Source organism: Emys orbicularis, chromosome 10, assembly GCF_028017835.1.
Source record: "Emys orbicularis isolate rEmyOrb1 chromosome 10, rEmyOrb1.hap1, whole genome shotgun sequence".
Classification (NCBI taxonomy): Eukaryota; Metazoa; Chordata; order Testudines; family Emydidae; genus Emys; species Emys orbicularis.
The window spans coordinates 31,606,528-31,816,249 of record NC_088692.1 but is presented as its reverse complement, the minus strand read 5'-3'; the positions used below and the strand labels follow the sequence as shown (position 1 = coordinate 31,816,249).

At 50.9% G+C, this 209,722-nt stretch overlaps 7 protein-coding genes across 12 annotated transcripts; 3 read left to right on the top strand and 4 right to left on the bottom strand.

Annotated features, from left to right (window-relative positions):
* Nucleotides 1-14,518: 14,518 nt before the first annotated feature.
* Nucleotides 14,519-53,088, bottom strand: IL20RB (interleukin 20 receptor subunit beta). The gene is made up of 7 exons (XM_065412787.1): nt 53,019-53,088; nt 36,376-36,502; nt 34,828-35,018; nt 31,450-31,571; nt 24,043-24,193; nt 23,559-23,707; nt 14,519-14,644 (listed from the first exon to the last, which is right to left on the bottom strand). The coding sequence occupies exons 1-7, from the start codon at nt 53,086-53,088 to the stop codon at nt 14,519-14,521; spliced, it is 936 nt and encodes a 311-aa protein (XP_065268859.1).
* A 6,745-nt stretch (nt 53,089-59,833) lies between these two features.
* WDR24 (WD repeat domain 24) lies at nt 59,834-70,710 on the top strand. Its single transcript, XM_065412314.1, has 9 exons — nt 59,834-60,314; nt 61,477-61,654; nt 62,672-63,347; nt 65,978-66,093; nt 66,415-66,536; nt 67,639-67,743; nt 67,997-68,334; nt 69,085-69,269; nt 70,125-70,710. Exons 1-9 carry the CDS (start codon nt 59,834-59,836, stop codon nt 70,291-70,293), a joined length of 2,370 nt encoding a protein of 789 aa, XP_065268386.1. The 3' UTR covers nt 70,294-70,710.
* Nucleotides 70,711-72,269: 1,559 nt separating this feature from the next.
* On the top strand, nt 72,270-82,138 carry JMJD8 (jumonji domain containing 8). Of its 2 annotated transcripts, XM_065412199.1 has the most exons (10): nt 72,270-72,334; nt 72,566-72,716; nt 74,941-75,033; nt 75,717-75,765; nt 76,424-76,520; nt 77,088-77,156; nt 77,370-77,489; nt 77,641-77,708; nt 78,373-78,507; nt 81,222-82,138. In XM_065412199.1, the coding sequence occupies exons 2-10, from the start codon at nt 72,607-72,609 to the stop codon at nt 81,300-81,302; spliced, it is 822 nt and encodes a 273-aa protein (XP_065268271.1). In that variant the 5' UTR covers nt 72,270-72,334; nt 72,566-72,606; the 3' UTR covers nt 81,303-82,138. The 2 variants fall into 2 exon arrangements, with proteins under 2 accessions (XP_065268271.1, XP_065268272.1); XM_065412200.1 differs by lacking the exon at nt 77,641-77,708 and having other exon boundaries at nt 81,222-81,314.
* A 2,439-nt stretch (nt 82,139-84,577) lies between these two features.
* STUB1 (STIP1 homology and U-box containing protein 1) lies at nt 84,578-95,428 on the bottom strand. The gene is made up of 7 exons (XM_065411906.1): nt 95,198-95,428; nt 91,897-92,095; nt 90,942-91,107; nt 89,465-89,555; nt 88,189-88,245; nt 87,368-87,484; nt 84,578-85,726 (listed from the first exon to the last, which is right to left on the bottom strand). Exons 1-7 carry the CDS (start codon nt 95,426-95,428, stop codon nt 85,601-85,603), a joined length of 987 nt encoding a protein of 328 aa, XP_065267978.1. The 3' UTR covers nt 84,578-85,600.
* A 106-nt stretch (nt 95,429-95,534) lies between these two features.
* LOC135884721 (uncharacterized) lies at nt 95,535-103,253 on the top strand. Of its 2 annotated transcripts, none has more exons than XM_065412247.1 (7): nt 95,535-95,574; nt 96,515-96,678; nt 96,978-97,071; nt 99,832-99,991; nt 100,811-100,963; nt 102,218-102,386; nt 102,824-103,253. In XM_065412247.1, the coding sequence occupies exons 2-7, from the start codon at nt 96,551-96,553 to the stop codon at nt 102,846-102,848; spliced, it is 729 nt and encodes a 242-aa protein (XP_065268319.1). In that variant the 5' UTR covers nt 95,535-95,574; nt 96,515-96,550; the 3' UTR covers nt 102,849-103,253. The 2 variants fall into 2 exon arrangements, with proteins under 2 accessions (XP_065268319.1, XP_065268320.1); XM_065412248.1 differs by having other exon boundaries at nt 95,562-95,611.
* Nucleotides 103,254-125,668: 22,415 nt separating this feature from the next.
* On the bottom strand, nt 125,669-148,037 carry RHBDL1 (rhomboid like 1). Of its 4 annotated transcripts, XM_065412538.1 has the most exons (9): nt 147,999-148,037; nt 145,900-145,902; nt 141,449-141,607; nt 139,793-140,017; nt 139,344-139,492; nt 134,561-134,673; nt 129,501-129,601; nt 128,666-128,726; nt 125,669-125,940 (listed from the first exon to the last, which is right to left on the bottom strand). In XM_065412538.1, the coding sequence occupies exons 1-9, from the start codon at nt 148,035-148,037 to the stop codon at nt 125,669-125,671; spliced, it is 1,122 nt and encodes a 373-aa protein (XP_065268610.1). The 4 variants fall into 4 exon arrangements, with proteins under 4 accessions (XP_065268610.1, XP_065268612.1, XP_065268609.1 ...); XM_065412540.1 differs by lacking the exon at nt 139,793-140,017; XM_065412537.1 differs by lacking the exon at nt 145,900-145,902 and having other exon boundaries at nt 141,440-141,607.
* A 32,095-nt stretch (nt 148,038-180,132) lies between these two features.
* On the bottom strand, nt 180,133-198,135 carry RHOT2 (ras homolog family member T2). Its single transcript, XM_065412645.1, has 17 exons — nt 198,061-198,135; nt 197,828-197,871; nt 195,879-195,932; nt 195,093-195,145; nt 194,267-194,375; nt 193,713-193,814; nt 192,606-192,704; nt 191,757-191,865; nt 191,215-191,335; nt 188,657-188,741; nt 186,897-187,042; nt 186,688-186,788; nt 186,452-186,582; nt 185,650-185,730; nt 184,947-185,069; nt 184,407-184,609; nt 180,133-181,796 (listed from the first exon to the last, which is right to left on the bottom strand). The coding sequence occupies exons 5-17, from the start codon at nt 194,321-194,323 to the stop codon at nt 181,679-181,681; spliced, it is 1,476 nt and encodes a 491-aa protein (XP_065268717.1). The 5' UTR covers nt 194,324-194,375; nt 195,093-195,145; nt 195,879-195,932; nt 197,828-197,871; nt 198,061-198,135; the 3' UTR covers nt 180,133-181,678.
* Between the last annotated feature and the right edge of the window lie 11,587 nt (nt 198,136-209,722).

Here is a 209,722-nt window from a genome sequence, read left to right as displayed (position 1 = left end):
TCATAACTCTTTTCAGCTTAGGGAAAATGGAGTGTGTGTGTGTGAGAGAGACACACACACACACACACACACACACAGGAGAGAGGTGGAGGGATTAAAAAAATTAGGAAGGTTTTTAAAAAAAATGTTTCAAAATATAGCAAAACCTCACATTTCTCGGGAGTTGTGGGGTTTTTTTAAGAATCCTATTACATGGGGGGAATAAAAATCCCCTTATGTCAGGGAAGGAGCAAAAAACCCTATTTTGGGAAATTGAATGAAAAATACCCTATATCAGGGAGGAGTATAAAAAACCCTTATGGGGGGGAGGAGTAAGACTTTTCTGTGGGGGGATTTAAAAGGTCCCTCCACCTCACCCACATGTGTAAACCTGTCTATCGTAATGGAGATAGATAGGCAGATAAAACTTAAAGGTGAAATAATTGTCATATCATCTGTGAGAAATTTAATGAGACTGAAACCCATACCTGGTCAACCAAAGTACAGACCAAACCACCACTCCCCATCAAGCCACTGCCCATGCAACTGCTGTTGCCATTTGTCTCCGTAATCCTGGGGATGGATTGATCAAATTCAAAGCTGGGAGAATTCTCACATTGCCTCACACCTTTAAATTTTGTCTACCTCCCCATGATGATTCGCAAAGGTCTTTGCACATACCAATGACTGTGCAGCTGTGCTGTGGTTCTTTTTTGTGAGAGACATCCAGGTTACAGATCCATGGATTTTAGAAATGTTGTGGGAAGAGGTTGCAAGATTTTAGTACTGTCTGGATATGTGGCTCTAGAGAGAGGGGAGAGTCAAAGATAGTGTCCAATTACAAGCCTATGTAAGCTGGGGTAGGTCCCATTGTCATAAAGGGGAAAGAGAGAAGGCTTATGGGAAAAGATCAAGAGCTCAGTTTTGCAAACGCTGTGCTTAAGGGGCTGGCTGGACATACACAAGGAGGTGTCAGATGCAGGTTTGGTTGGAGGGAGCCATGTCCCAAGTACAGAGATATAATTTTACATTGACTCAAAAAAAAAAAAAAATCTAGTTGAGGTTGCAAGCAGATAAGATTGCCTAGCGATGAGGGGCAGACAGAGGAAAAGGGGGGCCAATGATGTGCATTCTCTGGGGCCCCAGGGAAAGTTGGATGGAGAATGACCCATCTAATGAAACACTAAGACCAACTAGAGAGATAGAAGGAGACCCAGGTGAGGGTGGAGCCACAAAACCTGAGAGAGGAAAAATGTTAAAGTATTGTAAGCATCCAATGATCCATATTAGTCCACCCTCAACACCCATCCCCAGGTACCCAACATAAGAACTTTCCCCTTGTCTTGGCTGAGGGTGCTGCCATTTCACACTAGCGAAAATGTGTCCCCATGTATCGTGCAACAATATTTTAAATACTCTGGGCCAAATTCTGCTCTCCTTTATACTACAGCAAATCTGAAGTACACCAATTTACACAGGTGTAAAGACGAGCAGAAATGGCTTACTGCATTTCTATATGTAGACCCAAAAAAGTCTATTCGTTTCTCAGAGACAGTGTTTGTATTAATATCCATGTCTAATATCACTGGACTACCAGTCTAGAGAGACGCTATTGCTGCCAAGGAGCTATTTAAAGCTACTATAGCCGTGATCAAAATTGTACTTTCCCGTAGCATTCCAAAAGCTTCTGCTTTACTACTACAGATAATGCCACATAAATACAACTTAATCCTGATATCTGAACTGCTTCCTGTCACACATGTATGATCTTTCCATTTTTATGCATTTTTAAATCTGATAAACTGGGATTATACAGAGAGGAATGGTTGATGTGTTCCAGCGTGAGAAAAAACAGAGAACCAATTTCCTTCTTTTCAATTAATCCCAACATACACGACAAAAAGAGTCCCCATGATTAAGGGAAGCTGACTTTCATTAGGAAAAAGATAAATTTCAGGGTAAAACCATCCTGATTTATGGCCAGCTGTGCTTTAGGTTGAGCATCTTATGACTTTTGAGTTTCTAAAGCTGTTTATTGTAAAAGAAACTAAGAAAATGCCAGAGAGAAAGTTCTTGCATTGTTTGCAAATATCCATTAGTCAGGATTTTCATAATCACTAGTGATATTTGGTACCTTAATCAGAGCCTGCCCAAATTGTGAGAGAGATAAATGAGTCTGATTTTCAGAAAATGAAGAGCACCTGCTTTCTGAAAATTCAGCCCTTCTAATCTGCATTGAGTTGGACACCTTCTGTGGCTCATAAAATCAAAAGATACTTTTAAGGAACCCTGGCTGAGTTCACCATATATCAATGTCTGTCACTTTCACACTGACTGGCATTCTGCTACTGTCTTGATGCTGTCTTTTTAGAGATGTAGAAACCTGGGGAACTTCTAATTTTCATTGTCATGATTAGGTTAGGTCATCTAGTCATGCTAGTAATTATATTATACAACCAAAAATCTTGTTTCTACAAGAAACAAAGGGATCATTCACAAAGCAGCCAGTCTTAAAGAAAAAACTCAAGAACCTCAGACTTTAAATAAAATACAGGAAAACACAGAAAAACATGAACATTAAACAAGTGCATCTAAGCTATTCTAAAGCTTCTACAATTCCTCCATGAGACATATTTTATTAATGGTAAGTTATGTTAATAAACATTGATCGTGGTCTCTCCAAGAGAGACTCTAGGCCTCTGGAAAAATAATGCAAAACATGGCACAACAGTCCCAGAAAATACTCCAACCAACACAGTTCCAACCATACTGTCCATCTGTCAACACAAGGAGAAGGCAAGTGGAGAAGTGGGCACCAGCTCATTCAGCTCCCTGATTTCAAGGTGTAAGAGCAAATACATGCAAGACAAAACTCCACTGGGGCACACAGGGCCCAGTTTTCAGAAGTGAAATGACAGCAGCCAGAAGGAAAGATATGCAACCCCAAAGCTGATGTTGGTGACAAGGAAATACAGAAGGACAACAGTGGGTAGAAGTGGTCATTGAATCAAGTCCCTGGGGTGGGTGGCCATCACAATGTCATGTCACTGTGCCCATGACTCACCTATGCTTTACTGTGATGTCACTGAAGCATGCTCTATACAACATGGCCAGCTCCTAGGAATCAGAAAATGGCCTCTCCAAGCACAGGCACTGGGCGACAAGGAACCCAGTGGAGGCCACTAGCTACAGACAACAAAATCACCAATAATGCACCAATGGCATTGGATCCTATGGGCATAGCCCAGCACCTTGACTGAAAGGGGAAGAGGTGGATAAGTGAAGACCCAGCCACTGAAAGGGGCTTGCCACTTTGTCAAGAGCAACTTTTGTTGTTAGTACTCCGGCCCTCTACAGCCTCTCTAGCTTGAAACATGTGCCTGAGGCAGGCACCAAACACACTCAAGCATTCCTTCAGGTCCCACATCACACTCCACTACATCCCAAAAGGGGGAGGCCAACTAGAAGAGAATGGAAAGTTTGTTAAAACTCAGAATTAAACCAGTCAAGTCCATGTTTATTCTTTAGAGACCTCCACTAGCAGACAGCAATTCTGCATGTGCCTGTAGGGCTGTCCCAGCAGCATCCACCTCATCATGTCACAACAGTCCCAGAAAATACTCCAACCAACACAGTTCCAACCATACTGTCCATCTGTCAACACAAGGAGAAGGCAAGTGGAGAAGTGGGCACCAGCTCATTCAGCTCCCTGATTTCAAGGTGTAAGAGCAAATACATGCAAGACAAAACTCCACTGGGGCACACAGGGCCCAGTTTTCAGAAGTGAAATGACAGCAGCCAGAAGGAAAGATATGCAACCCAAAAGGGGGAGGCCAACTAGAAGAGAATGGAAAGTTTGTTAAAACTCAGAATTAAACCAGTCAAGTCCATGTTTATTCTTTAGAGACCTCCACTAGCAGACAGCAATTCTGCATGTGCCTGTAGGGCTGTCCCAGCAGCATCCACCTCATCATGTCTTATGGGGGTCCGCAATAGCTCATCATAGGGCTAAAAAAAAAAAAATCAGATGAACCATTAGGCTGGGTCAGCAGCACCAGGAGCATCAAGGGCTGGTCCCGCTCTGCAGCCCCGCCAAGCTGAGCCCCATTAAAGGCAGGGTATGCACCATGAGCGTGAGTCAGTAACACCAAGGAACAAGTGATGAAAAGCATGGGGGGTGGGGGGGGGGGGAAGAGAGAGAGAGAGAGAGAATGATTACATAGCTAGAGTCCATTAGACCAGAATTTGGATGAGTGACTTGTTCTCTCACACTTGCCAAACCAGGTGTCCTCAGCATTATGTTTTGGAAACCTATTTTGTCTACTCTTTTGGGGTGTCTGCCTCCTTGGAGCCTGACCTCTCTGTGCCCTTCATGCATGTTTCCTTTTAGCTGTGTGAGGCCAGGCAGCTCCGACTGGGCAGCCATGAGTTAAACTGGGCATCTCTCCTTGTCTGGGGATGTTACAGCTAAGTAAGTAGATTCCATCATTTGCTTAATCCCCCATTTGCTGGGAATTTGTTTCCCTATTGACCATGCCTTGTCCCAGAAAATTCCAGGAGTCCTAGTCCAATGGTTCTGGTTGAATGGGAGATCTCAGAACTGCTGCCTCTGCCATCACTGGCATCTTCTCCATTGAGAGTGGCAGTCCACATGTTAGCATGCATGCTGGCCAGAAACATAGATTCATAGATTCATAGATTCTAGGACTGGAAGGGACCTCGAGAGGTCATCGAGTCCAGTCCCCTGCCCGCATGGCAGGACCAAATACTGTCTAGACCATCCCTGATAGACATTTATCTAACCTACTCTTAAATATCTCCAGAGACGGAGATTCCACAATCTCCCTAGGCAATTTATTCCAGTGTTTAACCACCCTGACAGTTAGGAACTTTTTCCTAATGTCCAACCTAGACCTCCCTTGCTGCAGTTTAAACCCATTGCTTCTTGTTCTATCCTTAGAGGCTAAGGTGAACAAGTTTTCTCCCTCCTCCTTATGACACCCTTTTAAATACCTGAAAACTGCTATCATGTCCCCTCTCAGTCTTCTCTTTTCCAAACTAAACAAACCCAATTCTTTCAGCCTTCCTTCATAGGTCATGTTCTCAAGACCTTTAATCATTCTTGTTGCTCTTCTCTGGACCCTTTCCAATTTCTCCACATCTTTTTTGAAATGCGGTGCCCAGAACTGGACACAGTACTCCAGCTGAGGCCTAACCAGAGCAGAGTAGAGCGGAAGAATGACTTCTCGTGTCTTGCTCACAACACACCTGTTAATACATCCCAGAATCATGTTTGCTTTTTTTGCAACAGCATCACACTGTTGACTCATATTTAGCTTGTGGTCCACTATAACCCCTAGATCCCTTTCTGCCGTACTCCTTCCTAGACAGTCTCTTCCCATTCTGTATGTGTGAATCTGATTTTTTCTTCCTAAGTGGAGCACTTTGCATTTGTCTTTGTTAAACTTCAACCTGTTTAACTCAGACCATTTCTCCAATTTGTCCAGATCATTTTGAATTATGACCCTGTCCTCCAAAGCAGTTGCAATCCCTCCCAGTTTGGTATCATCCGCAAACTTAATAAGCGTACTTTCTATGCCAATATCTAAGACGTTAATGAAGATATTGAACAGAGCCGGTCCCAAAACAGACCCCTGCGGAACCCCACTCGTTATGCCTTTCCAGCAGGATTGGGAACCATTAATAACAACTCTCTGAGTACGGTTATCCAACCAGTTATGCACCCACCTTATAGTAGCCCCATCTAAATTGTATTTGCCTAGTTTATCGATAAGAATATCATGCGAGACCGTATCAAATGCCTTACTAAAGTCTAGGTATACCACATCCACAGCTATTCCCTTATCCACAAGACTCGTTATCCTATCGAAGAAAGCTATCAGATTGGTTTGACATGATTTGTTCTTTACAAATCCATGCTGGCTGTTCCCTATCACCTTACCCCCTTCCAAGTGTTTGCAGATGATTTCCTTAATTACTTGCTCCATTATCTTCCCTGGCACAGAAGTTAAACTAACTGGTCTGTAGTTTCCTGGGTTGTTTTTATTTCCCTTTTTATAGATGGGCACTATATTTGCCCTTTTCCAGTCTTCTGGAATCTCTCCCGTCTCCCATGATTTTCCAAAGATAATAGCTAGAGGCTCAGATACCTCCTCTATTAGCTCCTTGAGTATTCTAGGATGCATTTCATCAGGCCCTGGTGACTTGCAGGCATCTAACTTTTCTAAGTGATTTTTAACTTGTTCTTCTTTTATTTTATCTGCTAAACCTACCCCCTTCCCATTAGCATTCACTATGTTAGGCATTCCTTCAGACTTCTCAGTGAAGACCGAAACAAAGAAGTCATTAAGCATCTCTGCCATTTCCAAGTTTCCTGTTACTGTTTCTCCCTCTTCACTAAGCAGTGGGCCTACCCTGTCTTTGGTCTTCCTCTTGCTTCTAATGTATTGATAAAAAGTCTTCTTGTTTCCCTTTATTCCTGTAGCTAGTACATGCATTAGTGGAAGCCCAGACTTTAGCAATGTGACTACTGATGAAGGAGATGGCTATTATGCCAGAGCTGGAGCAACTCCACAGTTAAGTTTGTAGCAGAGTTTTCATTTTAGCAGTGTTAAAGTCTATTCAAAACATTCCGCTTTCATTTTAGAATTAATTTGGAATGGTAATCCCGCAATCCTCAAATAGGTTTTTTTTAAACACTTCCTCTAGAAATAAGGCAGGGCTCCACTTCCTCCCTGCAATAAGGATTTTTTACCCCTCCCCCCAAACACTTTCCCCCATTTTGACCCCCAAAATGGAAACATTTTACACTTCCCTCCAAAAGAGGGTTATTTTACCCCCAAAATAGTTTTCTTTACTCATCCTCCCTTCATATGGGGTTTTATTTTATCCCTCCCTGCCAAAATAGGGTTTTTCCTTCTCTTTCCCCCTGAAATAGGTTTTGTGTTTTTTTTCCATTGCCCCACTTCCCTGAAATAGGGTTTTTTGTTATCCCACTCCCCTGGAATAGGGTTTTCAATCCCCTCATGGGGAAAAAAAAAGGTTTTTACCCCTCCCCTAGAATTAGCATTTTTCTACCCCAACCCTGAAATGAGATTTTATTTCCCTATTTCCCCAGTGTATGGGGTTTTTACTCATTCTAGTACATAAGGTTTGTTTACTCCTCCACCTATAGATTTGTAAGCCCCAGGGGGTAGACAGAGGCTGGACAGGAAAAGGGGAAAAGCCAGCTCTGGCCAGCCTCATTTACTTACATGAATTATAATGCTGCTTACCCATAGTTCCTTTCAATCTTTGGGCAGTTGTTTAGGGAGAGATTCTGGCTTCCCTCAGCTTGTCGCCTCTGGCACTGCTGGTAGCAAGTTTGCTCTCTTCCCTGCTCTGCCATTGTTGCCAACAAATGAGCTGCTCCTCTGCCTTCTAAATTCTCCTCCAGTTCGCACATTTGCTACAGGTGTGGCAGAGTGGGGCTGGCTGGTCCCAGTAGTTCCTTAACCCCTTGTCTCCCAGTGTGGGGTTTGTATGTCCCATCACACCTTGTCACAGACATACATGAGTGAGTGTACCTGTAACCTGTTGGACAGGGCACTAGGACGGAGCCTTCGCCACCGAACTGAGCCTGTGGTCTTTCTTTATCACTTCAAAAGTTTTTTTTCGCTTACTTAATTGGCCTCTCAGAGTTGGTAAGACAACTCCCACCTGTTCATGCTCTCTGTATGTGTGTATATATATCTCCTCAATATATGTTCCATTCTATGCATCCGAAGAAGTGGGCTGTAGCCCACGAAAGCTTATGCTCGAATAAATTTGTTAGTCTCTAAGGTGCCACAAGTACTCCTGTTCTTTCTTTATGTGTAACATCATCTGTCTGCCAAATCACAAGCTACAGTCTCCACTAGTGCAGAATACACAGGAGCTCCAAGAACAGCAGCACTAACAATGCCCACTATCACTCAGGAGCTGAAATTGGAGTGGACGTTTCTGAGGTGATTTTTCCAGGAATACTTTTATTAACAGCAATGTCTCAACTGGAAATCAATTGCTTTTTTACAAAAGGTGTTCTAAGGCCTGTTTTGATGTTCTTCACCACATTGTTTGTAGGGATATCACTGTAATTCCTACCCCTACTATTTATGTGTTCCAATACCTAACCACATGCTTCCCAAACATTCCTGTGGCATGTCCACATGTAGGCACTGCAGAGTGGATTAAAACAGAAGCTGGACTCTTAATAGCTATTCACATGCTTTCCATCTATTCCTATGGCATATCCACATGTGGGTACTAAAGAACAGGTTAACTACCAACGGTTGGGGGAACCCATTTGTCACAATTCAGGGCAACTGCCCCTGTGTTCTGCCTCTATGGTTCACCAAGTGCACCCAACTCTTCAGCTTCTGACTCCCCAGCCATCACCTCTCTTGGATGGAGACGTGTGTCTCTCCCCCTCTCCTAACTGGGGTATTTCCAGGCTGCACAGTTCCCTGCCTACACTGTGAATTCCCCAGAAAGTCAGACTGCCTCAGCAGGCCTGCTTTGTCTTTCTTCCTCAGAAGCTATAAATAGCATAATTGCCCACATTTAAGTTACCACCCAGCTCTTGCTAAGCAAGTACATTTATTCTTAGGTAAATGCATTACAGAGAAAACATACTAAAAACAATAAAGGAAGCTGCACGCATGCAAATACGCTTACCAGAGATCACCCCCCCACACACACACACACACACACACAACTCCTACAAGGGATCTGGTAGGAGTCAGTCCTTCAAACTCCACCAAGGAGTTATTCTGTGGTTACAAATTCATAACCACCTTGGCTCAGAACAAGAACCCCCAATGAATCTGTGAGTCACTCTTTTGTACAGTTGGGCTTCTGATTTTGTCTTCAGAAAACAGGTAATCAGCAGACACAGGTCCCCTCCTCAGGGCAAAGCTTCAAAAGGCTGAGTTTTTGCATAATTGGAAGAGTTATATTCAGTGCTTAATTTGTAATGAAAGAGGTGCTGGGACTTAAGCAATTAGTGCCAGGGCTCAAGTAATTTTTTTACATTTTAAGTTATGCAGCAAGCCCAGAGGTGCCGGGGCTCAGCCTTGGGAAGCCCTGGCACAAATTAAGCACTGGTTATATCTGCATACACCTCCCCGTACAGATTTCTTGGGAAACCCATTTAACTTCAAAAATTCACATTGTTTCAAACAGTCCTTTGAAGCTCATAGCATTTCCCAAGGTGTCCATTAGTCAGGTCTCCTCCCTAGAGACATTACATACAAGCCCACAATAATACATAAACATTGCATTTTTAATACAGCAAACTCCTTAAGATACTTAAGTTAAACCTGATTGAATTAAGTTTAATTCAATAAGGTTTGTCTGAGATATTGCAGGCAATTGCCATATCTGTCACACCATTGTCTGAGCCAAATGATGTTGAAAACATGACTGACTCCTATCTTTTTATTTATTTATTCATTTTTGATGGCACTTGCATGACAACTAGTGGTCTAACAATAGACTGCAAAAAACAAAAACAAAAAAACCCCCAAACAAACAAAAAAGGAATGAATTGAAAAAGCAAGCTACTTACTGTGTATTTTAAGAATAATGATATCAAAAAAAAAATTTTCAGAGAGTTAGTACTTTTAAAATATATTTTCAATTTTGGGACATTATACTACAAGGTAGATAAAACACACTGAAAATGTGTTATGTTTAACAAGTTTGGAAGAGAAAAAAATAGTTAGAAACATCTAAAAATCACACAAACAGTAATCTTCGACTATCACAGATTTAAACAATTATTTTTCTGGTTAAAAATAGGCTTTAGCATTTTTACCATGATTTTTAATTATGTGTTTTTAACATCATTAAGGTCTGCCAAAAAAAGTTATACATTTTTATTAAGAACTAATTAAAATACCACCACAGAATGCATACCCTGAAGGACTCTGTTGACGCTGTGAAAATCATATTCATAGGAAAGAATAGCTATTTAACTCTGCCCACATATCTACACCAGCAACACCATCACAGGACCTAACCAGATCAGGTACAACATCACCGGCTCATTCACCTGCATGTCCACCAATGTTATATATGCCATCATGTGCCAGCAATGCCCCTCTGCTATGTACATTGGCCAAACTGGACAGTCACTACGCAAGAGGATAAATGGACACAAGTCAGATATCAGGAATGGCAATATACAAAAACCTGTAGGAGAACACTTCAACCTCCCTGGCCACACAATAGCAGATATAAAGGTAGCCATCTTACAGCAAAAAAACTTCAGGACCAGACTCCAAAGAGAAACTGCTGAGCTCCAGTTCATTTGCAAATTTGACACCATCAGATCAGGATTAAACAAAGACTGTGAATGGCTATCCAACTACAGAAGCAGTTTCTCCTCCCTTGGTGTTCACACCTCAACTGCTAGCAGAGCACCTCACCCTCCCTGATTGAACTAACCTCGTTATCTCCATACTGATTTATACCTGCCTCTGGAAATTTCCATTACTTGCATCTGAAGAAGTGAGGTTCTTACCCACGAAAGCTTATGCTCCCAATACTTCTGTTAGTCTTAAAGGTGCCACAGGACCCTCTGTTGCTATTTACCTTACAGTAACTGTGGTTCTTTAAGATGTGTTGTCTTCACACTCTTGGTGTGCATGGAGCTCACGCATACAAGTTCAGATCCTTTTTGTCAGCAGAGTCTGTTGGGGCCATGCCTGTACCATAGATGTCCTCCCACACACCCCCATCTGATGGCATAAAGGGTGGGATGGGCCCAACCATCCCTCAGTTCCTTTGCCAATCCAGAATCCCAGAGGAGTAGGACTCCGTAACAGCAAGGAAGGAAGGTGGATCCTGGAATCCATGTGGACAACACATCTCGAAAGTTACTGTAAGATAAATTACCATGCTTTCTTCTTCAAATGATGGTCCACACAGATTCCACTCTTGGTGACTAACAAATTGCCAGGTACCTGTTTGCTTGGAGGTTGGTAGCAGAAGTCCTTCTTAAACAATGCAGGACAGCCCTACCAAAGTGGGTATCTGAACTAGAAGCCTCTGCCAAAGAATCGTGACTCAAAGCTGTGGATTGAATTCTGCTTCACTGCCCAGCAGCTTTCAGAAAGAGGTGCTATCTTCAAACAGGCAGCAGAGGCTGCCTGAGCGCTAGTGGAATGAGCTCTGCTATGGCTAGGTGCGTGTACCCTGGCTAACTTGTAACACATCCTTATACAGTTGGAGACCCACTTAGATAAGCTCTGAGGATATTGCCTGACCCTTCACCATCTCTGCAAAGCCCACAGACAGTCGGGGGGTGTTTTGAATGGTTTGGTCTCGTCGGTGTAAAAAGACAGGGTTCTTACTACATCAAGTGTGTGAAGTGTAGCTCCCCCCAAGGTTAAGTGAGGTTAGATAAATTGGTTTACATGGAATTTTAAATCAACTTTGGGCAGGACATCGGGATGAGGCCTGAGAGTGATCCTGTCCTTATGAAACACTGTACGAGGAGCCTGCCATGAGGGCCTGAATCAGCCCTACCCTTTGAGCTGATGTGATGGCTACTAAAAAAGGCAGGCTCCATAGGGTGTCATCTTGGATATAAAAAGTTTGCATTGCTGCTATAGTGTAGACACTACAGCAATGGAAGAGGTCCTTCCATCACTGGACCTTCCATCACCAGAAGAATTCTCCTGGTGACTTTGCAGTGTCTACACCAGGGCTTAGGTAGGCTTAATTATGTCGGGGACTTTTTAACCCAGACGGCAAGGTTTGTTGTCTGACCGCAGAGTGAGAGACAGGCAACACCAGCAAGGTCCAATACAAGCTCTTTATTGAAGAGTGCACACAACAATAGAGAGCGGCCCGTCTCCAGAGAGAACCAGCCACGATTACAATAACTAGTAAGGTTATATAGACAGTTCCGTCGCGTCATAGTTAAAACAACCCAACCCCCCTTTATTAGTTAGAAAGCTTCTAATATTCATGCATATCTATCTTCTTTGACACTACAAACAATTCGTGATGCCTCAGCAACTTCTTATGAGCTTTGTTGTCATGCACCAGAAACTAGGAGAAAGGAGGGAGTTAAGAACAGATGAAGAACAGAAACAGGGAGTGGAGACTGCAAGTTTCCATATGTCCAAACAAACTGTTCCTAGCACTTCTGGTACAAGAATGTGGCCCCCACCTCCTATCTTATCCCCTGCAGCTTAAGCAAGCATGCCCTCAGGTCTTACAGAGAGGCAGGAATGGCCTAGCAACTACTGTTAGCCTGACTTTGGCTAAGCTGGCCAAACAATGTTCTATACTCCATATTTTTGGGCCTAACAATTACATCACCCAGGACATTAATTTTTTCACAGCCCTGAGCAATGTAGTTAAGCTGACTTAACTTTGTTGTGTAGAGAAGCCCTCAGAAGCTGGTGGCTTGGACTAAGGGCAGTATCATTCTCAATTTCTCAAGCAGAGATGACTCTGATACTGGGCCCACAGTTAAATTACTTGGTATCATGTACGCTTTGGGTATTAAGATAGCCAATGCCAAGGTACAGGGTATCAAGGAACACAGTTCAGAGATGGCGAGTCTGAAGGTAGTAGCTATTGGGGATTTGAGTACTCAGGCACTCAGTACCAAGGCTGTAAGTACCAAGGCACCCAGTGCCAAAATTAGTTCTGAAAAACTGGTACTGACACATGGTCCATAGACTCAGTAAGTACTGCTGGCACTCTCTTGGTAAACAATACTGCGGCATCCAAGGAGGTGTATCAGGCTTTTGGCCCTTAGGAAGCTGAGCCCAAAGATGAGTCAGAAGTTTGATGACACTTGTGTTTTGGCTTCATAGGCACTGGAGAAGATGACTGTGCCTTGTCACCTCCCTGAAGTGGTGCTCTTTCCTGCCCCTGTCAGATTGACATTGACACCTAGATAGTGACAGATGACTGGGGTCTCTTAGTAGATGTGGCCTGGGAACTTGAGGTAGGATCTTGGCTCACCAGGGCACTAATGGAGAGGGACTCCCCAGATGACTTCAAGACTCTGCCAGTATAAACCTTGCCTTGCAGGTAACAGAGAATCCCAGTTCCTGAGTGCCCCAGAAATGCCTCTCTGCAGTGTCCAGTCTTTCTTCAGGCCCGCCGACAGCAATTCCGGGTCCCAGGGCAGAACTGTCAATGGGCCCCCGCTGGAGTCCAGTGAGCTGCCGGCTGCGCTGCAGGGCACACTCTTCTGGCACGGCCAGGGCTTCAACATGCCCACCCGGCTGCCTTCGCCACCGCCGGTACCATCCCGCACATGCCTAGGAGCATAGGCGCCGACTTCCAGATTTCCCAGGGGGTGCTCGACCCCCCTCTCCATACTAGGCTCCTTCCCCCAATGTCCCATCCCCGCCCCACCTCTTCCCACCCCTGTTCCGCCCCCTCCCCCGAGGGCGCCCCATATACAACTGGTGTCTCCCCATAGTGGGGGGGGCACGATCTAAAGGGCAGGTCACATGTCTCCCCCACCCCAGCCCAGGGCCACCGCACTCTCCCCGCCCCATGTTACCTGCGCGGGGGCACTTTGTCCTCCCACTGCGCCTGCCCCCGCCCGGCATGTTCTGCCGCTCTCCCTGGCAGACAAGACAAGTCTGGTTACAAACAAAATAAAACATGCTTTCGAATGACTAGAACATAATCTTTAAAAGTTACATTCTTAATTCTTCTTAACTTGATGTAGGTACCAGCATTCCTAGCCTTTCAGACTAGGGAGATCCAACTTTCACAGACTCCAAGGGTGCTGTACCCTTTGTCTCCTCAGTGATGGATCACTAAAATGTCTTTTTGCTCCCCTTCTATTACTCAAAGTCCATTGTCTCAGCCTCAAGTGTCAGGAAGGTTTCCTGGGGTGTAGATTTGGTCCCCCATTGTGATCGTTAAACAGTCTTCTCCCCCACCTATTTAACTTGATGGCTTTGTTCTTCCATTGTCCTCTGCCTATGACCAAGCTAGTCAGACTGGTAAATACACATTCCTTTAGCCAGGGCAGTCTGGTTTTATGGTCTCCCTCCCAAACACATTTTACGAACATATTTCCAGCATACATCTATAACTCTCTGTACTCAACCCACACATACATCAATGATTTTTGTGGGGACCAGTGTGTCACCAGTTTACATATGATACCTTACATGATACCTTTGAGATGCATATATTGTGACAACAGTATGTTGGGGCAATGAGTGTGTGAGGCTTGATGTGAGTTATAGTATGAGGGCCCTATGCCAGTTGGCCTTAAGTGACTCCCAGGGTCACAAGAATGGGAATTGAAAACAGAACTGGAGTCCCGTGTGCACACCGTTGGTGCGACTGTGTCCTATGAGTTACCAGACGTACATCAAAAAGCTTCCCATTGATCCCTCTGGGTAGACATACCCTGAGTCTGTGGGAGCTGTGTACAGGCTCCCAGTGCACAATCTGCTAGATCTGTTCATAGATGGTTTTCTACAGGGTTGATTATCTCTGGGCAGCTTTAAAGTGCATCCTGAATCCACAGTCGGAGGATCTCTTTGGGGGGAATCACATGCACAGCCACGTCACAACATTCAGTCTCCTCACTCCTGCAGTGTATTAGCATCGCGGGGGACTCAGTTACTTTCTGTAAAAACAAAGACATGCAAAGCATCTGGGCAGCCTGTGCTGACGTTGTATTGTCCTGCAGGGGCATTTTGGAGCCAAAAACCCTTTTCTCCCTACATTTTGCTTGCCCTCCAAGGCCCTTCTTGCCTTGTCTGGCATAACTCCCCAGAGCCCCAGCTCTGCAGGGCCCAGCAGCCCCAGAAACTTGCTTTCTTCTCATTCAGCAGGGACCCAGAGAAGCTAGAGGTCATTTAATTAACCTCGGGCCACCCTTGCAGAGTCATTCCCCAAGGTATGGTATCCAATGCTTTCTTCAGTCTTACGTGCAGTGTCCGAAGCCACGTGCTTCCTTTGGGAGACAGCTGCAAAGCTTCAGGCTGCCAAGAAGCATCTCCTACTAGACAGACGGAGTTATCCTTTTCTTAATAGAATCCCATGTCTCCTGTTGATTCCCTTCAGCCTGTTTGAAGGAATCCCCCCATCCCAGGGGATTATGGCCCTCAGGCAGGGCCGGCTCCAGGCACCAGCTCAGCAAGCAGGTGCTTGGGGCGGCCAAGGGGAAGGGCGGCAAGTCGGGCTCTTCGGCGGCAATTCGGCGGCGGGTCCCTCGGTCCCTCTCGGAGGGAAGGACCTGCCGCCGAATTGCAGCCGAAGAAGAAAGCGGCGCAGTGGAGCTGCCGCCGATCGCGGCTTTTTTTTTTTTTTCGCTGCTTGGGGTGGCAAAAACCCTGGAGCCGGCCCTGCCCTCAGGTCATTTGGGGTGGGGTTTTCAAAGGTACCTAAATGACTTGGGGTACACGTGACTGTTACTGGCTTCATCTGCAGTGGGGGGGCACCCTGAGCCAGCCTCGGTGAGTAATGTGGGTTTCCCAACTCCAGCAGCCAGCCTGCTCCTGACGTGAGGATTACAGACCTAAGCCCTCAACCTGGCCAACAGGGGCAGCAAAAGCAAAGCAGTGGCTCCGGGTAGGATCAGCACCATGGGTATCTGTGCCCTCTGATCCACTCCCTGCGCAGAGCATTTCCCTGTCTGCTGGGGGAGCCTCTATGGCCAAAGTACGGCCATGACAGCTGAGGCTGGGACTCCCTAGGGGATAGGCTTTAACAGCCTGCAAAGGGGACTAGTTTCCAGCCTAGGAAATCCCTCCTCGGAGTAAGTGGGGGAAGAGCTATCCCTCACTGGCTGATTCTCTCCCTGCAAAGAGAAACGCAACAAATGCGGGCGCACAGGAGAGGCAGAACAGGGGAGGATGACGTGCTTGAAAGCAGCTTGTCAGACATTCTTGCCCGTCTAGGGTGCTGAAATCCACAGGCGGTGACTTTTGTTTTTGCCGGCGGGTGCTTTTGAAGCAGTGTATGTTTGGGGGGAAGGGGGGAGGCTATTTTCAGCATATGTCTACACTTCTTTCATATTCTAGTTATTGAATGTGTGTCTATCACTGGTATCTTCACTATTTTAATAATGATTAAATTATGAACTACATAATTCCATTATCATTACAGTATATTAAAATCATTGCAATCACCTACAAGCTGGCTTCACTAACGTCCCAGTTTAAACACATGACATCTCACTGTAGCTTTCTGGATGAAACTGTCAGCAATCTTATTTACATCTAGTTCCCTGGTATGGTCTTGCTGCACGTTAAGGACAGCTACATTATTCAGTTGTGTCTGTCCCATTGATGACTGGAGATAATTTTAAAGTCTTCTGAAGCTGGAGAATGAGTGTTCCGCAGTTCAGGACGATACAGACACAGTGAGAAGGATTCTTATAAATTTGCAGTACTCTGGAAACATAGTGCTTCCAGAGTACTGCCAATGACTCCAAGATCTCTTTTTTTGATGGGTAGCAGCTAATTTAGATCCCATCATTTTGTAGGTATAGTTGGGATTATATTTTGTCATGTGCATTACTTTGCATTTAACATTGAATTTCATTTGCCATTTTGTTGCCCAGTCACCCAGTTTTGTGAGATCCCTTTGTAACTCTTTGCAGTCTGTTTTGGACATAACTATCTTGAGTAATTTTATATCATCTGCAAATTTTGCCACCTCACTGTTTACCTCTTTTTCCAGATCATTTATGAATACGTTGAATAGGACTCGTCCCAATACAGACCCCTGGGGGACACCACTATTTACCTCTCTCCATTCTGAAAACTGACCATTTATTCCTACCCTTTGTTTCCTATCTTTTAACTGGAGTGCCTGGCAATACTTTCAAGATCATCCTTAACAAAAGGCTTGTCATTAAATTATCTTAGGGCTTGTCTACACTACAAAATTAGGTCGGATTTATAGAAGCCGGTTTTATAGAAACCGGTTTTATGCAGCCGACTGTGTGTGTCCCCACATAAAATGCTCTAAGTGCATGAAGTCGGCGGACCGCGTCCACAGTACTGAGGCTAGCGTCGACTTCCGGCGCATAGCACTATGGGTGCCTATGTGTACCTATCCCACAGTTCCCGGAGTCTCCGGCGCCCATTGGAATTATGGGTTGAGATCGCAATGCCCGAATGATGCAAAGCAGTGCCGTGGGGGGTTCTGGGTACATTGCGTCACGCACCTCCCCCGCCGTCACAGCAACGGCAGACAATAGATTCGCGCCTTTTTACCTGGGTTACCTGTGCAGACAACATACCACGCCAAGCATGGAGCCCGCTCAGCTCAGCTCACCGTCACCATATGTCTTCCGGGTGCCGGCAAACGTGGGACTGCATTGCTAAACAGCAGCAGCAGATTACTGCCTTTTGGCGGTAGACGGTGCAGCATGAGTAGTAGCCTTCATCGGCGCTCGGGATGCTGGTAGCTGTGGGGCTGGCAGCCGTAGGGCTGCATTGCACCAGCCCCTTGCCTTTTGGCAGTAGATGGTTTATTACGACTGGTAACCGTCCTGTCAGTATTGTCTGCTGAGCATCCAGAAGAGGCCGAGGGCGATCTGGGTGCTCAGCAGATCTGAAAGAAGAGCTTTCCTCAGGTCTGAAAGCAAGTAAATTTAGAGGTTGCCTGAAATGCTCATAGATTATTGTAGCCTGAGCGCCTTTACCGATCCTTCTGGCTACTGTACAGCAGCAACCCCTTGCCTTTAACCGTCCTCGTTGGACAATGATGGTTACCAGTCGTAGTATACTATTTGCTGCCAAGTATTGTCTGCTAAGCACCCAGAAAAGGCCGAGGGCGATCTGGGTGCTGGCAGACATGTGGCTGGCACACGTGGGGCTACATTGCTACACAGCAGCAACCCCTTGCCTTTAACCGTCCTCGTTGGACAATGATGGTTACCAGTCGTAGTATACTATTTGCTGCCAAGTATTGGCTGCCAAGCACCCAGAAAATGCCGAGGGCTATCAGTCATGCTGCACTGTCGTCTTAAGATGTAAAAAATAGATTTGTGTTTTATTCATTTCCTTCCCCCCTCCCTCCGTCAAATCAACGGCCCGCTAAACCCAGGCTTAGGAGTTCAATCTCTGGGGGGGGGGGCATTCTGTGTGACAGTTGTTTGTATTTCTCCCTGATGCACAGCCACCTTTCTTGATTTTAATTCCCTGTACCTGTACGCCATGTCGTCAGTCGCCCGCCCCTCCCTCCCTCCCTCCCTCCCTTCTTCCCCTGGTCTTTAGATACTAGTTTCGCGCCTTTTTTCAGACCAGACGCCATAGCTAGCACTGGGATCATGGAGCCCGCTCAGATCACCGCGGCAATTATGAGCACTATGAACACCACGCGCATTGTCCTGGAGTATATGCAGAGCCTGGACATGCCAAAGCAAAACCAGGAGGACCAGCTGAGGAGGAGGAGGCGATTGCAGCGCGGCGACGATAGTGATGAGGAAATTGACATGGACCTCTCACAAGGCACAGGCCCCAGCAATGTGGAAATCATGGTGTTACTGGGGCAGGTTCATGCCATGGAACGCCGATTCTGGGCCCGGGAAACAAGCACAGACTGGTGGGACCGCATCGTGTTGCAGGTCTGGGACGATTCCCAGTGGCTGCGAAACTTTCGCATGCGTAAGGGCACTTTCATGGAACTTTGTGACTTGCTTTCCCCTGCCCTGAAGCGCCAGAATACCAAGATGAGAGCAGCCCTCACAGTTGAGAAGCGAGTGGCAATAGCCCTGTGGAAGCTTGCAACGCCAGACAGCTACCGGTCAGTCGGGAATCAATTTGGAGTGGGCAAATCTACTGTGGGGGCTGCTGTGATCCAAGTTGCCAGGGCAATGAGAGGCCTGGTGATATCAAGGGTAGTGACTCTGGGAAACGTGCAGGACATAGTGGATGGCTTTGCTGCAATGGGATTCCCAAACTGTGGTGGGGCGATAGACGGAACCCATATCCCTATCTTGGCACCGGCGCACCAAGCCACCGAGTACATAAACCGCAAGGGGTACTTTTCAATGCTGCTGCAAGCCCTGGTGGATCACAAGGGACGTTTCACCGACATCAACGTGGGCTGGCCGGGAAGGGTACATGATGCTCGCGTCTTCAGGCACTCTCTTCTGTTTCGAAAGCTGGAGGAAGGGACTTTCTTCCCGGACCAGAAAATAACCATTGGGGATGTTGAAATGCCTATCGTGATCCTTGGGGACCCAGCCTACCCCTTAATGCCATGGCTCATGAAGCCATACACAGGCAGCCTGGACAGGAGTCAGGACCTGTTCAACTACAGGCTGAGCAAGTGCCGAATGGTGGTGGAATGTGCATTTGGGCGTTTAAAAGCGCGCTGGCGCAGCTTACTGACTCGCTGTGACCTCAGCGAAAAGAATATCCCCATTGTTATTGCTACTTGCTGTGCGCTCCACAATATCTGTGAGAGTAAGGGGGAGACATTTATGGCGGGGTGGGAGGTAGAGGCAAATCGCCTGGCCGCTGATTACGCGCAGCCAGACACCAGGTCGGTTAGAGCAGCACAGCAGGGCGCGGTGCGCATCAGAGAGGCTTTGAAAACTAGTTTTGTGACTGGGCAGGATTTGGTGTGAAACTTCTGTTTGTTTCTCCTTGATGAAATCGCAGCCCCCCCCACGCACCCGGTTAACTCTACTACCCTGTAAACCAAGCACCCCAACCTCCCCTACCCTCCCCTCTTCAAGCACCACTTGCAGAGGCAATAAAGTCATTGTTACTTCACATTCATGCATTCTTTATTAATTGAGCACACAACTAGGGGGATAATTGCAAAGGTAGCCCGGGATGGGTGGGGGAGGAGGGAAGGAAAAGGACACACTGCACTTTAAAACTTTAAAACTTATTGCTGTAGAAATCATCTAGGGTGGAGTGATTGGGTGGCCGGAGGCCCCCCCACCGTGTTCTTGGGCGTCTGGGTGAGGAGGCAATGGGACTTGGGGAGGAGGGCTGGTGGTTACAGAGGGGCTGTAGCGACGGTCTCTGCTCCTGCTGTTGGTTACAGAGGGGCTGTAGCGGCGGTCTCTGCTCCTGCTGACAGAGGGGCTGTAGCGGCGGTCTCTGCTCCTGCTGTTGGTTACAGAGGGGCTGTAGCGGCGGTCTCTGCTCCTGCTGCCTTTCCTGCAGCTCAACCATACGCAGGAGCATATCACTTTGATGCTCCAGCAGCCGGAGCATCGACTCTTGCTTTCTGAGTACAAGCTCACGCCACTTCTCCTCTTCAGCCCGCGTTTCAGCCCGCCACCTCTCCTCTCGCTCATATTGGGCTTTTTTAAAATCAGTCATTGACTGCCTCCACGCATTCTGCTGTGCTCTGTCAGCGTGGGAGGCAGTCTGTAGTTCAGTGAACATTTCGTCACGTGTCCTTCGCTTCCTTCTTCGAATATTCACTAGCCTCTGTGAAGGTGAAACATTTGCAGCTGGTGGAGGAGAAGGGAGAGTTGTTTAAAAAAGATACATTTTGGAGAACAATGGGTACACTCTTTCACGTTAGATTTTGCTGTTCACATCACACAGCACATGTGCTTTCGTTACAAGGTCGCATTTTTCCTCTTATATTGAGGGACTGCCGGTTTGGTGTGAGAGATCACTCACGCAGTGCCAGGCCACAGATTTCAGCTTGCAGGCAGCCATGGTAAGACACAGTCTTTGGGCTTTTTTAACCTTGTTAACAAGTGGGGATGGTTTAAAACAGTACTGCTCTCATTAACCATACCAAGCACCCGTTGGGTTGGCCATTTAAAATGGGTTTGCAATGTAAAAGGAGGGGCTGAGGTTTAAGGTTTAACATGCAGCACAAACCCAACTAACTCCCCTCCCCCACACACCCAATTCTCTGGGTTGGTCACTTCACCCCTCCCCCCCACCGCGTGGTTAACAGCGGGGAATATTTCTGTTCAGCAGAGCAGGAAGGGGCACCTCTGAATGTCCCCTTAATAAAATCGCCCCATTTCAACCAGGTGACCGTGAATGATATCACTCTCCTGAGGATAACAAAGAGCGATAAGGAATGGATGTTGTCTGCATGCCAGCAAACACCGGGACCATACGCTGCCATGCTTTGTTATGCAATGATTCCAGACTACGTGCTACTGGCCTGGCGTGGTAAAGTGTCCTACCATGGCGGACGGGATAAGGCAGCCCTCCCCAGAAACCTTTTGCAAAGGCTTTGGGAGTACATGAAGGAGAGCTTTCTGGAGATGTCCCTGGAGGATTTCCGCTCCATCCCCATACACGTTAACAGACTTTTCCAGTAGCTGTACTGGCCGCGATTGCCAGGGCAAATTAATCATTAATCATTAAACACGCTTGTTTTTAAACCATGTGTAATATTTACAAAGGTACACTCACCAGAGGTCCCCTGTGTGCCCACAGGGTCTTGGGTGAGTTCGGGGGTTACTGGTTCCAGGTCCAGGGTGACAAACATATCCTGGCTGTTGGGGAAACTGGTTTCTCCGCTTCCTTGCTGCTGTGAGCTATCTATGATGTTCTCTCCATCCTCATCTTCCTCGTCCGCCGAACCCGCTTCCCTGTCTCCAGAGAGGGACTGATAGCACACGCTTGGGCTACTGGTGGCTGCACCCCCTAGAATGGCATGCAGCTCCTCGTAGTAGCGGCATGTTTGCGGCTCAGCCCCGGACCTTCCGTTTGCGTCTCTGGCTTTGTGGTAGGCTTGCCTTAGCTCCTTAATTTTCACGCGGCACTGCTGTGCGTCCCTGTTATGGCCTCTGTCCTTCATGGCCTTGGAGATCTTTTCTAATGTTTTGCCATTTCTTTTACTGTTTCGGAGTTCGGCCAGCACTGCTTCATCTCCCCAGATGGCGATCAGATCCCGTACCTCCCGTTCGGTCCAGGCTGGAGCTCTTTTGCGATCCTGAGACTGGGACTGGGACTCCATCACGGTTACCTGTGCTGATGAGCTCTGCATGGTCACCTGTGCTCTCCACGCTGAGCAAACAGGAAATGAAATTCAAACGTTCGCGGGGCTTTTCCTGTCTACCTGGCCAGTGCATCTGAGATGAGAGTGCTGTCCAGAGCGGTCACAATGAAGCACTGTGGGATAGCTCCCGGAGGCCACTAATGTCGAATTCCGTCCTCACTACCCAATTCCGACCCCCATAAGGCCGATTTTATCGCTAATCCCCTCGTCGAGGTGGTGTAAAGAAACCGGTTTAAAGGGCCCTTTAAGTCGAAAGAAAGGGCTTCGTCGTGTAAACGTGTCCAGGCTTAAGTCGACTTAACGCAGCTAAAGTCGACCTAAACTCGTAGTGTAGACCAGGCCTTAATCACCCTGTCTCTGTTTATAAACAAACTCCCTTCCCCAAGGGCAGAAGCTGGGAGCAGCACAGAACGTATCACATTCCACACCCAAGCCCTGCCCTGGGAGCAGCCCTCCAGTATGAAGTTTGGGGGTTGGGGGGGAAGTGAGCAACAGAGGGAGGGGGGATGGAGTGAGCAGGGAGTGGGGCTTTAGAGAAGGGGTGGGGCAGGGGCAGAGCCTCATGGAAGGGGTGGGGCATGGGTGTTTGGTTTTGTGCAATTAGAAAGTTGGTAACCCTACACGCGTGATATCTGCAAACCTGCCCTAGGGGCACCACACAGTGTGTTTGTTAGCACGCTTTTCAGCCCAGTACACTTTCCCTGGAGGGACACGACCCAGTGGAGCCCAGCTCTGCTTGCTGCTGGTATTAGTGCAGAGCCCAGGACACCCAGAAAAAGTGCAGGCCAGGGCTATGCTGCACGTGCCTCCTGCACAAGGAACCTGCAGCTCATTACCCAGCCAGGCAGCAAGGATGGAGGGAAGGGATGAGGCACTCAAATGGGGAGCATCAAAACAGGAGGAGAAAGGGGGCAACCCCAACAGGGGTTTGTGGGGACAGTCACATGGGGGGGGGCAGGAGCTTGGGGATGACTGGGCTTCTGAGAACGCAGGGTGGGAATAGGTGTGCAGGGAAATAGCCTTCTCCTTCACGCTGGAAGGACTGTTTGGCTTCGAAATACTTTCATACTCCCCTGAATACGTAACACTGTTTGCTTTTGCTGCATCGGGCCCTCCACGGCTGTAGCCCTCTGCATGACACTACAGCAGACCGGGCTCTCCAGGAGGCTGAACCCCTCCCCATTGGCCCAAGCAGGAGGGGAGCATGCTCAGGATGCCTGGCTGTCATCTCTCAGCTCAGGGCTCCACTTAGGAAAGCAAAACAGGCCAACATTTCTAACGCAGGGGCCCTATGCTGGCCACCCATGTCCATAGGTAGGGGCTTAAACAAGTGGTCTCATTCTGAGAGCTGCTGAGACCCTGCACTTTGAGTCAGTGCTCGGATGCCCTAAAAACCAGGCCACTTGCTGAGATGCCAAAATTGAGGTTTAGGCACTTAGCTTCAGGCAGCTGTGTTTGAAAATGTGCCAATCATTCCCCTCTGGATTTCAGCTCCACTTGGAAGGAGCAACATCCACTCACTCAATCAGTCTCTTCCTCCCTGTAAATATACAGCATCCCAGGAATAACAAGGAAGACAAAGAAATTACCAGGGTGTCTGGTAGGACAACGACTGGACAGCAGGAATACTGGAAGATTTGACTCATTTTCCAGGCAAGGAAAGGCAGGGCCAAGACACCTACAACAAATCCCACGAAGGACACCAAGGCAGTCGTCATCCATATAGATCTGCCACCATCTAGAGACAAAGGAAGGAAGGAGGACTTCAGCAGAGAGCCTTTGAGGGCAAGAGACACAATTACAGATCCTGAGAGAAATGCAGGGCCTGTCCTTCTCATTGACCCCAATGGGAGCCATGAGGTCCAAAAGAATCAAAAACTACCCAGCCAGCGCAGGGGTGATTCTCCCCCCCCCCCCCACCCTCCCGAGGAAACAGTTGCAACAGGCTTTGTACAGGGCAAGAGACAGCAGACAGAAGCGAAGAGGAGAGATGCTGGCAGACTGGGCAGCTGCATAGAGAGTCACTGCACCGTGCTTCCTCTGACACTACTGGCGAGGAAGTCCGGTCATCACCTGGCCCGCGAACACACTGCGTCTGGCTGAAGTTGCTGCTCCTGTTGATGGCCTCTACGTAGGTCTGGGCTTTCACACAGTACTCAGCTCCTGCCTCTATGGTGTCCAGATGCACCACAGAGCTGATCTCCTTCACAGTCTTCTTGTGCACCTGCCAGAGGCAATGACAAGCACGTCAGAGTCCAGGGCCCAGTGAGAGCAGCAGGCTTGTGGTCAATGCTGGCCTGATTGCAGGCTGTGGGGAGAAAGGGCTGGGGGAGCCAGAGAGGAATGGGGAGAAGAGAGTGGGAACTGAGAAGCCAAGAGATAGAAAGGGAAAATGGAGGGGGAAGTTAGGGGATGGGCAGCAGAGTGAGACTGGACAGCCACCGGGGTAGAAGGGATGGGATGAAAGGCACTGTAAACCAAGGGCAAACAGAGGCCTGATTGGAGCGAGTGCCTGTGTCAGGAGGTTGTGAAGGCATCTCCGTGTGCAGGGGGAAGGGAGGGGAGGTCACGGGGCCTAGAGCCCTAAGCAGGTGACCCTGGGTGCAGGGGAAGGCAGGCAGAACTCTGTGACCCCATGCTCCTGCTCGAATGCCACGCCCCTGCCCCGTCCATTAAATGTGTGAGAACTCATTGGCCAGGGCCTGTGGGTGAGAGGAAGAAGCTCTCACACATGGTGAACGAGAGGTACAGGGGAGAGAAGGAATGAATGAGGGCGGGGAGAGAGTGCAGTGGCAGACAAACCTCTACTCTGCCCCCCACTCTGGACTAAAGTTCCCTCCACTCAAAAGTCTTGAGAGACAGTTGTTTCCGCTAAGGGAAGGAGCCTACAGCATTCCATTTTCAGTTGTGTCCCTCATTTCAGGTTTTTGTCACACATTCATCACACTGCTGACAGGCAGGCTTAACATATTTGCTTTGCCTGGAAATTCATTAGTTTTTCATTTTTTTAAAAAAAAAACTAAGGAATTCCAAGGGAATCAAGACTGAGGGGAAAAACAACTGAGGAGAGTTGGCAGTTTTTCAAAGGGACACTATTAAGGGCCCAAAAGCAAGCTATTCCGCTGGTTAGGAAAGATAGAAAATGTGGCAAAAGACCACCTTGGCTTAACCACGAGATCTTGCATGATCTAAAAAATAAAAAGGAGTCATATAAAAAATGGAAACTAGGACAGATTACAAAGGATGAATATAGGCAAACAACACAGGAATGCAGGGGCAAGATTAGAAAGGCAAAGGCACAAAATGAGCTCAAACTAGCTACGGGAATAAAGGGAAACAAGAAGACTTTTTATCAATACATTAGACGCAAGAGGAAGACCAAAGACAGGGTAGGCCCACTGCTTAGTGAAGAGGGAGAAACAGTAACAGGAAACTTGGAAATGGCAGAGATGCTTAATGACTTCTTTGTTTCGGTCTTCACCGAGAAGTCTGAAGGAATGCCTAACATAGTGAATGCTAATGGGAAGGGGGTAGGTTTAGCAGATAAAATAAAAGAAGAACAAGTTAAAAATCACTTAGAAAAGTTAGATGCCTGCAAGTCACCAGGGCCTGATGAAATGCATCCTAGAATACTCAAGGAGCTAATAGAGGAGGTATCTGAGCCTCTAGCTATTATCTTTGGAAAATCATGGGAGACGGGAGAGATTCCAGAAGACTGGAAAAGGGCAAATATAGTGCCCATCTATAAAAAGGGAAATAAAAACAACCCAGGAAACTACAGACCAGTTAGTTTAACTTCTGTGCCAGGGAAGATAATGGAGCAAGTAATTAAGGAAATCATCTGCAAACACTTGGAAGGTGGTAAGGTGATAGGGAACAGCCAGCATGGATTTGTAAAGAACAAATCATGTCAAACCAATCTGATAGCTTTCTTCGATAGGATAACGAGTCTCGTGGATAAGGGAGAAGCTGTGGATGTGGTATACCTAGACTTTAGTAAGGCATTTGATACGGTCTCGCATGATATTCTTATCGATAAACTAGGCAAATACAATTTAGATGGGGCTACTATAAGGTGGGTGCATAACTGGCTGGATAACCGTACTCAGAGAGTTGTTATTAATGGTTCCCAATCCTGCTGGAAAGGCATAACGAGTGGGGTTCCGCAGGGGTCTGTTTTGGGACCGGCTCTGTTCAATATCTTCATTAACGTCTTAGATATTGGCATAGAAAGTATGCTTATTAAGTTTGCGGATGATACCAAACTGGGAGGGATTGCAACTGCTTTGGAGGACAGGGTCATAATTCAAAATGATCTGGACAAATTGGAGAAATGGGCTGAGTTAAACAGGTTGAAGTTTAACAAAGACAAATGCAAAGTGCTCCACTTAGGAAGAAAAAATCAGTTTCACACATACAGAATGGGAAGAGACTGTCTAGGAAGGAGTACGGCAGAAAGGGATCTAGGGGTTATAGTGGACCACAAGCTAAATATGAGTCAACAGTGTGATGCTGTTGCAAAAAAAGCAAACATGATTCTGGGATGTATTAACAGGTGTGTTGTGAGCAAGACACAAGAAGTCATTCTTCCGCTCTACTCTGCTCTGGTTAGGCCTCAGCTGGAGTATTGTGTCCAGTTCTGGGCACCGCATTTCAAGAAAGATGTGGAGAAATTGGAAAGGGTCCAGAGAAGAGCAACAAGAATGATTAAAGGTCTTGAGAACATGACCTATGAAGGAAGGCTGAAAGAATTGGGTTTGTTTAGTTTGGAAAAGAGAAGACTGAGAGGGGACATGATAGCAGTTTTCAGGTATCTAAAAGGGTATCATAAGGAGGAGGGAGAAAACTTGTTCACCTTAGCCTCTAAGGATAGAACAAGAAGCAATGGGCTTAAACTGCAGCAAGGGAGGTCTAGGTTGGACATTAGGAAAAAGTTCCTAACTGTCAGGGTGGTTAAACACTGGAATAAATTGCCTAGGGAGGTTGTGGAATCTCCATCTCTGGAGATATTTAAGAGTAGGTTAGATAAATGTCTATCAGGGATGGTCTAGACAGTATTTGGTCCTGCCATGCGGGCAGGGGACTGGACTCGATGACCTCTCGAGGTCCCGTCCAGTCCTAGAATCTATGAATCTATGAATCATTTGCAACGGTAATGAACCACTGAATGGGTGTGAACACTGCTATTATTTAAGCTACAGGAGGGACTCTGCTAACTAATAGCAATAGTGGGTTGTTATCTCATGTGTGCCAGCCAGTAGAGGAAGCTGTATAAACACACATTTTGCTAGTTGCTTTTAATTCTGTGAATATTCCAGATGCAACGTGCATGCTCCCAGCGGGCCCTGCTGAGCCTCCTGTGTCATATACATTCAATCTGCACAGAATTACAAACAGGACACAAAATACCTTTCTCTAGGGGAAGGTGCATTGGGCTGGGAGCCAGGACACTTTGTGGTCTAGTCACATCTCCTCTACTAACTATCGTTAATACTTCTCTGTAATACACAGCCCTTATTATAAGTCCTCACATATTCCCATTCTAAGAGGAAGACAAATATTAGCCTCCACACGTTTTAGCAAAGCAATAGTTAACATGGGGCACAAGCTCGTTTCTGGTAGAGCTGTGAACAGAACCCAGGCTTCTAATATGACAGATGTATGTCTCAGCCATTTAGCTACACTGTCTCTGAGAATGATGACTATGCCAAATTATGTGCTTGGGTATTCTGTCTGTAAAATGCAGAACTCCTACATATGTAAAATGCTGTTTCAGTGAGTTACACATCATCCTCTAGTGGCTGGTCCATAGCGGATATGAGGCTTCTCCTGCTACCAGTTAACATAAGTAATCCTTCAGCTCAAGTAGTACGTATCAGTGCTAAGCTGCATGGCTCACAGCCTGCTCATGTTACATTTAGGGTGTGTGTGGGGGGGGAGTTTTATAACTGAACATAAGATTGTTTTTTATTTTATTATTTTAAACCTATGAAGTTATTTATAAAACATTGTGTTGAAAGAAGGTTATTAAGATTGCAAAGTCAGAAGGTAGGAAGTGCCAGACTTAGAGTTGCCCATTCAACCTCAGTCCTGCCCACTTGTGTGAATGCATTATGTTTTATTTACATGGGAAAGTTGCTTTGGTTTAATTTAAATTGGGTTTTTAAAATCAACATTGTTAAACTGGTTCAAACCCCTGTGTGGTTGGTTTTATTCCTGTTTAAATCAAGTACATTTGCTTAAATGAGTCCTAATTAATTTAAGATAAACTGAAATAAGTCTGATGTAAACCAAAGTCAGTACATCCACACATAGGTTTGCAAGGGATTAAATTAGTTTAAAACCCTACCTGTAGTTAAATGGGTGTAGCTTTGCCATGTAGACAAAGCCACAATCTTCAATATAGTATTTTTTCCACAGGACCCCTGCATCATTCAATGCACAGGAGGGGCCTGCTCTGGAGATGAATCAGGGATGTGTAGTAAAAGGAGGTTGGGAAGGAGATAGGGAATTGGTACTGCCATTATACAAGGCACTGGTGAGACCTCATCTGGAATACTGTGCACACTTCTGACCCCCCCATGTTTAAGAAAGATGAATTGAGACTGGAAGAGGTACAGAGAAGGGTTATTAGAATGATCAGAGGAATGGAGAACCTACTTTACAAGAGGAGACTTAAGGATCTTGGCTTGTTTAGCCTAACTAAATGAAGGCTGTGCTCTCTATAAATAGAACAGAGGGAGAAGAATTAAGGGCCAATGTTGGCACAAGAACAAATGGATATGAACTGGCGATCAAAAAGTTTAGGCTTGAAAATAAAAGAAGGTTTTTAGCCATTAGAGGAGTGAAGTTCTGGAACAGCCTTCCAAGGGGAGCAGTGGGGGCAAAAAATGTAACTTGTTTTCAGACTGAGTTTGCTAAGTTTACGGAGGGAATGGTATGATGAGGTCGCCTACAATGGCATGTGGCCCATCTGCAACTACTATTAGTAAATATCGCCATTGGCTGAAGATGGGAGAGGGAGGGTTCCGAGTTACTATAGACAGTTCTTTCCCAGGGATCTGTCTGGTGGGTCTTGCCCACACGCTCTGAGTAACTGATCATCATCTTTGGGGTCAGGAAGGAATTTTCCACAGGTCAGATTTGCAGAGACCCTCAGGGGTTTTCACCTTCCTCTGCTGGTTTAAACTAGAGTAAAGAGTGGTTTCTCTGTAACTTGAAGTCTTCAAACCATGATTTGAGGACTTCAGTAGTTCAGCCAGAGGTTGGGGTCTATCACAGGAGTGGGTTAGTGAGGTTCTGTGGCCTGCAATGGGCAGGAGGTCAGACTAGATCAGTGGTTTTCAAACTGTGGGTCGCGAGCCAGTACTGGGTCGCAGAATGTAAGGCACTGGGTCGTGGCGGCTCTGGTCAGCACCGCCGAACGGGCCGTTAAAAGTCCCAGCGGTGGTGCTGCCCAGCTAAGGCAGGCTAGTTCCTACCTGTTCTGACACTGCACAGGTCTGGCTCCTAGGCGGGGGGGCCAGAGGGCCCCACATGCTGCCCCCGCCCCAAGCACCGGCTCTGCACTCCCATTGGCTGGTTCCCGGCCAATGGGCGCTGGGGGGGGGCTGTGGGCGAGAGCCTTGCGCAGCTGCTTGCGCACCTCCGCCTAGGAGCCAGACCTGCTGCTGGCTGTTTCCAGGGCGCAGCGCGGTCCGTGGTGCCAGGACAGGTGGGAAGCCTGCCTCTGCACCCCGGCTGCACCGCTGACTGGGAACCGCTGGATGTAAGCCCGTGCCCCAACCCTGCACCCCAATCCCCTGCCCCAGCCCTTTGCCTCCCTCAAACCTGGAGCCCTTTCCTGCAGCCCAAACCCCTCATCCCTGACCCCACCCCAGAGCCTGTACTCCCACCCCAGAGCCCTGACCCCCTCCCACACCCCAAGCCCCTGCCCCAGCCCTGAGCCCCCTCCCATACCCTGAACCCCTCATTCCTGGCCCCACCCCAGAGCCCGCACCCCAACCCTGAGCCCCTCCCACACCCCGAACCCCTCATCCCCAGCTCTGTTGGGTCGTGGGCATCAACAATTTTCTTCAACTAGGTCACCAGAAAAAAAGTTTGAAAACCACTGGACTAGATGATCATAATGGTCCCTTCTGACCTTAAAGTCTGCGTCTAAGTGGGTGTGTTTCCAGTGGGGTCCAAGGGGGATCAGTCCTTGGCCCTACACTAGCCAACATTTTTATCAGTGACCTGGAAGAAAACAAAGTCATCACTGATGAAGTTTGCAGATGAGACAAAAATTGGCAGAGTGGTAAATAATGACGAGGACAGGTCACTAATTCAGAGCAATCTGGATCGCTTGGTAAGCTAGACGCAAGCAAACAATATATGTTTTAATATGGCTAAATGTGAATGTATACATCTAGGGACACAGAATGTCGGCCATATGTACAGGATAGGGGGGACTCTACCCTGGAAAGCAGTGACCCTGAAAGAGATTTGAGGGTGATTTTGGGTAGTCAGCTGAATATGAGCTCCCAGTGTGACACTGTGGCCAAAAGGGCTAATGCAATCCTGAGATGCATGAACAGGGGAATCTGGAGAGGTTATTTTACTTCTGTGTTTGGCTCTGGCATGACCGCTGCTGGAATACTGCATCCAGCTCTGGCATTCACAAATCAAGAAGGATGTTGATAAATTGAAGAGGATTCAGAGAAGAGCCACGAGAATGATTAGAAGATTAGAAAAAATGCCTTATAGTGATAGACTCAAGCAGCTGTATCTACTTAGCTTAAAGAGAAGATTAAGGAGTGACTTGAAAGAGTTTAAGTTTCTATTTAGGGAACAAATATTTAATAATGGGTCCTTCAATCTAGCAGAGAAAAATATAATACAACCCAATGGCTGGAGGAAGATGAAGCTAGACAAATTAGGACTGGAAAAAAAGGCATAAGTTTGATAGTGAGGGTAATTAACTATTGGAACAACTTACCAAGGGTCTTGGTGGATTCTCCATCACTAAATCAGGTTTAGATGTTTTTCTAAAAAGATCTGCTCTAGGAATTATTTTGGGGCAGTTCTCTGGCCTGTGTTATGCAGGAGGTCAGACTAGATGAAAGCAATGTCTTTTCCAGCCTGGGAATCTATGAACCACGGCCTGTCCAGGCAAGGGACAGGTCAATCAGACCTGGCAGAAGGGCAGACATCTTGACTCTGTGGTTATTTTAATTGTAATTCTGCAATGTGCTTAAACATAGAGACTTGCTCTGTGACTTCCTGCATGAGAAGTGAAACACAAAATGGCAGCTGCCTTGGACAGGGACTTTCTTTCCAGTTACATACACCATAATAAGCTTATGATCGTAGCTGCTACATGCTATAGCAGGGGACTAGAGAGAGCAGAGGGATGCTGTGCTCAGAAAAATATCCCATGTGCTTTCATTCTAAGCCATGCAGTGCTCTCCAGTCTCACCTGAGAGCAAGGGCAAAACTCACCCTTTCCTGGCCCTTCCTCCAATAGAATATGTGGAATTGAAAGGCTGGCCCCAGGTCTTCCAGCTTCACCAGTAAGTGATACCCGTCTGCAGAGACTTCCATCACAGGTGGGGTGAGGAAAGCTATCAACACAGAAGCAGCACTATTACCACCACCAAAGGCAACCCTGAAACCCCCCTTCCCAGACTGGTAAAGAGGCAGGAAATGCTCCCTTTTGTGACTCCCCTTGAACTGTATTGGCAGCCAATTGCTTCACTGAGGCGGTTTCCCTTGATCTTCCTCCCTCTCTACCTGCTTTGTTTCTAAAGATAGTAGCAGCCCCTTGGGCCAGGGTGGATTTTATTCTATCAGGTTGAGGCATTTAGCAATAGCTGAGTTGCACAAACTTGAATTTTTTTCTGTGTGGGGGAGGAACTGTTTTGTTTGAAGGCCCCATCCAAGCAATAACAACCAGGTAGGGCAGAGGGTGCTGAGAAACCAGACCAGACTGGTTCTTCTGGGCAAGGGGTGCTAACTCTGTCCAAAGGCCCAGAACACACGCTTTGAAACTCCTTTCTCTGACATTGGTTTCTATTGGCCTGATTTTCCAAAGTGCTGAACCCTGCAGCTCCCATTGAGGTGTGGGGATAGTGGGGGGAAATCAGGCAGTCTGTTTCCTGCATACTCTAGTTGATTTTTATTCTTGCAGCTTTGTGTGTAACACTGCTGTAAATGACTCTTGTTTCATGGCTATTGTGATAATCAAGGCTTGCTACAGTTCTGGAATTAAGCCTTCCATGTTTGCTGTATTATAGGAACAAAGTTTGGACTCCCTACTACTAAATACTGAAACATACACATATTTAAGTTACGGCGAGGGTTGCTAAGTGTAGTATCAGGGCAGTGCAGAGATGACCTTTGAGTTGCCTTTGCACACACACATTCCCTGCAACTTGCACCCTGAGGTGAGCCACCAGTTATTTCTGGATATGTGTTAATATTGATAAATAGGATGAAATTCAATAAGGACAAATGCAAAGTACTACACCATGACGAGGGCCACCCACCTCTCGTGAGTGCCTCCTGTCAGCCGGGTGTGAACCTGCACTCTTTCTCTGCTCACAGTGCCCCCTGTCGACAATTACTCTCCAGCTAAGCCACACACAGTCTAAATGTATGAAGGAACTCCTGCTGGGGTAACAGTCCAACAAATGGTTGGCCTTCTCTGAGGTCTTCAGCCCTGTCTCCAGGGCCACCTGGGGGGAGGGGGGGCAAGTGGGGTAATTTGCCCCGGGGCCCCACAGGGGCCCCCACGAGAATATAGTATTCTATAGTATTGCAACTTTTTTTTATGGAAGGGGCCCCCAAAATTGCTTTGCCCCAGGCCCCCTGAATCCTCTGGGTAGCCCTGCCTGTCTCTGGGCCTGTTTATACTCTAGCCCCTTTCTCAGGCTCCAAAAAGAAACTTGTGCCCTTTTCAGGGCTTTGGCCACTTCACCAGTGGGGAGAGCCAGTCCCACCCACTACTCTGGGTCCCAGACCAGAGACCCTACAAGTAGCAGCCACGTGCTGCTTTCTTTACTAGTTGCTACTGCTGAATTCCCTGGACTGCTTCCCACTCCATCCCATCACTTTCTTGGGTTCTCTGTCTGAGCAGGGTCTCTCCCAGGCCTCCTTGCCTGGAGAGCTTCCAGTCCTATCCCTGCTGGAGCAGGCTTTCTCCCCAGTTTCCTTGCCTGTGGAGTCTTACAGCCTTCATAGAATATCAGGGTTGGAAGGGACCTCAGAAGGTCATTCCAACTCCCTGCTCAAAGCAGGACCAATCCCCAGGCAGATTTTTGCCCCAGATTCCTAAATGGCCCCCTCAAGGATTGAGCTCACAACCCTGGGTTTAGCAGGCCAATGCTCAAACCACTGAGCTATTCCCCATCCTTCCACTCCTTCATCCTTCTGGTCCACAACAGCAATGACCTGCTCAGCCGCTGAAGCTCCTTTTAACTGAGCCTGCTGGGCTCTGATTAGCTGCTTCCCTGCAGCCTCTCTAGGCAGGCCTGGTGAACCCACCTTCACTGCTCCTTTCCTAGGGCAGGGTGGGGTAGGACTGCGAGGCCTCCAGCATGTTACACCCCGTCACATACACATAGGAAGGAATAATCAAGTGCACAAATACAAAATAGAAAATGACTGCCTAGGAAGGAGTATTGCAAAGAAGGATCAGGGATTACAGTGGACAGGGCCGGCTCCAGGCACTAGCATAGCAAGCAGGTGCCTGGGGCGGCCAATGAAGAGGGGGCGGCACGTCCGGCCGTTCGGCGGCGGGGTCGTCACTCCCTCTCAGAGCGAAGGACCTGCCACCGAATTGCCGCCGTAGAATGAAGCGGCGTTAGAGCTGCCGCAGCTTGCGATCACGGATTTTTTTTTAATTTTTTTTTTCCTGCTTGGGGCGGCAAAAACGCTAGAGCTGGCCCTGACAGTGGATCACAAACTAAACATGCGCCAACAATGTAATACTGTTGCAAATAAAGCGAACATCATTCTGGGATGTATTAGCAGGAGTATAGTAAAAAAAACATGAGAAGTAATTCTTCTGCTCTACTCCGCACCAATAAGGCCTCAGCTGGAGTACTGTGTCCAGTTCTGGGCACCGCACTTTGGGAAAGATGTGGACAAATTGCAGGAAGTCCAAAGGAGAGCAAAACAAAACAAAAAACAACCTCCCCCCCCCCAAAAAAAGATTAAAGGTCTAGAAAACATGATCTACAAGGAAAGATTGAAAAAATTGGGTTTGGGTAGTCTGGAGAAGAGAAGACTGAGGGTGGACATAAGTCAAGTACGTAAAAGGTTGTTATAAAGAGAAGGGTGATAAACTGTTCTCCTTAACCACTGAGAACAGGACAAGAAGTAATGGGTGAAAATAGCAGCAAGGGAGATTTAGGTTGGACATTAGGTAAAACTTCCTGACAGTAAGGGTTTTTAAGAACAGGTTTGACAAACACCTGTCAGAGATGGTCTAGGCCTTTAGTAGTGAAGGGGACAGAACAAGATGACCTATCGAGGTCCCGTCTAGTCCTACATTTCTATGATTCTAAGATTATTACTTTTTAAGGAATTTAATTTTAAAATAACATTTATTGACATGAACTGATTTTAAGAATTAAAAGTGAATTGAAGTGATCACTAGTAAATAAAAAGTATCTATTTTGTTATGTATGAGTAATGAGATATTAATATGCAAATATTCACTAACAGAACTGCAACTTATTATTTACTCCCTGTACTTACAGTGTGAATTGATCTGCTGTTTCAACATCAATGAAAACATTTTTTTTTAAATGAACACATTTTATGTTGCTTATCCCCGGTGGTGATGTAACTGTCAGGAGGAGGCAGAGAGCTTACTCGTTATGCGATTGAAGAGAACTTTTAGTGTGCTCCACTTTGAACCCCGAGAACCTAGGTTTGCCCTCACACGTAGGTTATAGGGCACGGTGGCAGAGATGTCCTCTGTGACATTGCACTGAGTCACAATGATGAGCGAACACTCGCTGATGGGTATCCAGATCTCATTGGCATAATCTCTTTCATACTCCCTGGGGAAAGCAAAGAAAAGCACAAAGACAACACAGGATAAAATAACACACCTCTATCCCCACCCCTTAACCATCCCATATCCTCTAAGGACTCTAATCAGAATCAGCTTCACCTGGGTACAGAAATCTACTCCAGGTTTTTCTTCTTTGTTACCAGAAGCGCATGTAGGGTGACATCCACCATTTGCAGAGGGAGAGCATACAGCCACAAGCACAAGGCACATTTGAGAACTTAAGTGGAGTTTAAATGGCTCGCAGGCCATGTGCTGGGCTCTGCCCAGGGGGAATTTCACCCTGGGAGACATGTCTAAGCTTGAATTTTTAGTCATGTTTTAATTTACATGATCACAAATTCTGGTGCAGACAGGACACTAATGGACCACTTGATGATTGCCGAGGATGGATCACTTGATGATTGCCCGGTTCTGTTCATTCTCTTTGAAGCATCTGGCATTGGCCACTGTAGGAAGACAGGATACTGGGCTAGATGGACATTGGTCTTACCCACTATCACCACTCTTATGTTTGTAGCTAGTCATGCAGCTTAGGGTTAAAAACACAACTAGAAACAAATGTTTGTGCCCTGTCTACAATAGAATTCACAATATTACGAATTAATATTTGTTAAACTAAAAATTCAAGTGCAGACAAACTCAGATGGAATCAGATGCCCAACCCTCCTACCACACAACCTGAGACTGTTTGCCATCAGAAGGGACCCCTGGGGCTGGCATAATGGCAGTGGATGGAAGCAATACGGGTGTATCTCAGCCTCCCTTATTCTTCAGTGTATCTGTGAGAGAGATGTGTGAAGCTGTTTGAGAAAACCCCTCCTTGGAGTGAATGAGAAAGCTGGAGTGAATAAACTCAGTGATGCAGCCGCAGTGACTATGCAGATGTTTTTAGCATTACAGATTCTTTTTAGCAAGGTGACTGAATATTCTACTGACTTTGTTTCTTCAGAACCCTCCTATATATTTCCCCAAATAATCTCCCGGCCGGGGAAAAAATTCACTTGTATGTTTCTCTGTTCCCTCCCCCGCTTTGTCTGTTGCCTGTCTTCCTAGACTGTGAGCTCTTCGGGGCAGAGACTTTGTCTCCATAGTGGTGTGGAAAGCGCCTAGCCCATAGTGGGCACTGCTGTGATCCAAATAACACACAATTAATTATAAAGGCCTGGGCTGCAGGCAGGTTCGTCATGAGGCCAACAACATTTTCCCACTTCTGCATTATTATTGATGGGACTGTCACATTTCTCCCACATCAGTGTGCATAGACCTATGTATGCCATGTGCAGGGGATCCAGGGCTTTTGTCTAACTAGCATCCAGAGAGGGGAGAAAAAACAGGCGAGTTACCCCTGAAACTCAACGGAGTATCTCACAGTTTCTCCAGGGACCGTCACTGGACTCCAGGTCAGGAAGTGCTTCATGTTGGTGGACAGGATGGAGATATTCTGAGGGGCTGGTAGCAGGGCTTCTTCGTCTAGGATTCCACCAGAGAGAGAAACAACTAGTTGTGACCATTTGCTAAATGAATAACACAGTTTGGAAGGACATGCTTCAACGATGAAGCTTCACAATATGCTTCATCGTTTCACTTCAGCACTGCCATTCGAGCTCTGAATTAGCATATAGGTTGAAAGTATAATTGAAGATAGAATGATAAAGTACCTAGCTGTTTGTAATATGACAGGGACTCAGACCAGCATGACTTGTGTAAAGGAAAATCATGCCTCTCCACTACATTAGAGTTGTTTGAAGAGGTCAATAAAATAGTGGATAAAACTGGACCTTTTAGAAAGGCATCCAATCTAGAATGAGCAACTCCAAGTGATGGAGAACCCATCACATCCCTCGGTAAGTTGCTCCAATGGTTAATTCCCCTTGCTGCCTTATTTCCAGTCTGAATTTGTTTGGCTTCAGCTTCCAGCCATTGGGTCTTGTCCTGCCTTTTTCTGCTAGATTAAAGATCCCTCTAGTATCAGATATCTTCCCCTTAATCATCTTTTGGAGAAACTTAATAGGCAAAGCGTCTTAAGCCTCTCACTGGGAGGGAGGTTTTCCAAACTTCAGATAAGTACTATAGCTCTTTTCTGATCCCCTTCCAATTTTTCAAATGTGGACATGGGACCTGCATGCAGTATTCCAGGCATGGTCCCATGTGTGCCATATGCAAGGGTCTTACTGTTGTCTCACCACTCCCTCATAGCATGAGATGGCAGTTCAGCAGCTCTGCCCCACTGTCCTCCTCTGGGTGTCAGGGATGTGGAATGATGATGACTTGGCCCTCTGGTCAGCTCACATTATAGGTCCTCCCCTTCCAAGTATTGATTGCCAGGATCCACGGACTAGAATTCTGAGAGCTTGGGATAGCGGATATTCCCACAGTGCCACCATGTAGCCCTGCAACCAGGGAGCACTGTGGGGAGTAGGTGCTGTAGGACATACTGCCAAAGGGACCCAGACTGACGACAGTACCCTGAGGTCCTCTGATTAGCCAAGCACCCTATTTAACCCTCCAGGGTGGCCCAGGAAGTTTTTTGGGCAATCACATAGACTTCTGGTCTGCTGCAACGTCAGACCTCACCCTGTGTCCTGATCTCTGGTCTCCGATCCCAGCCTGACTCTTGCCTCCTGACTCCAGCCTGGTACTACCTCTGATCTTGGGTCTTCAACTATTGCCTGACTCTGACCCTGATTCCTGCCTCCTGATTCCAGCCTGGTACTACCTCTCATCTCTGGTCTCTGATCCCAGCCTGACTCAGACCCTGACTTTTGCTTATTGAATCTATTGGCCTTGCTGGAGCCCTAAACATAACTAACAGTGTGAACCAAAGGCTATGAAACAGAGTTAGGGTTGGCTTTGGCACAATAGTAACACACCAAATAACCAAGTAACCACATTCCTGACCGGTGAGGACAGTACAAAAACACTCAGAGTTCTCAAGTAACCACGTAAACAAATTCCCAAGAGGTAGCACAGGAACACACTGACCCATCATAAGATAAGGAGGGGAATGACAGGATAATGGATGAGGATGTTTTGTACAAACTAGCAGGTACAAGGTATAAGGGCAGAGGTGAAAGTAAGCCGGTCCAGACCGGCTTCCCCAGGCTGGCGATTTAAAGGGCCCGGGGCTCCCTGCAGCAGCCAGAGCCCCGGGCCCTTTAAATCCCCACGGGAGCCCTGCCGCCGCTACCCCGGGGGCTCCGGCAGCGGGACTCGGGCAGCAATTTAAAGTGCCCGGGGCTCCCCTCCGCTGGAGCCCCGGGCCCTTTAAATCGCAGCCCGAGCCCGGCTGCCAGAGCCCCAGGGTAGCGGCAGCAGGGCTCCATCAATGATTTATAGGACCCGGAGCTCTGCTGCGGTAGCGGCGGCCAGAGCCCCGGGCACTTTAAAGCACCCCTGAGCTCTGGGGCTCCCAGCCACCTCTGCAGCTGGTAGCTCGGGGCTCATTTAAAGGCCCCGGGGCTCCCAGCCACAGCCGGAGCCCTGGGGCCTTTAAATCTTGATGTATAGGTCCCGCCTCTTCCGATTGAAGCCACGCCTCTTCCGGTTGAGGCCACGCCCCTGCTCAGGACTCCGGCGTACTGGTAAATCCTTTAACTTATTTTCACCCCTGTATAAGGGTGGTGACTAACAATGTAATACATAAGTTGTGTGTATCAATGTATAAAAGGAGAAGTCATTAGAGGGGCAGCTTTGTATCAACCAAGGGAACAGCATTCTGTTATGTTGACTGAGCCTTTACCTTGTCACGGGCGTACATGTGTTAGTGTCCCCGTAACTCATTGGACAGGGCACTAGTACCGTGCTTTGCGGACAATAAACCTGGCCGGGCACCTTTGCCAGCAAACTGAGCCTGTGGTCTTTCTTTTTGAATAACATCGGGGTCTGCTGAATCAACATGCTGCACTCTTTGTGAGAGCAGCTAACACCGGAGCTCCAAGAATAGCAGCACTAGCAGCATTAACAACTGTGCAGCACCAGCAATGCTCTGTAACACTAACAAAAGAACCCAGCACTAGTGATTCCGCCAATCCCTGTTCACCAACTGTAGCTGTGACCACTAGGCCAACCTGTCTATGGCTCGGTCTCTTTCACTGATGTCCCAAACAAAGAATGTCTGTCAGAATACTGTCAATCAACACAGCTTCCACCCGCCTTGGGCTTCTCTTTTGCCTTATTCTTCTTCCAAAGCGGTGGCTTGCAGGGCTTCCCCCTGGAGCTGCCCGCCAGAACTCGAAAACCAGACAAAAATACAAACTAAGTAACTTCTGCACACCTCAGACTTGAGCTTTTGGTCCATCTCCAGTTCTCTGCTCTTCTACTGAACGCTGAGCCAAAGGGCTGCCTCCCTGGCCTTGCCCTTTTCCCATGGCCCACCTCAGGAGCTAGCTGCACTCCTGTAGCTTTCCCACAGTTCTCCCTCTGCCTGGCTTCTAGCAGACCCTTCCCACAGAGAGGGCGTTCTAGACCACCTCGCTCCTGGGTCTCCTCCTCCCACCTGCTCTGAACTCCAACTCCTCCCTGAGCCTGACACATCCTCCAGGTATAATAACGGGGGGAGGGCAAACAGACCTCTCAGGCTTTAGTTAACCCCGTCTCAGTTGATGCAGGGTTTATATACACCATCATCACAAGTGGTAACACCATCTCCCTGCTCCTAACCAATAGTCCCCTGTTTATCTACCCGAGGATTATTTTAGCCCTCTTTGCCATCACATCATGTGAGATCATGTTCAGCCAGATTCCACCAGGACCCCTGATCCTTTTAAGAGTCTCTGCTTTCTAGGGTACAGTCCCCTGTCCTGTGACCTATGTTTTTGGGTCCTAGACATATGACCTTGCATATAACTGTATTAAAGCATGTTATTCAAGTGAGCCCATTTTACCATGCAATCTAGATTGTACTGTATAACTGATCTGTCCCCTTCATTATTTGCCACTCCACCAAGTTTTGTGTGATGTGCAAACTTCACCAATAATGATTTTATATTTCCTCCCAGATCAGTGATAATCATATTGAATACCATTGAGCCAAGAACAGATTCTTATAGAACCTCACTGCCCCTATTTGTTGATAAGTCCCCCTTTACATTACTTTTGGGGACCTGTTAGTTGGACACTTTAATCTATTTAACGTGGGCTACATTGATTTTGATCAGTGATAATATTTTAATCAAGATGTCATGTGGTACTAAGTCAAACATCTTACATAGGTAGGTCTAGTTATATCATGTCAATAACACCTTTATCAACCTCATCGCAAACCAATGTCAAGTTTGTTTAACAAGACCTATTTTCCGTACAAATCTGTTGAATAGGATTAACCATATGACAATTCTTTAATTCTTTATTAACTAAGTCTTGTATCAGACCTTCCATGGTTTTATCTGGGACTGACATCAGGCCCACTGGCCTACTTATCTGGGTCACTGTTTACCCTTTTTTAAATATTGGCCCAGCATTAGCTTTTTTCCAATCTGCTGGAACTTCCTCAGTGTCCAAGATTTGTTAAAAATCAATATCAATAGTTCAGAGGGCTCCTTGGCCAATTCTTTTAAAACTTCTGGGTTCAAGCTGATTTTAAAATGTATGACTTAAGCGGTTGCTGCTTAACAACCTCTGCAGTTACTGCTGGAATGTCAAGTATTTAATTGTCTCTGTACTCTGTGAATATGGCATTGTGCTTTTTTCCAAATACAGAACAGAAATATTTACTGAACACTTCTGCCTTTTCTGCATCATCAACAATTTTACCATCCTTCCCTAGTGGCACTTGAGGGTTCAATTTCCAGATCCAACATCCTGAATCACAGCTGATGGGGCCCTGGGATGCATACTCCTCAGGATTGGGTAGGCAGGATCCTCCCTCGACATGGTGAAGCTAATGGGAAACAGCTGTCTTCCCTGCCTAACCTGAATTAATCAGAACAGACCAAGCTATCTACTTGGGATCTCCTGAAGTAATCTGGAAGGAAGGAAGAGAATTTCAACTTTGCTCTTCAGAGAGGAGCCCAGAGGACACTGATGCTTTGCACCACTACTCCTTGTTATAAGTTGGATAGTTGAAGACAAGGTTTAGCTACAGTGACACACAGAAGTTTCTCATTCTTACTGTACTTCACATAGTTTTATATAACTAATTAAATCAGTCTTGGAAATGTAAAAGTCTGTTTGCCCTTAGCAAGTAACTTTTTTTAATAGACAAGTAAAATATTAGTTTTTAATTACAATTACTGCCATTGGAAGGGTGGATTAGAACATCTGAGCCTAGGATGACACATTTTTATTACAATTTTGCAAGATTTAATTCAATAGGCACAAAAGAAAGCTTCTGGTTCTGATGTACTTGTTCAAACTGGTGTGAATATCAACTGAGATAGATGATATTTACTTGCCTAAGAATATTTAACTGCAATTCCGAAAAACACTAACAGAAAAAGCATGTGTGGGATACAGGTTGTCTCAATTATCATTCAATACCTAATCCACTGGAGCAAACTCCTCTCATAACTGGGCTTGAACAAATAAGGTAAATGAAGCAACACTCCTTTTCTGTCAGAAACTAGTTGTGAAACCCTCTGTAGTAGCTGGTCTACACAGAGAACAGTAGTCTGCTGCCGCTACTAGTTACCCCAGGGGTTCTCAAACTGGGGGTTGTGACCCTCAGGGGGTCACAGGGTTATCACATGAGGGGTCGCGAGCTGTCAGCCTCCACCCCAAACCAAGCTTCACTCCAGCATTTATAATAGTGTTAAATATAAAAAAGAGAGTTTTTAATTCATAAGGGGGGTCACACTCAGAGGCTTGCTGTGTGAAAGGGGTCACCAATACAAAAGTTTGAGAACCACTGAGTTACCCCATTAGCTCAAAGGGCAGAGACCTGTGCAGTGGATCTAAATGATGAGCCCTGAATTTCTGTATGATGGAATTTGTTTTTCGGTTTGCTTCTTAAAATAATTTAGGAAATTATATACAAAACTGTGTTAAATGAATGTTAAGGTTGCAAAGTCAAGCACTCAAAAATCAGGAAATGACAGTGTTAGTTTAACCATATGACTTTAGTTTGGCTCCCTTACGTGTCTGCATTATGATACAGTCTCTAATTACATCAGCACATGCTATTTTTTCCACACTAGCTCTGTCTCATTCAGCACACAGGATGGATGCTGCTCAGGGACTGAATCAGGTGCTGTTAAATGCTCCAGCATCTTTCATTCTGGCATTTCCTAACATTTGAGTCCTTGACTTTGCAACCTTAATGTTCTTTTAATGTAGGTTTTTTTTATGTAAAGAGCAGTTATGAATTCTATCATTAGGTTGCCAGTCATTTCCATTATAATAATTTGGCTTACAGCAGGACTTTGACATTTGGTAAAGGGATAGTCCTGGAGCCAGGGAGATGCCTTTTGCTGACCCCAAGATGTTCTGATTTGGGAAAGTTATCTTCATTTACGATATGTGTTTAAGTACAAAAAACATATGTAGAAATAAAGCTATTGTGGTTGTAAAGTCAAGTATTCTGTCTGTTACAGCTGTCCCCCTGCTGGATTCTGAGTGGCCGCCCCACCCCCCACCCCACCCCGGCCATGGAACTGACCAAAGTCACAGCCTGGCCCTGCTCATGGAAATGGCTTGTGCAGACTGACTGGAGCCATTGCTCTGCTCGGGGGGGGGGGGGGCTTTTTGGTCCTTTGTCTAGCTTCTTTGTTCGGACCCGGCTCGGTGTAGGGTGCTCTGCCCAGGTATGCAAGACCTAAAGTGGCCACATAGCTGAGCATATGAGTCATACCTGTGACTCAGAACTTGGCCAGACATGTCCTGTGCCTACCTGCAGTTTCCCTGCCTTCTCTCCTCCCCTGGATTAAGGGGAACCAATCAAAGTTACTGGCGGGAAACTGCCTGAGTTTGCCCTTAAAACCAGACATTTTCTGATCAGACCCCCGGAGAAGGTCCTTGCTTTGCCACCTGGTCTGATCAGCTAGGGGTCTTTGGGGGGCCCTCTCCCCGCTCTCGTTTGTTTTTGAGCATACCCCCGTTTTTAAACTCCCCTCCCACGAACAACGAATTTGTGCCTGGAGATCTCCTGATTATTGTAAGCGAATCGAGTCCTCTCTGCGTCCTCTGATGCGGAAACTGCTGTTCCTGCTGCTGCTTTGGGGATTGGTAAGGAAAAACCTCTTGCACACCCCCCTTGTTCTGGCTGCTGGCTTTCTTTCTTTCTAACTCCTTGGTCTATATCTGTAACCTGCTTCTAGCTTACCAGCGCCTTTGCTGCTAGAAATAAGCCTGTGCCACTGCTGGGCTGTGCCTTCCTGGACTGTATCCTGGGCTGCCAGCTTGCAGCCACCCCACTGCTGCAGCCACCACTAGTTAACCCCCACCACCGGAGCTGTATCCTGGGCACACACCACTCTGCCCTCTGGAACTACCCCTAGTATAAGGTGCACCCATTAGGTTAGATTTAGCCTTTAGTCTAGATAAATTGTAATTTCATTTTGCATAGCTGTGGTTAAGTTAGGTTTAGAAAATTGCTTGCATTGTACTCTGTAAGTTAGGCTTAAAGAATTGTTGCATTGTGTTTTGTTACTTGCTAATTTGTGTAGTCTTGGTTAAGTTAAATCATAGATAAGAATTTGCTGTGTTCTGTATAATTGTCTCTCTGCTGTTTAAACTTGCAGCCTGTCTGCTCTCTGTGTCTCCCTGAGTTTAAATCTCCCTCTGCCTTTGGCCTCTGCTCCACCACGTGCTCCTCTTCCCCCATCCCCCAACCTCACTCCTCTACCACTTTCTTCCTCTCTCTCTCTCTCTCTCTCTCTCTCTTTTAATCCCTTCCCCCACGTGCTCACCCCGCTCCCACTGCTGCCAAACCTCAATTGTATTACTGAAGTCTAGCATAAAACCCCATTGGTTACCCCTTTTTCTCTCTAACACACCTCACATTTTACATTTACACCACTGTGACACATTTTTACCTAAAGTTGTTGGTTATTTAACACATTTTACCCATACTGTTAGTTGGTTATATGCTGCTGTGACACACTCTTTACATAGAAATTGTTAGCTACCTGTTACATTTATACTTCAGTGTTAATTGGTTACCAACTGTATTGTACCCCGCTGTATTGTACCCCACTATTGAAACCCCCTATCCTATTTACTAAAAGAAACCCCTCCCCAATTGTCTACTTTAACAAACCCCATACCCCTCACTATTGAATTTTCCCTGTTTTTGCATTTTCTTAATAAAGTTTATTTTGCACCCCACCAGTGCAGTAGTTGTCCCCCAAGATCCCCTACCTGCTGGCAGGGTCATATTCAAAGGTTAGAAAATGCCAGACTCACCTTTCCTCATGCAAACTTAATTGGGACCCTCTGTGCTTATGCATTATGATGGTCTTTAATTACATGATCACCTATTATTTCTTTCCACAGGACTCCTGCCCCATTCAGTGCAGAGAGTGGAGGCTGCTCAGGAAATAAATCAGCATTGTGCAGTGAATTAGGCAAAACCAAAAAATGCTCAAGATATTAGACCAGCACCTAAAAACACTAATAAATGAGTCACTGGGAAGAGCACATCGAAAACAGCAATAAATTGGACTGCTTCAGTGACCTGCACAGAATGATTGCTTTAGCAGACACCTGTGATGTGTACAAATCTATGGCACATTCTGACCAGATCAGTGACTGTAAGCTAGAGGTTGAAATAGGGAAGTATAAAGCATAAAGCTGGTCTACACTACCACTTAAGTCAATGTAATTTATGTTGCTCAGGCGTGTGAAAACTACACCCTGCTGAGAGACGTAAGTTACATTGACTTAAAGCGGTGTCCACACTGTGCTATGACTCTCTGCCGCTGACATAGGGCTTGGCTACACTTGCAGATGTAGCGCGCTGTGAGTTAAACCAGCTCTTGGAGACCGCAGCAGAGAAAGCACTGCCGTGTGTTCACACAGTCAGCTGCAAGCGCACTGGCGTGGCTACATTTGCAGTGGCATTGGGAGCGATGCATTATGGGCAGCTATCCCACAGAGCACCTCTTCCCATTCTGGCACTGTGGCTTGTGGGAAGGGGGGGGGGTGCAGGGCATTCTGAGTCCTGTCCCAATGCATTGCTTCACATCCCAGCAATCCCCGTGCTTCCATCCACATTTGGCGCCATCTTTCAACGGTTTTTGTACTGTGTGCTCTGTCTTCCCTTTCGGTCTGCGGGAATGGATCCCAAACTGCTGAGGAATATGCTGATGGGTCTCACCAGCACGTCACAAATTGCAGTCGAGTTACTCCTTAAGCTACAAAGTGACAGTGAGGAGTCTGACGATGATGTCTACTCACATAACGCATACAACACAAGATTGCTTGTGGCATTCACAGAACTGCTCACCACAGTGGAATGCCACTTTTGGACTCAGGAAACAAGCACTGAGTGGTGGGATCACATCGTCATGCAAGTCTGGGATGACGAGCAGTGGCTGCAGACCTTTCGGATGAGAAATGCCACTTTCATGGGACTGTGTGCTGAGCTTGCCCCCACTCTGCGGAGCAAGGACACAAGATTGAGAGATGCCCTGCCAGTGGAGAAGTGGGTGGCTATTGCAATCTGGAAGCTGGCAACTCCAGACAACTACCGATCGGTCGCAAACCAGTTTGGAGTGGGAAAGTCGACCGTTGGAATCATGTTGATGCAAGTTTGCAGGGCCATTAATCGCATCCTGCTCAGAAGAACCGTGACTCTGGGTAACGTGCATGACATTGTGGCTGGCTTTGCACAAATGGGTTTCCCTAACTGCGGAGGGGTGATAGATGGGACGCATATTCCAATTCTGGTACCAGCACACTTAACCTCCAAGTACATAAATCGGAAGGGGTATTTCTCTATGGCTCTCCAGGCGCTTGTGGATCACCGTGGTCGTTTCATTGATATTAACGCAGGCTGGTCCAGAAAGGTGCATGACGCACGCATCTTTCAGAACACAGGCCTGTTCAGGAAGCTGCAAGCTGAGATTTTCTTCCCAGACCAGAAGATCACTGTAGAGGAAATCAAAATGCCCATTGTGATCCTTGGAGACCCCGCTTACCCTTTAATGCCATGGCTCATGAAACCCTACACAGGGAGCCTTGGCAGCAGCAAGGAGCGGTTAAACAACAGGCTGAGCAGGTGCAGAATGACTGTTGAGTGTGCTTTTGGCCATTTAAAGGGCCGCTGGCGCTGTCTGTATGGGAAGCTGGACCTGGCCGATGACAACATCTCCACGGTTATATCCGCGTGCTGTACCCTCCATAACATTTGTGAAGGGAAGGGTGAAAGATTCACTCAGGCATGGACCGTGGAGGTTCAACATCTGGAGGCTGAATTTGAACAGCCAGAGAGCAGGGCTATTAGAGGTGCCCAGCGCGTGGCTGCAAGGATTAGGGATGCCTTCAGGGAGCAATTTGAAGCTGAAAGCCACCAGTAATGTCTGGTGCCCTGCACGGGAGTGAAGTGCAGTGGTTCCAATGTTAGTAGGAATCTGTGTTTGCTACATATGATGCACTGACTTGCAGTGCCTGTTGCTTTCCTGGGCTACGGTATCTTTTACTTAATGCAATAATAAAGAATGTTTTCAAAGCCAAAAAATTCATTTATTGAAAAGAAACACAACTGCTTGAGAAACAGAAAGGGCATGACACATCTGTGCTGTGTGGGAGGAGGGAAGGGGGTGTGGTGGGGAACGGGACAATCACAGATTTGCGTATGTCCTGTTATCATACTCAGCCTTCCTGTCTGGAGTGCCGTGCAATGAGTGCTGCACTTCAGGCTGGCTAAAATGCATGGTGATGGGGGTTGAGTGCAGTGGGTAAGGGTCATAGTTTGCAGGGCTGGGTGGTGAAGCTACAGGTGTTGGAGGCAGCTGGTGACGATAAGAACCTGGATGTTGGGGAAAGTGGGTTGTCGGTGACATGGAGGCACAAGGTAAAGAGTTTTGGGACAAGGGCTGCAGGGGGGGCGGGTGCGAAAGTGCTCCGCCTGCATTGCTACGAGTGCCTGTATCGAGTCCGCTTGGCGCTCCATGATGCTTAGCAGCCGCTCTGTGCTTTGGTGACAGCGATCCACATTCTGCTGGCGGACTCTCCTTTCACTCTCCCGCCACTCCTGCACTTTTTGATTTTCATTAAGGGACCTCTGCATGACTTCATGCAGCATGTCCTCTTTGCTTATTCGCGGATGCTTCCTGATTCTTTGGAGTCTTTCGGTCATTGATAACAAGGACGGCTGGGATCTCAAGGTTGCAGCTGTAAAGCCAAAATGCAACACTTAACAGAGGCAGCATTGTTCACACCAGACACAGCAATGATTCGGCCGTACTTAAAGACAAGCACAGTGTACACAATAGCAGAAATTGCCCGTCCCAAAGAGAGCACACATAACCCACAGGAGCCCCAAAATGGTAAGTAAGCACAGGGGCAAGGGAGACTGATTGTTTCATGGCCGTACTGTCCTCTGGGGTTCTGTGCCTTGGGGAGAGCCAACAGCTGCAGGGGGCCCCTATACTGAACACTGTCCCCACATTTTCCACAGGATGAATTCGTCCTGGAAGATATCTCACTGCTGAGGGTGACCTGGGAAGCAAGGGAGGGTCTTCTACTAAAATGCGGCTTCCACCCTGGCCCATATGCAGCTTACCTGTGTGCAGCAATGGTCCCTCCGCCCCTCACGGCACAGTGGCGCGGACATGTTAGCCTTCCTGGGACAAGGAGCACAGTAGCTCTGCTAAGGAACCTGCTCAAGTGGATTGCCCAGCTTCTGCATGAGACCTTTGAAGAGATCACTGAGGCCCATTACCACGATGTGAGAGAGCACATCAATGCCCTATTCTGCATCTAGGCATTCATGCAGCCCTAACCCTCCTCACCCCAAGTGCCTGCGCCAAACAACTTCCTTCCCAAAATAAAAGCCGCTTATCGGGCACCTCCTCTGGTGTTTGTTCATCCCCAAGCACCGTCCGCTGCGACTGGCTACCTTCCTCCTGGCTTGAAAACAGCTCCTGGCTGCATGCATGTAGGGATTCCGGGCTGTCCCCCTCCTCCTCAGCACCTTCGCTCCCGCTTTCCTCCTCCTGCCTTGTTGAACTGGGCTCTGAAGTGTCCATGGTGGTCTTCAGAGTGGAGGTGGGGTCACCCCCAAGTATTGTGTCCAGCTCTTTGTAGAAACAGCAGGTCACGGGGGCAGCACCGGAGCGGCTGTTTGCCTCGCACGCTTTGCGGTAGGCATTCCGCAGCTCCTTCACTTTAACCCTGCACTGCACTGCGTCCCGTTCATGGCTCCTTTCCATCATGTCCTTTGATATCTGCCTGTAGGTATCGTAATTCCTATGACTGGAGCGCAGCTGGGACTGGACAGCTTCCTCCCCCCAAACACTGATGATGTCCAGCACCTCGCCATTGCTTCATACTGGGGATCGCTGGCACGTGGAGGCATGGTCACCTAGAAAGATGCGCTGAGAGCACTACACGCCTTTCTGAGCAAACAGGAAGGGGATTTTCAAAATTCCCAGAGAATTTAAAGGGCGGGTCTGACGGTTGGTCACCTGAGGGCAGGGCAGTAGAGTTCAAAGTGATGACCAGAGTGGCTAGAACAGGCATTGTGGGACACTTCAAGAGGCCAATCAGAGCACATTAATAGACCAGGATGTCTACACTGGCACCGTGGCGCTCCAGCCGGGGCGCAGCAAGCATTATGCTTCTCGTGGATGTGGATTACCAGGAGCGCTCCAGCCGTGGAGTCCAGGCACTCTACGTGCCTTGCCAGTGTGGACGCGTCATGAGTTAGGGCACCCAGGGCTGCTTTAATGCGCTCTAACTCACAAGTGTAGCCAAGCCCATAGCTTATGCCTCTCACGGAGGTGGAGTAATTATGCCAATGGGTGAGCGCTCTCCCATCAACATAGTGTGTCTTCACCAGATGCACTACAGCGGTGCAGCTGCATTGGTGGAGCTACTCCGATGTAGCATGGTAGTGTAGACTTGCCCATAGTCTGAAGCCAGAGGCGCAACGGTGTAGCCAGCATGACAGAGGAGTGCAAGAAAGAGATTTCCTCAAATGAATTACCAGGAATCATAAAAGACACCTATCAAATGATTAAAGGCCACCCTGTAGCTCTCTGTCCTCTTGTGGGGTCTCAGAGTCATTCCCCAGGTTGTGGTCAGGAACATACACTCAATACACAGGATACATAATTCAATGTTTCCGTTAAATACCCAAACCAACAATTAATAATTATTAATAAGCACCTCCAGCCACCCCTCTGCCACAGATACTTAATCAAAAACAATGAGGAAACCCTGTGATTAACTGTGGGAGAAAGGAGATGCTAAAGCCATCATAAATAGGGGAATGGTGAATAGGAGGAGGGAGGTGATCATGATGGTCCCTTCTGGCCCATAGTCTGTGAGATGTTACCGCTGTATACAGCATTGGGGAGAGCGATGCTGGACTGCTGCATACAGTTCTACAGTCTAGATTTGGAAAAGAATGTTGAAAAACTGGAGAGGGTGCAGAAGCGAGACACAAAAATTATTCAAGGACTGAAAAAAAGGCCTGATCATGAGAGACTTACGGAGCTTTATTATGCTGTAACTCTATGGGGAGACAATGTCAGGTGCTAAGGGGCTCTTTAATCTAAGGGAGTGGGAAGCAGAACAAGAGTCAATGCCTGAAAGTTAAAGCCAGATAAATTCAAATTAGACATCAGGAACAAATGTTAGCAGTGAGGGTGATTAAGCATGGGAACAAACTAACCCAGGTGGATTCTTCATCTCTTAATGTCTTCACATCAAGATCTGATACCTTTCTGGAAGATATGCTTTAGCCAAACACAAGTCATTGGATTCAGTGCAGGGGGAATGGGCCTGTGTTATGCGTAGGGCCCTACCAAATTCACAGTCCATTTTGGTCAATTTCACAGTCATAGGATTTAAAAAATCATAAATTTCATGATTTCAGCTATTTAAATCTGAAATTTCACAGAGTTGTAATTGTAGGGGTCCTGACCCAAAAAGGAGTTGCGGGGGGGTTGCAAGGTTATTGTAGGGAGGGGGTTGCAATACTGCTACCCTTACTTCTGTGCTGCTGCCGGTGGCGGTGCTGCCTTCAGAGCTGGGAAGCTGGAAAGTGGCGGCTGCTGGCCAGGAGCCCAGCTCTGAAGCAGAGCCGCAGTCAGCAGCAACGCAGAAGGATGGTATGGTATGGTACCGTATTGCCATCCTTACTTCTGTGCTGCTGCCCACAGAGCTGAGCCCTCAGTCAGCAGCCGCCACTCTCCAGCCGCCCAGCTCTGAAGGCAGCAACGCAGAAGTCAGGGTGGCATGGTATGGTATTGCCACCCTGACTTCTGCACTGCTGCTGGCAGGGCGCTGTCTTCAGAACTGGGCGCCCAGCCAACAACTGCCACTCTCCAGCTGCCCAACTCTGAAGGCAGCACAGAAGTAAGAGTGTCAATGCCACAACCCCCTAAAATAACCCTGTGACCCCCCTACAATTCCCTTTTGGGTCAGGACCCCAATTTGAGAAACACTGGTCTCCCCCGTGAAATCTGTATCGTATAGGGTAAAAGCATACTAAAGACCAGATTTCACAGGTGGGGGAGGGGACGGGGAAGGGGGAGAACAGATTTCATGGTCCATTACATGTTTTTTATGGCCGTGAATTTGGTAGGGCCCTAGTTATGTGGAAGATCAGACTAGATAATCTAGTGGGCTCTTATGGCCTTAAAATCCATTAATCTTGCCCTTCTGGTTCATTTCTTGCTTTCTGTTCCTTTCCCCTATTTAGAGGTTTGCATTGCCCTTGGGAATCTCTGTGATAGAATTAAGTAGCCTCCATGCCAAGTGTAAGGATTTTAATTTCTTCCCTTTTCACTTTACGCTCTTTTTGACGAGCCTCCTCATTTCTGGGAAGTTCCCCTTCATAAAAGTCAGTGTCTCTGGGCTAAATTTTGGTATCTTCCTTTGTAGATGTAGAACGTAATTACATTCTTTTCACTGTTGCTTAGTCCTAAATAACATGCAGGAGATTGTTAAAAAGTAACTATAGTTGAGCCACTATGTCAAGAATAGCTTCCCCTCTTGAGTGCTCCACTACTAGCTGCTCCAAGAAGTGATTGTTTAAGACTGTTGTTTCCAGCCACGGGTACTGTACGCCTGGGAGGTACGCAGAGGTCTTCCAGGGGATACATCAACTCATCTAGATATTTGCCTAGTTTTACAACAGGCTACGTAAAAAGCACTAGCAAAGTCAGTACAAACTAAAATTTCATACAGACAATGACTTGTTTATACTGCTTTATATACTATACACTGAAATGTAAGTACAATATTTATATTCCAAATGACTTATTTTATAATATATATGGTAAAAATGAGAAAGTAAGCAATTTTTCAGTGATAGTGTGCTGTGACACTTGCATTTTTATGTCTGATTTTGTAAGCAAGTAATTTCTAAGTGAGGTGAAACTTGTGGGTATGCAAGACGAATCAGACTCCTGAAAGGGGTACAGTAGTCTGGAAAGGTTGAGAGCCATTGCTTTAGAAGACAATTTAGAAACAGAGAAAAGGAATAGGAAGATTTAACAAGTTTCCTAAAACTCCAGACAAGGATTGTGGTCAACATCTCTGCTCCTCATGCGCAGGAAAATTAAAATGAGAGGGTTTTTTGCAATTTTTCAAAATTTGGCCAGTTTTGTCACACTTTAAAAACAATTGTCATATTCTTCCCCATTCCACATTCAGCGAGTGTGGAAGACATTCTTTTTAAATATTAAATCATATCACTAAAATGGGGTCAACATTTTCTCTCTCCCTCTTTATGGGAAAATGAGAATTGCACTTTGTGTAATGAAAGAATCCAAGGAGAGTCTGTTCCTGGCTCATGCAAAACTATTAGCCACCCCTGAGAGCTGCATGGAGCAGGAAGGAGCTGGGCAAGATACAACATGATTCAGAAGCAGAGCCTACAGACTTATGAAACACAGAACCCAGTGAATACTTAATCCTGCCATGCGTGCAGGGGACTGGACTAGATGACCTCTCAAGGTCCCTTCCAGACCTATGATTCTATGAATCTGCGCTGACAGGCATGATGTGAGGATCCTACCTAGAGGGATTAAAGAGTTGTGGAATACATGGTTTGAACCACCACTGATGTTAAGGGAATGATTCCCACTGACTTTCTTTGATGGCGCTGTCTTGGCCCCAGCATAAGCAGCACAGAAGAGCAGGCAGTAAAACACTTTCAGTCCCCCAAGATATCTACAGCAGTGGTTCTCAAACTTTTGTACTGGTGACCCCTTTCACATAGCAAGCCTCTGAGTGCGACCCCCCTTATAAATTAAAAACACTTTTTTATATATTTAACACCATTATAAATGCTGGATGTAAAGCAGGGTTTGGGGTGGAGGCTGACAGCTCGCAACCCCCATGTAATAACCTCGCGACCCCCTGAGTGGTCCCGACCCCCAGTTTGAGAACCCCTGATCTACAGCCTTGTGCTTCACCTTTCAGGTCAGGCTTACATGTTAGTAACCAAAACTTTTTAAACTTGTGCTCTGAGCCTGCAGCTGTGACGCAGACAGAACCATCATTAAGGCAATCTGGTCCAAAGAGGGCTTGCAGGGTCACCCTTTTAGATGTCAATGAAAACCAGGAAATATTACCAAAAGATCCTAGACACACGTTATCCACCTTGTCCCAAAATTGAAATCATCCTTTGAATTTGATAGTCCCTTTCTATAATTTGTTTACAAATTCCCTTTTTAATCTGATTATTCCAGGGTTAGCTCAGGCAAAGATTTCTAACTCAAGACCACCTGTTCTTAATCTTTTACAAACTGGATTGAATCTCGTAATTTGAATACAATAAATGTTAAAAAGCGAGAAAAAATATTTGATACACCTCCCCCAAACGTACTTGTTATTCTAACTTGTGTCTCCTTTGGGCATTTTGGCCATTTACCTGTGAGAAGAGGTGCAATCACAGAGCAGAGAATGAAGATGAGGCTTGTGAACATTTCACTCAGACTCATTGTCTTTGTCCAGGTTCATGCCATGTAGTTGGGCTCTGAGTTTCCTCTTCCCAGAGAAGGAACACCATTCAGTCTATCCATGCTTTGAGCAATGTGGGGATTTTGAATCTCAGCACAGACTTTGTGTGGATGTCACTGCAGAGTGGAAACTGATCCTGTAATGATCAAGCCAGGAACAGGCATCCTCCTGCCTACACAGCCAGATGCATTGCTTAGGAGGGCGTGGCCGCAAGGAATGCCAGGGATAATTGCATACAATCATCTGCTTAAAGGGTTGTGCAATTGCCCAACTAGAATAGACAAGGCTGTCCCTGTTTTAACTGAACAGCTACTACATGTATTAAGGTAGGCCACTGCACAGGTAAAACCAGATTATTTTGCCTATTCTATTGCCCAGACTACTAGCCCTGTAATTACCAAAGGTGAGGAGTATCCCTTCCTAGGTACCTCACAGACACTCGATGCTGATGGTGCTGTCAGTAGTACCAATACTGCAGCACAGATCAATGTCATGAAGTTCTTCCTGGTTGCCTACATGCAGAACAATAACTCAGTGTTCGGGGAGTCTGTAGGACCCAGCACATCTCCCCAACCTGGTGTTGCAACAACTCCTGCCAGTGAGAAGGAAGGAGATACAAAGGCTCCACAAGCCTGGCAGACAGAATTGATGGTAACACCATTGTGAATTCCAGTGTCTCCACTGTCAAGGTGACAGAAGGAGAGAGCAAGTGCAGGGAAAGGTTCTGGTGAGGTTGTCTAGTAGCAATCCGGCATGTCCCTTTTGTGGGGATCATACTGGAAAACCAGCGGCTCTGAATATTCATCTTAAATGTAACCACGGTGGGAAGAATGTGGAGTTTCAATGTTCCCTGTGTGTGAAAATGGATCTAAATCCCCAAGTGTAAGAGATTGACATCACAGGACTCAGCTGATGACTGGGTTTGTGAAGTGTGTGCCAGACGGTGTGGCACCAAATCAGGTATCTCTCAACACAAGAGACTAACCCAGCTGGCACAGTGGTACACAACACAGAATGAATCCAAGCCAGTCAACCTAAATACAACTCACTGTGTGGAAAACACAAGAGTTATTAGATGGCCCAGGAAGAGTTACTCCTTACCAATTTTGGCAATATATACTTGGGCCAGAAGTATATTAATAAACTCATTGCAAAAGAATTGATCACCAAATCTGCTAAGCAAATTGGTGACAAAAGGAGGATGCTTGGTCTAACCAACGAGGACTCGGAGACCTCTTAGCCAGGACATGGAGCCACCATTTGTTATCTGGAAGTAAGATCTGATGAGCCCCAAACCACAATGGGGCTCAAAATTAAGAAAGGCCTGAAAGATCACGGCCATGAGGACTTTGAGACTAACAGCCTTAGTGCATGGGTTGAAGGAGACGTAATGTCAGGTCTCTAGTTGAAACAACTTCCACTGGAGTTCTCTCCTCCTTCCTAATGAGAGCGACAAAGCTGGAAAAGAGATCAAAAAGAAAGCCAAGACCAACCAGGGGGGGAAGGAGAAATCTTGGATGAGAAAAAGAGCAGCTAAAAGAGGTACTTAACTGAGGTACCAACAGCTTCATGACAACGACAGGTGTAAACTTGCTTCTATCATCCTTGATGGCATTGAACTCCTCCAGCGCCAAGTCCCACTCAAATACGTCCACCATGTGTACAGGGATAAGTGGGAGATCAAAACGCCCTTTGATGGGTTGGGCCAGTTTAGATCTCATGTCAGGGCTGATAATTTGGCATTTAACATCCTAATATCAGCTAAGGAAGTATTAAGAACATAAAAGAGAAGAATGGCTCCAGGTCCTGATGGTATCAGTTTGAAAGTTCTTGTCCGTGTGGACCCTAACAGAGATACGTTGGAGGGGCTATTCAACAAATGGCTGATTACAAGTCCTGATGGTATTAAGGAATGTCCATCACTACTGATCCCAAAAATGATGGCCCAAGAGGAGCTCAAGGATATAGCGAATTGGAGGCCTCTTATCATCATTTGCTGTGGCTTTTCGAGAATGTTGAAAACAGGCTGGCTAAAGTGTGCCCATTAAATGAGAAACACAAGGGTTTATTTTGGCACCTGGCTGCTCAGAAAACCTGAATGTTCTTCACATCATAGTGAAGCAGGCAAAGAAGGACAAAAAGCCTCAGGAAGTCATATTTATACATATAGCCAAGGAATTCAATTCAGTGTCCCATGATCACATCATCTGGGTGCTGTGGGGAGCGGCTTGGACCAGCACATGGTGAACACTATTAATGACTCCTGTAGGAACATCCATACCCTTATAGAAGTGGGGAAGGAGCTCACACCTCTCCATTGGTATCAAAGTCAGGGTCAAACAAGGGAACCCCATGTTACCACTGCTAATTATCCTAGCTCTTGATACTCTGATATCAGTGCTAGAAAAGTCTGGTAGAGGATTCTCGTATGGGGCACAGAAAGTGACAGCTCTCGCCTTTGCAGATGATTTGGTCTTGCTCAGTGACTTGTGGGAAGGCATGAACGGGATCATTGACGTTCTGGAGTCCTTTTTTAGGCTATCCAGCCTGAAGGTGCAAGCTAGAAAATGCCACAGATTCTTCCTGAGCCCAACTCACAACTCATACACTGTCAACAACTGTGAAGCCTGGAAGATAGGTACAGATGGGCTGAATATGATAATACCATGCGGGAGTCTGAGAAATATGTTGGTGTGAAGGTTGATCTATGAAGTGAGTTCTTCAAAGCTGTACTGTCTGATAAACTTGACACCTGGCTTGAGAGGATTGATAGGATCCATCTCAAGCCTTTACAAAAACTGACATGCTGAATGGCTTCACTGTCCCTCAGGTTATCTATCTGGCAGATCCATACCGATTGTAAGAGAACTCCACTATCTTCCCTCAATAACAGCATGAGGAGGGCCATTAAGGAGTGGCTTCTTCCCCTGGCCAACACCTGCATTTGTGCCAGATCCAGGGATGGAGGTCTGGGAGTGATGAGCAACAGAGGGTCCTGTGGCACCTTTAAGACTAACAGAAGTATTGGGAGCATAAGCTTTCGTGGGTAAGAACCTCACTTCTTCAGATGCAAGTGAAGAAGTGAGGTTCTTACCCACGAAAGCTTATGCTCCCAATACTTCTGTTAGTCTTAAAGGTGCCACAGGACCCTCTGTTGCTTTTTACAGATTCAGACTAACACGGCTACCCCTCTGATACTTGGGAGTGATGAGACTCTCTAGCCTCATCCCAGCTATTCAGGCAGGGTGATTGCATAGAGAATTGCATGTTCCAAAGATGAGACATTTCTGAGCACTGCATAGTATATTGAGGAGGAGTTCAGCAGACTGTGGCTGGCAGCATGTGGGAATGAAAAGGCAGCACCTGCGATAACAGATCAAGTTCTGTTCTTGGACAATATCAGAATACCATATAGTGTCCTTTACCCATTCAATGAGTGGGAGATGCTGGTTCCCAGGATCAAGTACCCAATCCCCTGTAGCTGGACAGATGCAGATTTCTCTAATGGAAAGAACTACCATGCTAAGGAAGCTGGGTCAAACATTTCATAATGATCCAGTCAGGTATGATTGGCTCAGGAACCACATACATGTGTTTCAGAGCACCAGTTCCCAACAGCCTTAAAATTGAGAATGAATGTGTATTCCACCCGGGAATATCTAAAGCATGGCAAAAACAATCCCTTAGTGAGGTACAGACACTGCATAATGGTGTGGGGGTCTAGAACCCACGTCTGCAGAGCTGCTAGGCAGTTAGCATCTCCATGCTGCCACCTAGCTGGGGGACCGCAACGGCCACCAAGTCTAATCCTAGTCCTGAAATCACTACCCATAGTAACCCTGACCCTAGCTTGGGGGCCCTACCTTCAGTAACCCCAGCTGGGGGACCCCAAAGAGCCCCTGGCCTAACCCTAGCCTAGGAATCCCTGTACATAGTACCCCTAAATCTACCCCGGGGAGACCCCTTAGTATCCCTAACCCCAGCCCCCTTCTCCCCTCCACCCACCTCACCCTCTGCTGGGCTCCAGCCCCCTCCCTGTGCCTCCCCTGCCGGGCCCCAGCCCTGGCTTCCCTCCCAAGCCGCCAGCCCGCGGCCAATGGCTCCGGCCGGGCCTGGGGGCGGGGCGCTACCGGCGGCGGAAGGGCGGGCGGGGCGGAGCCAGGCGGCGTTTCCGTGCCGTGGCGGAGGAGCCGGCCGGGCCCAAAGTTGCTCCGTTTCCCGCGGTAGGTGCCGGGCTCGGCCCCCAGCCCGGGCCCGCTTCCCCCGTGATTGCTGGGCCTGCTGCCCTTGCCCGAGCCACTCCCGCCCGGTGGGGGGGACCGAGGAGAGGGGCCATGGGCTGCCGGGGGAGGGGGTTAAGAAAGAGGCTCGGGGGGTAAGGAAGAGAGGTGGGGGGGACCGAGGGGTGGGGGCTAAGGAAGGGGCGTGGGGATCGAGGGGAAGGGGTGGGAGAGTGGGGGGTAAGGAAGGGGCAGGGAGACCGAGGAGGGGTAAGAAAGAGAGATGGGGGAGACCGAGGGGGGGTAAGAAAGAGAGATGGGGGAGACCGAGGAGGGGTGCGGGGGGTAAGAAAGAGGGTCGGGGAGTAAGGAAGGGGTAGGGGATTGGGGATTAAGGAAGGGGCAGGGGAACCGAGGGTAGCGGGTGGGGGGGGGTAAGGAAGAGAGATGGGGGAGACTGGGAGGGCAGGGGGTAAGGAAGGGGCAAGGAGATGGGGGGGTAAGGAAGGGGCAGGGAGACCGAGGGTAGGGGTTGTGGGGGGTAAGGAAGAGAGGAGGTGGGGACTGAGAGGAGGGGGCGGGAGCAGGGGGACTGAGGGGAGAGGGCAAGAAAAAGGAGCAGGGGGACTGAGGGGAGGGGGCAGGGGTAAGGAAGGGGAGCCATGGGCTGCCAGGGGAGGAGGTGGAGATTAAGAAAGGGATTGGGAGGAGCTATTCTAAGCAGGTAGACCCAGGCTACTAGCCCCCTTGTAAAGAGCCCCATCACCCCAAACCGTCCACCCTTCTGCTAATCAGTAACCCATGGTGGCTCCTGCCCTTCTCTGTAGGGAGCACCAGACCCATGGCTGTAAAGGATAGGCAACCGACTGCTTTGTTGTCTTGGCCCCCCTCTCAACATGAGGTTCCAACGTCCAAGGCTGTGGTTGCTGTGGTTGCCTGGAGAGCCATTATATCATTACTTTGCTGTATGCTTTGTGGCACCTTGAGGAACATTACGGGGCAGAGGGTTGTGTGAAACCAGAATGTGTTTGTCGTTGAGATTTAGCAACATGCCAAGGCTCCTTCCCATCTCTCGGGAAGATCTCAAAATGGATGAGAGGATTTAAATGCTGGTGAACAGTTATCTATAACACGGTTTCTCAACCCGGGGTGGGGACCCAAAATTGGGTTGCCAGAATGTTTCAGAGGGTCTTGTGGCAGTTCCCATCCCAAAGGGGTGGCTGGGCTCACCTCCCTGCTCCAGGCACTGCAACCTCTGGGATCCCAGTGCCACTTAGATGTGTCCGGGTGGCCAAATTTGAGTGAGTGGCACTGCAACCCCATGAGCCAGGTAACAACTCCACTTCCACAATTTGGTCCCAGTGCTGCAACCCCAGAGTTTGCAATGCCTGGAGCGGAGAGCCAAGCCCAGCAGCTCTACAGCACAAGAGCTGCCACTATGGGGTGAGTGCTGGGCAGGACCTGACTGAAACCCCACCCCATGGCCTCCACCCCCAGACTATTTACGGGGTCCTGACAGGCCATATACATTTATAAATGGGTCCTGAGTCCAAAAAGGTTGAGACCCACTGATCTAAAACCTCAGCTCGGTGATCCTGCTGCCCTGACTTCGTATTGGTGCCAGTGAGAAAGCACGAGAACTGTGTGGGAGGGTGGCAAACATGGCTCTAAAATGAGGGATGCTTGGCATTTTCTCAGCAGAGAGGCCTAGGATGGGGGTTTGAACTCTAATTTCACCGCATTAGGTGGACCCTCCATGGTTGAGGTACACTGTTAGTATGGAGAGCTTGCTCCATTGCTGCCTGTGCTGTAGTTGTGTGGATAACAAACACTGCCTCCCTCTATTGCAGTCACTCTTTAGCACTAAATTCACTATTAGAACAAAAATGAAATTCTTTCTCTGGTGCTTTCACCAATTTGGGCATTATGACCTTATGATGAAGAAGTCTGCAGTCTAATCCTGTTATGTCTTGTATTACTGAACAGCTCATTGGCTCACTTCTGTCCTCATCCCTGCATTTTGCCTTCTGAGGGATTCTTCTCTTGCTTTACAGGCCCTTACTGACAGCTTCAGCAAGAGTTGTTCCTGCAAGTGGGGTATTTTCTCAGATATTTGAATTAAGAAGGAAACTGAAATCTCTGAAAGGTTAACATGGACTTACTGGAAAGTACATGCAGGGGGTGACCAAAGAGACACCAGGGCTGAATCTGAGCTACTCTGTTAAGTAAGTGGCTGTGCAGTAGTTTCTGTAGTTAAAGACTGATTGATTAATGTGATCAGGGAAAGTGATATGCAAATCCGGTTGGAACAGTAGAAAGAGCATCCTAGATGCTGCATAAATTAATTCATTTGCTTTCAAGAAGGTTTTAATGAGGTCTGTAAGCAGTTGGTGGAAATGGACTCACCTGTGAGAATGCTGCATGTGGAGATATAAGTCTCAAAGCCTTCTCTTTGGGCAGGGCATCCAGTGGTGTCTAAGGAGAGGAAGTCACACAGAGGACAACCATGGAGAAAATGGCCAGGGTTACCACTGCCCTTGGTGGCAACACCATCACTGGACGTACCATGTTCTGTCACCTGGATGCCCCTGCTAATGCCATCAGTGTGTGTCGTGATGCTGCTCAGGTGGTGGTAGCTGGCCGCAACATCTTCAAGATCTATTCAATAGATGAAGATCAGTTTGTGGAGAAGCTAAACTTGCGTGTTGGCCGTAAGCCATCCCTGAACTTCAGCTGTGCTGATGTGGTGTGGCATCAGATGGACGAGAACCTGTTGGCCACAGCAGCTACCAATGGTGTGGTTGTGACCTGGAACCTCGGGAAGCCATCCCGTAACAAACAGGACCAGCTGTTCACTGAACACAAGCGGACAGTTAACAAAGTGTGCTTCCATCCCACTGAGGTGTATATGCTCCTCAGTGGCTCCCAGGACGGCTATATGAAATGCTTTGACCTACGCAAGAAAGACTCTGTCAGCACCTTCTCTGGTAAGGGCTCTGGCCATGTCTACAATGCAGAGCCTATGCTGGGATAGGCTGCATAGTGTAGACACAGTGTAAGCCAACAGGAGAGGAGTTCTTCCGGTGTAGTAACGTCATCTTCCCATACAGTGTTAGCTAATGTGACAGAAGAGTGCATCTGTCGGCATAGTTGTGTCTCCACTGTGGGTTTTGTCGGCATAGCTATGTCACTAGGGCTGTGGTTTTTTTCACACTCCTAACCAACATAGCTATGCCAGTATAAGTTTTAAGTTTAGACCAAGCCCCAATCTTGGGCCCACTTGGCCAGTGTTCTGTGCATTAGGATGCTTATTGCATATGCTGCAGGCTGGAGTTGTCAATTATCACCTTAAATAAGGGGAAAATACCAGATAATCCCCTATGTTCCAGGCCTTTGTCCCTCTGATCTCTTTGTGCTTCATTGTGGTAAAGATTTACCCCTTCTGGGGCTATGATGATCCAAGCAAGGGATCGGGGGACAGAGAGTCCCTGCTGGTGGGACTTCTAGTCTGTAGCAGCCAGTGATGTAAGCCTATGTCATTATCATCTGGGGTCTCAGGCTCACGACATGCAGCTTTTTGGTCTGATTTGAAAATTGTGTGTAGCCGATGTCTAGAGCTGCATTATCTGTGTCAGTTGTTAGGGTGGTGTTAGAGCTGTTGGGGGAGGGTGGATCTGCTTCCCATTGTCCTTGAATCATACCCTCTTCCCACCCACATCCCAACTCAGTTGCCCATATCTGGTGCCTTGAAGTCTGGGAGCTTAGGAAAGCAGCGGTGTTGATGACACAGTTATTGACTGGGTAAGGGAGATAGACTAGGACAAAAAAAGTGTGACAGACAGGTGCTGGATTGACAGCTCTGAAGTTCTCTATTTATGGACTACGTAGGGCAGAGGCAGTGCCAGCTTTGCAAAGGAAACTGTTCTGAACCAGAGTGGTCACTGGTTTCCCTTGGAGCATTAGTAGAGGTGATTTCTGCTTTTCCTACACCCAGGGTGCACTGGGCTGAGTCCAGGACAGAATCAAGCTGGCCTGCCATTGGCAGCTTATTGTAGACCCTTTCTAGCAAACATGAGCGTTAACACCACCAGGGGGAATGACTTTGCTGGGGCCCTGTCGGATCTGGTCTACGTTCCTATTGTCCCTCAGGCCAGTCGGAAAGCGTGCGCGATGTGCAGTTTAGCATCCGTGATTACTTCACCTTTGCTGCAACCTTTGAGAATGGGAACGTGCAGCTGTGGGACATCCGCCGTCCAGACCGCTACGAGAGGATGTTCACAGCTCACAATGGGCCTGTTTTCTGCTGTGACTGGCATCTAGAGGACAGGTATGTGCTATACCTACCACCCTGGTTGAGCCCCGCTCTGCCCATGGCAATCACTCTCTTGTCAAAAAATTCCTGAAGGCGGTGCCTTCACACAGTGGTTCTGTGAAAACTGTCCGGTGGGGTGCTGAGAACTCGATGGGCACATGGCTCTCTCCTGAATATCAGAAGGAGCAGCATGGCTTATAAAACAAGTCACTCTTGCTGTTCTGTGGGATAGCCAGCAGTAACTAGTAAACCAGAAGTGAGCTGCTGGAACTGGGTAATATCAGGTATGTCCAGTGTGTTTCACCAACTTGATCAGCTCAGGGAGTGAGAGGGCTGCTTTAAAACACAGCTTGCTTGTGTCTTAGGCACGTTTGCCATCCTGCCATTAGGTATAAACTGAGATTCACCGGGGGAAAAAGTCAGATTTCCCAGTAAATAATTAATTTATACTAAAAAAAATGTTGCATGCAACTCCTGGACCCTGAACAGCCTCCTGGAACTCCTTGTCCATCTCATGCTGGGGAGCTATCTTCACAAGCTGAGAGAAGCACAAAGTACCTAAAATTAGCCTTTTTGTCCTCTGCTTTTATTTGTGGGGGGGAAAGGGGGGTGGAAGCCCCTCTCATTTTCACTGACTGAAATGCAAAGGGCAGTTTGCCTTAAATCGGGGAAACCAAATTTTCTCAACCAGGGGCTGGAGGGCCTCACCTAATAAAATGGAAGATATTGCATCCTCCCTTTAGTTTAATATGCAGGTGTGGTCTGTGAGAGCTACAGGTCCCAGCATGCACAGTTCCCTTTTGATATGGTTGGAATCTGCACGCTGGGACCTGTAGTTTTGGTGAGCTATGCCTCCATGCTAAAAGAGAGGGTGCCCAAGGCCTGTGCTTGTTTAGTGCCATGTAGCTGGCAGGCAGCACTCTGACCACCTGTAGCCTAAAAGGCTTGCGTAAAAAGCCAATAATCCAAGATCAACTTCCAGGACATTTCTCCAGTTAATGTTTCTGCTTGTTCCTTTCTCCCTCCTGCCAGGGGCTGGCTGGCGACAGGAGGCCGAGATAAGATGGTGAAGGTCTGGGACATGAACACCAACAGGGCCAAAGAGATCTACTGCGTGCAAACCATAGCCTCTGTGGCGAGGGTCAAGTGGCGGCCTGAGTGCAAGCACCACATCGCCACCTGCTCCATGATGGTGGACCACAACATCTATGTGTGGGATGTGCGGCGCCCCTTCATCCCATCCGCCATGTTTGAAGAGCACAAGGACGTCACCACGGGTATCGTGTGGCGCCACCTGCACGATCCCTACTTCCTCCTCTCGGGCTCCAAGGACAGCACCCTTTACCAGCACATCTTCAAGGACGCCAGCCAGCCCATTGACAGGGCCAACCCTGAGGGCCTGTGCTACAGCCTCTTTGGGGACCTGGCCTTCGCAGCTAAAGAAAGCCTGATCTCCTCAGACTCCAACCGCAAGCCCTACATCGGGGACAGGCGGCATCCCATCTTCTTCAAGCGTAAGCTGGACCCCACGGAGCAGTTCGAGTACATCTCTTCTTCCAGTGCCCTGAGTGTCTTTGAGACAGACCTGGAGAGCGGCAGCATGGATTGGTTTGTGAGAACGGCCAAGCAGTATGCGCTGGCGGGGAGACCCCTGGCAGAGCTGTGTGACCACAATGCCAAGGTAGCCAAAGAGCTTGACCGTGACCAGGTACGTGCAACCCTCTAACAGCCTGTGGGAAGGGAGAGGCAGGCTCTGCTTTTTATTAGCTGAGCCTTCAAGCCAAACTGGGTGGCATAGGAAGCCTTGATTGTATGTATAGACAGATACCATAGACATAAACTGTGGAGACAGGTCATGCGGGCTGCAGAGAATGTCTGGTGTCTGCTGCCCTCTAATGGGAACAGCTATGCATAGTGTAAATTTACATACATTTATTGCATCTCTGTACTCCTAGCATAGTGATTTCTGAGCTGTTTCTGGTTGCTAATGTTTGTTTTGACAGGGTGTCTCGTGAAATCTCATTGGCCAGATTAATGCAGATTGGTTTGGATGGGAGTCCTGTCAGAAGGACTGTCCGTGCTGCCTGATGGGAGCAATGGCAAACTGCAGAGCACTGAGCTGGGGAGGGGAGAGGTGACTGGTGAGGTACTGCAGGCCTCCGTGTCAGCTCTGTCCTTATTTAACATCTTTGCTCTGGAACAGAGAGTAACCTGCACTTTCATTAAATTTGTAGGTGATGCTAAATTGGGAAGAGTTGTGAGGACAAGGAAATGATGCTAAACTGGATTTAGATCAGAAATGTAGGGAGAAAACAATACAATGAGATCCCCCTTGGGCAAATGGTGGTGGGGACAGAGGGTGAAGAATGATCCTCCCCATACAGATTCAGTGGGGGCGGAGGGTGGAGGGGAACCTAACAGAATGCAGAAAAGGTGTTAGATGGGCTCCAACACCACCAGATCCTAAAGACTGGTCCCTGCTCCAGAGGAAGGGGAAAAGGTCTCTTACTGATATGCTAGACCTAGTGATCTGTTCTGAGTCTAATACGATTCATTATTTCATTAATGACTTGGATGATGGAATGGAGAGCATGCGTACAAAATTTACAGATGACACCAGGGTGGGAGGGGTTGCAAGCACTTTGGAAGACAGGATTAAAATTCAAAATGACCTTGATAAGAGAATTGGTCTGAAATTAACAAGATGAAATTCAATAAAAACAAATGCAAGGTAAATCACATGCACAAATACAGAAGGGGAACAACTGGCTAGGCAGTAGTAATGCAGAAAAAGATCTGGGAGTTACAGTGGATCACAAATTGAATATGAACCAACAATATTTTGCAAAAAATGCAAATATTGTTATGGGGTGTATTAACAGGAGTGTCATATGCAATACGTGGGAGGTATTTGTCATGCTCTGTTCCACAGTTATGAGGCCTCAGCTGGAGTAGTGTGTCCAGTTTTGAGCACCACACTTTAAGAAAGTTGTGAGCAAATTGAGGAGAGTCCAGTCCAGAGGAAAACAACAAAAATGATGAAAGATTCAGAAAACCTGACCCAGGAGGAAAGGTTAAAAAGCTGGGTGTGTTTAGAATCTTGAGACAAGACTGAGGGGGGACCTGATAACAATCTTCAAATATGTTAAGGGCTGTTACAAAGAGGCCAGTAAACAATTGTTTTCCATGTCCACTGAAGGCAGAACAAGAAATAATGGGCTTAATCTGCAGTAAGGGAGATTTAGGTTTGATATTAGAAGGTTTTTCCTAAGGATAGCTAAGTACTGGAATAGGTTACCAAGGGAGCTTGTGGAATCCCTGTCATTGGAGGTTTTTAAGAACAGGTTGGACAGACACACTTGTCAGGGATGATCTAGGGTTACTTGGTCTGGTCTCTCAGTGCAGGGGGCTGGACTAGATGACCTCTTGAGCTCTATGTTTCTATGATTCAATGTTCTAGATTCAGTAGTTGGTAAATCCCTGAGTATGGAAGCAGGGTTAGTGCTGGGAAGTGACTTGGAATCGTAGCTTGCCCAAGGGTTAAGCTCTTTCTGTTGTTTCTCTTTTCCTTTCTTTCCTCAAGAGTTGTTGCTGTGAGATGAGATGTGCTCCACTCCCTGCTAAGGCCACGGGCAGAAATGCACTGTCATCAGCGTGCACCTAGCCCCTGCTAGTTGGAGGATGACCTATGTCCTGTAGTCAGAGCTGTTCTGTCTTTTCTCCTCTCCCTTTGTCTCTGTCACATCTACTCCTCTTTAGATGTTTCTCTCCTGCCGTCCCCTCTACTACAGAGTGCCCCTTGGTGCAGTGGGTCTTACCTTGCTCCTGCACAGGAGGAGCAGAATGAAACGGATAAGGAGCAGAGGTAGTATTGTCTGGACTGGGCACAAATTCACTCATGTGCAAGGAGAGTTGAAAATAGTGTAGAGCCCAACAAAGCACTGTTAGTGACAAGAAACTAACCCAAAGTAGAGCTCAGATCCCAGCACTCTGAGGGTGTTCTGATCCACGGCCAGACTTGAGCTTGTCCCTCCTCGCGTAGCTGTGCCGAGGTACCTGCACTGCTGGTGCTGTCTTGGGTTGCTGCCAGTTCTGTTACCTGAGAAGGCAGGAAAGATCTAGGCAACATTGCAGGGTGGATAGAAACTCTACATTGCAGCAGGTCCCCTCCCCACAGACACCACTGGTGAGGGACGATGCATGTCCTGCCCCATGCTTTCGGCTTGGGCTCTGAACTATGCTTCAGAAACCAATTTTCTGATGATGTTGCCTTGTTTGACAGACAGTGGTAACAATCTAACCCTTCCCCTCCTCCCTTCTCTCTCTCCCTGGGGGCAGGTTGCCCAGACATGGACAATGCTCCGAATTATTTACTCCAGCCCTGGCACTGTGCCCTCTGCTAACCTGAACCACAGCCTGGGGAAGGGCAGTACCTCCCTCCCACTCATGAACAGGTGAGCAGTCTAATCACGGCATCCCCTGACATGGCCCTGTTGGGAGGAAGTGGATGGGGAGGCCTGCACTGGCATACAGGGGATATGTGGAAACTTGACTGGCCGATAGGAAAGGGGGAACCATTCTGGAGATGGCTTCTTACACCAAGTTAGAGTCACTGCAGAGGAACTGGTTACTTCCCACTGATCTAAGTCAGATGGGCCTTCCCAGTGGGCCGGCTCCTTCATTCCCATCAGTTGAAAGCAGAGTGGCAGCTGCTACTACGGCTTCTTTCAGCGTGAGAAAGAAACGGGCTAATGTGGGCTTGGCTTCTTTCCCAGCTTTAACCTGAAGGACATACCATCTGGGATAGGCAACGAGTCCAGATTGGAGCGCAGCAAAGGAGAGAGCCGATCCGAAAACATCCTCATGGATTCTTCCTCCACCTTAATCAACAATGATGGTAACATTTCAACCGCTGGGTCAATGGAGCGTGCCAGTGGCTAGCTCGGTAATAGGAGTCCAAAATGCTCACTGTTTGGGGTGCAATCCAGACAGTGAGGGGTTAAGTCACCGCCTGCCCTGTAACCTTGGATGCCTCAAATGCTTTGCTACTGTAACTCCCTGCTTGGGACATTCACAGTCAGCAACAAGCACGACCCCGTCAGCCTGCCAACAACACACCATCACGCTCCGTGGTCTCTAGCTGCCTTGGTTACTACTCGCAGGGTGACCCCAGCACACTCCCAGTCATCTTCCCTGCTCCCAGCAGAGTGATGGCCCACAGCTACCCTTAACTGTGCCAGTGTTTCTCCGCTCTCAGGTATTGCTCTGGTCCTTTTGAGCCCAACTACCAGCCAGCAATTATCACAGACACTCTTTTTGTCTTGGTTATTGTTAGTAGGGGACACAACCTCTCACTGGTCTGCATTGCACCGTGACGCCATCATCCTGTTGGGATGCAGTTCTAGTTCCAGTTAGCGCCCTCCCTCCCGGGGAACTCTGTCCCAACAACACCAGCCAAATCGTGGTTGCAGAACCTCAGGCATTTTGATCAGTGAACGTATACATTGTCTGCAGATCATTGGCCCAAGTCTCTTGAAGCTGGAGTCTGTCACTCTGGAATGTGGGAGGATTGGGATGGGACAGTGGATAGTGGTTAGAGCAGAGAACTGGGAGTCAGGACTGCTGGGTCTTGCCCCAGCCCTGTCATTGTGACGTGCTGTGACACCCTTGACATATCACTTCCCACACCTGTGTGCCTCAGTTTTCCCATCTGTGGAAGGGACAATGCTGCTGCCCTCTCTCTATGAAGCACTTTGAGGTCATTGGATAGAAGGTGCTTTACCAATGCAGAGCACTGTGCCTGTCTGTCCCACCTCCGCTCCAGCCCCAGGTCAGTTTGCTGAGGGTGAGTTGGCAGCTGGGCTGTGGTTTGTGAGCAGCCTGCGTTTTCTGCCATAGCGGCACAGGAAAGTCCGACAAGCTCTACTCCTGTAGGGGTATCCTGACTTGTCTTCTCTCTCTCTCTCCCTGCTCCTCCTCCCCGTTCCGTGTTCATCCAGAGAATGAGGAGACAGAGGGCAGCGACGTCCCTGCGGACTATCTCCTGGGGGATGTGGAGGGGGATGAGGATGAGTTGTACATGATGGACCATGAGAATCCCCATGGTGAGTTTGTTGTTCTGTGAATGCACACGCATGACTGCAGTGCAGCTGGGTCTCAGCAGGAGTTGCCTGTATGTACTCACTGCACTGGAGAGGATGCCAGATCCCTCCTTGACTCCTTTATCTGGTGGTGGTGTAGTCGTGTCTGTCCCAGGATATTACAAGAACAAGGTGTGTGATATTACCACACCCACCTTGTGTCGCCTTTATCCATGGCACTACCCCTGCTCACTGAAAAGGGCTTGTCTCTTTGCAGCCGAAGAGCAGGAATACATCCTCCCCCAGGAGGCCTTCCCCCTGCGCCATGAAATAGTGGACAACCCCTCGGCCCTGGACCACCTGCAGGACAAGGCAGACTCTCCTCATGTCAGTGGCAACGAGGCTGAGACTGTGTCCCTGACGCCTGTGGAGTCCTTCTCCCTCATCTCCATCTCCCACTCACTCTACGAGAACCGCCTGCCACCCGACTTCTTCAGCCCCATCGTCCGGGACATGCTCCTCTTCTACGCCGAGCAGGGGGATGTGCAGATGGCAGTGTCCGTGCTCATCGTGCTGGGCGACCGGATCAAGAAAGAGATCGATGAGCAAACCCAGGTATAGCGCTATAGGGAGGAGCACTTCCCAGAGAGAGGCTTCTTCAGCAAAGCTGCTGCATATCCTCCCCCAGCAAACAGGGTTTGGAGACTCTCATAACAATCCTTTGTATTTATACAGAGTCTTTCATCCCGAAGTCCCCAGAGTGCTTTGCAAACTCTCGAGCGTGAAGCTCCAAGCACAGATGGGGGAAGGCATTCCTGATACACTAACTGAAAGGGAGGTGGTGGGTGTTGGTCAAGGGCCTAGTCTGGTAACCTGTTCCCACACAGCTTGGGAACACTGTGCTGGAGAATTGTCACAGAATATATAGTAAGACCAAGCCACTGTAAATGAATAAGAAATAATGTTTCCAGCTGGAAAGGTACCACTGAGCAAGGAGTCCAGTTAGGCCATCGGTCTTACGGACTGAGAGTTAAGAATTTCTTGGGAGCAAAGTGAATCATGCTTTTGGCTTTAGTTTCTCTCTGAGACAATACAAAGGCAGAAAGCTGCAGAGATCAGATCTCTTTTGGAATGTTACCATCCCAGCTAACTGTGTGCTGTAGAATAATCAATGCATGAAGTAGCTAGATGGTATACCCTTCTGCACCCCTCCTTGTTTGGACTAACATTTGATAGCCCCTTCTAAAGCTGATTTAACCTGAGGCTGGAGTCATAGGGAGGGGGTTTGGGTTCAGTAACTTTGCCCACAGACCCTGATGTGAACCAAGACTAATTTAAGTGTTTGCCCCCCCTCCCCTGCCCCAGGAGCACTGGTACACCTCCTATATCGACCTGCTGCAGCGCTTCCAGCTCTGGAATATCTCCAATGAGGTGATCAAACTGAGCACGTGCAGAGCCATCAACTGCCTCAACCAGGCCTCCACCACCCTGCACATCAACTGCAGCAACTGCAAGCGGCCGATGAGCAACAAGGGCTGGATCTGCGACAGGTGAGATGCTTTAGGGTGGAGGGGGAGTGCGGTGGGTGTCTTCATTTTGCAAGGGTTTGTCTGGAGGTAGCTAATGCATTATCTTGAAGTAATGTAATCTCTTGCCCAGTTCAGTTTCCATTATTATTATTTGTTTGTACTCCAGTAGCACCTAGAGGCCACAGTGGAGCTCACCCTATTGTGCTAGGCACTGTGCATACACCTACAAACAGGTCCTGCCCTGAAGAGCTTACTCTAAATACACCGAACACAAGGTGGAGGGAAAACAGAGGCAGAGAGAGGTGAAGTGACTTGCCCAAGGTTACACACCTGGCCAGTGGCAGCACTGGGTATAGAACCCACGTCCCCTGGCTCTCAGATCACTGAACCACACTGCAGAATGGAAACACAGTCTGCTGTTGGGGGTCCCTTGTGATCACTAACGATCTGTGCTGATTCTGAATGGTAAACAGTCTCCCACGTGTGTTCCCAGCCTGACCTGGGTTAAAGCTTCCTTCCCATGGTTCTGTTGCTTCTTTATAAGCTGTTTGATTTGTAGTTGATTTCATTGCTGTGAGGCACCCAGTGTCGGGCCCAAATATTATGTTTTTCCTGCTCTTTTGGGTTTCTGGTTTATAAACTCCCAGCCTTGTGCCAGCCAGGGCTGATGATGATACTGAAGGAGTTACAGTTTTGAGGTGTGGGCAGGGATTGACTGAGCTCACACCCTGAGGAGTCTGCATTGATTGGAGGGGTTCCTTGATCCAGCTGGGAGCTGAGTGGTACATGCCAGAGTTTCACTGCCTGAGCTGGCCACTTGCCCCAGCGTGCTTTCTCTGCAGCTGATTCACCTGTAATCTTCTCTCTCTGGGCCAGGTGTCGGCAGTGTGCCAGCATGTGTGCTGTGTGCCACCATGTGGTGAAGGGCCTGTTTGTGTGGTGCCAGGGCTGCAGTCATGGTGGCCACCTGCAGCACATCATGAAATGGCTAGAGACCAGTTCACACTGTCCAGCGGGCTGCGGTCACCTGTGCGAATACACCTGAACTGAAAGGAACCAACCCTCAGCTGATGAGAGGTGGGATTCAGTCCCTGACCTGCTTGGAACCAACAGGAGATTGATCGCTGGAGCCTCTTCTTGGATGGAGGTTTTGGAGGAGAGGCTGTCTTGGATTTTAGAGAGGAGGCACCTCTTGCAGTATACTATCCTTGAACAGGATTGAGATTGAGGCTAACTTTGCATAGGGAAGGTTCCTCCTCAGTGCTTGAAATACAGCAAAGCCTGCAACATCCAAGAGCCTTCCTGGACAGTTTTTCCTAGTCATTGTCTTCTATTTATTTTTGACTGGAGTGTAAATAATTTTGTATTAAAGGTACCAGAATATCGTGTAAACATAGTTCTTTATAAACCAATCTAATGAACAAGACAGTCTGAGCCGGACTCTGAGCTACACCTTGACTTTTATACTGAATAAAAAAAGAACAAAGTAGCTTCAGTGAGTCACTTGTTTGTATGCAGCTGCCCACATTGAATACATCCAAGAACCCTGCTTTGTTCAGCTCTGGCTGCATGTGCATAGCATCTTGGCTGATTCTCCTTGTGGAAAGGAGTCTAATGATCAGTCCTGACCATAGTCTAATAGTCAACAATTCTTGGGAAAGGGAGTTTTTAACCCGATTCCCCAGCCCAGCCCCTAAATGCTGAGCATAAGGTAACCTGCAATTTCCTCTGGAAAAGGAAAATCAGACAGATTGCATGCTTCATAATGAATAAGGCACCAGCCTCTGGAGACTTAGGGAACAGTCCTGATTAATTCACCAATTCACTTGTGATTTCAGCTGAACATCCTCTTGTTCCTGGGGAATCTGGGGAGCTGAGACTGATGCCTTGGGCTGAGCAGAATCTACTTAGTCCCAGAGCTAGGAGTCAGGAGTCACCACCCTGGTGTATGTGCTTAAACAAGTCACTTAACTTCCCCAAGCCTCTATTTTCCCAATCTGTTAAATGGGCCTAAGTATCAAACTACTTTCAAAGGGAACCAGTTAAGAATGAATGCTTATACAGTGCTTTGAAAATGCCAACTATACAGCTATAAAGGCCCCCAAATTGGCTAGAATGCGGGGGGGGGGGGAGGGGAGGATGCCCCTTTGGAGCAGATGCTACCACCCTGTACTCAGGGTCATAAACTTGTACAACCTGCCCAATGAGCACCTGCATTGAAACCCTGATTAGCATGACCCACATTGTACCGACTTTCAAGTTCTGTGCTTCTTGATGAGCCTGCACAACCACACCACCTCTCTCTTTTGTGGATGCTGGCAGGAGCACATCCTAGGCTCCTGCTCTTCTTGAACAGAATCCTCCATCCTTGGGCCCCCTAAATACTTTCACAGCCACAAGTTCTTGACATCCTTCCTCTAGCCCCTTGCCATGCTGGCCCAGCATAGGAGGGAAGAAGCAGCAGCAACCAACTAGCTTGTGCTTGTACTGATCCAGGCTGGGGTCAGTCTGAGAAAACCAGGTGGAAAAGGGGGGAGCACAAGCACATACATAGGAGGGGAAGAGTCAATGGGGCAGAACACAGGCTAGAGGGGTGCAAAGCAGGTGGAGCTAGGCCTGAACCATGAAATCCCCCCTGCTGAGCAGGGGTGTTTGGCCTGTGGGAGGATGGGCTCTTGGTTCAGCCCATTTCCGGCTCTGAGACTAGATGTGGGTTAGCGGCTGGGGACGTTTGTCAATGGCTGCTGGGTAATGTAGTCACCAGGCCACCTGTCCAATAGCAGCACGCGGCATCAGCCTCTCTTCCCCTTTCACCCCTTTGAGGGACCACGAATGGAAGTGTCTCCCAGATGCCTGCTGGGTAATGTAGTCCGCAGGCCACCAGCCCACGCAGCAGCGCGTGGCCTTCACAGCCACCCTGCCAGGTAGTGCTGAAAGGCGTCGGTGCGCGCGAGTCCCCGGTGGGGGGGAGGAGGCTGTGACATGCCTGGAATACAGCTCCCAGAATGCAATGGGGCGTGCTCTAGGCTGAGACTTGCCGGCATCTGCAGCCGTACACAGAGAGAGAGCTGAGCTGAGGCGTGCTGGTAGGGGCTGGAGGGGCCCTGGGATGTGGGAGGCGATACATGCAGGGCGAGGGAGGAAGGTTAAAGGGTCAGATAGGGATACAGCAGGTATTAGCCTAGAGCTGGGGTGGGGGGTTAAATTCAGAGAGGAGATGGAAGGGAAAGAGCCAGAAGTGAGCCAACAGCTGGATTGATTCCCCTGCTGGCATTTTAGAGCCTTCAACATCCTGTCCTGCACTGTTCTCTCCCTAGCTTTTCTAGCCTGCTTCTCTGAGAGAATCTGACACCCCCAGATGGCAGAGGGCTGCTGGAGGCAGATGGGATCGTGGTGGCAATTCCTTCTCCTCTACATCCCATTGTCGCTGCCTGGAGACTTAGATTACCTGGAAGGAAATGGGGGCTGGTAAGTAGGCAACCCATGCACACAAGTATTTTCTCAGTCTCTTCTGGGATCTAAAGTGTCAGGTCTGGTCCACGTTCCCTCAATGGATGTGCTGCCATGCAGAATGCTATGTTGACTCATGAGAGGTGGTCAGGGAAACCTCCAGTGCTGAAAGAACCAGGTCCTACTTATCACAATGTCAGTACCTCGCCACTCTCTCCACTCTGATCTTCACTGCATTCTGCTTGTCTCCTGACAGCTGGAGAATTATATATTACCTGGAGGTTTGTATCCTGAAAGGAGGGTCTGTTGTTGACTGCTTAGCATTTTGTAAGCAGGCCGTTGATCACCTTTTCCCCCAGGCATGGTCTTGGCTTGTGTCAGGAGAACTAGCTCTGCCTAGATGGCTCAGCTAGAGGCAGAGTTGCCTAAGGAGTAGAGTGAAGTATTAAGGATCGGGAAACCTGGGTTATGTTCTTGGTTCTGCCACTGATTCGCACTATAACCACAAGCAGGTAGCTTATCCATTCTGTGCCTCAGTTTCTCAAATTGTTGATCATGATAATGGGATTTCCCTGCCTCCTGGAGGTTGTGAAGATCAATTCATGAATGTGAAGTGGCTGGGAGCAAGGCACTGGAGAAACTCAAAGCGTTATTGAGCGTATAATGCCGAGTGCTCTTGTGGAGATGTCAAAGGCAGAGAGAAGGTTAGGTTTAGAAATAAAAGGAGGAAATCTGGCCAGGGCTTAACGAAACGGGGAATGATGGCATTTTGAAATGGCTTATGTGGGGAAGGATTTCTCCACATCCGCCTACCCCACATTCAATGTGCAGCGGCACTCAAGCAAACAGAATGTTGGGAATCATTAGGAAAGGGATAGATAATAAGACAGAAAATATCATATTGTCTCTATATAAATCCATCTTGAATATTGCATGCAGATGTGGTCACTCCATCTCAAAAAAGATATATTGGAATTGGAAAAGGTTCAGAAAAGGACAACCAAAATGATTAGAGTTATGGAACAGCTTCCGTATGAGGAGAAATTAAGAAGACTGGGACCTTTCAGCTTGGAAAAGAGACGACTAAGGGGGGATATGATAGAGGTCTATAAAATCATGACTGGTGTGGAGAAAGTAAATAAGTGTTATTTACTCCTTCTCATAACACAAGCACTAGGGGTCACCAAATGAAATTAATAGGCATCAGGTTTAAAACAAACACAAGGCATTTCTTCACCCAACGCACAGTCAACCTGTGGAACTCCTTGCCAGAAGATGTTGTGAAGGCCAAGACTATAATAGGGTTTACAAAAGAACTAGATAGGTTCATGGAGGATAGGTCCATCAATAGCTATAAGCCAGGATGGGCAGGGATGGTGTCCCTAGCCTCCATTTGCCAGAAGCTGGAAATGGGCAACAGAGGATGGATCACTTGATGATTACCTGTTGTGTTCATTCCCTCTAAAGCACCTGGCATTGGCCAGTGTCGGAAGACAGGATACTGGGCTAGATGGACCATTGGTCTGACCCAGTGTGGCCGTTCTTATATATTAGGTGAGGCTCTTGAATTCTTTCTACTTCTCCCCAGCCACGGAGCTTGGTTTAGTTTGAACAGATCTAAGATTGAAAAGCCCCATAAGAACAGTCCATCCCCGCACATTGGCAGTATCTAATGCCCTAGACACAGTGTGCATTGGGGTGGAACCGTTGCTACCTCTATTCTTAGCCTAGTTCTTAGCCAGTTGATTGAAGGAGCAGATGCTTGGAGGGTCAGCAACCTCCCGTGAACGGACTCAGACCAGGCATTCCCTAGGGGAGAGCAGACCTAGCTTGGAGTTGCCATGGAGAGAGAACTGGGCTTACAGCCTTGTTACTTATCACAACGGGCCAGTGGCCCAATCAGTGCCCCTCCTGCCATCTGCAAGGGGCTGACAAGAATATTTTGTTCCTCCTTTAAAGTGGCTGCCCCTACGGAGCTGTCATGGCGTCAGTTCCTTGACGCTCCCCACTGAGAAATCTGACAAATTCCCCAGGCCTCTTTCCATTGCTATTGCAACCCTTGGCACTGACCCCGATGTCGGAGTTAGTGTCTCTGGGTTAGAGGGGAAGGGAGTTGGCAGTGACCAGGTCCGATCTCCCCCTGCTTGGGTTGCTGATCCTTCCGGGGCTGATGTCACTTGCGGGGAAATGCTCAGGCTGGCAGTGATTGACGCCGAGGGCTCTGTCCCTTTCCCCACCCCAGGCCGACGAACAAGTACTTGGCTCTGATGGAAGAAGACCACTGCACTGTGGAGAGGAGAGACGCTTCCCTGACCTACTCCCAGTTCATAGACCAGTAGGTGTGCTGCTTGCTTTGCTCTCCGGGGCTCGACCAGCCCCTTTCCTGTACCCAGCACTGCATGCAACCAGCATGGCTATTACTGGGGGAGGGAGGGGGATTCTCTGGGGTCTTCCCCTCGACATGACTCCACAGGGTCCTAGCTATGCACAGGTCATTGTGGAAATCTCATGGCACCCACAGGGGTGCTGGATACCTTGGAACCAGTTAGGAATGGTGTTCTCTGTCAGCAGGCAACTTGCAGATCAGTGACCATACAACAGAATCTGATCAGAGCTTTCCGTCTGCTGCTAGGAAGAGAAGTGACTCCCATAGCAAGTCCCACAAGCCCAGCTGCTCCATTAGCCCCCTGCTGACCCACGCTGCCTGCACAGATATCTCTCCTCGCCCCCGGAGGTCCCATGACCTAGATCTGCCCTTGAGATGGTCTGTGAATGTGGCTGTCCTCACTTGCTCACCCACTGCCACTGAAGGTGCAAAGAATTTGAGTCTGAGCACTGAACAGCTCAGCCCATGTATCGGTCACATAAATCTGTTGCAGAGGTGGTAACAGCTGAGTTTCACTGCAGCTAACACTAGTACTGTTAACCAAGGGCTCTGATGGGAGTGAGCTGGGTATGTAGAATGTGCCAGGTCCCAAGGAGCCAGGAAAGTGTTTAATTTCCCTCTGTGTTTTCCAGATATGCCTTTTCCAGGCCTGTTGTTATCCAGGGGATCACGGACAACTCGGTAAGTGCTACATGCTCCCGGCTGTGATGTGCCCCTCCAGCCTGAGCCATCTCATTGTATGTAGGGAAACAGCCCCTTGGAGCCTCTCCGGCCTTTCCCCCGGACCAGGTTTAGTAGCCATGTTTGCCCTCCTGGCAGCCAGGCACATGCTCCGTATCTGTCTGGGAGTAACTTCTGCCAAAAGTGGGGATTGACAGTAGGGGACGCCATGACTTCTATTGATACTGACACTCCCTTCTCAGTCACATGGCTGCAGGGTGATGGGAAGCGGTGAGAGAGTTGAGCTGGGGGGGGTTCTGAGTGGAGACCGTCAGAGTAACCCAGGGAATCCATTTGGGAGGGGAGGGGAGGAGAGTTCCCCTCCCCTCCTCCCCCTCCAATGGATTCTGGAGCAGCCCCCCAGGATCCATTCTTAAGCAGGAAGCTCCATCTCATGGTGGCAACTGGACCAGCCCCAGGGCATCTCTGCATTGGTCTGTGTCCAATTGGATTTGGGAACAAGAACAGCCATCCTCTTTCGCTGGCAGCTCGAAAGCCAGATCTAGAGAGAGGAGGGCTGTCCTGTCGCTGCGTGGGCCTCCCCCCGCCCCTGCCCCCGCCCCGCTCCAAGCACCTCTGCCTTCCCAGGGCCCTTGTCACCTATGCTCTGTGCTTGCAGGAATTCCAGGCGCTCTGCACGAGGAACAAGCTGCTGGCAGAGTTCGGGGACCGCCTGGTGCGTCTCAGCACTGCCAACACCTACTCCTACCGTAAAGGTGCGGGGCTTGGCTCCAGGGCACATGTGCTGAGCTGCACTCTCACTGGGCTGGCTGTGCGGTGGGGGGCTGCTCCAGACAGACGTGGGGGGCAAAGAGGGGACAGACAATGCCTGTCTGCTTGGCCTCAGCCAATGCCTCCCTTCCTCTGCCATGGCTGGTTGGTGACAGAAGATCTTGCCTGAGGCCCTGGATTTCGTTGTCCAGGGAACACAGTAAGCCAGCCTTGCTCCTTTGCCTCCTCTCTCTTCCTGGCCAAAACCCCACTCTGTGCTCTTGGGCAAGTCACTGGCCTTCGCTGTGCCTCGGTTTCTCCAGCTGTGAACTGGACACAACAGCACTTAGTCCCGGAGCTCTAGCATTGCACTTGGGCCAGGGGGAGGGTTTCAATGTTGCTCATTGGCAGGACAACAGGGACTTCCAGGCTGCTGGGCTGTGGCTCCGCAGGGGGAATGAGCTGGAGGAGGGTGGAGTGTGAGAGCCCTGCTGTGTCCCCTCGGCCCTGGCTGGGAAGGTAGGTCACACACCTTGGGGAAGGGCAGCCGTGAACTCTCTCCTCCCTCGCAGTGGACGTGCCATTCCAGGAGTATGTGGAGCACCTGCTGGAGCCTCAGGACCTGGCCTCCCTGGGCAGTGGTGAGTAGAGGGCTCCCCTGTTCAGGCTCTCCATGCACCCTCTTTAGTGCTCTGCCTCAGATTCATCCGTGTGGCTGAGAAATCCAGTTCTGGGTGGATTCCTAGGGGCTGCCTCCTGGCCGGGGTTGTGCTTCCCTCCCCAGCCTGCATGCCCAGACAGACCAGAGCTCGTGCTCTCTGGGGGTTACCGATGTCTCTTTCTCCCCTCACCAGAGACACTCTATTTCTTTGGAGACAATAACTTCACCGAGTGGGGCTCCCTCTTCCAGAAATACATGCCGCCTCCGTTCCGGATTCCAGGCACCAGCGGGGCCTACAGCTTTGGGATCGCCGGTCAGTACCAACCTGGAAAGAGATGAGGGCAGGGGGAAGGAATGGACTGTAGGGGAATCCTTCCCAGGCTTAGATGGACACGTCAGCCCAGAAGCGATGGCCTAACCAGGCATGGTCCATCTGATCCCACCTCTGGTCTGTTTGCCCACAGGCTCCGGTTCTGGGGTTCCCTTTCACTGGCACGGCCCGGGTTACTCGGAGGTGATCTTCGGCCGGAAGGTGAGAGCTGGGTGGGGAGTGGATTGATTTACGGACCCTGGAAAAACCAGATGTTTCCCCGTCCATGGCCCTGCAGTGGAGCAGAGCACCCTCCTAGCAAAGTGGGGATTTGATCCAGGCAGCGGAGCATAGACTGTGCCAGGCCAGAGGACCCATGATCCCTTCGGCCTAGGGTGCTGTCTGCTGCAAGTGGCTGAGTCCTGAGGCTTTGGAGGAATGGGATATTTCCCCATAATGCACCTGGCCACTTGTACACACTGAGGGCCAGCGGTGGAGGTTCCTTGGTGGCCCCTGTGGCAAAAGGGTATGTACAGTCCTGGACCCCACTGTGCTAGGTGCTGTACGCACACAGAACAAGACAACAGTCCATACCCCAGAGACCTTGCAATCAGGGAGTGAGGTTCCTGTTCAGGTGTGACCCTCATGGGGGCATCTGGAAGAGCCCTAGCAGTTCCCCTTAGACAGCCACCCTCACATCCTTTCCAAGAGGGGAGGGAAGAAGGGGAACTGCTGGGCTTTGGGGGTAGGGAAGAGGGGTGCACCCATGAGTGGGGAGGAAGGGGGAGCCCACCCTGCAGGGAAGTAGAGATTTTCAGGTCTGCAGTGAAAGGGGACCCGCTGCTAGGCAGAGCGGGGTGTTTGCTAAGAGCCCCTCTCTTTGCAGCACTGGTTTCTCTATCCCCCCGAGAAAACCCCCGAGTTCCACCCCAACAAGACAACTCTAGCCTGGCTGCTGGACGCATACCCATTTCTGCCGCCGGAGGACCGCCCTGTGGAGTGCACCATTCACCCTGGCGAGGTCAGTCCTGCACCCCGGGGCCCAGTGAGCCAGCCAGCCCACCCCCTGCTGCAGCTGCTCAAGGGACTGTGGAGTACATCAGCTTGGAACGCCAGGGGCTTTGTGTCCAGAGAGAGCAGAGGGGGGAAGATTCTCTGGTGCTGCACAAGCAGCAGGGACCCTGACACCACAGTGTCTGGGATGGGATCCAGGAACCCCAGTTCTGAAGCCAGGCTGTCAGAGGACCAGGAATCCCAACGCCAGCACCTCTGCACCAGAGCCAGGCTGCACGGTGACCAGGCATGCACACCAGACAGAAGGCAGGCTGTCACAGGAGCAGGTCCTGGGGCTGGGCTGGAGGGGCACCAGTCCCCTGATGCAGGCATTACCATGGGGGAGGCAGGCTGGGAGGTGTCACGGGTGGGACAGGGGAGAAAACCGTTGAGAGTTACAGGCAGTGCCCAGCCAGGCCAGAAAGGGGAGCAGAGCTCAAGAGCCAGCCGGTAAATGTGCAGAGAGAAGTGTTGGATTAAAGCTCAGCAGAGAGAGGAAGGATAGGCCAGTGGGTTGGGCACTAGCCCAGGATTTGGGAGATTGGGGTTCGATTTCCTGCTCTGCTCAAGGCATCCTGTGTGAACCTGGGCAAGTCCTGTAGCCTCTTGGGGGAGGGGAAATACATCAGAGATTGCAAGGTGCTCAGATACTGTGGTGATGGGGGCCTGACAGGTACATGTCAGGGATGGCATCTGTTCCTAGCTGGCTATCTGACATTATACAAGTCTCAGTCTCTCGGGGCCTCAGCTGGGAAATGCGGACAGCACTTCCTACCCCCTGGGACTGTGGTAGGGCTCACTTGGGAATGCTGAGACGCTCAAAAACTAGGGAGAGGGGTGCCATGAAGAAACCCTGAATGTTATGACATTGCATTTTGGCCCTCTTTAGTCCCATCTGTTAGAGGAGCTCAAAGCACTTTATAAATACATCTGCACACCCACTAAAGAATTCAGCCACACGCCCTAGCTCGGGAGGAGGTCAGTCTCAGTAATTCCCTTTTACAGATAGGAAAACGAAGGCTCAGAGATGGGGGACTTGCCCTGCCCCCAGAGGAGCTGCCTCCACGCTGGTGTGCGTGAACAAGTGACGTAGGAGTGACCTGCTGCGTAGCCTGTCCACTACCCTGGCCCCCTTGTGTTTGGCTGCATTGCCACTTGGAGTTGCACATTCGGCACCGTTAGCAAGCTGTTTGCAGGAGCAGAAATAGCTGTGTTCTCGCCCACCCTGCCAGCCGGCTATAGCCCAGCTGTAGTGCCGTGGGCGGCAAGAAGAGCCGTGGGCCTCAGGACACCAACTGGCCCCTCTCTAGAATTGCAGTCACACAGTCTACAGCTCTGGGGCAGTATTCCCTCATTAACTCTGCATAAAACTATTCCCGGCTGCCTTTGCGGGCATGTAGATTATCACAGGATGCAGTCAGCGGTCAGTGTCTCTCTACTAAGCCACTGAGAGCACCTGTGGCCCTTTGGGTGAGGTACAGCCATTGTTTGGTGCCCACACAAATCTCAGTCTAAATAAAATGGGATAAAAGTCCAGCCAGAGCCCATGAAGAGCAGCACATCAGCTGCTGGCCCAGTGCTGAGGCATTAGCAAGGCTGTGTGCCAATGAGTAAATACCCAGCTCTCAGCAGGGGCCTGTTTTCAGGGCAAATCAAATGGGTAGAGACACCACAGAGGAACAGCAAGGAGCGGTCGCAGCCACGTGATACCCCTAATAACCAGCCACCAACTCACTGGAGATCCCCTCGCCATAGTATCACAGTGCCTTCTGTGCAAACTCCATAGTGATAAAGTCCTTAGCAGCCATCAGCCTCCAGGTTGTAATAAGAGGGTGGGGGCTACTGGCTGTCTTCCACTGAAGCCAATGGGAGTGACTTCTGGGATGATTTTGGCCTAGCCTAGCTGTAGAAGCTCGCTTATATGTGGGAGCAGGCAGCAGCTTTCTGCAGCACAAGATCTGATGAGCCTTCTCGCAGGGGAGGGCTGAGGCCTGTGTGAACCACTGCTCTAGAGCCATGGAGCACCAGCAATTGAAAGGGGCTTAGGAATGTATACCCTGCCAACAGAGGGTCCTAGTCTGAAACAGGACAAGTGTGAGTAGCAGCATCCAGACAGCACTGGCTGCAGATTGAATGCCACTCCCAGGAGGCAGGGATGGTCAGAAAGGAGGGGCCCTGCAATGGTGGGGGGCAAGTGCAGAAGCCAGCTGGTGAATGAATAGGGAGGCTGGGCTTGTGATTAAGGCCCAGCATCGGCTCAGAGAAATGACACACTGAGCACTGCCCTTGCTTTAACTATGACCCTCTAGTTCTGAGCACTAAACAGAGCATGGGGCCCTTGCCTAGAACCTATACGGACGCAGAGGCTAAACCACAATGCCTGGGGGAGCTAGAGTCCGCACAGCTCCCTCTGACACAGCCTGCCACTGTCCCACCCTTAATCCTCCCCCCCCAATTTGCTATGCAGTGGACAGGCCTATTCCGAGGCATTATGATGTAGGCAAGTGGCCAGTCAGCCTCAGAGGAGCTCTCACTGGAAGCTCAGGTCACAGTTGACAGCCCAGGCTGCCAGCCGATTTCAACAGGTAGAGCCCATGCAAGAGGGCAGCTGTATCAAGGCTGCACAGCCAGTGAAGGACCAGGCAAGCATCTCTCCTTCCCCTGCTTCTGTCTCCTCCGCAGGTGCTGTATTTCCCTGATCGCTGGTGGCACGCCACCCTCAACTTGGACACGAGTGTCTTCATCTCCACCTTCCTGGGGTAGCTCAGGGCTTTGCCTACCTGCCGGCCATTCCTCAGGAACTGAATTGTTCACTTCCCTCCCACCAAAGCCCTGGGATTCTGCTGGTGAATTCTAGCCATCTCTCTCCCCGATAACCCTGCAGGCAGAGCTGGACTCTGGGAGAGGGGCTGATACAGCTCTAATCCATCTAGGATTTATCCTGGTCTATGTGAGCACCCCCATTCTGTGATGCAGCAGCTGCTGAGGTTAGGTTGGAGGCGGGAACCTGTCCCCTTTCTCCCATACAGGGTGGGAACTCCCAGCAGCTGGTGGCATTTGCTGCTGTACTTACAACTCTGCGCTTTCTGTTCCTCAGCTCCATGGGCAGAGCTCTTCTTGCCTGCCTGCTCACCCCACCCCCTTCCTTCACATCCTCTTTGTGTTTCTAAGATCTGAGGAACAGAGTCCATGGCAGAAGGCAGCTTCTGGCTCAACCCTGGTCTCTAGGCAGGAGTGACATTACTATGTAGGCTCTTCTTTAAATAGACCATTGGTCAGTAGCACAGAACCAGCCACTCCAGCTCTAGAGCTAAATCGCCAGGCATGGGGCTTAGTCTAGCCTCAGATGCCCTTGTATCTGCCCTTGGTGACCCTCCCTCAGCAGCTCTGCTGAGAGCTCATTTCCTGGTGCTCATTCATGGGTGCAGGGGAAAATTGAAGGACCAGTTTCTGTTACCCAGGAATCCCCTGCAGCTGGGGGTGGTTGGGCCGGCTTTCACTCGAATGTTAATGTACAAGCAGCAAAGGATACTTGAAATAAGAGTTTAGGTCATTTATTGGGATTTTCCTATTTCAAGTCTGGATTAAAATATAACTGCCTTATCTCTGCACTTGTCCTGACTGCCTTAGCACTGAATCCTACCACACCATAGCCAGCCTCTGACATAAGCAGCTGCTACTTTTCCTCTCATTTACTCTTGGCACCCAGGGATGGTGGCAAATTCATCCCTGCTCTGCCATGCCCAGGATTATTCCAGGACTGAATCTGGCTTAGGGGTTATTTTCACAATTGTTGCCCCCACCCCCCAATGCAGAGCTTTTAGTGCTTTTCAGCCAGCACCTTACACACAGAATCTGACTACATTGCAACTGGGAGGTGCGAGTGCCACATGTGTAGACGGGAGCTAGCTTTGGTCAAGTAATAGCAGTGAAGCCACACCCACCGTGAACCTCTAATACCTAATCAAGCAGCCACTGCCCATGCTGCCACTATCCTTCCTCAAACTGGATCAAATCTAGCTCAGCTATGTCTACACAATCACCCCTCCTAACTGCAGTGCACAGACCCAAATAGCCTTATCCTGGTTCTGCAAGTGGGGAAACTGAGGCACAGAGTTACAGATCCAGGGCAAGACTAGAAATAGATTCCTGCCCCAACCCAGAGTCCCTTCCATTGTAATGAGCACAGACCACACTGCCTCCCAGTAACGCACCATTAGAATAGGTCTTCTTGGGCTAGTCTGCACTAAAGGACAATTCTATGAAACTGATGCAAGCTAGGGTGTTGCTCGATAGCCCCGGATAGCTCTGCATGGCATTTGGCTCCGTCAACCAGTATGTAGGTCACAAGTGCAGCTGTCACCTTGCAGGCAAGGCCTGGCCCCGCCCAGCAGTTCTGAAATGGCACAAGGCCCTTGTCCAACTGACTCTGGAAGCAGTCAAGATTGAACACTGGTGCCTTGAAAACAAATCTGAACAAACGGTCTCCATGCAGGGCAAAGCACCTGCTTCCCTTCCTCTCTCAGTAATTGCTCTTGAGTTTGGAGAGGAGTTAGCCGAGAGAGGATGGCAAGAAAGATGAATTGGTTAGTTTGTAAAGTGCTGTGGATGAGCCCCATGAATGATTCATGGGACAGAAGGCCAGGCAGGCCTCCCCCCGAGCCTGATGCAAGAATGAAAAGACACTTGATGAAATTAGAAAGACACCCCACTTACTAATAACAGGCAATTCTCTCCTTTGCAGCCTGTCACTAACTTGGAGAACTCTTTGCCACAGATATCAGCCAGAGAACTCTTAATATGACTGAAAAAAATCACTGGGCACAGCAAAAGAAAAAATAGCATCTAGTGTTACATTAGCTAGGATAAAATGACAACGGCCACCAGTCTTTCCACTTCAGAACACAGTACAATGATCAACAGAACAGCAAGGTACACAGGGAACAGAGGAAACCTTGACTCAAAATAGGACAGCAGACTGGCTAGACAAGTGGTCTGCTGAGACTTCATTATATTCAAGTATCTTGCTATGTATATTGTCCCCTCTCAACAAAAGCTCTGTCTAATATACGAACCAGTGGCTAAGTGAGCAGGAGACTTAGGACCCGGTCTTCATAAAGGCCAGTTTTCTTTCCCTCCTCCAGCTCCCTATAAACATCCAAGCAAATACCTGACCAGGTGGGCTAATGAGTTCATCTATAGATTCTTCCAACTGGCAGCAACACTGCTCAGCCACCTCCTTCTTCCTTGTGGGGAGGGACTGAGGCTACACCTTCACTGCCTTCTCCAGTTCTGGGAAGCACAAGCAGCTAGAAGCATTTCTTCTCTTACGATATGCAATGACCCACCCAACAAACAGGTTTTGCTTTGTATCAGTCTGAAAGCCCCTTCCTGGCCCTGAGATTGCACAACAGAGCAAAGATACTAATGCTAGCAGCTTTGCCCCCCTCACAGCTCCTATAGTCTGAAACCCTTTGCAGCCACAGAAACGGGAGGAAACGCCCCACAAGCCATCCTCTAGTTCAACAGAGTAATTGTATCATGCACCAGAGGGTTTCTCCAAGTATCAAAATATAATCAATGTTCTCCCTAGGAAAAAATCTGATCATCTGAAGGGGACAGAACTTCAAGAGGCAACAGAACAGGTTTAGAAATAAACAAAGCAAAAACCAGAGAACGCTCCCTGTTAGAGAACAGCCCTGCCCATGTGATGCAATTGAGGAGACATGGCATAGATACAACAAAAAGAACACTTAGATTCCCCCATGTGCAGGCATGCACATGGCTGCCTTGCATGTGAAGATTGCAGCTACCCTCATCTTTAACATGGAGGTACAGCCTCTGGAGACTACAGGCCCAGCATGCCATGCTGCATCTTAATGCGAGCAGCCTACCTGCACTCCTTACTAAGAGAGATGTAGAGGTGCACTCCACTTCCGCTCCCATGTGCCACTGGGGGCTGCCTCTGCCCATTCTCCACCAGCCTTTTCAAAGGAAAGATCCCTGCAATCATGAAACATTCAGACTATTTAACACTTATTGCTGAAATATTTATTAACGTTGGCAAACTTCCGGAGAGCGAACTCATGAAGCCAGGCAGTCTGCAGGCCAATCAGACATCAAGACTTTCAACAACCAAAACGCTTTAGGCCGACTTTTTTTTAAGGGTTTAATTAAAACAAACATGAACTTTCATCCAAGTGGTTAGCAGGGAACTACTGTCCCTGGGGCTGGAGAGTGGCCTCCCATGGGTCACGGCTTCCATCCTACAGGACAGTGGTTTCCCAGTATGAGCCCGCACGCCAGTCAACGTCCGTATAATATATATTTCATTTCCCTCCCCCAGCAAGTGGCTATTTACAGGAAAACATGAAGAGAACTACACTAGACAGACAGGAGATGTAGGAAGAAAGAAATACAAACTATGTACAGAGGGAGGGAGTGGGGAATGCAGCTCAGCATGGACAGCAGGAGAGCCCTTCCGAGCCAGCTCCTCGCTCGTCACAGCCTGGGCCCTCGCTGTAGGCACGGCTCCCACATCTCCCCAGGAGCAGGGCTTGTGCTGTGGGGAAAGGGAGTAGGCAGCTGTTTTTGTGGAGGAAGGTCGTTCTTTACAGCCAAGGATCTGAGGTGGGTTATGAAAAGCAGTGATGCTGGCTAGTACAGAGTGACACTGCTCTTCCAAAAGTGCTTCTGTGGATTGCCTTCAGTGCTGGGTCCTCAACAGGCGCTCCCTCTCTGCCTGCCTAAGGCAGTCTTGCTTCTGTCTATCATGTTGGGAGATTACCAGGAGCCCAGGTGAGCAAGGAGCTGGAAGGACCCTCCATGGCCCTGCTCAGTCAGTCTAGCCCAGCTGTGGTTTCTGGGAGATGAGATGATAATGCACTCTAGTCCAGCACTGCCAATGGATCTCTGGGCATCCAGAGGAGAGAGAGAGAGACAAAGTGAGTAAGGCATGGTGCCAGCCCAGCATGCTCAGAGAGCAGTCTATAGCAGAGCGTGCCTGTGCTGCCACAGCTGGGGCTGCGGTGAGGATCCAGAGGACTGTGCCCGCTCAGCCATCAGTACTCTTCTACCCAGCCATTTTCTGATATGAATGCATCTATCACCTCCTTCATAGCAAGGTTTGGGATCAGCTGGTCTTGGGTCAAAGGACTTCGGGTCACAGGATCAAAGTGACCAACACGCTGAAAGGGAAGAGAGACCATAAGGAGGCTGGAAATAGAGCACAAACCTGAGTAACTAGCCCCTTACCCTGTTGCTGCAGCTGCACCCCCTAGGCCTGCCAGAGACTTCCCAGCCACTCAGTCAGTCTCGGTTCCCTGGGTGTAGCTAGCCCCATCTGCCCCCCTGCGACCTGTGGGATGCTCCCCACAGACAGGATGCCACAGCTGGACAGTTTAATCTACATTGTCTTGTCTCTTCCCCTCCTGTCTCCACTTCTTACTTCAGTGTGTTACTTACCCTAGCAGAAACATCTCCAGTCACAACCATTCCCATGGCTGTGGGAGTTTCAGAAAAAGAACCACCACCCCACAGCCGGGAGCAGGCTGGCAATCCCATGGCACGGAGCACACGCAAAGAAGAGAGCTGAGATGTAACTTAGCTTACAATTTAACATTGCTCTGGGTGCATAGATCATCTTAATACTGGCCACAGTTGGAAGACGGGACACTGGGCTAGATGGATCTTTGGTATGACCCAGCATGGCCGTTCTTATGTTAGATTCAGGGCCCCATCTAAACATAAGACTCCTCCAAATTCCTCCAAAACTAAAGAGGAGGGATAGCTCAGTGGTTTGAGCATTGGCCTGCTAAACCCAGGGTTGTGAATTCAATCCTTGAGAGGGCTACTTAGGGATCTGGGGCAAAATCAGTACTTGGTCCTGCTAGTGAAGGCAGGAGGCTGGACCTGATGACCTTTTGGGGTCCCTTCCAGTTCTATGAGCTAGGTATATCTCCATATATTTTTTTTTCACCACAGCCCCCCGAAAAAGCCTGAGAGAACAGAGACTTTACAGCATGGCCGGGAGGCCAGACTGGCTCAGTCAGGGCTGGAAAACCCTGGCTGTGCGGTGAGATCCAAAGTGGATGGAACTTCGCTGACAGTGCCCAGCCAGCAGCCCTGCAATTAAAGCGGGGGCCTGGTAGCTCGAACACTTCAGACATTCTCCATTGCCCTGGCACCATGCAAAGGGAATGGCAGGGTGAGGTAACTGGGACTCAACCCATGGAAAACCTCACAGGATGAAGCATTCAATTCCGTAAGCGTGGCTCTTCTCACTGATGCCTCCTCCTCTAAACAAAGATGGGCTGGGGGACAGAATGAAGCTTAAGCTTTAAAATCAAGATACTTCAGTATTTAATATTTGGGTGGTCTCTGAAACCCCACTGCTTTTTCTGCAGGCCTCACCCCTACCCCCAGGTAGATTTCTACATTGTTACCAGGGGCTGGGGCCCACTAACACACCACAGTGCTTGCAAGGGCTGCAGCTGCTCTAGGATGGGGGAGGAAGGAAGCAGCACAGAGAAGCACCTGACCACTGAGAGTTTAGTCTGTGTCGCTGTTCCCCAGTACAGTCAGTTTCCAATCTTTGTGTGGGTTTTTCACCCCCCAACGGGGGTGCAAACCTACACAATCCGCCAGGGGGCCTCGGGTGCAGGTGCAGCATCTGGAACTACATTAACTCATGTTTGGAGACTGATTTGATTTTAAGTTTCTATCTCCTAAAAATTGCCCTGGGTTTCTCTCCCTCACATGCGCACCCACACTCTTCCTTTCCTCCTGCCCTCCCACTCAGATGCCCAACACTCTGGTTCCTCCATTACCTGAAGATGCTCTTCTATATCTTTCCTGTCATAGGTAATCCCACTGGGTGTGATACAGGGCTCTCGCATCAGTTCAAAACTGATCTTCCCACACAGGTAATCGGGGATGTCTCGCTTCTGACTCGAGAGAACAAAAGTTCAGCATTAGGGAGCTATCATACAACAGGCCCATCTCTGGTCTAATGCAGCAAACCAATGAACAGGTGACCCAGGGACAGGACCTCAGCAAGGGTGCAAGCAGCACAGATTCCATCGCCAAGTCAGGCACACGATGGAGATCCTGCACTGCATATCAGAAAACACAGCTGGAGAATGGCGGGGCGTTGGTTTCCCTCTCTCTCAATACCTAGGCCATATTTGCACTCCAACTAGTCATTAAATCCACCCCCAGCTGGAGCTTCTACTATACGGTTTATATTCCATCCAGATAGATAGATGCCTGGCCTTCTCCACGGCTACCACATCCAGGAGAGCAGCTGACTGACAGTGAACAGTTCTCACCCTTTTCCGCTATGAAATGTCCCATCTCCACCAGCCATTGCAGCTGGAGTCCCAAGCTCATCCTCAAATCTGGGGCTCCATTCCCTCCCATGTGGCATCTGGCCTTCTGGTCCAGCTCTCATTTGAGAGAGACCTGGTATTCACAAGAGTTTTAAATCAGTCCAACAGCAGGGTGGCGGTAGGGAGAACAGGAAGGATGGGATAAGCCACAGTTCTTTGGCATCCCGAGCTAAGCCACCTTATCAGTCATGTTTGATGCCCTCCCTCTGAGCACTCCTTGTCTGGTCACAGCTGCCACACCTGTTTAAGCCCATCCTCACCTTCCTCTTCTCATCCACCTGAGAGAAAAGCTCATCCATATCTGCCAGGTACTTGTCCTGAAAGAGAAATAACCCCTTTAATGGGAGTGGGGCAGAGGGCCCTACAGGACTTTGTTTCCTCTTCAGCATCTCTCAAGCTGCAGAGACTTTGGTACAAACACTGCAGCCACTGATGGGGAATTGTTCCCTCACCCACCCCAACAGCATGGGAGTCACTTTGCAGAACCACTTTTACAGAGAACAAACTGGCTCACAGCAAAAGTTGATAAGGGTCTTGGTCTCTCAGGGATCCTGAGGAACAGGATTTGGTGTCTCCCCTTGCCAGCCTCTATCTGCTGATATCAGAGTGTCAGTCACATACAGACAGGAACCTTCTTACTTTAATAGGCAAGAACACCACCTCTAAGAACACATCTTCCGACCTGCTGAGTGGTTACTGCTCTACACTGCTGTACAGGAGACTTGGATTTAATGCTCAGACTCACTACCTAGACAACTGGGGCTGGCTATGTGTTGGTAGCAGCGTCAGCCATAACAGAGGTGATGGGAATGGTCTTGCATGTCAAATCAGTAGTGGCTCATGTGGTTGATAAAGCAGCGGTGTTGACAGCTTCCAAAAAGAGTCAGTCTGATTGTGCCAGAAGAACATGGGGACAGGAATAAAGATCTTCATGGCTGCAAAGTGGGCATACAAAAAACCCACTGTCCACTTAATGCACAGCAACTGTCTGTGGGTGGGGCACAGAATTTAGACGGTAAAAGCAACAACATTCAACTCATCTTTAACACCTGCTGCAGGGCAGTAAGAGCACCAGGAACAGCATGCACTCTGCTCACATAGAACCCTTCCATCATCCCCCACGGCCACCCCACTGATTCTTCTGACTCATCACAGCGCCCCTGAAAGTCAGGAAATTGCTACAGCCATGTCCCCTCTAGGCACACTCCAATAGGATGCTCCACAATCCCCACAAAACTTCTACTACGGTCTATTCCAACAAGCTGCAGTCCTGTGTGATGCTCTTCCTTGGTGCCTGATCCCTACTCAACCACAATGAACCCAAAGCAGCACTATCACCTTCTGTGCTATGAAGGAACCCCAGCTGGACTGTGTTCATACCCCGCAGATCTGCTCCACAAGCAGGAGCTGTGGCATGGTGGCCCTGGAGAAGAACTTCCCCTTGGGCTTGCTGCTCACACCAAGTAGGGACACATGCCCAACGCTACCCAGCAGGCCCAAATCCACACTGGGGATGGATTAATGAGGTTGCCTCACATGTTTGGCTTCAACGTTAGCCAGCTGAGCACGACTCCGGCTCTCATCCACGTTCTCCTCTTGTTGTGTCCTTCGGTATTCATCCAGCTCCCTAGGGGAGAACCAGGGGGACAACTTTCTAACTATATGGATGGTTAAGCACTGGAACAGGTTATCTAGGGAGGTTGTGGAATCCCGGTCAGTAGAGGTTTTAAAGAACAGGTGTTTGTCTAACCTGTTAGGGATAGTCTAGGTTTACTTAGTCCTGCCTCAGCACAGGGGGCTGGACTTGATGACCTCTCAAGATCCTTTCCAGCTCTACGTTTCTATGATTACAGTCCAGAGCAAATGATCAGCAAAGGAACTTGAAATGTCACAATGGAGAGGAAGGAATGTTCAGCTCAGAATGAACACGCTCTTATTTCCCTTTCTTCACCTTCTTGGTGCAAGGATTCTGGCTTTCCAGGAAAGCCAGATAAGCAGGGACTCTCTACCATTTCAATAGTGTGAGCTTCCTTAGGGCAATACCTTCTAAGTGCCAGGGTAAGCTCTGGTAGAAGGCCACTATCTTGTCACCAATTTCACAGTACTGGGAAATGTTTACAAAAGCTTATCTTTTCCCCTCCTCCCTTCGCATATGGGAGGGTCAGCCTGTGGGATTATGCCGCTCCCTGCCGGAGACCAGTGTTGTCTGGGATACAGTCCCTCCCTCCTGCTTGCACAGGCCCAGTTCTCTTCAAGATTCCCCTCATCCCTCCCAGGCTGCCGAGAGGGCTTGTCTACGCTGTGCATTAATCCATTATAGACGGGTGTAAATTCTAGTGCACACTAGAGTGTCATGCACTAACTGATCCATGTGGACCCTGCTAGCACACACTATAACTTTCCTACTGCACAATGGACAAAAATTGGAGAGCAACAAAAATGGAGCAACTGACTCATGAGTAAAGGTTGAAAAAACTGGGCATGTTTAGTCTTGAGAAAAGAAGAGTGAGGGGGGATTTGATAACAGTCTTCAAATCTACTAAGGGCTGTTAAAAAAAAAGAGAACTGTGATCAATTGTTCTTTGCATCCACTGTATGTAGGACAAATAGTAATGAGCTTAATATGTAGCAAGGGAGACTTAGGAAAAACTTTCTAATATCTAACCTAACTATAAGAGTAGTTAAACACTGAAATAGGCTTTCAAGGGAGGTTGTAGAATCTCCATCATTGGAGGTTTTTAAGAACAGGTTAGCTAAACACCTGACAGGGATGAACTAGGTTTACTTGGTCCTGCTTCAGGGCAGGGGGCTGGATTTGATGACTTGAGGTCCCTTCCAGTCCTACTTTTCTATGATTCTATGACTAAGGTGCACTAAGGAACTTTAGTGGGCACTAGCAGGGGCCACACAGGTCAGTTAGTGTGCGACTCCCTAGTGTGCACTAGAATTCACACCCCACTAGCGTAGACTAATGCCCAGTGCAGAAAAGCTCAGAGATTTCTATCTGCATTACCTCTCCTTCTCAGCCATGATGAGTTTGGTTAGATAGGAGTGCAACTCATTTTCCTGGTTGATCCGTTTCTCTTCAATGTTGTTCCAGCGCTTCTTCTTGGCAATCCGCAGTGCACTTGGAATATCATCCCCAAAATTCAGACGCTGTTCCTTGGCTAGGTTATAGGCTGGGGAGACAACAGGTGCTCTCAAGGTTGGGGGCAGGGTGGAAGAAGCTGATGCTTTGCTAAATCTAGTTAGGAGGTATATCTCATTAGAGGTGGGATTTGGGTCAGTGGATTATGGCTCCCACCACCTTTGCTTTGACCAGGTGAGTCTGGTTTTGCCCCTCTCCCTGAAGGAGGGAACAGTGAGAGACACCTGTGCCTTTGAGTGCTATATCACTCCCTCAGTGCAAAGCAGCAAATAGGGAATAAATCCTTGAGCCAAGAGCTGCACACAATGACTTGGACCCCATTGGACCATCTCCATATAGAAGCTGGTCAAATCACTGATTTCTACACCGTTTAAGAAGAAACTGACTCCTGTTTAGGCTTCGTCCCCATTCAAATATCAGCCTGTTGTCAAGTGCAGAACCAAGATACAGGGAGTGGCAATTAAACTCCTACAGGTTTCCAAATGCCCTCTCTTCCTACAGAGGAATTGGATATGGGCAGTCTGAAGTGACTACACAGAACTGAACACCAGCCTTTTCTAGCTTAAATTCACATTTTGTATTTTGACAAATGGTGACTTGTGCCATATACTGGTGCCTGTTTTGTAAGAGAGGCCCATTCATTTCTCTGCAGCTGTGGCCCTCATCATGGTGCCTGTTTTGTATTGCTCAATTCTCTGTATGTTAGCAACAGCCCAAGATAGGCCCTGGTATCCTGTTAATATGGGAGGTCCTGGCCACCTCTATAGGTTGGTGACGGCTTGTGCCAGGCCTGAACATTTAATAGGAAGATACTGCTCACCTCTCTGCAAGTTAGCGATGGCCTCATCATAGTTCTCCATCTCCATCTGGCACTGCCCCAGAAAGAAATGGGCCTTCACTGACTGGCTGTCTAGTTCCAGGGCATGTTTACAATCTGCCAGGGCCTTATCATGTTGCTGCATCTTCAGGTAACACAAGGCTCGGTTGGTGTAGTATACTGCCACTAAGGGGTTCCGGTTCTGGAAGAAAAGTCAGATACATTAAAGGTCTGCCAAGGATAACACAAAGCATATGAGACTTTCATAACTGCACATGGATGGGAAGGGACAGAAAAGTTCAAGTCTTTCTCCTGCTCTTAGTATCTGTGAAATCTAAATATTACTGAATTGGTCCTCACTGTTCTGGTTATTTGCTCAACGTTATAGTAATGGTCACAAGCAGTGCTGAAGCATGCAAGCTCTGGACTGCTGTGCTCTAGTATTTAACCTGCTTGGCCTACTGCACGTTACCCTTTACAATATGGAGCCACAATTTAGGTACTAAGATGGAAATTAGCGTTAAAAGCCATCTATCTGGGCAGGCTACTGAATCCTGGCTCATGTTTCCAGAAGTGCAAATGCAGAATTCTGCTTTTCTTTCTCATTTAAGCCTTGACAATGCCTACCAGGCAGGAGTGTGCCTTTCCTTCACTGGGCCAGAGGAAAGATACACCATTGAGATGCTACACAGACTCCTCATTATCCAGTAGACAAGGTGAGATAGAGTTCTAAGGCCCACAAAGGATAGTTTTGCTCAGAAATCCTGCAAAGTATAATTGGATCCAGAGAAGTTTGCTTTGTGGGAGAGGCCCGATCCTTGACCTGAATTATTTTAAATTACATAAATATTTTGCTCATGAAAGTTAGAACAGCACTGACTAGAGCCAGTCAGGCAGGAACTGTACATGATTCTCCTGCAGAGCTCTGCCAGTGCAATATAATCCTGACCTTATGCAGCCTCTGCTATCCCAAACCCTGGGCCTCCAAATAACAAACACCAATGCACTTCTTGATCTGCTGCACCATGGACAGTTCCAGTCCTGCCTAACCTCCTCCCAGTTTTGCCAGTTCATCACATTCCTTAACAAATGAGACCCATGGTATTCTAGCCCTGGACTTCCACTTACTCTACCAATGCACCACAGTCCAGACCTGCAGCACCTGCTATTCTAGTCCTGGGCCTCTGGCACAGCTCCATTGAGGGATCTCAATTCTGACCTGCCCCCTCTCCTAGCTATTCAAGTTTTGGATTTCTCCACTCTGCAGTGATTTGATGATGTGGACAAACATCCACAGGAGACTCTGAAGAGACGAATACACATTTTCACTTGTGAGTGACTCGAGAAAATTTGAACCCAAGTCTCCAAAGACAAAATGCTCTAGCTCTCAGACCACAGCTTGTTCAGTAAGTGGATACAAGTGATGTTAATCAGCATGTCCTTGGAGCTAAGTGATCACTCCTGTCTTTCTAAACAGGAGACAACAATGAAGAGTCTAAAGCTGCATAATCTTGGCCCATCAGCTATTTCCCAAAGGAATGTTGTATGTTGTTTACAAGTTCATCATCATGGACCCAGCTAACAGGCTTTAGCAGTTACCATGAACAGCAGCCAGGTTGATATACAAAAACACACTTAAAGAGCAGTACATGATAGACAAACTAGGAAAACCATGAATGCTACATGAGACAGGCTAGATTGTGGCAGTCACTCAAATCAAGAGTGGATTACAGACAACAGAGCAGAGGCGATTTGTTGAGGGTGTGTGAGTAAACACAGAATAGACAGACTACACAAACTGGCTTTTGTAATGCTATCTTCCTAATGAAACAGAGGAAATACTTGACTCAGGTAAATACCAGGCGGGGCACAGAGACTATTCCAGACCTAGGAGAAAAGCATCCCAAACAGTAATCTCCTAACATTAGCAGCCCTGAGTGTTTAAAGAAATTTCCTTCAATCTCAAACTGTACATCTCAGTCTGCAGAGTCAGAGAGAGAAAAAATCCCCTTGTGACAGGCATGATACAAGTAAAGGGTTTTATTCCCAAGAGGACATATGCTTAGGAACACAAATCCCCAAGAGCCATGGTATGAGCCCTAGATTATGGTTCTGATGGCACACCTGGAATCTGGACCACATCAAAGGTTCAAGTGCTGCACTAGACAGAGCTCACAAGCACTGCAGTGCAGTGTTATGTAGAATGGGTCCTTTGGATGACATTTTAAACTAAGATCCTTCCTGCCCATAACTAGTGGATATTGAAGTAGAAACTAAGGCCCTATCAATAAATACTTCAATTATAGGGCTAAAGATCGCATATAGTACTTTGTGGAGAGACTAGGAGATAAACCGTGTCCTGTCCAAACCCTTTCAGCATCATAAATTCCAACATCCCCAGCTGTTTGCCTTTACTGCCATTGTCACTAACAATTCTCAACTCACCTTTTTGTAAAAGATTGATATCCCAAGTCTGAGCAGCCAAGATCAGCACCCCAAGCTGAGCAATAACTGGAATGCTGAAAACATTGTCTAGGCCTAAATCCATAGGGTGACCTGAGTGTGAAATGTTTTTCCAGGCCTCCTGTTCCCAAGGAACTTTTGTTACCAACAGAGCACTGAAGGAGGGACTAGGCCTCCAAGGAAGCAGGGACCTTAGCCTGGATTCTTCCCAAAGCGGGGTGTGTGTGTGTGTGGGGGGGGGGTGTTTGTTTGTTTTCAAGCAGGAAGTGAGTCCTGCAGTATCGTCTTTCCAGGGACACACAATGGATACTGGCCTCAGCTTCAAACAGCTCAGCCCCCAATGTGCAAACTGGCCCTCACCCTACACAGCTCAGCTCTACCTCCCCTAAATAGCTCAGCTGTGTCCCCTGCAGTGGGTGCCAGCCCCTCCCCCAGATAGCTCAGCTCTACGGCTGCCCACCCCCTGCAGTGGGTGCCAGCCCCTTCCCCCAAACAGCTCAGCTCTGTCCCCAGCAGTGGGTGCCAGCCCCTCCCCCAAGACAGCTCAGCCCTGTCCCCAGGGATGGGTGCCAGCCCCTCCCCCCAGACAGCTCAGCTCTGTCCCCCTGCCCCCATTGGGGTCCGGCCCCTCCCCCCAGACAGCTCAGCTCTGTCCCCCTGCCCCCCTTGGGGTCCGGCCCCTCCCCCCAGCTCCCCACACACACCCCGGCCAGGCCAGTATCCCCCCCTCCCACGCCAGGCGCCCACCTAGGCCTCAGCTTGGTCCTGTAGGCCGCACGGCTCCCCGGTCCCTCCATCCCAGCCCACCTTAGGCCGCTAGATCCCCCCAGCCCGCACTCACGATGGCCCGGCCGTAGCAGGCAGCCGCCTCGGGGTACTTGCGGCTGACGAAGAGCCGGTTGCCCTGTTCCTTGTGCTCCTGGGCGCTGTGGCTCTTCTCGGGGCTGCCCCCGCCCGGGCCGCCCCCGAGCCCGGCCGCCGCGCTGCCGCGGGACCCCCCGCACGGCCCCCCGCCGCCGGAGCCGCCCCCCAGCCCCAGGCCGCCGCTCTCCTTCTCCTCCTTCCCCTTCATGCCGCAGCGCAGCGCTCCCGTGCGGGGCCCGGCCGGATCCCTGCGGCCTCGCACTGCGACAGCCCGGCCGGCCCTGCCCGAGCCCGCCTCCGCCCCGCCCGCAGCCAGCGGGACTTCCGGCGGGGCCGGGCCTGAGGGGAGGGCAGGTGAGATGGAGACGGAGTCGGCGCTGAGGGGAGTCCGGTGGGGGCTGGGAGAGTGAGGGATCTACGGGGGTAGTGGCGGGGAGGGAGGGTTGGGGAGGATGGGAGGGAGGGTTGGGGAGGTCAGGGCTGGGAGAGTTGGGGAGCTGAGGATGGGGTGGGAGGAATAGAGTGGGGGCCAGGGGGCTGAAGGGTGGGGCTAGGAAGGTCAGGGCTGAGGGGGTTGGAGTGGGGGAAGGTCAGGCCTGGGAGAGTTAGGGAGCCAAGGAGGCTGGGGGAAGGGGATAGAGTGGGGGTCAGGGGCTGAAGGATGGTGCTAGGAGGGTCAGGAAGGGTTGGGGGGGCGGAGGGGGTTGGAGTGGGGGACAAGGGTGGGAGGGTCAGGGCTGGGAGAGTGAGGGAGCCAAGGAGGATGAGGTGAGGGGATAGAGTGGGGATCAGGGGGCTGAAGGGTGGGGTTAGGAGTGTCAGGGCTGAGGGGTCTGTGAGGGTTCAGGGGGCTGGAGTGGGGGTCTGGGAGGGTCAGGGAGCTGAGGGGGTTGGAGGAGGAGGGGAGGCAAGCTGAGGAGCTGGGTGGCAGGAGCAGGCACAGGGCACAGCAGGGAAATAAAGATGAATGCAGCAAGGGGCTAGGTCGGGCAAGGAGAGTTGCAGCTTCCTGGAGTGCAGGGAGACCAGGCTTAGAGGCAGCACCTTGAGGGGGGGGGCCATAAAGACCCAAGGTGCTAAGAGGTGGAGAGGCCTGCTCGAGAGCATGGTGGGGTGAAGGACTGGGGGGTAAGGAGAGAAAAGAGAGAATGTTGACAGGGCAAGTAGAAGGTGAATGAAGTGAGGATGGGTTTGGGGGTTGTAGGGAGGGGAGAGAAGTATCAGCATTTTCTTCCCATAAGGTCTCTGCTCTGTAGTTCCATTAGCATCAAGTCTGTTTGTCCTTCTCTTTTAGATGTTTTTCATCCTCCGTGTCCTGGAACCTTGAAACATGCCATTAAGTGGAGGCCTATATGGTTGTGAAGACCCCACCTACTGGAGGACAGTGTTTGATGTCTACTGGGATGTACTCAAAGCCAAAGGAGGCAGGCAGAAAAAACTTGCTGAGTTGGATAAATGGTAAATGCTCAAGCATTTAAGGTGGTTTCTTTTCTGCTGCATTATTCTCTCTAGGAGCACCACCTCATCATCTGTTGAGGAAGCATACAGCTATGAGTCCTATCCACTGTGAGTCCTATCCATAGCAGCCTCTTTCAGTGTGAAATCCCTGCCAACTGTTCTCCATTAGTAGCAGCTGGGTCTTCAATAGCATGAGCTTCCTCTCAGCCAGTCAGTACTAGCTGCAACTCCAGCAGCAAGAACATGTAGGTTCAAGAATACATTTTGACTCCTTGTCTGCCCACGGGTCTTTGTTTCAGGTATCAGGAGGAGCTGCCAGTTGCTATTGCAGGAAGGAGAGAAAAATATCTGACACAGGCTGAAGTGGTGAAACTGATGGAATGGAAACTTGCTGTAAGTAGCTTTCCCAGATGAATTGTCATATGTAACATCTTAGTGTTGGTGTCACTAGGCATCACCCTAGGTAACTCGGTGGGGTGGAAGACCACGAGAGTCGAAGTCCCCCCGCTCTAGGCCAAAGTGAACCAAAGCCCCTCCATGTTAAACTTTACTAACCTCACAGGCCAGCAGCTGGAAAGCGGTAGTGATAAGGGGAACCTACATGCTTCTAGCTGAAGGACAAGATTACTTGCAGAAAGGAACATTGTGAACAAGCTACACAGCCAAGGTCGTTTAATGTAACTGCTGCAGAGGGAGGAGGGGGGGGAGGAGGGGGAAAAAAAAAAGGAATAAAAAAGGGAAAAACTGCGTGTATCAGTGCGCTTGATTTGAGACATGCTGGTCTCCTAGTGCCTATTCAGAGCTCTTGAATAAACTTTGTCTGCTTCTCCACCCTGGTGTGTTCATTGGCGCGAAGCACACCAGGCAACGAACCCCGCTGTTGCCCCCTCGGGCCCTCTGTGCTGGCAACATCAGCCATATAATCAAAGTGTTTGTGTAGTGGCAGGGAGGGTCTAAGGCTATGTTACAGCTTAAGTCGACAAACTATGTTGCTCAAGTGTGTGAATTAGCCATCCCCTTGAACGACATAATTTATGCCAATTTAAGCGCCAGCATGGAGAGCACTGTGTCAGTGAGAAAGCTGCTACTGCTACTTGCAGGGGCTGGGGTAATTAGATTCACGATCCATAGAGTGACTATATTAGAGAGCTTACAGTAGCACAGCTGCATCAGTGCTGCTGTAAACTCTCTAGTGTAGCCATAAGCTCAGAGCCTTGGGGTCTATAACATCATTTTCAATTGCTGGTGGTTTGGAGCTCTGCTGGTTATATTGACTTTTTTTTTTAAACCTGTGTGAAAGAGTTTGATGCTGCCAGCCTTAAGGCCTCTGTAGTTAGCATCTATTTAATTCTGTTATTCATATTTTAAAGGTACTGCAGTCAAGGAAAACAATCCAGCCAAATCTTCTGGTCTGTCTGAACCATGCTTGATGCATGACTGGGGGAGGAGCAATGGCGTCTTTATGCTACCTTTGTGGCTCCTTAATTGAGGGGTTATTGTGCCCCCCCCCCCACACACACACACCTTATAGAAGCCTCAGGCTTGCTGTAAGTTGCAGTCAGCTACCATAGCCCCAAGGGATTGTCCCAGCAATCTGGGATCTTGGGGGCATACGGCTTTTCTGCCGCATGCAGTTGCCCAGGCTATGTCCCCTAAACAGGATCCTACAATGGGATGGCATAGAGCCACTCTGCCAGGTAGCAGCCTCCTCACCGTCTGAGGCTGAGGATTTGGCCCTTTATTTAAAAAAGTTATCCTCTGTTTGCATTAGTAATAACACATTAGAATATCAGAGCAGGAATATTTTTAAATCCAAGGTGCGCTATTTGTTTAACTTTTTGCATTTCACCCAGCTTGGTAAGTTTCCTCTGACTAGCACAACAGAGCTGTGTGTGGGTTTCCACTACAATAGGGAAATTATTATTCAGTCACTTATTTATGAAACATTAATACTGTACACAACTCTACAAAAAAGGAGGTGGATCCCTGCTGCATAATAATCAAATTATCATGGGCTGTTGACTCACAGGAAGAGGGTGATTAGTCCAAGTGTAATGGACAGGGTGGAAAAGTCAAAGGTAGTATTTAGGAGAGAGGAGCAGGAGGAATGTAAGGGACAAGGTGGGGGGAGATGGTGGAAACAAAGGTAAGAAACTAGTGGCATTGTAATGGGACAGAGGCTTGAAGATGTGGTCAGAGGAGCACATGCTTAGGCTTTGTCTACACTAGGAAAGAGGACAAGAAGATTAAGCCCCTGAAGTGATGTGAGGAGTTGAGGTGATGTGCTCAGAGTGTGGGTGAGGAAGCTTTAAATCCCACCCTCCAGCAAAACAAAATGTTGCTGGAAATCTTGTGTTTCATAAAATCATGCACACCCTAGGGTTTTAAAAACAACACCTTTTCCCCCAAACAGAGCCTCAGTTCTGAGCTTCAGCTCACTTGGCATTCTCCTTTTAGATAGTCACATAGCTTTTTCATTTTCTGGACCGGGGTAGGCAACCTATGGCACGCGGAGCTGATTTTCAGTGGCACTCACACTGCCCGGGTCCTGGCCACCGGTCCGGGGGGGCTCTGCATTTTAATTTAATTTTAAATGAAGCTTCTTAAATATTTAAAAACCTTATTTACTTTACATACAACAATAGTTTAGTTATATATTATAGACTTATAGAAAGAGACCTTCTAAAAACATTAAAATGTATTACTGGCACACAAAACCTTAAATTAGAGTGAATAAATGAAGACTCGGCACACCACTTCTGAAAGGTTACCGACCCCTGTTCTGGACCATGCTTGAGGATAAAGATCCCCACACGGGGTGTTTTCCTTCCAATCACAAAACATCTCAACTTGGAGAATGCCAGGAAGGGCTCTCCCTCTGGATCACTAGTGGCCCACAGACCATAGCTTGGGAACCTCCACTAAAAAGAAATATCCCTGGAAGGACTCATTATACTTTTCCCATGTGTTGGAAAGGAACTCATGGCCCCACAGTATTGAAACCCTTATTATAAAGGCCACTTTTAATTGCTGGTGCCCGTAAACTATAGACTTTTTCCTGTAGCAATGAGCTGTACTCACTTGTAGAGCAAAGACGCTGAGCTCCTCAGGTTGGGATGTCCTTACCATGCTCTCTTCTCTCCTCCCATCTAGCGGGGAAAGTTTCGTCCTCGTCTGCAGCAGCTGGTGGCCACTAACTCCAGTGAAACGGTGGAGGGCTGTACAAGGAAAGCTTTCCAGCTCCTTCCAGACGTGGCAGCTGCCATTACTGAGCTGAGCCAGCTAAAGGCTGTGGGATCAGCCACAGCTTCGGGTAAGGAGTTATGGGAGGGAGGGGATAAATCCAAGAGGGCCAGGGCCTGGCTATACCGTTAGGTAAGAAATGGGAAGATTGTTCAGATTTTCCACAGCACTGTGTAAATAGCACCACCCAAATGGTGCTAGTTAGAGTGGGATCTGAAATGCTGATCTTTCCTGGATGATAAACACTTCTGGGAGACTGTATTGGCCCTAGAACTGAGCACTGGGGAAAAGAAAGGGGAAGCATCCACATCTGCAACCTGGTCTCAGTTTTTCCCAATCCAACAAGTAGCCAAACTTGTTTCCAATGGCCAGTTCTTAGAGAGAAGACCATCGCATGTGCTTAGTGCTGTGGCTGGCAAAAGCAGCAAATCAAAGGCATCTGGGCTTGCATGGGATGGTGCCTGCATATGAAGTTGTGGTTAGGTCTCTGGCTCACTGTTTCTCCCCATGTGTGTGTGTAAAGTGGGGGCACATTCACATGTGGGGGGAATTAGAGACACGCTCAAACTGCAAAATTGTAATTCTTATTTCAGTCCCCCTCTCCTCCCAAATTCAAGACTGTTCAGACACCCAGGGTTTTGGTTCAATCACATCTCTGCTGGGAATAAAGGTGAAACATACTTTTGGGTTCAGTTTCCATGATGTGTCCTGGAAGGTGGGGTCAGGAGTCTGATGCCAGGCGTTCTGAGAGCCTGAACAAGGTGGGGGAAGCTGCATGTTTCTCCAAGACACGGGGCAGTCACTGTCATGCAGGCTGCCCCGTGTCTCCTCTTCCTACCCCCAGCCTCTTCCTTTTCTCTGCTCAGCACCTTCCACTCTTCCCACTTAGCAATTCTAGCTGCAGGAGCCCCAGAGGCTGCGGCATTTATGGCAGATGAAGCAATGGAGTCCATTCCAGGCCTCACCCCAATTCAATATACCCTCAAGCATTACATCCTCTACCTGGACAAGATCCAACTCTGTGTCAAGAAACTAAACAAAGGTAAGGGTAGGCGGGGTCACTGCCACAGACCTCATAAGGGGTAGGGGAAGGAGGATCGTATCTCTCTGCTTTAGTTAAGTGTTTATGGTCTGAATTTCAGAAATTATTTGAACTGCAATGAACCCTTTAGTGCTTACAGTAAGGTTGTCATTATGATACAAGAAAACAGTGGTTAGCACAAATGACTGGGAGTCAGGCCCCTGGATTCTATTCTTGTCTCTGCCACTGATTGCATGGCCTTGGCTAAATTACGTAGGCCCAGAGCCTCAAAGGCATTTAAGCACTTAACTCCCATCAATGGGAGTTAGGCTCTTAAATACCTTTGAGGATCTGGGCCCTAGTTTCTCTGTGCTTCAGCTTCCCCCATCTGTATAATGAAAGTAACATTTACTCACCTCTGCCCAGTGCATTGAGATCCTCAGATGAAAGTTGCCGAAAGTACAACATTGTTGATATCTGGCATTTCTGCATCACATGATTCATTGAAAAGTAAATTAACTGGTAGTCAAATTCAGGAAACAGAATTTCCTGGTTTCTTAGACTTGAACCTTGCAGTCACTGTAGAGCCATTCTCAGCAGCGCCTGTATTGAAACAGCTGCTCTGCAAGATTTCCCTTATTAACCTTTCCTTGCCTTCTGTGCCCACCATGAATTTGCATTGCCTTTTCATTCTCCCTTCAATTTTTGCTTGAAGTTGTGGCCAGCTCCATCTCCCTTCCCTGCTCCCCTGGTCTGTGTCTTCCTCCTGGGTTTCCAAAGGTCTCAGTGTGGCAATGATTTTGTCCACTAAGTTTTCCTGCCCTGCTGTACTGTAGAACCATAGCAGCAGTAGGGCAATTGTAGGCCAGGATTGCAGAGATGTTCTCCTGCCCCAGCCCACGTGTACATCCATGAAACAACAGCAGCTTTTGATATTTCCCTCCCTCCTAGTCTGGTATGACTGACATTCTCCACTCAGGAGAGGCTCAGAACTGGAATAGCAGGAGGGATGTTTGCAGGGCCAAAGTGAGGTGTATTGCCAAAGTTGTGTGGGAGCCCAGGAGAGATGCTGCAGATCTGGATCAATGTGCATTAGCAGAGTTGTGTGAGGGAAGTCTGTCTCATTCTAATCCGTACTATCAGCCTTTCACTTTACTGGGCCACATATCTTACCAAAAATTCATTTGGGAGATGAGGGAGACAGGGTAGGAATCAATCTACATCTGGTTCCTCTACTGATGCAGAGTGTAATTGCTCCCTTCTGATCTTTTCTAGCGGATACAGAGAAAGCATGGACTCCTCATCGTGTGGAGATGTGTCTCTGGGCCTGGGCCGTGGCACAGAAATGGTGTCCTTCACTGCTGCAGACTCTCAGCTCAGGGGGAGAGAAGGCAGCTGATGAGGCGGATGAGGATGTTAGACCCACAAAGAAATGGAAAGCCAGGTGAAAACATTATCAGCCAGGAACCTAACAAGCGTCACTCAGTGTTTGCCTCCTGTTATCCGATGCACAGTTTGACTAAATGCCAAAGCTGGACTCCTTGGGGAATCTAAATATTGCCCTTTGGGGGGGGGGGGGGTCATTCAGGGAATGGGTCAAATTGATCAGGTGTGGGAAGAAACAAAGGAGAGCTCTTCTGTTTGAATCACTCCCCATTTGGAACCAAAGCTGAGCTTTCAAATGGAGCCCTCTGCTTGGTGTGTGCAATGATTTTTACAATAATTCCTTAATAAACTTTTGATGGTTTTCGTAGTACCACATAGTTGGGGTTTGCTTGGTTGCCAATAGGATAATGATGTGCCAACAGGAAGTGCCCTCTCTCATACTGTATCTTTCTTGTCCCATCTCACCTACCTCCTAAACATGAATGGATCTTCCAGGATGCCATCCTGGCCCCAGCTCTGACTTCCTGGACCATTTACCTCCTTCATCTCCAATAATCCCATTGATTGAAGATTCCTCCAGCTGGAATTGTATCATCAGAGTTCTTCCATCACAATAGCTGCATGTCATGATCATTAAAAGAGCTGGTGATGTGCTCAGCCCTGAACAATAGTCAGACATCATGAAAGTCTCTGCTCTGGAGAGCTTATGCTCTGCGTGACCGACAAAATGCATTGAAACATCCAGAGGGGAAGTCATCATGGGTTTTATTTCCCCCTTCCTTCTATTCCTCTCCCCAGTCTATTCAGTTTTTCCATGGGTACACCCTACAAAAGAAGGGTGTCTTTAGTAGGGACTTGAAAGGGGATTGGAGACCTGACAGATGGGGATCAGGAGATCATTCCAGGCATAGGAAGCATCACAAAAGAAGGCAAAAAAAAAAAAAAAAAAGGAGCGGAAAAAGGAAATGGATGAGGCTAGCACTGTTGGCGTAATTGGCATGACTGCACATTCCAGGCGCTGAAGTGTATTGGCAGTGTACTGGAATAATGATGCTGCAGTTCAGGCCCTTGGTACACTGGCAAAGCTGTGGGGACTCCAGGATTGGAAAAGCCCAGAGGGGTGGGGGGGCCGTGCAGTGCAAGCATGAGGGGTGGGAAAGGGAGTCCCCAAGACTAGGATATGAAGGGTTGCTGCTGCAGATAAGGAGTGAGGTGCAATGTCCGGTTTATGTGTATCTCCCCCTTCCTAGCACATCTGTGGATGACTCTTGGGGCGATCCATGTCTTGTACCCCATTAAAGTGGATGAAACAAAGATGAAGGTTGTATGTGGTCAAACTGCCTTTCAGTGGCTCAAGAGAGCATGAATACCAACCTCAGGGAAGCCTGTTAAGAACCAGGGCACAAAGCCAAAATTGGTTGAGAGTTCTATTTAGATTTCACCACCAATCATCAAGTGCAAATTCATCATGCATTATAACTGCCTTGTCACAGAGAGTCCCCTTGGTACTCCAATCTGTTACCCAGGTAAGCCTACCTTTGTGAGAGATGGTCCCTTACACCAAGGATCACAGCAATATTCAGGTTACTTCAAGTCCCAAAGGACAAGTCACTTACCCCCAGGTCAATTGCACTGTAGATCTCACACCAAAGACAATGCTTGTAGCCAGTCCTATAATAAACTACCTAAATTTATATAGGAAATGTAAATAAGAATTATTTACAAGGTTAAAGCAGGTGAACATACACACACAAATAAGTTCCAATCTTACGTTTCAAAATGTAATAGATGCTTCTGCAATAAACAAGCTCTATATACCCATTTGGGCTAACCCTTGCTAAGTACTGGGGTTCTCTTACTTATGCCTAGAAAACTTTGCCCTCAGAGTCCAAGCAGCATAGAGATAGAGTTCCTTCTTGTTAGGGGGGTTTCTTCCCACTCCTCCTTACACTTTGAGGGGAACTCAGCTGATGGGGGAATTCACTTGCATGATTCATCTTCATGGGGCAGGGAGGAGGGGGAGAAGAGCGCAAGCAACAGTGTCTTTTGTCCCCTACTGTTCCACAATGTGTTTGGTGTTGATGGGTCTTCTCTTTTGGGCAGGACATTTGGTTGGAGACTGGTATTTCACACTAGTTAATGTCTCACACCCGACTGGTGATTTACACAGAGGTGCTCACAATGCAAACTTTCAAATATTATCTTACAATAAGTGACACAGCTGTTATAAGGAGATTGATGCCTGCAGCAGCTCACAAGCATTCCATAAAGTTTAAACACAGTCTGTTAAGTCTAATACCTATTTTAACAATACTAACAAACAGGTGAGCCAGACTGATTCCAGCTATGCGCTTATAATGTTTAGTTGAGACATAGGGACCTTGGCATGGGCTGTGCTGGCACCTGATCTGCCAGCATCCCATGTGCAACCTATCCCATCAGCTATTTGGTGTATCCTTTGCGTTACTAGATAATATCACTAAAGTTACAGCCCTTTATATTTTCAAATTACTGTACCAATATTAACAAATTCATTCTGGGGTGGCTCTGTGTATTATGAGGTACTATGGACCCTAGACTATGCAGTAAGGCACTGATGACTTACATGTCTGAGCAGCATGGAATTTGGAGGCAGACTAGTAATTATGCGCCAGTGATAGCAGATCACAAAATCATTCAGCAGTTTTACTGGGTCGTTTAAAAACAAGTGTACAACAAATGGAAAATATCTGAGGGCTATTTGCATTGTAGGAGAAAAACCCCAAACCATGGCTCTGCAGGAGCCTTCTTGGACTGTGTAGTTAGCCAGCTGGAACTAGCTACTTGGTGTGACAGAACCCTGATGAAGCTGTTGAAGCCCTCTGAGAGAGGAGCAGGGGCTTGGAGAAGGAGGGTGCTACCATCTGGGCCTCTTAAGCTGCACAGGAACAGGGATCTACAGTTGCAGGGTTGAGAGCTGTGCCCTGGCAGCTCCTTGGATACACAGGCATGGAAAAGGCAGAGACAGTGGCAGGCAGACAAGTGGAGCTGGAGTATTGCAGGAAAACAGGAATGCCACATCAATAGATTGGGGTGACATCTCAGTGAAAAGAGAAATCATGCAGCCCCTCGCACAACTGCATGGCTGAATTATATGCAGGGCTCAGTTTAGCCTTCCTGGGATGCAGCTTATGTTATTACTCTTTTAGAGATGGAGAAACTGAGGCACAGAAAGGTGAAGCAAGTTGTCCAAAGCAGCTGGGGTTAGAACACAGGATTTCCTATTACCTGAGCCTTGCTCAGTCTAGACAGTGCCTATACATTTCCCCGAAGATGTTTTTTGCTGCTGGAGCCTAAGTTACGGACACTGGGTAACCAAGGGACCTGTCTCCTGATGCCAGAGGACAGCTGCTGCGTTAGCTGACTCTGCAGAATCCAAATTGCCTCACATCCAATAATGAATGAGTTTATTAGACAGTCAGTGACACTGGCTGACCTGCCCCAGAGTGGCAAGGGAATGGAGGTGAATGGGAGATGGTTATTTTGGATTTGGAGGGTCAATAAAGAGCAGAGTCAGGAACCAAAAGCTATCAAGAAAGCAAAGCAAAGCAAGAGATAGAAAATAAGACTGTGTTCCCAGCCAAGCAGTGAGGCAGTCTTGAGGGCAACAGACAGCACTCAGTCCAGCTCCTTGTCAGCTCCCAGAGGCTCATGGCCACAGTGTGCATGGCATGGAACCCTTTGTGTCTCTGGAGACAAAAGTGCCTTCTGAGAAGTGCCTGACGTGCATGGCATGGTTCAGAAAACTTGCTGCAGTGATCCGGATTTGCTATCAATCAGGATCGTTTCACGCTGCCTGGAGTTTTCCACTGTGGCAATTTTCCTTTAGGCTTTTCCCCCTCCCACTTGTTTCCACATTTCCTCTTTCTGGCAGCTCAACTGGGTCTGGATTCCTTTCATTCAAGAAGCAAAGTGGCTGGCTGGATAGCTGGGAGGATCTTCCTGGCCCAGTGAGAGCCTGAGCTTCCTCCCTTTAAAGTCAATTGCAAACCTTCCATTGACTTGGTGTTTAAAAATCCAAGTATAAAAGAGTATGGCTACACTACAGTGACTAAACCGGCATAGCTATGGTGCCATAGCTATGGATAACACTGTAGTGTAGACAGCCTACACCAGTGGAAGGGGTTTTCCTTTACTGTAGGAACACCACCTCCCTGACTGATGGCCACTAGGTTGACAGAAGAATGCTAGACAGACACCTCGCTGTGTCTACACTGAGGTTTAAGTCGGCATATCGACATCATTCCAACCTGTGAATTTTTCACACCCATGAGCGATGTAGGTATGTCTACCTACATTTTTAAGTGTTGACCAGGACTAAGCGATGGTCAAAGACCTCTAGGTTTGTTGTATAGAACATAGACAGGGACTCAGAGTCCTCAGCATGAGGGGGCCAAATGCAGCCTGACATGAATATGTGCATCTCCCATAAGCCTTCGGGCCAGTTGTTCAGTAATTGGGTATGAGCCAGTGCTAACAGGTAATTTACATCAACTGGCATCTCGCATCTGAATTTGGCCCACTGAGCCTGAGTGTATGAGAGTGGTAGGCCTGGTCTACGCTTAAAAATTAGATTGACCTAGGTATGTCACTCAAGACTGAAAAATTTCACACCTTGGCCATCGTCGTTAGGTCGATCTAGCCATGGTGTAGCCATGGCTAGGTCAGAGGAATTCTTCTGTTGACCTAGCTACCACCTCTTGTAGAGATGGATTAACTACATCAATGGAAAAAACCTGTCAATGTATGAAGGGTCTACACTACAGCACTATAATTGCAACGCTGCAGTGCCATAGCTGTGCCATTGTACAGGCTGTAGTGTAAGCATGCCCTTAAGTTAGACTCTCACTAGAGTACGCCTACATTACAGTCGCACAGCTACAGCCCGGCAGCTATGCCGCTGTCGTGTAGATGCTTCCTGCATAGATGAAGAGTTTTTCTGTTGGTGTAGGTAATCCACCTCTCCAAGAGGCTGTGGCTAGGTCAATGGAAGAACTGCCACTACACCAGAGTTTAGGTCGACCTAACTATGTTGCATGATGCATGAAATTTTTCACAGCCCTGAGCAATGTAGCTAGGTCAACCTAAGTTTTAGGTGTCAGAGATGCATGGTGGGAAAAAAGCATCTGGGGGCGGGAGGGAGAGAAAATAAGAAGGTGTAGGTTAAAGACTAATTTACACTTTCTCATGACTCCTCAGACAATAATTCATACTAACAGACTATCATACACATAGGTAAGGGTACGTCTTCACTTACATCCGGGTCCGGATGTAAGCAATCGGTTTTCTGAGTTCGATTTATCGCGTCTGGTTAAGACGCGATAAATCGATCCCGGATCGATCCCGGAAGTGCCCCGGATCGATCCCGGAAGTGCTTGCCGTCGACGCTGGTACTCCAGCTCGGCAAGCGGAGTACGCAGCATCGACGGGGGAGCCTTCCTGCCGCGTCTGGACCGCGGTAACTTCGGACTAAGGTACTTCGAATTCAGCTACGTTATTAACGTAGCTGAATTTGCGTACCTTAGTCCGAAGTGGGGGGGTTAGTGTAGACCAGCCCTTAGTGGGTCTAAGTAGGTCTAAGGAAGTTCTTTTCCATCTTTCACATTATCTCTGCATTTGACTCAAGTGTATCCAAAAATACAATGAACCAGGTCTAGCCATCAAAGTTTTATAGTAAAAACTGTTGTGCTAGCGACCTACAGATACTCATTTGGTGAATTACCATATACAGGTTTCAGCACTGTTTACGACTTCCTGTCCTTGTCTATTTGTATCCTTGGTTATCCGTCTCTAACTCATCCACAAAGCCAGTGCTAAAGAGATGTCTGTGGTAGTAATTTAAGGCTAGATTGCACAATCTTTAGTTAAACAAGTAGTTACATTAGCCCAGTGTAAGTGTTCACCAACATGAGTAAGGGTTACACAATCTCACCCTTGATATTTGGCAACCATTTCCCCACAGATTCCCACTGATTTTTAAAGGCAAGAGCTTTTGCAGGGGAGCTCAGAAACACCAAAGGGATCGATCTTCAGGTGGTATAAATTGAAGATATTTAACTAATGGCAGTTATTCCTTTGCACCATGGCAGAAGAATCCCAATCTATGGGGTTTAGGATCTCCAGGAGGTCCTGATACAATAGGTCTCTGAACTGGTTATCCTAATAAAAGTCTTAGCAAGTCAATAGAGCTAATACTCAGGAGCGTTTACACCAGCTGAGGATCTTCCCTATCAAATGTCAGAATGAGCATTCTCCAATTTCTGATTGGCAAAATCAAACTGGGACCCTGTTACTCAGAATAATAAATGTTATTTCGGTGCAAGTTTGTGTTTGGATGAGGACTGAAACAACAAGGGGGGCTGATTCCTAAAATGAAGAGCCTTTTCTCTGAAGTGTTTTAGCCAAACAGATGTTCAAACAATTCAGCAGTGCCAACTCTCAGGGTAGTTGGAGTTTTTCCTCTAAGCCTCAGCTTCTGACCATTGAATGAGAATGTTGGCCTTCATTTGAACAAAACACACTTCTAGCCTTCCTGGTATGGTTTCAGAGGAAAAAACCCTCTGAAATACAAACCCTCATGGCTCAGATAGCAAAAGATGAACACAATGAACCCAACATGTATTATTTTTGAAGTCTCAGCTATGTTAAACCAGTCTCAGGATCTTTGATTGCTTGGGCTCAGCAAGTTTGCCAACATTAATGCCCAACGTTAGGCACCTCCTGAAAAGTGCCCTGATTTTCAGAGGTGCTGAGCAGCTGCAAAGTCCAGTGAAGTCAATGGGAATGGCAGGTGCGCTAAACAGGATCTCATTTAGGTGCCTAAATGCACATTAAGAGGGCAAAAAGGGCCACAGTGCCATTAAAAATCTCAAAGTTAGGTGCTGTGTGCATGAAAATTTTGACTAGAGAGTTAAACAGCCTGAATAAAAATCACTTCCCTTCTCAGTCAGGTTTGACTTTCTTTCATTTCTCAAGTATAACCCTACTAGTTCCCCAGTCATCCATATAGTCCTCCAGGGGAGAGGAGATTAAGATCTAATGCAAAAAAACAAGGCTTGAAAAACAAGATGCTCTCCGGTCAACTTCCCTCACTCTTCTCAGAGAGCTCTGCCACTACCATCTTTGAGATCTTCTTTATACATCGAAAAAATGAGGGCAAGAAACATACCCGTCCCCTTCCACTTTGCAAGTCACCTTTGGAGACCATATGAAAATGAACTAACTTTAAAGAGCTGAGCATCACTGCTTTTATACTCCTCCCCCACCCCGCCCATGTTTGTGGATCTCTACTGTTTATTTCCCCTCTGTGGGGTAGACTTAACATTTATTAATAGTGACTATCCCCTCCTTGCCGGAGGCCTCTGCTGCTCTAGTCTTTCCAGGTCACTTGGCAGGTTGTTTCTGTCCTGCGTGTTGGCCATGATGGGAATCTGCTGAAGGCCACACAGATTGGAAGAAAAGGAGAGTGAAAAATCCTTGCCCTGACTTTTGGGGAATTTGGAACCACAGGATCATCTGCTCCTGAAGGATCAACTAACCAGACACTGGGGGAGCGATAAGCCTGGCAAATCAAAGGCATTCCTAAGGTTACGTCTACACTAGTCTGTTTTCTGAAATGTGTCCCACTCTAGCCAACAGTAGTGCAGTTCCACTAGTGATAGCAATGGTGGGACTCCAGGCACTCCCCGCTGTGCTAGACACCCCATCATCCAACCCTGCTTGGAGAGGAGCATGAGACACTGAGCTTTGAGTGGCCAATACAGATTGTAATTATTATAGAAGGATGACATTTAAGCTTTTGTCTAGGAGATATCTGAGAAAGCAGCCACTGAGCAAAGAAAAAGATTGACGGAGATGAGGCTGTTATTAATAGGCCTTGGTTTTTAAAGAACAGAGAGGAGATGTTTATTCATAACTAGGACACCAGGGAGTGGCTATCTTTTGGGAAAACACCAAGCAACACATGGGAAACACACTTGAGAAATTCTTATTAAGTCCTTGTAGAAGATCAAAAAAACCTTCTGGATGCCGATACGTCAATTACAACCACAAACACTAATTGGGGAGCAGCTCCCTCAGTTTGGGGGGGGGGGGGGAAGATCAGAAACCATTAATCACATTGTAATTAACTGAGGGTATTAGCGGCACAGTGCATGTCAATCAAGATATCCAACCCTTAAATCACAAAGGCTCTGAGACCTATTGAACTGACACAAGTCAAAGGAGATTTCCTTCCACAGGTTCAATAGGTGAGATGTGAATTGATTGGCTCACTCAGTCCATCACTGAGATGTGAGACTTCTGCTGTAATTAAAATACTCAATCTGTTGACTAAGCAGAAGTAGAACAGGCTAGTCTATTGCTCAGTCTTGAAACTCATTTATTTGGATTTTCTCTCTAGTTTCTTGATCAAGCCAACCTTGGTTTATTTGAGCTAATGGGAATTTTAGAACATCATGGGGAGCAGGTACAGCTGGCCATTTCCAGAGGAAGGAAGCTCAGAGGAGGCAGAATGGGGATAGAAGCGCCAGCATTTTGGATCGGTCACTGGAGCCTCAGTTTGCTACTCCTGCTGGCATTTCTTGTTGTCAGTGATTGGGTGGGTGCCTATGAGTTCTCCCAGCTCAGGAGCATGGTCCTAAACAACATACTGTCCTCAAGAACCAGAGAGCCAGTGTCCTCGCTTTGCTTGGAGGTTTTCTGTCACTCTTGAAGGACCAACCCTCAAAAGACAGCTATGCCAACGTATCATCTTGGGGCAGACTTATTACTGTATCTGAAATCTTACTGCTCCCTCCCACGTATTATGGGCCAACTGTTTGGCATGCCTATAGTATTGCTTCTCTTCCAATTTCCTGGCACTTAGTTATTTGCAACTATTACATCTACAGAGGAAGGACGGTCCACTCATGAGGGCACTTGCCTGGGACTCCAGAGACCAAGGTTTAATTACTTGCTCTGCCACAGACCTTGGGCAAGTCACTTAGGCCCAGATTTTTAAAGGTACTGAAATCTGTGGGAGCTGGGTACCTAAACAACTTTACAAATCCAGACCTTAGTCTCTGTGCTTCAGTTCTCTGTAAAATAAGTGTCAAAGTTCAGGGCACACTGCACTCGTGTTCCTGCTCCATGGTTCCTCGATGGCTCCCACTCTAGGCTCCTCAGCCATCACCTCTCTTGGGCAGAGACCCACGACTTTTTCCCTCCTGAGCAGGGGTTTTCCAGGCTGCACAGTTCCCTGCCTACACTTTTATATAAGACAGACTGCCTAGACAGGCCAGTGTTTGCACTTTGCTATCTCCCTTAAGAGGCTATAAGCAGCATAATTGCTCATAGTTACAAAGAGCTGGGTGGTAATTTATAAGCAAGCACATTTATTCTTAAGGTGAAAGCATTACTGAGAAAACATTAAAAACCACAGTAGCTATATGCATGCTAAAAAGCTTACCAGACCCAGTCACCCCAACTCCAACCTCAAGCTCTGTCATGCGTCAGTCCTTCCAATCCTTCCCTAAGGATTGGGGCCCCTTTTGGACAGAAGGTTCTGTCTATTTGCCGGATCAGAAAGAAGGCCCCAAGTCAGTTTAAACTCAGGCTATTTACCTACAAGTCCTTTCTTTGTTGGTCTCTGAAGAATGTAGTCTGAACTAGGATATGAAGCCTCCCAGACAGTGGTACCTCTTGCGGGGGGGAGAGTTAGTTTACAACCTGTCCCATTTGGCTTAATCACCACTCAATGTTTTTAGATCCCAGAGGAGCTGTGGTAGCCTCCTGCATGGAGTAGAACACAACCATACATAAACTATTCATTTAAAACAATGGACCCCAAAGCTACTGCATGAGGCTGCAATATTTGTCACATCTCCCCCATAAAGAAGTTACATTTATGTATTATTGTGGGCTGGGATTGTATGTGATACCATAAGGCCATCCCAGGAAATTGCCATACCTGTCACAAGTCTTCTAGTTCTCTATCTTACAGTAATATTGGGAGGTTATATACATTAGAGAGTGTCAGCTATTGGATAATGGAAGCCAGATAAATTCCTTGGTTGGAAAAGCTTGACAGATATTGTTTCTCTACCCATAAGTCTCTGAACTGGACTCTAGTAAAGCATAGTGAGTTGTGCTGCAATATTCTAAGAATGCTAAAGATGGATCTCTTTAATCCAAAGATTAAAATACATAAATCAATTTATTTGCTGTTTGTACAGCCTTTTCTGCTAGCTCCATGCTCCCCTTGACTGGGCAGAGTTAAGAACTTGAATGGATCTGTCCAAGAGAACTGCTGAAATGAGCCACTTGTGAATCATTATCCATTGTGAGCTCATCAGCCATCCCTTGGTGTGAAAGTTGTGATTTGCAGTGTGTTATTACACTGTTGCTTGATGGGTCATGTAACAGCTCAGTTTCAAAGAGTTCTGGGTGCACTTCTCCCCACACTTTTCATTTACACATTCCCTGTCCATGAACATAAGAATGTCCGTACTGGGTCAGACCAAAGGTTCATCCAGCCCAGTATCCTGTCTGTGGCCAATGCCAGGTGCCCCAGAGGGAGTGAACCTAACAGGTAATGATCAAGTGATCTCTCTCCTGCCATCCATCTCCACCCTCTGACAAACAGAGGCTAGGGACACCATTCCTTACCCATCCATGGCCCCAGAAAGTCCTGAGACTTCCTCCTCAGTCTCCTCCTGCCACTGGCCAAGATGACCATCCAGCAGTCCCAGAGGAAGAAGCTGGATGGGCTGGTCCTTTGGAACCCTGGGGGCCAATTTGTAGCCCTTCAACTGTTCACACATCTCCATGGAGTTCCTTTTGGGCAGCATCCACTAACTCTTGGGATACTTTCTCATGTTGTGAGTGTTGTCTCAGGTTCTCAGCTTGGTGTCACCCTCTGGATCCCTTCCTTTGGCCCACTCTGTTTGTATTCTTTGCTCCCCCTCTTCCCCCATGTAATTGATTTCTGGGCTCTGCAGCCTCTCCTCTCAGGTGAGGGGAGGGACCTTGTTTTCCTTGTCAGCTCTGCTCACACAGGCTGATTGTAGCTCTGTTGGATTTTAGAAACATATGCCACCAGGCAATCATCTTGCAGGACAACCCCCAACCCATATGAACATGCATTAACTGAGATCCTCGGTTCTTAATCCCAAAGTATTTCAATACCAGTGCTTCTGTGACAGCTTGTTTCTAAATAGCTGGCTTTTGCTAGCAATCACTGCTATCTTGTACCATGCACAACCAGAATTCTGAGGAGACTTAAGTAACAAGTGACGGGTAAATCTGTTTAGATAAGTTAATGAACTCATTCATCTCCATAATAACTTTTCATTTTAGGTCCTTTTCAACTATGCAGTTGCTTCCACCTTTCTAGAGCTGGGTCAGAATCCTTTGTCACCAAGTATGTGTCCTACATAACTAATCTCCTCAGCCTAGTTTGGCAGCTGTTGCTGTTCAATTTAAGGCTTTACGATTTTTCATGCTGGAGAACACTGCAGTTTCTTATTGTGCTCTTAATAATTTTCACCCCATGTGAGGAGACTGTCAATTCCACCCGATCCAGATCCTCAAGGATCCAGGACATGATGTTTTTGTACACCTTTGGCAGAGGCGGTCCCAAGGGAAAGTTGCTTTAAAATATCTACCTAGAGGGGAGTTGAAGGTGTTGAGTCAAACCTGCCAAAAACCCTTGGCTTGTACCCAAAACCAAAAATACTCTTGTATTTCAAAGTCTAGTCATGACCTCCTCAAGCGTTCTCGGGGGGGGGGGGGGAGAAGAGAGGGGGAGACTCACATTAGATACCCTTACTTGGATCTATACCAATCCTGAGCTTGTTTGATTTTATTACAGTGACCATACTATTAATCAGAGCTGGTCTCTACCCTTTGTTGATCGTTGTATTCTCTTTAAGGGTAGACTTTGCATTCTAGAAAAAGCAGTCAGAAGGTTTGCAGTGTCACACTTTCATTTGAGAAGGGCAGTTTTCATTAGCCCTGTAAATAACCATTGTTCTTTACAATGCAAAGTCCATGTTTCTCAATAACCTTGACCTGGCTATCAGTTATACGATCAATGCCTTGGGTTCCACTTTGTCCATCTGCCCAAATTCACATAACAGCTTTAATACATAGGACTGCAACATGACAATCAATAGTCTCACCTGGCAGCTGGATTCTTGCAAAGAAAACATGATTTTCCCAGGTAACACTCTTGCCAGGATTAGAGTAATCTTGGAATTCATGAATGATCCTATCTAGCTGTTTGCAATCTCCTTCATGCTCCTACTAACACATGCAATAGCTCTTCAAACCTGCTGCATCCAGCAGAGTGAGAAATTTCACTTCCTCCAGTTTCTCTACAACTCCTTTGCTTCCAGAAAAACTTGTAAGCACTGCAACTACCTCCTCCAGTTTCCTGATCCCCAGTCACCTGACATAAGGCTAAGTTAGAAAAAGACAATGATCAGAGGTGACTGTTATATTCCCTGTTTGTTTGGGGGCTTCACTTTATAGCCTCTTGTGAGCACCCACCATGTTGATTAGGGAGCCAGAAGATGAAGCCAAATACAATTTCCCCAGATGGGGATTGCAATTAGGGAATTAGTCTCTGCTGAGTTTTCACCCTCCACAATCATTGTGATATTCCTGTGCCTTTGAACAATAATAAAAGGCAAGGCCCCTATAGGATAACAAGACTCTGAACAATAAACAGCTTATCAGCCTGACTTAGTGGATAAGGTACCAGCCTGGAAGTTAGGACAGCCAGCTGCTGGCCCCATCTTTGACTTACTGATTAATGACCTTGCGCAAGTCACTTGCTCTCTTTCTGACCTGCCATTTCCCCATCAGTAAAATGAGGGTAATTATCCACACCTTTATAATGTGCTTGAGATTGAGGGAAGGAAATGCCATGAGGGTTCTATGTATTCCATAATGATTAGCAGTATAAAGAACTAATTATAAGGCAAGATCAGTATCTTTTTATTTTTTCCCCTCTTCCCAAAGGAAGGGCATGCAGCTGACACGCTGTATAACTTTGGCTGGATGTAAAGCATTTGATACAATGACTCATGGAAATTTTATGAGGAAAATTAGTTCAAAGTGGCTGGGATATAAGTGCTGTCACATGCAGGCTGAAGGTCTGTGAACAAAAGGCATGACAAATGGCAATGTATTGAGTTGGGGGGGGGGAGAAATCAGTCGCTGCAGGGAGCAGGGTAGGCCTGATTTCATTGTTAACGCTCTGGCTGAAGAAGTAAACAGCATGCTAATTAATTTAACAGCTGACACAGAATTAGCAGGCGTCACAATGCAAACAGAGTGAGAAGTGGGGATGATCATTCAATGGAGCAGAGGTGTTGGAAATCACAGAATGAGATTCTGGAAAAAGGGGACGGAATCCATTGCGGGGGGAAAAGATAGGAAAGTTGATCAAGAGGAGTGAGACTGTATGTGGGTGGTGCACTATACCTGTGTGTGGATGTGGGCACACACACATTTACACTGCTGTGAGTTTCGGTGGGTGGATGGACAGTGCACTGCTCTGTCTGTGGGTGGGTGTGATCGTACAGTTTGTGTGGGTGGGTGTACAGCATACTGCTGCAAGTATGTAGGCTGTACAGCTGGTGCCTACATTGTGTATGCTTCAGAATACATCCTGACAGACAATAACACAGCTAGAGAAGGTGCCTGAGACACCAGAACTCCATCAAACTTCCCAGCAGGCACAGAACGCAGGGGCAGAGAGGGCCTTCTGGAGAGATTCTCCAGGGACTCGGAGTCACAGTTCAGGGCAACTTGTGGTTCACTGAGGGCACCTGCACTAGGTTCCGAGCTCCCAGGCGTCAACCCTCTGGGTAGAGACCTGCATCTTTGTCCCTCCTAACGGAGGGTTTTCCAGGCTACACAGTGTCTTGCCTACACTGTAATATCCACAGCAAGCCAGACTACCTAGCCAGACCAATGTCTGCACTTTGCTTTTTCTATGAAGACTACAGACAAGGTAATTGGCAGCAGTTAGGAGTTACCGCACAACTCTCTCCAAGCAGGCACACTTATTCTTCGGGTGAAAGCATTCCCAAGAACACATATAAAAACAACAAAAGTGCTTATATGCATGCTAACTCTTTCAGAGGTCACCCATTAGTCATACGGGGCCACAGTAGGCCAAAGTCCTTCCAACCCTTCCCAGGCAGGATTGGGGACCCCCCTGGACAGAAGATTCTGTCCATTTAGTGGATCAGAAAGAAGGCCCCGAGTCAGTTTAAACTCAGACTATTTATACAAAAGTCCATTCTTTGTCTTTGGTCTCTAGAGAATCCAGTTTGACCCAATACAGGGGAGCCTCCCCAGGGGGTGACACCTCTCTGGAGTGTTACAACCTGAGTGAATTTGCCTAGTTACCCCTCCCTGTTCTTAGTTCCTGGAGGGCTGTGGTTCCCCCCACCCCCAATGGAATCATATACAAACCTGGCCCACAATGATACATACATTAATACAGTGAGATCACCCAAAGAGATTGTAGGAACTTGCCATCTCTGTCACCTCTCCCCACTAAAGGAGTGGGTGTAACTAAGATGCTTGACCTGCATCCTAGGAGAACCCACAGGTTTATTCCCTGGATTGTGTGTCATAATTCTGCCATAGACTGGGCAGTGCACCACAGCTGCTTCAGTGTCCCTACTTTTGGCTGGAGACACTGCCATCCCCGTGCTCTGTGCTGCCTCTGGGTCTCTGGTAAGGGTAGGCAGAGAGCTTATTTCCCTGGCCTGGGCTTCAGGAATCAGAGAATTTCCCTTCAAGTCAGTTGGTCTCATCCCTCCCCTGGAGCAGGCAGCTCTCTCACCCCCTCTCTCCTCAGGTATTCGTCTGCATACACTGGGAAGGGAACCTGATTCCTCTTGGATACTGGGGGGGGTGGAGTGGGGGGAGCCACAGCCCTCCTCCTTGTCAGCTACCCTGTTTGCATTTTGTCTGACAGTCCCTTGCCTGTCGGGGAGCTCACCGAGGGTCTGCCCTCCTGCTTTTAAAGCCTTAACATCATTCCCCAAAAGCAAGGAATATGGAATATCTACACCCAGCCACCTGACCCTTCCTGGGTCTGCACAGAAATCTGTGCTGTAGGTGGAGCGCTGCAAAGGCATCTACACCAGGGACTTTAACCCAAATTTCACCTCCTGGGAGCATTTGATGTGGTTTCACAACATAGAGCTTAACTCTAGTCTTAGCAGCCCCAAAGTCTCTCCATTCAAAGTCACTCCCACTGGTGATTCCAGGCAGGTGCAGCCGGACATGTGGGTGGTGCTTCGGGGTGAGGTTGGCTCAGCGTGAGCATTAGATGCCATCAGGGGACTGGCTGTGCGACTCCTTCCCTCCAGAGATTCAGTCACACAGTTAACTCTGTGAGGTTGGGGTACAGATGGCCTTCCCAGCAGTGCACTGGGCAATCCCTGGCAAAGTGACCCCACTGACTACATATGGGCCACTGCTTTTCCCCACTCACCCCGGGGCTTCTCAGAGGTGGCTTCCCTCTGCTTGGACCCAATCCCTGTCTTCTGAGCTCATTCCATTCCTATTAGGTTTTCTATCAAATCCAGGCTGACTAGCCACATAATGGTCTGCCTATTTCCCAGCTATGGTTACATCTCTGGATTATTGTCTATTAGCCATGATTTCAGGTCAGGGTGGCAGAGTTTATAGAAACATTCTATACCCATTAATTTGTAGGCCTCATCGATTGTGTTTTTCCCCCCCCACCCCTGATGTGAGGTTATTGACGTGAACTATGACCGTATAGATCATTGTTGCAACCAAGGTCCTATAGTTGCACCAAATCTTGTACAAAGGAGGTCACATAAGGGGTCTATGGAAAGGTTGTAATTTGCTGGCTATGATTATGCTGTCTGTATGTGTGTATCATTTTTGTATTTGAAGTTATGAATATTGGCTATGTACTTGTATCTTAATGTGTTTGATTCTAAGTAGCATCACTGAAGCATTTGGTCAGCTTCTTGAGAAAGGACTATTCTGAGTAAGTGCCCAATCAAGAAACACTTAACTGACAGTGGACTTTGGAAGACGCCAATCCACATCTGAGCTTTCCTGGGAACGTTCAAACTAACATGTAAACAATGGTGTCGGCCTGCAAAAAGCTGAATCTTCATGGACATGTGACTTGCCCAGGTGGCTACAAACTCCATCTTGTTGCTGTGATTTTGCACAGAACAAAGGTGTTTCTGCCCACAAGAGAGAGAATATAAAAGGCCCTGGAAGCTTCTCCATTTTGTCTTCAACTGGCTCAAGAGATGGCCTCTCCACCCCAAAGAGATGCCTGAAAGAAACTGAAACAAAGGACAGTAACTACAGGGATGTGAGTGATTGCTGGACCCAGGCCATAAACTACAATGTTGGTCTGAAAAGGATTGGGCCAAGACTAGGAAAGAGTCTAGTCTGTGAAAGAAGCTTATTGGAACATCTCTGAGGGTGAGATATTACCTGTATTCAGTCTCCTACTGTATTAGGCTTAGACTTGCGTGTTTTGTTTTATTTTGCTTGATAACTTACTTTGTTCTGTCTGTTATTACTTGGAACCACTTAAATCCTACTTTTTATATTTAATAACATCACTTTTGCTTATTAATTAACCCAGAGTAAGTAATTAATACCTGGGGAAGGGGGGCAAACAGCTGTGCATATCTCAGTGTTATAGCGGGCGGACAATTTATGAGTTTACCCTGTATAAGTTTTATACAGAGTAAAACGGATTTATTTGGGGTTTGGATCCCATTGGGAGCCAGGTGTCTGGGTGCTAGAGACAGGAGCACTTGCTAAGCTGTTTTCAGTTAAGTCGGCAGCTTTGGGGGCGTGGGTCAGACCCTGGGTCTGTGTTGCAGCAGATTAGCGTATCTGGCTCAACAAGACAGGATTCTGGAGGCCCAAACTGGCAGAGAAAACGGGCTCAGAGGTAGTCTCAGCACATCAGGTGACAGTCCCAAGGGGGTCTCTGTGACCGAACCCGTCACACCCACCAGTTCCCCTTTTTCTTACATAACCCCTAACTCGAGTTGAAGCCTCAGCAGAGGTCATGTCCCCTTTTTCTGACACCACCCCCAAAACCTTCTCCTATACACTTAAGGGGTCAGTTAAACTTGTGCAACAAAGCTTGTTTGCATGGCTCATAGTATTGTCCTCTCTGCCCATAAGGGTGGAAATGTCCAAAGCCTTTGTCCCTGACAAGGTGGAGCCAGATACCATACCATGTCCTCCAGCCCCACCTTGTTCAACTGACACCCCCTTTCAAAAACATCTAGAAACACAACCAGGTCACCCCCTCCCTAAAGTCATATGGAGTCTAGGCCACTCACTGGGACAGGTACACCGGGCACACTGGGACTGGCTCCACATACCAGACTATAGTTTTGCTGGCACAGTTTCTCCATCTCAAGGTGATGTTGTTGAAGCTGGTCCTGCTGGTGCAGTCTCTCCATCTTGAGCTGCTATTGATGCTCCTTGTCCTTCTCTCGTTCCTCATGCTGGTGCTAGTGTTCCTTGTCCGCAAGCAGCTGGGTTTCCATATGCAGTCAGTCCCACTCCAGTTGTATCATCCCTTGGTCCACCTGCGCACCTGACCATGATCCCACTTGCAGTGATGCATTCAATCTGTTAGCCTCCTCCCTGCCTCACGCCATGGAGTCGGCTCCAAGATTGTCCCTGCCTGCTGGACTCTCTGCCAGTGGGCCAGATGTTCCCTGTGAACCTGGACTATCATTCCTCTTCTGGTCATGAGACTACAGCAAATCAACTAGCTTTGTCTTTCTTCACTCCTTAGTGCAGAGCTGCCTTTCTCTGCATAGCTCAACCAGCTGACCTTTCTTCAGCTGTCCATAACTCACTTTGACCATGCTATATATCACAGTTCAGGACAATTGTACCTGTATTTCCTCCTCATGGGCCACCAAGTGCACACACTTTAGGTTCCTTGGACCTCAGCTGCCACCTGTCTTGGGCAAAGACATGCGTCTTATTCCCTCCTGGCTGGGGGTTTTCCAGGCTGCACGGTTCCCGGCCTACACTGTGATATCCCCAGCAAGTCAGACTGTCTAGACAGGCCAGTGTCTACACTTTGCTCTAACTCTTCAAAGGCTATAAGCAGCATAACTGCTCACAGTTATAAGTTACCACCCAGCTCTTTCTAAGCAAGCACATTTATTCCTAAGGTGAAAGCATTGCCGAGAAAACATAAAAACAATAAAAGTTCCCTCAAGCAGGCTAAAAGCTCACCAAGGGCCACCCATCAGTCTTATGGGGCCCCAGTAGGTCTAGTTCTTCCAACCCTTCCACACTGCTTGCCCTCCACGCCCCCCTCCTCCGGACAGAAAGTTCTGTCCATCTGCTGAATCAGAAAGAAGGTTCCCCCCCCCCGAATCAGTTCAAACTCAGTCGATTAATCCAAAAGGCCTTTCTTTGTCTGTTGGTTTCTGGATAATCCAGTTTGAATCAATATACGCCAGCCTGCCCAGCAGGTGGCACTGCTCTGACGTCTTAGGACCTGAGTGAATTTGCCTACTCACCCTCCACTGTTCTTAGTTCTTGAAGGAGCTGTGGTTCCCCCTCCCCCATGGACTGTCATCCAGTCCCTGGCCCACAATGACACATGACCTGAATATGAGAAGCTCTCCCAAAGAGAGTGCAGAAATTGCCATCTCTGTCACACCCAGGTAAACTGTGACACTGTAGCATGAGGATGAGATCTTCTGACCAATGGCGGCACTGGATGAGGAGCTACTGATGAATGCCAAAGCGCATGAGTGGTGGGAGAAGGGATCTGATGTGATGTAAAATTCATAATGCATGGTAATATTTTGCCCTCCCCGCCAAGGCTACATGTACATAGGGGGTGTGATTTTCCCTGCTTGTGAACACACACTGGCATTAGCGCACATCGCGCTAACGTGAGCATACGTAGTAGTGTGGCCGAGGTAGCAGCAGAGAAGGCACAGCTTAGCCATGCCGAGAACATACCCACTAGCTAAGTTGTGTCTCCTCTGCTTGCTATGGGTGCTACTGGTGCTACAGTGCTATTTATACTCAGTGCTGAGCGCTAGCCCGAATATGTGTCTGCGAGCAATGGCATCACACCCCTAGTGTGCAGCGTAGATGTAGCCTAAGGCGCTCAAATCCTTTACAGGTGTTACTGAATTAACCCTTGAAGCACCCCACGGAAGCAGGTCAGAAGACCTCATCCTCATGCTACAGATGGGGAAACCAAGGCACAGAACGGCTAAAGCACTTGCCCAAGATCCCCCAGGGAGTCAGCAGCACAGCCAGGGATGGAGCCCAGATCGTTGACTTCATAGTCTCATTGACCCAGAGCCTCAAAGGCACTTCCTGTGGATTTCGATGTGCGTTAGGTACCTAAATCCCTTTGAGAAGCTGGGCCATGGTGCCTTCACCAGACAACCTCCCAAACAAATGACATACAGGCGTCAGGAATCTCTGCACGTTGTCTTCTCCCCGCAGAGAAAGAGCCCTTTTGCTCAGTGGGGAACCCCAGAGGGGCCGTGTGGGGAAGCGTGCACTGGTGCTACCCAAACTGTACCTGCTCTGGGCATGAAGATGACCTCTGGCTCTAGGCCTGGCCATTGGGCCCCTTTCCCTGGTGCTAAAGTCACAGTCACAAACACTCACAAGATTGTGGTATGACGATCTGTCAGAGAGCCAAGCAGCTGCCTGACAGCATATTGCCCTACAGACCTTAGGAGAGCTGGATGGACTCGGGGGATTAGATACTGCTTTGACCATAGCGCTGGTGAGAGCTGAGGGCTGCAGTCCCCAGTTCACCACAGAGCAGGTAGCTCCATACCCCCACTGTGGCTCCGCTGCAGGAATTCAGTCTCTACAGCTTAGTGCTTGGCCTTGCTACTAGGACTGCCAATCAAAGGGCTCGCTGTGATGCGGACAGCTGCCTGCTGAGGGCCCCCTTGCATTCCACACAGCCTCACAACCAGCCATGAGATGGTAGCGGCTCCAATGCTGGGCTGGATTAGAGCTGGCATCTTGGGGTGGTACCATGCATCTCATCATCAGCCCCCGCCCCCAAGACAGCCACTCCGGCCTCCCACCTCTCTACTCCTACCCGTTTAATCAGCAGCTTCCTCCAGTTAGAAACCAGAATAGTCACCAATGGCCCGTAAGTGTAAAGAGGCAACACCATCGACCCGCGGTTCTGGGGCTGGATTTTCAGAGGGGCTGGGTGCTTGCAGCTCTAGTGGAAGTTAATGGGCAGACACAACAGGGGTGGCCAGCAGAGACTGGGCTGGGACGGGAAGCAAGCCTGACGCACTTCGGAATGGGGTGTGGTACTGCCGAGTTAAAGGCCCAGCTCCTCAGCTACTGTGAACAACCATCACTCTACTAAAGTCAGAGCTATGGTGATTTACTGCAGCTGAGGAGCTGGCCCTACTCTTGGCTGGTGCAAATCATCTGGAACGCCTTAGGGCTTGTCTACACATGACTTTTAAACCAGAATGAAGTAGGGTGTGACTGGAAAGCACATGAACTATTCTTGATTTACTCCCTGTGGTGATGCTCTTATTCCAGAATCAGAGTGCCTTCTTGCAGATTAGCTTAATCCACATCCAAAATGGATTTTGTTGGAACAGAACACTCTTAATCCAGAATAAGAGCATCCACATAGGGAGTGAATCAGGAATAACTCCCCTTGTAGCCACGCCCCCAGAATCTTGGCATGTGGGACAAACTACAGCAGCACCCAATGTATGGGCCATTGGTGGAAGGCAGCCCCACTTCAAATACCCAGTCCTTTACCAGTCCTCCCTCATCATCAGCCACAAGCTCGGATGTCACAAGTGGCTGCAAGTGGCTCTATGTGGGCGAGCGATTTCCATTTGGTCCGCAGCAGATGAGGATTGTGTCCCATTCAGCAGCGAATAAGCAAGCCTGGCTTCTGGTTCTTTGCCCAAGACAGGGGGTGTCATAACTATAAAGGAAAGGGTAACAGCCCTCCTGTGTACAATACTATAAAATCCCTCCTGGCCAGAGACACCAAAATCCTTTTACCCGTAAAGGGTTAAGAAGCTCAGGTAACCTGGCTGACACCTGACCCAAAGGACCAATAAGGGGACAAGATACTTTCAAATCTTGGTGGCGGGAAGGCTTTTGTTTGTGCTCTTTGTTTTGGGGGTTGTTCGCTCTTGGGACTAAGAGGGACCAGACATCAATCCATGCTCTCCAAATCTTTCTGAACAAGTCTCTCATATTTCAAACTTGTAAGTAACAGCCAGGCAAGGCGTGTTAGGTTTATCTTTGTTTTCTCAACTTGTAAATGTTCCTTTTGCTAGAGGGTTTACCTCTGTTTGCTGTAACTTTGAACCTAAGGCTAGAGGGGGTTCCTCTGGGCTCTTTGAATCTGATTACCCTGTAAAAGTTATTTTCCATCCTGATTTTACAGAGATGATTTTTACCTTTCTTTCTTTAATTAAAAGCCTTCTTTTTGAGAACCTGATTGATTTTTCCTTGATTTAAGATCCAAGGGGGTTGGATCTGGACTCACCAGGAATTGGTGGGGGGGAAGGAGGAGAGATGGTTAATTTCTCCTTGTTTTAAGATCAAAGGGTTTGGATCGGTGTTCACCAGGAAATTGGTGGAGAAGTCTCTCAAGGCTACCCAGGGAAGGGTTATAGTACTTGGGAGGGAGATATTCTGGGGGGGCGGGGGGAGGAGGTAGACAGAGTTTCCCAAATAACTCATAAATAATTTGGGTGGTGGCAGCAAAAGCAGATCTAAGCTGGTAGTTAAGCTTAGAGATTTTCATGCAGGTCCCCACATCTGTACCCTAGAGTTCAGAGTGGGGAAGGAACCTTGACAGGGGGAAATCTAGTCCTCTCTAGGAGGAGCCAGGGAATGGATGCAATACTGCAGCAGAGACTCAGACAGAGAGCAGAGCCATGTGGTGTGCAAAATATTTATTTATACTCCAAAAAGGGTCAGACTTCAAATGCGGGTCCTGCCTCTTTCCCTCGGCCATCCCTGCCCCTCTCAGCACGAGGCACCAACCTATTGCTCGGGAAAGCCCCCAGCAATGCCAGCTGCCGTGGAGCGACTCTGGGAGGCATTTCACACCAGCTATCGAAAGCCCTGGGGTGTGCAGGCTTTGGGACCTGGAGGGCCAAACTCGGGGTCATGGCTGAAATGAGTCTGGCTGGTCTCAGCTCTGATTTGGTGCAGAAAAAAATCTTGTTGTCACCAGAGTCCATCATGTAAAAGAGCGATTTGTGTTGGGAGTAGGGACCGAGAGGCCCTGGCCCCTGCACAGTGGGTGGGTGCTCAGACTAACCCTGAACTGTGTGCCAAGTGAGCTCTTAAAGGGTTAAATAAGCCAGGGAGCACTGTAACCGCCCTTGGTACAGAGACCAGAGCTTGACATGGCTGCTTCTAGGGATAAAGGAAAGATGGGCTCCCTCCTGACCTGTGGCTACACTGAGCTGCCATCAGTCCCTGAACCCAGCTGTATTGGCCCTGTCCTCTGCAGAGTCAGGGGGCATCATGGCTGCTGCTGTCTGCCCTGTCTCTGCAGGCCATGGGCAAATGGAGTCCCCTCGCTACTCTCTCCTGGGCCTGAAAGCAAGGAGCAAAGATTTCATGCAGGGAGCTTTTCCCCCTTACCGTGCTGCCCCCACAGGACTCTGCCGTAAGGGACTGCATGGAGAATGGGGTGCAGGGATGGGGAGAAGCAGGAAAGGGGGAACAGAGGGCACAAGAGTGAGCGAGATAATCATCTTTACATGGGAGCAGTATTTTACTGGGGTCCCTGCTGTGCTGGTGCTGCCCACAGCAGAGTAGCTGGGCTGCCCCCGCCCCCAAGAGAACTAGGGAGGGGCGAGGGAGAGGTAGGAGCAGGAAAACTGTACATTCATGAGGGAGCATTGGCATACTCAGCCTGGCACAGGGGGGCAGGTCTGCCGGTTCACTCCCGCCCACCCTTGCCCGGGGAGCACACTCATTCACTCCAACGCACCAGGGCAGAATTGCTTTCCGGCCGAGCTCGGAAGGGGGGCTGTTTTGGGATTTGCAGGCGAGCAGTTTTCCTTGTTTCTGTGTCACGCGTCTCTTGCCTCCCAGCCTCAGGCAGGGGCCGAGGAAGATCCAGTCCGGCATCCGGCCGAAATAACACACCGATTGAAAAAGTGTGTGGCAGGGCTCCAGCCGGGAGGTTGGCACTCGCATCGTCTGGGTTTTGGCACTTTCAGGGTGGGTGTTGAGGGCCCGGGGCGGGGGGGGATGCTACGGTGGAGGAGGGATCTGTGTCCCCAACAGGTCATAAGCGAATATGTTCCAGAAGACAGCGAAGACGAGGAAGGTGGCGTAGGAGAGCAGCACCACCCACCAGACACACTGGTCCTGCAGGTTCTCCTCATAGCTGCGCAGGATGGTCAGCCCCATGCTGATGCCCACGATGGCGCCTGCCAGATGGGCCATGAAGCTGGGCTGGGGGCCAGAGGCTGCCAGGGGCGGAGAGAAACGGAGCCAAACGGCACGGCCCACCTCAGAGCTCACTGCAAGAGGGAGGACAAAGAGTGAGAATATTCGCCACAACTCTGCTGAGGAGGCTATTGGCTAAGAGCCACCACTGCCCTAGAGAGTCTCCCCTTCTCACGCCCCAGTCACCTCCCCTGCAAGTCTATCCCGTCAGACCCTGCTGATCCCCAGCAATCCTGCCCACTGTGCCAGGCCTCCCTTCTCCCAGACGCAGGCTGGGGGTTCCTGGTGGAAGGCTGTGCAATTCCTTACCATCAGCATCTGTGTATCAGTGGGGGTGACAAGCCATGGGAAGTGGTGGGCTCTCCATCCCTGCGAGTCCCTACACTGAGCCCAGATGCCTCTCTAAAAGAAATGCTCTAACTCACCCCACCCCTTAGTGGGGGTCACAGAGGTCTATGGGGGTAACAACCACCTGCCCTCCTTTTGGCACATGGGAAGAGGGTAACATGGGGTCCTGGCACGGAAGAGGGCGAGAGCTAGCTCAATCACAACGTACTGCGCTTGGGAGTAGTCGCTTATAGAATAAGGAAGATAATTCCCCCCAGGGCAGGAATCCCTGGGTGGTAGGGTTGCCAGGCGTCCAGTTTTGACCAGAACGCCCGGTTGAAAAGGGATCCTGGCGGCTCCGGTCAGCACCACTGACTGGGCCGCTAAAAGTCTGGTCGGCGACGCAGTGGGGCTAAGGCAGGCTCCCTGCCTGCCCTGGCTCCAGGCAACTCCAGGATGCAGCCAGCATCAGGGCCGGCCTTAGCAAGAGCGGGGCCTGATTCCTGGGGGCGGGGCTTGCCGGCGGCAATCGGGCCGCGCTCGGGCCGCGCTCGGGCCGGGGTCGCGGGGTTTGGGTCCGGGCCGGAGCCGCTGGGGCCGGGGCCGGGCTGGTGCTCAGCCGGCACCGCTCGGCCAGGGCCGGGCTGGAGTCGCTCGTCCGGGGCCGAGGCCGGGCCGGCGCGCTCAGCCGGGGACGGTGCCCCGGGGCCTGAGCCAGAGCCGCTCGGCCGGGGCCGGGATGGTGCTCTGGGGCCCGAGCCGGGCCCGAGCCAGAGCCACTCGGCCGGGGCCGGAGCTGCTCGGGCCGGGGCCGGGGGTGCTCAGCCGGCGCCGGGGCCGGGCTGGAGCCGCGGGGCCGGGCTGGCGCGCTCGGCCGGAACCGGGGCCAGTGCCCCGGGGCCCGAGCCGGGCCGGGGCCGGAGGCGCTCGGGCCGGGGCTGGAGGCGCTCGGGCCAGGGCCGGGGGTGCTCGGCCGGCGCCGGGGCCAGGCCGGCGCCACGGGGCTGGGCCGGCGCACTCGGCCGGAACCGGGGCCGGTGCCCCGGGGCCCAAACCGGGCCGGAGCCAGAGCCGCTCGGCCAGGGCCAAGCCGGCGTCCCGGGGTCTGAGCCGGGCCGGAGCCAGAGCCGCTCGGCCGGGGCCGGGCCAGAGCCAGAGCCGCTCGGGCCTGGGCCGGGGGTGCTCGGCTGGGGCCGGGCCGGAGCTGCGGCCGGTGCCCCGGGGCCCAAGCTGGGCTGGAGCCAGAGCCGCTGGGGCCGGGGCTAGGGGTGCTTAGCCGGGGCCGGACTGGGCTACACCGCGCCTCCCCGGAGCCCTCCTCGCGCCCCCCCGCCCCAGCTTACCTGCTGCTGCCCGCCTGCCCCTGCTTCTTTTCAGACTTCCCGCGAACATTTGATTCGCAGGAATCAGGGGAGGGGGAGGAGCAGGGGGACGGAGTGTTCAGGGGAGGGGAGGATGGGGAAGTGAGCTGGGGGCGGGGGCGGGGTGGACAGCTGTGGGACCCTCTTAGGCGCGGGGCCCGATTCAGCCAAATTGGCTGAATCGGCCTAAAGCCGGCCCTGGCCAGCATGTCCCTAGCTCCGTGTGGCTCCCGGGAACCGCAGGCAATGGGAGCTGTGGGGGCAGCGTTTGTGGGCGTGAGCAGCGTGCAGAGCCCTCTGGCCCCTCCACCTAGGGGCCACAGGGACATGCTGCCACTTCCAGGAGCTGCGCAGAGACAGGGCAGGCAGGGAGCCTGCCTTAGCCCCACTGTGCCATCGACTGGGAGCTGCCGGAGGTAAGCACCGATCAGCTGGAGCCTGTGCCCCAATCCCCCTCCTGCACCCCAACCACCTACCCCAGCCCTGCACTCCCTCCCGCACCCTAACACCATCCAAGAGCCCATACCCCTGACCCAGCCTTGAGCCCCCTCCTGGAGCCTGCATCCCACACCCCCTCCTGCAACCCAAGCCCCTGCCCCAGCCCTGAGCCCCCTCCTGCACCCCAAACCCCTCATCCCTGGCCCCACCCCATAGCCTGCACCCCCAGCCAGAGCCAGCACCCCAACTCCCTGCCTCAACCCAGAGCCCCCTCTTGCACCTTGAACCCCTCATTTCTGGCCTCACCCTGGAGCCCACACCACCAGCCAGAGCCCTCACCCCCTCCTACACCCCAAGCCCCTACCCCAGCCCAGTGAAAGTGAGTGAAGGTGGGGGAGAGCAAGCAATGGCGGGAGGGGGAATGGAGTGAGTGGGGTCAGGGCCTTTGATAAGGGGCGGGGCAAATTGTTCAGTTTTGTGGGATTAGAAAGTTGGCAACCCTATTGGGTGAGGTTCTCTGGCTTGCATGATACTGGCGACTGGACTAGGTGATCAGATTGGTCCCTTCTGCCCTTAAAATCTCAAGACACCACAGTGCCGCCAGCAGCCTCACCCAGCTAGGCTCCCACAGGCCCTGCTCTCTGCTGCCTGACTGCATCCGACACGTACTTACTGCACACCAGAGCCAGGACCATCCGGAGCAGCTTGTATGGGCAACGCATCCCCGCCCAGTTCTGCGGACAGAGACCCCAAGTTACGGCGGCACAAGAGCTGTGGCCTGGGATCCCCTTTGGACCATTTCAAAGTGGGGATGGACCTGAGGGCAGCCGGCCGGCCTGTTGCTCACCATTCGAAATGGCAGCAGGAGTGAGTGGCGCTCCGTGTGCGTAGGGAGCCCACTGCCTGCCTACAGCCGCATCCCATGGAACAAGACATGGTGGTCAGAGCCGGCTTACAGGACCTGGAAAGCAGGGGGCCTGTGCTGGGCCCACCAATGGGCGTAAGCACAGAGATAGGACAGCCTGGGGGAGGCCTACCCCACACTGAGCTTACCAGAGCTTGGTAATGACAGAGGCAAAGGCTTCTCCATGTACCTATCAGACCTCTCCCACTCAGCATTGCCCCCCATGCCAATGCAGTGCCCCCAGCTGGTGCTGGACAGGGGATCAGGAATGAACCGATCCCTCCTGCAGTGCTAGTCCCCCAGCTGGTTATGTATCAAAAGACATGGACCAAAGCTGTTTGTTGGAACGTGAGCAGAAGGGTGACTGACAGTGACTCTGCAGGCCCAGACACACCCCTGACCCGCCATGCTGCTCTCCCCGGTGCCTGGTCAAATCCTCTTTAGCCTCATCTCACTGGGGGCTCCTGGCCAAGGGACGTCCTCTCTGCTGTCCTCTGACCCTAAGGGACACCAGATCTCCAGTGCCGGTGAGGAGAAGCACATCAGCCACCTCCCAGTCTGTCCTTCCCCAGGGGTGGCCTGGCTACAGAACCAGGATACCTACCATGACAACGTTGGCCAGGTGAGCGGAGCAGAGGGCATAGACACCCCCCGAGCCTCCGACCAGAGGGGCCCTCATGTCTGTGATGGAGACAGTCAGGGAGCCTGCGGACAAGAGAGGAAAGGGGGTTACAGAGTGGGGGAGAGAGGATCACCTGGGCAGGACTAGACCCCTCTCCTGGGAAGGAGGGGGGGAAAGGGCAAACAGGTGCTCTGGGGCATCACTCGTTCACTCGCTCAGGATCCAATTTGAATGGGAGGTTTCCATGCTCGGGCTTTTCCTCTCCATCTGCCCGCATGACAAACTCAGTTACACACGCTCCACCTATCTCCCACACCCACAGCCCCAGCACAGCATGGTAACTCTTGGCACAGCCAGCACACACACACACACACACACACACACACACACACCACACCCAGAAAACACAGCACCCACCCCCAGAGCCCACACACACTCACCCCCTGGACACACTCCACACGCACCCCATGGGCCCCAACCACACCCCAGGAGCTCACACCTCGCAGCACACGTGCCACACCTTACGCATGCCATATATACACACTGGATAAGACAACACACACACCCCACCTACAATCGACACACTCCGCATACTAGAGACAGGTGACTGGACTTTACACCGGTAAAATCATAGAAGATTAGGGTTGGAAGAGACCTCAGGAGGTCATCTAGTCCAACCCCCTGCTCAAAGCAGGACCAATCCCCAACTAAATCATCCCAGCCAGGGCTTTGTCAAGCCTGACCTTAAAAACCTCTAAGGATGGAGATTCCACCACCTCCCTATGTAACCCATTCCAGTGTTTCACCACCCTCCTAGTGAAATAGTTTTTCCTAATATCCAACCTAGACTTCCCCCACTACAACCTGAGACTGTTGCACCTTGTTCTGTCATCTGCCACCACTGAGAACAGCTGAGCTCCATCCTCTTCGGAACCACCCTTCAGATAGTTGAAGGCTGCTATCAAATCCCCCCTCACTCTTCTCTTCTGCAGACTAAATAAGCCCAGTCCCCTCAACCTCTCCTCGTAAGCCATGTGTCCCAGCCCCCTAATCATTTTCGTTGCCCTCCGCTGGACTCTCTCCAGTTTGTCAACATCCTTTCTGTAGTGGGGGGCCCAAAACTGGACGCAATACTCCAGATGTGGCCTCACCAGTGCCGAGTAGAGGGGAATAATCACTTCCTTCAATCTGCTGGCAATGCTCCTACTAATGCAGCCCAATATGCCATTAGCCTTCTTGGCAACAAGGGCATACTGCTGACTCATATCCAGCTTCTCATCCACTGTAATCCCCAGGTTCTTTTCTGCAGAACTGCTGCTTAGCCAGCCGGTCCCCAGCCGGCAGTGCATGGGATTCTTCCGTCCTAAGTGCAGGACTCTGCACTTGTCCTTGTTGAACCTCATCAGATTTCTTTTGGCCCAATCCTCCAATTTATCTAGGTCACTCTGGACCCTATCCCTATGCTCCAGCGTATCTACCTCTCCCCCCAACTTAGTGTCATCCGTGAACTTGCTGAGGGTGCAATCTATCCCATCGTCCAGATCATTAATAAAGATATTGAACAAAACCGGCTCCAGGACCAACCCCTGGGGTACTTCGCTTGACACGGGCTGCCAACTAGACATCGAGCTGTTGATCACTACCCAATGAGCCCGATGATCTAGCCAGCTTTCTATCCACCTTATAGTCCATTCATCCAATCCATACTTCTTTAACTTGCTGGCAAGAATATTATGGGAGACCATATAAAAAGCTTTGCTAAAGTCAAGGTACACCCAGGTGATTTGACACCTCAAAATACATGCAGTGCACAAACACACATTGGACTGAATTCATCCCGGCTTGATCCCTGAAACCAATGGGGTTACACCAGCGGTGGACTTGGCCCATTAGGATGGCTAGTGGGCGACAGCCCCACAGGGCTCTTCCTGGCTTTTTGTGCCGCTCTGGAAGGAGTGGAGGTTCAGAGTAGAGGATGGACACAGCTCCCTGCACACCCCACCCTCTGCTGCCCTGGACAGCTGTGCTGGAGCTGACTCCCCAGAGCAATTTGATCTAAGGCCACTGGGCTTGACAACAGCAGGATCTGGGTCTGCATCCTGCCAGGTGGGAGACAAGAGCTGCCCATCACCCAGGGAAGAGGTGTCTGGGGAATGGAGCCGTGCCCCACACTGCACGGTGTGCTGCCTCTCCCAGCTACGCCACCATGGCTTTGGGGAAATCAGACAGTGCTCCTCATGCTGCTCCCAATGAATGATGATAGGGAACCGGGGAATGCCCATCACCATGGTATCTGGGCATCAGTTCTGGGGAATCGGGCTGGGCCCCACTTCGCTCTCCATCTGATGCCACTTCCATGGCACCATGACTCTGGAGAGCAGGAAGGGTTGATTTTAGCTGTCCTCAGTCCCAGACAGTCCTCTGCTGAGGCAGCAGTTTCAGGGAGCAGAGGAGGCGATTTGATGGGAATTAGTAACCCTGATTTCTAATCCCAATCTCATTCCAACAACAGCCACAGAGGAGTAATTTCGGCTGCTGTGCTAATCGCCCAAGGGCTTTGCAAACAGCTCTCAGTGCAGTCGGCAGCATATAAAAGCGTTATAGCTTGGAGGCAGCCTTGCTGGTGCACGGAGATTTCCAGTCACGCTGCGTTTGAAAATGCCCAGTGTCACAGCCCAGGGCGTAGCACCACCCTTGGAGACCAGCCGTGCAGCAGGACATTGTGAAAAAGGAAACAGAATCAAATGAACCCAGGTAACCTCCAACACTGAGAACAGTCTTTGTCGTTACTGTTCATACAGTGCCATGGGTGTGCATGGTGCTTTAAAGACCCAGCCCCGTTAGTGATAATGGTCTTACACTTACATAGCTCCTTGCAGCCGGGAGGATCCCAAAGCCCTTTACAAATGTCACCAGCTGAGGTGCAAACTATTTACAAGAGTCACTTCCCCACCTGGCTCCACGGTGCGATCAGCTCTGGGGAGGTGCTCAGCAGCTGTTTAACAGAGCACTGTGACACTGGGCAACTATTTAGGGCAGGACGTGAGGAAGAGTCAGGTAACCAAGAGGAACTGCACAGGGAGTAAGGCAGAAGGAATGCAATTACCAGAGTTAAAATCCCCCTGATCCCTCTACTCTTGTGCAAAGTGCCACGGGATCATTACTGCCTCCCAAGGGTCAGGGCCTCCCTTTTAGATTTCACCCAAAAGACTCTCCAGCAGCACAATCCCCTCTGCAGCATTGATCTGGTACTGACTCAGGCAGTCGGAGCCACCACCACCACTTCCTGCATCCCTGCGTGGGCTTTCCCTTCCATGAAGTCATCTAATGAGATCACAGCCCAAGGTGCTAGGGGGTAGCAACAGTGGAGTGGGGAAAAAGTCTGGTTCCGATACTTCCCCCAGGGCTCCCCCAGTTTCCATGGATGCAGGATAGGCCACGGCAGAAACCATGGTGTGGGACTGCAAGAGAAACAGAGGTCCCTGAAATGAGGATGACGGGGTGGCTGGAGATTCCACTCTCCACCCCGATGCCAGCTAGTTCCCACCTCACGACCACACAAATCCCACTGGTTGAAACGAAGCTAGTGCAAGAGGCTGGCACGGGGACACTGAGCCCCTCAACTCTAGGTCACTGGTTCAAACCCAACTCAGCCATGAGTGAAAGTCAGAGTCATGTGACAGCTACTTTGGAGTCTCACAGCTGCTCCCGGGGGGCACAAACCCATCATGCCTGGCCCTGATTTGCTCCCATTTTTGGCAGCAGAGGGGCCTTGCACTGAATGTGCAGTGGAGACTGGCCTTCCCTCCAGCCTTAGGTCCCTCCAGGTCAGGCTGGGCAGACTAGGGGAGTTGGCAATGCTCCTGCCACCTCTTCTGCAGCTGCAGAGTGGACTTGGCTTACAAGGACATGGACAATTTCCACCAGCTGAATATAAAACCCAAAAAGAGGGGACCCTCCTGCATGTACTTCCCAGGGTAGCATCATCCGAGCTAGAGGAGAATCTTCATTCGCTGTGGGGCATGTGATGCACAGCTAGAAGTTCCCCTTCCATCCAATAGAGGGCAGTGGTAGCACGCACACAGCCACTTTACTACATGGCTGTCCTGGGCAGATGAGATGGGATGATAGCCCTTCCTCAGTGTCCCAGGGCTGGCTGCAGCTGGGTTCCCCCGCAGCAGGGTTACAGTATGAGGCTCCATTCTCCCCATGCACTCCAGATATCACAGGGACAATATCAAGACCCACAGGAGGGGCTCTGAACCCCTGTTAAAGGAGCCAACCCACTGCAATCACTATCTGTGTCTGTGGAACCCAGATCCAGTTTACAGGAGAAGTGAATGGATCCGTAGGAAGGGGACCTCTGGGAGCAGGTCAGTAACCAACCGAAGCTCAGCAGAGATCTGGGTTGCCATCTCTGCAAGCCCGACAAAGCCCGGCTCTCCTGGAAATTGCCCATGAAGGGCAATCTTTCCCCCAGCCCTGCTGTCCTCAGCCATTTCAGTGGGGCCCCGCCTGACCTAAGGACGGGTAATGTATCACGAGCAGCTCTAATTCTTTATTGATTTCAGCTGGAGGCGCTGACCCGCCTTCTGGGAATAATGGAGATGGAAATGCAGATCTCTGACAGCTTAGCGGGTGGGTGTGGGGAGAGCCCAGGAGTGGCCTGCACTGCCAGGGGGAAGAGGGGAAGGCAGGAGAGAACATGGGAAGGGAAGGGAAGGGAAGAGAGAAGGAAAGGAAAGGAAAGGACAGGCCAAGAGAGGAGGGAAGAAGAAAAGAAGCTGGCAGGAGAAGACAGCTGTGAGCTCTCAGGCTGACTGCCACAGCGTCGGCACACGCCTGGGCCTTTCCAGCCGTCTCAGGAGGGGCCCAGAGGACAGCTGAGGACTCGGTTGTAGGGGGATCAGTCACTGTGGGAATAGGGGGAAGCTAACAACCGGGCTGGCAGTGGGAGTGGGTCTGGAATGAGCCTTCGCTGCCAGTGCAGGGGAAGGGAATACCTGCAGGAGGCAGCCTCCAGCCAGGCGCTCCCCACCCACCTGCCAGCACTCCCGCCAGGTAGAGGAAGCTGATGCGTAAGATGCCATGGACCATCTCCAGGGGGACCCCAATCATCAGCTGAAGGAGGGCATTGAATCCCAGCTGTTCCAGCCTAGACAGAGAGACAAGGAAACACGTTCATCCAGCAGCAACTCGGTACGGACCAGGCAAGCTGAGGGCTCCGGCCAGCTGCGCACACAGGGCAGGGGTGGGACCGTACACAGTGCCCTGTGCAGGAAGGCAGCGGGTTAAACCCAGGGCCCAGGATGGATCAGGGAGTTTCTAGGAATAACAATGCAAACTGAGACTCTGGCCCAACCCTTCCCTTCTGAGGGCTTTAGGATCCCGTGCTGGCCTCAGCACAGAGCAACTAGGCCCAACCCTGGGAGATGCTGGTGAGCACCTTAAATTCCCACTGGCTTCAGTGGGAGGTGGATACCCACTGCCTCTCAAGAGCCTCCTCCCCAGCCCAGCCAGTGTGCCCATCCCTGAGCAGGGAGGGCCTCCGTGCGGGGGGGAGGGAAGGCTGCTCTTCATGGCCCAGCTCTGCACATCTGCAGCACCTCGTCTCTCAGCACTTTATACACACCAATGAGTCCTTCCAGCACCCGTTTTACTGAGCAGGAGCCGAAACATAGAGGGGCAGTGACTTGCCCCAGGGCACAGACTAGGCTAGTCGCAAATAGAACCTCCTGCCTCCCATGCTCCCTTGTGTAGCCCAGACCCCTCTCCTGCCAGCCTCGCTCTGATGGCTGCTCCCAGCCACACCTGTGGATATCCACCCAGGAGGGCACTGACCTGAGCCCACCTAACCTGGGCAGGATTGAAAACGGAGACCAAAAAGCTCCCTCTTCCAGGACCCGTCCCCTGAGCCAGCCCATCCCATTGCAGCGTTGCTGCTTGTGTAAACACCACTTCCAGATGAATTTGTTTTCACTTGGAGCCAGTGGCCACATTCACCCACTGAGCTGAGACCTCCGGGGGCCGAGGGTGGAAGGTCTGGGATAGGAAGACCCGGCTGCAGCCTCCTGCCATGGGGCCTATTCCTGGGAATGCCCTGGGTACACAGCAATGAGTCCTGGCCGAGCCCTGAAATGCCAGGCAGCCTCAAGGGTCCCATTGACATTGGCATCGGGGATCTATTTCAAAGCAACACCGCCCCAGTGCCAAATGGGCAATATTTCACCAAACTGCCTCCAATCAGAGGGTGGTCTGTGGTTAATCCCACCAATCAAGAGGCCATGGTAAGTGTCAACTGCAGCTAATCCCACCAATCGGGGGAACGGGCTGCGCTCCCGTGATCAGACCTTTGTCGTTCCTTTCTATGATAATTATTTGTATCGTCCCTAATTGACATTCTGTGCTGTTACCGCGCTGGTGAGTCCCACAAACCTGTGGCCTCTGCGCTGAGAGCGTCTATGGGGGCTGGAGATGGCTATCGTTCCCCTCAGACACTAGCTTGGGAAGGAGGCGAAGCCATGTCTCTCCTGCGCTGAGACACGGAGCCGCGTAACTGAACAGCCTGCTTTGCTGCTGCTATTCGTGGCCATTGCTGGCCGATGGCCCCTTTGTGTGATCCCTCTTCCCCCTTATTCTGCCTTTGAGCACCAGTGCGTGTGTGGGTCTGGAGCCGTTCTCATACAAGATGCATGGGGAGGGGCCATGGGGTCCGGCCTAGTCTGAGCCACTGGTCACTTGCTTCGTTCCCCAGGCATGTGAGGTGAATGCTTGTGCCCTGACACAGATGGAGAAGAGGGAAAAGGAAGAGAAACCCAGCAACTTTGGCATGAAATACATTTAAAAATGGGTAATGCACCTGAGCTCACGCTCGACGTGCCCCGATTCTGGGCAGGCACAAGGGGGAGCCAGGCACAAGAGAGCACCTCCAAGTAGCTCAAGAGGAACTTCAGTCCTGCGGAGAAGCTTTCCAGCCCTACCCCATCACCTTCCACCTCTCATCTCTCGTGACACTGCTTGGCCAGCGTGCAAATTCCTCACGAATTTACAAGGTGTTTCCCGCCCCACCAGAGCCCCCTTATCCTGCTTCCCGCAGCGCCATCGTAAGGCTGAATTTATGACATCGCAGCGATTTCCCAGACGACAGACTGGGAAGTGAGCACCACTGGGATTCGCTCTTGGTGCCAGGATTTAGCTGCCAGGGCACAGCTTTTCTTTCACAAATCCTGGCAGCTTGGAGGTGGGGAGCAGGCTGGGCTGCTATAGTACCAGGGAAGGGTTGGTAGAGGTGGAAGGGCCTGGACTGTCAGTAATGCTGGGCCACCAGTGATTTCAGCCCTTTCTCCTGTGGGGGAACTGTCTGCTCCACAAATCTGACCCTCTTCAATATGGTTTGATCAGCGTTGTGGGCAAATGAATTTCGGATGGTGGGCTGCTCACCCACTGTCCCAGCAACCATTTGACGTTAAAACTCTGTGTATGTATAGGCTTTTCAGTGGGGCTCGTTTCCATCCCAGCTGATGTGCTTACAAGTGTTAATGAATTAAGCCTCACAACTGTGATGCGCCCTCTTTTACAGGTGGGGAAATTGAGGCACAGAGAGACACACTGAGCAATTTGCCCCAAGGTCACACACTGAGAAAATAGTAGAGCCAGGACTAGAACCCAGGTCTTCTGACTCCAAGTCTTATCCACAACTGTATCCTTCCTCGCTCTTTGGTCACTGAAGTCACCTGGTATTGCTTTTGCTTCCTGATTGGATGACCTCCCCTTTATTATCTGCCTCTGCCCATAAGGAATGTCACTTCATCATGCAAGACAAATGTGTTGAGTCAAGTCTTGGCCACTGGCCCAAATTTCCTTTCAGTGAAATTCGACCAAACCAAACTGCCCGTCTGGGGGCAAACAGCAAATCAGATCATTCTCCCAGCCCATTGCTTTGACCCTTCCACCCCTCCCTCTGCGTCCCTCCACTGGATCCCCCTTCTCTATCGCCTCCAACATATGTTTCTTGTCTTCACTTTCTAGATCCTTCATGTCCTAGCCCCACCCGACCTGTCCTCTCTCATTCTGCATCAAAAGGTCGACTCCCACCCCCGCTTGGCCCAAGAACCCAGCCTCCATCGCCCACGTGTTACATTTTCAAACGAGCACTTTTGTGCTTTCTCCCCTCGCACTTGGGAGAAGCTCCCTGTGCACAGGTGCAAAGCCACGTCATTGTCCTCCTTTGAACCCCTCCTTCCAACTCTCCCTTGGCATGAGGCCTACAAAAAACTGGACAATGGTTGGGCTGCAGGTGGACTGAGATCACTGCCTACCATGGTGAACTAGTTTTGTCTCACTGTTCCGCCCCCATTTCTCTGTCCATATCTGTCTGGCGTACCTTGTCTTCTACTTAGATTGCAAGCTGACTGACTTTTTGTTCTGTCTGTGCAGCGCCTAGCACCATGGGGTCCTGTGACAAGGGGGTTCTAGATGCTACGATCATACAAAGAGTAATAATAATGATCATAATTAATAACAAAGAAGGGCTGTAAACCCAATTGAGGCTAAATTCTAGTCCCCAGAATGTAACTGTCTCACTATTCATCCAGCTCAAAAACCCCTCCTGGAGTCTGATGTCCTTTATTACCCACAAAGCAGGGCACCGCGCTAGTAGCTGCAATACAAGGTACCCCGCCCCCCTCCCCAGTGCCCTCTTAGGGGATGTCTACACTGCAGCTGGGAGCCTGCCTCCCTCCCAGCGGGGGTAGAGACAGACAGGTGCTAACTCCGCTTGAGCGAGGCCTCTAACAGCGCGGGTGTTGTGGCATGGGGGAGGCTCCAGCGTGAGCCCAGGGGGTTGGGTGGCCAGCCCAGACTGCCGCCTGTACCACAATGTCCACCGTGCTATTTTTAGTGTCCTACTCAAGCAGAGCTAGCACGAGCGTCTCCCCAGCTGCCGTGTAGACAGTGTAAACAGACCCTCAGCGGTGCCTGAGCCCTGACCTGGACGGACCACACCTACAGGGGAGATGATAGGCCAGCCTCAAAGCCCACTCAGCCCTTGGCCTCTCTTCTGACACTGCCAGTGTGCAGGGGCAGCTCCAGGCACCAGCGCAGCAAGCACGTGCCTGGGGTGGCAAGCCACGGGGAGCGGCGTGCCGGTCGCTGTGAGGGCGGCAGTCAGGCTGCCTTCGGCAGCATGCCTGCGGGAGGTCCGCCGGTCCCGCGGCTTCGGTGGCAATTTGGTGCCAGGTACACCGAAGGCGCGGGACCAGCGGACCTCCCTCAGGCATGCCGCCGAATCCGCGTTACCAGCAGACCTCCCACAGGCATGCCGCCGAAAGCCGCCTGACTGCCGTGCTTGGGGCGGCAAAATACATAGAGCCACCCCTGCCAGTGTGGCACTGGGGGCTGTTGTGCCCTAGGAACGCACTGAGACCCACCACCTCACTCCACACAGGCCAACAGAAGGCCCATCGGGTGGAAATACCTTTCAGCCACTCCTGATCTGGGCTGGAGACAAGCAGACAGCCTAGAGGTGACCGGTTCCCATGAGCCATCCAGTGCCCCGGGAGATAAATAAAGGGTTCTAGTCCGCAGTTCAGAGCAAGCAGGGCGAGCTGTCGCCCATACCTCTACCTCAGCCACAATCTGCAGGCTCTGTGATCTCCAGGGAGGAGATAGAATTCATATCCCAAGTTCATCCAGCCCTGGGCTGCCCTACCCTGCCTCAGTGACAGTCCCCACCACCCCACCTGCTGCACTAAGACAGGAATGCAGTCTCACCACACCAGCTGAGCTGCCTACCCCCAGGGGGCATGGGGAGTGGTATGTCCTTACCCAACGTGCATGAACATGTAGGTGAAGAATCTCCAGGCCCGGGCTCGGTGCCCCGGGTGGTACACCAGTGGGCTCTTCATGTACTCTGGGTGGTAGGTCTGCAGGACCCACCGGTTCAGCCGGGCCCCGTAGCAGAGGAACACGATGATCTGCAGAAGGAAAGGGGCTAGTTGTCAGTTATAACCAGAAGGAATTCCCCTAGGCCGAGCTGAGCCTGTGATACCCCCGCCTGCTGCCAGGCTGGGTGACTCTGTGACATCCTCCTCCTGCCCTGGCTTTGGAGCTCAGCATCCCCCAGGAAGATGCCCAGTATGGACTGTTTCGTCGGATCACATGCAGGTGCCAAGGAGCCTCCCTCTCCCCCCCAGTGACTGGCTGGTAGGACGACCCCCTCTCCCACGGCGGATACAAGGGCAGGACAGCGCGGTCCCCAGGAGCAGTCAGTGTACCTGGGTCAGAGTGACGGCTGCCATGAAAATGGGCGGAGGGCAGGTGCGGTGCTGATAGAAGTACCAGCGCCGGTCCATCTCGCAGGGCAGGATCTCATAGGCCACGTAGCGGACAAAGCGCTTGTAGAAGCCCAGGCCAGTCTCGTCCAGCAGCACATCCCGGGGCAGTGCCCTCTGCCCATTGGCAATGGCTCGTTTGAAGCTACTGGAACGTTTACTGCTAATCTGCAGAGAGAGACCGTGAGGTACGCAGCCCGCCCAACTACTCCACTCCCAGCCTCTGCCAGCAGGGGTCAGCCCAGGGCAGGGATTCCCTGTCCCATTCCTTCCAGTTCCTGCAATCATCAAAGCACCCAGGCGTTCTCCATCCTCAGCTGAGGAGAGGGGGAGGAAGGGCTTTTGCCGGGGCCGGGGCGGGTTTGGGATTCTGAGCATACAGCGGGGACAGGGACAGCATGCGAATGTCTCTCTCTTGCCGGATCGTTTCCTCACTCGGCCAAGGCAATCAGGAATAATCTATGGAGAATTAAGGATTTCTTTCTGCATAGCCAGTGGTGCCACCTGCTTAGTCAAGAGCTCAGCAATAAAGGGGGAAAATATTTTTTATTTTCCACCTCCCTGATTGCTTCCCCCTTGGAGCGTCTCACATGGGTCCTGAACCAGCAACTTAGGTCAGAGCGCCCCCTCCAGACAAAGCCCTACCTCCCCAGCTGCAGCTGCTAGAACAGAATGGGGCAGCAGCCCTGGCTGAGCGGGAGCCCCTAGCTGTGAGCCGTCCCGCCTTCACCCTGGAGAAGGATCTGTAGGAGCAGTCAGTGATAAGGGTGGCTCTCTATGGGGGAGTCACATGATTTCCCCTCCTTTTGCTCACAACTGTCCTTTCCCCTCGCCCAGTGCTGACACCACGTGGCCAGCCCTGGGGAGGCCTCCCGAGAACAGCAGTCAGCAACACAAACCACCTCCACCACGTCTCAGCTCAGGGAGGGAGCGGCTCTGCTTCTGTGGCCCGTGCCACGCTGGGCCTCCCTGCTCGGCAATGCTGGTTTGTGTGGAACAGCCTCTTGTCCCCCAGGAGTTGAGCTGAGACCTCCCCAACTCATTTAACACAGGCCAGCCAACAGCCAGCAGGGAGTACAGACTTGGAGTTCCTTCTCCAGCACCCCTAGCCCAGCTGCCCACAATGGGCACTGGGCCGGCCTGAGGGATCCCACCGAATGGGCTTCATTCCTTTCTGTGCAGCGGGCGCTCTGGGAGAGTGGTTACTGCCTGGGAGCCACCCCTTTGAGTCTCAGGGCCACGTTCAAGCCTGGCGTAAGCAGGGGCAGAGGGCGCTGACATCAGCAGGAGCTGGGATTGCTTACACCAGGGATGAATTTGTCCCATGGTCTCTAACACTGAACTAAACGGAGGGCTGGGTTTTGCACTTCCCCTCCCTAAAACTCCTGCGTTTGAGTGGCAGGTCCATGCACATGAGTGATGCCCATCTGTCCTTCAGTTGCCATCCTGAGCCTGCCCTCTTGGGTGCTGTGGGATTGGAACTGCCAGGTGGGTTGTTTCAGCTGCAGTGTTTCCTGGGCAAAGCATTCCCCAGCAGCACGCAGCTCTGTGGGGCTTGCGCAGCGCCTCGGGGCTGTTACTAGTACTCACGTTACTGACCAGGTCTACCAGCTCCTGATAGCAGATCTGCCCTTCATCGTTGCTCTGGGCCAGAGCCACCAGCATCTCCAGCTTGGCAGGATCCAGGGGCAGCTCATGGCTGTGCACCAGGCTGGCGAAGGTCTCTACGCCAATGAAACCGGTGTTGTCTGGATCAAGCTGCAAAAGAAACCAGAGTCAGAGACGAAGGGTGTCAGCTCCAAGCATTGGGAAGATGGCACTGGGGCTGGAGTAGATGGGAACTCCCCTACACTAAGACTCTTTCACTATTCCCTAAGGTCACTTCTTCTAGGAGAGGCTGGCACTGGAGTTGCTGTCAACTTGTGGGGAGTGGAGTGGTTGGGCTCTGCCCCACAGCCCGCATTCTGCTACAATGCCTGGCACAGTCATGGAGGGAGATTTTTAAAGCAAAGGATTTCAACGATGGGTTTTACTAACCTTGGAATCCCTCAGCCCAGCTGCTCTGTCTCTCTCACTCTCTCATGTGTGTGCAGCCAAGGAAGTCTAGGACATGAACCAAGAGCTCCTGAGACTCAGTGCAGACCACAAAACCCTTCCACTCCATCCCTCCTGCACAGCTCCTAAGATGGGAGAGTGGGCTCTCCTAACGGCAGGAAAGAAGGTTATGGGGTGACTTGATCACAGTCTATAAAATGGGGTAATGCTGCCCTGTCTCACTGGGCACACTCACTAACGTGCGCGGGGCTCAGGCAGTTGGAGCTCTGGAAGGACAAAGAGAGGTAAGTCAGCATGTGCAGGAACCTCTAACCCTAGCACCCTTGTTTATGACACTCCTGCCTCTTACTCCTTCACCAACAAGCCCCCGGATTCTTTGCAGGTCAACTTCCGGAAAGCAGAAGCAGGGCATAAAATACGGGGGCCCCGGACAAGGAGCCAAACTCACAGGCCTTCAAAAGGCTTGGGGAAGGGGGGTTAGGATGTTCTTTTAGCTCTACAAAGGACAATGTCCCCCCAGTAGGCTACCCCTTCAACCTGCCCTACATTTACTGGGAGAGCACGGCTGGAATCAATAATCAGTTGTGGTTACAGAGTTCAGAACCAAGGTGTCCGAACGCTGAGTCCTTCCAGAAACTTCCCAGATTCACACCTCAAGTCCCAAGAATTCCAGCTGCAGTATGAGCAACGGATCAACTCTGAAGACCTTGAACCTGAATCAGGACACGAAGCCCAACGTTGCTCCCAACTTCTTCTGAGCTTCCCATGCAGTTTAAGAACACAAGAAAGGCCACACTGGGTCAGACCAAAGGTCCATCTAGCCCAGGATGATCCTGTCTTCCGACAGTGGCCAATGCCAGGTGCCCCAGAGGGAATGAACAGAACAGGGCAGTTACCAAGTGATCCATGCCCTGTGGCCCATTCCATTTCAATGTGTCCACATCTGCACCCTCCTCTCAGCTCCAAACTCTTTGAGATGCAATGCCCCTTCGGTGTGCAAATGGAGGGATCTGCCAGCTGGTGATTCTGATGGGCTGACTAGTGGGCCTCTTTCAAGTTCTCCTTTGCACTTCCCACCCTTTCCCTCACACTCCCCTCTCCTGCTCCCACTTCCAAACAGGGAGCCAGACTCACACCAGCTCAGGTGAACAGACCCCTATCGAATTCCCATAGCACCACGTTCAGCTCTTCCAAAAGTGTCACGTCCTCACACTCACCCAGAGCAAAGCCACAGTCATGCTGGATTTACCAGGAAGGTTTGTATCCAATTTCCTCCTTGAAAAGCACTTTGAATAATGTGGGGGAAGGGCTAGTCTTAAAAAACCATTTTGGAAGGACAAGAAGAAAAGTCAGTGTGTTTAAGTCCCTGCCGAGGGCATGACAGAGGCTGGGTTCTGCCCCTGGGAGGCAAAGCCAGTAAAACAGAATTATTCTGCAAATAATATTGTCTCTGTCATCTTATTCTCCAGGGAACGAAATGCAAAACACAGAGCTCCCTGGCAATGTCCTTGTGGAATGGGCAGGACGGAGAACGCTGTGGGACACGGACACACGCGCTATTCTGGTTTGAGCTGAGGGAGACTGTAGCCTCTCCATCCCAAAGAATCTACTGCTCCCTGGGGCTACTGACAGATCTAGTGGAGACTTCGCATCTCAGCCTGGAGGGCGCAGCAGCCGCAGAGAGGGCCCAATCCAGGGTAGGGGAAGGGCACGTCTTCCTTTGGGAGAGTGGGGCTGGCCCCCCCACAAGAGCATGAGAAGGGGGATTACAAGGAGGGGAGATGCAGCATATGGCCAAATTAACCCTTTCGAGGCTGTGTAGATCACAGCACCTAGACCTTGCTCTAGACAAGGAAAGCAAGTTACAAGCAGAGCTCTCTAGGGCAGAGGTTCTCAAACTGTGGTCCGCGAGCTCCATTCAGGTGGTCCGCGGATAGTTCCCTCTAAGCTGCATGCCTGGGTGGCCGCACACGACAGAACAAAGGGCCACCCACCTAATTAGTGGAGCCGCGCAGGCTCGGCTTCACTAATTAGGTGCCTGGACCTTGGAGAAGACGCACATGTAAAGTGAGGTGGTGGCCTTGGGGGGAATAGGGGGTAGGTGGGAGGGGGCAGTGGGGTGAGAAGAGGGGGTGGGGGGAATTTGGGACGTGCAGGACTGCAGTGGCCAGAGAAAGAGATGACTTTCCCCAGCTCCAGGGCTGCGGCTGCCACGGTTGGAGAGAGAGGCAGAGACCCCCCCCCCCCTCCTTCCCAGCCCCAGCTCGGGGGCTGCCGCGGCGGGGGAGAGAGGGCACATCCATCGCATTAGAAAGGTAAGATTACTGATATAAAAATATGAGTTGTGTGCTTTTATTTGTAGAACAAAATATGTTAATTATTATTAAGTTTTTTTATATAGCACTTTTAGCCAAAGCGCTTTACAATAGTTAGCTGATGGTACAAACAACATTTGGAAAGATCATTAAGTGGCCCACCGAGACCCTCAGCAATTTTCAAAGTGGTCCGTGGAAAAAAAAAGTTTGAGAACCGCTATTCTAGGGGTTACTGCCTCTCCACAGCGCTTGCGCCTGATCCTTCATGTGGCTGGCCATGTGCGTTGGGCTACAGTTCCAGAGCCTGGTGTGCCTAGGACGGCTCTGCTGTAGGAGGGGTGGGGCAGTGCTCCAGGAAGCAGTCAGAGGGGTGGTGTGGAGGCAGTGTAGGAGATTGGTCTCTCCCCCTCCTCCCCACACACACAATAAACCCCAAGTCGGGTGCCAATTCCACTTTTACTTTCTCCTTGGAGCCCCCAGTTCACTGCACACTGGGCCTAGCAAGGAAGCCGTGACACCCATGTTCACCGAACAGCGTCTCAGGTAGGCAACCCCCCAGCATAAGCAGCCACATCCAAGCGTCGGCTAGTGGATAAATAGCTACGGTGCTGGACTGCGACTCAGGAAACTTGGGCTCTATTCCCAGCTCAGCCACAGACTGGCTGGGTGGCCCTGCCCACGTCACTTCACCACTCAGTGCCTCCCTGTCCCTCCCCTTCTTTGTCTTTCTAGGTTGTAAGCTCTAGCACCTGTCTCTTACTATTGTATGTACAGCGCCTAGAGCACAGGGCCTCCGATCACACTTGTGGCCTCTAGGTATGACTGTAATACATATACCAGGAATAATAATCCCTAGGGTACATTCCAGTACGACTGAGTTTGCCCTCTAGTTAATGATCCACTTCCCCCTGGCAGCCACTTGTCCCCTCTCCCTGGGTATGACAGCAGGGCCTCCATTTAGCTCACTAGATTCAATAGCTATTCACTTGCTCTTCCTGTGGCCAATACCATTGCCATCGCTGCCCCCTAGCACCACTCAGCAAACCCACATGCCCTCGCCCATGCACACCACACACAAATGCAGACCCAAGCACACAAAACACCCGTCTGCATGCACACATACACACTGCACATGCCAGATGCAAGCACATGCATGCACGCCCCATGTGAATGCACACCCATCTACATGCAGATATACACACTATGTCCACACTTAGGATCACACACTTGTTCTGCATAGGTACACGTACACACGGAAATGCACACATACTACACCTCCACATCTCGTGTACACACATGCCCATACACGTACACACGGCGATGCACATGTACCCTACCTCCACATCTCGTGTACAGGCATGCCCACACACGTACACACGGAGATGCACACAGACCATACCTCCACATCTCATGTCCATGCATGCCCACCCACATGTACACATGAAGATGCACAATATACACCTGCACATGTGCCTCACACATATGTATACCTGTACACACATGATACACACAATAAATATGAATGCCTGCACCCTCACACACACACATGCAGGCACATAGTCCACACAGGCACATACCCCATGTGAAAGCACACCCACCCACCTGAATACGCACCTAAGCATATCATACACACAGTGCACACTTAGAACCACACACATACCCACATATGAGCATGTACACTTGCTCCATGCTTGCACACTACACACAGAGATGCAAGCATACCATGCATGCACAAGTACATACACACGTGCAAACACACACTTACCCAGATTCTCTCTTTCCTCATGCATTTCAGTGCAAATTGGCCAGCCCATAACAGACCAAAGCAGCAGCAGCAGCAGAGTCATTCCCCCCTCAGTGGCCTGCAGAGACCCCATCTCCAGCCACATTCCAGCACCCGTGGCCTGCACCCTCCCAGATCAAACTGTCACCACCGATGCTCATGCCGCCTGCGCTTAAGGCTGCAGCACCACAGCTCCCACAGGGCACTAGGGCTGGGAAGTTTATTCAACCTCTAGCTGCTGAGAAATGTTGGACATGGAGGTGGCAGGATCTGAAGCCAATGTCCTCCCCTAAGATGCTCTCTAACCTTTGGCCGATCATCTAGGCCAGTGGTTCTCAGCCTATTTACCATTGTGGGCTGCATATGCAGCTATTTATGTGTTGTGTGGGCCGCATCCACACAATATATATACTACCTGGATGGCCCTGAGGTCACCTGGGCTACAGCTATGTGCTGATTGGGCCACAAGTGGCCCATGGGCTGCGGGTTGAGAACCACTGCTCTAGGCTGAGTGGCATTACTGCCCCCAGGAGTGTAACAGGCCCCGGCTCTCTCCCTCATGGCAGCCCTTTCCTTACAGAGATGTTTAGACACATTTGTACCACTCAACTCCTGGAGGTTCAGCTCAGATCCCACATCCAATTGCCAGTGAGATGCCTGGTAACCCAGCTCCCCCCTCCAATGAGGTTGTGGGACTTGCCCAAGGTCATGCAGTGAGTTAGAGGGATAATTATTGAAACAGGAACTTGGAGTCTAAATCCTAACCAAAATTAACGACCAAGCTCCCCCACATCAGAATCCCTGGCGGCGCGGGGGCCTGGCTAAAGAGACTGAATTTGGCTGCCAGAGCAGATGAAGGGGTTCCAGCCAGGAATCAGTCAGAACAGAGCACTCAGTACCACCAAGGGTTAATGCATTAGGAGCCAATCCTGCAATCAGAGCAGAAGGCTCAATGCAACACAGTGTTAACGCATTAGGGCCCGATCCTGCGGTCAGGTCACAGGGCTCAATGCAACACAGTGTTAACGCATTAGGGCCCAATCCTGCGGTCAGGTCACAGGGCTCAATGCAACACAGTGTTAACGCATTAGGGCCCGATCCTGCGGTCAGGTCACAGGGCTCAGTGCCACCATGTGTTAATGCACTAGGGCCCGATCCTGCGGTCAGGTCACAGGGCTCAGTGCCATCATGTGTTAATGCACTAGGGCCCGATCCTGTAGTTAGGGCCCAGTGTTTCCAGGTGCTGGACACCCCTCACCCACTCTTTGCCCAGTCTGAGGGCAGCTGCTGCGGCTCCTCAGCACCTCACCGGAGCAGGTCCTTAGCCTCGCAGCGCTGAGCTAGAGAGCTCTGGGCTGGGATGAATGAGGAGGTCAGAAGGGAAAGGAGCTGCATGGCCTCTGAGGCTGCTGGCTACAGCGTATATTTGCCCCTCCACTGTTCGAGCAGGTGCCCTGATCCAACACCCTTGGCAGCTGGTGGTTCCGGAGGTGCCCCCGGAGCTGGAATAGCAGGGTCACGGCAGGCCAGCTTCAAAGTGCCTCTGACGGAGCTGTGGGGGGGGATGTTTGGCTCTCACTAGTGTAAGCCGCCCCCTCGGTGCCAGCAGGCACAGCCTCCACGCTCACGAGCGCATCCGCTCTATTTCAGAGGCGTGACGGAGACGGTGCTGGCTGGGGACACCAGGGCTCCCCGCCTGGATGCCACCATGAGGGGGAGACAGACCCAGAGGTGCACGTGGCCTGGTCTGTGCGATGCCATGGAACGGCTGGTGCCAAGCCACGAGCTAACGACAGGGCGTGGGGAGAACCCACCAGGGAGATACCAAGGGGATGGGCACAGAGCCAGGGTGGCAGCCTGCAGAGAGCCCCTGTTCCATCCCCACCCCTCACGGAAAGTTACCCCCCTCCCCAGGCTGCATGCCACAGCTGGGCTGGCACCCCCCGATCCGAGCGGGAGAGGCGCAGCAGCCGCTGCCTTGGAAACCAGCACTCACCTGCTCCTGGATGAGCTGCAGCAAGGAGCTCCTATCCATATACCCGCCGGGGCTGGCTGGCTGCAGGGGCGGCCGGCTGCGGGGCTCATCGGAGGCAGGAGGCGGCGGGGGGCGGGTTTGCTGCTCGCCTCCCAGGGCGCCGGGAGCGATGGCAGGGAGGGATGCCGGGCTGCAGCCGCCGAGTCAGCCAGCCAGCCCCGCGCTGCTGCGGAGCGATCGGAGACCGAGCGCCGCTCCACTCCGCACAGCCGGGCTCCGGGGGCGGGTGCCAGCGAGAGGGGCTGGGGGAGACGTGGGGCCGGGAGCCAATGGCAGCCCAGTGGGGGGAGGCGGGGCAGCCGCGGAGCGCCGAGCCCACCGGAGCCGGGAGCGACGCTGCAGCCTCTGGCGCTGGCGAGACACCTGCAACCCGGCCGCCGGGGAGCGCACGGGGCGGGGTGCGCGGCGGGGACGCAGCAAACGCCGGGCGGTCACCGGGATGCTCTGGGCAGCTCCTCCCGCGTCCAGGGCAGTACCCGGCCGGGGCACAGCGCCCCCCACCCCCCTGCCTCCAGGGCGGTACTCGGCCCGGGCACAGCGCCCCCCACCCCCCTGCCTCCAGGGCGGTACTCGGCCCGGGCACAGCGCCCCCCACCCCTGCCTCCAGGGCGGTACCCGGCCGGGGCACAGCGCCCCCCACCCCCCTGCCTCCAGGGCGGTACCCGGCCCGGGCACAGTGCCCCCCACCCCCCTGCCTCCAGGGCGGTACCCGGCCCGGGCACAGTGCCCCCCACCCCCCTGCCTCCAGGGCGGTACCCGGCCCGGGCACAGTGCCCCCTGACCCCTTCATCCAGGGCAGTACCCGGGCACTGCGCCCCCCACCCCTCTGCCTCCAGGGCGGTACCCGGCCTGGGCACAGCGCCCCCCACCCCTCTGCCTCCGGGGCGGTACCCGGCCTGGGCACAGCGCCCCCCGCCCCTGCCTCCAGGGTGGTACCCGGCCCGGGCACAGCGCCCCCCGCCACTGCCTCCAGGGCAGTACCCAGCACAGCGCCCCCCGCCCCCCTGCCTCCAGGGCGGTACCCGGCCCGGGCAAAGCGCCCCCCACCCCTCTGCCTCCAGGGCAGTACCCGGCCTGGGCACAGCGCCCCCCACCCCCCTGCCTCCAAGGCGGTACCTGGCCCAGGCACAGCGCCCCCTGCCACTGCCTCCAGGGCAGTACCCGGCCCGGGCACAGCACCCCCTGACCCCTTCATCCATGGCAGTACTCGGGCACAGTGCCCCCTGCCCCCTATAACCAGGGTGATACCCAGGCACAGCACCCGCTGCCCCCTGCATCTAAGGTGGTACCTGGGCACAGTGCCCCCTGCCCCCTATAACCAGGGTGGTACCCAGGCACAGCACCCCCTGCCCCTCTCTAACCAGGATGGTACCCGGTCACAGCACACCCTGCCTCCCTGCATCCAGGGTGGTACCACTGCACTAAGCCAATATCTGTCTCTCCACCTGTCTCCTGGGCCAGAAACAAATTGCTCTCCCTACTAGTGTCTCAAGTGAATTGTAAGCTCTGGCCTGGCCTGCAGATGTGCACAGCTGGGGCATAGGAGGTGAAGGGTATATGACTAGCTGTTGCGTGGGTGAGCCATGTCCATGGGAGTGGGGTGGACAGGTATTTGAGATGTAGTTTCATTGCGATGGCTGCATGAGTTTGAGCTCCTGGCTCTTTGGAGCTTCCTTCCCCAGTGTGATCCTCCACCCTGAGACCCCTCAATAACTTCACCCCTCAATACCTGCCATTGAGCTGCGTGACGGAGATAGGGGCTGCTGGCAGCAAGGAGGCAGGTTAATAAACTGTGGAATCCTCAGAGCCTGGTGCTGTGAATATTCATCCACTTCCCAGCTGTACCAACGCATTCCATAGGGTGCGCAACTGGAGGCAGGATGCCAGCTCTGCTCCACCTCTGCAAGAGAGGGGGCAAGCCAGGGCACATGCCTGCTAGAGCCCGACCCTGATGGAGGGCTTCACTGGAGCAGTGGAGGGAAAGCCAGGCTGTGAATTCCTTTGGTGCTGGGCTCCTCCTGGCTGATCCCACTGTGGCTGTGGGACAAAGCTGCCAGATGAGGTGCTGCCATTGGGCCGGGCCTGAGGACATGCATTTGTACTTGCGCTTTCAGGCCTTGCTGGCTCTGATCTGCAATTCAGTTACAGCGACAATAGTGAGCCGAGGAGCTGGTCTGCTTGCTGGTCGGGGCTGCCTTGTCCTGCGTCCCTTCCTCTGCCCTACTAGAGGGGCCCGATAGGCCATGCGGACTCACCCCTGGGAGACAGGGTTGTCCCCATCACTCCGACCCCTCTGATCCAGGTGGGAAGAGGCCCTGGGGTTCTCTGGGATAAATCTCTCCTCTGCGATCTCAGCAAACTCAGGCTCCCTCTGCCCCCCTCCCATCTGGGCATTTCCACGGTGCAGCCTCGCAGCCAGCCTGCCTGGGGATTCCAGCGTTGTTAATATCCAGCATCGCGCTTCTTTTAGCATGTTGCTGCACTCTGCCTTCGGGCAGCGAAGTCTAATTTAGCTCTTCATTAGAGAACACTGCGCACCAAGGACAAGTCCCACACTGGCATCGCATTCACCTCCTTGGCCAGAGGCTCCCCCCTTGTACAGCTCACATCACTCATCCTGGGGCTCCCCACCACTATTCTGTGCTGTGCCCATCACCTTGGTATCTGAGCACCTTCCACAATTAACCACGGAGACTGGCATCTAAGGGTTACTCTGGATACCACATAAACCCTCCATCACCAGGCAGTAGGTCAAGGGGACGAACTTTCCCCTCCCACCCAGCCACAGCTGCCTCTAATGGACTGGGAGGGGGTCTCACTGCCCTCTAGTGCATGGAAGCAGAACTGCTCAGCTCTGTGGCACAGTTCCCCTACTACTAACTGAAGAGCACTCTCCTGTAGCTCAAGTGGCAGGACCACTTCTTTCTCCCCCTCCACAGCCCCATATATCCTTTGCCCCCCAGCTCCCTCTCGCTCTCAGATAAGTGGGCTGCTCCAGTTTCTAGCCACTCCCTGATTCTCTGGAGGGGGCAGATGGGGCTCAGCATGTTTAAAGTACAATGACAGTCTTTGAGGGGCCATTTTTGCCACTGCCCCGGTCTATTCGTGCCTCACACGTCCCCAGTTCCTAGGTCAAACTCCCCACCCCGCGAGCTGGGCCTGGGACCAGAGAGGCAGCTGGGTTCTTTCTGCTTCTTGCATCATCCTGAGGCCTGGCTCTGAGGTGAACTGCGCAGGGCCCTGGTGACGCACAGGGCAGGGCACGGCTAGAGCGGCTCTGTACTACAGCTGGCAGGTGGAGGAGCTGGCTTTGGTCAGTGAGCAGAGCAGCTGGGGCTCTGAGTGCGGACAGGCAGCCTCAAGGAATGAGAACTCTCCCTCCCCCCACCCCCCACAGGTAACCCCATTCAAAGGGAGCATAGTCCCTTTGCTTTAATCACAACCTCCAGCTCCTGCTCCCACATGAAGCTGCAGCTCAGCTTCCCTCTCACTACACTCAGCCTCTAAATCTTCGCCTCCAGGGATCCCAGCAATACAGCGGGGTAGCTCGAGGGTGCCCTCTGAAGGAGTGCTGAACACTTACAGTAGCGAGCACCATTCAGCTGCTTTTCTAACCATCACAGCCCCCCCCCCAGAGGATGCAACATTGCATTTTACAGAGGAAACTGAGGCACAGGGAATGGGCTCACCCAACTCAGTGACAAATGGATCCCAGCAGTTCTGACCCCAGCCCCCACTCTAACACAGGCACACACACACACAGCGTGTGTGTCAGGAAGGGGTGGTTTCCTGCCTCAGGCACTGGCCTTGTAGCCTGCACACCTTGGGCTAGTCACTGATGCTGTGAGCCCCTCCCCTCTGTTTGCCTCCCCAGGGGATGAGGATACTTTCCTGAGGAGTAGAGAGGCTGAAGCTAGCCAGGTTTGGCAGGTGCTTTTGGACCCTTGGTGCACGCGAAGGGCAAAGGCTGGTTACAATAGCAATTCTGCTACGCTTCGAGCGCTGCCTGCCCCATGCTGATTGCTAACGCAGAGCCCTGGGAGAGACAGAACTAATTCAACCTGGTTAATTAAAGCCTCTTGCACCTTATCTGCAAGGGGCAGGACTTCCCCCGCATTGGCTGGCAGCTGATTCTTCCACATGCCCTGCTCTCGCTTGGATGAACTGGAAACTCCTTCATCCACAGCCTCCCCATCAAAGGGGCTCATTAGCGCTGGCAGACAGCATGGGGCTGGGCTGCCTCCACATTCTGCTGCCCTTGAGCCTCCCACCAGTACTGAGCAAAGCTGACCATGTCAAACAAAGGCTAGTCCTTCCCCAGCCCCCTGTAGATGGGTCATAGCCCTGTCCTGAGCTGCCTTAGCCCACAGACCTGGGCATGCCAGACCACTTCACAGAGATGCTCCTTGGGATGTGGGGGTGGGGCCGGGGGGTGGGGTGTCAACAAGTATATTGGAGTGGTGCTGAGCTGGCCAGGTGTCAGGCAGCATGATTCTTGCAGATAATGACCCCCTGGGTAGGGTATCAACAGGGCTTTCCCTCAGGACACCTCACCACAAAGCATGAGCCTCTACAGGACTGAGGACCTGAGCCCAAAGCCCATGGGAGTTAATGAAAAGACTCCCATTGCCTTCATTGGCCCGGCCACTCCTACACTTCTATGACTGGAAGGGATCAGGCCCCGAGTCCCCTAAAAAAGATTCATTAACCTCTTGTGGCCCAGCCATTAGATGGGGACAGAGAGCCAGGCTGGGTTACAGGGGCTCCAATCCAGGACCAGTTCCAAAGCAGGTTCATTTTCAGTCTAAGCCACACTGCCCAGATCCCTAACCTGCTGCCATCTGCCAGGCTGGGGGCGTGAGGCCCTTTGGGGGCCCAGAGTAACTGTGAGCAGTGGGGGGGGCGGGGAGCACTAGGCATATCCAGCATACCCACTCACCTGGCACTGCTCCATGTCCTGTGGAAAGGGAGGACCAGCCAGAGAGACACAGGCTGGGCAGAGCCAAGGGGCACGTTTATGCTGCATTCATCACTGAAGGATCCCAGGGCACCGCACAGCCCCTGTCCTCACCCTCCCCTCCCACGTACCACCAGCCAGTACCCCCGCTGCAGTGAACTGGCTGACACCGGGGTGAGAGGAGAACCAGGCCTCCCACACATGGCTCTGCTAGCCAATAGCTCTATAGCCCCAGACGGACGGTCCATCCTCATCCAGAGCCAGCCCCAGTCCCCTGCCCCCACTTCCCCTCCAGGATAGCTGGTGCTAGGCCATGTGAGGCCAGGTCCATGCTAAGAAGGGCCACATGTGACCCCCATTGGAGCCTGCTGCTGCCCTAGTCAGGGGACAAGGCAGTTAGGAGCAGCACAAGCCATTTCCTGCCTTCCAGGCCACAGGGGGAATAAGCTGTTCCCACAGCCCTTCCAGCCAGGAGAGCGTAAGGCCGGGCTGAGGAACTGAACTCACGTCTAGGCAGGGCAAAGTGCTAAGCCAGGCCGATGCCCATCTGTGAACAGTGAAAGGGGCTTCCCTGGCCTAGCAGTGAGCTGGGCCCATCCACTGCAGGGAGGGGGCTGTGACTCTAGGGCACCACAGGGAGTGCCACGGAGCCTCTGCCGTCTGGGCTTCCTCACAGCCATTAGCTGGAGCAGTGACTGGATGCACATTGCTCCCTGTGCAGGGGAAGGGGGCTCAGACTCTCCCTCACCCCAGCTCGCACAGGAAGAGGTTCGCGCCCAGCCTGCTGCTGTTGGGAGTAAAGGGCAGATGCACCCAGCTCTGGGGAGACAGCGGGGTTAGAGAGAGACACTTAGGGGAAGGGGAGGGGGGCTGCTCTGCTCCTTGAAGGCTGGAGAGTTTCCCCTCCCCATTCTAGTCTATGGGGCTCCCCAGCACAAGGAGGGCAGGCGGTTGGGATGCCTCAGCCGCCAGGAGTCCGGGACCGAGCACGTGGACTATATCTGCTGACCCCCGGAGGGAGCCCTGAGCTTGGTGGTGTTTCCATGCCTGGCTGCAGACCTGGAGGGACAGCTCAGACTGACACCAAGCCAGTGCAAAAACATCTCCTAAGCAGCACAGAGAAGTGGCCGGCCCCGCTGCGCTAGCTCCCCAGCTCTGCACTATCCTGCAATCTCCTGCTGGGAGGAAGGACCTTGGGCTGTCCTCTGTAATTAGCTCACCTCATCAAGAGAGAGATGGAGAAGCCAAGAGTGGAAATTGAATGCTCCAGGGCCTGCCACTCCCATCCAGAGAGGGAATGGGGAAGGAGCGCTAACAAAGGGGGGGAGTCACAGCTACTGCAGGGTCTGCTGGCTGGACTGGTGTTGGCATGCTGGATCTAGGGGCAAACACAGCTACTGCAGGGCCTACCAGCAGGAGGTGCCCAGGGCCTGGTGCTGTCTCCCAGCAGCCCTGCCTTCCCTCTGAGACAATGTTCATTCTGCATAGTCTCCTCTCCTCCCAGATGCGCTGAGAGCCCCTGTTAAGGGGAGACCATAAAAGCCCATGTGATTAACTGATTATGTCCTCAGGGGAGCCATTGCTCAGCAGTGGTGCTGAGAGGCAGAAAGAGCCAGCAGAGGAATGCTCAGCAGAGACGGGGCCTAGAGAGAGGAGATGGGCTCTTTCTTCCCTCCCTGCCCCCTCCGGGGGAATAGCATAGAAAAGCCAGAGGCTGTGCCGGTGCCAGCCCACTGGGAGCCCTGAGCAGCCCTCCCCACCCCCAAACACTAAAACAGGCAAATTCTTATAATGAAAAGCAAACAGGGGCCCCCTTGAGCTGCTTGGGGCCCAAAGCAATTGCTAGTCTGCTTAGGTGCAACGTACAGCCCCCAAACCGACAGCGATACACTAGAGCCTCAGTATCTCATGGTGAGTACTAGGTAGGGCCCTTCACGGTCGCTTTTTATTTTATTTAGTTTTTCCTGGGAATTTGTCAGTGTTTATTACCACAACAAAAACAGGTGCAAATCGGTGGAAAAAACTATTAATAATTTTTCTGGGTAAAGATCAGGGTTTATTCTGGTGCATGAAAGGATGGGGGGGGATTAATGCTTTGATGAATGGAATTCAATGTGATTTGCTGCAGAACTGAAACAGAACTCAGAACACAATGCCGCCTCAGAGTTCAAGAAAACAATATATCTCTAATCCCCCAATAAAACTTTTCATTTGAATAAACAGTTTACTGTTGTAGACTTAGAACTATTAGCATGTAAATATTTACATTTAATAACTGGGCCCCACCATTTGCAGCACATACACTCAACTTCACCCTTTTCTCCTGGTTTTGTTTTTTTAAAACTGTCGAATACTCCCTTGTGTTGCGAAACGTATTCGGAGACAGATTTTCATTTTCTTCCCATTTTAGCATGTCAGATCTTTACACTGTTATCTGCTAACAGCTTGAAATGCGTACATGGTGGGTGTGAGATTCATCAGTATGTTCAGATACGCACGCAATTCAGAGCTTGCATGCGTCCCTGTTTGTTTATTGTGTGTATCTTAATTTAGACTAATACATAGCCTTGCTTCAACAGGCAGCTTTGCATATACACACAGACTAATGTATTATCGTAATCCATATATCTCATGCAATGGGTTGTATTTTCCTAATAAAACAAGTTTATATATATATATATTTGAATGATACAAAAGTAGGGTGAAAATTGGGGGGGAAATGAATACTACTTTGTGTAAAGCCTGGGATTTTTTTCGGTAAAAATCGGTTTAAACTGCAAACGAAGGGGATTAGTAATAGGAGACACAGGCCCTTTCAATAGTCTAGCAGGATTAAACCATTGGTCTCCAGATCAGGAGCTAGCCAAGCTGTGTGGGGCACAGGGGGATCAGAGCAGTAATGAAATCGAAGTAAAGCAGCGCAGGGCTCCTCCCTCCGTCACCTCCTCTCTGCAGACACGCTTTTCCTGGGCACCTGCTAGCAATCAGCCAGTGCAGGAAGACCAGGCTGGGGGCGTCTGGGGAGAGTCACTATATCTATTATGATGTCCATTACAGTAGCGCTTAGAGACCCCAGCCGAGTTCAGGGCTCTGTTGGGCCAGGTGCTGCATGTGGACATAGACCCAGACCGTCCATGCCCCAGCTGACATAGACAAGAGAGACAGAGGGCGGGCAGAAAGCAGGATTATGCCCCTTTGACAGCTAGGGAGATGAAGCGACTCACCCCAGAAGCCCATGGCAGAGCTGGGAACTGACTCTTGGTTCTCTTCCTATGTTTATAATCACTTAATAAAGAATACATGATTTTTAAACGGGGAGGGTGGGTTCCTTACAGAGAATGAATGAGTCAATAAAGGGGGCTGGTTTTCATAACAGAGTGCCGCTACAGCCCCTGTATAACCCCCCTCCCCCCTCACCATGTTCCATAGCCTCCTCACCCAGACGTGTAAGAACGCGGGGGGGGGGGGGGGGGAGGCTCCGTACACCTTCCCATTCCACCCCAGTGGACAGACCAAGCAAAAGGCTGTCATTTTTTAAACCATTTTTAATGGCCTTTTCCTTCCCTCCTCCCAAACCCCACCCGGGTTCCCTCCCTCTTTTTATAATCTATGAATAAAGAATAAATGATTTTTAAACGATAGTGACTTTATTTTGGTTTGAAAGCAAGCTGGGGGAAGGGGGAGGGTGGGTTCCTTACAGAGAATGAGTCAATAAAGGGGGCGTGTTTTCATGAAGGAGAAACAAACTGAAATTTCACACTGTAGCTTGGCCAGTCATGAAACTGGTTTTCAAAGCTTCTCTGATGCACACTGCTTCCTGGTGTGCTCTTCTAATCACCCTGGTGTCTGGCTGCGCGTAATCAGCAGCCAGGCGATTTGCCTCAGCCTCCCACCCTGCCATAAAGGTCTCCCCCTTACTTTCACAGAGATTGTGGAGCACACAGCAAGCAGAAATAACAATGGGGAGATTTCTTTGGCTGAGGTCAGAGCGAGTCAGTAGCGATCGCCAGCGACCTTTTAAACGGCCAAATGCACATTCTACCACCATTCTGCACTTGCTCAGCCTGTAGTTAAACAGCTCCTGACTCCTGTCCAGGCTGCCTGTGTATGGCTTCATGAGCCATGGCATTAAGGGATAGGCTGGGTCTCCAAGAATAACTATTGGCATTTCAACATCCCCAACGGTCATTTTCTGGTCCGGGAAGTAAGTCCCTTGCTGCAGCCCTTTAAACAGAGTAGTGTTCCTGAAGACGCGAGCGTCATGAACCCTTCCCGGCCAGCCCACATTGATGTTGGTGAAACGTCCCTTGTGATCCACAAGTGCTTGCAGCACCACTGAAAAGTACCCCTTGCGGTTTATGTACTGGGTACCCTGGTGCTCCGGTGCCAAGATAGGGATGTGGGTTCCATCTATCGCCCCACCACATTAGGGAATCCCATTGCAGCAAAGCCATCCACTATGACCTGCACATCTCCCAGAGTCACTAGCTTGTGTAGCAGCACCTCAGTGATTGCTTTGGCTACTTGCATCACAGCAGCCCCCACAGTAGATTTGCCCACTCCAAATTGATTCCCGACTGACCGGTAGCTGTCTGGCGTTGCAAGCTTCCACAGGGCTATTGCCACTTGCTTCTCAACTGTGAGGGCTGCTCTCATCCTGGTATTCTGGCGCTTCAGGGCAGGGGAAAGCAAGTCACAAAGTTCCATGAAAGTGCCCTTACGCATGCGAAAGTTCCGCAGCCACTGGGAATCGTCCCACACCTGCAACACTATGCGGTCCCACCAGTCTGTGCTTGTTTCCCGGGCCCAGAATCGGCGTTCCATGCCTATAACCTGCCCCATTAACAGCATGATCTCCAAAGCACTGGGTCCCGCGGTTCGATAGAATTCCATGTCCATATCCTCATCACTCTCGTCGCCGCGCTGCTGTAGCCTGCTCCTCGCCGCCTGGTTTTCCAGGTTCTTGTTCAGCATAAACTGCACGATAAGGCGCGAGGTATTTACAATGTTCATGACTGCTGTCTTGAGCTGAGCGGGCTCCATGCTTGCCGTGGTATGGCGTCTGCACTGTTCACCCAGGAAAAAGGCGCGAAACGGTTGTCTGCCGTTGCTTTCAGGGAGGGAGGGAGAGGCTGTACCCAGAACCTCCTGCGACAATGTTTTTTGCCCCATCATGCACTGGGGTCTCAACCCAGAATTCCAAGGGGGGTGGAGACTGCGGGAACTATGGGATAGCTATGGGAAAGCTACCCAAAATGCAACGCTCTGGAAATCGATGCTAGTACAGTAGCTTGGACGCACACCACCGAATTAATGTGCCTAGTGTGGCCGAATACATTCGAATTTATAAAATCGGTTTCCTAAATTCGAATTATATAAATTCGGATTAATCCCGTAGTGTAGACATACCCTAGGACTCCCGTGTACCAGGCAAGCGCCTTAACCACAAGATCAACCAATGTAGCCAGTGTATATTAAACAGGTATCCCTCTCTCGCCCCACCACCCTTTGAATGTCATTTGGCTTCTGAGACTGTGCCTACCTCTGTGTTTGTACAACAGCCGACGTAATGAGCCCTGCGACCGCGATCAAGGCCTCCGGATGCTACTTAACTGACACAATCTAAACATAGCGGTGATGTTAAGCCCCAGTGGAATGCAGCCATCACTGGGGTGGCATGCACAATCTTTGGCACAGCAGTTTTAGGCCAGGAAGAGGAGAGGAGCCCTGCAGCTGGTTGAAACCACAGGGCAGTTTCCTAGGCAGAATGGACTGACCCAAATTAGCATTTGGCCAGAACACCCCAATTAACCCCCCAGCACTCACACAAAGTACCGGAGGAGCTCTAACTGCTGCAAATGGGCAGGGCCTTGGTCCTACTTCTCATGCAAAAGGCTTTCCTACATCACTGTGTTGGGGTCTGGGCTTCAGCACCAACTCAGAGAGGCCAGCGCCCCCTAGCATATCACCACTACCACCCTCCCAGCAGCACAGCACCCCCTAGCACCAAGCAGGGGCCATCCGCTTCTGCACTCTTTCCCCTATGCGTCACCACCAATGCTTCCAGCAGCTCTGGCATGTTCCTTGCCCTCCAGTCTGGAGCCGGTTTAGAAGGGAAACAGACAAAGCTCACAGCATCCCAATGAGCGCCCGTCCGCACCTGGGCCCCAGCACGGCCAGTCCGATGCACATGGAGCCCGAGGAACCCTCATTAGGGTGATCGGTCTCCCCCCACATCAAGCTCAGATGGGCCCTGGCGAAAGCATGTTGCCTGGGGGTGATTCTGTTTCCCTCGGCAGCCCTGCCCCATGCAGTGTGCTCCTGCTGACCCTGCAGAGCCAGAAATAGCTGAGGCAAGAGCAGCACGAGGGAAAACAGAGCCACAGGGAGAAAAGTGGAGAGAAGGGGGGAGGGAGGGAGCTGGAGGGCTGCTCAGAGGAAACCAAGTGATGGGTGGTGAGGAAGAGGGGTGGGGCAGCAAGGGCAGCATGTACCTTTAGCCACAGAAAATTATGTGCAACTGCAAAGGTTTAGTGCTGAGCAACAAAACCACCCCTGCTTACAGCTGCCTGTGACCACAGCCCCATTCAGCAGGGCGCTCAAACGGGCTGGACTTTAAGCATTGCTCACACCCTTAACGCTAAGCTTAGGTACCGAGCTGACTGGGGGCCTCCGGGCCTGCTGAGCCCCCGCCACGTCTATTGGCTTCTTCAGCCACTGTAATTATTTTTCAGGTTCCTCCACATGAGACCCTTTAAAGAGCTTGCTTTGTGTTTAGCCTTAGCATGTCCCTGCTCAGGAACCCCCCCACCCCCGCCTCCACTGGTAGCCCCTCAAACTCATCTGCTAAGCAGTCTGTACAGGGTGTGAAGCTGTAGGGACATTCAGGGAAGCATTTCTCCAAGGGGATACACCCCACCCCCTGCCCATCGGCACCCCTGGCGGGGAGAGTGTGCGCGGAACACCAGAACCAATCCCTGCTCTGCCTCACTGCAGGGCGGGAGGGCAGGCAGACAGGGCCTGTGCCGCACTGTGGGTTTAATATCCATTGTCTCTGCCAACTGGCTCTCCGTGGCTCTGTTTCTGGGTGGTGGCAGAGGCAGGGCACACCAAGGTGGATGGGTGCACCCCTTTCGTCTGCGGGAAGGTGCAGATCAGATGAGTTTCCATTCACCTGAGCTGGTGGAGCTTGCTGGCTGGAGGCGCGTGCTCGCGGAGCTGGGCCGCCAGTCCCCCGCTGGCTGTACCTGCTGAGCTAAGAACCAGGGGGTCATTTCTGAGCACGTTTGCTGCAGCAGTACCAACATGCTGGCTGGATGCCTTTATGAGCTCAGGCGAGCCGCTGTCAGCTTTTCCCACCCTGGCTGATTGAAGTAGTTGGCCAGGCCTGCTCTCCTAAGACCAGCAGCCCCAAGATCTTCCTTGCCCCGGCACTGCATGCCCTTACACCAGGCTTAGCCAAATCATGCCATGGCCACATTGGGAGCGGGGGCCAGATGAAGCGAGTGGGCAGTCCCATTCGTCCCTGGCCAGCCCGGGCGTCCAGTGGGGTTGTACAGAGATAAAGCCTGGATTTCATACACCTTACACAAGAGAACAGTGTGTCCGTCCCATCCCGACACAGCACTGCGGCTGGAAGGCAAGGTGCAAGAGCTCTGTTAACGGCACGCCTCCTCTCTTGCCAGCTGCATTTCCCAGCTCTGTCTCTTGCATTTTTCCTAGGCCTTTGTCAGGTGACAGGAGTACAACAGAGCCAGCTTTATTGCTGTGGTTTATGGAGTGCAGCAGCTGGCAGATGCTGCTCCCACAGCAATCCTTGCACAGGGAGCTCCCAGGCCAGGGAACTGCCTCAGGCTGCCATGTGGACCCACATCTGCCTGTCAGAAACTAGGGGAGCTGGAAATGCTGAGGTATGAGAGGCCTACAGCTCTCTGATACCCCTAAGACTTCACAGCTGTCACTGTGCTGCACCCCCACAGCCACTCAGAACTTCACAGCCAGCACCGAGACTACGTTCAGACCCTCCTTCTCCTCTAGTCACTGACACCTGAGTCAAAGGAGAATCTCCATTTGGCATTAGCAGTGGAGGGCCGATGACACGCAGCTGAGCAGTTCTGATCCTATCCAGTAGAGGGCAGTGGTGCACATGCAGTATTCCAAATGCCATTGGAAGGCTACTGCCACTGCCGTATCTGAGCACCTCTCCTATGTCAGGGACTTTACCTTCCTTTTGAGGCTACAGAAACAGAGGCTTGGCGACACCAAGGGACTCGCCCAAGGTCACCCAGGCTGTCTGTGGCAGAGCAGGGAATTGACCCAGGTCACCAGAGCCCCAGCCCAGTGCACTAGCCCCTAAACCAGCCCGCCTCTACAGCCGCAGGCCCAGTGCCTGACGCTTTCCAACCCGACTTTCTGGAAGGGCCTTTAATTGCTCTTTCCATGTATTTCCCACCTCCAGCCTGCTGCGCTGTCCAGCCCTGGCTGCTCTGCCGCACAGCTATGGTAGCTGGTGGTGCAGTGCGCCATGCCTCCCCCTCTGGCATGGAAGCCCTGCTGTCCCCTGGCATTGCCTCAGGGCACGGCCCTTGCTCCATCAGCCTCCACAGAGCCCACTGAACGCGCTCTGCTCGCTGTGCCGCAGGGCTGGAACTGAGGCCTGAGTGGCTGGGCCGAGCTTGTACCAGCTGTGGCCAGGGCATGTAATTAGAATGGAGGGCAGCTTGGGAGGGGGGTAGCAGCCCAGGTGCCCCCAGGGTAAGGGTGCCACTGGTGCCATCGCAGTGGGAGCTGGGACGATGTAACGGACTCTTCCCTGAGCTGTATTTGTTCTAGGGGTGGCAGCAGTGATAATGGGAGAGGAGCAGGGCTGCCGTCAGGGGGCAGATCTCAGTGACACCTGCTTAACCCGGGCAGTAAGAGGGGAGGCGATACACACATCAGCTAGTCCATCCTATGGTCACACACAGCACACAGCCCAGACCACGCCCCTCCCTCACAGTGCACGCACACACTGCATGAACTCCCCCCACCTCCCCTTGCTGAGCGCATGCACACACTGCATGCACTCCCCTCCCCCCTCGCTGAGTGCATGCACTCACTGCATGCCCTCCCCTCCCGCCTCACTGAGCGCATGCACACACTGCATGCACTCCCCCCCGTCCCCTTGCTGAGCGCATGCACACACTGCATACCCTCCCCTCCCGCCTCGCTGAGCACATGGCATACCCTCCCCTCCCCTCCCCCCTCACTGAGCGCATGCACACACTGCATGCACTCCCCTCTCCCCTCGCTGAGTGCATGCACGCACTGCATGCCCTCCCCTCCCGCCTCACTGAGTGCATGCACACACTGCATGCACCCCCCCCACCCCCTCGCTGAGCGCATGGCATACCTTCCCCTCCCCCCTCACTGAGCGCATGCACACACTGCATACTCTCCCCTCCCCCCTCGCTGAGCGCATGCACACACTGCATACCCACCCTCCTCACTGAGTGCATGCACACACTGCATACCCTCTGTGAAGTTATTGACATGAACTGTGACTGTATAGACCATTGTTGCAACCAAGATCCTGTAGTGGCACCAAATCTTGTACAAAGGAGGTCAAGTAAGGTCTCTATGACAAGGTTATGGTTTGCTGGTTATGATTATGCTATCTGTATGCATGTATCATTTTTGTATTTAAAGTTATAAGTATTGGCTCTATACTGTCTGTATTTCAAACTTGTGCTATGCTTCTTGGGTGACACCCCAGACAATTTGGCATCAGCACTGCCTAGCCTGCTTGATCGCCCATTAAGGACCATCAGCTATACAATTGACCCATTGAGGGAAGGCAGATACACCTTGTGACTCAGCAAGACATTCAGGGACATGCCTATGGACAGAACTCTAAAGTTTTTCCATGCCATGTGCTGAGTGGCTTGTGGTTGGAACAAAGAAAGCAGAGGCCACATGGCAAGAGACTATAAAAGGCTCTGCATCTCCTCCATCTTGTCTTCAATCCTGCTTCTTACTTCTGGAGGAACCTTGTTACAAACTGAAGCTCTGAACAAAGGACTGAATGACCCATCCCAGCTGTGGATGTACTCCAGACACTTGATTTGAACCTGCAGTTTATTCCATCACTGCTACAAACCTGAACCAAGAACTTTGCCATTACTGTATGTAATTGATTCCATTTAACCAGTTTTAGCTCTCATCTATATTTCTTTTATGAATAAACCTTTAGATGTGCTGGTTTGATGTGCCTTAGAGGTGGAAAACCACCAGCCTGGGGCTGTGACTGCCCTGCTCTAAGCAATTTGTCCTGAATTGATACTCTCAGAAGTGTCCCCCCAAAGGCAGCATCGTTACAGTGGCGTAGTCACTGAGTGCATGCACACACTGCATACCCTCCCCTCTTCCCCGCGCTGAGTGCATGCACACACTGCATACCCTCCCTCCTCACTGAGTGCATGTGTAACACCGACAGACCACGGTCGCCCTCAACCTGGGACCTCTGAAGCTAAATGCATGAGCCACTACTGCATGAGCTAAAAGCCACATGTGGCCCTTAGCTAAGGCTATAGCAGACTCATTAATCTCTAAGTGGTCTCGGTGCCACTAGCGATGACAAGTATCAGGGGGTAGCCGTGTTAGTCTGTAGCCACAAAAACAACAAGGAGTCCGGTGGCACCTTAAAGACTAACAGATTTATTTGGGCATAAGCTTTCGTGGGTAAAAAGCCTCACTTCTTCAGATGCATGGATTTTAAGAAGTGGGTTTTTCACCCACAAAAGCTTATGCCCAAATAAATCTGTTAGTCTTTAAGGTACCACCGGACACCTTGTTGTTTTAGAGGGGACAGAGCACCCCACCCAGAAGGTGTGTGGGTTACACATGCACACACTGCAGGCACACACACACCTCGCTGAGTGCATGCACCCTCCCTCTCCCTGCTGCACTCATGCACACACTATACAAGAAACCTCAATCCCAGTTTGCCCTAATCTCACTGTTTTGCTGGGGGGGGGGTAGGGGAGAAGGATTTCCCCAGCTGCTCTGCTGGAAATCCAGGGGAAAACACATTGATGGTCAGGGTCCCTGCAATCCCTCCAAGCCCCTTAGGTGAGCGAGGGGGAGGCCGCAGTGACCATCTGTCTCATGGCTGTGGATTCCTCCCATCCAGGGCCGGCTCCAGTGTTTTTGCTGCTCCAAGCGGGGGGGGGAAAAAAAAAAGCCGATGCTGCTTCATTCTTCGGCGGCAATTCAGCGGCAGGTCCTTCCCTCTGAGAGGGACTGAGGGACCCGCCGCTGAAGAGCCGGACGTGCCGCCCCTTTCTGTTGGCCGCCCCGAGTACCTGCTTGCTGTGCTGGTACCTGGAGCCGGCCCTGCTCCCATCCAGACTGGAATCAGACACCCAGAGCAGATTCTGGGCAAGGGCTCCTGAAATGTGTCTCCAAGGCCCTAGCCAGGTTTCCAGAGACCAGATCTGAGCACATCACACTGAGTCCCTGGCAGCCCTTTGCTGAACACACACCCCGTCCAAACACCAGCGCGCACACAGGGCAAAGCCCCAGGGGGCTACAGGGCAAAGCCCCTGCCTCAGGCTGCTCAGACCCCGAGCGCTGAGGAGCAACCAGCAGCGACAGCAGATCTGACGCCGTGCTCGCTGGCAGGGCCCAGCCTGTGCCCTCTGAGGGCTCTGCCATTGGCACCACAGCAGGCGGCTTCAGCGCCCCTGAGGAAGGAAGACGATCATTCGCGCTCAGCAGCTGTTCCCCCGCAGGCAGGTGCTGACCTCCGGGATGGATGGAAACATCCTCCTGGCCAATGCCTGGAGCTCGGGGCACCAGAGCATCCCAGGACCCTGCGGGCGACACAACGGCCCCGCAAGAACCCAGTTGAGCAGACACGGCTCAGGGTCACAGGTACCAGCCTGGTGCTTCCTACCCTGGCATCTCTAAGGTGATCCACCAGAGCAGCCGGGCTCAGCAAACCCACCCCCCACCCCACCCCATCTGATCATCCTCCACATCCAGGAAGTCGTGCGCTAGCAGGTCTGACGTGCACAGCTCGAGGTGCAGCATCAGACTGAATAGCAGCCACTGGTGGGAAGGCAGCATTTGCCCCATAAACCAGGTGGACAGGCCGATTAGCCTCAGCTTACGTAAGGGGAAACTGAGGTGTGGAGAGATTAAATGACTTGCCGAAGGTGTCACTGTACATCAGTGGCATAGCTGCCTACCAAGGAGAGAGATGGCTTCAAAGCAGGAATGGTGGCCTGGCTGGGAGACGTGCAGCCATGTCCCGGGCAGGGTCGGCTACAGGTTTTTTGCCACCCCAAGCAAAAAAAAAGCTGGTGTGCCACCCCTTGAAAAGTGCCACCCCAAGCACATGCTTGGGACACTGGTGCCTAGAGCCGGCCCTGGTCCCGGGCCTCAATACAGAGGCCACTGGGAGAAAGTGAACACCGCAGCTCAGCGTAGGGGATCTCTTTGGCCTTGAACTCTAGGACTGTTGACTGCTGAGCAACACAGACCCATGCGGCACGGTCACGAGCTACCCCGGGGCAACCATCCCACGACAGCCCGCCATCAAATGCAGCGTGCACGTCACCAGTGGGTCGTGCCACTCCTAGGGGGCTGAATGGTCAATGGCAACCCACTGCCTTCTCGACTGACAGCTCCCTCCTGGGGAGGCTCCCAGCGCTACTTGCCCACTCGCTGCTTTCTGCGAGCGCTCTCCCACCACATTCTTCTCTCTTCAGTCCCTCTCTCTTGTCTCACCCTCTTCAGCACTGCAAGGCCCTGCCCCAATTCACACCCACTGACCCTCTAGATCCTCTCCCCATCCAGACTGCTGCCCCGGTCCAGCCACAAAGCATCCAGCTGAGGGACGTATCCTGCCCCATCACTGTAACATCTGGGCACCTCAGAGCGCCCCTGGGAGGCGGGGCAGGGCTGTTATCTCCATTGGACAGATGGCGAAACTGAGGCCCAGAGAGGCAAGTCCTAGAGTTTCAGGCCAGAAGGAACCGCTAGGTCATCCAGTCTGAGGCCCTGTATAGCACAAGCCACCCCCAGCCCACTATCCCAGCAACAGAAACAAGATCCACAGGAGACTAGACTATTATGGGCCATATGCAGAGAACAGCCACTTGCCCAAGGTCATCCAGCAAGGCTCTGGCAGAGCAGGGAATTAACCCCACTTCTCCAGAGTCCCAGGTTAGCGTCCTATCCACTGGCCCACCCTTCCTGTCCTCTTTCTCCTCAGTCCAGGGCCCATCCTACTGGGCATTAGGAACATAGCAGCATGTCATCTTTGCAAAGGGTGGCGTGGACCCTGACTGCACCCAGGGGAAGAGAACGCTGGGGCTAGCTCCTTCAGCAGCTCCGTAGAGGACAAGCAAGGCCCACGTGCCCTGAGAAACGTTGCCTGGTATGGCAGTCCAGTGGATTCCTATCTAATTCAGGGATGGACTCAACCCAGCAAAGGAACCACGAGCCAGGAGGAGAGAGAAACCAACAGGCAGAGGAGAGTGGAAGGTGAGAGAGGGGAAAGCCATAGGAAGACCCAGAGGCTGGAGCTGGGAGGGACAAGGAGTCACTGGATGGGGAGGAGAGGAGACAATCCGAGAAGCTCTGGTACCCTGCACCATGGTGCATGACGGGCCCAGAGCAAGCTGCCGCTGGCCAGTCCATTTCAGGTGCAGAGAGCACTACCTGTGTGAGAGTCCTGGGGCTGGAAGGGTGGCCCTCCTCCCCCACCACCCTGCACTGCTCCGCAGAATCTAGGGTGCCGTTTGCACCAATTCACCTTTGCTTTGCTCTGCTCCAGTGGATGCATCAATGGTTCTACCCGGCATGAGACTCCGCCCACAAGGGGCGGAGCTTGCAAGCAGTGCAGAGGCTGGGGGCATGTTGCAGTGGCAGTGCAAACCTCTGTGCTCTGCTGGTCAGTGCTTGGGAGGGACGGGGGGAGAGACAGAGAGGGAGCACCCCACCTGCAGCATCATAATGCTGCCTCGGGCTACGCTACACCCGTGCCAGCATCCCGAGCCAAGAGCTGTGCAGGCAGCGAGCCGGCAGGAGAGTTCCGGCTCAGTTTATTCCCCTCTGAATGGCTGAGGAGACAGCGCTGATAGCTTAGCACATTATGCAATAGTCTGCCTGGGCAGGGCCTGGAGAGCAGCCATCGTCCCATGAGACCAGCTGCCCCAGGAGAGTGTCCCCCACATACAGCACCTGCCTCCTCCACTGGGGCAGCCTGCCATGGAGGAGAGACACATAATGGGAATGGCAGCATTTCCCCCTGCGGCCAGCATGTTGATAGGGTGACCAGACAGCAAATGTGAAAAATCGGGATGGGGGGGTGTAATAGGAGCCTATATAAGAAAAAGATCAAAAAATTGGGACTGTCCCTATAAAATCGGGACATCTGGTCACCCTACATGCTGAGGTCCAGAGGAGGCATCCCTTTTCTTCCCCTCTGCAGGCCCAACCCAAGGCAGCGACCGGAGAGATCCCTGGGTGGGGAGAAAAGATGCAGGATCCATCTCGATGGAAAAGTCCTAGAATAGGAAATGGAATTGAGAGTCAAGACCAAGGGGCACTGGCAGAGCTGGGTGGGGGAGCCCAGCCCTGGAACAGCAGGGGGCCTGGGGCACTGGCAGAGCTGCGGAGCGGGGGGAGCCCAGCACTGGAACAGAAGGGGGCCTGGGGCACTGGCAGAGCTGAGGGGTGGGGAGAGCCCAGCACTGGAACAGCAGGGAACTATCCATCAGTTTTGACATGTGCAGACTGCTGTAGGAGCACCAGTGATCTGTATGCTCTGTATAACCTGTAGGCTCAAAAGGTCTGTTACACTTTACCCCCATTTTGTCTCCTCTCCCTCTCTGAATACCTGTGAAGTGGCTTCCCCCCTCCCCCTCCCTCCTGGAATGCTTGTGGGATGAATGGGCTGCTTGAGCAGCTGGAAGATCGGAAGAGCTCCCAGGTAGACAAGGTGTCTGGCACTCTGATTAGGCAGTGCTCACACACCCAATGCATGGACACTGCATGGACACTGCCCCAGGTGGAGTGTGACCAACCAGATGCGGCCAAGTCATCTCTAGTCGCAGGCCATGAGGAGCAGGTCCTTAAAAGGGGAAGGAGCCATGTACTCAGCAGTGCACTCACAAGCTTGTACCTCCCGTGTAGGCCCTTCGCCCGGACCGCCTGGCCAGTGGTTCGCAGCGTTGCATTCCATCATGCCTCGGGAAGACTTACCTTCATTGCACCATCCATCGTTGTGCTGTGGGACACTTACCTTGAAGGATCCTGACATCTCCAGTGCTGTGCCTGTCCTGGGAGCGTGAGTATGGGAGTGTGATTGTGACCTTCCCTCCCTTCTTTTGAGCTTAGCTATCAGTATAATAAACATGCTGCTTTCTGCCAAACTCTGGTGGGTCATTAGTCCTCCCTAAGATTACTAGCTGGCCCAATTTCAGGTAACATTACTGGTGGAGAATGCGGGCAGCTTAGTGGAGGATTTGACCCAAGAGTAGGGGTCCCTTCATGCCCCCCGGTAGTCTCTTAAGTGGGTCCGGCTTGAGCCTGCATGAAAAAGTGCTAGGCTAGCAACCCACTGCAGGGAGAAAAAGACACCACTGTTGAGTGCCGGTGTAGGGCAAGGGAGAGAATTAGGTGTAAATCCCCTGGTGCCCCCTAATAGCTTCTTGAGTGGGTCTGGCTCAAGCCTGTGTAAAAGGTTGTAGGCTAGCAACCCACTGCAGGGAGAAAAGGACACCACTGCTAAGTATGCCACTGTGGGGCAAGGGGAAGGAAAAGACAAAGCAGCCCGAGCAAGAAGACACCTCACCCTTGGAGAGCAGCGCCGCCGGCTGGGGTGTTGTTAGAATGGCTCCAAAAGAAAGGGGCGGTTCCACCTGGGAGTACAATTCATGAGTTGGAGAAGGAACGGGATATATGGAAGGCACAGGTTCTGACTGCTAGCGCCCAGGCGTCTTCCCTCTCTGTAGCTGCAGTACAGGTGGCAGCAGCAGAGGAGGAGCGGGAGCAGGTGGAAGTAGAGAATGCTGCTCTGAGCCAGGCAGTTACCTGCCTGAAGGATCTGGTCCTGGAGGGGTCTGCCTGGGAGAACAGGGTCCGGGGGGCTTATTCAGCCCGGGTTGCCGCCGTTGGGGTGAAAGCCCAGGGGGGTGCGGGACCATATGATGGTTGGGACGGGGATATCTGGTATGATCCGGATCCCTGGATCCGGACCCTGGATGGCGGGACCCCAGACACCGTGTTGCGGCAGTCCAGAGGGTGGTCCGAAACTATGGGCCTGCGCCCGCAGGGGGCAGGACAGCCCCAAGTACCAGACACACTATGGCAGAGACCGAGTTGACTCCCGCACAAACAATAGAGTTAGCAAAAACTCTGGGTGGTATAGCTAATACCCCGGAGGGAAAATGGGTACACCGCGGACAACTCAAACGAGCAGGGGCTGCCACGGTGGGAGCACTGTGCTAATTTGTTTCTAAGCTTCTATCTTTCAGCCTCTGAACCAGAACATCAGGAGAGCTGGTACTAGCTGAAGAGTTACAGAAATACCATGGTTATAGTGCCGCGACAAAGTCTGTGTTCAGTGTTCTGTGCTGTGTGTTCTGTGTCAGTCTCTGGTGGGTGTCCTGTGCTAGCACTGGGTCCAGAGAGAGAGGGGATACTACACTAGACAGGGTAAATGCCTTTTCCTCTCTCTACTTCACCCATCTTCAACCAAATTATCAATCACATCCACTTCTGTCCAAAAGACTGGTCCCCAATGCATCCGGTTTATTTTTTGTTAGGTTCTCTAATAATCATTTTGTTGTTGAGTTTTGTTATTAATACATTTGTATTGTTAGTTACATTTTCTTGTATTGTTAATTCCACTTTCCTCTATGCACCCTGGTTCTACTTCCCCAAGCCCTGAAAGGTAGCTCATGGGCCCCCATACAACTAAATGTTAGTTTAAGTATCAACAATTTCACCAAGTTCTCTGTTACTATGTATCTTCCAAATCAGTTTAACCTTGCATGACAACTGTGGTACTCCTACAAATCTTATTTGTTGTGTGTACTTAGGGGTTGGGGTTGACTTTTATTGTTTGATGGCTATTGCAGCATCAAACTTGGGCCTCATTGTGTTTGTCAATGTACCCAATTATTGTAATGGTGATGGTTTTATTGTATTCCCAATTATTATGATTGTTTGCATTTGTGTTTATGTTATATCTGGTTTTAGTCAATTGTAATGGTTTTAGTTATATTCACCTTGGTATGATTGTTTGGTTTGTTTGCAACAGAACACCTGTGCCCTACGACAACTACTACTGTAATGATCATAGATCAAGGGGTGGAGTGTTGTAGGAGCACCAGTGATCTGTATGCTCTGTATAACCTGTAGGCTCAAAAGGACTGTTACACCTCCCCCCCACCCCTTTTGTCTCCTCTCCCTCCTTGAATACCTGTGAAGTGGCTTTCCCCTCCCCCACCCTTCTGGAATGCTTGTGGGATCAATGGGCTTGTTGAACAGCTGGAAGATCAGAAGAGCTCCCAGGTAGACAAGGTGTCTGGGACTCTAATTAGGCAGCGCTCACACACCCAATGCATGGACACTGCATGGACACTGTCCGAGGTGGAGTGTGACCAACCAGATGCAGCCATGTCATCTCTAGTCGCAGGCCATGAGGAGCAGGTCCTTAAAAGGGGAAGGGGCCATGTGCTCAGCAGTGCACTCACAAGCTTGTACCTCCCATGAAGGCCCTTTGCCCGGACCGCCTGGCCAGTGGTTCGCAGCGTTGCATTCCATCGTGCCTCGGGAAGGCTTACCTTCATCGCACCGTCCATCGTTGTGCTGTGGGACACTTACCTTGAAGAATCCTGACCTCTCCAGTGCCGTGCCTGTCCTGGGAGCGTGCATATGCGAGTGTGAGTGTGACCCCCTTTCTTTTGAGCTTAGCTATCAGTATAATAAATGTGCTGCTTTCTGCCAAACTCTGGTGGCTCATTAGTCCTCCCTAAGCTTACTAGCTGGTCCAATTTCGGGTAACACAGACAGTGCAGGACACTTGCCAGGGGCCCCTGTACCCTTACTCCAGCCACTCAGCATCCCCTGCCTCGCTCGAGTCCCTTCTGCTCTCTGAAGTGCTCAGATCTGATCAAGCTGTGAGGAAATCCCTGCTCTACAGTCAGACTCTGCCTGCTCATCCCCCACTGTCATTGTTTATTCCAGAGGCAAAAGCTGTTTTCCATGTTGCAGGCAGCTCCCAGCTACGCTCCCCCAGGGGGCTGGGCCACCTGACGCTACAAAGAGACAGGTGCAGATTCCTCCTAGACCTGATCGTTCCCCCCCCCACACACACACTCTGCACTACAGTCTCCCCTTGCCCGAGGGATCCCAGCCTCACATGGTGCTGCAAACAGCCAGGCCGATGGGGAGCAGACGGGCTAGAATCATCTCCACGCTACAGGCTCCCACCCCTTTGCACTGGCTGCGTATCAGCCCTAGATCTCAAAGCACTTTGCAACAGAGCCGCAGTGTCACTATGCTCATTTTACAGATAGTGAAACGACTTACCCCAGGTCACACGGCACGGGGATGGCAGAGGCAGGAATGGAACTGAAGAGCCCGGATGCCCAGCCTGGCCCATCTGCCACACTGCTTCACCTGCAGAGAAACCCTTCACACAAAACAGCCACAGCCGTGAGCTTAATGGTCTGGCTTCTGCTCTCCCCAAAGCGAGCGCTCCTCCTTCACGCAGACCTGTCCCATTCTGTACTCATTGTGCGCTCCTGGGGGTAACCAAGCATCAGCCTCCTGTTCAGCCTATATCCTGCAAACCCAGAGTGCTGTAGAAAGATTAAACTCCTTCTTTCGTCAGTGGCACTCCTTTAAGCTCCCCTTCCCACTGTCGCCAACTTCCCTGTTGCTTGATGTGTTTCCTAATGTGCCAGCTCCTGGAGTCATGTGATCGCGAGGAGCTCAGTTTTAGTTTTAAAGTAAGTTTCTAGCCATCATGACTGCAGAGGAAAGCTTGAAAATGTGACTCCCCTAAACATCCTAACACCTGATGGCAACCAAAAATAAACAGTGATTTAACATTGGCTACATCGCCTGACTTTTATGGCAATCTCTGGATTTTTAGAGCTTGGGGTTGGGCAGCCTGCCTTCCCCTGCCCCCCAGAGATCTGCAGGGCTGTGCTAATCACCTCTACTTTCCAGGCCCTCTGGGACACAGAATCTTGATCTTGTCTAGCTCTTCCCTGCAGCAGCTGCAGTGACTCAGGTGCAAAGAGGTGTGATCTTTCCTGCTGCCCACTGGTGCACACAGTCATGGTGGCTCTTTTTCCCCAGGCTGCTGTGGTAGCTGTTTTCTAAGCTCCCAGCAGCCTCGTTCGGTGCCTCAGGCTTGGGTTGAGCAGAGGAGAGGCTGTGTCCAGGAATGGGCGAGATTCCTACCTACGGGCTTTGCCACCTTTGCCTTTTCCTTCCCCCAGCACCTCAAATAACCTGTAGTATTTGCCAAGCTGCTAACAGAGGAAAGAAAGGCCCTTCGGCTGGGGAACAGCATGTAACCATATCCCAGACACTCACTACCAAGATACGTGACCACCCAGCTCCGATTCATGTGCAAAGCAGAGGCGAGGGGCACAGGCTGCTCTGTGTTATCACTTACCTGGTCTAATGGGGCTTCCTAGGGTGAGCAGCTCAGCCCCCGACCTTTGCCCCGTACAACCCATTTAAATCAGGTGCACGAGCAGTGAGTTGGACAGGCCTCCCACACCTATGTGCAGCAAAAACCACTCGCCCCTGGGCAGCAGGGCCGCTCCCCCATCTCTGGAGAAGGGGAGCCACGTGCCCTCTGCAGCTGGGAGAAGGTGGAGCATCTCACACACCGTCCTGCTCTCGATGTTGCCCATTAAGCTCCATGGAACAACCAGAAATCCAGCCTCACTCACCCACATCTGCTTCCTCCTGCGTGAGGCCTTCGCAGAGCCCAGGGCCGGCCCTCATGCCCTTCTATAAGGCTCCCAGGGAGAAGCAGGGAATCTCCTGTTCCTTCCAAGCTGCGAGGAGGGGAAGCAGCTGAACCACAGCCTAGAAGGTTGGAGCAGGCATGCACTGGTTTGGGGTAGTGCAAATCCAAGATGCTGCACCCTGCCAGTGACTCTCTTGCTGGGAGCCTGGCCTCTGGTTCCCCCTTCGACTGCCCAGCTGTCTGCAGTTCAAGCGGAGAGAGGAGGGCAGGTTGGGGGCTGTTTTGCCCTAGCAGCCTTTGGCTGATGCTGTGACAGAAGCCAAAGGGTTGCCATGGCAACCTCCACCAAGGGATACTCCTGAATCTGTAACCGTAACCTCCTGTCGGAGAGCTGTAATGGAGCAATTCCTCCTGGCAGCCCAGGCCTCTGGAGAACGCCCGAGGGCTGGAAACGCCAAGCTGCCCGCTCCAGAAATAGGCTCTAGATAGGAACACAGCTCCAGCAGAGCTGCCCAGGAGCCGAAGCATAGGAAAACTGGAGCAGGGAGGAGAGGAGGTTTTGCCCTACCTTCCCATACTGAGCCAAAGGTGGGGGAGCCAAGGAATGGCTGAGCCCTGCGCTGGAAACACCAGCCGCTCCCAGGGGAAATGCTCGTTGGTGTAGCCCTGGTCCAACCCTCCCAACAAAGTGACCGTGTGCTGCTGGGCTAAAAGGAGAACTCAAGCACCAGGTGCAATCCTGGCCCTATTGGAGTCATTGGGAGTTTTGGTCTCTGCTCATGTCCCCTCTGTCCTACTCCCCAGAGCCTGGCTCCCTCACACACAGATACAAACACTGGCTGATTATACACATGAATTTTAGTCACACAAATGGCCACAATCTAGTCTGAATTTTTTTCTCATGGTACAGGCTTCTGGCCCTCTGACTGGGCCAGGTAAAGGTACCTATTTCCCCCACTTTACTTGGGGCCTGCCTCCTGGAAGGATGGCTTGGATGTCCTGTCCCTGGGAGTCAAGACGACTTTACACACAGGGAAAGGAAGATCATAACAGTCACTGATCTGACAGGCCCCTAAGAAGGCTACAGTAACAAACATTGTATTTGATTCTGTGGATGCACATGCGCCTCCCTGAGGGATCATAGGCCTTGGCTACACTTGGCAATTCACAGCACTGCCGCGGCAGCGCTATGAAGCGCAAGTGTAGTCGCGCCGCCAGCGCTGCGAGAGCTCTCTCGCAGCGCTGTAAGTACTCCACCTCTCCGAGGGGAGTAGCTTGCAGCGCTGCGAGCGAGCGTGCAGCGCTGCAGGCGCTGATTACACTGGCGCTTTACAGCGCTGCACTCGCTGCGCTGGGGGGGGGGGGCGTTTTCACACCCCTGAGCGCAGCAAGTTGCAGCGCTGTACAGCGCCAGTGTAGCCAAGGCCTTATTGCTGGGCCCTCACCCATCCTCTCCCTACCTTTGGCTTTGTCTACACTGCCAATTGAACGACACAACTTTTGTAGTTCACAGGTGCTTAAAAAAGCCCCGCCCCACACCCCCAAAAGACAAAAGTTTTGCCACGGCAAGTGGATGTGTAAACGGCTCGTTGGCGGCAGAAGCGCTCTCCTGCTGACAACGTGAACCCTGCTCATAGGGGGTGGAAGTATTTTGTCAGCAAAAGTGCCAACAAACAGCGTTTACACTGCCCGACTTTTAGCGACACGGCGTGTCACTAAAAGTTGTGTAGTGTAGACAAAGCCGCAGTTCCTCCTATGTGGTGCGGCAGAGCTAGTATTAGAGTCTAAGGTCTTTGGGGCAGGAGCCACAACTTGCTCTTTGTCCTGTGAGGTGCTGAGAGCACGGTGGGTGCTATAAACACACCAAGTAATGGACCAAGTTACTTTGTTTGCCTTGCATTGGCAGGGGAGGACAATGCTGAATCAGTCCATCTGTGACCAACTCGATACGCTTTGCCTCTATTCATGAATTATCAGACTCATCGTGGCTAATATTCACTGAATAATTGTGGACGATAATTCTTGGGCTTTAGCGTATTCATATAATCAATATAGGAGCTATGTTGCTTAGTTCTGGACACAGGACATATGGCAGATTTCTGTTCCTGGATTGGACGAGCATAACTCCACCCCCAAATGGGTCGCCCGTGCAAAGACTTGACTGAAGAGTTCAAAATTGGCTGTGATCAAATATTCGCCAGCATTCACTTCGTGTTCATTGCTCCCATCGACATTCCTGCCGATGGAAACAGCAAATGCAGGAGGCGGCAGAGAGGTGAAGCAATTTTGCTTATTCATAAAAAAACCACCCCACTCACGCAGCTCTTCTGAGCATGGAGAGGTGCAAGGTGGGGAAAGGGAGGCCACGTCTCACTTCACTATTGCTCCATATTTCTTTTTAAAAGACTTTTATTTCAGACCTTGGTCCTTGCTTGCTGTGAGTTGCTCAGAGCCGGATGGCACCACAGCAGTAGAGATCAATTATACTGTAAAATTTGGCAAATCACTTATTTTCTATCTATCACTGTTGGTGATAGACAGAAGATCTAAGTTCTCCTCTTAAACTGTAAGCTCTTTGGGACAGGGACCCACCTTCGATTCTGTTTGTACAGTACCTAGCAGGATGGGGGCAAATAATATATATACACTACTATCCCCAAATCTTCGGCTTTGGTATGCTCCAAGGTGGTTTCATCTGCATGAAACACCTCAGAGGACGACTCACCTTCCCCCTCCCCCACCCCCACCAATAAGAAAAGCAGACAAGGAATCTGCAGCCAGAAGGTGCATAAAAATTTATTTTTTTACAGAATTCATCTGATAAAATCATATGGCTTTATAGGATCCGAACTGTCATTGGAACACAGTGTCAAGGGCAGAAGGCCTTTCAGCCTCTGCACTTCATGACAGTGTTTCTCATATAGAAGATGCCATATTTGGGTCTTGGCTGTGACAGGAGGCCATCACAGAGTTAACAGACTCAAACAAGGACTGGGGAACGGCCAGTGAAATGGGAAACTCGACATGGACCTGGCCCCCAAAGCACAGCAAACATGGTTTCTGGGGGCCCAAAAAATAATCCAACCAGATTGTGCAGATTCCACTGTATGGTGGGACCAACATTACTCCCACCAGCAATGAGAGGTGGGCAAGGGAACAAGGGGGAAGAACACCACAAAACTGTGCCCTCCATTTCAACCAGGAGGGCAGCTCTGTCATGAGAGTGACTCCTAGGGACAGCTCAACTCACAGCTCAATCCCAGGCCACCGGTGGGCTGACGGCACCTCACATGGACAGCCACGAAGACCAGCTCCTCTCAGCTGTGGCAAGCCCCGAGGACAGAGACAGCTGGGCATTGCTAGCTGAATTCTGAAATGCTTCTACCTGTGCCAGGCTGTCATGGGGCAGCCTGGAGCAGGACAGGAGGGCCCTTTGGCAAAGGCTGTGCCCTGTGTGAACACTGAAAAAGGGGACTGTGGCTCGGTTAAAAAGAGAAATGCTCTGGAGCCCTTTGCCTTGATTTAGCAAATGCCCCCTGGCCTGAGGGAGGCACCCGCTGCCAGTAGCTCTGTGCTGCAGAGCCACACAAGCACAGCGACTCGCTGATCTGTGCAACAGCACCCTGCACAGGTGTCTCTGGCAGCTTCTGGCAGCTGGTAGGTGCTCTTCCTCCACCCCCTGTTGAGGAGACTTCGGCCCACCGCCACGGGCAAAGCCAATGCCACAGATTCAAAATCACCCCACCCCACCCTTCTCTGCCTCAGCTCGGAGAGACAGGCTCCGCAGCAGGAGCCACTTGGACAAGCACACACGTGACCCACCACAAAGAATCAGAGAGGACGAGGGCCGTGCTGAGCTCCTTCAGAAGGCCCCTGGAGCAGGCCCAGCTGAAGAGTCTGAGATGCATTGCCCCCAGACTGGGGAGCCAGCCCAGTCCCCACCCCAGCAAGCCCATTAAGGAGGAAGACGCTGTACTCAGTCGCCAGAGGACCCCCTACACCAACGGATTTAAATGCACGCTCCTGCTACAAGCCCAGCCTTCAGACTGCAGCCTGAAACTATTTTAAACTATAGAGAAGCATACAGGAAACAGGTACATCTTCCATCAGGTCATCCCACAAGGATACTGTACACAAGCCTGCCCTGAGTGCGCACAAAAGGCTGAAGTGCTAGCGGCATTTCCTGAATCAATACTTTATGTTTTTCTCCAGCTCTCCAGCAACAGGCATGAACAGAGCAGAAACTTTATGCAGACGGGAGGTGAGGAAAGCAGAGACGGGCCTGGATTGGTTGGCGGAGAAGACAGTCCTTACCCTGGGACGGTCTTCAGTGAATCCCATAGGGGCTTTGTGCTGGGCCGATGAAATGGGAGCTGGTGTCTGTACAAGAGAAGGAGCAGCAAGGGGCTGACAGCCCCTGCATCTGCCAGTTAACCACTTTGGATCAGAAAAAGCCAGGGTATCAGGGAAAGCAAAACTTCTGGTTCAAGGAACTTCCAGGAGACTCAACAGTGAAAGCTACGTATACAAAGTATCATGTGCCGCTGGAGAGCCCCGCAGAGACCATGGCCTTGCAGTACAGACACTGGCTACTTAGCTGCACAATACCCGATCACTGAGCATCCGCACCAATGGCACAGATTCCATCAGGGACTGCAGCTGACACAGTAACATTACAGTATTGGTTTGACACTGTGCAGGTAGTATAGACACCCCACATTTCTAATGGTGAATTCAGACACATCAGTCCTTTGCTTAATCAGCCGCTATATCACGCTGCCAAACACGCCATCCTTGCCCAGGTTAACACACCTCCCATGATGGGAGGAATAGCTCAGTGGTTTGAGCAGTGGCCTGCTAAACCCAGGGTTGTGAGTTCAATCCTTGAGGGGGCTACTTAGGGATCTGGGGCAAAATCAGTACTTAGTAAGGCATTTGATACGGTCTCGCATGATATTCTTATCGATAAACTAGGCAAATACAATTTAGATGGGGCTACTATAAGGTGGGTGCATAACTGGCTGGATAACCGTACTCAGAGAGTTGTTGTTAATGGTTCCCAATCCTGCTGGAAAGGCATAACAAGTGGGGTTCCGCAGGGGTCTGTTTTGGGACCGGCTCTGTTCAATATCTTCATTAACGACTTAGATACTGGCATAGAACGTACACTTATTAAGTTTGCAAATGATACCAAACTGGGAGGGATTGCAACTGCTTTGGAGGACAGGGTCATAATTCAAAATGATCTGGACAAATTGGAGAAATGGTCTGAGGTAAACAGGATGAAGTTTAACAAAGACAAATGCAAAGTGCTCCACTTAGGAAGGAAAAATCAGTTTCACACATATAGAATGGGAAGAGACTGTCTAGGAAGGAGTACGGCAGAAAGGGATCTAGGGGTTATAGTGGACCACAAGCTAAATATGAGTCAATAGTGTGATGCTGTTGCAAAAAAAGCAAACATGATTCTGGGATGTATTAACAAGTGTGTTGTGAGCAAGACACGAGAAGTCATTCTTCCGCTCTACTCTGCGCTGGTTAGGCCTCAACTGGAGTACTGTGTCCCGTTCTGGGCACCGCATTTCAAGAAAGATGTGGAGAAATTGGAGAGGGTCCAGAGAAGAGCAACAAGAATGATTAAAGGTCTTGAGAACATGACCTATGAAGGAAGGCTGAAAGAATTGGGTTTGTTTAGTTTGGAAAAGAGAAGACTGAGAGGGGACAGGATATCAGTTTTCAGGTATCTAAAAGGGTGTCATAAGGAGGAGGGAGAAAACTTGTTCACCTTAGCCTCTAAGGATAGAACAAGAAGCAATGGGCTTAAACTGCAGCAAGGGAGGTTTAGGTTGGACATTAGGAAAAAGTTCCTAACTGTCAGGGTGGTTAAACACTGGAATAAATTGCCTAGGGAGGTTGTGGAATCTCCATCTCTGCAGATATTTAAGAGTAGGTTAGATAAATGTCTATCAGGGATGGTCTAGACCAGGGGTGGTGTGCCGAGTCTTCATTTATTCACTTTAATTTAAGGTTTCGCGTGCCGGTAATACATGTTAACGTTTTTTAGAAGGTGTCTCTCTCTAAGTCTATATTATATAACTAAACTATTGTTGTATGTAAAAATAAACAAGGTTTTCAAAATGTTTAAGAAGCTTCATTTAAAATTAAATTAAAATGCTAATCTTACGCCGCCAGCCTGCTCAGCCCGCTTCCAGCCTGGGGTTCTGTTCACCTAGGCCTGCAGCGGGCTGAGCAGGGCCTGTGGCCGGGACGCCGGCTGGCAAGGGGCTGGCAGCCGGGATCCCAGACCTGGGGGTGGGGGTGGGGTTCAGGGGTCAGGGCAGAGGGTGCAGGGCAGAAGGCTGGGTATGTGGGGGGGTTCAGAGGTTAGGGCAGAGGGCAGTGGGGATGTGGGGGGTTCAGGGCAGAAGGCCGGGGGTGTGGGGGGATTCAGGGGTCAGGGCAGAAGGCTGGTGGGTGTGGGGGTGCAGGGCAGAAGGCTAGATGTGTGGGGGGTTCAGGGGTAAGGGCAGAGGGCTGTGTGTGTGTGTGTGGGGGGGGTACAGGGCAGAAGGCTGGGTGTTGGGGGGACTCGAGGTCAGGGCAGAGGGCTGGGGGTGTGTGGAGGTGCAGGGCAAAAGGCTGGGTGTTGGGGGGGACTCGAGGTCAGGGCAGAGGGCTGGGGGTGTGTGGAGGTGCAGGGCAGAAGGCTGGGTGTGGGGGGGGTTCAGGGCAGAGGGCTGGGGTGTGTGTGGAGGTGCAGGGCAGAGGGGTGGGGCTGAGTGGGGCGGGGGGCCGGGACCCCCCCCCACTGCTCTCCCCTGCCGGGGCAGGAGGCAGAAGCTTGGTCCTGCGGCAGCCAAGCTTCCCCCCTCCCCCGCTTCTTCCCCCAGCGTGGCGCTTTCCGGCCCCTCCGCCTCTCCTCCTCTCACCGGGCAGGCAGCGTGCCACTCAGAATCGGCTCGCGTGCCATGTTTGGCATGCGTGCCGTAGGTTGCCGACCCCTGGTCTAGACAGTATTTGGTCCTGCCATGAGGGCAGGGGACTGGACTCGATGACCTCTCGAGGTCCCTTCCAGTCCTAGAATCTATGAATCTATGATGCCTATTAATACTGGCGACCCAAGCGGGATGGGGGTAGGAAAAGGGAAAACAGCCTTGTGAAGGGCGGGATGGGACAAGCTGGCGAAGGATCTGCCAGGCAGCAATCCCCCATACCTGTGCATGGTGGGACTGGCTGGAATAGGAGCTGCTAGGAAGCTTGGCTGAGCTGGCAGGCGGTGAGCACCTGGAAATCATTTTCTAGTGATTGCTTTTGGTTGACACTGGAGTGAGGTCACAATGCAGGGTCTTTTACGGGGACACAGGTCAGTTAGACCCAAATGGAATTTAAAAAAACATCTGATAAAGCCTACTATTAAAAAGTCATTTAATGACATTGAACGTAAAAGTCACAGAAAACAGGAGGGCAGGTTCCAATCCAAACCCCTCTACCCCTGCAGTGTTTGCAACCCCAAAGCGGCAGCCTTGAGGTAGTGCAGGAAAGCCAGAAAGGGAAAGTAACAAAGCAATTTCCATTGCCCAAAGCCAAGGGAAGTAGTAGATTAGGTTTTCAAAGGTTCCCTTTTACTAATCTAAGGGGGTTGTTGGTGACCATTGTAAAGGCTTCTGATATGAACTTGGACCCGATGGCATCCCTGGACATGTGGAAAGGGCCAAAGGGTCCCTGGAACACCTTGTAAGCGACAATGCTTCCAGAAGTGGAGCTTTGCTAAACTCCGGCAGCTTGGAGAGTCACAATGCCCCTAAGGTAAGGACGTATTCAGGACAACTGCCCACAATAGGGTTTGGCCAGCAGTCAACACAAGGATATGCCAATAAATACCAGGAGACATTAGATGGCTACTAGACGGCAAGGAGCACGACGGGTGTATCCCCCTCCGGGCGGCACCTTTGACAATACAGTCTCTAGGTAGCCTCGGCTTCCTAAATCCCAGTTTGTCCGTTGTTTCCTGATAGACCTTGTGCTAGAAGGACAGGACGGCGAGCCCGCTGCAGAGCTCCACCCCAGAGGAGAGAAAACACAACTCTGGTGCTTGCAGAGTCCCTGCGGGCTCCAGGAAGTCCCTGTGAATCACACTGTGATATAAAATGATACCTTCCCTGGGAATAAAAGACTGGACAGGCGTGATCACTGCCATCCCCGGTCTGAAAGATATGTACAGCTTTCCCAGGGCGCGCTGTTTGTTTCAAGTCTGAGCTGGTCTTAAAAACAATATTAAAAGAGACACAGGTGACCCCCTCAAAGCTCCAGGGAGACTGAACTCCAGGTTCTGCAGATGCCCAGACATGGCAAGGGGAGACCATGACATTCCCACGGCAGAGTGGACTGAGGGTAACGTTGAGCAATGGGGCGTTCGGAGTCAAACCCCTAGTGATGGGTACGTTGGAAGTGTAGAGGAGAACAACGTTCTTGGCCATGCTGATTGGTGTCATTAGGTCTGGAGGATCCTGTTTGTGGGTCTGCTTTGCTGGTGCTGAAATCAGGTTTGGGGGAGGAAGGAATTTCCTCCCAGGGGTCCAGGGACGGCCAGTTTGATCCCGCCTACCTGGGTGCATGGTAGTAGGAGAAGGAAGCTGGTGTCTGTCTTAGGTAAGCATTGGGAGGGGGAGGAGGGAAGGTCAGTTCTCTTCTTCCTTATTTGCTCTTTGCCAGCGCTTTGTAAAGTGCAAATCCTACCACAGCAGCGATACTGGCTCCCAAGGCTACCCTGAGCCAGAAGGAAGCAGCTCCCAGCTCGGTGTCGTTCAGGTGACTGCAAAGAAACAGACAAGAAGCCGTTCAGTGAACTGCACAGACAAAGTCCTACAACCACACAGACACTAGAGAAACTGTCAGCCCAAGAGGACAGGATGCACTTGGCCATGCGATAAACTCCTATGGCCAGCCCTCGGCTTCCGGAGAAGTCATGCTGGAATAAGCGCTCTGCACCGGCATGGCCCAGAGGACGATGGAGCTAGCCTCACCCCTTGAGTAGAGCAGAGAACCTGAAAAGCAGAAGCACAACGGGGGTGGGGAGGGGAGGACAATTTGGTAGCTCATCAGAGCAGATTACAATGGAATAAAGCCATTCCTTTGCTTTTCTGAGTGTATTTATGAACGGGTGGGATGCATACAGGCTTTACCGACATACTTTTTTCTTAGCAAGGGTATAAATAGCACAACATCATTGAAGTAACTGGTACGAACCAGGAGTTACACCTCTTCCTTTCTAGGCCAAGCTGCATTTACACCTTTCAACGCTGAGATCAAAATACATCAAACCCACCACGGGCTGCTGGGAAGTGGCAGTTACTGGAAAGCCCTAGAGAACAGCGTTTCTCAAACTGGGGGTCCCAACCCAAAAGACAATTGTAGGGGGGTTGTGAAATCACAAAAAATATTACGATCATCTTTAGATCCTTTGCATTTCATTACAGTGTTTAGTTAACCCTTAGCATAGGGTTATACCATATATTCGGATTTTCCCAGGCATGACCTCTTTTTTGTCCAAAGGGTGGCATGGTATAGTACTGCCACCCTTACTTCTGCACTGCTGCTCCCGGATGGAGCGTGGCAGCTGCTGTACCTGCCCTCCCCGTGGCCTCTATTTGGGAACTTGAAATATGGTAAGCCGATATGTACAGTAATTTGCTAACACTTTTTTGGGCAGGAGGGGGGGGATCCTCACAGCCTGAAATATTTTCAAAGGGGGGGACCCCCTGCCCTGGAGGATCAAGGCCACTAGTCGCCCACAGGACAGGTCGGTGGAGCCTGCCCATCTAGAGTGCATTACGGTGCAGTTGCGAGGATGTTAAGCAGACAGGACCAAGCCTCCCCATGCAAGTCAGCTGCCTTAGCAAGCCTGCATTATCCAATTCTATAGACTCCAGGCACATCCCCAAGGAGGAGAGAAAAATCCATTATTCATACACGGCTGAATCAAAGAACAGCCAATCCCAGGGCCTCCATTACGCATGTTATTTATTTATACTGAAGTTCCTAGATATATTAGGAATATTTAAATTTTAACATGGTGGAGAAAAAAGCGTCAGCGCTAAAAGAAAAAATGTTTACTGAATGGAGACCAACGAAAAAAATCTCGTATCTGCTTATCGTTCTTCTAGAATTAACCATCTCAGGCTACATCTACACTACAGGGGGGGGTCGATTTAAGATACGCAAATTCAGCTACGCGAATAGCGTAGCTGAATTCGACGTATCAGATCCGACTTACCCTGTTGTGAGGACGGCGGCAAAATCGACTGCCGCGGCTCCCAGTCGACGGCGCTTACTCCCACCTCCGCTGGTGGAGTAAGCGCGTCGATTCGGGGATCGATTGTCGCGTCCTGACGAGACGCGATAAGTCGATCCCCAAGAGATCGATTTCTACCCGCCGATTCAGGCGGGTAGTGTAGACCTAGCCTAATTTACTCCCAGTATGAGTTTACTCCCTGCATCTAACCAGACAGGTCAGTTTCACTGTCCAGCTCCACTCTACTAAAACAATGTTCTTACTGCAGGCAATGGTCTATCCAGGAACTTTTCTAGTCACTTTCTTTGCCAAACCTAAATATTGAGCCTAAATCTGCTTGACTGGGCGACCCATTTCTACACCAGAAAGCAACTCTGTACAAACGGCCTCATGGGACTCCAGTTTACTGATCTTGGTACAAATCTAATCATTTTAGGGGGAAAATACAAGACCAATGCCAGAGCTGCAAGCTCAGCGCCTGGGACAGGAAATTCCCGCTAGGTTCTTTCCAACTCACGCATCAACAATAAAGATCCTGCAACGGGAACGTAGTTGACAATTCTGTTGGCGGTGCAGGGGCTGGAGCAGAATCCAGCTCTCTCCCCCACAGCTGAGCTGGCTGTGCAGGGCTACACACTTCTTTCAGTTTATAAGGAGGCCACACCTGATGCCCACACGTGGCAGGCCAGTGGGAGCGAAGGTGCTGTTTTTACAGACTCCCTCTGCAGACCCTACTCACACTAAGGAGAGGAAGGCTGGTCCTGTGGCTAAGGCAGATCTGGGCTCTTTTCCTGGCTCTGCCACTGACTTCCTGTAAGTGCTATCAGGCATGTCGTGCTATGCCTCAGTAAGATGGGGACAGTAATGCCTCCCTACCTCCCAGGCATGCTAGGAAGATACATTTAGGAATGTGTGAGGCGCTCAGATCTGACAGCAATAAGCCATAAAATAAAAATAAACTGATGTATTTAAAGTGCTTTTTGGCTTAAAAGGGATCCCGTTCATCACCATCTAAGTGCCATAACATGGGCCTGGGCTGATAACATTTGCAGGCTGTGTTAACATGCACCCCTCAGTCCCACATGCATTCTGCCTGCCCACGCTCTCTCTTGGTTCCGAACGAGTACTAACGGGAAGGCGGCTGCCGTGGCCAGTTTGGTATAGATGGTGGTGCTGGGCAGGCCGGGGCTGTTGCAGGTGAAGTAGAACGGTGGCGACAGGCGATGCTTGTAGCAGAACTCAGCAGGCGAGAGTCCATGCTGCTGAGTCACTTCTGGCAGGTCTGACTTGGAGGCGACGAAGATGCAGGGAATTTGTCCATCCATGTAGTGTTGCTGTGTAGGAGACACAAAGGTCCAGACAGGGAGATAAAGGGAAGTGGTCATCACCCACTAAATGTCGAGGGGAAAGGGAGCAGCAGAATCCAAAGCTGGGATGTGGCAGGGGTGGAGGGAAGATCACCTTGCAGGACAGCAAGTGAGTTCTGGTGTGAGGGGGCTCAACTGCAGGATCCCTGGCAGCACTAGTAGTGCTTTGCAGTCACGATGCCAGCACTGCCAGATGGGACAGCACAAGCAGGGATCCTCAGTACGGCACGGCCTGCCCCTCCCAGGACGCAGATTTCCTTCCCAGGGACTGGGGCTGCTGCTCAGGGGAGGACGTGATGCTTACCTTATAAATACAGGCGCAATAGTTGAAAGATTTGGGATCATTCACGTTGTACATTAAGCAGGCGACATCGCACGCCGCGTCCGACGACTTCATGAACTCCGTGTCCACATCAATCTCATACAACTGGAGCAGAGGAAAGAAAAGGGAAGTGGCCCAAGAGAAGATAGCCAAGAGCACACGAAGCCAGGAGATCACACAGCGGCTGGAGACTGTGACACTTCTCCTGCCAATGCACAGGTCATGCCAACCCCAGGCTGTCACAGGAACAGCATGTCAAGGCAGCTGCAGAAGCCCCATACGCTGCTGTGATCTAGCTGCTATAGAAGAGGGCTGGGAGTCAGGACTGCAGCGACCTGCTCTATGACCCGTGATGAGTCACTAACCTCTCCATGCCTCTTTGTAAGTGGTGCATATGCCACACCTCTAGAGAGCACCCAAAAGTGGTTGCCTAGCAGAGATAGATCTTTAACTACCGGACAAAGCAAACAGCACTGGAAACCATGAGGATACTTCAGAATGGCCTCTTCAGACTGGGGGTTGCATATTGGAGAGATCTTAAATGCTGCTTGCATCCTCCTCATGACCATTTCCATTGAGACATCTCTAAGATCCCCATGAAGCCTTTCTGCTCTCTCCGCATGGCCAAGGAAGCGGCTAGTCCATCCTCAAGAGCTGCCCCAGTCTCCTGCTCCACGGGACTTACTATTAAATACTTTTCCTGGCCACTGACTTGGACAGTGTTGATTGCATAGAAGGACAGCTCTCCCGGGGACTCCCTGTGTGCCTGCAAGGAAGGGGACAACAGCAGTACAGCCATGAGGAAGAGAGAATGTTTACCATGGATTGGGGTCTGTGAACATTGTCCCAAGAGTCCCCAAGCGCTACAGCGACCTGTTATTGGAGGCAAAACTATTACAGGGGAGCGGGTCCAGCCCTCCCTGTGCTTCTGGCACATGCACAAAGCCATTCACAGCAAGCTGCCCTCTGAACCAGAGAGGACACAAACTTATTGAGTAAGCAGCTATGAAGACTAGATGCTTCCTCCTCCATTCATCCCAGGGAACGGGCGATTCCCCCACAACCCCAGGGCAGAGCGTGGCCTGCTAGTGCAGGAAGCAGTGTGAGGAAGGAATTTGTTGCTCTGCTCCAGGAAATGAAGGAAAACTTAGGATGAATATCAGGAAGAAACAGTGAGATCTACCAGATCTTCCACCCACAAGAACTGGTGGGAGCCTCACTGTTTGGGACATTCAAACTAGTCGGAATAAAGCATGAGGGAATGTGCTGTAGGGAACAATCCTGCACTGGCCAGAGGGATGAAGTAGATGGATTAATGGGTCTCCTTGCTGATACTCCAGGCATTGGGCTCCCAGCCCCTAGTCAGTACATGCGCAGGACTGCTTTACATATGCACAGTGACACAGGAGGAGTTTGAAGCCCTCATCTTTTCAAGCTTCCAGGTGAGAGACAAGGGGTTTTGGGGGGAGGAAAGCATGCATACTCACAGCCAGGTTCCACCCGAGGAAGGCCTGCAGGAATGCAGACTTGCCGGTGCCCCTGGGGCCAATCACTTTACAGAGGAAGACGTTCCTCTGGGTCTGACCCTTCTCCAGGTCAATTCTCTTCTCCCGGGTAACTGGAGTAGGGGATGCAGAGAGCCCAGTGTTAGCACTAGGAAGGTGGGCACCAAGAGTCCAAGGATAGCAGAGGCAATGCTGGAGACACTGGAGGGATGACGTACCTGTGATGGCCTGTGTCTGAGAGTTGTGCTCAGAGAAGATGGGGTAGCCCAAGTAACCCAGGTACTCTAAGCAGTGATGGACATCCAGATAGGATACCAGCCTGGGGGATCCAAGCAAAGAGAACACTGCCAGTTACAGAGAACCCTGATGGAGCCAGGGATGTGCTAAGTGAACTGGAGTAAGGGGGATGGAGAGGGACTGCGCTTACGTCCATTGGCAGAGGAATCCATGCAGTGAAAGCAGGCCTTTATCAGTGGTGCATACCGTGTTGTAGAGTTCAGGTCCCCAGGGCACATAGGGGAAGACGTTGAAGAAGCTCTGTAGTTCTACAGGTGAGAGGGCTCCATCTCCGTCCTGGAAACACAAAGGGAGATTTGATGCTTGAAGCGGGAGCCACCTGGAGACCCAGCGCATTATGGATACACTCTTGTGCACAGCTCTATATGCACACATGCTGGCTAATAAGGCCTAAGTGATGTATTTATCTGGGCCCAGACAGAGCCCCATATACTCTGTGTTTCTGTGACTGCACACCTTGGTGAAGAAATCACTTGCTGCTGCAGAATTTTGCTCCGGATAAGCTTTTGTTGAAAAAAATATTTCTAATCCTCATAGCTGCAGAGACACCCTCCACAATGTGAGCCACCTGTAAAACAATGCAATGTCCTCTTCCTGAGTCTGCAGCAAGTCTGAATGAGTCTGAACTGACATCTATCCAGTGTGAAACTGACATCATTCTTCGCGGGAGTGCTAACCCTGAAGCCTAGAGATGGTAACTTCAATGTCAACAGCTGTTTCACTGCTGATCATTTTAGCCGAAACACCCAGCCCATGTGCTTACCCTACAATCCCCAACTTCCTTCCACACTTTCTCAGGGGCCAAAAGCTCTAACTGCCCATCACTCAGCTGCCAGCTTTGCCTCAGACAGCTTCTATGATGCAGTAACACATCGGGACTGGAAAATGCAGGAGCAGTGTAACATGGAATTTAATAACCAAATAATGGGGCAATGAGCGATCGGGCTGTTTGCCTTCGGACTGAACTCAAGAAACCTCCTTTTTAAAATATGTAAAGGAAGCTGCCACAGAGTTATCAGTTTGCCACACTGGAGTGCTGCAGAATTGAGGCTTGGCCTGCTTCAGAGCACACAGGGGCTTGGCTGTTTATGCAGCGCACATCACTGCAGAACCGGAGCATCATGCCCCAGATGGGTAAGCTGCACAGAGCTGGCACGCTCTTCTCTCACTCTTCAAAGAGCCAGAAAAGAGCAAAAACTGCTTTCTTCCTTCTCCCCTCTTTGGGCCTTGTGCTCTCCCTGATGGCTGTCTGGTGTGTGGTCATTTATAATTGTTCCACTGCTGTGGGCCAGCTGCCAAGGTGGCTCTGTCACCAGTTCCTAGTAGCCTCCCCTTTGTTACTAAGAACTCCACTGTTCCAGGGTGGGCGCTATCCTAGGTTATGGTTAGGCAGAGAGAGGCAGTCTCCATGACAGCCCCGCCCCAGCCGCAGGGAGCTTATCAAGACCCAGACTTTAATGGCTACCCACTGAGCATCCAGTCAAGTTTAGAGTGATCAGAGCACGGGAACTGTGTGCTCTCAACAAGCTGTGTTGGTCAGACAGCTGGCACCCATGCTCTGCACCAGCTGGAGTTTCCAGAGTCTGGTTTAACTCCTAGCTACAATGCGTTGCAAAATAGCCTTTGTATCCAGAGGTCACACGCATGTGACGAAGCTGCTTTCTCTGTGCGAAAGAGGACGGCCCTGGGCTGCCTTACCCCAATCCCCCCAAGGAAGGAGAATGCAAGGACAACAGAATAAGCAGATGGGACTGCGTGCAGAGCAGCTACAAAGATGCACCTGTGAGCAAGAGCGCAGGGGCAGCTACGCATGTCTGCGAGGGTACTCACAGGGGGACCGGACAGCCTGAGAGCCACCTGCCTCCCCACTCCCTGCCAAGCCCAGCTCACCTTGTCGTGCTTCTCAAACATCCGCTGCAGAAACTGGTATCCAAAGTGATTGAGCTCCGTGGAGCAGCCCTGGGGCACGCGGAACCTGCAGGGAGGGAGAGAGAACAAGTCAGTGCAACCCTTCAACCAGGCACTCAGGGACACACTAACTCCCACACCGGGGACGTCCACTCAGACCCCTCTTCACTGAGCCTGGTGACTAGCACAGGAATCACTCTGGCTGCTCCACGCCATCCAACAGCACAAAACAATTCCACGAGAAGGGAGGGTCTGGCCCATGGTCTGGCTCCTCTGAACGGAGCCTGTTGCACTAGTTCTCACTGGCTGCATGTGCCCTCAGAGTCAAACAGGCCAACCACCTGCACACAGCTCCAAGGGACCGGGGTCAGTGGTGTCACAACCACCCAACTTCCCAAACACCCATAACAGGGGAGGCCAGAGTGCAGGCCCTGGTGCCCTACAATGGTTTTAAGAGACTACAGCTCCCAGCTGACTATGCCTCATCTTGATCCCAGTGGCCTGGCTGCAATCTGCTCCATTTCAAAGCAACTGGGCGCAGTCCGTGAGCAAGTTGCTAATGCAGCTCTCAACTGGTGATGTTTGGGTGCCCCTGATTTACAGGAATACAGGATTCTTCCCTGGGCCTAGGATGCTTATCTAAGTGGGGGGGGTAACGCTGCCGCAGCCCCTCCTGTGTTGATTTTGCTCTGCCATGAGCTCCAAGTGCAGTATTCAGCAAGAGACAGAGTGGCCGTGACAGAATACACCCGTCTTCACACCCTACACGCTAGTGCAGTAATTTTTGTACAAGGCATGTCTTGTGAGCTACCATTTGAAAACTCAGTTTGCTGGTCAATATCGTCCTGTTAATAGAAGTGTGGCAACACTATGTGACCTTACAAGAGTTCCCTGTATGAAGTTATCAACACGTTCCAAACCCCACAGCCCCACCCAAACCGAGGCTGGCAAACAGGTCTGTCCTCAGCAAAGGAATGTGTGCTCCGCTTCATTTGCATTTAAGCAGGAAACAGAGTCATCACCCAGGAAGGAAAACAAACAAGCAGCTCCAACAGGTGAGAAAAAGCCAGCGAGGAACATCCTTCCACACAGATAGACAGTCTCCTGGTGCCCAGCTGGAAATGTTTTTCAAGAGAGGGACTGAAACTAGAGAAAGGAGGGACAAACACCCCCAAGGGACCCTCCTCTCTCTCCCTGCACCTGGAGCGACAAAGGAAGCATTCGTTGGACTCTGGGGGACGGGTCCCGACCTACAGGGGTTGGTCAGTAAGACTGAAGAGGGCACGTGGTGAGAAACTTTGCTTGAATCTGGTATCATCTGTTAAGTCAGGTATTAAGAAATGTCTTATCTTGATTTTTCTTGTAACCATTTCTGACTTTTATGCCTCATTACTTGTACTCACTTAAATCTCTCTCTGTGGTTAATAAACTTGATTTACTGTTTTATCTAATCCAGTGTGTTTAAACTGACCTGTCTGCGTCACTATTTGAGATAATCAGCTGGCATATTATACCCTTTAAGGAACAACGGACTTAAAATATTGTGTACTGCCCAGGAGAGGGCTGTACATACGTTTCCTGGAGAAATCTGGGACTGGAGGTGTGCTGGGGTCACCCTGCAATATAACCAAGGCTGTGAGAGCCAGAGTGTAACCCACATGTGGCTGGCAGGCTGAAGCTACACAGAGAGACTCAGGGCATGGCTTGCATGCTGGAGGCTGTTTGGCAGCAGCCCAGTTGGGAGCTGCTTCAGCAAAACCTTGTAAGGCACCAAAGGTTGCAGGGCAGGGGTGACACAGCCCCCACTAGCCTGAATTGTACCCCGATCTGTCACAATGGTGCTTTAGTCACAGGAGCTCCCCTTCCAATGGTGAGAGCCCTATTCTACCCCCATGAGCCCTGCTGCTTTGGCGATAGGATTCTCTAGCTCACAGTACAAACCCTTTTGTTAGTCTGGGGGCGTGACAGGGATCAGAGAAGAGGAGGCAGCTGCAAAATCCCAGCTGAACCCTGAGCTGACAGCTTACTGCTCCAAACAGCTTTGCCGAGAGAGAACAGACTTCAAAAGCCCCGTAATGATTTCACTGGAAACTCACAGTCACGGCCCCATTTGCTCCCCTCTGTGGGCACCAGTGGAATCAACAGCGTCATTGGGGTTAGTGGTCTGTCCGCCCCCACATCCTGACTTCCCAGACAGGCCAGTGCAGGGGCAATGAGTGTGACTCTGCCCTGGCCAGAGAACTGGACTGGGTGCTGTGCGCTGTCGTCAGGTTGGATTCCAGCTCCTGCCTCGCCAGGCCACTGGGGCAGGAAGCGATGCAGACCCACTGGGAGTAAAGGAGAACCTCGCTGCTCAGAGATCACGTATGGTTGGAGGAGGTCAGTTAGGACGGAAGAGGGACCCCGAGCCTCCTCAGAAAGGAATATGGCGGCTGAAAAGGAAGGCTCATCGAGATGCCTCAGAGCCGTCTCCCTAGGGGACCCCATCCCCAGCCTGCCAACCCCTCCCCAGCGTCGGAGAGGATGAGCCCTGTACGCACAGCGGGTAGAGATAGTCGTCCGTCAGCTCCAGCTCATCAGCGTAGCCGAAGCGGCGCAGGATGGTCCAGGTGGTCTCGTGCCGCCCCCTCTGGATGAAGAGGGTGTTGAGGAAGAGGAAGCCTGTGAGCAGAGAGGGAGGCAGGGTCTCAGCGCACGGTACACACCATGCAGACAGCGCTATGGTGCAATGGAGCGGCAAGCTCCGCTCAGCCCAGCCAGCAAGGTGCTTCAGCGCAAAGTCAGAACAGGACGCTCCCTAAGGAAGCCCTCCTTCCTCGGGGAAAGCTGGGCCCTGAACCAGGCGGCTCTGGGGCTCTACGCCAAGCACCAGCTCATCCGAGAAGATGCCCAATGAGCTTTTTCATTATGGTGTGTGGGGCGGGGTACAAAGCCATGGCCCATGCTCCATGTTCCTGAAGATCTATGGTCTTTCCTTCTCTGCCCAGCCCAACGCTTGTCTCCCAGGTGCCAGAGGGGAGAGTGGCCGGGAACAGAGCAAGGAGACAGTTACACCAACACAAAAGCTGCCCACTTCAGTTACCGTTTAACGTCAGGCCATTGTCCTGCACCCCATCCGTGGTGTTCTTCCACACAACTGTCTTCACGTCTTCCAGGGCCTGGGGCGCCAGGGGATTCCCGAAGCAGGATTTCTACCTCCGAGAGACACAAGGGCAAGGTCAGGAAAGCCCCTTGCCAGCAGACAGACTCCCTGTCTCTTTCCAGCTCTCCGGAAGGGAGGGAAGGAATTAAAACCCACTCCAGAGCCCTCCCCCCAAACCCTTAATTACTCCATTTCTCTACTTCAGCTAGAAGGCTGCTTCCCGAGAGCTGCCGAACTCTTGCTATACCAGTACCTATACACACCCTGGGACGCCAAGCAAAACCTGCCACTGAATCCCAGGAAGACAAACTCCACTCACCTCATGGATTGCCAGCTCTGCCTTACTCCTGCTACATGAGTCCCTACTCCTCAGCTGGCCAATGCAGCAGAACTCCTTGTTACTCTCTAGGGGTATCCTGCTTCACACATCACAGAGCAATCCCTTCCACTGCTCTGCTCGGCCCTGCTCAGAGTGTGTGGGCATGAAACCCTTCTCTAGACAGACGAGCAGATACACAGATCTCTGTGTACCAGAACACTAGCTGCTGGCATTCCCTTTTGGCATCAAGGACCAGGAATCCAAACAGGTCTCAATGTGCCATGCAAGGGACTCGCTCTTTCCCCTGGAGTTAGAAGAAAGTAGGACTCAGAGAGGCTTTCCAGAGAATAGGCAGGAGGGGATGTGTGCAGCTGCTGTAGGGAACACTATTGGTGAAACAGTAGTCATGGTGATATCACAGCCCAGGGACAGGGAACCCTCTGGAAATCCAAGCGTTAAGCAGTCCGTACCTGGAAGTAGTTGAGCTCATCGTCACTTAGGATCTGGTTGTTATCCTGGTCTGAGATGTTGAAAATCCGTGTAAGAGCTCGTGCACACGTCGGTCGCAGCTGTGGGTATAAAGAGTCATAGTGAAAAGCACATGAAGAGGCTGTCTTCTGCTCAGTGATCCCTCCCACAAACCCACCTTCAGAGGCTTCCTGTACTGGCTCAGGGCAACGGTCCACCTAGATCAGTACCCTGGCTCTGACAATGGCCAGTATGAGCTGCTGCTGCAGAGGTAGGGATAAGTTGTGAACAATACTCAGCCCACATGGGAATTTTCTTCCTAACCTGTCAGTCAGAGGCTGCTTGTGCCCTGAAGTATGAAGGTATGCCTCCCTTCTGTGTGACCCCTAACATAACCGTGGATGATCTTGTTATCCATATAAAAGTCCAGTCGTTTTCAGAGTCCTCCTATGCTCATGGCCTCAATGACATACAGTGGCAGAGTGTTCCACTGGCTAGTCATATGTTGCACAAAAAAATATTGCCTTTTCTAAACGGTAAAGACTATTTGCCACCTTTCAGTGTCACTGGACATCCCCTTGTTCTTGTACCATTGGAACCAGGTGGACATCGGGGCAAACCAGTCATTATTCTGGATACCTCCATCAATCCCCTCACTGAACAGTCCCAGGCTTCACTCTTCCCCGGGGAAGCCTTCTCAGGGCTCCGAATCACTCTGTCTCCCGGTGGGGCTGGTGATCAATCTATTGTATCAGAACAGCATGGCATGATGTGCATGAGAGGCACTTCTGGGTGAGAGACTCCCAGGGTGCGCTTCAGCTCCCCTAGAACAGCTGCCCTGGCACCCCATGAACTGCACCTTCGGAGGGGTGCAGCGCGCACACAGCGAGTTCAGTAGCAGAGGGGGGATGCTTAATGGGCTAACTCTGCTGAGAGGAGGGGGGCCTGTCAACTGGCAGAGGACAAGGAGAATCAGGCAGCAGTTAAGAACAATCATGCCAGAGGATTGAGGGTGCACAGGGAGAATCTGGAAGGTTTCTGGGAAGCGCGTGGATGTCTGGGAGGGAGAAGAGCAAGGCTGACTGGGGTTCAGGGATGGCTTCGATTACCTGTTTCTCCTCTGGATCGTACAAGGGGGCTGTCGGGTGCAGAACTGCTTTCTGGGCATAGTAGAACAATTCAGAGATATTCTTTAAGTTCTTGGCCGAACACTAGTGCAACGACAGAGAAAGGGACCATGAGTGGGCAAGGCCTGGGGCCAGACGGAAGATGGAGCAGAGGGCACAAGAGAGATGTGAGCCTCAGCTCCAGACAGGTATTAGATCAAGGCATGGACTGAAGTCAGTGACAGTTACTAGGAAACAAACCAAAAAGGGAAATTCCTCATTTACATGTTGATTTCACTTGGCCCATTTCATGCTCCCAGAAGCCAATGAGAATTCCGTCAGGTTCCCCTCCGGGCCCAGGAGACTGGGATCCCTGCCAGGGCTGGGATGGGGCTCTTTCAAGGATCAGCGTTGAAAAGGCAGATCCAAATCAGGGTGGAGATTGTTCCTCCTAGTCACTGTGGTGACAGCCCATGAAACCGGGGACAAGGCCTCTTGTTAGTAATTAACATTAGACATTCAAGGGACGGACAAAGTACAGTGCACTGATTTCCCACCTCCACGCAGGTCTCTATCTCAGAAAACTGGTTCATGATGGGCAGGATGATCTCCATGGAGCTCCCAGACTGTAGGTCAGACTTGTTTCCCACTAGGATGATCGGGATTCTAGGAGGGAGAAGAGATGAAGTGTCATGGAGAGGAAAGACAGAGGCCAAGGCCTGACACTCTCCCTATCACACAATTCCCATCTGGGCTCCCATATTGCACATGTGCTCTTAGGGCGGCTGGTCAGAAGAGCACTCAGAGGAACAGAACTGCCAGCCCCCTGACTGCTCCTCCACCTCCAGCTGCTGGAACCAGGCACCGGATCAGCCAGAAGAAGCCAGGCTGGTTGGTCCTGCTGATGTTTTCACCAGACTACTGGGCACATGAGACGACCTTATGTCCAAGCAACCCACGGTTAGCTTAGGTCTCTGCGGTCCTGCGCTGACTCAGCAACTCACTTGCTCCCCTACATCAGGAGGCATCTCACCAGCAGATCCTCTTGCCTCGGTGGCAGCGAGACCCTGAGAGGAGGAAAAGCCTCCAGATTCTCCCCACCTCTATCAGACGTGGGGCCCACGAGCTGGATAACTGCCCCCTAATACTGTGTACTGCCGTTCGCAGGAAGCTCCCAGGCAGTGCCAAGCTATTTTCCCTGCAGGATCCCCCAGTTCCCAAGTCCCTGTCAAACAGCCAGCAATCCTCAGGCTGTGCTCAAGTGCTTGTGTGCACAGCCAACACACGGAGCTATATGGGAGCAGGACCCAGAGCCGGTCCATTGGGCCACTGGCACACCCTCTTCCCTCCCAGACTCCAGAAAAGCTGCGTTTGGTACAGTACCTGGAACCCTTTTCAACTCCCCCATTCACCAAGGGAATCCACTTTGTCCGAATCTGAAAGGCAAACCAGGAGAAAGCCCTGTTAGAACAGACTGGCCACTGCTGTGAGTGACAGAGAAGGTGGGGATGTGGCGTGTGCACTAATTAGAAGCCAGCAGGGGGCTGAGGCAATACAACCACCTCATCATCACAGCCCATCTGCTCCACTGTAACCCCACAGATAAGCAGAGTGCATGTGACAATAAACAGGATGCAGGCTGCAGCCCAGAGGGGTCAAGGCCAATTCCTGGGGTGGTGGGCTGACAGTGATCCAGTCTGGGTTGCACCTGGACTGGGCAGGAATTGCTCTGTCTGATGTGATGGAGTCCCATCGTGGCTGAAGAAATCCCCAGCACTCCATGCCCTGAATCACTTTAGGAACTGCCTGTGGTTGCTAATGACGAGGTGCTAAGTGATGGCTCTGAGCAAACGTGGGCTGGCTAATGACCAACTCTTGGCAGTACATTCCCTTTGCACACAGAGCTGGGGAGATGGGGCTGGGCTGGCATGTTTTGGAGACTACAACCAGCTAGTGGCTTCAGCAAGAAGCAAGAGCAATCAAATTACCCCAGGAAGCCCAGACTGCGGCTGAGAAGCATGTAGTCCTCCATGGAGAACATGGAACAGGGCAGTGTTTGGGGCATGGTCTGTGGCAGATCCCTGGGGGGCAGGGGGAGGCAGTAGAGCAGAGCGAGGCCAGACATGACACTGTGGGTCAGAAGCCCACAAGCCTGGATCAGCCCATTACCTTCTCAATTGTGGCCTCCACGGTGACATCATACACCACACAGACCACGTTGGCCTGCAGAGAGAACAGCAGGATGAGCCGTGGGTAACACTCCAGAATGCCCATCGCTCAGGCATGGCAGAGGCTGTTCTACCCGACAGCCAGCGTGTGCCGCAGACCATGCTCCTCTCCCGGTGTGGAGAGGGCAGGGCCCGGCCCAGGCATGGTACAGCTCTATCACCAAGCAGACAGGCCTCCCACAAACAATGAGGCAGGCTCGCCACTGCCCTGGACTTTGTACCAACGCCCGCCCCTCCCTGCACACACACCCACACACCACACCTATACCAAGAGAGGCTGCCCCGCAGGCTGTTTGCAAGCTCTTGAGAAGCCAGATGCTCTTAACTGAACAGATGCTTTCTGTAATTCCAGCTGCCAAAACCCACCCTCGGCACCAGGCCGGAGCTCCGATTTCATTACGGGTTGATCTTCAGTGACCCAGCTGCTGCTGAAAGGCACAGCCCAGCAGCCTGACACTGTGTCACTCACAGTCCAGCCCAGCAAGTGGCCCTGGCAGCTTCCCCCATCCCCATCCTCATAATGGGACTCAACTCCGCTCCGGAGGCGGGAGAGGAGATCAGCTGCAGTGCTGGGCAGCAGTACGAATCCCTCAGCCAGCCCTCTCCGCTCAGACTGCCAAGCCAGCCTGCTAACACCAATAGTGAGGGTGGATTTTACAACGTGGAAACTTGCTCCCTGGGAGCTTCGGCGAGACCCTGATCCACAGCCTAGCAAATAGCTGCAGCTGGCACTGCCTTGCTTGCTGCTAGCGTGGGTTGGCTCTGAACTGGGGAGAGACTCCATACCCCAGCATCAAGCCCCTAAGCAGACAGTGTCCTGATGTTGGATTTCTAAGCATGAAGAAATCCCTCCCCTCCATTCTCTGCCTTCATTGAGCATCAATTTCTTCCTAGGACAGATGGGTACTATCAAGTGTCCATACCCACCTCGGTGTGACCAACCAGGGATCTCGGCAGCCCTGCTCTGGCTCAGCAGAGGGGTAAGCCTTGGAGCTGCCACTGTTAGGTGCTGGATTGTAGGATCACAGAGATAGCCAGCACCTTCCCCACCTGGGGCAGAACCCCTAACCCTGACTACCACCATGTGCTACACCCCACACAGCTCCCAGCCACTACACCAAGCCACGATCAGCTTTTCTATCTGCTTGTTATGCTTTGCCTGGGTCCCTGCCCTTCCCCTCCAATCCCACCACGACCCCCCCTTCAGATGGCACCAGTGTGAGTGCTTTTAAATGAGCAGACGGGCAGATCACTGCCCCTTTCGGGAGAGAGTTTATTGCTAATCCCAGAAAGACGCAAGGGTTTAGGCAGGGTTTAATGTAACCACTTTAAGCCTCTTGTATACACTCTTGCTCTGGCGGGGTGGAGGGAGCAGGTTCACACAGCCCCTCCAGCCTAGTTCCTTCCTCATGGGATCTCCGGGCTGGAGAGGGCAGAAGGCTGAGCTCAAACAAGGATTTGAAAAGACGTCCAGTTTTATTAGCCATAACAATGGGACTTCCCCCTCCTGCCCTCACTCAATCTGCCAGACCTGCCAAGAACTGCTAACAGTTGGGTCCTGTCCACTCTTCTGGGGATCAGCACAGATTGCTCACCAGAAGGTTGCTCTGATGATCAAACCATGCCGTCTTGCCCAGGCCCACAATGCCCAGTCTTCTGCCTCTCCTGAGAACCCCCCTGGGCAATCACTTCAGAAAGCAAGAGCACTGACCTTGAGCTAGCTCCGTGAGAAGAGGTTATGCAAACTGTTAACAAAACTGACAACACTACTCTTGAGATGGCCTATCGCAGAGTTCGGCGAAGCTGATGGGCAGGCTGCAGAGACAAAGAATCAGATACCCTGACTTGCCATCTCAAACCCAGCTGCCCCAGCCTCCTATCCTCACTCACCTTGGTGATCTCCTCCTGCAGCTCATCCTCCGTTTGCTCTGATTCTGAAAGGGAAAAAGGCAGAGTCACCCGGCTGCCGCCACCTCTTTCACGACAGTCCACGTGAACTGGCAGCATGGCACAGCTGGGAAGGGGCTTGCGCATAGTGTGGGGTACACAGCTTGGGTTCTGGTGAGGACGGAAGGAGTAGGAAGAGCCAGAGGTGGAGCAGTGAAGGTGCAATGGGGCCCTACCTGAGTAGTCCACAATGTGGGTGGGGACTTTCTCAGGTGTGACGTCGGCTGGGATTGTGATCTCCTCTGCACGAGGGGGCACCTTCAAAACAAACAGACACGGTCAGCGGGGCAGCGTGAGGAGGAGCAAGCCCCAGGGCACAGCATGTGAGCGGGAGGGAGGTGACAGGCAGGTATATGCTGAATACAACATAGAGGAGACACACAACACTTCTGTCACCTTAAAGACGCAAAAGAGGAGGGGTCAGGGACTACATGAGCTTTTGAGGCTCAGCACTATCCTCTCTGAGGCCACAGCACATGCCTCAAAACAGCCACAGCTCAGGAGTGGGAGACACGGGATCAGTCTTGCTCTCCTCCAGGAGGTGCTCCCACCAGGGCAGATCTGGGTCAGGGGGAAGCTAGCCCAGGAGTGAATGGACATGGCAAGTGGGCGTTACTTCCCAGCCTGTTGATTAGCTAGCAGAAGGAGTAATGCCTGACTTCTCACTCAGGGCTACTCCAGCACTCACATCTGAGCCCAGGTTCTGCTGTGGATCCAGGGCAGGGGCCAGTCGATGCTCTGGCACAACTCACTATTGGCCTGCACTGTGCACCTCACTGGCTCTGCATTAAGATAATCTCCAGCCTTGGCGGTGTACCGTGGAGGGAGAGGCTGAAACGGCACTACACTTAATGCCCAGGGGAGCTCCAGACAGGGCGATTCTACCTTCTCTTGCCCATGAGAAGAGGGGACGTGGAAGGGCAAAGCTCCCCCTTCCTGGCCTGCAGATAAACTCCTAAGCACTTCCATCGCCCCTTAAACCTTACACAAACATTGACCTGAAGCACTGACCTTCCAGCAGCCTGGGAAAAGCATTAAGCCGATTAGCTGGGCTTTGCTGTGGAAACGGGACAGGCATTTAGATCTATCCCACCAAGCCGAGCCTCACGCTGCAGCAGTGCAAGTGTCACCGAGGGCCAGCAAGGGGCTCAGGGACTTAGACCATCTGCTCCCCCGGCAGGGGGAGACACTGGCCATTTGGGCTAATTATGTTTTCCCTTTCTAAAGCAGCCCATGCCCTGGAGCTGGGAGGAGCTCTACAGTGCATGAAGGCAGGCTGGCTACTCTGCATTTCACACAGATGACTGCAGCTCGGGGCTCTCTGCATGTACACAGAAGAGCAGAGAACACAGTGTGACCACTTCAAGGGACTTTCCCAGCTGGACCAGGGACAGCAGCCTGAACTGCCTTGCTAGAGAGGACACATTGCGGCTAGGAGGGACAGGGACCCTGCTTTGGGCTGACTAGGGAAGCATCTTCTAGTGGCCAATGCATGGACCAGAGCAGACAGCTGTTCAGGCGGGCTGCTCATTCCAAAGGCCCAACAGCAGCAGGCTACAGAGAAAGGCCCAGGCACCCTAGAGCACAAAGGCAGGCTGCTCTCCAAAGCAGGACTGCGGTAAGAAAACCGAAGTGGAGAAGCCTGCCTCTCAGACTCAGTCACACCCCCAGAAAGGCAGTAAAGATTTTGCTGCTCCACGCTCATTCTGCCTGGACAGTAGAGATGAGCCTATTAACGCTGGTCTCACATCTAGAGGCTCTGCTGGCCTCTGCCCCATGACAGACAGACATTCGCCCTCCCAGGATGCATTAAAAACACACAGGAAAGGTAAACCGCCCCTCGCTCACCTCCTCAGGGAACTCCTCGCCCACCAGAGCCATAATCAGCGATGTCTTCCCCACCCGGGCTGCGAGAGAAAGAAAAGCAGGAGGTTCAGGCTGGACCTTTGCAGGCCTGGCATTTGGGAATGGAGGTGGCAGAGCCATCAGATGCTAGGGGCTGAAATCTATCCAGGTGGCAAAGCAGAGGGGTGGGGGGTTGGGGAAAAGAGATGAAGGCAAATTCATTCCAAGCCCAGAGGCTAAAGGGTGAAATTTCCTACAACCACTGAAGGTCACAGGCTCCCTTCAACATTCACACCCGCCCTTAACCCTGAAGTCCCAACTGTTTTGTGAAGCAGAGAGGGGAACCAGTGCCACATTACCACCTGGGCCCCCCACCAATAAATACCATCATTTCCTATCAGTAAACGGTTCAGAAGCTAACCTCGCTTTCACACACTCCTAACTTCCCAGAGCATTTGCCCTTTGGGGTGCAATTTTCTCTGCTCAAGCTCAGCCTACAGGGGGACCTCTTTTGGAAAGCTTGAGGAAAATCCCACCAGCTATTTTTTGAGTTCTGAGAGCATGACAAAGATAGTTCCTTAATCATCATCATCATGTTCCTATTACGCCTCTGGCGTTTAGGGCAGCGACAACGCTCCTCCCCTCCTCTCTGTTTCTGGCAAGTCTTTCAATGGTTCCCCAGCTGTGCCCCAGGTTTTTCAGCTCGGCTTCCACAGCTCTTCGCCATGTTATTTTTGGGCAGCCTAATTTTTTCTTGCCTTCAGGTGTCCATCTTATTGCTACTCTGGTGATGGAATCAGTTTCCATTTGAAGCACGTGACTGATCAATCTTCAATGCCTCCTAGCAATGATGGTGCTCAGATCCTTGGCTGCACTGTGTCAACAGATCTTGGTTTAAGATTGTTCTGGGCCAAAAGATACAGAGGATTTTTCTGAGGCAGGTTGTACGGACAGTTTGGACACGTCATACTTTCTCATTCTCCATCATTCTGCACTATAAAGTAGTGTTGAAAGTACGCAGCTCTAATAAATCTTGAGTTTGGTTTTAGTATTGTATTTTGATGATTTCCAGACTGTATTTAAGCTCCTGAAGGTGTTCCTGGCTTTACCGATTTTGTTCCGGATGTCCTGACTTGTTCCACTGCCCTGGCTGATGGTGCTGCGCAAGTATGTGAATGTTTCTACATTGGTGAGAACATAATCCTCTATCCGTACTGGTGATGGTGAGGCAATATTAATGGTCATGATATCTGTCTTATTGCAGCTGATTTTCAATCCAATTTGCTGGCTGAATGCGTTGAATCGAGTTGTTTTTTCTTGTATATGGTGTTGGGTATGTAATAGGAGAGCAAGATCATCTGAGAAGTCCAGGTCTTCAAGGGATGAGAAGGGTGTCCATTTAATGCCTCTTGGCATGTCTTCTGTTGTACACCACATTACCCAGTCAATGGCAATGTTGAAGGATTGCAGACATGACACACCCCTGATGTATTCCCGTTTTGACTTCAAAACTGAGCTCACTGTGATCAACACTGCATGTAAGGTTGAAATAAAAGCTTTTGATGACGTTGATTATATGGAAAGGAATTCCATATGCCCGCAGAATGCGCCATAGGCTGGTCCTGTGAATGCTATCAAAAGCCTTCTCAAAGTCTATGAAATGTACGTAGAGTTGCCGTTGCCATTCTAAGCACTGTTCTATTATGTTTCGTAGAGTGAAGATCTGGTTTGTGCATCTAGGCCCTTTCTGAAAATCAGCTTGCTCTTTTCTGAGAACGCTATCAACTGCCTCTGATATATGCTGGACTATGATGTTACACAATACTTTGCTTGGCACAGATAAAAGTGTGATGCCAGTTATTACAATCACTGAGAGTTTATTTCTTTGGTATCTTCACTATACCACTCATTGATCCACTCATCTGGCACTTTTTCCCTTTCCCAGACTGATGTAAATAGAGGGGCCAGGATAGATGCTGCTAATTTAGGATTTACCTTGAACAATTCTGCATTCAAGTTATCCTTGCCAGGAGCTTTCCCATTTTTTAAGGATTTGATGGCTTGAATGATCTCTTCCTTAGTTGGGGTGTCTGTGTTGATATCAAGATCTTCTTCTGCCTCCTGGATGTTTTCTTCCTCTTTAGGTGGCTCCCTGTTCAGCAATTCTTTGAAAAGCTCTGTCCAGCGCATTTCTTGTTCTTTTTTGGTTGTTAGTAGGTGGCCTTGTTTGTTCCTGATGAGAATGTTTGTTGGTGTCTGCCGTTTACCACTGATAAGCCATGTCATTTTGTAGACAGTTCCTAATTCACCACGAGCAGCTGCATCCTCTGCTTGTGTTGTCAGATTATCAATATAATGCTGTTTGTCTGCTCTCACAAGGCGTTTCACTTCCCCGTGAGCCTTGCTATACTGCTCGTGGTATTTGTCCTTTAGCTTCTGGGATTGTGTGTCTAAAACTTTTTTCTTCAGGGCTCGTCTGGTTTCTATGGTGTTCCATGTGCTGGGTGTAATCCATTCATTCCTTCCTTCTCTTCTACCTGTAGCCTGGACAGGCTTCACGGCTCTGTTTATAAACTGCTGTTACTTTGTCCCACTTCTTGTTGATCTCCTTAATAAGAAGGGGAATTTCTATGGATGGAAAGCACTAGCTGTGAGAGAGCTTTACAAAGGTGGGGGATTACAAATGGGGTCACCAAGAAACAAAGAGGTCAAAGGACTTGCCTGACATTACACAGCACGTTGGGGCGGTCAGGAATCAAACCTAGGTTTCCTGATTGTTAGCTCTGTGCTAACACCACTAGAATGCAATCGCCTCCTGAACAGGCTGCACTTTTTTAAAAGAAGCTCCGAATAAATAATAAAAACCGAACCAGAGCGCTGCACCTTGAAAGCTGGCACAGACGCAGCTCTCAGTGAAGAGCTAAGTATGAAAAAAAGGAACGTTATTAATATTTGAAAATGCTGCATGGAGCTGGAACAGTGGGAAATGTCTACGTTGTAATTGCACACGTCCCAGCTGAGACGCCTATGCACACACAGCTGTGGGGGCTGGTCTGCATGGGGAATTTACCAGCATACCTAGAGCGTACGGTTATACTGGTCTAACTTCCCACATGGACACACTTATTCTGAAGAAGACAGTGTCTTTCTCCAGATTAATTTACATCACTTTCAGAGTGACATAAAATAAACTGGAAAAGCACTCTTCCTCTGGAATAAGTGTCCTCATGGGGAGTTAGAGGGGTAGAACTACAGCTGACTAGCAGTACAATTATACCAGGAAATGCCCCCATGTAGACAAGCCCTGAGGTGCATCTCTGAAACCAAGGTTAAAAGACATCTCTTGGCTCAAGCCTTCTCCTGGCCTTCACATCCGGCCAGGCCCTCAAAGCCCTCTTGCCTCCCCACACGTAAAGTCGTATTTTTCAAATGAGGGACTTTTGACCATTTTAAGTCTCCTACGTGGTAGGACTCTACATCCTAGAACACGCTGGTTTAAGGATTATGGGAAATTAATGGGCAAGGATTGAATCCTACTGCCATTCGTTTCCCTAACCCACTCCCTGGCTGGCACTGGATCCCATGGCTGAAGCCCTATAAGCAAGAACCATGCTTGCTAATACTGCCCCAGTGCCTCTGTGAAGCACATGTACAAGCAGAAGGCTGAGATGCTGCGATTCTTTCTCCTGCTCCCTGCCCCTCTTTCTAAAGGAGGGAAATGCAGTGCCAAAACCCAATGGAACCCCACTGACGTACCTTTCAAACAGGGAATGTAAGGTTCTTAAAGTTATGCCCATCCACCACACTTCACACATTAGAGATCTTTCTTTTCTTTGGATCAGTACAACAATAAAAAGGGGGCACCTGTCCAGGGCTCAAGGTGCTGTTGTCCCACATGACAAAAGTAAATACAAACTGCCAGCAGGGCAAAACCTGCCCCTTCCTCATGGGAATCTAACAACTCCATCCAAAGCCACCCTCCACAACACCGCATAAAGAAATGTGCCTTGCAGAGCATGCTCTACCACCAGCCTCCCCTCTTTAAAAGTGTGAGGGATCCCAGCTCAAGCACCTCTGCTGATCACAACTGTGCCACACTTTATAATAGGGAAGGGACACATTCAGTAATCTCAGCGTTAATGGAAAATCCAGTGTATGTGGTGTCAGTTACTGTTAAAAGGAGAAACATGGGCAGATCCCTAGCCAGTGTAAGTCTGTGTCACACCACTGACTTCAGTGAAATGAGGCCAGTTTACACTAACGCAGGATCTGGTCCCCCAACTTTTCCTGTTACCAAATTTGTACATTGTAAGTGTTTCCCCACTGAATCGGCAATGGAGACCCAGCACAGCCCGCTCCTTAGGGTTGGTCAATGGGACATCCCAGACACCCTGGCAGTCATGGATGGAGCAGGAGGGACTTCGGATGTCACTATGGGCACGTCTTCACTACCCGCCGAATCGGCGGGTAGCAATCGATCTATTGGGGATCGACTTATCGCGTCTAGTGAAGACGCGATAAAATCGATCCCCGATGGCTCTTCTGTCGACTCCGGAAATCCACCGCGGCAAGAGGCGGAAGCGGAGTCGACGGCGGCGCGGCAGCGGTCGACTCGCTGCCGTCCTCACAGCCAGGTAAGTCGACCTAAAATATGCCACTTCAGCTACGCTATTCATGTAGCTGAAGTTGCGTATCTTAGGTCGACCCCCCCCGTAGTGTAGACCTAGCCTTAGTTTCATAACTGGGGCTAATTTACAGAAAATTCTGCTCCTGGCAGGCCGGGCTCCTCTGCCCTAATTCACAAGGCGATGGTAGGTTAATTCCTACCATCTGATTCCTTCCAGATATAGGCCAAAGTAGGCAGAATGGTCTAGTGGTTACAACACAGGCCTGGGGGGGCAGGAGAGCCAGGCTCCACTCCCTGCCCTGGGGCTGATGGGCTGCATGACCTTGGGTGAGCCCCTCCCCTACCCCTGCCTCAATTTCCCCAACAGGACATCAGGGATGATGACTCCCACGTCCCACTCTCAGGGGAAGTGTTCATCAGTGTGTGGAGCGTGGTATGGCGCAGAAGGGCTCGCTAGCAACAGCCCTGGGCCCAGTCACCCAACTCCCCCTGTCCAACTCCTCCCCGCCAGCCCACCACCATCACCATCTTCAATTCCAATCTCCTGCCTGGACAGGAAGCAGGAGGAGAGAGAGGAGATTGCCTGCAACCAGTCTGACCTGGAGGGATTTGATCTCTCTGCGGGGCGGGGATGTCTGCCCCCATTACCCAGCATGCCCCGGGGGGGCTGATCTTTCTGCGGGGGGGGTGTCTGTCCCCATTACCCAGCCTGCCCCGAGGGGGGCTGATCTCTCTGCGGTAGGGGGGTGTCTGTCCCCATTACCCAGCGTGCCCCGGGGGGGCTGATCTCTCTGCAAGGGGGTCTGTCCCCATTACCCAGCGTGCCCCGGGGGGGCTGATCTCTCTGCAGGGGGGGTCTGTTCCCTTTACCCAGAGTGCCCCGAGGGGGGACTGATCTCTCTGTGGTAGGGCAGTGTCTGTCCCCATTACCCAGTGTTCCCTGGTGGGGTGGGGGGCTGATCTCTCTGCAGGGGGGGTGTCTGTCCCCATTAGGGTGACCAGATGTCCCGATTTTATAGGGACAATCCCGATTTTGGGGGCTTTTTCTTATATAGGCATGTATTACTCCCCACCCATCCCGATTTTTCACACTTGCCCTCTGGTCACCCTAGTCCCCATTACCCAGAGTGCCCCGGGGGGGGCTGATCTCTCTGCGGGGTGGGTGGGGTGTCTGTCCCCATTACCTAGTGTGCCCCGGGGGGGCTGATCTCTCTGCAGGGAGGTCTGTCCCCATTACCTAGTGTGCCCCAGGGGGGCTGATCTCTCTGCAGGGGGGGTGTCTGTCCCCATTACCCAGCGTGCCCCGGGGGGGGCCTGATCTCTCTGCAGGGGGGTCTGTCCCCATTACCCAGCGTGCGGGGGGGCTGATTTCTCTGCAGGGGGGGGCTGTCCCCATTACCCAGGCTGACCCTCCCACTCCCCTCAGTTGCCCCCCTTTACCCAGCGTGCCCCGGGATCCCGTCCCCCCCGGGAGCCAGGGCCCGGCTCTTACCCTCCCCCACCAGGAGGATGCGCACGTCTCGCTTCATCGCCGCTGCCGCCTCTCCCGCGCCGGGGGTGCCAGGCCGCGGCGCTGCCCCCTCCCCCCTCAGCCTGCCGCCCTCCCGAGTCCCGCCCCCACTTCCGGCCTCACCGCATAGCACGTGGGCCGGGGACGTGGGGCACGAGCGTCGCTCGCGGAACCACTGTGGGGGCCGGGGCCGACAGCGCCGCCGTGCGGCCAGTCGGGGCACGGCAGCACCTACCCGCCCGGCGCACAGCGAGGGACCGGCTGGGGGAGGCTGCCCCTCCCTCCCGGGATGGGGGGAGATTGGGGCTTGGCTTATCTAGGGCCCGATCCCGGCTTCCAGTGAAGTCAGTGGGCGGTGGGAGAAGGGTACCATGGGGCAGGGCGCCCGATTCTCAGGCAGGCTCGAGGTGGGAGGTGGTGACACCAGAGTCAGCACCCAGGGGGAACTGGGGGAAGGGCCCCCTGGTTAATTACAACCAGCCATCGCCTGGGTTGGTGCATTTAGGGCACAACGGGTCTGTCTGCCCTGCAAGGGAAGGCCCGGGTAGGAGAACTGCAGTTAGCAGACCCTGGCTTGAGCATCTACATGCAACCCCCGGTTAGGAAGTGTTGAACCCTGGGCAGGGCCGGCTCCAGGGTTTTGGCCCCCCCAAGCAGCCAAACAAACAAACAAAAAAAAAGCCACGATCGCGATCTGCGGCGGCAATTCGGCGGGAGGTCCTTCGCTCCGAGCAGGAGTGAGGGACCGTCCGCCGAATTGCCACCGAACAGCTGGACGTGCCGCCCCTCTCCAAAGTGGCCGCCCCAAGCATGTGCTTGGTAAGCTGGTGCCTGGAGCCGGCCCTGACCCTGGGTCCCAACCTGGGCCCCAGTCCAGCCACCCGACCCCAGAGTTCCAATCGCCCTCCCAAAATGTGGTTGCTCTAGCCCCTTGTTCAGGATGCACTGTCGAAAATTTGACGGCCACCTGCCCACCCAACTTGGTTGTCCCGAGACAAAGAAAGTCAGCCTGTGGGATCCTGGGCGTGGATTCCCAGAGCACAAGTCCACTGGGGCTGCATTTACACTGCCAAACAGTAGGACCTGAACTTGAACCCTGGCCTTGACTCAGGCTCAGACCCTCCACCCCCTGGGCTCTGGACCTTGGGTTAGCACGATTTGTGTGCAGGTGGAAGGTTAGGCTTGAGCCTGAGTTCGAACCCTGGGCAACACAACCACCTCTTTCATACACAACCTGGTCCACAAAGCATGCTTCTGTCCTAGCCCCTAGATCAGGGATGGGCAAATGTTTTGGCCCGAGGGCCACGTGGGGGAATAGAAATTGTATGGCAGGCCATGAATGCTCACAAAATTGGGGCTGGGGTGCAGGAGGGGGTGTGGGCTCTGGGGTTTGGAGAGCGGGAGGGGCATCAGGACTGGAGCAGGGTGTTGGGGTGTGGGGAGAGGCTCAAGGGGTGCAGGCTCCGAGCAGCACTTACCTCAAGCAGCTCCCAGAAGCAGTATCATCATGTCCATTCTCCGGCTCCTACGTGGAGGCGTAGCCAGGCGGCTCTGCACGCTGCCCCATCTGCAGACACTGCCCCTGCAGCTCCCATTGGCGTGCATAGGAGACGGAGCGGGACCATGCCACGGCTTCCAGGAGCCACATGATGCAGCCCTGACCGGAGCAGCGGAGCAGGGCTGAGCCACCTGGTGCGGCCCCCAACCCAGCAGTCCAGTTGGAGCAGGGCCGAGCCACGTGGTGCGGCTCGCGGGCCGGCTTAAAACGGCCGGCGGGCTAGATCCGGCCCATGGGCCAAAGTTTGCCCTCCCCTGGCCTAGATACAGCTCTCAGTAGACAATGCTCTGTCCTGATCCAAAACGCTTGGGTTGGGTGCAGATAACAGGAATCTCAGGTTCCTGCATGCAAGGGTTTCCTGCATGCAGAGAGGGATGGCACATTGCAAACTAAAACATCCTGATGCTGCAGTCAACCACTCAGTGCATAATGGGACCAATGCAAATTAAGAACAACTCTCAGAACCCTGGGATGTTGCCAATGCAATCCTCTCAGTGTTGCACAGTTGCTAAAATTTGAGCCCGTTTTGCAGTCACAAACTGATGAACTCCACCATCCCATAGACCCCAACTCCATCACTACCTACTTGTCCCACATACCTGTTTTGCAGTGTTTGAAGTCCAACCTAATGGAAAACTGCAGAAAGGAGTACACACCCACAATTGGTTTAACTACTTTAGAATTTCTGCTGTTAAAACATGCAGCACCTACACACGCAGACCAGAGTGGCACTCTCTCAAAGAGATAATGCAGGTTTTCCTGGTAGGGCAACTTGGCCCCTTAGAATAGTTGCTTGGTTTTAACACCATATTTCCTTTGCCAGTACACATACTCCTGATCCATCAGCTCATGACGGTGTCAGCAGATTGTCCCTTCTCGTTGCCAGGTTATGGCAAAGCTATGGTTGCCACTGGTTCAGGTACGCAAGATTTGCCATGCTGCAACAAACCAGCAGTTCTTCTATTTGAACATCCCGCCTCTGACAGCATCCAGTGATGGGTATGAACTCCACATTCACCCACTAAATACACTACTCAGATCTGGCAGGTGGCAGGGGTGCTCTTGATCACAGCTGTTGATCAACATGCAGCCTGAAACATTAAGCTTGATTGATTAAGATTAGGTGCCAAGACATACATGCTATGTCAGAAGACAGCCTTCTAGTTTCCGCCCCAACATCCCAAAGCAGGACAGTAGCTCCTCCCCTGAAACCAAGCAGGTTCATCATATAACTGGAGTTTCAGACAGGCACCATTTGTCTTAGAAGTGCCTTCATGTGCTCATCATGCCACTTTCTCCCTCCTAGCTGGTGCTCCTGCTGCCTCTCTAAAACTCCCTGTTTCCAGAATGGCACTGCAGAAGTTTGAAGCTGGGACTATTTTTTATCATGCATGTATGGTTTGTAGCAGCAAGATGATCTCCTCAAACACTGCAACACCAATATCACTGATCCAATAATGATCCAGGAGGTCCAATTGTGTATCTGCTCCATGCTCAGAACTCCCTTTGCCTTCAGAGCTGCATTGCAGAATCTGGCCCAAGGGAGTAATGCAGAGAAGAGCACAGTGGACCACTAAAGAGGAACACTCCCAAAGCAGAGTATTACTGTCTAGTGTTCTCAACACTCCTCAGTCACCTCTTGTATGATTTAAAAACAGCTCAGCCAGCTAAACACGCCTTGCACCAAAGCAGGAGCCTTTGGGCCAGATTCTGATCTCAGTTACACCAGTGTAACTCCAGAGACAATAAAGTTACTCTGTATTAAGTCTGGTGAAACAGAGATTAGCATTGGAATGCAGAATTATAGCTCATTCAGCTAATTTCTTCAAGTGACACACTTATGCCTCCTGTCAATACACAGAGCAACAGAATTTAGACTTAATATCCAAGACTGCAGCTGCAAAGGAGCAGCGAGAGAGAATGACAGAGGCTCTACTTCATTGGATTTGAATCCGGGAAAGGGTCCTCTCTAGTTCAGTTCCGCGCTGTGGTGTGAAAGGCGTATCTGCAGGCAGACTGAACGGGCACCTTTTTGGAACAAGTTCTACATTGTCACACGCCGATCACACTAGAAATGCTACTGACAATTAAAGAAACTAGGGTGAACCAACCAGACAGAAAATCAACCCAACACTTTTATTTAAGAACTATACAGCTTATAAAAACCAATACAAAACTCTTCCCAATAAAAATCGATGCTATGTTACATACAAAATGACACCCGGAGCCATTGGGTCCTGATAATTTACAAATAAAAAGCCATGTGTCTGCATCAGGTGGGGCATGCCAGACTCCCGC

Bases quoted from the DNA above. Each gene is read 5' to 3' on its own strand.
- JMJD8 (XM_065412199.1), top strand. From the start codon at position 72,607: ATGGCAGAGGGCTGCTGGAGGCAGATGGGATCGTGGTGGCAATTCCTT. The intron at 72,717-74,940 runs GTAAGTAGGCAA...TCCCCACCCCAG, and splicing joins CTGGAAGGAAATGGGGGCTG to GCCGACGAACAAGTACTTGG. The intron at 75,766-76,423 runs GTAAGTGCTACA...CTGTGCTTGCAG, and splicing joins AGGGGATCACGGACAACTCG to GAATTCCAGGCGCTCTGCAC.
- LOC135884721 (XM_065412247.1), top strand. From the start codon at position 96,551: ATGCCATTAAGTGGAGGCCTATATGGTTGTGAAGACCCCACCTACTGG. The intron at 96,679-96,977 runs GTAAATGCTCAA...TCTTTGTTTCAG, and splicing joins CTTGCTGAGTTGGATAAATG to GTATCAGGAGGAGCTGCCAG. The intron at 99,992-100,810 runs GTAAGGAGTTAT...CTTCCCACTTAG, and splicing joins GGGATCAGCCACAGCTTCGG to CAATTCTAGCTGCAGGAGCC.
- WDR24 (XM_065412314.1), top strand. From the start codon at position 59,834: ATGGAGAAAATGGCCAGGGTTACCACTGCCCTTGGTGGCAACACCATC. The intron at 61,655-62,671 runs GTATGTGCTATA...CCCTCCTGCCAG, and splicing joins GACTGGCATCTAGAGGACAG to GGGCTGGCTGGCGACAGGAG. The intron at 66,537-67,638 runs GTAACATTTCAA...GTGTTCATCCAG, and splicing joins CACCTTAATCAACAATGATG to AGAATGAGGAGACAGAGGGC.
- STUB1 (XM_065411906.1), bottom strand. From the start codon at position 95,428: ATGAAGGGGAAGGAGGAGAAGGAGAGCGGCGGCCTGGGGCTGGGGGGC. The intron at 87,485-88,188 runs GTGAGGATGGGC...CTCTCGAGTCAG, and splicing joins AGGTGGATGAGAAGAGGAAG to AAGCGAGACATCCCCGATTA. The intron at 85,727-87,367 runs GTAATGGAGGAA...CTTCCCTTTCAG, and splicing joins ATATAGAAGAGCATCTTCAG to CGTGTTGGTCACTTTGATCC.
- RHBDL1 (XM_065412537.1), bottom strand. From the start codon at position 148,037: ATGGATAGGAGCTCCTTGCTGCAGCTCATCCAGGAGCAG. The intron at 140,018-141,439 runs GTGAGTACTAGT...CTCTCTCTGCAG, and splicing joins TGGTAGACCTGGTCAGTAAC to ATTAGCAGTAAACGTTCCAG. The intron at 128,727-129,500 runs GTAGGTATCCTG...CTCTGTCCGCAG, and splicing joins ACCTGGCCAACGTTGTCATG to AACTGGGCGGGGATGCGTTG.
- IL20RB (XM_065412787.1), bottom strand. From the start codon at position 53,088: ATGAGTCTGAGTGAAATGTTCACAAGCCTCATCTTCATTCTCTGCTCT. The intron at 35,019-36,375 runs GTAACTCGCCTG...TGCTTTCCCCAG, and splicing joins TACTCCGTTGAGTTTCAGGG to GGAGTATGAAAGAGATTATG. The intron at 24,194-31,449 runs GTGAGTTTTGCC...TGCCTCTGGCAG, and splicing joins GGAGGAAGGGCCAGGAAAGG to GTGCACAAGAAGACTGTGAA.
- RHOT2 (XM_065412645.1), bottom strand. From the start codon at position 194,323: ATGGAGATCATCCTGCCCATCATGAACCAGTTTTCTGAGATAGAGACC. The intron at 192,705-193,712 runs GTAATCGAAGCC...TTATACCCACAG, and splicing joins ACGATCCAGAGGAGAAACAG to CTGCGACCGACGTGTGCACG. The intron at 185,731-186,451 runs GTGAGTATGCAT...CCTTCCTTGCAG, and splicing joins TCCTCGGGTGGAACCTGGCT to GCACACAGGGAGTCCCCGGG.